The sequence below is a fragment of the Meleagris gallopavo genome, chromosome 23 (assembly GCF_905368555.1).
Source record: "Meleagris gallopavo chromosome 23, MGAL_WU_HG_1.1, whole genome shotgun sequence".
Lineage (NCBI taxonomy): Eukaryota > Metazoa > Chordata > Aves > Galliformes > Phasianidae > Meleagris > Meleagris gallopavo.
Window position 1 is genome coordinate 2,265,901 of NC_139426.1, and position 269,138 is coordinate 2,535,038.

Consider the following 269,138-nt stretch of genomic DNA (forward strand, 5'->3'; position numbering starts at 1 on the left):
TGGTTGAGATATGCTGTGGCACCATTCCCAAACCATGACATACCTGTGGTCCTTTTGTGCATGGATAAAAATAAGGTTTCCTGCAGTTGGGAGTGTGATGGCAACAGCTTGTGTTCTCATGGAAGCATGTAGCTGGCCAGGGATTGCTAGCTTACTCTTTGAGTGTTTGAAGAGGAGGGCAGAGGAAGGGATTGATCATGGGCTAGGTGATTGGAGCTGGAGTAAGGTCTCCAGGATGTTGTGAGTGGTGGAAGCGTGAAGAGGAGCTTGTGTGGAACTACTGTGAGTGTCAAGAGTGCTTTCAGCCTTGAAGCAGTGCTCTGCTTGCAGCTGCTGCCTCAGTGTGGATTTCTTCCTGTTGCGGAGAATCCTGAGATCTTTGCTGGTGATAAAGTAGCTGTGGTCCAAGGAAGCATCTCCATTTACCACCTAAACAATTGAGAATATCATCTGCTGCCTACTACAGTGTGTGTCCTGGCAGTTACAGCCACTCTCACCACTTATCACATGTCAGTGCTATGTAATAGGGGTACAGGTTTGGCCAAAATGGAAAGTGATGTGATGGTTGGGTGAAAGTACCTACTGTAGGCACACGCACTGTAAAGATCCAGGGCTTTTTTGAGAGCTATTCAGTACTGTGGGCCTCCCAGACATGGGAATCAAGTCTTGTGCAGACCCTGTCTTTCCACTGCTACCAACCTGGATGTCTGATTTACTGATGCACATGCTACAGCTGAGCAAATCCTGATCTTATGATTTGCTTAGTTCTCTTGCTGTTCTCCAGGCAATTTCTGTGATTTCTGCCTTTCTCTTCACTTCAAGATACGCTTGTACAAAAGAGTTCAGAGTAGGCAGACTGAAGACTGGTGGTAAGGAGGGGGTGGGGTTGGGCCCAGGTCCTTATTTGCTTTCCCTTCTCCCAGGGTATTCAGCCATTCCTAGGTTGCCTTTGGCAAGATCTGACTGGAACCCAGGCTGCATTCCTGCAGGTGTGTAAGGCTGCTCTGGTTATTCCATCAGGGTGGCACAGACTCAAATAATTGCCATTAATTTCTTTCTCCCTCCCTTTCATGTCTGTGAGTCAAAGGCTGGAGATCTTTACTTGCCAGTTCAAATTGCTTAGCACAGCTCATACAGACATCAGCTCAAAGTGGTGTTACTCATAAACTCCATTTAAATATTTTATTTGACTTCTAGGCTGCAAAATATCTTAAGGGGAAATAAATGTATTTGTTCTCTGAAACAAGTGCTAGGAAGAACTTGATGAGTTCCTTATCCTTGCTTTGATCCCAAGTTTGAATTTGGATAATGGTCAGACAAAGCAGTATAACCTTGACTGATCAAAATGGGAGACCAGGTTGAGATCATGGCCCTTTTTCATCAGGAGAGACATACGTTGTGTGATTGGGCTGAGGATCAGAACAGTGGTTTTTAAAAGCAGCCTGCCACATCCAGTGTGTAATTTACTAAGTTAAAATTCTGACTGAAAGAGAACCAGGCAAGATTGCTGGCTATCGATTTGTGTGTTTTCAAACTGTTGAAAGAAACCAGAAAACTGAGCACTAAGCTGAAGAGGTTTTTATTTTTGTTTCTTAATCCAGAGAGTTGTCAAGGGCTGTGTGTCCTCCAATACTGGTGAGATGCCATTCAAATCTTCTGCTTGTTTTGTGGTGGGAACTTGGTAGGTGAGGTTGGACTTGATGACCCCGAAGGTCTTCTCCAACCTAAATGATTGTGATCTTGCACATGGACATTAGGAGAGGATCTACAATCTGGATTTGTAGGTAACCACTAACTCAGGGACAGGACTGTGTTCTGTTCCCACCCTGCCAGAGGCTTGATGTGATTTCTAGGCAGGTTGGCTTTCTCTTTCTCCCATCTCTCATCTCAGCCTTTCTCTCTGAGAAATGATAAATGATTTTGTCTGAGTTACTTGAGATTTATGGTTTTCTTATGACTTTATCTATCTTGATAGGAAAACTGCAATGCAGGTGGGTTTTTTTCCACTGATGTTCCTGCTTGTCTTGGCTTTGTTACTGTCTGTCTTCTGTAAACTCATTTATTAGCAACTAACTACGTTTGTTAATCACTCTAAGAATGCTGTAACCTATAATATATGCTTTCCCTCATTTTATCATTACATGATAATTTGCAGGAGAGAGTACGTGTGTGCAAATTGTAGGCTTAGATTAGTGAAGATGACATAATCATGATCTTAATTGGACATAAATAGAGAGGAAGGAAAACAAGTACAGATGAAAGAGTGAAGGACCTGCATGGAGTCAGGGACTTGTAAAAAGGAGAAGAAAGTGAAAGAGCCCATTTCAGAGAGACTGGGGAAAAAAATTTCTTTCTATAAGATGAGGTCTTAATTGAAGAGTAAAAGAGCTTCATCTGAATGGAAGCTCCTGCAGCTGTATAGGCAAACACAGTGCGTGTTGCAGGTGGGAAAGGTTGGTTGTGACTTCTCCCAGTCTGATCCTCTGGACTGAGAGCATCAGTAGCTGGAGCATGCTTTTTCAGTTTAATTATCTTTGAAATACATGCAGCTAGTGCGTTTTAAGGCTGTTTCATAATGCAAACCAAAGGGTGCTATGTGGGAACACCGGGATTTGTTCTCAGACACAGTTCTGATACGAAGTGCTGCAGCAAATGAACCCTTTGAGTTCATTTGGCTGGTACAAATGAAGTTCCAATGCAGTTTTGTAGTTCTCCAACTTGGTGACGTAGAAGCAGGGGAGAATTGAAGTGAGGAAACTGTCACACAATGTAATTTTTGCTTGCCAGAAGATGCAGAAGGCCACTGGCATAGCAGGCTGGAAATAGGCCCTTTCTTTTCTGCCCCATGCATGCAATGCTTCCTTTCAAGACTGAGGGGAAGACCTGGGCCGTGCATCTTGTTTTGTTCTTCATTGTCGCAGAATTAATCTTCATGATTATTGTTACTTAACTTTTACCATTTGTCCTTGCTGTATAACTCTCCTGGCATTTAAGAAATAAAGGAGAACGTAATAGAGTTTCAAGTAAAGGTTGATTTTATTTCTTGCTTTCTGGAGATCCTGTCTTTGCTAATGCTGGTGATAGCTTATTTTTCCCAATAGCATCTTTAATTGCAGAGCATCCTGAAGTGCTTGACAAAGTGCAGTTCTGATGCAGTGAGTTATTCCAGTGATTTCAGTATGGGACATTCGGCGATTTTGACTTGGGACATCATCATTTGTCTCAGATGTGGGGCTCACAGGCAAATTCTAGCTCTCCAGAATTGTGTGATGAACATTTCTGTGGCTGCACATGGAGTTGGAATCATTTATCACAGAGATGAAGGCTGGCAGCTCCTTCAGAGTACATAATTTTGCAGGACCAGAAGAGAAGATAACATATCCTGCTGGAATAGTTCATGGCACAGTTTTATAGTTCTCTCCCAGCCCGAATTCCTTCCTTGCAGAACTAACACCTTGCAAAGTTCCTGCTGTGCATTCTGTTCTTGGAGGGCTGCCACCCACTGAGTAGTATCCCAGCTGGTGACAGAGTTCTTTCAGGGACACTGATGGAGGCAGCTTGCATTGCAGTTTGGGTGAATAAAGCAGGGTGCAGGTGCATCTTGCTAAGAGCAAATGACAACTAGTCTTCAGCAGGTGAAGCCAGGGGGCCACATAAAATAAAGGTTTCATCCCAACTACTCTTCCTGGAACTGTTTTAGGACTTCACTGGTCGTGGTTATAACCTGTAAGTTGGATTATTCGTTGTTAGGTGAAGACAAATGAGAACTCTTGAGAAAAAAAGATACTTTGGGCAGAGTGAGATCATCCTGGAGCTGGTACCAGTCCCACTCTGTGTCTCTGTAGGCAGAGGGTCTGACGTTCCAGGAAAGCAGCTGGGCACAAGCAAAAGCTAATTTAGCAACCACAGGGCCTGCTCTGCAGACCACTGAAATTAAATATTTTCGTTGTCTTCAAGCTGTCCGAAATTAAGTCCAGATTGTCCCCATTTCCTTTCTGCTTTCCAGTCTGGGGAGAGCCATTCCAGTGGAGAGGGACTTGTTTGTCGTTAGGAACAAATTTTTTAGGGGAAGAAGAAATACTGGGGAGCTGAGAGAAGCAGGATAGTGGTCTGACTAAACATTCCTAAGCAAAATGCTCCATTGTTCCCTAGAGGTCAAGTTTCTAAACATATGTGGCCCTCTGCACATCAGCTGCTCTGAAGAAGTTACTGCAGGGAGATTTTCCAAGCGTGGCTCTTTTCTTTAAGGAAAGAAAAAGAAAGTGCTGCAGCTGCTAAGAAGAGGTAGGAGAACCAGAAAATGGTCAAGGAAAGATTGACTGCTTTGTGTTTGAATCCAGAGGTGATGAATGCCTGAGGAGCTCACTGAACTGCAGGTCTCTTGCCTCCCTCTAGCGGTCCATGTCCTTATTTTCTCGTGAACTGCATCAGGACCGAGTTGTGCGATGAGCTGACTGCCCCAGTTCAGCTGCACGGAGGGAGAATAAAAGGAAAAAAAGCATGCAGCTCTCCTAGGTCAGATCCATGAGCAAAATGGCTTGCAGTACATGCTGCTACAGCATCTTGATTTTATGTGCATCAAACCTGCTTGGTTGAAGTTGCATCCTCCCACTTCTCTTCCTCTTTAAGGATCCTTTCCTTAAAGTTTAGTTCTCATTCTGCATCGGTGCTAATCTTGCTGATGTGAATACAGTGAGATGAAGGGTAGCTGCATGTCTCCAGGTCACTGTGATTCCAGTCTGGAAGGAACCTTCCCCGGCTCATAGGTGTCATCACTTCAGTTCCAGACAATCCACCCTCCTTGGACCACCAGCCCCTACAAGGGCATGGGGAGCATGCAGTGATGCTCACTGCACTGATTGTGCTGTGCCTCTGAAACAAACAAAACCAAAAGTCAGAAGAACAGTGGGAAAACTGCCAGTGATGACTCTTGAGAAGAAATAATCCTCCAAGTGAAAGATGATTTTGTTCAGGTGGTTAAAAAATATGAAATCTCAGTGTGGGTTCAACTCACAGCTTTGGTGAGCGTCAGAGAGCTCCGAGCTTTTCTTTTTCTCATATCTCTTTAAACAAATATGTGTTTGCTAAGAACCCAGAGCATGATGAGCTTTTGGAATTCACTGAGACAAGCAGCCACCATCGCTCTAATTCAAAGGACCCCTTTTAAAAAGGCTTGGCTCTTCTCTGTGTGGTAATGAAGTGCACTGCTGTATAAATGAAGCAAAGGGTGAGCAGCTTTCATGCCTCGGGACACTATCTGCTCCCTGCAGGGGTCAGTGAGACTATTTGCTCTGTCACGGAGAGCACGGCACTAATAGCAAGAGATTTTATGCCTTCTATTTATTTTCCACTGAAGTGTTAAGCACTGAACTCTGCAAGAAGCAAGATATTAGCCCTGATGGACCAGTGGTTTGCTCAGGTGGCACATTCTGCATTCCCATGTACACTCTTTAATTGGATTAGCTTGTGGTTTGACTGTGACATGAAAGTGGGTTATCTCTTCTGTGCTTTATGAGGATGTGGAAGGCTTTTTGTGAGTCATAGATTCAGCCTCATCATGTCTGTTCCAAGGTAGTATTCTGACAATTATACGACTCATTATATTTTCAGTTGTCAAAAGAAAAAGCAAAGCCAGTAGAGCAGGAGCAGAGATTTTTTTTTCAGGTTTAATCTTTGTGCAAACACCACCTGCTCCTCTGAGGAATTTGGGAGGTCATTAAGTATGAACTGAAGAGACCAAAGGGCTGGATGGTTATACTTTGCCTGGATTTTGCACTGAAAATACCCCATAAAGCTCAGTATATCAGAGCACACAGCTTGCACCAGAGCTGTCGTGTAGTCATCCCAGAGAGCATTTCCCATTCTTGCCTGGAGCTTCCTACTGCAGTCAGTATTTCTTAAGGGATTTTTGTATTGGCAGTCAACAGTGTCTCCAACCTGTTTCTTCCTTCTCCCCTCCTTTATGATCCTCGTTCTTTATTCTTACAGCTTCATTTACAAATGCTTTATGTTAATTGGTTTTGCTCTCTCCAGCTCATTTCCCTATCCCCCATTAGTCCAGGTAACAGAGAGTTGACAGCACACGTAGCAGCAGTGATGTACTGATAATTTGAATCCAAGCACCACCTTCATTTTCCATTATTGTAATGTAATTCGACTTAAATGACATCATAAATAGGGGTACGGGAAATAGGGATGTGTCTTTGCTGATCTCCAAGCCTTTAAGAGCATTGAGATGTTCTGCTGGTAGAAGAACCATCCCAGTGCCACAGGTAATTCAGTCACTGAGCTATGATTTATTCCTTCAGAGAAAGCAGATGAATATTCTGAGGGGAGAATGTCCTCTTCCTTTGAAAGTGGGAAAGAAAAGAGGTTGAAATTAGCTTGGGATTTTCCTGGAAAGGCTTTTTTTTTTGATGAGCAGATTCCTTGAAACCTGAATTGCTGTTCTGAAATCTTCACTTCACTGCCTGTCAGCAGGGGGGATTTCTAGAAAGAATGGTGGACCCATCCCAAATGTATCAGCTGCACATCTGTCTCACCTGGCAGCAGTGAGAAGTGCTGTGAAATGTAGGAGATGAAGGGTCGGTCAGTGCTAAGCATTGCGGTGCAATCTGTCCCAGCAAGCTTCTTCCAGAGCAGCTATTAACAGCAAATTGTTCAGAGCCACAAATATCCATGCTTTCTTATTAGCATAAGCTCTGGAGAAGCCAACTGCAATGTAGAAAATCTCATGATTGGCAGAGAGCCCACAGAACCTTCCTCAGCTCTCATGGAATACGAAGGGGAGAGGGAGTCCAAATTCTTGAAGTACCCAAAGGAGAGGAGCCTGTTTGCCACTGTGATGCAGTGGGAACCATCAGTCATAGATGTCTCATAGGCATCTTGCCCATCTCTTGTTGGAAGGAAGCCTCTGGTTGGAAGTTACATCTGGTGAAGAGTATTGATTTAGGTGATAAATCTTTATATGGTAGCACAATAGATGTGTGGTAGCATATCCTAGAATCGTAGAATGACCTGGGTTGAAAAGGACCACAATGATTATTTAGTTCCAACCCCCTGCTGTGTGCAGGTCGCCAACCAGCAGCCCAGGCTGCCCAGAGCCACATCCAGCCTGGCCTTGAATGCCTGCAGGGATGGGGCATCCACAGCCTCCTTGGGCAACCTGTTCCAGTGCATCACCACCCTCTGTGTGAAATATGCAGCTTTTCCTGCTGCCATGGCTACTATGGGGCTGACCCCATTGGTACAGCGGCTTACCTGGAATGAAACGGTGCAATGGATTTACCCGGAAAGCGTTCAGTAATTCTTAGAGGCAGAAAGGTTCGACCTGGAGAAAAGAAGGCTGCGGGGTGACCTCATTGCAGCCTTTCAGTACCTAGAGGGAGCCTACAGACAGGAGGGGAGTCAACTCTTTGAAAGGATTGATAACTGCAGGACAAGGGGAAATGATTTTAAGTTGAGGGAGGGAAGATTTAGATTGGATGTCAGGGGGAAGTTCTTTACTATGAGTGTGGTGAGGTGCTGGAACAGCTGCCCAGAGAGGCTGTGGATGCCCTGTCCATCCCTGGAGGTGTTCAAGGCCAGGTTGGATGGGGCCCTGGGCAGCCTGGGCTGGTGTTAAATGTGGAGCTTGGTGGCCCTGCGTGTGGCAGGGGGTTGGAGCTTCGTGATCCTTGAGGTCCCTTCCAACCCTGGCCATTCTGTGATGCTGTGAAAGGGAGGGCGGAGAAGGGACTGGCAGCATCAGGAAGCGCTCTTAGAGACACACCTGTGCTCCTTGCCCCTAAGTACCCAAAGATCACAAGCAAAAATGCTTTTATTTCCCCCTTTTGGAACCATCGCTTCGCTCGCAGCCCCTCCCCGGGCCGCCCCGCTGCAGTGCTGCCGTGCCGGCGGGGGGCGGCGGGCGAGAGCCGGGCTGTGTGCGGGCCGAGAGGCAGCAGCAGGAGGAGGAGGAGGAGAGGAGAAGGGGAGAAGAGGAGGAGGGGGAGGAGGGCGGCTCGCCCGCTGCCCCCCCGCTGCCCGCCGGCCCCGGGGCTGGGTGCCGCGGCGGCCCCGCTGCCCAGCGCGGCGGGGGGCGGCGGGAGGATGCGCGCGGGGCGGGAGGCGGCGGCGGAGGCGGCGAAGGGCTGCCGTTCCCGGGTCGGGCAGCTAGAGAGCAGTGCAGGGAGCGGAATCCCGGCCCAGGAGCGTGGCGGCGGCGGCGGCGGCCGGGCGCTACGAGCTGCCTTCCTGTGCGGGGCGGCCGCGGGCTGGAGGCGCTGAGCGGAGCCCCGGGCCGCCTCCCCGCAGCGCGCTGTTCTCCCGCCGCGCTGCCCTCTCCCATGGCGGAGACTAAAATCATTTATCACATCGACGAAGAGGAAACCCCTTATCTGGTGAAGCTGCCCGTCCCTCCGGAAAAAGTCACTTTAGCTGATTTTAAAAATGTCCTCAGCAACCGGCCCGTGCACAGCTACAAATTCTTCTTTAAATCCATGGACCAGGATTTCGGGTAAGCCGGCCGCCCAGGTGGCGACGCCGTTTTGGGGGGGGGTTGGGGGGGTCCCGGTTGCTCCGTTCCGCCTTTCCCTCTGACAGCCCGGATGGGAGAGCACCTGCTGGGCTGGATGGAGGCGGGCGGGCGATTCCCGCGATGCGGGGCCGCGGTTGGGAGCTCCGCGGAGCGCCCCGAGCCGCGCATTGCGGCACCCGCTGGGCTGGAGGCCCCGCCGGCGGCTGGCGGGGGGGGGGGGGGGGGAGCGGCGGCCGCTAACATGGCGGCCCCGGCTCTGACAGCTCCCCGCCCGGCCGTTCGGAGGCCTCGGCTCGAGCGAGGCTCCGTGCTGAGGTCGGGGCCTGCAAAACGCGTCTCCGTCTGGGGCTGTGCTCGATGCCGGTGTCGGCTCGTGCTGCTTCTCCTCGCGGCTCTCCCAGCCCACCGGCTGCTGTCAGAGCCCCGGTGCCGTTCAGGCGGTGTTTGTGGCGGAGTTCCGCCGTCCTCCCCGCCCGCGTACCGGCCTTCTCTACGGTCTCGATAAAAGAAAAGCGATAAAAAGCCGTTCTGGCAGCTCGTAACTTTCAAAACGTATTAATCCCTTTGTAGCAAATCGCTTCTCTTTGTACTCGCGTCTGTCGCTGGCACGGCGATTTTTATTTCACGTATTTCAACGCCTCGCCAGCAGAAAAGAGCAGGTCTGTGGGATACCAACGCCGACCCCAAATAACAGAGGGCTTGGGTGGTGAAACACATCACCCTGTTACGTCCCCTATCCCCGAGACCCAAAGATATCCCTTTTCTGCTCTATCCACCACGGAATGTGGACATTGTTTGTTGACACGTATTTCTGATGTGGCAATTTGTTAGCGTTGGCACGCCGCTGTAGGAATTGCTCGAATTGCTCGTGCGTTGACTTGTTGTTGATCCGGATTGTGAAAACACGCTTTGGGAAACAGCTATACGAAGCATTTGTTTTCAAAATACGGCTTTTGAAAATGCCTATTCATAAATTTCTCTCCTCTGCTCCCCTCTCCCCCCCCCAATGATGGGGACGTTTAGGAATCCTGGCTCGACGTTTTTGTGGTGCAGCCTCAATGAAGGATGATGGATTTGTTCAGACAGTGTTTGTATTTGTTGCCACTGCTTGCAGATGTTTGGTGCGAGGGAGAGTGAAAGCAGTGCTGATGCTGTTGGGTGTGCTGGTGGCATCTCCGGCACGTGTGGGCAGTAAATCCTGCAGTGGATTTGTTTCAAAACTTAAAGGGAGACGGGCTGTGCTCCTTGTCTTGCCCTAGAAATGGTGGATGAAGGGCTGTGAATGGGTGGCTAGGCTTAGCACCGTAAATTCTGCTTCTCTCGTTTAAACTGTGGTCTCAAATGTAACCAACCAAGACAGGGGCTTGTTTGTGAGAGATTATACAACATTAAGGTTGGAAATGACCACTAAGATCGTCAAATCCAACACTACTTCCACTGTGCCCCACTGAACTGTGTCCCTCAGTGCCACATCCAGGGACACCTCCAGGCATGGTGACTCCAGCATTTCACTGGGGGTGGAGGATGACTGTGGACTGCAATGTAGTCAAGTGGTGTGAAACTGAATGTGAATCAGTTCAGCAGCGAATAGAGATCTGTGACTTTGGGGCTAAAAAGGCTCGGAGGACCCCCATAGGATGCTGGCAGCTGAATGCATACCAAGGGGTACGCCCCTGACTTTGCTTGGGAGATTTGTGCTGGACCTCATGGTTCACCACAGGCTTCCAAAGAACCCGTGTGTCACCCTATCTTATTAATTCCTGGATTTCCTCTAAGCTGCAGCAATAAGCTGTGCATGAGCATTGCCATTGACTTTGTGGTGGTAAAGGCACACGCCAGGGCCGGGTCACTTGTAGGATAGGGATGGTGTGTGAACATGACTTGCATTCCCACTGACATCTCTAACTGCCTTTTGACTTCCAGTAGAATTTTTACAGCTGAGTTATGATCCAAGATAGAATTGGAATTGTAATAAAAAAGCTAAAGCACAATTTCAGTGCGCTGACAACAGCACAACCACATCACAGCTCTTTCTCCTTCCGTGGCTGTCGGATGTATTCAGGGTTTAGGATATCCTAAGAGCAGGCAGCACTTTTTCCTTTCTCCCTTTTTCTTCTTCCTGCTGTTTGTCACCTTTTCAGTACCATAGAGCACCATCTTATGATGGGCTCATCTCTAATTCCCATGAAGACTGGCTGCTCTGCCCTCAGGATGAAGGTATGACCGAGGCTGCCATGATCCAATCTTCAGGAGTATTCCAACCAACTTCAGTGTACACCACAGTCCAGGTGAAGGCTCTCACAGGTGCTGCTGCTGAGGCAGGAACCCATCGTCTGAAACAGCTGGAGGTAACCCATACCTCTGAAAGCTGTCAGTCACGTTTTGGTCTCTGTTTCACTTGTCAGCCAAACTGTTGTTGCTGGGATAATCGCAATTACCTGTGAAAATTAGAGAATTAGGAGAAATCCACTATCAGTCTCTGCAGTCTCAGCAAGTGTTAATGGTAAATTTGGGCTTTTCTCCTAATCTTATCTACAAGCTGACTTTCTTATTGTTGCAAATAGGTAATTACAGGTGCAGTCACCACTAACCGTAAGAGCGTTGTACATCTAATTTCTGCCTTACATGCTTGCAGATGCCCTCCAGAGAAGTGTGTTCTGTAAATGGCACTTCAGCTGCAGTAACATTTTGGTTTTCAGAGCTCTCATCTGTCCCTCGTGTCACTGCATGCTGGCTGTGCAGAACTGTGATTTGGCACAAGGAGCACTGCTTGGCAGGGTGCTCTGTAAATCCCAGTATGGAGCAAAAAGTCATTCCTGTGTTAGGAAAGCAAATGTTTTCTTGGAGAAGTGGAGCCTACTTGAGAAACCAGTGATTGGGAACCAACGCAGCAACCCTGCACATGTTGTTGTAATTAAGGCCCAGCCTTTCCTGGATCCTGAAATAACGCAGTAAATAATTGTGTTCAGAAACAGTGGATGTGTTGAATTGTTTCCAGCGGTGGAAGATAGAGTTGCTGACCATTGGGACGGAGCTGGATGTGGACGTGGAGCCATGTCAGGCTGTGCTGTGACAGCAAAGCAGCGGTGAGTACCTGTGCTGGGCTGCTTCCAGCTGCCCTCCTTGGAAGGTGAGCTGAGGAAAGCTGCAGGAGTGGCAGATTTCCTCCTGACTTCAGTTAGTCTGTGCCTTGCAGCCTTACTGTTACTTGGTAAAGCTGTAGAAAATAGATCTAATGTGTAACTTTTGTTTTGGCTTTCCTGGCAGCGTTTCCTTGATAGAAAAACATCTTCCCATGCTGTTTCACTTTCTGTTCTGATTCCTGTGCTACCTCTTGAGGGGATGGACCTGTCTGTGTTCTGCAAGCCCAGGCTTCCCTGTGGACTCTGTCCATAATGTCATATTTGAGATGCAGAGCGGTTAGCTGTGTTCTCACTTGGACTTGACCCTTGGAAGTGCTTTGCAGTTTCTATTTCTGTTCTCATGAGTGGGAAGCTAAGCTGGAACGTCACGGGATTGGATTCATTAATGTGGTGGTATCTACCAAGAGGGAAATGTAGAGAAGGGGCTATTTGTGATGTGTGTTTTATGGGCAGGGAGCGCTGCTGTCGGCTGCCTTTGGTGCTCTCTTTCTTCCAGGCAAGGAGATCGGAGGTCACTTCCTACCACTGAAATTGTTGATTCTGAGGTTACAGCTGCATGTCCTTGTAATGATGTATAATGCAATTTTGTTGATTCTTTGACGATTGAAAAATGACAGATAACGGGTGCATCTTAAAAGAAGGCTATGGTTTGTGGCGCCGGGGCTGTCGTGACTGCAGCTCTGACAGCTGCATAAACTGTGTAGGATCCAAGTGATTCATGGTGAATCCGTGTGACAGATCCCATAATAGAAATGCTGATCTGCCTGCTCGTAAATATTTGGTATTTTCAGAGCTTTTCTTAATCGAGCTGTTCTACACCATCATTAACTTCCAAAAATACAAAATTAGAAACGTGTTTTATTCGAGCATTCCCACCTTGGAGACCTTCATTCTGTGGTTTTATCTGTAGTCAGTATAGGATGCTGTGCTGCCATGCGACCGTGGCATGAGATGCACGGGAAGGAGAGCTGCTTTGCACAAATGGGTGCAACGTGCTGCTGAATTTGCTCTGTGCTGCATCATTCTGGTCTCCTCCTCTCTGTTTGGGGAATGTGTCACCAGGGCAGGGGCTTCTGGTGCAGAGCGAGCCACTCCTGTGCTCTGCAATCTCCATCCATCAAATTCCAGAGGAAGTCTGTCCTGCCATCCTTCTGGGTGAGGTTCAAGTCCTCATTCTTTCCATTGTGTGAACTAATATACTTTTCATTGTGCTTCTTTTGGGAGCACTTTGAGGAGTGGCTTTTTAGGCATTCCTTTGGCATCAGCAAAAGAACTTCCTTTCTAACTGTACTTTTAGGTGCAGCTGTTTCTTGTGCAGAAATTGCTTTTCTTGGTACTCTGTCTCGAAAACTAGTGATTGAAAGCAGGGGGAATCCAGCCTGGATGGGATCAAAATCTCTGTTTTTACCTTGTCCTTAAGGGAGTTCTGACCAAGAGACAGGAATCACGATTGAGAAGTGTCTGATTGTAGGGATCTCGAATAGTTTAATCACTGGGAAAGCTTCTCGAGACAAGATATTGAAGGAGATACACTGGATGTATCACCTAGAAAACAGATTTGATCTGCATGTCAAATGCACAGAAGTCTGCACTCATGGAATATAACCAGGAAAGCCATTGTAAAAATCCTGCCAGCAAAGAAATGTTGGGCAAAGGTGTGGAAGCCATATCTGAGCCACACTCCTGAAGGCTTTGGGGCTGAGCTGTGAGCTTGGACAGCTGTTTTCCCCATTGGTTCAGGGCAGAAGTGCCTTGCAGGTAGGGATTTGCCTTTTAGGTGCACTCTCTTTAATGAGAAATTTTTGCTGGTGTTTTTAAAGGGATCCTCCAAAGACTAAAGAGCAGCGTGAAGAGGTGCATACCTCTATTGGGATAGTGAGCATGCTGGTGACAGGCTGTATTATAGGTTGGTTGCAGGCAGGAGATTATCTTGTTTGAAACAATAAAACGAAGGCAAGCCGTGCATATTTGCATTAGAAGACACAGGGCTGGAGGACTGATGTGCTAAAACTAACAGGTTGGGAAAGTGATCTTTGCAGCTCAGTGACAGAAGCAGTGCTGAGTCGAAGGCCACGGCCAGGTGACCAACCTGAGTGATGGGCGGGTGGATGAGCAGGTAGGAGGTGCTGTGCCATGAACATTCAGCCTTGAGATACAAGTAAGGATATCTTGACAGTGCAGCCTTGCGTAGTGTCCCTCTGTGTGCTTGATTTCCCACGTGCACCTCTGCTTTCTGAGTCTCTTTTACCCTCATTGTTATCGAGGGAAGAGGAGAGGTTAGTAAGGAGGTAACTGTGTGGAAGTAGAGCTAACAAGGCCAGGTTTTATGATGATTTGTGCCCTTTCAGGGTTCACCTTCTGCATTTTCTCCCCCTTTCCTTATCTCAGCCTGCTTTGTTTGTAGATGCTCAGAGTCAGACTGGAGAAAAGCCAGCAGTTTACTGGGACGTGGAGCTAAGGACTGGGGCTTCCACTGGTAATGCAGTCACATAATTAACCGTATATGACTTTGCACATGCCTGTGGCATATTTACTGAGAATATCTTTTGGATGGCAAGTGTGTTTGAACAGATGGAGCAGCAAATGGCATCCTTTGTGAGATGATTTTTTTTTTTTCCCCCCCTGTCCCCTTTTTGGCCACGGTTGCTGATCTGTAGGCTAGGAGGGAGGAGGAAGGAGGTCTGTAGGAGGAGGGAGCGGTTGCATAATAGTGCAAGTTGTCTTCAGGTCACGCTGGGGCAGCTGCTCTGTGTGATGGAGACAGGGCAGAGCAAGGGGTGAATGCACAGCATGTTGCAGTGCCTGCCTGAGCCCTGGGACCTCCGTGTTGTGGGGTAGCAGGTGCTGATCCCTGGTGAGCTCACCACGAGTCTGAGCTTCTCACTGGGTTTCAGCCAGCCTCCACGTGAGCTCTTCTGTCCCGTGAGCAATGCTGGTCTGAATGTAAAGCTTGCAATGGTAGGAGCATGCCTTTTAGTACAGGATTTCCTCAAAAAAAAAAAAAAAAAAAAACCAAAAAAAAAACAACCCAACCAACCAACAACAGGTGAAGAAGGTTGAGTTCAGAATTGCAGGGGATTTTATTTGGTCTTTGAGACAGCAAAAAGAACCAGCACAGGGATGTGTGGTCAGCGAAGGTTTCACCAGTACCTGCAGAAGGTTGGAATGCTGTTACTGGTGGAAGAAAATGGGTCGTTGCATAGCTAAAGCACTGAGCTGAGACCTGGGAAATAACAAAATAATTGCATTCAGCCCCAGCTTTAGGGTTGGACTCGGCCGAGCACTCGGACACACTGAGCAGTGCTGAATTGAGGCCTCTGTTAGCTGCTGGCCTAATGAGGATAGTCTTTGCTTCTTTTGGGGTTTTCCCATTTTCTCTGCTGAAATTCATAAACCTTTTTGTTTGTACAGAGACTGTGCTTCGTACTGCTTGTATTTATCCAGCACCTGGCACGGTGCTGCTTTGCTGTTTGCTGGCATCAGAAAGCACTGTTGTAGTACAAATAAGAAAGATACATACAAGAACACCATGCTAACAGACCCCACAGGCCATAGCTTTTAACCACACTAGGTTAGCTTACGTGTATTTCATCGAGCTGATGCTGATAGCTGTCTACAGTACAAGCCATTGCTTATTTTAAAGTCCCAGCTGTAATGTGATCTAAATACTTAAAGCAACCACTCTTTCTGCTGGAACCTGAGGACTGCTCTGCTCTGAGGGTGGAGTACGTTACATTTATTAAAGCTAATGCTATGAAAACATGCAAAAGGGTTACATCAGGTTTGGTCTGCTTCCTGTGGCTAGTGATCAGCAGCAGGACAAGTTAGAAAAACAAGTTTACCACTGTTCATTTAATGAACGCCTCCCCAAAGTGAGAGCTCAGGTCTTCTTTCCAGAGCTCAGCCTTCAGCTTGTGCACAGAGACTGTACAGCTGTTGGAAGCATCAACCAGCTCTATGGGATGCGAGTTTGACACCTTATCTACGAGCTTGCTAATGAAAGTATGTCTGTGAAGCGGGTTGAATTAAATGAGATTTATTAAGTAGTATTTTTTAATGATTATCACTGCTGTAGTCTGCTGCAGGAGCGTGAGCGGGCAGCCAGCACCAGAAGCAGACCCACATTCAGGAGGAATCAGCCATAAAAAGCAATGGAACAGGTTCAAATTTTGAATTAAGGAATTCATTTACGTGCAGTATTTCAGCCTGCAAAGATTTCCCTGGTAGATGAGGTGGGGCAGAGCTCCTGTAACTCGCCATACGTTGTAGTCTTTAGAGCTGCATGGTCCATTTTTAACATCTTTGGGGGAAATGTGTAGGATGAATGTTTGAAATTACAGCAGGGAGTTGTGTTCACAGCCTGCTCACCTGCCTTGTGAATGGGGAAACTGCAGAAGGAGGCACCTCCTTTTGTGTTTGCAAAAGGGCAAGCTTGTTTTGGTTTGAACATCAGCAGCACAGAGGTGGGTCTTTTCTCTCTGTGTTTATGGGAAGCTGGAAAGGAGCAGCATTATCCTGGAAATTCAGAGTGGTGTAAGAGGTCCTGACATCCAGTCCTGCATGAAGCCAGGTTTAAGGCCAACTATCTTAAAGCCATGAAACCCTGATCCCATTTCTTAGCAGGTGTTTATTTAGCCTTATACATGTACTGCTGCAGCTTATCATCTAGCTTTTGATTGCTTAAAATGCTAAGATTTCAGGGTTTTGTTTGGGAAGAAAAGAAGAGTGAGGAAGCTGTTTGGTGAGCACCTGCTGAGCTCAGCCCTGCCCCAGGGATCCCACGCTCAGTGTTCCTTCAGCATCTCCACCTTTGAGCTGCAAGGACCCAAAGAGAACTTGAGGAGGCTCAACGAGGTGGCAGTGTCCTTTTGGTGACCGATGGCTGCAGATAGGTGCAATCTGTGCTTTGTTCCAGGACATCCAGCAGGGCCCTTCTCCTGGCAGGACTCAGCCAGCTGTGCACAGAGCACTCTGTGCTGTTACCAGTCCTTTGTTGGAGTGTTTGGGGGTAGTTTGACTGTACCGAGTGATGGAGAAGAGGTGGATGCCCTCTGCTGATAGAGAACATGGCACAGATTGAAACAGATTGATATTGCTTGGTCCTGTCATTGTGTTGTGGTGTTTGTTTTAAAGCTTGCTTGTGCCTCTCAATTTACTCCTTTGTTTGCATTCTTTTCACATAGGGACTCCTCTGTTATTTACTAAAGCTGATGTCTATAAACTGCTGCACTGTGCCAAGCAGCAGTCTTTTCTGGTACAGTTTATCAGGTAATTACTTGCCATATCAAGGACTGTTATCTTTTCTTTGGTTATGTTATAGGTAGAGGAAGCAGCCTCGTGTTTTGCTAAACGTCTGCTTTCTGTGCTTTGATTGTGATATTACGGAATACCACGGGGGTGAGTAATTAAGCTGGTGTTGATCTGTAAATGAATCCTCTGCTCTGGCAGCCTGGAGTAAATGTCAGAGTGCTGCAGCCTCCCATTGCCAGCGTTTTGAAATCTCTACGTGTAGCTAATGAGAAAAACACACTTAGATCTAGTTTAAGCACAGATATTTGCATAGAACTGTGCAGAGTTGTAGTGTGTGTATGCAACCCCAGATCCAAAGAACCAGCTGTTTTCAGACAAGGTAAACGGAGTAGGTGTGTGGAGAAAATGGAAAGGGGGAGCAGAATATTCTCAAAAATTTCTAATATCACTTTTAGTGTTTGTTTAATCAGCGTTTGCTTTCATTCACTTGGCTGGGGTTCTGGCTCTGGGCAGATGATTCAACTTGTCTGTTTTTCCTGTCGCAGCAAAACGTGTTGTTTTTTCACAGTCATTCAGGGTAGGTCTAATTCTCCTTCCAGTGATGTTAGAAGAACCATTTCCAATCACCAGTAATGTTCAGAAACGCAGTCTCGTTTGCTTATTTGGGTGTTCCAAGACGGGTTATTTTGCCTCATTTTTCTTTTGTTTGAAGATTGAGCGGTGAACGCTGGCAGTGCTGCCTTTAAATTGGCCTGCATTGTTAGCTGGGCTCACAAAGCTGGTGTGACAATTGGAAACTGAACGGTAATTGAATCGAATACCCATTGATGAGCATGTTGTTGATAATAAAATATTTGGAAGTTACAAGATTGTCCTTTGCCGATAGAATGATGCTCCGTGTCCATCTGTGGTCTCCAAGCAGATCTGTGTGTTGCCCAGGGTGCAGAGAGCAGCTCCCCATGCAGTGTGGGGTGGGCTTTCCCTGAGTGCAGCAGACCTGGTGAGAAAGCAGGACTGGAAAAGCACTAAGCAGAGAGCATCTGTTGGTAGTAACATGATTTCTCTGAGTTCATGGCAGCTCCAGCTGCTTCCTGACCCCCTTTTACTTGCAGATCATACAAGAACAAACATTCCTCTCCTTACACACCCTCCAAAAATTGGCAGATGGGTGAACCTCTCCCAGAGCAAAATATGAAGAGGTCAGGTTTGTTGTCCAGAGTGAATCCAAGAGCTGCATCCAGCTATCTCCTGAGGAGACCCTTTTAGGTATTAATGTTTTCTTGCTTACCCAAACATGAGAATAACCTTCAGGTAGAATTTAACCATTGGCACTGAAATTGTCATCAGTTTCTGGACGGAAACTGGCTTTTCTAGTGGAAGTACAGTGCTGTGTGAAAGCACATAAGCCATTTGTTAGCTATCCACGCTGCTTCTATCTGTAACCACCTTTATTTTGCAGGATAATTTGTTCCAATTGCTTTGTCCTCTGTGTGCATGTCTTCGGACGTAATGTGGTGAAAATATCCTCCTTTCTCAACTGCAGAATGCCAAATGGGTATCAGGAATATCACTGTTGAGGTAGAGAGCAGGGAGAGATGGTATGGGCATACAGCTCTGGATTTTCCTGTGGCCTTCAACTCCCTTCAGTGTCGAAGCTGAGAGAAGATTTTAAGTGTACATCATATAGAAAACCTTTGATGTGTAGCTGTGCTTTTTCCACCTAGTTACTGCTTGCCTTTTAGCAAAGGGCATTGGATTGGGCTGCCACTAGAACGGCATTTTCTAAATTAATTAAGCACCAACTGGTGGTTTAATGAGTATGTTGGGGAAGGATGTGATTGGTGATTTTGCTGATGCTGCTTTGGGGTCCCAGCTCTCAGTGCAGGCTGCTGGAGCCCAGTCCTCCCATTTTCTGCTCTGGAGTTTAATTGACTGAGACAAGTTGCTGAGCAAACACAGAGGAATTTATAGTGCTTCAGGAAGGAATGACCTAAATATTTGCCCCATGGTTGTGTTGTGGGTTATCTCCATGTTGAGTGTAAGCCACTGACATGAGGGTTACTTTAGGAAATAATGATGGGTTTTGGTTCACTCTCTAGCCTTGCTTAGATAATATGTTATAGAAATCTTTTGCAAAGATATTCCAGCATGTAGATACCTAAAGTATTGCAGAGTGATAAGAGGTGCTTTCCATAGGTGGTTTTGACTGTACTTCTATTTCTTTTGAACTAAAATATCTTTGCTTTTCTCACTGTCTCAAGAACTTTCAGTTTGCAATGTCTGCCATTTCAGTACTCGTGAGCATGAGCCCCAGCAGCTGCTCGGCTGGGATGTCTGTGCACATCGATGGATTTCGTGGGGGGAAGAGATTCATTCATTCCAGACGTGTGCCAGGGATGAAAACCCATCGATCTGAAAGAACTCAGTTTGTGATGCGATTGCAAACTGTGCTGAGTCACTTGTGGGGCTCCCACCTGAGCTTTCTGTGAGGAGGGGCTGCTGAGGATTCTGCACATAGGCTGCTGTGTCTGGGGACAGCGTGGCTGTCGGGGTCATTCACTGCAATGTGCCTCGTGGTCACCCAGAAAAACAACATTTGTCTGCAGCTCATTTGATGCTGAAGGGCGGTTAGCGAGTGCACAGCGTAGTTGGTCTCATCCAGCCTCTTTCATGGGGGTTGGGTGGGGGGAGAGGTGACATTTCTTTCTCTTTCCTCTCACAGTTTGCTTTTTCTCTTCACAGTTGCTGGTTCTGTGGTCCTCGCTGCGTGTGCTTTGTTGCTGATGGTGTATTGTTTGAACCTGAGGGAATGTTACTCGTAACAAAAGCACAGGTTGCTGTTAGATACCTCGCTGAGATTACAGCATTCCCCCATGATAGCAAAATAGACAATCATCTTCCATCCTAACAAGCGTCCTGTGGCAGCCCTTGCCCACAAAACAATGAAGCATTACTATGTGATCATAACTAGATGCTTGAAATACTCCATTAATTATCAGAATGTCTGCAGAGGGGCACTGATCATCACTGATGGGTTGCCTTGTGGCTTGCTGCAAAACAGAAGTGATAGCTTTGGTTTGCTTTTAAAGCACTAAAGGCCCTCTCACTGCTGGTTCCCCTCCTGCCAACTGCAGGAGGAGATCATAAAGGGATGGAGATGTTATTTCTTTCTTGCAACGAAACCTTGTGGCTGTATTTAAAAGCATAAAGCGATGGGAAAAAATATTTTGACTCTGTGTCAGCTGAATATTACCTGTTAATTTCAATAATAGCGATACAGATGATTAGAAAGAGAGACAAAGCAGACAGGTCTCTGCTCTTCTGCTGCTGTAAATTAATGTCCCAGCCCTCTGGGTGTGGGTTGTGTGATCCATGGATGCTGGTGTCTTTGGGCCTTGCACTCCAGTGCAGATGCCAGGGCTGTGTGTCAGGGAGCTGCCATCTGCTCTATAAGCAGAGCAAGCCAACTGCACCACAGCATATGGAAATTTGTATTCCAGAAGCCCTCGTTCACCAGCAAAATGCAGATGTTCATCACATTTCCCTTTGCGGTTGGTGGTGCAGTGGGAAATGTCTCGGTTGTGAGTGCTGTGTGCCGCTTCAGTGGGCTTCCATGGAAGTTCCTGCAAGTGCAGATGGTGATGAGCATTGCTGCAGACCACGGTGTGCTGTTAGCAACAGCAGTGGGCAGCGGAGTGGGAAATCTCTGGGTGTGCCAGGCTGGGGCTGCAGGATCTCCATTTGCCGAGCCCAGGACATCTTTAAGTGTTTGCTTCCATAAGCATTTCTAACCGGAGGAGTTGATTCCATTTCTTTGTACTCTCTGCAGGATCAAAGAGAAAAAGGTAAAACTTGGAAGGCTCTTGTATCAGAACAGATGTACTGCAGGTATCCTGGTCTAGGAAGGAATCCATCTTTGGCTAACCTGTGTGCATACCGGGAAACAGGTCGTGCTTTTATTTTTCCTGTTATCACCATTAACCAGTAGTCAACCTGTTAGGACAGCTGGGAATCTCCCTTCAAAAACCGCCTTGAGTCTTTGCAGCGGAGCTGTGGAGTTTTTCCAGGGCAGCAGTGTACCAACCTATTCTTATGCAGCTCTTTCCATGGCTCAAGATAGCTCTTTTGGAAATACCAGGCTGACCTTAACCTGTGTTCCTTCCTGCATGCTCTGCCTGCACCCTAAGCGGTCAGGTTAAGAGCCCGTTGTCTCTCCAGGGTCTCTCACCAGCCTGGGGGCTGCAGCTGAAAGTCTCACAAGCTCTGTGGAGTGAACTTTCTTCTAGTCTTTCTATGGACAAGCCTCCTCATCTCCTTTCTTTCTCCTTCCCTTTCCAATGTGAAGAGAATGACTGCACGGACAAAGGCACTGGTTTGGGATTTGAGGTCTGACTTCTGCTTTTCTCTCTTCCATCTCCTTTGAATTTGACCTTGAGTAAATGATCCAGCCCCTGATATTGCAACCAGTTAAACTCATGCCTCATTTAATTTAGGCACGTGTTGTACCTTTGGAGGAGACTGTAAACACATTACAATTACATGCCCAGGAATCTTGTAAATACAAGGCTTTATCTTTTGGGTTTCAGTTCCCATTTGTAAGATCTTTTAAATAAGCTGAGTCTTGCTGCCAACTGACCCAAGCACTGAGTTTGCATGCACGGAAGCATACCAGTACAACTCATGGTATCTTATCAGATTTCTTTCCTTTTGTTTAGCTGGATGGCAGAGGCTCTCCCTCCCATCCCCACCCATTGCTGTTCTGTTACAGTTGTTTCAACAGAAGCTCTTTGCAATGACCAGCTCTGTGATCCTTCCACCTCCATCTGGGTAATACCCTCTGTTGAATTTGCTGTTGTGGTGGAATTCTTAAAATTGCAGGGGGAAAAAAAAAAAATCATTTGCCGATGCAAAGACTTTTGGGACTGCTGTCAAAGTGTTCATTTCTCGTGACCTATTTTGGTTATAGACCCAAACTGACAAAAACTGAAAAAAAGATACAGTAAATGGAACAAAACTAAATGAGCCTGGAGACTGCTGAGTACAGGGCTGAGGAGGCAGAAAGGATGTGTGACAACATTTGTCCTTATTAGGAAAGGGAGATGCAAAGAAGCGTCTGACACTAATTACATTTTGCTCTTAGCAGGAGAAGGAGCTGCACAGCAGCAGCAGGTGATGGCAGGATGCAGGTGCTGCAGAAAGCAGAGAAAACATGAATATGGAAGAGGCTGTGGGCCAGCTGTGTTGCTTTAACTGGAGATGAAGAGCTGCTCATCTGAGGGACAGGCAGGATTCCTGATGTCATGGGGAAAGCTGGGGGTATGTGGTCATCACAGATTATCAAACAGGTGCTATGCTTATAGACATGCTTGACAAGTTCCTTCACTCAGCCTATGCAAAAACTCTCATTGGCTTCAGTGGGACTAGAAAATAAACCTGCAGTGGTACAGAGTGTGCCTTCCAAAGAGCTTTGGATGCTTGGAATAAAGGTAAAGTAAATAATGGACCTATTGCTTGTGTTGGACTGCCTGACAGTGGGTGTGGGATTTGTTTTGCAGTGTCTCATGCAGTGCGTCCTCATCAGCTTTGAATCAATGGTTTCCAAAGCAGGGTGAATTTATTTGTTTTTCTTGGTGCTATTTCAGGTCTTGAGCTTGTAAGAATGATCTGTAGGGCAGCTTGGAGTCCTGCTCCCTGTGTGATATTAGGTAGATGCATCTGAAGGAGAGCAATCAAATAGTTAATGCTGGAAAGCCTGCCTCTTCTGTCTTTCAAATTGTCCCAGCAGGGGTTGCGTTTCATGGTTGACATTAGCCATGCTGTTCCAGCTCCTGCTTCTTTCACATCCTGCTTTTCATCCCCCCTCCCTCCTTACGGTTTTTTTTTTTAATACATCTCTTATTCAGTGTGGTTAATAAGCAAATTTGTCATCTGCTTATTTTTGTCTTTGCTAACACGCTTCCCCCCCCGTCCCACTCAGTCCAAATTAACAGTAAGCCAGCGAATTGAAGATAATGCTACTGTGAATTATCCTTTGCTGCAGGGCAGCTTTGCATTTTTAGTGCCAGGCTGACTGCAGTTTGTGCTACTGAAACCAGGCAGTGCTGACAGAGCTGGGCCTTTCCCCTGGCAGGAGGAAAGGAGGGGCAGAGTGGCCACTCCTCAGTGGGTTGTTGTTGGGAGCATCCCCAGCTGCTCGTGGCCTTGGCCTACAAGTCCCCCAGGTGTACACAAGTGCTCCTTTCTTAGGGAGAAAGAACAAAGGGGTGAATATTACTCTCATCCTACTGGTGTTGCCCTCACCTCCTGGTGCAGTGTGAGCTCCATTAGGAGAATCACTGCTGCTGTGTTCAGCTGCCATTCCTGAACGCAGCGGTTCGTCCGGCTGTGTGCTCTTTGTTTGGGCTGTGCATGTGAAACCTTGGCTCCTCAAGGCTCTGCATCTCAACCTAAAAGCTGGGAAGGACCTGTTCCCTGGGCTAGGCATTTAATTGGCTCCTATTTGCTGCTAGCTTTTTCAGACTGCTGTAATTACCGTGGTGACACTGATGTGATAGGTGTGAGCGTGTAATGAAGCTGGAGTAAACACGCCAGGTTTTTCAGCTGGTGGAGAAAGGGGTTGCATTGTGCTGTTGTTTGCTTTGATAACCATTGAGCAGTAGGAAAGCTTTTCAGCTGGGTGAGGGCAGTTTAGGGAATTGAGACCAAAGTGCAGCTCAGTGTGTTTGGGAGCAGGGATCGTTGTTGTACTGGCACTGGGGAACAGCCCAGAGATCTCTTGGGAGTGGTGAGGCTAAATCTTGGTGCACTAAATGGGGAGACATTGACACAGGGTGGTAAAATGACAAAGGGGAGAAATCCACAAAGGCGTAGCTCCTCTCCTTTTAAAGATGAGGTCTTGCTTTTTATCCTCCAATAAAAGAGAGGAGGAATTAATGGGAAATGAGCGAGTAGAAATTGTAATCACTGATGGAGGGACTGTGGCCTGGAATATACTGGATGCAAGAAGCAATTCGTGGCATAATTATTTAGCCAAGCCTGGCAAAGTGACTGTAGGCTGCTTCCAGTGATTGTCTCTGGACACAATTAGCTTTGACAACCTTGGGTCTGTCACTCACATTCCAATAAAATGTGTTGCTTCAAATTAAGCAAAACCAGAACGTCTGTCTTTTTTAGCTGTTAGAAACTTGTGGCTCCTATTGTTCCTTTCTCCCTTTACCTGATGGCTGTTAGGAGTGATGGCAGAAGGGATTTGTCTAAGTTCCAAGCTGCTGCCAATGCTCCCCACTCTATGTCCACTGGTAACTGGGGCGCAGTGAGCTCCCAGCAGCAGATTGAGCATCATAATTAGAAGCTGTATATGTTTGATTTCTTTGGACTAATGTCATATAGATCAGTAATTGGCTTTGTAATGGCACACGACTGGAACATGTGCAAACACTCATGGCATTACATTAACGTAAATTATAGTGGGTCCTTCTTTTCTGTGTAAGCTAAGTGTTGCCTGATGTAACCAGTGTCAGACATCTGTCCTTCGAGGTTTGTTTTGCTCGGTCCACTTTACTGATCTTTTTCTCTGGATGAATATTTAATAAATACACAGAGAGCTAACAGCAAAGCTAAGGAGTGAGAAAGGTCTGTAGAAAGTTCAGTGCTGGCACTCTGCTGAAGGTGCTGCCCTTGTGAGCCACAGCTTTGATACTTGCTGACAGCAAGGGGAGCGTACTATGGAGAGAAGAGAGATATCAAGATGTTTCGACTGTACTGACTTATGTAAAGCTCTGCATGATTAATTGAATTTTATTATGAGTTATTTGTACAGAATTGCCAGCCTAAAGATAGTTATAAGTGCAGGGATAGTTTGACAGATGACATGAATGACTCCATTCTGACTGGGTTTGCTGTACTGGGAGCAGTTACGCAGAAAGTTTCACCTGTTTCTCACCCATAGTATCTCTTTTTTTAAAGCTGCTTTTTCTCTATAGACTCCAGGGATCACTGATTAGGATATCACATATCCTATATCATCCTCTGTTAGTTGGTAACTGCTGGTAAGTGTAGCAGAAAGAGGACTTGGCTGCAGCAGAGTGGACACTAGCACTGCTGGGGGGCTGCCCTTATCTGGCTCAGCCAAGCTGTGTGCTGTGCTCAGGGAAAGCAGAATGGCAAAGCAGAGCTTTACTTTGAGAGATGCTGCCTGTATCCTTCTGCAGAAATAGGAGCTGGACAGCTCAAGAAGCTTTTCAAGTTTTATGGTGCGGGTTGGCGAGTTGGAGCTGTTCAGCCACTTTTTATAGGTTAGTAGCAAAAGCTGCAACGAGATCAGACTCAGCACTTCACCTGCTGCAGCTTTCCCATGTTTGTTGATGTTGAGCCCATGGGAAGTCTGACCTGTGAAAAACTGCTGTGTGCTATGGGTTGTGGCTTAGCTGGCAAATGGGATTTTGGTGCTTGCAAACAGTGCAATAGGAATTTGGGCTCTTCTCATTAGTTTCAACCTGATACGGCAGCAGCTTTTGCTTCTCAGATAGGATTTGGAAAGAGATCTTTTATAGTCCTGCTTTGTGTCTGAGGGTTGGGCACATCCTCCAGTCTAGAGAAAGGAGCCACTCCATCCATTGAAATTAAGGCAGTAAAGGCAGGAGGGCCTTCTGGTTACAAACTAAAATGGTGGATTGATTATTTGTTGCTTTTCTTTTTCCTTCTTGTTCAGTTCCTGGTGAAATTCCTCTCCGGAGCTGCAGTGCTAACCCAGCTCAGAAGGACCCCACGTTGTCAGCCCTGCAGTGCTCTGCCACGTCCTGCAGCTGCAGTGAGCCTTTCATCTCACCTTTTAGACGATGGTTTTCCCTGCAGAAGGCTTATCTCATACTGTATGGTGCCAGGATAATGAGAGCCTACTTTTTGTTTCACAGGGCTTTAAATAAATAAAGTAATTGGCCCTGTGTTTCCCCCCTCTCTTCCATACCAATGCTCTGAGCTTTATTTACTGGTAAATTAAGGCAGAGGTTCCATTGCGTTTTATGTTTAAACCTACAAATACTCATTTAGAAGTCAAATGTACCGGGGTTTGGGCAGGCTGGGAATGAAAGCTTTGCATTTTGCTTGCTGTCCCTTCTGCATATGGAAGAGGTTCAGCTCCCTCCCTGTGATGCATGAACTCTGAACAGCTTTATGTCGCTGTTTTTCTCAGCAGTCTCTGAAACGACTCCTGAAGGAGGTGGGGAACCAAAAAGGCAGAGCTGGGCAGGCCAGGAACAAGCAGCTTCTGCATCAGGATGCTCTGCCCTTCCCATTTTGGAGTGCTTGGGTCATGAGTCCCACCCTGACTTAGAAAGTGGTAGCTTATCATGGTGAGCAATTGCCATCCCATATGGGCGCACCTCTAAAGACTGGATTTTGTGACAAATTGCAGCTCTTTTTTGATTCCTGACCAAACTTGTAGGCCCAGTTCCTCTTTGAAGTTGAGGTGTAGGTGGAATCTTGAATGGAAGAGGTCTGATCCAGCTTCCCATTACACTACCAGCTCACCTCGCAGCGTTGCAGTCCCACCAAAATGTTAGAGGCTGTATTTGGTCCTAAGGGGAAAAGGGCTTGGAACGGGTACAGACAAGGACAACTTTGTCTTGTGATCTGCATTCCAGAACCCTTTGGCCATGGAGATCATGCATGCCATGTGCTGGATAGCTGCAGCAGCCACAAGGTGGATTTACACTGTACCATTCGTGGGCTGCCTTGGGGACTCGGTGAGAAATTGTGCATCAGATTGATCTGTGTGTCATTTTAAGGCTGCGCAGGGACCAGCAGCGCCAGCAAAGCATTCTGCACAGCTCTGTGGGAGATTTGTCCCTTTGCACGTGGTGTGGAGGTGAGCACAGAGCTGGGAGCCTCCACCTTGCTGTCTCTGTGCAGCAGGTGTACGACCTGTGCTCCTCACAGCACATCCCTGGCATTGCACCAAAAGACCTGATGAGAATAAAAGCAATGATTTTCACCACATCACTGACCAGAATTATGCCATTTCATTAAAACATGTCTAGACAAATAACCTAGGGGAGAGAGATATTATCTCTAATAAGTGTTTGAGGTTTCTGTATGGGGACCATACTAAATCAACTCATGAATAGCTTCTTTTCTCTCCCAGTTATCTGGAGCCTGGGAGTGCTGGAGCCACATATGGATAACCTGATTGGCATTAGCTCCTCGTTAGCAGTTAGGTGAGCCTGCCCTTAAGTCACTGTGCTGTGAGGTATTGATTAGCACTTGTGGATATTTTTTGATTTAGCTTTATTATAATAATGAGTCGCTTTCAAGAGCACACAAAAGGAGCATGTCACAGATGAATAAGAATTGATTCTTATCATGACTTGCTCTGGTGTGTGTTTAGCATTTCTTGTTCTTCTGTTGGTTGACAGCTGACACCACAATTGCACTTTCATTGAAAATGAATGGAGTGCTTGTAACGAGAGGTCTGGAGCTGCTGGCATGTCCCGTGGTTACACAGAGCAGTTGATATAACACACGTAACCAAAATCTGTTTCTTTCACACAAGAATATTTTATCGTTTTTATCCGATAGTGGAGCTAACCAGAACCTTACATGCCTTGCAGCCTCTTGCTGCCCAGCACTGGGGCTAAGAGCTGTTGATGATAAGCCAAAAGCTTCATGAACCTCATCTTTCAGCTCTCAGCTTCGGGGCTGGCTGGGAGGGTGGCACCTGGGTTTGGAAACTGCAGCACTGCAGTGAATTGGGACGCAGCTCACTGTGTGCAAGGTGGTGGTGGCCTGGCTTCAGCTGCAGAGCTTCGCAGCAGGCTGCATCCCTGCCTGGGCACTGCATGAGTGTCATCCGCCAGCACTGTTTGGAGAGTGAGTTTTAAAGATAATTGCACCCTGGGGAAAGCAAAATCCAAGCTAACTGTTTCCAATGGGCATTCCACAACCAGCTTGCTGCTGGCTGTAGGCTCTCTTTAACAGTGTTTTTTTCCTAGGTTGTTTTCAAGAACTGCTTAATTTTATGGGGGATGGTTAAATTATTGTTTATTATTTGTAACTAATAGCAGTGGACTGAGACTTGGAAATCTGGATTTGCTTCATGATTTTGCTGACTTTGTATTGTGACTTCTTTGTCTTTGTGGCAGAGCTGACGATGTGTGTCTGTCATTTGGGACAGCTGCAAGAATAGATTCATTAACACTGGTGAGACAGTAATACAGTCAAATAACTTACTAAATAATGTGAATTTTTCTTCTCATCCATGTTGTGATACACTTTTTGCCTTTACTTGTGCCAAACACAGCCCAGTCACAGCCCTGGGATGCATGAGAACCTCAGTGGCAGTGAGGATGGTGACTGTTGATATGATTTGTATCACTTCTCATTATACTGTGTGCCTTCAGATCAGCCCTTCTGGTATGGAATGAGCCCTGAAAGACAAATAATGTAGTCATGTTTGATGAAGCTTAAAAGATGTTGCAGTACATCATCTTCTATTTATGATCTGCCAAAACAGTTGGCTTAAGGACTGTGAGGTTGCTTGCTCTTTTTATTTATAAGCTTTTTCTGCTGATTGACTTATCATCCCCTCCTTCCAGTTAACTCTGTCACTGAGTTCATGTATTTTTGTATTAGGTGCCAATGCACATTTTTCTTTCTTAATATATCTTCAGATATATCCGTATGTGGCTAATACACTTGGAGGCTAACAAATAGGGTTTGGTTTTTTGCATACATAAAGCGGTGTCTTACAACACAAAACTGCTGCCAGGCAAAATGGAGGGGTTGAGTTGACACATCTTGAGAAAGAGCTTCTTCCAAAAGAGCTTTAACAACACTTCCTTATGGCTACTGAAGTCAGCAGAGCTTCTGCAAAGCTACCAGCTGGCACTGGTGGAGTGCAGTCCTCCTGCTGTAGCTCTGGCTGTTGATCCACGTGCAGATATCAGTCAAACTGCATGGGAAGGCAGGAGCTTCTGAAGGAAAGGTTGCTTTTGAGTGGGCTTAGCTTCCAGGTCTGCCAAAGCAGGTAGCAGAACGTTACAGCTTCCCTTAGTATTAACTCATTGCAGGTGTGGATTTAGGATTACTTATGGTTTTACTGATTTAAACACCTCCTCTGGGAAATTGCTGCTTCGTAAATACAGGCTCAAGTTGCCCAGAGATGGAGTCTTCATACCTGGAGATGCTCAGAACTGGAAGAGATGTGGCCCTGGGCAGTGACCTGCATTGGGCAGGAGGTGGCACTGGGTGACCTCTGGTTTTCTCTTCTGACCTATGTGATGTTACAAACCAGAGCTTATGTCTGAACAGTCTCTTACCTTCACTGTGGTCGTTGGAGTCAGTGAACACACAGAACAAATGGCTTAATTACTTCACCTGCTCTCTGAGGGTCTCCTAGCAAGTAATAAAAAGTAGTGAATGAAGCTGCTTTCCTCCATCTCCCATCAATAAAGGACGGTAAGAAAGAGTTAAAGAAAGACTTGATTAGGATCACAGTGACAGAGTGGGATTAATCTGCTGCTGAGGTCTATTAGATGTGCTCTTTGTGGCATGATACTTATTAACCTAGAGTGATAAATGGCACTGTGGTTTCGTGCAGTGGTTCTGGCAAAGGGAAGCAAAAACTGCTCTGCTGTTTGTGCTTTCCAGGCTCAGAACCTGTGTGGGCCATGAGCAGAGGGCAGCTGCCTGGTTAGCCTCACTCTTCTGAGTGGGCAGGAAAAAATCTGCTGGCTCAGTGAGTCTCAGTAAGTCTCCCAGAGGTGTGCATGATAGCAGTGCAGGTGTCTGCAATGCAATCAAACCAGTGTTTAATAGCTAATCGTCTGCAGGGTTACGAATTGCAGATTTGTGGGGTTCAGTTGGGGTTCTTAGGAAGGAGTCAGCGTATCTTCTGTGGTAGCAAACAGCTTGGCAGAGGGATGAGAGCAAGGTTGAGCCTGAACAACCCTTGGTCCTAGGGCTAAAATCCTCTTTGGAGGAAAGAAGGCAGCAGGGTGCAGGGAGGTGATGCTGTGAGCCTGTCGCCAAAGCAGGTGAGGTGTTGGGAGGTGGTGAAAGCTGGATTTGGTGAAGGCAAAAGCACCTATGAGTACACGGAGGCTGGGAGCAGTGCCAGAAGATCCAGACACAATTCCAGGAAGCAAAAGGAAGGAGGGGCTGTTACCAGCAGCGATTGTTTCATTTAGTAATTAGTCCTGAATTCTCCTCTAAGGCAAATAAAGCAGAGGATGTGAGCTTCTGAGAGCTCCCCCTCCTCTTCCCTGCACATCCACACCCTTTCTTGCACGTTCTCTTTCTCAAGTCTGTGTTCACTCAGATTTGATGGTAAGGAGCTCTGGGTTGTGTTTGTTGCTCTCTTTCCTCTGATTCTGAGTAGTTCCTAACCTGATTTAAGCAGAAGATTGCACATGCTGGAACAAGGATGCACGCATCTCAACCTTGCCAGCAGCTGCATGGAGGAACCAAGCATCCCCTCTTTTGCAGGGAAGCTCTGGCTGTGTGTGAGCAGGGGATGTGTTTCGTGCTGTCAAGTGGTTCTTGCTGCCAGATCAGGTGCATCACCTCATCTTCCTTGTGCTGCTGGTTTGAGTGGTTCCAGATTACAGAGTTCTGCTCAGACTGAAGCGTGTGACTGCCTCCATTTGTAGCCCTTTGCTCCCTTCTCCCCTCCTTAGAGCTGGAAGGGGCTGCTGCTTTAGTGCAAGTCACCATTTGCAGAATGGCAATATTTGAAATTAGTGGCTGCTGCTGCATTGGATGTTCTTGGCACTGCTCATTGCTACCCAGAGCAAGCTGGGATTACAGCCTGTCCTCCTCTTGCCTCATAGCTCCAGGCTATATTTAGTAGTTGCAGTTGCAACAGATCTGAAGCCGTTCCCCTTTAGCTGCAGCAGAAAGCTGATGCCATGGCAGGGTGCACTGAGGGGTGGGTGGCAGGTTTTCCATCAGGAGGACGACTGGACCAGCCTGTGCAGCACTGCAGGGAATCCCCACTGCTGCTGCAAACGTGTGTCAGGTGTAAAAGGACCCCCAGGACCTCCCAGCCAGCATCTTCCCAGTCTTATTCCATGTGTCTTACAGCTCGGTGCTGAACTTCTGCTTCTGGTTGTGGCTTGCAGGAGTTGGTGTGTCCTTATCTTTGTACTTTTAAAAAAAAAAAGAATGCTGTCATTCCAAACATGCAGCTGTCAAGATAAAATGATTGCAGCATCTTTTTCTCCAGTCCCATTATTGGATCTTTGTTGAATGTTCTCTCCAGGACTCTGAAACACAGAAGGTAACGTCTGAATTTGAGACTGGGGCTGGAGATTTCAGCCTGTGCCAGGCTGGAATCCTCTGTCTGCACACAGCTTGCAGCTCTGGAATTACAGGTGTGAGAGCTTCACTGAATTCTCAGGGCTGCTTAAAGCACGGAGTGTTGATTTCAGTGGAGCTGCTCTTAATTGCCTCTGTAGAGTCGAGTTATAAACAACTAAAATCAGCGCTGGAATTTCGTGATCTGTTCCTTATTGCCAAAAGGTGAAGGGAGGGAGGACAGATGCTTTAGGGGTTAAATGAATATTTAAAGCATTTTTTTCCAATAATAAGAGTGGGGTGAAGGCTGCCTAATATTGAACTGCAAGCCATTAACACTGCAAATACCTGCAGAGGGAGAAAAGGATGTTTAAAAAAAGAAAAAAAGAAAGAAAGTGAAAGAATTAGTGGTGTTCTTTATCCCTAATTTTCCAAGAGAAATCATTGAAAAGGAATTGTGTGCTCTGATCTCCTCTCTCCTCCTTCCTTTTTGGTTCCTTTTTCCTTTCTCATTATCTGACCCCCTTCTATGCATACTCAGTTACTTTGTGGCCGTTGTGGTTTTTTTCTACGCAGCAACAAGAAAGACAAAAACATAAATAAAGGAAAATGTGGTTGGGGAACCGCAGCCTTGCGCTGAGTCGGAGAGACTTGGGGTTGGCTTCCTTAAAGCTGAGAGATTGTCAGAAGCAAATGGTCTCCGTTACCCTGAGGTGGGCTGGGGGGGGTGCAAAAAAGAAGAGCTCCAATAGCCCTCCTGGAGGACTCGTGTCAAGCATTTGCTTTTCTTTTTCTAAGCAGCTGTAAAAGTGGCAATAAAACGGCGCGCAAATAAACTTTTTTGTGGAGTTTCCTTCCACCCGAGGGAGGCTGTTGGGAGCAGACAGCTGAGCTCTGCGGTGCTGGTGAGAAGCCAAGCTGGAGTCTGTGGTGTAGCAAACGAATGCATTCTCTTAATGCCTCATTAGTGAGTGTGTACACCTTCTGCCTTGGCTGGTGTGGCAGGAAAGCCCAGCAGAGTGCTGTCTGTGGGCTAACAAGCCCTAAGGTTTCTTCCCATTGCTTTGGTAGCCCATAGCAGCATCTGATTCTGATGTGATGTCATTTGAACCTCTTGACTTTCTTTCTCTTGCTGTTGTTTTTTCTTGCAGGGTGGTGAAGGAGGAGATCTCGGATGACAATGCAAAGCTGCCCTGCTTCAATGGAAGAGTGGTGTCCTGGGTACGTCAGCCTGTGTCTGTGTGCCTGCTGTCTGCAGTGGGCACAGCAGCAGGGAGGGGTGATGGTGACAAGGGCTTCTCTTCCCTCTGCTGAACCATCAGCTGAAGCATCTGTGCCTGGCCTGAGTTACCAATTCCACATTACTGTGTCCATACGAACATCCATCAAATCGTGGTGCTTATCTGCATCTGTTTGCTGCTAATTATAGGGGAAATCTTACGTAGATCTTACTGTGAGTTAATTGTGCACAGTTTGGAGCACTTTAATATCCTGTTCACTGGGACTGAGCAGTTAATTGTATCCATATATTTCAGGGCAAGCAAAGTTGGTTTTTACCTTTTGGAAAGACCACGTTTGGGGCAGGGTTGTTTCCTTGTTCAATTACCAGCATGATGGATCCCAATCTTCTTGTTAGAATATGTGCATCAGCTAGTGGCAGATAGCTTGGGATTCTTTCACAAACCATCAGTGGTAATTGTCATCCTCAGGGTAAATTATTGCAATGTACAGATGTATATTTCTCATCCAGACAACATACTTAAAATTGAAACATTAAGTGCATCCAATACAGCTTAGCTGTCTCCTCCCCCCCAGTTCCTCTCTTCACTGATGCAGTGACTACTTTGAAGTTCTCAAGATGACTGATGTTGAGAAATTTGAGTTTCATCTTTTTTAATAACATTTGAATCCTTCTATTTGTCATAGGTGGGCACTTTGATCTTAGTGTCATATGCAGGACTGATTTCCATAGGGAGAAAGCATTCAAAGAAGGATCTGCAAGACTTCAGTATCTGCTTACTTTTGCTGCCCTGGAACTCAGTGCACAGTTAAATTAACATTAAAATTGGAATCAGTGCTCCTCATTAGGTATTTAGACCTCTTCCCCATCCCACCTGTGTCCTGCTTGTTCTTCTCCTCTGCATCTCATCCTTTTCATTTTGGAATGGGTTATTTTAATTGAATAAATAATACGGGACAGAGGGCTGCTGCTTACTAAATTTATAGATTGCCTTTACCCCGGTTGACTTTTTTTTTTCCCCATTTTTTCAGAAATATAGAGACTATCATTAGTTATATGTCAGAGTCCTTCATCTAATGCCATCCCACCGCAGCACAGTACTTATTACTGTTAACACAAATATATCCTATTTTCTGCCAGGCTCAGTGAAGACAAAAGGGAAGAGTTTGGAACTGCATGTAGCATGGAAAATAACTGTCCTTACAATGCTGTATTTGAGGTTTCCCTTGTCCCCAGATTGCAGAACCAAGAAAATGCACAAAACATTGCTTCTTGGATGCAATTATTTGGTCTCAGAGAAGGGAGGCTCGCACCCTGTTGTGATTGATGTCTCGTTGTTGTGCTGTGCCATTTGTTGTCAGAAATCTCACGCAGTTTGTCCTGGACTTAGGGCAGAGTAGGTATTTCTGTGCCAAAATAACAGCTCGTATCTGGGGTTGCCATCAATCTCTGGCCTGATGAATCTGCTTTCATTTTTGCAGTAGCAAAGGATGAAGCTTGCTGTTGATACAGATCTTCCCTTCTCATTAGCGTAGTGTTTTAATTTTGCTGCATGTAGCACCCTAGATGTAGCACCCTAACTTCCCCTCCCCACTTCCTTTCCCTTTGGCCAAGTGTGTTAAATCACACAGCGCCCTTCAGTGTAGTTGTTCAGGATGCTGAGCAGCAGCACAGGCCCTCATCAGCTTTTTCCACTGCCCGTTTTGCTTTGGACATTTTGCCCTCCTGCCCTTTTCCTCCTTTCCTTGCACGCGTTGCCACAGCCTGCCCTCCTGATGAACTGTAACTGCAGAGCCTTTCAGTGCACTCCTGCTCTACCAGTGGCTGTGGTTCTCCTTGCTTTGTAGAAGCACTGAATAAGACATTTGTGCATTTCCACAGAAGCAGATTTCACTTTTTACAGGGCAGTGAGCAGTCCATCTTTATGCCACTCCAAGCCTCTTCGGACAGGCAGTGTGTGCTCAGATGTGGCTGTTCTGCAAAGAAGACAGATGTGAGCTGCAGAGCCCTCACTAACCAGCTCTCTGGAGCTCTGCTGGGACAGGGTGTGTGTTCTGCCTTTCATTAGTGTTCATACAAGAACCACAACATAATTTGTCACATGCAAATGAACATTGTCTGACAGTATGGATCTAAACTGGGTTTCAGCTCTGTGCTGCTGTGTAGCCTGTGTGGTTTGGGTTCTGTACTCTGTGAACACGAGATGCAGGAATGATCCCAAACTTCCAGTTCCAATTGCAACTGACTTGCAAGCAACATTGCTTTTCATTCAGTGCATCTGATCAGTTCTTATAAAAAGGCTGTAAAGAGTGTTTGAAGATTCAAGGCAAAGTGAAAGAACACGAAAACCAAAACCAAACTGTGTGTTTGATGGAGTGCAAGTGTTGATATTCTCTGTGGCTGTTAGGAACGGCTTCCTCCCATTCTTTGTAATTATTGGCACACGTGCAGATGCTGCTTGGCACCAGCGTGGGCTTGTGTGACTTATGGCTGGAGATGGAATCAGGTTTGGGGAGAAAGAGGCGAGAAGGTAAAATTCAAGCATAAAATGTTTTTCCATTCTCCTTGCTCAGGGCAGGGCCAGCTCGTGGTGGAAGCTGGGAATGAGGAAGGAGTTGGCTGGTGGCCACAGCCGGGTCTGAGCCAGCTGCCTGCCCCTGCCAGCCCTTCTTTAGGAAGGCTTTGTGACATCTGGGAGCAGTTCCCTGACTGGCTGCTGGGGATGTGCACCATCCTATTGGCTGGCAGTGATGTCAGAGCTTTCTTCCTCTCTCTTTTTTTTTTTCTCTATTAGCTAGGTGCCAACAGATAATGCTTGTCCTGTGTGTATGTAAGCTTTTAGGCACTGTGTTTGCAGTTAGAGGTGGGGGATAGAAGCATTATGTCTTCTCCCATACTAAGAACTCAGGAGCAGTAGAAGCACTAAGTGATGCTCAGCAAAGTGCATTGTTGCCTTTTGACACGTAATTGAGGCCACGATTGAAAATCAGCATGAACAGATTCTGGTTGGTTTCTGATGTTTAAAATGAAGGGATTTCAGGGCCTGTTTCTTCACATGTCATCCGTGCCCACATTCATCTGCTCATGGATTGGAATGGAGTGCTAGGGCCTCAGTGGGAAAGAGGAGGTGGGAAAGGAGCAGGCAGTTTGGCAGGAAGAAGAGAGGGAACTTGAAGGAAAGCAGGAAGGATGTAGCAGACGAGGGGAAGCTGCAAATCTCTGGGATGTGAGGGTCTTCTCTTTGCAAAAGTAGGGTTGGGTGGTTCTGCTCTGCTGTGCATGGGAATTCTGAAGGTAGATGGAGATGCCTGTGATTTTACAGGAAACGCTTTCAACCTGTAGCTGAGCACAGCACTGTGAAGTTACTGTCACAAATACCAGTGGCTCTTCTTGGGTATTCCTTCAGCAGCTGCTATCAGTCCCTCACTCCCCTCTATGGTAAGAGGAATACTGAGAGCTGCTGCTGCTCCCAGTAGCAATGGCGGTTTAAATAATACAATTTCCACGCTTGGTGTTTAGGGAGATGAGATGTGAGAGCAGGGCTCAGCCAGTGTTCACTCCTTCCCCTTCCCAGACTGGTTCTCTTTTGACGTATTCAGCCATGAGTGTTGGCTGGGCTGGTTCCTGGAGCTGCCTTCGTGTCTGAGCAGGTTTGTTGTGCTGGGTGGCTGCGGAGTGCAGGCTGCTATAAAAGGCAGCCTTCTCCATAATTAAGCTAAAAGCATAAGCAAATATGGCGTGGAGGAGAAAAAGGGAGATGGAGAGAGGTGAAGCAGTGTGTTCAAGGACTCACTGCAGCACGGTGGTAGGCAGTGACGAGAGGAACCTGACACTGAGCTCCCTGGTTTGTTGGCACTGCTTGGGAGCATCAGCTTTGTTTGCATTTCAGAGTCAGGCTGCTTTCCTACAAGTGCTGTGGTGGGATGGCATTGGCTCAGCACTCAGTGCGACGGAATGAACTGAATCAACAGTTGCAATTAGTTCCACACTGCTTTATTAACTTCCTCCATGTGAAGCACACAGAAGTCATCCACGTTTCCCATTGAGATGCAGTCCTTTGGGGTGCAGCCCAGCAGCTGTTGCACAGCCTGAGCAGCAGCAGCACAGTGTAAGCAAAGAAGTGGAATAAAATGCTGCTGACACTCAGAGCTGCAAGGGAAGTGTGATGGGCGAAATCCATTTATCAGGGCTGGATCCTGGCTGTGAGGCTGGGGTTCGCACTGCTTTATTTCCTAATCATAGAATCATAGAGTCGTTAAGGTCGGAAAAGATCTCTAAGGTCATCCAGTCCAACCATCAGCCCACCACCACCACATCCACTGCACCATTTCTCCCTACAGCAGTGTGAGTTTGCTCCTTCCAAAATGGTGAGGAGCAAGTCAAATCAAAAAGCATCATTTAGACTTAGAAGTGAGCTTCCACATATGTGTTTGATTGAATCATAGAATCATTTGAGTTCTCATGGAAGCACAGGGAGAAGTTTATGTGTCCCATAGCACATCTTCTCTGTTCCAAATGGTACAATATTGGAGCATTTTATTCCTTCCATAGCATGCCAAAGGAAAGTTTATCCTGAAGCTCATAGGATCCTAAACAATCTAAGGAGCATTCCCTTTGTTAGTGGAGAAAAACAAGAACATGGTTGTTCTAGAACTAATATTTGATAGATGAACCAAACAGGCATGCTGGATGGAGGCGGTCTTTCTGTCCTGAATTTACTGCAAGCAAGATTGAGTATAGAAAGTGTCTACTGTGACATGTCCATCTCTTGACTCATTATTCCACAGCCTCCCTCGTAGCAACTGAGGGTGTCGGTAGGAAATAGAAATTATATTTCCAGCACTGGTCTTTATGGGGAGAATTTACAGCCTTCTGTGGTGCTCACAGGAGCTTTGGGTATCCTGGCTGATAGTGTTTTCACGTTGAGGTTGAATGTAATATGATTTTATGAAGGATTGGCAGGAATTTGTGCAAGCAGACACTGAGCACTTCCTCTCTTCTTGTCTCTCATAGGTATTCATAGAGTGTGTAGCAGAACAGTGACCAAACACGTGTCAGAGTGGAGGAACCTGTGCAGATATGTTTAATTCTCTTCTTTCTCTTGACAGCTGGTCCTGGCTGAAGGCTCCCATTCTGACACAGGCTCACAGTGCACCGAGAGCCACGCAGACCTTCCACCCCCCATCGAGAGGACAGGTGGCATTGGAGACTCCCGGCCTCCGTCGTTCCAGTAAGAGCAAGTTGGCCTTATATTACTTCTTTAAACCAAAAACGTGGTTCCTTTGTGTCTGTTCCACACATTTCTCCCTGCTGCTGCAAGCTGGCTATTTGTTGGTATTGTTAAAAAGCAATGTGCTTGTTAGAACTAAAGAAGGCTGGAACTGTCGTGCTCTTGAACATTGCTTATATCAAAAATGCTAAACTTTGAAGAGTTGAAGTGGTGAATTTTATCACTTTCCATTATTATAAACGTGGTGTCTGTGCATTGAAACTTTGAACTGTAAATCAAGAAGCTGTAAATTCACTCCAGTTGCTGCACAGTGAACGGGAGCGATTGGCAGACAGGCTTTCACGAGGGCTAGAGCTGTGTTGGAGCACCCACAGCAGAGCTGGAGCCTGTGTTCCTGCCTTCTCCTGCACTAGCTGCCAGAATACTCTGCTTTTTCTTTTCTCTCTGGATAACTAGATGGTGATATTCTCCAAGCCTTTCGTGCATCTGTTGTACGTTTGGTGTTAAAGTCCAGAAGTCCTTTTTCTGTATGTATGGGAAATCTGCCCCATCTGTCTTAAGGCGTGAAAAGTGTCATTTGCTAACTAAACTGAACTGTCAGGGCCTCTCATGTCTGCAGTTTGGCAGAGTTTCTCCTGCTCATCACATCTGTGAGTGTTGATGCTCTCTTTTGAGGCCCTTTTTGCTGCAGGGACTGCAGTGTCAAGCAGCCCTTGGATGCAGGGGGTTAACAGTTGTTTCGTTTTCTGCTCTTGACTGGCACCTTGTGTTGTGCTCTGAATTGCTGACATGAACAAATAGCCAGCAGGATGGGCTACGAAGCCAGTGATTCGTGTGTTCTGAAAGGGAAACCCAGCCTTGATGTGCCTGTTGTCACGTTTCCTCTGTTGTCTGCAATATCTGTTGCCTGGAAGAGCCCTGGGTGTTCTGCATAAGCCTTTTACAGACAGATGTGTTCTAGAGGGGACAAGAAATCTTAAGAAATACCAACCCTCCCTGACACTGTGATTTTTGCAAGGATTTTACTGCCCTCGTGCGTCCGTGAATTGCTTTGTGTTGACCAGGGAAGGTTAGTATGAATCCAGTCACATGGCTTGCAAGCATAAGTAGTTCTTTGTCTTCCTGCCCTATACCTAAATGTAATAACTGCAAGATTCTTTTCCAAGAAGTAATTCCATTGCAAGGTAGGCACAAGACTGTGTTTTGTGGAACCATGTTGCTGATAACTGTACGTATTCAGACTGATTAAGTCTTTGATCTGCTCATGCACCTGCTGCACTCTGGTGTCCCAAAAATCCTGCCTGTGTCAGAATGTCTCACTTGGTTACTTGGCATGAAGCCCTTCCTTCTCTTTAGCTGTTTGCATTTCATTTAAGAAAACAACAACATCCATTCTAGGCTTAAAGATTCCAAGTGATAGTTTGCTGTATTTTGGAATAGTTTGTTTCTCTTGGATAAGTGAAATAAGTTGAATTGCCCAACTCTAATTATAAAGCGTGGCTTCCAGAGCTTGAATTGTAAACTGTAGTTCTTATCCTTATCCTTCTTTGAAATAACAGATCTTCAGATTTTGGTTGGATGATTCTGCAGTGGTGCTTGGTGCTGTTTCTGCACACTGTGTCTTTGAATATTTCCTTCTAAGAGATGATTACTGCAATCCTGTGACTTGCACAGCCCTAACTTCAGTATCTCTGTATGCTCATCTATCACGTCCCTTTCTGTGGCCTTGTCTTATCTTCTCAACTCCTAAATCCCTCATGCTTTATTGATGCTATTAAAACTAACAGAGATCTGTCATCTTCTGTCTTCCTTCTGCACTGCTGATAGAGGCCTTATTTATCCAAGAAGCCCCAGCCAGGCTGGGCATTGTGTAATTGTGCAAACAAAAATGTTTCCTGGTCTACAGAGAATACAAGAAATGGATGGAGCAGACAAGCAAGCAATACCTTCCAAGAGAAGGAGATAATTATCAGCAGTGAAGCGATAATCTCAACTAAGCTGTCTGACAATATTGATATTTTGCTCCATCACTGATTTCAATCCAAAGAAAATTTCCTTTCTCCCTCCCTGCTGAAGGTGCTGAAGCTCAGCCTGCATTTCATGCTCTACTGCTTCAGCTCACTGATTGCCAAATCCACGTCCACCTGAATGGGTGAGGCTGCTCCTGGGTCAGTGCATGAGTGACCTCTGCTCTTCCTTGCTGACATTTGCTCACAGCCCTTGGGTACGTGTGCTGGAAATTGGATTTGCTCAGCAATGGGAGAGGAAACAGGCCAGCTGCGAGGTTCCTCCCGTGCATTTAATTCTGCTGTCAAACACCTTTTATAAGCTAGTTTAGCCTGGAAAAGGCTTAGGACTGAGTAGTAATAGCAGTTGTCACGAGATGGTGCTGCTGAGATGTCTGGGTGCCTCGCAGGGCTGGCAGAGCTCTGTGCCCTTCTTTGTGTGTGACGAAGGCAGAAGATGCTGCCTTAGAAAAGTGTTACCCCCCATTTCAGTTGTATTGGGCTGGCCTGAGCAATGCAGACGTAGTTGTGTCAGCACTTAAATACATGCTTACACGTTGGTAGCTTCGTTAGGGCTTTGCCAGTGCATTCAGATATTTTCTTGAATAAGAGGCTGTTTCCTAATTGGTGTGGTGGGCATGTCAGTACATTTCATTTGTGCTGAGAGAGTGTGTGGGTGTGCAGTTGTAGAAAGCTTTCAGCAGCCCTCTTAAGTGGAACCACACAGATGTGCTTGTTTGTGCCAGCTGTTTGCTCAAGGTCCCACTGATGCACAGCAATGGGTGCCTGTCCATCAGACTGTGCAGCTGAGAAGATGCCCAGGTTCACCATCAGTTGGAGAGAAAAGAGCATCTCCATCATCCCCTTTGCTCCAACCAACTCTTCTTCAGTGACGGATCTCTTTCCTCAGCAGTGAGCTTGGAACAGATGGTTGCAAAGAGGTGCTCTTATGTATTCAGGGTGCTGCACTACAGCTACTGCTCTTGGTTTGCAGACATGTCTGCTGGAATTAGAAGGAAAAAAAAGCAGTGTGGTTTATGTGAATTGAGAAATGGCCCTTTCTCAGTGCTTGAAGTTCAAGAAGAAGGAGCTGGAGTTGTTTGTTTAGATTGGTCCCAGAAAGTGGCCCTAAGCCACAGGGCAGAATTCTCTGCTGCCTCTTTGAAACCTTTTGTTCTGATTAATTAGTTGTAGGAACAAGAAGCTGGCTCTCAGTAGAGCCTTCACAAGAGCATAATGGAAGAAATGTGGCCGCTGAGGTGGTCATCAGGATCTTTCTGCTTTTTGCCCTAAGCTTGCTTGCTCATAATGGCCCTTCACAGGGACTCATTAGATGAAGTGCTGTGCTGCACTGGCATAGCTGTGTAGCTTTTGGACGGTTGAGAAGATGAGGAAAGGACCTGGGGTCTGTCTGAGTGTTTTGCAGACGTGCACTTAATTATTTCAAGCTTTGCTGTGACTTGCAGGACTTCAGCCTTTAAGGTCAGCACTTTGCTTTACAGGTGGCTGCAGTGAAATACAGCTTCTGCCCCTTTGGCTGACAGCATGCTGCATGTGCAGCTCAGGTTGTTGTCAGGGAAACAAGCCTATCTGGAGAGGAACAAGCACTTGAGGAAGCATGCCAAAACACAGTTTGGTTTATATACATTTGGAGAAACTGTGGGAAGGGCAGTTTGCTTCCTTGTCTGAGTACATCCTTGAGAATAAGCCCCTGGTAGAGCATGTGCTGTGCTGGTTTTAGAGGAGGAGCTCATGCGTGCGTCTGTATGTATCTTGGATCATAATCTAAAATGATTCCTTTCCTGTGTCTCAGGGCATGGCTGTTGAACTATCTTTTCACTCTTCAGGTAGCTCTAAGGTGAGCAGAGCAGTCTGGAAGAGCTAGCTCTGCAGCTGCCGAATCTGTGTAGTAGTTTTCTGGATTCTAAACCAAATGGCTCACAAATGCAACTGTTTTTATTATTAAAAAAAAAAAAAAAAAGAAAGAAGAAAAACTGACTCCACTGTTTCTTCCTTATGTGTTTTCTAACAGCCCAAATGCTGCCAGCAGTCGGGATGGACTGGACAATGAAACAGGAACAGAGTCAGTTATCAGCCACCGTCGAGACAGACATCGGCGGAGGAATAGAGAAGGGCACGAGGATGGTGAGTGGATCATATTTCCCCTTTCTCTTTTAGAAAATAAAAGATTCTTCTGTTGTTATTTCACAGCAACAACTAGTTTTGCATGAGCACTGGAGAAGAGTGTGTCTGCATTCCTGTGATCTTCGAGGGACTGTTATTACTTTAATAGAGGAATTTGGTAATTGCTTTGAGACACTTTGAAGCTCAGCGTTTTTGAGGAGTTCTGGGTAACCTACAGCAAAGTGGCAGGGAGATACTTTTGGATGATGTACAGGATTTCTGTAGTATTAGAAGACAGCCTGGGAGAGGATAATGATGTAGCCAGCACTGAGTGCCATCATGGCTAGGTTGCCTTGTTCAACTTTGCTCACTTGAAGGAAGAGCACATTATCTGTATGAAGCGTTGGGAGTTTGCAGTGTAGACAGTTGGAAAGCCTTAGTATTTTAGCATTGCAAGGTCTGAGCCAGATCTTTTAAATGATTTCTGCTGATTTCTCCCGGCTTGGACCAGCAGTAGTCTTGCATGCTGGTATAACTGCAGCACACATATAAACTACAGAACATAATCTCTTGCCTCTAGTCTGTACATCAAAGTGAGCTTGTTTTTTCATTTGTTGCCAGACAAGAGTTTCCAGGCCTAATTAAGAATTAATAGATGCCACCCATTGAGTCTAAAATGGTCCAGAATATGGAATAGTTGGACCCAGGAGGTGCCATCACAGGCTTTGTTCACAGCTCCACCCAGTGAAGTATTAGCAAAGCAGAAGTCACATATACTGTGTGTTAAAAGCAGGTGTCTTCTGTTCATTTTACCTTTCCAATTTGTAAGTGACTCAGAGTGAATGAAAATTACTCAGTGGGTGGAGCAGAGAGCTGTCTTTGCATGATATTGCTTGCAGATCCCTGTGGGAAATCACAGAAACAGGGAGAATCTTTTAATAAGTGTGAAAAAATCTCGGTACTGGAAGAATGTTGAAAGGTGATTTGTTTTTCACATTAGTTTATTGCCTGCCTCCTTTGTTGTTTCCTCCTCCTCTTCTTAGAAGCTTTGTGAGCCTGATGAAAGGGAAGCATAGGCAGGCAGACTTCTTGGTCTCATTTTTAATTCCCTCTACCCCTTGCTTTTGCTCTGCTTCATGTTGCATTCAAGAAGAAGAGAAGGCGAGTGCTGGGATTCTCCCTAAGTTGTCTGCCTCCTTTTTTGTCAAACTACTGGCTGAAAATGCCAGGTCCTTTGTATGATTTCTGGTTATGTTCTTTTATGCTCTGATCTCTTAGGGCTACTCCTGTAACTCATTAGGTTGTAAAGAAAGCTGCTCAACAAAGTGTCCCTGTGCAGAGATGTTGTTGTCTTGACCTCCAGCACATTATGATTCCTACGTGTTGTGCTCAGTTCAAGCCTGGAATCTTAACAGGGAAAATATGTCAAAGCTTCCACGAAATGCAATTCCCTTGTAGAATCAGATTGTGCCAGTTTACCTGAGGGGTATTGGCTGTGTTTACTTAGGCTGCCAGATAATTTCTTGTGTATTACAAGCTCTCTGTATGGGTTTTCTTTTCATTAGAGGCTTAATGCTTTAAGGTGCTGAGTTACACTTGACATTGCTGAGTGCCCTTCATTCCTGCTGTGTCTCTTCTTTGCTCATTTACTGTATGGCAACATTAAGCCCTGAGGGTTGTGCACCGAAGAGCTAAAAATACCATCTTCACATTTGCCTGCCTGTCTTAAGTGCGTGTTATCCTTTGTATGTGTCCCTCCCTTCCTGGCTTGCTTCATGTGGCCAGAGCACGTGTTGCAAGCTACCTTTGGCTTCAGTAAATGAGCCTGTATTATTTCAGCTGAAACTGGCTTCAGCTTCAGGAGAGCAAGCTGAGAGATATTAGTTAAATGGATATTAAATGGGGGAAGAGTCATAGAAGAAGGGGGATGGGATGGGGAGGGGGCAGCAGGGTCGTGACTCCTGGTTCACAGTCAGTTTTGGGGGCACTGGAAAGGAGTGGTAAATCCTCTTCTCTTACAAAAAGAAGGAAATGCTGTTAGGCTGTTTCATCTTGTCCTGCAGAGGCTTGTTTAATACCAAAATTACAGCTCTAGTAATTCACAGAGAGGCAGGATGTGTGTTCCTCACTGGAGCCCTGCGTTGCCCACAGGTTGTTTCACAGGTATTAGTCATGCAAGTAGCCAAGATGTGTGTGCAGTGCTGTCAGCTCACTGAGGCATACAATAACACATACCACGTAGTATTTGCAACTGGTGGAGCTCATCGTTGGTGTGAAGTGAATGACAAAGAGTTACCCACCCTAACCACGAGGCTATCCCTGGCTATTGCACAAAGAAGAATTGTTTCCTAAGAAGAATTCAATAGTTTATTATAGACTTTGTTTCAAACAAGGTGAAGAAGGTGAGAAAAGGTGCTGCTGAGCCATTTGGGATCTGCTGAGGTGTGGGCACTTTGAACTTGAACCTGTGCAGGTCAGGGGAACTTGCTGCACTGATCCCTGACCACAGTGCAATTAAATTCAAGAGGATGAGATTCCTGTTCAGACTTGGAGAACCCACGGGGCAGGGAAGAGAAAGGGGAAGCACATTGAAGATCTGCTGCAGATGTAGTAAAATAAAAATCACCTGAAAGCAGTGCAAGCAGAGGAGCAGAATTCTGTTGTGAGCTGTGCAGAATAATCCATCCTGTCAGCCTGATGTTTAGAAACCAGTTTTCAGTGCATGGCAAGAGCTTCCTTTTGAGTTTGCCACTGGATTGCACTGAGTTCTCCCCTCCTCACTGCTCAGCTCCCCAGGTTACCTTTGTGTGTGTGTGTGTGCATTTCTAGATGTATGTATTTTAAGACATAATGGTGGTAAAACTGTGGAGGCTGCACGTGCAGAGAAGTGATTTTTTTATTTTTATATTTTTTTTTGGAGAGGCTTTTTATCCAAAGGGGCTTTTGTCCAAGTTGGGCATATGTCTCTTCCTGAACACCTTTCACATCAATTAGTAGGAAAACAATCGTTGGCATTAGCTTCAAATAAAATTAGTGCAAAAGGGCTGAGCTGTCAAGATGTCAGAGCTCCACTTTCTCTCTTAAAGCAACAAAAGTTCACATTGCTTTGGAAAGTTGACAAAGTCCTATGAAGTGAAAGTAGAGTGAGGATCTTAATTAGGAAGGTGGGAGGTCTGCTTGGCACATGTTCTCGGGACCCCTTGGTGACTGGAACAAAACTCCATGTCCCCTTTGGGAAACGGGACTGTGCAAGTTCTAATTAGGGAGGTAATTAAGAAACAAGTTTTCTTTGGCGCTGGAGGATTTTTTATAGCTACTGCTTGCTTTCTTGGCACATCTGCAGATGCCATGTGTGGATGCTGGAGCTTCAGCATGGAGTTGGCGGTGTGGTGAGCATAACTGTGATCCCCAAATGTTTGCAAAGAGCAGTTCCAGGTGTGCAGTCATCCCTACAGGTGTCTGTGTGCTTTACCATAGCGTGGTGAAGGACTGCAGCTCCAAAAAGATTGCAGTGGGACAGAACAGCACCGACTGTAACCTCTGCATGCAGCTGTGAGTGCACAGATGGAGTTGCAAGTCTTTGTTAATAAGGAGGTAACAATTTCGTGTCAATAATTGGACTCAGGACATTCTGAGGATGGAAGCTCAGCTATGCCTTCTTCCCAAACCACTCTCACCTTTATTCTTTGCAGGGTTACAGAGTATTCTTTACAACCTCTTGGAGCAGATGCTGCTTTCTGCTTTCAAGTCCCGTTTGATTTTGCACTTTGATGTGCCTTTGTCCCTCAGGCAGGACCAGCTCTGCTGTTGATAAAAGCCAAGGAAGACATACTTTAACCTCTGAGGCTATACTTTATTCTAATCTCTGTGACACATGGAAAAGCCTTTGTCAGACAGTCTCAATGGGCTCCATCATCCCCTAATGAAGAAACAGGAGCAGAGGGTCAATGGGGCAGGAAGTCCCTGCTTATTAGTGGGACAGGCATTGAACCAGAGCAGAGTCTGGGTTACACTGAGGGTGGAATACCTGTCTGTGCTTTGTGAGTGGCATTACCATCGTGGCTTGTATTCGGTGTGGTAATGGTTCCCTACCCATACCCCAAACGGTTCTCACTTAATTAGAAAAACCTTAGGAAAAGGAGGAGCTGCCTCAGTGCCTGCCCCAGGCTGTGATGGGGTGGAGAAGTGTGGGTGCTGCAGGGCAGAGCGGGGCTGCTGCTGCCTGAAGAGGGATGGCAGGGGAGATGGGGGCCTTTGGAGCTGCTCACGGGCTGCAGGAAAAGCAGGGGACAGAAGATGGCTTCAACATGAAGCAGTGATTTTTCCCAGGAGTGGAGGTATGTTTTCCAGGTAGTGTTTGCTGTGAGGTGTTTAAACTTCACTGAAAGTTGTTCTTCCTTAAGTGTGAAAGTGATGTGGGAGGGTCTGGTGGTGGGGCCAAGGGCCCAGGCCATGTCAGCCTGGGCTTTCTAAAGGTCTCAGGTCGAAATCTTGGGATAATTCTGTAACTCTGTTCTAAATTTATTATCCCAGGTGCTGAATGGGAGCACCACACCAGGATGCTGAGACTGTTGCAGTGCTAAAGCTCACTGCTGTTAATGACACTGAAAGCAAGCTCTAATTTACTCTGGTTATCCATTTATTAATACCATTAATAATTCAACGAGCTGTGCTGCTGTGCTGCTCTGTTGGAGAACGTGGTGGTAAAGCTGGTTTGAGAGAGTTTGAGATGCATGAAACAAGATTTCATGTGAGAGTGGCTCATCTATCAGGTGTGATTGCAGTGTGTTGCAGAGATAGCAGTGTGAGAAAAACAGCAAAGTCAGTGCAAATAATTTTTGTTCTGTTTCCCCAGTCCTTCAACATAGGCTGCTCAGCAGGTGGGCTGCTCTTGGGTACAGGAATTTTTGGGATCATAGCATGGAGGAAGAGCATACAAATACGTGTATATGTGTTTTTCATAATCCTTGAGTCTTCAGGACTGGAATTTTCCAGTGTCCCAGCAGGAGCCTGACTTTTTTCATTTCGTACACATGAAAAATAACAACTTGTGGGAAGCTCTTGTATCTTTGGTTGTTTTGTGGGACTTGGATGGAGCAATAGTGCACAGTGGGGATTTCCCTTGGTGGGCACAGTGTGGGTGGGGACGTGGTCACTGCCACGGTTCTGAGGTGTTCTGGTAGGAGCCAACTGCAGCAGGAGAGGCAGCATTCATTTTCCTAATACTATTAGAGTACTCATTTATGCCTACTGCTTCTGGCTTTATCTCCTTTACAGCTTGCCTGTGAACTGATACGTAGGCAAGTGGAAATGTTAGGGAAAAGATAGATGGGCAGGCCAGGGCACTGGGTTTTCCAGCTGTTGGATGAAGCCAGGTTGTGTAAAGAGCTTGGTTTCTGCATGTGGATCCTCCTGCAAAGTTGGCTGCAAGTCACAGTGTGGAAGCAGTGCTACTCATTGTACGCCGTTTCTTCCTTCCTCTTCCTCTTCGCCCAGTAATACACCATTTCTTTTCTTCCTATAGTCCCTCGAATCAATGGCCATCCCAAACTGGACAGACATCGTGAGCACCCTCCTGGTTACGACAGCTCTTCTACCATGATGAGTAGTGAGCTGGAATCCAGCAGCTTCATCGACTCGGACGACGATGACAACACCAGCAGGTAGGGCACTGCTGTAGTGACTGAGCTGTTAAATCCCATTTCCATCTGTTTCCCAGCTGCTGGTCCGTGTATCTGGGCTGTCCTCAAACATGCTGGTAAGAAGGTTTATGTACTTCTTCCTCTTGTTCCTGCTAGATATGATTTGAGGACAGGTAATCCATCAGTAATCCATCAGTGTCGTATAAAATCACTGCTCTGAGAAAAGAGCTGACTTACTGGGCTCCCTACCCAAAGTGCCATCAGTTAAGAGAAAGTTCTGTTCCTGTTCTTTCCTTTTAATGGCAGGAATGGTTACATTTTAAAATCCAGGCAGTGTGTAACTGTCTCCTTAGTTGTGAAGCAGTGGTGTGGTTATTGTAACAAAATACAGCCCTGGTCCATTCCTGTCGAGCAGGCACCTAACTAAAGAAAACAGTAAAAGAATTCCTGTTTAATTACATGGTCTGAGGCCTATGGGCAGTAGGGGAATTCATCAGGGTGAGTGTTATTGCACAGGCAGGCTGTGGTGCCACATATTTATGACTTCTTAATTATTATTTTTTTCTTTTTACGTGGACAGAAGGAATATCATGAATTGTTCCTTTTTCCAAAAATCATTTCAAGACATCCTTCTTAATCCCTAGAGGATACTTGTGTTCTTAAAATGTTTGCAAGCCAATACATTTCTCGGATTTAAACTATCCATTTTTAAATAGGCAAAATCAATCAAAGCCTGTGTGGTTCATTTTCCTGTCTTCAGTGCCAGCATTCTCTAAACACCATCCCTAGAGCTGTTTAAAACATTCAGCCAAATGGGCCATGAAAACCCATTAGAGATCTGTGAGAGCTGGCAGAGAACAAATGACAGATCCTGTGGTTGTAACTGCAGATGTCTATGAAGAAGGAAAGGTGCAGCGTGATGTTCTTAAATTTTAGGTAGAAGAGGAGCAGCAAAGATCCACTGCTATTGGAGGTCTTTACACACTGGCTGTGTTTACAAACATTAGTTTATTGAACTCCGTTGATCTGTTTGGTCTGAGAGTTAGTCATAGCTTATATACCTGTTGAAGAGCAATAGCTTCAAATTCTGTTTCAAGGCTGGGTGTTCCCAAAGGGCTGGAAGGGTGGCTAAATGAATGTTTCAGGCTGGGTTCTGAGTTAGGTTTGAGAGCTTCTTTTGCAGTTGCCGACACTTGAAGACACAGAAAATTACTTACCTGGATGCTTTTGTGCTTCACATGGGTATTCATACGCATCAGGGCTGGAAGATCAGAGCCTTCCCAAAGCCTGTAGGGCTTCCAACCCTTCCTTCCCCCATTTCAAAATCAAAAACCAAAACCAACAATGAGAGGAAACCGACAACGAAAACCCACAAACATCAACAACCCTGCAGCTGATTGTGTTTCTTGGACATAACTTAATCATTTCCGGGGCAGGAAGAAATGCAGTAGGGCAGGATTAGCACAGTCAGGGTGGCCTCTGAAGCACATCACTCCAAACCCAGCTCAGTCTTTCTGTATATATTAATAACATAAAGCTTCCTGCGTCTGACCTGCAGAGAAAGTGGCTCTTTGAAGCTGCAGCCGAGGCCTTTTCCTTTCTAGGCTGGGGCAGAAGCTGTTGGCACACAAAATAGCTGCCAGGCCAGCTAGTCAGGAAGAACAACTAAATGGAATGCTCCGAGGTATGCTGTTGTGTTGCAGCGATGATGCTCTCAAGCAGATGAGAGATCGTGCTGGCAGGGAGAAGTTTCCTTTAGAGGCAAAAACAGCCAAATAGCAAATGGAGCATGCTGCAGATCTGCTGGGGATGGAGGCCTGGGGAAGACAAGGTTGAAGGGGGTAAGTTGGTTAATTACAGCTGTAGGGTCAGAGCTTGCCTTATGGGGGGGCTGTATGTAGGGGAGGTCAACAAGTGAGGCAGCAGCATCCCTTACAGATGACTTCCAAGCGGAGAGCTTGAGGGTGTTTATTTCCTTTGTCTTCAGTATGTGATACAATTGAATGTTAGTCTTGTTTGCAGGCAGTAGGTGGTATTTTGGATACATGTTGACGTAGGGAGCTTGTGGTAGACATTTCTGTCTTCTCTTAAGCAAATATCTAGCAAATGTGAAGTACACAGCAGGAGGCTTATTGTCAGCAACTTGCAATTACTGTTCTTGATTCAATGAAACTGATACAATTCACTGTGACACTGACTGGGAGCAGAGTCTGAAGGCAGAGGGTTTGTTTGCAGATGGGAACACTGAATTTATGCTGTAATTGGTGGAGGGCAGCTCACAGCTTTCTTACAGCATGTGAAGGCATCTTGTTGCTCGGCTCGCGTTCAGGCAGTGGAGCTGCCCCACTCTCTTGCCTCTGTTCTTTTTGCTGCCTTTTGGGAAGAGCAGCCAGGTTTATTGTGATGGGAGCAGCATGCCTTGCTTTTCTGCAGGTTCTCCCTTACTGCTGCATGCTGGAAGGTTTGAGCTGAGTCCTGCAACTGAGGCAATGTAGGGGAGAAGAGGAGCAGAGTGAAATCAGAGAGGGGATGGAAAGGAGGAGAACATTGATAGTAAAATGCAAGGGGGTTTTGTGTCAGTCTTTGCCAGTACTGCAAAAACAGCAGTAAACGTTGAACGGGTTCAATTTTTGGGAGCCCAGCATTTGAAAGACCTCTTTATCTTCCCTGTGGAAAAGGGAACAAGCTCAGAAAACCAGGTGCTGTGAGCTGCTTCCACAGATGGAGAGCTATCAGATCTTTGATCTCCTTAGAAAACACCACCTCTTGGCTCTTTAAATTAATATGCCTTGTTGGGAGGGGAAAAAGGAGTGTTAACATACCTGAAATAGTTATGTGAGCTTAAAGAGAACATGAAGAGCTTCACGCCCTCTGAGCAGCCCCATCATTGGTAATGCTCAGCTGGGCGTCCTTGACTCAGACAAACCTGGGTTTCCCAGTGTGGTGGGTTGTAACCTCATGGCAGCAAGCTCTGTTTTGGGATTGCCAGTATCAGATCTTGCATGAGGTATACTGGCATGCCTGTGTGCAGCAAGAACTTTGAAGATAGGGACGTGGAAACGAGGGGAAAAAAAACTGGCACAGTTTTCTTTGTGCCAGTGCCAGTCCAGTTACTTGTTGTATTGGGTTGGATTGGTTTTGATCTTAGTTAATAGTGGAGCATTACTTTGTCTCTTTTGCCATTCTTAACATCATAAATAGAGGAAAGAGATCCCTGTGGTGTTGCAGTGGTATCTCTGAAATCCAGACTTTGTTCCAGGCTTCTGAAATGAATTTGGGCAAATCCACTTATCTTTTACTGTGCCTCAGTCCACTCTCTGTAAAATGAGAATAATTAACTTTCCTAATGTAGGAGAGCCTAAGGGATAGATGTGTAGGACGTGATGCATTTAGGGTGTACAAGTTTGAAAAACCTTAGGAAAAAGAACAGAACATGCAGAAGTAAACGATGTTCACCATCCCTCCACTGCCAGTTGGTAGTAGCCATTATCAAGAGCTACTTTATTTCATTGAGTTCCAGTCTCTGTTTACAGAGTGCTAAGCAGCAGAAGAAAGTGAGAAAGGCCCACATCAAATAATATGAAGACTGAAGTCGTTGTTTAACGTGCAGCTGTTCTTACAGCATGCATTTCTCCTTGGGCATGGAGTCAGGCCCACTGCTCAAGGAGCAGAAAGCAGCTGCCTCCAACCTTGGGGTGCTTAAAACAGGCTGATACACGCCTGTCGCAAGGCATGTTGCTTTCAGTGTTGATCCAAGAATGAAGCAAGCTGGTAAAATGTATTCTCTAATCCATGCTGTAGAGGAGCTGGTAACTTCTCTGTGCTCATAGGGGGAGGTGAAGATGCAGCACTTGCTGGGATTGAGCAGCAGTTGAGAGCTGTGCTTTGTCAGCTCGCTGCTGGTGTCTGAGTGGCGACTCTTTGGTGTCTGTGGGACTCAGCCTTGTTTTTGGCAGGGTGCAGAGAACTGCGAATGGCTCAGCTTTATGGAGTTGACATTTGCTCTCAATTCTCAATTTCCCTCAGGTTGAGCAGTTCCACTGAGCAAAGCACTTCATCACGGCTCATACGGAAGCATAAGCGCAGGAGGAGGAAACAAAGGATGCGGCAGATTGACAGGGTAAGGCTGGCACCATCATTTTCCAAGAAGGTGAACTGTGATTCTGAGTGTAGCATGCAAATCAGAAAGGGATTTGGAGGCCGTAAGAGGTTCCTGGATACCTCCCAGACAGAAACCTATTAATGAGTTACTGATGAATTAGCGCTTATTAGTTATTTGTCTTGTCTTATTTGGAGCCACTTACAACCTTGAGAATTTTCTGTTATGTTTTGCAGTCATCCTCGTTCAGCAGCATCACAGATTCCACCATGTCCCTAAATATCATCACTGTCACACTCAACATGGGTAAGAGGATGAGCAATGTTCGTTCTGATGTGTTTTGTTATGGCATACTGGCCTTTGGAGTCAATAGGAAGTTCCTTGGTTTGAAAGAACTCCTTTTGGACAGAAGGGAATGGCAGCTGGGATGGCAGCTCTGACAGTGCCTGGGTTCCTAGTCCAGCACTGGATAATAGGAGCCATTTGCAGCAGCAGCTCAGTGTTCTTCCTGAGAAGCCTGGGGAAGGAGCTGGAGCTCTGGACCCAGAGGATGGAGTTGTGCTCATATTTCTAGGAATGGTAAGGAGCCAGAGGTTGTCCTTCTGTTCTTGTTCCTAACACTGAAAGTTTGCCTTTCTGGGGTTCACGTGTTTCATTGTTTAGCCAGATGGAAATAGACAGAACTGTCACTTCAGTGCCTTTCAGCAGCATCACGTTTTTCCTCTTAAGTGTGGAAAAGCATTGCCTAGTGCTGATCAGCTGCCTAATTTCTAGGTATAGACACATCTTTTCTATGTTATTTCCCTTGATGATTTTTAACATAAATTTTCAGCGTCTTGTATGAAGAAGTGATGCATTTAGCAGCTTTTCCCTGCTGTCTGTCTCTGAACATGCCAGGCAAACTTACCCCAGCAGGGTAAATTTTGGGGTAGTTGTGAATCAAATGCAGCCCAGCTGACGTGTTGTGAGAAAGCAATGAACTGAACTTTAAGGGCTGAAGTGACCAGCTCTTAGCTCTTCACTATCATTTCAATCACTTTGTTTGCTTTTTTTTTGTTTTTTTTTTTCCCTCCCCACCCTCCACTTTGTACCTGTATAGAAAAGTATAACTTCCTGGGAATCAGCATTGTAGGACAAAGCAATGACCGGGGTGATGGTGGCATATACATTGGCTCTATTATGAAAGGAGGGGCTGTGGCAGCAGATGGACGAATTGAACCAGGAGACATGCTTCTGCAGGTTGGTCCTTGTGCAGAAATATGCACTGATCTCTTTCACATTGATGGTTTCAGCTCAGTCAACCCAGCAGGTCCGTGGAGTTAGTGAACTATCAGCAGAATTCATCCATGCTCAGAGAAATATGGCACAAAAACTGTTGTCACTTAAATCTTTGTGAACTCTGCTGCATGGATAGTCAGTGTGTTCTGAGAAACAGTATTTCTCTCTGAATAGCTAAAATGGCTTTACTATTCCTATTGCTGAACCTGATGGCAGCTTTTTCTATCATTTCAGGTGAATGATGTCAATTTTGAGAACATGAGCAATGATGATGCAGTACGGGTTTTACGGGAAATAGTCTCCAAGCCAGGGTAAGCATCTTACCAAATCTGCTGCTTATCCTCTGCGCTCCTTATTGGCGTTGAGCAAACCTCACAGAAATCAACATTTTGATCTGAATAAGCAGCTGGCGTGACTGCTGATTTCAACTCTGAGCTTCTCAGTGTGAGTGATGAGGCTGGTTTCAGTGTGCCAGCCAAAGCCAACACAAACTGGGAGTTGCCTGGTTTCAGTAGCACTGTTTGTTTATGGAAAGTGAGTTTGAATGTCTCAGAATCTGATCATTCAACAGATTTCACCAATAGCGCTACGATATGTGGGAAACAGAAACTCATCTGATACTGTCTGTACTGAAAATGGTTTGACAAGCATCTCAAAAACCTTCTCAGAACGTGCTTGATAAGTTTGTTTCAGAGAGTTGACTGTGGTAGTTGTGACTTCTGTGGGGGAAGCTGAGAGTCTCCCTTACCTGTTTTCTTTCTTCCTAGACCTATTAGCCTAACGGTAGCCAAATGCTGGGACCCCACTCCCAGGAGTTATTTCACCATCCCCAGGGGTGAGTACAAACTGATGCTCCTTGCTGAGTTCCTTTGGAGCCATCAAGGTCCAGAACATTTTCAGCTATCTTCTGATTTCCTTTCCCTGCAAGTTCCACGCTTCTAATTTCAAGTTTGGATGCATTGTTTTATAGGCTTAAGATGCTCTTTTTGAGACTGCAGCACCCACTGAATTCATGGGAGATTTTCTTTTCATTCACATGACTTTGGGTTAAGCTCTTAGCCTTTTGCTGGCTACATTCTGCTGAGCTTAATTGATACAAAGTTTGGGGGAAGAATAGGCTTAAGTATTAAAAAGCCTCATTTTACCACATATGCACTTAGAAAGAATTTAAATGGATTGTATTTAAAATTTGAGGCAAGCCACATAGTAAAATATAGACAAACAGTGTTGAAAATGATGTAGTTTAAGAGTTTTGATTTAATAAATAGTTCAGTGGCTATAAAAGGTCTGTGTTCATCTGAAAAGCACAGCTGCCTCCTGCTGGTGAGAGCTGTGCTTAAGGTAGTGAAGCCAGTGTGTTACCAGTCCTTCTAAGCTTGAGAACTTCTTTCCAACAAACGAGAACGTTTCCCAGATGGAAAAATAGCATAGCTGCAGGAACAGGGCTAGCATGGTTATGTCCTGTGAGACTGATGTAGCAGTTCCTAGATTAAACCAAATACTGCTGGCAAGGTGCTTTCTGTTCCCTTCTGCTGGGGCTGTCTCAGTTGTGACAACAGAATGGAAGGACTTAATTAGATCCTACTGTTTACTGCAAATCGGATTCCATTCGACTCATATATTTTTTTTCCCCTTTCTGGTTGCTTTGCAGCTGAACCAGTGAGGCCAATTGACCCTGCGGCGTGGATCTCTCATACCACAGCCATGACGGGAGCGTACCCCCGTTACGGTATGAGCCCCTCCATGAGCATCACCACATCTACCAGCTCCTCACTAACAAGCTCAATTCCCGATTCGGAAAGTAAGTCACACTGCGGCCAGCACAGGGCAGGCATCTTCTGCTCGGGGCCAGCAGTGCAGAGCTGTGTGCAAAGCCGACCCCAGCCACAAGCACCATGAAAACGACAGCCATCACAGAGCTCTTGAATGTTTTCTTAAGTTTGTAATTCCTAAGGGGAGCATAAAGCCTTTTTCTGAAGGTCAGAAGTTAATGCAGCCCTGTTTTGCCAGGGTTCACATGCAGGATGAAGTGGCTTCCCTTCTAAAGTCACAAGGCAGGCCCCCAGCTGTATCCCTGCAGGTGAATGTGAGGGCTTCCTCCTTGAATTCTGCTGGTTTTCTTTAGGAACTTTAATCATTTCCTTCAAATGAATGTCACTGGGTGCCAAAGAATCATTTAGAAGATCTTCACTGATAGTTACATAGCCTTCTTTTATACTTTTTTTATCCTCTTAGAATTTATTGAACTGGGAAAAAAACAGAGCAGATGTCCCATGTGAAGTTCATGTTAGAGTTCAGCCTTCTTTCCTGGTTTGTCTGTCTGGGGCAGTCTCTAATATCATCACATCCATGTAACCAACAAGTTGTCATATTTAAAAGGAAAAAAGCCCAAACATACAACCCAACCCTTTGAGGACTTAACAGATCAACGTGATATCAGTGATTAGTGACAGTCTTTCCTGGCCAAAGGCTGAAGCACAGAAGTTGCTTTGACAGGGCCCAGCTCAGTCCTATCAGACTGCATAGATGTCTGCCTCTCTTTCTCATTCCCTTTATCTGATTTTTCAAGAGGATTGTGCCCAGAGTTACACCTCACCTTGTATTGAAAAGGAGGTTATTTTTTTTGTAGGTGTAGCTCAGTGCCTTTTTAGACAGTGGGCAGCAGCACTGAAGGGACATCTGCAGTAGAAAGCAAGTGGATCATTTACATGATGCTTAATCACATGATGTGTTTTCAGCCTTCCAGGTACTAAAGATTGATGGAATCATTGTATCTGATTGCTGTCCAATGAGAGTCTGTTACTCTTCTTTCTTTCCTCTTGAAATACTCATGTATCATGTGCCTTGACATACAGTAATGTGATTGGGAAGTGTGGAATGCAGACATCCTTTCAATCATACTTTCAAAATAAAGGTTATTTGGGAGCAGAACCATGTTTCAGGAGACAGCTTCTCATTTCTGTGCTTTTCTGGATGCAAGAAGGGCTTTCCTGTGACCTTCTGTTTAGCACTGCTTCCCTCAGGTCAGTCCTGTGAACCTCACTGTGCACAGCAGGCAGCACTGCAGGGTCCTAAGGGCAGAGAGCACCTGTCCTGTGGGCCTCCTTGCCAGGAAAGACAAAGCTGGGGAGGAAGGGAAGATGAGAGGAAAAGCAGGAGAGAAATAATGCATTTATATCTCAGACAGACTCGCACACGATGGGGCTTTCTCACTTTTCATGTCCCAGTCCAAGATGCTTTATTTCAGTCCCTCTGAGGACAGAATTGCCAATATTTGAAGTGCATGTAGTACCTGTTCTACAGAATCTGGCTGTAAAAGGGGAAGCAGTGAATTACTGGAGTCACGTAAGACAAGTCTGTTTCATGCTTCCTTTTTGAGCATTGTGGATGTATGTTTTACTGTGTTCATACAACAAGACCAGGATTAAATAGTTCTAAGTGAATTGAGTAATTCAGCTTTTCTTCTGATTAGCTTTCCTTTGTTCTCTGACCTCTGGATCAAAATTGAATTTCTGTATCTGAAGTAGTTTCACAGCCACTGCCACATCAGTGCTGGTGGTTAAAGTATCTGAGATTCTGGGGCCTTGCAAATTACCACAGCACAGTGGATTACCACAAACAGGGGTTGTTCCAGCAGCTGTCTTACTTTTTCAGGCAGATTCCTTCAAAAACAAGAGTATCCAAGCCAAAGCTGGCTGAAGGCAACCTTTTTGTTTGGGCAGATGTACTTCCTCACTCAAGTAGAATACAACCAGGGCTGGGTATTACATGTAACAGGACTTCATTTCCCCAGGGCATACACCTTTTTTTTTTCTTAACAGGATCTGCCAAAGGGAAAAAAGGCCACTTAGAGACACAAAGCCAAAGTCCTGAGACACAGTTTGGTGGGCCTCCAGGATGGGGTTACACTGTGTGCTGCGCCTCAGGTTTTCCCATCACTGTGGAGGTGGTCATGCCCACAGCTGACAAAGCTCAGACCAGCGTGGGTGATTTTTAAGATGCACCTGAGAAATATTCATGTCTGCATAGCAGAAAATACTGCTGATGGTTTGGCTAGTGTTGTTCTTTGCAGGCAGGTTGCAGGTCTCCAAGAAAAAATGATTTGTTGCTCCTCTCATTGATATTGAATATTGATTTTTATATGTTTTGTTTTTTTTTTTTCCTCCAAATGAAGATGTTGCTTTTTGCCACTAACCAAACTAACTTCAAGCAAAAGCAAATGTTAGTGTTTATTCGCTTGATAAGTATTGAAATTGCATGCACGGATGGCATTGGATGTTTTCATGAATATTAGCAGTGCACTGAAAGAAGCATTCTCAGTTTTCATTGTTTCATGCTCGTTGTACCTTATATCAACATTTTGAGTTGCTGGAAAAGAGCAAACTTGGTTCCCATGTGCTTTGGAAAGGTGGGTGATGTGTGGGCTGGGAGAGGGGAGGGGAGGAGGGTTCTGAATTCCTCTTGGAGGAGGGTTTGAACTGCAAGCACAGAGCAAATGTGCTGGAAGTGAGTTTTCTAGGACTGAGAAGATGGGAGCAGGAAGTAGAATTGGGTGCCGTGTCCTAAGAAAATAGTCCTGTTGTATATAGATAGGTTGACTGAAGTTAGGTGCAGTTAGGACAAGGCAAAAGTCAAAGAATAAGCTGGAAAACCTCTACAGAGGTTTGCACTGAGCTGTTGGGTGGGTGCTGTTCGTGGCAAATCGAAATGAAAACTGTGACCAAGGAACTCCTTGTGTTTCATCTTGGACAAATCTCATTGAGATGTGGATTGAAACAATGCAGTGCTGATCTGTAGCTGATGGGTGAACTGAAGACATGTGGGGACTTGGCATCTCAGTGACTGAACTGGTTGCACTGAGCACAATCTCTCCAAGAACTGCCCTGAAAGCTGTAATTTATGCCACTGCTGGGGTGAAATGGGGAACTTTTCTGTCTGGTTTTGCATCTGTTGGTGGAGCTGTATCTTGAAATTGTTTCATCCAATCCTTTTCAGACTGTGTTCATTTCAAAGAAGCATGTAACCTTCTTTTGCTTTTAGAATTAGAAGAATCTCCCTTAACTGTGAAGAGTGACATGGCTACTATTGTCAAGGTCATGCAGCTGCCAGACTCAGGCCTTGAAATCCGGGACAGGATGTGGTTAAAAATTACCATCTCCAATGCAGTGATAGGTAAGCACAACTGGTCCTTAACCACTAGCTGCTGTAACTTGATTTGGATGTTCCTGAGTCTTCCATTCCTGTTGTCGTTTTAGGAGCAGATGTTGTTGACTGGCTTTACACACACGTGGAAGGCTTCAAAGACCGACGGGAGGCTAGGAAGTATGCCAGCAGCATGTTAAAACACGGCTACCTCAGGCACACTGTGAACAAAATCACCTTCTCAGAGCAGTGCTATTATGTCTTTGGAGACCTCTGTGGCAGTAAGTTCCGCATCTGTGAAGGGCAGAGCTGCACGTGTGTTATCTCTGCTGTGCTCACAGGATGCACAGAGGAGAGCCCTGCGGAGTTTGACAAGTGAACGTTTCAGAACAGGCCATTATGCTGAAGTTGCATGGCAAGTGATAAACATTTCCTGTTAGACCAGCAATTAGACCCTTTGAAAAAGAATGGACTCATTGCACTGGGGCTCAAGGGAGCAGGATTAATTTCTGGAGATGCCAAGAACTTCCTGCTTGTCAGTCAAGCTGTTTCTAGTCTGTAAAATGAGAATTATTTCCCCTTGACTTGAAGAAATGCTGCAAAGGTACCTTGGTGCTCAGTGGTAAATATTCCTGTCTGCCCTGCCGTGTGTGATATTTTGAGTAACCCGTCAAGACTGAGTCCCTCACAGGCACACCAAGAGCTGTGTAAGCCATTACTGATACTCAGGAGTCAGCTATACAAGGGAAGAATACAATCTTCATCTTTTCTTTCTTTTCCAGATATGGCTGCACTGAACCTCAACAATGGTTCTAGCGGAGCATCTGATCAAGATACCCTTGCTCCACTTCCACATCCTGCTGCTCCCTGGCCTTTAGGTCAAGGATACCCCTATCAGTATCCTCTGCCCCCTCCGTGTTTTCCACCAGCATACCAAGACCCAGGCTTTAGCTATGGTAGTGGCAGTGCAGGGAGCCAGCAAAGCGAAGGTAAGCTGGTTAATCTGGTACGTATTCCTACAGCTACCATTACCCCTGACCATTTGCTTGAGTTCCTTAGTACTGTTTGTGCTCCTGTCTCGTGGTTTCCTGTGCTTACTTGCATGGATTTGGTGTGACTGCATGCAATCAAAACTGTTTTCGTGTGTGATGGAGTGGGTTAGCCTTTCAGCTCTGTATTGAAACTGCCAGCAGTGTTTGATCTGAGTCAGTGCTATGTACTGTTTCTGGTTGTGCTGTGGTTCTGTTCCAAATGCAGAACGCCAATGGGAATCTAGAGCCAAGCTGTCTGTGGCATGGGCATCTATACTTTGCCTACCAAACAGCACCACACAGGAAACTGCTGCTTGAATAATGTTAATCAGGCCAACATTAACAACTCAGTTGTCCCCCCCTGTTAAAACAGATTTAAAATATTGACCCTTTTCAGAGGTCAGAGCCATTACCAACAGTGGGGGCTGCAGTCACTTGATATTGCTGGAAATGAGGCCATTGGGTTGCTGGTTGCTGGTGGAACAGGGATTAGGACCAAGGTAACTGAAGTGATCAGTGCAATCACTCTATTTGCTTGGGTGAGACAAGCGTGAGGTGAGCAGCAAGGAGGTTACAGGGCTGAAATACTGCTCACAGGGAGGAGAGTCTGTATGGTGATACGAGACAGGGGAAAAAAGGATAGTGCTACGTGGATTAAAAACCTGACCTCTTCCTTTTCTGCTGTAGGATCGTTTTGCCATTCATTTTTAAATCTTAGAAAGTAAAAATTACATTTTGTGGCTGTACCAACAGGGTCCCACTGCTTTCTGTTGGGATGCTTTATAAATCACTTCCAAATTGGGTTTTGTTTTTTTTTGGGCAGCTGGAACAGGAAAGGTATGGTATTTCATCCATGCACTTGTGTTAGTAGCTAAGAGAGCCCTGTGGAAGGCATCAAGAGTGTTTAAATTAAGAGTTTCAACTCTTTCCTTGTTCTTCATTTAGAAACTACACTGCTGTGTTGTTTCTTACTTTATAACTGTTATTCCCTTGTTTTGTTCTGAGCAAGCATTAGACTGAAGGATTCATAGAGGAATGGCTGACTCTAGGGGATTGGTAAGCTTCAAATGCCTCCATGATAATAATGACTTCACAGCATGATCATTTAGACTCCCGTGACCCAAATGTTTAGCTGTGTTTTTCCTTTTTTGTCTCAACGCACGACAGTCCAACAGTGTGACATGAGCATACCAAGCTGTTTGCCCCCCATGTGATTGTGCTGCAGCAGCCACGAGAGAAAGGCATCAGGTAGCTTGCTGCCAGCTCAAATGGGAAAGAAACCCCTGCCACCAGTCTCTTCACCACCCTTTGTAAAAAGAAAGAAATCCCAGTTTTTAATTCACGAGCCTGATGTTGTCCATCAGGATTTTATATATCTTCAGGAGCTGATTGGCTGAATAACATTTGAGCAGATGTTTTGGGCAGGTACTGAGAGTGTTGGGCCACAGGTTTGTGCCGGTCACTCTCTATATACAGATACAAATTGGGTTGCTGTGTTTTCTATTTATGTATCTTGTTAGTTCGTAGCTGGTAAATGTGGCTTTGCATCAGGAGACAAAAGAAGATGTCATTCAGAGTGACAAGCTGGCCCTTATTCTGCTGGTTGGGATCCTTCCTAGCAGGAAGACAATCTTGCACTAGGAGCTTTGGCTTAAGTCATAACACTCTCTACACTGCAGGAACTTAATGAAATACCATGTGGGTTTCTTGTTATTGTTTGTTTGCTTTTTTTTTTTTTTTTTTTTTTTTTAAGGCTAATTAATTTAGAAATGTCTCCTGACATCTATCCCATCTCTGATGGTAATAGAGCATAACCTTCAACTTCCCTTTTGAATCAGTTCCAAAGCTTAGCAAAGCTTATATGTAGCAATAGCTCAGCTTACATACCAGCAGCAGCCCTTTGTTTTCCTGAGCTGGTTTAGTGGCCTCTGCTGGGAACATCCTTCGTGTTCCTGATTCCTTATAGAGCAGCTCAATAAATAACTCCAACAACAAAACACTACAGTGATGAATTTTAGAAGAGCCTACCTAGTGAATGCAACAGAAGGACTTCAGTTTAACCTCAGGAGGTTCAGCCTTGGGCAGCAATCTGCCCAGCTGATACACAAATCAAATGTGTTTCCTTTTGAAAAACGTTGGCCAAAGGCACGGTCAGGATTCAGTTGAACCTCATTTGCTTGTGGGTTAAAACCCGAACGCCTGCTTCTTCCTTTGGTTTCTGCTGCTCCCATCTAGGCAGCGAGGCAGCGGAGGAGCTGAAGGCCTCCAGCCCTGCTTATGAGCTAGCTGCTGCTTTCACTGTGCGAGCTCTGTAGGTGTCTCCGTGTACCTGTGCATGGCACAGCCTCGTCCGCTTCATTCCGCCATCTGTCACTGCTAAATCCCATCAGCCACCGACAGCACGCTCAGGCCTTGTCACCATGATTGCCATCACGCCAAGTCAGAGGTGGATCTGTGGGTTTGGTAGGAGCTGGTGTTGGAGCCAGCAGAGGAACCGAGCTAACCCAGCTTTTCTGCATGTCCTTTTTTTTTTTCCTTCCCCACTTTTGCGGGCTTTAGGAAGCAAAAGCAGCGGCTCGAACCGAAGCAACAGCGAGAACAGCAGGAGGGCTCTTGGCAGAGAGAAGGACCGCAAGTCGGCGGGCAGTGGCAGCGAGTCTGAGCACACTGCCTGCAGTGGTGGCACCGGCACGGCGCGCCGGGAGAGGCCCGTCAGCCAGCTCAGCCACCGCAGCCACGTCTCTGCCACCCACAGCGAGAGGAGCCACCACAGCCATCATTCTTACGGGCCTCCGGGTGTCCCACCCCTCTACAACCTCCCCAAACTGGGCTCGAAAGTCTACGGGACGAGCGGACCCCCTGGAGGGCCTCCGGTGAGAGAACTGAGCTCCGTTCCTCCGGAGCTGACGGGGAGCCGGCAGTCCTTCCAGAAGGCCATGGGCAACCCTTGTGAATTCTTTGTCGACATCATGTGAGAGGAAGTGCCTTCAGACTCTGCTTTGGGGAGGGCCGGGGCGGATCGTTTTGGGGCCGGGTGGGAAATGTGGTCATTGTCGGACACTTAAGGGAAGAAATTTGTCTGTTTTGCATGTCACGCCTTCCCGCTTTGCAATGGTGTGTTGCAGAAAAAACAACAATACGAAACGGCAACAACAACAACAAAAACACAAAACCCCACAAAACAAACACAAAAAAAACCCCACCAACGCCTAGGATTGTTAAATATCAGCAAGTCGATGGTGTCTTCTCTTTATCCTCCCGTTTTTCTTTCTTCCCCTCTTGTTTTTGATTGTGGTTGGCTGGTGTATATTCACATCTTAATGAGCTTTGGTAATTGTGGCACCTACTTTCAGTGCAATTAGTGTATCTTTTGGGCTGATCCGAGGACTTATTATTTCACGTGACTTCTGAATTTCCAGTAATGCATAACGGCACTTTTATTTTCCTGTGCTTTTTCTCCTGCAAGGAAAAACAAAGGATTGTTGGCTGGTATCTGTGATACTGCCTCGTAATGCTGGTGCTTGGATGCATCAGTCAGCACTAAGCAGATGCAGCACCTGTGAGTACAGACCACACATGCTTGGAAAGAAGCAGGCGCAGACCAGTTCCCAGCAGAAAGCCAAGTTGTGACTGCCTTCTACTGCCTAGAGAGTGTAAATCCATCTTCCTTTTTCTTCAGATGTCCATTATTCTGTGAAGGAAATGGTGGAACCTTGCTGCTGTATGTGCTCCTTGTGCAGAACTTGTGATGTTAGTTCATTCAGTTTCATGATAGGGACTTTGTAGCTGCAGTCTTTTCCTGGGCATTTCGGTCACATCGCTGCTGACAGATGTCTGTTTGTTTGTTTTTTTTTTCTGGCTATGATTTGCACTTGCTTACTAGTTTTAAGAGTTGTCTCCACAGAAATAGAATGATTGCTGCAGAGTGATTCTGTTGGCATAGCTGCAGCTTTTCCCTCTGGAAGGGACATATTCCCCATTCAAGCAGAGATGGAGAAATCCTGCCTCCCACTGGGACGTGGCTTTTCATTTTGACCACCTCTCCTTCTGTTGTTCATTTCTGAGCGGTATCTTTCCCTTTTTTTCTCCCCAGCTTAATCTCTGCTTTGAAACAGAAACCTGGAGATACCTAACCCCAATTGCTGAGTTACCCACAGGAGAATGTGCTGAACACCAGTGGGAACCAGCTGTTAGCAGAGAGGTGAGAGCAGTCCATGAGTGGTACAGTGAGTGAGTCCTTGTGCCTGACACTGAGCACAGCCTGTGCTAAAGCTCCTGCTGGGAGCTTTCACTTAAGCAACTGTTTCCAGCAGGTTTTAGGACAGGGGCTTTAAAATCAGTCTTTACTGTATATAAGCCTTTTTTTTTTCTTTTTTTTTTTTTTTTTTTTTAACTGATGAGAAGCTTCTTTTTGGTATCTTCCATGCTTTATGGGTGGTGTGACTATCCAGTATGAGCATCAAAAGTGAGCACGTCTTTCTCACTAAACACATGCAGTTTGTGTTCCTTTGTCACCCTGGAAGACTGCTCCTCAAGCTTTCCATTTTGTACATTGTTTGTTCTGATAGACTTTTATTACTTCTTATGGCAGATCTGTGTGCAAACATCCATCCTTTATACAGAAGCCAAGTCCAGATTTCAAACGTCTGTGCTAAGCAGATGATGAAGTCTCACTTCAAAGGAAGCAAGGTTTTTAGGAAGCAATCACTCAGGCTAGGAACCCAGATTACATTGGAACCAGCTGAGTGGTTTTGGACTGCTGCTTTCAGAAAATCTCCCTAAAGGTGTACAGCATCTTCACAGTTGTGCTTTCTTCGTCATCCATCTGTTGGGCTGCTCTTGGTGGCTCATTCAGAAGAGTGGCACTTCCTAACACTTGGCTGTGCAGCTGTGACCTTTCTTCCCTTTTCTCCTCCCACAAATGCAGCAAAGGCATTAATTAAACCAAGTAGACCGTTTTGAGAGATTGACATTGAAAGCAATGAGATAAATCAGGGTAAAAAAAAAAAATGAATACTTCTCCTACGTCTCCAGGAGAACACTGTTAAGGAGTCTGTGACTTTCCTGACAATCACTGGTGGTTCTGCTTTTAAATCGAGTGTAACTTTTCTGGGCTCTTACATCCTAGGATTTTTCTGGCCCACATTGTCTAAAGGCAGAATGTGCAGGGCTGGAGGAAAAGACTGTCATTTTAATACTGCCAAAAAGGACAGAAACCGGGGGCTGAGCTTTCGCCGATGGAAGAATTGTATTTAATTTCCTCACGTTTTTTCAAGAGCTGCAGCTCACACACTTTGCTGGCTTTTGGTTTCTTTTTTCGTCTCGTTGTTGTGCTGTTGGCAGAAACTGTTCTGTGTCTTGCTGGTCTTTGCTGCAATGTTGAAATGACTGTGTTATATACTTCTGTGTCTGTGGGTCACTCTGGGACGAGGCTGGCAGTGCATGCAGAGGTGTGGGAGAGCGTTTCTCTGCTGAGGAACCTGGCCTGAAAGCTTCACCCGTGGATCAGAACGGCTCTGAGCGCACTGATGGGTTTGCTGGCTGGTTGGCAGCACGTAGAGCCTGCGAGAGCAGCTGGGAAATGTCAGTGACCATTTTGTCAGCAGTGCAATACGTAATGGCCGCTGCGTGTGAAAACAAAAGCTGACCTTCCTCCCCTTGCAGCATACAGCTGCTTGGAGATGAGGGGAGAGTTGGCCTGAAACATTGCTAGCGCTTGATTTTTCAGAAGTGATTGAAGACAGAAGATTTCCCAAACCCTTGGCTTTCAATGCATGTGCATTTATCTTTGCAATAGAGGGGGCTGGGGCCTAACTGTGCAAGTTTCTCCTGTTGGGTACAGCACGAGGCGCAGAAGGAGGTGATGCTGATGCCAATGAAGCTACTTGTGATAGAGGTGCCGTGCCAGGCGGAGGAAAGTTTGAAGGCTGGAGTCCTGCAGAACTGTATTTTATCAGGGCGTGAAATTGATATTAAAGTCAAATAGCTGGCACTGGCTGAGCTCTAGAATGTATGACCCACCCCTGAGACTACAGTGAGAAGTGGTGGGTTTGCTGTACGGGGCACTGAAACCACCCCCAACAGGAGCCTTAAATAGTTGACATTTTTTTTCTAATTTCTGGAATTGAGATCTTCATCACCTGCCCTGCCCTGCAGCTGGGCTTAGCATTCACACATACCTGGCGGCAGCTTGGGACGAGGACTGAGAGGTATGTTTGGAAACTTTGAGAAAACAGTTTGGGATGACGTCTCCTATCCAAAGGAGGTAAAATCTGGGGGGGGCAGTGAACCCACCCAATATATTAACTCTGAGGAGTAACGTTGTTTGGCATATAGTCTTAAAAGCACTGCTATTGTCTTTTACCTCCCATTAATAAATTTACTTTTCAAAGGTAACAGTCCCCTGGACACTTTATCCAAAGGTTTATTGGATGGCGAGCAATGATGCACAGACATTGACTTTTGATATAATTTTTGTTCTAAGTGGGCAATCCCATCCTGAGACTTGACAGCTCATGAGTCGATGTAATTGTTTTTTTTTTGTTTTGCATTTAACTGGATTGTAATAAGATTGATTTAAAATTATTAATTCTAATCAGTGATTAGAAATACCTGTAAAGAATTTTATGTACAGTAGAGGAACAAAGTTACATGATTTTAAATAATGAAAACCCAGACTATCACCTCTTCTGGATTTGGTTCTACTCGAAGAGTGACCTCTTAATGGCATGGACTGCACTGTTCCTATTAAATGTCTATTGCATAATTGAATTCTTTTTTGTAGATATTGTATTAAAACCCAAGTGTCTGTATAGTTAATATATAGCTGCTTATGTGTAAATGCTATTTTAAACACTAAAAAGCTTTTAATTTTATGTGATAACTGCAGTGATGTCTTCAGTTCTTTGCACTACTGCACTATCTATAATTCAAGAAGAATGAAAAAGAATCTTAGCCTCCTTTTTTTTTTTTTTTTAGTTATTTCTATTTCTCCCTGCCCTCTCTGCAAAAGAAGAAACGTTCAGGAGCTGATGGTAGGCAGCCAGGAGCCCTGTTTTAATGGTGCTTGTAAATGATCACAGCTCAGAGGGAGACAGGAGCCCTGTATGTGTACACAGTTGAACTGGGTCACACGTGGCTGAAAAGCTGTGCAGGTTAATGACATCTGATTGGAAACACAAGGCCCTGACACTCATCAGAAGTGCTGCAGCTTTGAGCTAGCGATGAATAAATTGGTGCAAAAATAGTAATATAAATCCCCCAAGCTCTTAATTAGCAGCCTTTCCCCTGTCATGGTTTGGCAGGCGTAAGTATAAAGGAAAGGCTGAGGAACATTTCTGGAAATAAAAGCATCCTGTTATAAAGACATGGGATGGAGCAAGTTGTCCTGCCTGCAAACCCAGGAGATGGATCTGCTGGTAGAACCTGTCTGCGTATCCAGCTGGTTCATGTGAATATTCCCTTTCTTCCAGATGCTGCATCCAAACTGCAGCAGAAGCAAGCTCAGTGGTTCACCTACAAGCAGCAACCACAGCTTCAGGAGGCAGATTTTCCAGCTGGTAGAGATCCAGCAGAAAGGGAAAAAAGCAAAGCAGCAGTTACTGTGGGAGCACCCATTACAAATGGCACAGTTCTACAGCAGAGGTACGTAGGGGCCTATGAGACAGTCCTGCAGAGTTGCCCATATGTACCTTTTCAAACCACGTTAGCTTATGCAGGGCAGAAAATTGTCTAGCCAGTTCTAGTCAGGTGAAAATGGTCAAAAATTTGGACTGTGCAGCCTATTAGTGCAGGGGCCTGATGAGTTCCAGCTGTGAACTAGTTTGAATTGTCTGTGAACTAGTTTGAATTGTCTGCAGGTGGCTGGAAGGAGCTGAGCAACACAATCAGGTACTTTTCCCTTTCTGCTGTTCTGCTATGAAATCACTGCAGCAAGGAGTACTTCTTAGACCCTCAGATACCACAGAGTGCTCATGAAGACTTGCTGCTATTTCCAGTCAGGAGATCTTCCAGGCTTCAGGTGAGAGTTTTGCTGTCTTTTGGGTGTTGTAAGCAGGCAGGCTGGCAATTAGAGGTGGCTTAGACACACAGAAAAATAGGTTTGGGGAAGTTGGTATGCAGTAATGTGTAATGTTGCCTTGTGGGGTTTACAGAGGGTTACACTCATACCTTCTTCCATTGAACCCCACACTCAGCGTGTTCAAAGATGATCATTTATTCAGTAATTGATGTAGAACATTTAGAATATTAGCTAGATATTGACTGGGGATGGTTAGCAAGCAGCTTTTGTCAGGGTCAGTCTGCTTTTTTCCTTTACGAGGATCTGTCATGCCTTCTGAAACGATCACTGTTACCCATTTTGTAACTTTGCTATTGAATGGAGCAAAGCACTGCCCTTCTTGGAGCTGAGAATTCTCCTCCTGTGCAGTGAACAACGGATGTGCTGCAGAGATTAAGGATGTTTCCTGGTGCTTACAGTGTTTGATTCATTCTGTCCGCTTTGCAGAATGTCCGTGTGGGTAAGAGGTGTTCCTCCCCATTGATCTTTGCATGTGATTTGAGATAGAAGGGATTTCTTGGAGTGACTGTGATAGTGTGATTTGCACTTTGTTTCTGTGTGCCTCGTCCTCATTTCCATGTTTGCTGACACGTTAATGAAATACAAATGAGTGAATTGATATTTGAATGGGTCATGCACTTCTCGTGTCACACATACAGCTGCCCTTATACCTCAAAATGGTTTCTGTAGTTTTGTGTCCAAATCAAGATTTTTTATTTTTTTATTTTTTTTTTCCCCACATAGAACACAAATTTAAACATTGGCTTTGGAAGGTTTAGCTTTGTTTCACATTAGTTACATTAAATTGGTGATCGAGTTTGCATCATACCTTATAGAGTCATTCTGAACAGAGTATTCTTGCTAAAATGTGGCTCTGGGTAGCCTGGTCTGGTGGTTGGTGACCCTGCACATAGCAGAGGGGTTGAAACTAGATGATCATTGTGGTCCTTTTCATCCCAGGCCATTCTATGGTGTGATTCTATGATATGATATAAGATACAGCCAGCTTCTAATCTACAATAGATCTGGTTTGTTGCCTGTTTATTGAGGGTCTCCTTCTGGCTCCTCTTTGGTGGAGTACTGGAAATAATCTTCTCTGTTCAAATCAGGCTTCAGCAAGAGGATGTAGCATTTGGGGATGTAGTAGGTCCCCACAATACCCAGACTGACCATCAGAATGGTACCAATCTGAATCACAGACCTGAGGACTGTCCTCAGAGTGGCAAAGACGGCAACGAAGAAGATCCAGATGATGAAGTAGATGAGGATGGCGAATGTGATCCCCCTGGCCATGTTGTACTTCTTCCCAGAGGTCTGTACCATGAACGTGCACAGGAAGCAGACGAATGCCAAGCAGCCGTTGTAGCCATGCATCAAGGCAAAGGCAAGCCAGGACGCGGTGCTACACGTGAGCAGAACCTCCGTGGGCAGCGAGGTGTAGTCAGGCAGCACGTAGTCAGGGCCCAGGTGCAGGTAGCAGAAACAGAAGAGGCACTCGCTGAGGAGGCACAGGGCTACAAGGAGCCAGGCCCTGCTCGGCGTCACCCAGCGCAGGGCAGTGCGGGCACAGCGAGGGAATTCTGTCAGCAGGGCGATCTCCAAGGACTTGGTGAGGAAGGTGGAGAAGCAGGCGTTGAGGCACAGGGCATAGAGAATCTGCTGCATCATGCAGAGGTTGTTACTGGGCTTCCCTATGAAGAGACAGGAGCTGAGGCACATCAGCACGAGTGCAAACAAGGCAAAGAGGTTCAGGCTGCCTCCAGAAGCCTGCACGAGGGGGGTGCTGAGGTTCTTAATGAAGAGCACGGCCGTCAGACAGATCAGGGATGTGATGATGGACGTGGATATCAGCAAGCCAACCGTGAGCGGCTCGTCCCAACGGAGGAATCTCTCACTGCGGTCGTAGCACTGCGTGCTCCTGGCAGGGGACCACTGGTGCTCCAGGCAGGGAGTGCAGGTGGAGCTGGCTGCAAAGTAGCAGTGAGAAAAGCACGTTGCAGGAGTGTGCTGCTGCCCTGCTGCATGCAGCCTATGGGGAAGGATCTGTTGTGAATTTGTCTGGGTGCTGGTTTGGCTGCCCTCCCCCCCCTTCCCAAGCATACTGGATCTCCATAGCTTTTGATTTTTTAATCTCTTTTTTTTTTTTTTTTTTTTCCCCTCTCTCCTTCACTACCTTCCCTCCAAAAGTTGCCACGTTATTTCTTGGTTTTGTTTCTCATCCCAGGAAGGATCACCAGCATCCACCAGATCCCAGAATTCCATCATAGGCTTGTCTTCTAGCTAAGACCTCAGAATTCCATCAGTTCTCCTCTCTCCTACCTCAGAGCATACACCTTGTCCTTGCACATTCGATGAGGGATCATCAGAGGAAAGTCCAGCACTGAATACCTGTACAGCAAGACTGGGCATTGTGCAGCAGAAGAGAATGGAGAGAAACTTTCTGCCCTCACAGTGCTTCCTGGAGGAGGAGCCTGCAGCAGGTCCTTATCAGCTCTGTGAACCTGTGTGACTTTAAGGGGTAGATAGACACAATACAAGCAGGTAAAGGCATTGCATTTCTCAAACCTCACCTTTAGAACTGCAGAAGGTGTTTTCTGGGCAGTCTGTGCAGTCATAGCAGCAGAAGTGGAACCCTTTGATCTGTCTGATTTGCCCTGGTTCACACTCTCTGAAGCATTCTGATGTGGGCTCCTGAACAAAAAGGGAAAGAAGTGTCGGCTGGGTACCCAACAAAAGACTGGCTGTGCTTTGCTGGCATCACATCTGTGTCAGTGCTGAGAATACCTAATTATACTTAATTCTGGTTTTGTACAGTGGGGATGGATTATTTGTTTGGAGGAGAGCACAAGCTGGGTCTCGCACAAATCCTGTAGGAGCAGCATGTAGGCTGGCAGCTCTTCATGGACAGTTCTGATGATGACGTGGCAAAGAGGTACTTAAAAGCAATATGAGATTGCCCACCCTCTTTACCTTTTGATCTGTAGTGTGAAATTGAATCAGGGACTTATTGAGGTACAAGGACTCTTGGTAGTCTCCCACAGGCAGACGTGTGAGGCTGCCATTTTCCCAGTGCCAGAATATAAGCTTGTAGCCAGTGTTTGTGCCATGGGATTCATCAAACCTGAAACTTTGGCCATTCACCGTGAATGGGACAGTATTCATGAAGTGCAGCAGCTGAGGAGAGAATGAGAATTAACAATAGGTATCAGTGCAGCTCATGTTCTTCCTTGGAGGTTGCTAATGCAGTAAGCTAAGTTCTGACTGATGAAATCAGTTCCCCCTGATGTGGGCTAACGTTGCAGCTATCAGCCTCCTTGCTGTATTATCAGCTGCTCTGTTTGTTGTTCCAGGCCCAGGTGGTGGGAACCTGAATGCAGCCTTGGAGAGGGGAATGTGGCATGCTGACATAGGGGATGAATGGAAAATGGCTGTTGGTCCCTCAGATCTTTCCTCACCTGCCAAGATCTGATGGATGCTTTGGGACACACTTGGTGGGTGCACCCCAGCACTCTGTGCAGTGCATAAGCCACGCTGTAGACTGCGATGTACACTGGTTGTATTTGGGAGTGGCTTAGGATGGAGGAGATGTCGTGCAGGGAGATGTGGTCGCACTGTTTGCATTGTGTGCCCAGCATGTCAGAGCTCACGTGGCGATAGAATTCTCTGGACTTCTGGCAAAATTCATCCTGCTGAACAGAGCTGAAAAGGTTGGCAACATATTTCTGGAAGCCAGGGACAGTGCTTGCTTTCATAATGAAGCCTAAGACTGTCCCAATGCTCTGAATGTTTGGGATGGAGGCAGCTATGTCAGACAACAACCAAGCTTCAGTGCCAATCCAGACCTTCTTGCTTAGTCCCATCTTGATGCTCTGTTCCAGCAGAGCCTGGGCTGGCTGTTGAAAGGCAAAAAGGATAATAATGTTGACATTGGTCTTGTTAATGTTCTGAATGGTCTCTTCCAGTTGTTTCTCAGCCTTGGGGTCTGTGAGGTCTGAAGGAATTAGGCCCTCGTAAGCAATGCAGATGCTGCCATTTCCAATTGTGCTTAAGAACAGCTCCTGGGCTCCTCGGCCGTATTCATCATCGCTTCCAATGGTGGCGATCCAGTTCCATCCAAACTCGTTCAGCAGAAGGACCACAGCTTCCACCAAGTTCTTGTCACTGGGAACAGTTCGGTAAAAGGATGGGTACAGCTCCTTGTTGCTAAGCTTCTCACTGCTGGCCCCGTAGCTGACCTGCAGATTCAGAAATACCTTAGAGCTATGTTCACCTGACTGCAACAGCTCTCTTTATTGAGATAACTGAGTATTTACAGTCACAATTGAGATTCTCCCATTTTCCACTGTAAATTCCTATTTCATGTGGATTGCAGGGCAGTGTGAGTTAGCCCTCTCCTCTCTGGGGAGTTAAACACTGATGTGTGTTCCAGGAAATGGAATCACCTACTCAGGATCAACACAGGACAAGGATTGAAACCTACGCTTCTAATGGTCCCGTTTCAAAGACATGGAGCACACACAGTTGCTGGACTAGAGGTCCCTTCCAACTGAACTGAGCCATTCAAATCCTCCCCCCACCAAAAAGGAGAATTCTCACTTTTCCTGGGAATCTCTTTACCTGTGGAATCAGGAAGAAGCTGAATAGTTTGGCTGTCAGCAGGCAGAGATCTGACTTATGTGGTCCGATCACAGCAGTGACACGAGGCTGGTAGTCGGAGTAGTCGCATGCTATGCCAATGTCTGTTGTGCCATTTTGGGTCACAAACAGCAAGCTGGGCTGTAGGGCTGCCAGGGGCTCAAAGCAGGTGTCGTAGATGTCGTAGCCCAGCTCCACTCCTGGCAGAAGTGACGTGGAGTTGTTGATCTCATCAATAGCAAACTTCATCCCAAGGGCCCATATCAGCCCATCTACAAATAACCTGCAGTAAGAGGGGGCAGGGAATGACATGGTCCACAAGTGCTGTGGTGATCAGTACGTGTTCTTTGACATCTCAGCATCCTGTCTGTTGCCTTCAGCTGTGCCCAAGTGACCAGCTGTGCCCAAATTTAACACGTGTTAATGAAACAAACAGCCGTCTTACCTTTCACACACAATTAAGGTGGGCTCTGTTCGTGCTGTCAGGTTGATGGTGTCCATCCCAAAAGGGAACAGGCCTCCAATGATGTAGTCACCAGGCCTCCTAAACTGAGCTGAGAGGCAGCTGGGCTTGAGGGCTGCTGTGCAACCAAAGCTCATGCACAGCAGCAGCTCAGGGATCATAATCTCCCTATTTGGGGCTGAAAATATTTCATTCATTAGAATGCAGGAGAGCAAATGGGGGCAGGGGATGCAGTCTCAACAGTTTCCGTGAAATCAGTTTAAATAGAACCCAGAGAGATGGAAATAACACAGAGGAATTTGTTTAGCAAACTGCATTAAATGTGTAACTCGATGTTCAGTGGGCAACAGTCAAATAGGCAGCAGGACTCTGAGTGTGCTTGTTTGCAAACCACTGCCTCATCCTGCTGTGCTGTACGCAGGCAGTGACTTAAGGACTGTATTGCTTCCCTTTGCCCTCCTCCTTCCTGGGGCTGAGGCTGTGAGTTACTGAATTATCCCAGAACAGCTGTGGATGCTTGATGTCGTTTATTGTTTTATTTTAATTGAAGGTCACCTCGTCACGGAGATTCCCAAATCCTCCTCAGGACATCATAAGGATGCAGCAGAGCAGACCCCATCCAGGCTGGAGGTTGGTGAGCTGTTAACTGTAACAGTCCTTATTGGCCAATCTAATTATTTCTCCTACTGAGCTTTGATGTTAACTTCAGCTTAATGACACAAGTACCAGTTCCCCAAGACAGTAATTTAAGTTCCTTCATGGTTTGCATGTCTTTCTGTCAAGTCTAAGGGAAAACAGGACAGCTCTGAACTGAAAAGAATTCATTTTACTGTATTTCACTGACTCACATTTGTACCGTATCACAGAAATTGCTTGATCTTTGTTCTGCATCTTAGAAAGTCGGGCACATTGTATAGGTAATGTATCAACATCTTAAGGATAGCCTTACAGATTTCCCTATCCTCTTAATGGAGTATTTAAGCCTTAAGTTTTAATTATCAGATTTCACTTTAAAAGCCTGGAATGGGAATTTAGCTGCACAGAGCTCTGAATAGTATAGGAGGTGCTGGTAAGCAGTTGTTCTTCCAGGTGAAATCCAGGCGGCTCATGTTGGGACAGGAGATGGTTTGTGTGATGGACTTCGTGCAAAACATTCAGACTCCCTCTAGTGAACCTGCGTGTCGCTGCAGCTTTCAAGGATAGAACTCACTGCAGGTGAAGGGTTCTTTTACTTCTGGATGTGGTTGTATCAGTGACAACAGAACCTCTGAACCGGGTCAGAGCCACGTTCGGGACTGGGGTTATACTGTGTGTCAATGAGCTGGGGCTGCTCAAAAGGCTCCTGTCGTTTAGAAGCAGGGACGTTTCCTAGGGACCCCAAGAGAATGCTGTTTCCATTAGGTGATACCTTGTTCAAATGAGAAAATGCAGGCTGATAGAAAACTGCCTTTCGCTTGAAGCACAAATTGCACAGAATTATTGGTAGTGAACGTACAACAGAGCTTTTCCCTGCAGAGCAACTTTGATTCTTTAATTGCAGAACTTCATTTTCAACAGTAATACTTGCCTCCTACAAGGAATGGCTGAGACTAAATGTGACAATGCCATCCCTGCATTAAATCCACAAGAGATCAAATATACCTTCATTTGACACAGATTATTTGACACAATTTAAGGCATTTAATACACTTCACCAGCTGAAATACCAGCACCATCTGTAATCACAGAGCGAGCGCAGCAGGAGGTATTTTGTAGCTTATATCATGGAACTGCTCCATTTTAATATATGGATTTATTCTATTGAACTGTGTTATTTTTGAAGTGGCTTTGGCAGAGAGTATTTGTCTTTACAGCATAGCAGCCATTCCCCCATTTAGGATGTACAGGCAAATTCTCAGTACTCCATCTGGGTTACTCCTGATGTTGGTTTCACACCTGATCAGTGGGGTCAGTGAATGAGAGACTGCTGGTGAAAGACAGAGATGAACAGATAACACCGTAACTCATCTTTCTTTCAACACCACAAGAAAAGAAAGCATTCCTGTAAGGGATACTCTCTAGCAGCTTGTTAATCATGTAAGGTAGCTGCCCAGCTGACTGATCCTAATGAGGTAATAGTGATTTCCTGAATCATGCAGTGTTACTTCAAGCCAAAGTGACTCTTAGTTGAGAGAAAACCCAAACGTGATGGTCTGTGGGATTCTCCCCCAGCCACTCATGCCTTCCTGAAGTAAAAGAGTTGTGCTTTTTCAGCTCTGAAGAAGCTAAGTAAACTCAATTTTACATACTTCATATATAGATACTGGCTATTATATGCAGTGATTGTAGTTAGAGAAGTTACTTTTGTAGGCATTTGACACATTCATTAAAAATAAATAACAAATATCCATTTAGAAGCAAGGCTAAGAGAAGAAATACAGTCAGCTGCCTTAGCTGGGTATTTAGTACTATGTAGGACAGAGGAAGAACTGGTCCATGCCCCAAGAAACACAAAGGACAGAAGAAACAATGAGCAAAGCCCTGCAGGATGGATCCACACGGAAAGGAACAGTCTCTTGGTGACCACAAGGGAAGGCAGTTCTTTTCAGACAGGAGAAGGATTCTATTTTGAGTGTTAAAGCAGAGTCGGGGGAAAGCAGCAGCTCCAAGGGAACAGCTTGTAAACAAAGTGGCCAAGTGAGCTTAAGGTGCAGGTGTTGAGATATCTGGTGTAAGGGAGTTACCTACAGCCTTTGGTGCTGTCACCATTTAGTGGTACAAGTGTTGAAGGTGCAGTTTGGTTTAGCAAGACCCCGAAACCTCACATTGGAGCCTAGGGGAAAGAAGCACTCCCTTGACTGTGCTTGTGGACACTTTTCCTCCCTGGAGAGCTGATGTTATATGTATAGCAATGTATGTATTTTAGTGCATTTCCTTTTTGTCATCAGACCACAGCTGAGCTCCATCAGCTCTGTGTGGACACAGAGAAGGGGATGGGAATGTGCTCAGGGCAGGTTCAGCAGGTGGTGCTGCTCATACAGCTCCTGCGTGATGCCATACACATCACGGATGTGGGGCAGAGCATCGCCCAGCATCTCCACAGCCTCCTCGGGGCCTCCCACGTTCATCACCTCCAGGAAGGCGTTGCGTGACGGCAGTGCACAGAATGCCACGACGGCTGCCTTGCGGACGACCCAGGGGTGATAGGCAGCCAGCGAGGCGTTGTAGCTGTCCGTGCAGATGGCTGACGTGCTGGCATCCTGCTGGGCGGTGCGCAGCCCCTCGAGGAACAGCTGCAGCCAACGCAGGGCACGGTGCAGCCGCAGAATGGTCCTGCAACCTGAGTCAGGGTGGGACGATCGCCGCTGCAGGTCGACCAGCCCTCTGCTCAGCTCGTAGCTCACCATGGACTGCAGAGTGTGGTACTCCTCCTGCTGCTCCCCGCCACAGTAGCTCTCCATGATCTGGATTTTGGTCACCGCGTCCTTGGAGATGAAGGAGAAGATGGCACCCAAGCCGTTCAGGAAACTGAAGGGATATATGGAGTGTATAGAAAGCGGTGGCTGCCAGGCATGTGTCATAGAATCATAGAATCACAAGGTTGGAAATGACCTGCAAGATCATCTAGTCCAACTGTCCTCCCACCACCACTGCTACCACAAACTAAACCAGATCTCGCAGCTCCTCATCCAGATGCCTCTTGAACACTGCCAGGGACTGTGACTCCACCACCTCCCCGTGCAGCCATTTCAGCACCTGACCACTCTCTGAGAGAAAAAGTTCTTCCTTATGTCTAACCTAAACCTCCTCTGGTACAACTTGTGGCCATTTCCTCAGGTCCTGTTTGTTGCCTGGGAGAAGAGGCCAAACTCCTCCTCACCACAACCTCCCTTCAAGTAATTATAGAGTGCAGTGAGGTCTGCCCTGAGCCTCCTCTTCTACAGACTGAACAATCCCAGCTCCCTCAGCCTCTCCCTATAAGATTTGTGCTCCAGACCCCTCACCAGTTTCGTTGCCCTTCTCTGGACACGCTCCAGGGCCTCAATGTCTTTTTCGTAGCGAGTGGCCCAAAACTGAACGCAATACTCGAGGCGTGTCCTCACCACTGCCGAGTACAGCGGGACGATCGCCTCCCTGCTGCTGCTGCCCGCGCTCTTTCTAACGCTGCCCAGGATGCCGTTGGCCCTCTTGGTCATCTGTCTCACGTTCACAACGTCCTCCCCGCCCGGCCCCGCACTCACCGCACGAGTCCCCGCCAGCCTTGGAGGTACGGGCCCAGCAGCACCTCGCGCTGCTCCGTCACGCACGCCTGGAAGGCGGCCAGCACCTCCCGGAGGCTGAAGGCACCCGGCGCCGCCGCCATCTTGCCAGGCGGGAGGAACCGCGCGTGCGCGAGACGTTGAGGAGAAGGGCGGGAGCGGGGCGGCACCGACGGAGCGGCGTCCGCTTGGGGCTGCAGGCCTCGGTGTTCTGAGGGCTGCTTTCGGAACGCTTTCTATCCAAATCGAAGCTAAACCCCCCTTCTATTCGAGAAGCGGTTGCAATGTGGCCGTAAAAGAAACCGCACCTCCGGGCCGCGCCGCCTCGTAGGCCGTTTCCGGAAGAACCCGGCCGCGCTTTGAGCTTTGAGGGGGGTTAAAATGCCCGAAATCAAGGTGACGCCGCTCGGTAAGTCCCGCCTTCGGTCCCCGCTGTGGATCCGCGCCGAGCGTTGCGGAGCCGCCGCGTTATGGCGCCCCCTTGACTCGCTGCAGGCGCCGGGCAGGACGTGGGGCGCAGCTGCATCCTGGTGTCCATCGCGGGGAAGAACGTGATGCTGGACTGCGGGATGCACATGGGCTACAACGATGACGTGAGTACGGCAGGGAGGAGCACAAGGTTTAGCTGTTTGTAGGCGGCGCTGGTTGTTCTCTCATAGGATCGTAACACGACTTGGGTTGGAAGGGACCCTAAGGATCATCTAGTTCCAGCCCCTTGCCACAGGCAGGGTCACCAACCTCCACATTTAATACTAAACCAGGTTGCCCAGAGCCCCATCCAGCCTGGTCGTAACACCTCCGGAGCATCCACAGCCTCTCTGGCAGCTTGTTCCAGCACCTCAGCACTCTCTCTGTGAAGAACTTCCCCCTGACATCCAATCTAAACCTTCCCTCCTTGAGCTTAAAACCATTTCTTCTGTTTTATTGCATCTACCCTTGTATAAAGTCGATTCTTCTCCTTTTTATAATCCCCTTTTAAACACTGGAAGGCCTCAATAGGGTCTCCTTGCAGCTTTCTCTTCTCCAGGCTGAACAAGCCCTGCTCCCTCAGCCTGTAGGGGAGCAGCTCATCCTTTTTCCTTCTGAGTATCCGTGGTGTTGCCTGTAGCTCTTACTGTGTTGCTGAGAGCAGCTCAGTCTTGCTTTGAGATAGGTTACAGCATCCAGTGTAGTCGGTGGTTCCTGCTGGTGGTCCCTGCAGTTAATGATGTAGCACTAAGTGGCTTTGTTTTGGGTTGGTAACCTGCTCTTCACCTCTTTGCAGAGGCGCTTTCCTGACTTTTCCTACATTACTCAGAATGGGAGGCTGACTGACTTTCTAGACTGCGTGATCATCAGGTGAGAAAGCTTCCTTCCTGATCACAACTGAAATGGGAAATAGGCAAGTTTTGTTTCTAAAGGGAAAAAAGAAAAGTTCTTTTGTGGAGTGCTTTGAAGAGGCGAAGCAAGCTGTGAGAACCAATTTAAGTTGCTGTGTAATGTCTTTATCCTTTCTGTCTCTTTTGCAGCCACTTCCATTTGGACCATTGTGGAGCTCTCCCCTATTTCAGTGAGATGGTTGGCTACGATGGGCCCATTTATATGACACATCCTACCAAGGCTATCTGTCCTATCCTCCTGGAGGACTACAGGAAAATAACTGTAGATAAGAAAGGAGAAACCAACTTCTTCACATCCCAAATGATTAAGGACTGCATGAAAAAAGTGGTCGCTGTGCATCTTCATCAGACAGTTCAGGTAAATGACCATTTCTGCATAGGCTTGGATTGGACCTACTGAACTGCTGTGGAAGGCAGAGCAGTTTTCTGTTTGTGAAGTGCTTACCACGGCGTTTGCACGTGTGCAGGTGGATGAGGAGCTGGAGATCAAGGCGTACTATGCAGGCCACGTGCTGGGAGCAGCCATGTTCCAGATCAAGGTTGGATGTGAGTCGGTTGTGTACACTGTAAGTATGCACAGCAGTAGTTGCAGATGCCTGCATTTCCTTTTAATAGGCTGTTCCATTAGCTTGAGAAAATAAATGGATTTCCTTTCCTCTCTTAGGGTGATTATAACATGACGCCAGACAGACATCTAGGGTAAGTAGGAAGCTGAGTTTCTGTGAATTGTATTTATTTCAAGGAGGGCAATTTTACCACAATTTCTGTTAATATATAGGGGCTTACCAGCATTGATTCTTTGTTCTTTGATGGGAGACCGGGATGCTTAATGATGTCTTTCCAGCATAGATAAATGCAAGTGTGAATTACGAGGAGGATCAGAGTTAAATTGAGTCCCCAGGACAGACCTTAATGTAATCTTTTTCTCTGTACTCATATTAATCCATTTTTAAGGCTGTGTGGTAATTGGATTTCGACGTTTGAAATGCCTTATTGTTGTGGTATCTTCCACAAGCATTTGCTTTTTAAGAGAGTGCCAGTCATCACCTTTAACACTGCTTTTCTTTTTACTGGCTGTGAGAGTTTTTTAACATTCACAATGCTTAGAAAGCATAAAAAAATTAAACAAATAACAGACTGAAAAATTGCTTTTCAAAATCCATGGAGTTGGTCTCTATTCTGAGCTGGGTTAAATTCTACCTCCGCATGGAGATAGTGACGTCCTGCACTCGAGACCTGCAGAGAAGTGATGGATGCTGGCTCTTAATTTGATGACTCACTAAAAAAACCCTTTTGTTTCAGTGCTGCCTGGATTGATAAGTGTCGCCCTGATTTATTAATAACAGAATCCACCTATGCCACAACTATCAGAGACTCCAAACGCTGCAGAGAAAGAGACTTCCTGAAGAAAGTTCACGAGACTGTAGAACGAGGAGGAAAGGTAGAGCACTCTGAGTGATGTGTTTTCTGCTCTCTGTGAAGCTCTTGTTCAGCAGTGGTAATGCTGCAGTGCTATCTATGTGCTCTTCGAGTTTCACAGACTAAATCATGTCCCTGTTGCAGGTTCTTATCCCTGTTTTTGCCCTTGGTCGTGCCCAGGAACTTTGTATTTTATTGGAAACGTTCTGGTGAGTGCAGTCTCTTCGGTGCACGTTCTTCCTCCTTGTCCTCTTCACGTTGTTGTCCTCAAGGTTTCTGCAGTTCTTTTCTATCTGCTTGGTACAAACACTCTCCTTAGTTTTCCTCTCCACGTTGGCCCATAGTGCCATGTGAGAAGTGCTTCTTTCCACATATCACTTATTTATCAGTGTTTCTGACTCTAAGCAGTAAACTGAACATGTTCCTCGCCAGGATCACTCTCTCCTCCTTCCCCAGGCACTCGGTACCAGCTGTTCATTCAATAGTTTGATGGCATCTTTGCCACATTGTGAAACTGTTTTTACGTGGAAGGGAGGAAAGAGGGATTAAAAAAAAAGCGTTCAACTTTTTAATAAGCATCGCATGGAAATGTTTCTGGTAATACCAAAGTAAATGCATAATGATACAGAATTGTCATAATATTGATTGATGGTTTCCTGAGAGCGTGTTCTGCCCAGAAGTCTTTGGAGACTACAGAGGTTCATGGACTTTGAGCACAGAGAGCTAAGATACTAATTTGGTCCTCACCTGTGTCTGGATCTCTTCTTTCTCCAGGGAAAGAATGAACTTGAAGGCTCCAATTTATTTTTCCACTGGACTGACAGAGAAGGCTAATCACTATTACAAGCTCTTCATCACATGGACTAATCAGAAAATCCGAAAGACATTTGTGCAGAGAAACATGTTTGAGTTCAAACACATCAAAGCATTTGATAGAGCCTTTGCAGATAATCCAGGACCAATGGTAGGTTGGCATTAACAGTTGAGGCCCCGTTACAGCCTTGTTGTAGTAAGTGTGCTGTAATGTGTATTTAGTGGATTCTCTTCACAGTTGTAGGAAATTTATATGTAATGATATTTTAAATAAACACACACTTTTTCTGCTATTGTTTTTGACATGTCTTTGAATTCTAGGTTGTGTTTGCAACACCTGGTATGCTTCATGCAGGGCAGTCCCTGCAGATCTTCAGGAAATGGGCAGGAAATGAAAAGAATATGGTAAGAAATTCTATTTCCTAAGTGATGTTTTATATTAATGTGATACTGTTACAGATACCAATGTAAGAACAAAGGTTTTCCTAAGGTGTGGGGCTAAATGAGCCTGGTTTCTTTCTCAGGTCATCATGCCTGGCTATTGCGTGCAGGGAACGGTGGGCCATAAGATTCTGAGTGGACAACGCAAGCTAGAAATGGAGGGAAGACAAATAGTAAGTTTTATTTCCAATGAGGATTGTTTTGGGGAAGCTTTTTGGGACTTTAGGTGGCAGTTAGACACCATATGTTATATATATCTACATCTATAGGGGAATATGCTGCATGTAACATGGGAAATACCTGAGTAACGTTTCAATCTGAATGAAACTAGGCTGTTTTGTCATTGCTCTGGCAATAGTGTGTCTTCTCAGCCATTCTGTTGCCCACAGTCTTTGTCAGAAGAGTATTAATGACTTCATTTGTTAAGTAGACCCTGTCAGTCAGGCAGCAGTGATACAGTTTCACACTGAAGGGGATACTGAAGCTGATCCTGAGCGTATGAAGTAGTGATGTGTTTTGGCAGATGTGTGGAAGGAACTGTGCTCTGAAAATGCAATTTGACTCTGAGTTATTGGGAGCTTTTCTGAATATCGATGTATTTCGCCTCTGCTGTCGAGCAGCTTTCTCCTCACCTGAATTTCCCAGTCTAAGGGCATAGAACACTTGGATTGGGAAATTAGGTTGGAGAGATCAAGTGTTCCTAATCTAAGTGTTCTTCTTTAAAGTAAACGTGGAGAGCTCTCAGTCAGTTTGCACGTGGTATGCAAGGCAAAGCGGCTCCTGATTCACAGCACCTCTGCTTCCCACCCCCTCCTCTTGCAGCTGGAAGTAAAGATGCAGGTGGAGTACATGTCCTTCAGTGCCCACGCTGATGCCAAGGGAATCATGCAGCTGATTCGCCAGGCTGAGCCACGCAATGTCCTGCTGGTCCACGGGGAGGCAAAGAAAATGGAGTTTCTGAAGCAGAAAATAGAGCAGGAATTTCGTACGTACACTTTTGGTACTGAAAACAGTAGAAAGAAGAAGGAAAGCTTTATGTTCACATAATTAATTTACTGGTGATCAGCTTAGAGTTAGGAATAGTGTGATTTACAGGACCTGTCAGCCTCAAGAAATCAGTATCTGTAGTGTATACTGACATATGAAGACCATTTAATTTTAATGTCCATTAGGCTTCAAGTGATGGTACATTGTGATTGTGATGTTTCATTCGTATTGTTGTGGTTCAGCATTTGCTGCATTTGTATTTCTTCAGACTTAAAAACAGGCCTGTATCAGAAATGTTAATTTAGCAACGTTAATTATGGGGAATGAGGTCCAGATGGGGTGGGAAAAGATAATTTCTGACTTAAAAGATGAGCAGAGAAAGCAGAGAATGCACGTTGGGTGGCTGTTTGCTTTTCAGTACTTTGTTACGGCTATCAGAGTGCTGCACCAGTCCTAACATTCTTTCTTTACACTGCAGATGTCAACTGTTACATGCCTGCAAATGGAGAGACCACGACTATATTTACCAATCCCAGCATTCCAGTGGACATCTCCCTGGGACTCTTGAAGAGAGAAACAGCAATAGGTGACACATTTTTCAACCAAGAATTACATGTTTGGGGTCCTGCCCCTCGATTGCAATTTTAGCACGTGAATTGGGTGGAAAGAGCATTGCAGGGCTATCTGTAGCATTCCTTCCTGTGTAAGAACGGGTTCTACAGTGTTTGAGTGGGTGAGAGGGGCTTCTATGAAGTGAGGTAGCTACTGTGCTGGGGATGGGTGTTCAACAGTGCTTAAAAACAGCAAAAACAACAAAACAGGCACAAAGTTACCTTGCTTGTTTCTCATTACCCATTTGCTATGAAAATGAAGTCCGTGTGTGCTTTTGCTGTTGAGGACTGGAATTACTTTAATAAACTCAATGTAAGAAAAATCTTAAAGCTTCTCATATCAGGAAATGACGTGGGAAGAGAGAGGCAGCTGAGGTGTAGTGCTGGACGTTGTTTCTTGTGTGTCTGGAGCCCCAGCAGTGACTTAAACGCTGTGTGCTTTGTTTTAAGACATAGATGAACAAAGTTGTCATAGTCTGCAGGCCTCAGCTGAGACTTGGAAATCCACTGAGACCTCGAGCAGTTGTCTTAGATGTGTCACAAGTAAACATGGTATCATTAACCCTGTTGTCTTTCTCTTCCCTTATCTTGGGTCTCTTACCAGATGCCAAGAAGCCAAAGCTTATGCACGGCACGCTGATTATGAAGGATAACGTAAGTAGCGCTTAGGGGCTACAGAGGGGGAATAAAACCTCAGCGTGCACAAGGAAATAGTTTGTAATGAGTTTGCACTCTTCCTCTGCAGAGCTTCCGCCTGGTTTCTCCTGAGCAGGCCCTGAAGGAGCTGGGCCTTGCAGAACACCAGCTGCGCTTCACCTGCCGCGTTCACATTCAGGACCCGCGGAAAGAACACGAGACAGTGCTCCGTGTGTACAACCATCTCAAAGGGTAAGCCTGTTCTTGGCTGCATTCGGCTGGTTTTTCCCCTTAGGCTGAATGATTGCATCATTCTTAATAGAGGCAGCCCTTCCAGCCTGGTTGCATAGAATGAAGAAAATTTCCTGCGTTCCCAAAACTGCTCTTCATCTCAATCTGTTTAGCTACTGTAACCAGAGGAGCAGTTACACTTCAGCAGCAGGGGCTGCTAATCAGCAGATGCACTCACAGTCTTGGCCAAGCTAATGCAGTCCCCTCCAAAATAAATGCAACACCTTCTGTCTCACCAGGGTCCTGAAGGATTACTCAGTGCAGCATCTCCCTGATGGTTCTATAACAGTCGAGTCCATTCTTATCCAAGCCACAGCACACTCAGAGGATCAAGGAACCAAAGTTCTGCTCGTATCCTGGACTTACCAGGTAGGAATACTTGAAAACATACATTTCAAGCAATTCTAATTGGTCTTAACATCTTTCAGTCCAAAAAAGGTCTGCAAGGTAGCAACAGAGGGTAGGTATATTTTATGAAGTAGGAATAAAACTTCACCCTGTAACCAGAAGGTTCATTAAGACAGAGTTGTGCTAAGATTAGGTAGTTGTTTTCCTCAAGAATATACTTATAGCTGCATTTTGAATGCTTTTTTTATAGAGAGGAACTGCCTTCTTGAAAGCAGAGCAAAAAAAAAAAATAATTCATTCTTTGATTTCAAGAAAAATAATCATTTATTCTAAAAGAGAGAACTTTGGAGATCCAGACACCTTATTTGACAACCACAAATTTTAGGCTGGTATTTTGAAAGAACACCTAGGAATACATTTGTGCTAACTGCATTCATTTCCATATTTGAACACTGCTGCTGTTGCATCCAAGAGTTATTTTAGCCTAATTCTAGATAGCAGAAATGGGAAAGAGTCGAGTGGACAATCACTTTCATCCTGATTTTTTTTTTCTATAGGATGAAGAATTAGGCAGCTATCTCACATCCCTGCTGAAAAAGGGACTGCCCCAGAGTACATCTTGAGCCACACAGCAACAGGCACAGTTGGTGCTTCAGAAAAGTACAGATCTTATTTTGTTTACATTATTAAAACAAAACTAGAAAAACATTTGACAAAGGAACTTCAGTGTCTGTTCATTAGCCACAGTGAGAGTGTTCAGCAGTACCAGTCTTCCTCTATTTGGAAACAGGTCTAGGTTGTCACTGCAGCCTGTTTTTAAGAAGTCCTGAAGAACAAACTTCACATCACTTACACAATAAGGTAAGAGAGATTCAGCATTCTTTTACTCCTACAGCTCATTTTCTTTAAAAACTCAGCAATGCCATTCTAGCTTTTTGTTCACAAAAGTAACTAGAAGCAACAGCCACACAGTGAACCCTGCACTGACCTGAAGGCCTGGGTTCTGTGCATGGGGCAGAACAGCTTTCTGGGCTTTAGCCATTAAGAGTGTCATTAAAGGTTATTATCAGGGAGTCTTCTTGCTGAAGGGCCAAAACAAGAAGCTTTCAAAGCTTCAAAATTAAAATGCAAAGGAGAAATATAACGTAGGCAGAAGTACGAAGCTTTAAACATAATGTTTACCCAGCAGCTTCACTTTCATTGAGGGAAGCATGAATAACAGCTGACAAGCCTTAAAGAATCCTGCACCTTCTTGATGTAGTTTCTAGTAAAATATATTTTAAAAAAATCCTTTTTTGTCCACACTGTGACATTTGTGGTTAGCTGCAGAGAAGTCCCTGCAGTGCTGGAAGTCCTTCCATTGTTTGTTAAGGGAGATGGCATAGGAAGATGGCATTGGGGCTGTTTAGCTGTTACCAAAAGTTCATCCTCTAAAGTTACTGGCTTTTCAGCAAGTTGAATCAGTCATGGCTTTCTGGTGATTGGTAACTCGTAAATGATAAATTCTTTCCACTTGTGATGGTAGAGTCCCACTCTGCAGGTAGGAAAGTCAGCAGTTCTCTGAAGCTGTGTGATTCTATTAATACAGGAGAAAGGGCGAAACGGGTCAGACACATCATCATCACTTAATCAGTCAATAAAAAAAAAAAAAGCTTTGACATTTGAACAGTACAGCACAGTGTAAGTTATGCAAGTCGTGTAGGAACAGTGACTTTCTCCAGTGACTTTATGGAGAGGAGCTTGTTTACCACTGCACAGGGTTAACTGATAAATGCTCTCATCTGTTATCTTCTAATATTGTTTTTAAGAGATGGCCAGCTTGACTCTACAGGCATGTGACTCTACAGTGCCTGTACCCAAGTACTCCTCAGGAAGCCAATTAACTGATTCATAAGAAGGGAAGAAGCAGCCCTTATTTGGCTGTGGAATGTAGGCAGTTTGTGAACACAGCTGACTACAGCGTACACCCAGGGAGAAAACACAGGATCCCTCCAAAAAAGGGAAAAGCCAAGCAGGACTGCAGGGATCCACTCAGCTTTCAGGGTTAGCATCAATAAGGAGGCTGGTTTGTTTTAAGTAACCCTTTCCTGTGCTGCCTTCCAGAACCAAGCCTTATGTCCCAGGGAGGCAAGAACACCAATGTACATGAATATGGTGTCTCAGCATATTTGATCTGGACTACAGGCTCCCTCAAGTGCTGCTGTAGTTGGCTAACAAAAATATATAACCATTAGACACTTTCCTCCAGTGCTGCCTTGATATAATAAACATTGTATGAAAGAATGATAGGTATCACAGGTTTGATTTCAAGCAACAGTTAGAAAGATGGCTAGTGTACTTACTTGGAGTAGGTCAGTTGATTCCATCTCTCTGTTTTTTATTTTCACATCTCTGGTGTAGTTTATAAATATAGGTGTACTCTCCAAGATTCTGATCACAGATGGTGTACACCATTTTAGACCTGAATCTGAACCTGAACCTGAAGTTGAAGTGCCACGTCCTGCTAGAAGAGGTGAAGTAGTACAGGAACGGATTGAGGCAACAGTTGAAACTCACCAGGGCTAAGGTGACCCTTCGCATTTTGTAGATCAGGTTAGTAAATGACTTGTTCTGGATGACCTGGCTTCTCATTAAAAAATGGAGGAAATGGGTGAGGTGGTATGGGAGAAAGCAGAAAGTACAAATGAGCAAGATGATGTAGATGGTAGTCAGAGCTTTCCTCTTGCGAATGCTGTGTTTGATCTGGGAGATCCTCCTCGCAATCAGAGGGTAGCAGATCAGAATGATGGAAAACGGGATGACAAAACCAAAAACCAAGGCCAGGATGTTGTAAAGGGCCATGCGAGAAATCCAGCTGCTCCTTGCAAAGTTCTCAAAACACATGGTGGTGTTCCTGAGCCCTTTGTTGTGGAGGGGACCACCGAAAATGAGCGCAACCATGATGCTGAGGGCAACCACCCAAAGGATTGTGGCCACCACCACGTAGTGAGTGACTCTGATCTGGATGTACGTAAAGGGGTGCAGCACTGCAATGTAACGATCGACACAAATGCAGGTGAAAAAGACGATGCTTAGATAGATGTTGATGTAGTACAAAGTCCCAGTTATCCTACAGGCCATGTCACCAAAGATCCAATTGTTCCGATTCAGGTGGTAATGAATTTTAAAAGGCAACACACAAACAAATAAGGTGTCTGCCAGAGCTAGGTTTATCATGTAGATGTAGGAAGGAGAAGTGTGCCTTGCTTTATTAGACAGGAGGTACAGAGCTGAGATGTTTTCTGTCAGTCCCAGCATGAACACAATGCTGTAAATAATGGTGAACAAGGAATACTGGAAGTCTGCTTCCAACCTGACAGCTGTCCTGTTGGAGACACCTTCAGTCCAGGAAACGTTTGCCATGATTTCTGTTGAAGTGTAGGGATGTCCAACAGGATAAAAGTTATGAGCCATCCCTTACCTCGTGAGGTTCTTGAGTTTGAAGTGTTATTTCTTCTCACATGGTTAAGAACTAAAGCTATGCTTATCAGTGATGTTAGATCTGATGACACGTTTCAGGCAGCTGTGCTTGGTCAAGTTAGGTGGAAAGTAGTGTTGCTGTAAGAGGATAAATCATTTAAAATGTGAGCATTTGAAAGTTACACAACAGTCCAATTATTTCCTGGCGTTTCAACACAAGATAGCAGTACTGAGTTAACAGAAGGGAGCTCCTAAAAGAGGAGTTTGTGTTTGAAATAGGGAGAAAGAGGCACTACACAAGTAGGATGCCCCTCATCTAGGTCACTCACTCACATAAACCTGCTGGAGAAGAGAACACTGCCTACATGAATCTGAGTAGCTGATCAAAAGAGAGACACCTTAACTGAAGAAGTCCTTAAACAGAGTGGAAAAAATGAATCCTCATTTTAATGAAGTGTCTCAAGCTGAGCCATTGAAAGCACGAAAACACAAAGGTTGTTCGGTACTTTCCAAAGGAAATGCTGAAATTGCACTTCCTCCCAATAGTTATTTATCTACTGCAGTCAAAAGCACTGAAGATTACAACTGGAAGTTGTAAGGAACAAAACAGTTTCACTTTAGGTAGGCGGAGGTGCGTATCTGCTCACGCAGGTCTTTCACCAACCAGCACAGTATTTGCATCTACACAAATGGAGGAAAATTAATTAGAACAAAGCCAGGCACGTGCTAAGCCAGACAGTCAGGCACACTGAACTTGAAACAGCCTTTATCTCAGTTTTGCCACTGAACATCTCTGTTCTACGTTCAAAGTGTTGCAGCTGGGGAAAGATAAGGCAGAGGCTGGTAAAATCACTGAAGGAGCAAAGCAGAGAGGGGAGAGATTAGCTTGTGCTTCTCACAAGCACAGTCAGGATATCTCCAGATATTACCAGGCAACAGCTCCAAAATAAGAGTGATTTTTTCCAAATAGCACATGTTTATGTTATGGAGAAAAGCATCCCAAGGTTCTCTAACAGCTGCAACAAAATGTTTGTATGCTTCAAGCTAGATCAGACTGCCTAAAAACCAATACCCCTCAGCTCCCTGCAGGATGCCTACACGGCCTTACAGAGCCACAGAAGTTGTTTGCACCATGACACTACACTAATATTGTTTGCTGTAGGCTCTCTTGATCCCTTAAATCCCTCCTCATCTGGAGTAGGAGCTCACATTATGTCTTGTGTGCTGAGAGTGGAAACTGGGCAACTCTTGAGGCCTCAGCCAGGCAGAAACAGGTGAAGCTTGTGTAAAAACACTGACTGTACCTTGGTGCAGCCTGTCATGCACTCAAACCCACTGAAGCTGAACTACAGCAAAAGGAAGCAATAGGAAGAAAGAGAGGGGAAAAAAACCTGGAATCAGACATCCAATATTTCACATGTTGGTCTTTTGGCCATTTCAAAACAGTTAGATATGCTCTGTGTGACACCACCATGTATTGATCTGTTTGAAAAAGTTTTCATTCTCAATGAGAGGTAACAGAAGTGATGCAGACTGGGAGTAAGTTATTTTCCAGGCGTGTAGCCAAATTCATCTCTTACAATAATGCATGATTTCCTTACCTACCACTTTAAAGCAAGGAGTCTGACCAAATTCTACATCCAGCTTTGCTTCCCCACAGGTAATTTTCTCCAAGGAGGAGTGGGGAAGGGCAGGGGATATCCCTATTTACCTTCAAATATTTCCTATGAACAACTGAAAAACACCATTGTACTTCTGTGCAAATTACTTGATTTACAAAACTACAGCAAATCATACATCAAAGTTTACACCAGACTTTGAATTCATTAAATTAATAGGATTATCTTCATATAAAACCAAGCTTTTTTCTTTGAACCCTAAGTCAAGCATGAGGTTTTTCTGGTTTTGGCTTCAAAGCTGTCAAGCACTCAGAAAGACAGAATAGGCCTGTGTTGGATGCCCGAACTGATCCAATTGAAAGGAACTGGTAATGCAACAACAGAAGGAAAGGAACACCAAGCCCCTCCTGCTGAAAGCTAACACTCAAGTATTAGTGACAAAAACTAGTTCTCTGCTAAGTGCAGAGTCAGCCACCTCCAGCCCACTGTCTGGACAGTTAAATTGGGGTTGCTCAGCTAACAAGCCCATAAGCACAAAAGATTTTTTGACTGTAACCAGAACTTAGGAAACATCTGCAGAAAACAGCAGGTATTTTTGTACTGCGTTTATTAAAAACCTGCTGCAATACCTCAGCCTGCAGTAGGAGCTAGCTTGTCTGACACCTGAGAAACATTTCTCTTTGGTTCAGTTTTCTGCCCAACAAAGCTGCATAATAAATCAATCAGAAGGGTGACTTACCAGACCTCAGGCCATCACCTCACACAAAAGCTGCCTTCTCAGTGTCCCCATTTACAGCTACAAGGTCACTGCACGCTGTGAACACCAGAGCAAGCTGTGCTGATAGACCCACGGCAGAGCTCACCCACACTGCTCTGCAGAGAAACCACAGGAAGTGAAGAAGAAAGAAAAGCTGTCACTGCCATGCAGGCGCAGCATTTGCCCCGCCAGCAAGACGTTCCCTTACAGGACCAAGGTGAGGATGTAGCCTGTGGCCAGCAGCAGTGTGTGCTGTGGTTCCCTGCACGTATTTGCAGGCATCCTGCTCCCACACACAGCCACCTTCAGCCTGCTTGTCAGCCCCAGCAGAGCACAGCCCACCTCTGTGCCAGCGTTTCGGCCCAACGCTCTCACTTCCCTTCCCTTCAAGGGAAGGAAAAGCAAGACTGAACTGCTGTTCCCTGTCTGAAACAGGGCACGTGTTCAGGTTTGGATCACAAATGGACAAGTGCCATTGCTTGCCCTGAAAGCACATTACAACATCCATATACCTCTAGGTACCTATGCAGCAAGGCCCTACCAGGAAAAACACAAACACATACCATACTGGCATCACAGTGGCTTCAGTTCCCTTCTGTTAAAACTCCTCCAAAGTTCTGTCTTTGGAAATTGGTCCCCAAGCAAGTAAGAGTAACCAGAAGTTTCCTCCCTCTCCTTCTCATGTTGTCAAATGTTGGTCTCTGGAAACACAGTGAGGGGACAGACATCACTTCACATTGGGGAGCACTCAGAGATGGGCTGGGCTGGCCTGCAGCAGCACCAACCACTAAGCTCAGTCTCCCTGCTGAGAGCCTTAAGAGAGGTCAGGGAGGTGCTGCATCCCACCTGCACCTTCACCACCCACCCAGTGTGTGGAAGCTCCTCGATCCTTCAGGGTTATTAATATTCATCCTTCATTACCTGAATGCTTTGAATTGCCACATAACGAAGGACATCCCCTCACCAGATCAGCTACGATGAACTCTCAGCTCTCTAATTCTTCCCCTCTCACAGACAAAGGAGAGATTAATTCTGATGGTACCAGGCATTTGAGCTGCACGTGGCTTCCACTACAGGAAAGTATTTAAATTGGGTGCTGTTTCTTTAGAAGTCACAACTTTCATCCTCTTTCTTGTAACTCAGCATTCCAAGAACCGTTTTATAACCCAAACAGTGATTCTGGTGTCATTCATGATTAAAAAAAATAATACAACAACCCACGCACATTACCCGACACACGTGCTGTTACTTGGGCAAGCAGGCAAGATTAAAACAAAACAAAAACATGAGAAAACACATCAGGGGAAAAAAAAAAAAGTAATCTGAAAGCAGCATCATTCTTCATTTCCCCTTAGCAAACAAATGATGGGAAGATGCCTACAGTCAGTGATGTTTATTGAGACAAGACCATATATTGCATAAAGAGCTCTGCAAACCTCCATCCCATATCCACAACAACAGTCCTTTCAGACATGGCTGACAGAGCTGCTATTCTCCCCGGGCCACTGTTGTTTGCAAATCTGAGGGGGGAAAGAAAAAAAAGAAAACATTGATTTAGGAAAAAAGATGGCACTGAAAGCTCTTAAAGCCTGTGGTCTTCATTTCCTGCCTGGGCTCCCTCCCCACTGGCACAGGCAGCTCCACAGCCAGCATGAATAGGAAATGCACCACCATGGAGAAAGGCCCAAACCCACAAGCAGCAGCTGCCTCTTCATGGCCAGGCCAAGCGTTACGTTCAAGCTCCCTGCATCCTCATTGTTGCTTCCCTTTCCCTTCTGTCCTTAAGCCCCAGCGTGTGCACAGCTGCAGCAGGAGAGAGCATTCCCAAAGCCCACTGCAGGAGGTCTGTGCTCCGCCTGGGACAAGGCAGCCTGGAAGAGGCCTGCAGTGTGCTGGGAAGTCCTTTTTATGCACTGGAGTAACTGAGGACTAAAAGGGAGAAGAAGCATTTGTGGCTGTGGGAAGGATTACTGCTGAAACAAAGCAGGCAGCAAGTGCACAACTGAAAGCTGGCAGCACGACAGCAGCTCTCCCTCAGCACTGCAGCAGGAGAGATGTGTTACCCCATGGTAGGCAGCACATTCATCTCAGCAACAAGAGAAGGGACCATGGTTTTAATATTAGCACCTCCTGTAGCAATAAGGGAGCCAGGAAATAACTCGATGCCTCTGTCTTCTGCAGATTCTCAGTGATCTCATCAAAAGCAAGTGAACATGTTTATTGCTATAATTTTCATTGGTTCTCTTTAGTAAGACAGTAACACAGAGTTTGGTTTACAATCAAAGATATCTTTGTCTGCTCTCAACATCATTTTATCACATTCTGCCTGCGTTAAATTCCCTGCAATATTTAATACCCTCCATCCCTAACGAGAATACCAAACTTTGCTGATATCTTCTGCAAGTTTGCCTTTTTATTCTTATTTTCTAAGCTAAAAATCTTCACTGTTTATGATTTAGACACTGTTAAATTAAGAAAGCTAATATGTAAGCATGATTTCTCTTTCACTACCTTGCAAGTAAGAGGAAGAAATCTACCAGGAAAAAACTAACACTCATTTTCCATAGCAACTGCTGCAAATGGCACAAAAAGGAGGACTGTGGGGGCTTCTGTTCCTTTCAGTATGAGGCCTGACTCCCACAGACATAAAGTCACTGCCTGGCATTCCCTTACCTGCTTCATTATATTCCACTGATTTTAGGAAGAGTCCGGATGATGGAGCCATGGCAAATGGTGGAAAAGCCCTTGCATCCTTCATCTCCAGCAGCTCCTTTATATGATAAGGTGCCAACTTTCCCTGGCCAACTGCAACTAGAGCCCCAACCATTCTTCGGACCTGAAAAGACAGCATACAGCTTAGGAACTGCCCCTTGTAACATTTGAGAGGTTAAGAGTCCTGCACTTTGTATCAGCAGTGTTTGGCCTGGTGGAACAGCCCCTTCCCTCCCTACAACTGTGGGCACTAGGAAAACCAAGACCTGCAACACAATGTAACACAGCAATCTCCAGTTCCACTGCCTTGGAGCAGGCTTCTTCTCATCACAGGTGGGAAGAGAGCTGAGCAGAGATGGTTTCTATTTCAGAAGCAGCAGCAGCCACACGCTGCCTGTGGCAGGAAGCTCACTTGCTGCTGGGCGAGCTGGGCTCACACAACCTTAATGCACAAGCAACAATTTCCAGGTGGGGGCTATGTGGGGGCCAGAAGCAAAAGGAGAAAAAACAACAACACACCCAAGTGAGAAAGCCCACCAGCTAACTAACTCGTCAAACTGGCATTTTGAACACCTCCACATGTCACAGCTTCCCTCCCCTCCACACTGAGCAATTCCAAATCTACTGGGTTAGCACAAATTTCACACCCAGTGCTCACCTACTCTCACACCCTCGCACTTCAGCATCCTCCTGGCTGAAAGCCACCCTTCCCTGGGCTGCCCTCAAGCCATGGTGCTCTCACCACATCCTAGTGGCTTTTCCATGCCCACCAAACTGTCCCCCAGTCTCATGTGCACAAGTAGATCCTTGTGGAGGAGTCATGGCAAGCAGAGATGGGAAACTTAAATCAAGTACAGTGCTTAAAATAACATTTACAAAAGATTAAACCGAAGTCTACTAAACAACCTCATCAAGTTTATCCCCGTTAAAGGGCAAAGATATATTTATCCAAAGGTAGGCACTATTTTCACCTTCTTGCTTGGAGCCTAAGCTGCACTACATGGTGCCCAGAGCCTGCCTTGTAGCCATTCTGGTGTCGTGGAGAAGCAGCACAGATCAGTGTATGTTATGTTATCTGTCCCTCGCTAGGGGTCATTGCATGCTGTGACTTCAGCTTTGATGTCTCCACACTTGGAGTTAGCTGGTGTAAATCGGATGGGAGGCATCTGAAACAGCCTCGTGCTTGGTGCCTCCCCGCTGCTCCACGTCCTTCAGGGAGAAGATACACATACAGTTTCTGAGGCTGTTTAACCCTATTCCCTAATAAAAAACATCCAGATGGTGAAACTTAACATAGCAGCCATATGAGATGAATTCAGAGGTCCATCTAACCCAGTAAGCTCTCTGCTACGGAGTGCAGAAGCAGATGCTCAGGTCTGAGAGTGCAGGTTCACCGTGTACAGTCTGTTCCTGCTCCCCTGGCTTTCTAGCTAGCTCTGAGGCTGCTGCTGAAAGCCCCACTCACAGAGGGCACTGGGCTCAGCATTAGTGTGCAGAGAGAGAGAGCTACCAATGTCACTAAGCAGCATTTCCAGTCTAATGCGTTAAATGGGTTACCAGCATTTTCTCCTTGTCACAGGAGCATCTGATGAAGCAGATCCCTGCTATGTATCAAGCCTTCTCAAGCATGTTATCGTCCTTCCCCTGCTCATATCCAGACACCCACTGTCAGAGAGCTTACAGCACATTGCTTGGCACAGGATAAAAACAAATCTAGTTTGTCAAAACAGAATAAAAAATAACTGTTCCCACAAAATACCCCCTCTCTCTTCCAAAACAAGCCTTCCCATGCCTATTTTGTCTCCAGAGTGTGACTGTGCCTGGAGTAGGCAGACAGAACAGCCAATTGTTTCCTAATGAGGTGATCCATTAAGTTGTGGAGAGAGCTGTCTCCCTTGAGGACAGCAGCAAAAAACCCCACTGGAGTTATTTCAAAGCAAACCCAGCAGCAGGACAGAGGGAACGATCCTGCAGTCGTGCCTGCATAGCTGAATCAGGTCTTCCCATCTCTCCTTCATGCAACACTGAGAATTACCTCATGCTCCAAAGCCAGAAAGTAAAATTCCAGGCAGCCTTCACTGGGCCCAGTGCCATTCAGCAGAGCAAGAACATATGTCTCTTGGTTTTCACCACTCGGACTGCAAGGACAAAGACTGAGGAAAACAAAACTTTCCATCCTCCCACATGATTCTGTGACTTTGGTCATTCATTTCAGACACAAACCAAAGATAGTCTGGTTCTAGTGGATCAAACAATGAACGTGGAGCCTCGCTTCGCAGAGGCAAGGTTCCTGTGTGTCTCATGAAGCTATAGGAGCAGCTCTGCAACAGAGATGGCACTACAGATGGATGCAACACTGCCAAATCAATCGTGTTACAGTGATATTTGGGTTCTTGGAGATAAAGGGTGCACAGAGCAGAACAGTACCTGTCGGTAAAGAAATGATCTGCTCTTGAACTTCAGCTCCCAAAACTGCAGACCCCTACAGAGACAAACAAAAAAAGTGTTTAAAAATCACATCTCAAACGTGAGAATTTCTTACAAGAACAGCATAAGCCACAGGTGAGCACGAGCAGAACGAACAAGTAGCTGAGATCCATGTCTGCATTAAAGATCACTAATTAGAACTATAAACAGCCAATAGTTCTAGCTCAAATGCTGCTGTTTACCTTCGTTGGGAACAACTACATAGGTCAGCTATGGCTACATTGAAATAATTCATACATCTATAAGGGAGAAGTCACGTTAATGAGAAATAAAGAAACCTTTGTCAGAAAGGGAACAATGCAAGTGTATGAGAAAAGCAGATTTGTTGTCTTAAGGGTGAACAGAGCCACACGAAGCACACAGTGCACAAAGCCAGAGGCAATCATTTATTTACTGCTGGGATGGCACTGGAAGCAGAGCTGTCTGGGGACGAGTGTGGCCCAAGGCAGGCAAGAGGACACCATGGCCCACCCCATAATGCCCAAAAGCTTCAATTCCCAAAGAATCCTGCATAAAACAGGGGTCCATCTTTGCTCGGTGGCAGGGCAGCTGGCTGTGAAAACACCAATGCTGTGGCAGGGACTGTGTAGGTGAGCCCAGCTGTTTGGGTAAATGCTGTTCTATATGGGAAGAAAAGCTCTGACAGAAACATGGCGACAGATTTGGGCTCTCAGTTGCTTTGCCATTCATTCTGGGCACAAGTAACATTTTCTTCACTCAAATTTCAAGCATTTTAAAGGGAAATTTTACAGCAGTATCTGGTGGCTTAGTGCCACTGCTAAGCAGTGCTGAAGCATCAGCCTTTCCCTAAACCTCCCTGTGATAAAAAAATAATCAGTTTAAACAAACAGGATTTGGAACAAAAAAAGAGTTATCAATAAGAACACCTCCAGGACAGCTAAAGGAGATTAAGGAGCAACAATTCAGCTACAAATCTTCTGAAGCCTTCCGATGAAGAAGACGTTGGTAAGCACAAATTCTGCTTCAGCACTTCAAGGCCCAGCCTGCCAGATGGATCTCTGGGCTGTTGCAAAACACCATCCTGCAGTTAGAGCCTACATGAGGGCTGCTGGTTCAACAGCAGGGGCAGATGCTTGCTGAGATGTAAGCTACTTTGAGTCACTGACTGCCTCAAAGCCAACAAGCTGCTCTTTTAGAAGTGCAAACTGCAGAGAGAACACAGAGAATTAGCCTTTTTCCTGGGCACCACTGAAGTGCTCCAAACACCACCTCCGTTTAGGCAGAGGATACGTCTGCTGTGCTAAAGGAAAGCAAAGAGTTGAAATACCTGCAGACTGTCTGACCTGAACGGAGGAGGTAGCTCCAAGGAGGGGGTACAAGCTGCAAGATTCCTTACAAGACAAAATAGCCCTTAATGGTAGCATTATTTTTTAACAGCAGAGGTTTCAGCGCTTAAGAATGGTCTTTCTCTAGACATTTTTAAGAAGGAAGTGGCTGAGAACGTTACCACAAAGCCAGGCCAGCTCCCAGAGCTCAACCACCAGTCTCTGTTCTGGTCAGGAGATGGGTTTTGCTTAGCAAACAGAAAGCAAGGTGACAGCTGCACCGACATCCATGTGCTCTGCTGCTCTCAGGAGCAAAAAAACCTTTCCCAAAAGGGAAGAGATGTAGGCATGGTGAAGGAAGGATGGCAGAGGCCTTCTGAGGAGTGCTGGGTAAATCTGACCAGTGTCAGGGGCATAATGGGCACTCAAAGTAAGCTGGCAAATTCCAACCTGAAAACCGATTTCTCCTCTTCTTGCAATGAACTCTCCCCTGCCAGATGTTTTCCCCAGAACAACAGCTGGCAGAATTCCAGGAAAGATCAAATCCTGATGTGGACAGCAGAGCAGCAAATGTTTAAAAACCTGCTGCCAAAGTGGAGCTCTGCAATGTCAGCACTGCATCTCACCCAAGAGAAGCGCTTACCTCGTGTCAGGCTGAACTAAATGATTTGCCCTCAACAGCATTTCTGCCATCCCATAAATCATTCTGGACGTGACTGAACATTTCTAGCTCTGATGAAAGCTTTTCACTTGTCAAGTCGCAAACAACACCTATAAAAGCTCTAATTCCACCATGTGCACAGCCTGACAAAGACTATCCCTCTGTAACGGCCTCAGTCTTTTCCCATAGCATTTGTTCAGACCAAAACCTTTGCACGTTGATAACAGCATCCTTCAAGGAGAGAAGAGGAGAGCACTGAGGCACAGGAAGTGCTCAGCACTGGTATGAGCACCTCTCCATCCTGCAGCTCTTCTAGCAGCAGACACGTGGAGGGCTGCAAAAGCAAAGTCTGCAGGATGTGTAATTCAGTGCCATGATGGGGAGCAAGCAGGGAGTGCCCTGGGGATGTTACATTAAGGGTTCATAGTGAGAAAGGACTGCATTTTGTGCGTTGCTCAGATGAAGGCAACAAGGAGAAGAGAATTCAAAACCATCAGGATGGAGACTGAGCAGTGGGTATCTTGTGGCAGGGGGAAATAGTGCAGACAAAACAAGACTCTTGTAACCAACTGCAGCAACATCCATCATTCCACATCAGGGATGCTTGCAAAAAGGCTGCATCGATTGCCTCTGATCTGCATTTCACAACAGATCGGTCTCCTTTTCCACCACTCTCCCCACGCTGCCCCTTCCTTCACCACTGCCCACAGCAGGCTCAGGAACTCAAATCCAGACAGGGAAAATAGACTTTTGAGAAGCCAGCTGCCTTGCAAAGAATTCAGAATGTAAACCACCCCACAGCCTGCTCTGAGCAGCAGTTCTGGGGTAGCTGGAGGCTGACAGTAAGCAGAGCAGGAAGAAGCACAGGAATATTTGGGGATGGATGGATAGATACCACTGCATGAAAACATATCTTTTTCCCTTCTCCAAATCCATTGATGCAGATGTCATTATCCAGAAAGTTTAAAGGTGGTAACCAGTGTTCCCTACAAGGACAAGACTACTAAATAGTACTAAAAGTCTATAGATGTCCACACGCAAAACCTCTTTTCCTTTCTCTTGCCATGAGCCCAGTCGTGTGGGGCTCTGAAGACTTGAATCAGCTGTGGGAAAAGCACAGCTGCAACATATTTGGGGGAATCAGGACGGGCTGGGTTTGCTGGAAGCACCTGAGCATAAAGGTGGGGCCTAGAAGACAGCTCTGGAAATGGTGGAAGAAGATGAAGCAGGGACTGTGATTCACAGCCTGCTTGGGGCATCGGGGCAGGGTGAGCAGGAAGAGAGACTGTGACATTATCACCCTGGGGAGCAGCTGCAAGCTGTTTGCTCACAGGATTCACAGACAAGTTACTGCTTTTAGTCCTCCCTGTTGGGTATGTTGGTAAATGCAAAGGCAGCTCCTACCCCCAGATTCCTCTTTATGTCAGGAAATGACAATCCTTCCATCACTTACATATGGTTTGCTCTCCCTCTAGCAAGGGAGGATGTGGCACATAGACAGGTGTAGTGCTGGGCACGTGCACAAATACCCACCACATTACAGCCACGAGTCTGCTCAGCTCTTCAGCAGTGGTAAGAGACAGTTTGCATGCACTATCTCTAGCCAGGGTCCTCCTGCCTTGGGTGTCTCAAGCAGACACACTAAGCTACAAAAGATAGCTTGAGATACTTCAGGAAAGTATCTTGTAGACATCGAAAGAGAACAAAATGTTTTTCTTTGAGTGGGAAACTTTCTTTTTCTTGTCAATCTCACAAGGAATTCTGCTTACCAGCACAAATTCTGTCTGTCTTTTCCACTTAGCAGCAGCAGGCAGCACCTTGCAATGAATAATACATATTCAGCTAGAAAACAGGTGACAGCAATCACTCCCTGGGAATGGGGCTGAGGCTCTAAGCACATCCTCAGCATTAAAAAGCATTTTAGATGGATAGGACACTAACTCCACTTCCAGTGTTGCTGAGCAACTGAGTTTGACGGAAGGAATCATTTAAAAAGACAAGCAGTCAATTCAGAAGATTGGTTTAAGTTCAGAAAGGAAGGGAAGAATGCGAATGAAAAGCTGCATTATTTGACCAAGAAACCTTGCTTTATCATTCTGCAGATTCCTCCCTCTGAGGCAGAAAATAAAGCTCCTTAGACTTATTAAAAGCTTATAAATAGACTTTTATTTTTTTTTCTTGCTATCACAGCCTTTTCATTGCAGTGACTGTTCATTCTGCCACTGCAGGGAAGAAACACACATGCATTTCAGGCACTTGCTGTCTTACTTGCAGTATGGGCAAAAGCAAACACCAAGCTCCATGACTGCAGCTGTCCCCGTAGGGCGTTTTGCAGATTAGAACTAGGACACTGCAATAAACCAAACTCAGCCAAAGAAAAACACCCACTCAGCCTGTCACAAACACACCAACTCCAGAACTACTTTTTTTTTTTTCTTTAGATCAGAAAACTCATGGTTTTGGTTAAGGCTTTAATAACTAAAGAAGGACTGTAAGGGTGTTAGGTGCTGTTTAAATGCATCAAAACAAGGCTTCTCTAAGCCACCCCCTTCAACGTAGATGTTCTGAAAATCAATCAATATTGGCACATCAAAAAAATGACTTGTTACAAAACACAACTTTGGCTGCATGCGTCACCAAGCGAAAAAATGCTATCAGCAACAAGCTTGAAGCCTTTCATCCCATTTTTCGGTTTGCTCTCTCCTGTGAGCTGTTTTTGGCCTTGTGTGGGATGGGTTTATGCAGCAAGTTATGCAAGGAATGGTAAATTCTTTTTTTTTTTTTTTTTTTTTTAATAAAATTAAGGATGTAAAAAAGCTGATCTGTATCAAATCCCGGGGATGGGACAATCAACAACAGTAGGTCTGGATTTTGAAGATAACATGACCTGCATGCACTCACAGGTGATCTTGATGAGACCGTTAATGCTTATTTTCAGGCTAGCTCAGTGGCAAAGCACTGAGCTTACTTGTGTGGTGGTCAAGCTCTCCAACCAGCAGTGGCAGCCCAACAACAGACAGCAGGAATGCAGCCAGGTAACAGCACCCAACTTCCCTTCCAGCTCTCCTTTTCCAATGCAGGCAGTGTTTTAGCTGCAAATAAGCAGGAAGGAAGCGACCCATCTGGCACTCGCTGCCCATGTCCTTGTACTTGTACAGCACAGAGCTTCAGTGAATGTGCCATACCCAACTAGGTGGCTTTTTGTAATGCAGCTGTGTATTCACAGCACCAATACCGTGCAAAGAAACCATGAATCAGACAAAATGCCTTTTTCCTCCTGACCCTGAATAGGGAGACTGAGAGGAACTGAAAGACCAGAGCTAGTCAGAGCATACAGATCTCTCTCTGTTTTTGCAGTTCCCTTCTGGCTTTTATCCTACACTATTGCTGGCAAAACACACCATCCTAGGACAAGGGGGGAGAGAAAGAACAGGCTATTTGCAAACTGAAATGAGGCTCAGCTGAACCTTGAAGCATGGCCCTTACTGTTGCAAATTGGTCAGTAAATATTCAAACCTAGTGAGGAGGAAACTGCAAAGAAAAAGGTTTTCTATTATTTGGAAACGAGGAAAATGTAGTTTGGAGACAGACAATAGCAATGTCTGCTTTCAAGCTGGAAAACAACAGCCATGTTTCTCTGAAAGAATCCAGCATGAAAGCAGGGGCCATGTTCAGATGATAAATACATGGGATCTTTCTGGGGGGGAAAAAAAAACAACTTTCAGTTTCTGCTAAAGAGAGACAATACATCCAGCCACTTCATTTCAATACTTGCAAGATCTGGCCCTGAAAGAACCTGACACACAGCAGTCTTTTGTTTATGTACTGACTGAGGAATATTGAATTTTCTTTCATCAGCATCCCCCAGGACGGCAGCAGGAGTTACTGATGTGAACTGAGAGGATATGCGTAGCTACAGCAGTGCCCTAGGTGTTGGGTGAGTTATTTTGCCTCCTATTTGCAGCCTCTAGGCAAAGCTAAGACAGAGGCAGGAAAGAAAATAAAAATCCCATCCCCTGGCAGTGCTGATCTTCAGCATCACGCAGGAACTGCTGTGCCAGGTTTCTGACATCCTGCCTTACTGCACAAACAACTGGGCCAGCTTCCCTGCCCTCATCCTTGCTCATCTTTCTCCCTGAGGTCATCAGGAGAAGGAAAGAAATATCCTTCCCAAACCGTCTCTAGGCAGAACCCTGCTGAGATTGTGAGGGCCATGCAGTAAGAGGGGGTCAGTTCTCAGCACAGCCCTGGAAAGCAGCTTTTCTGACAAAGCAAGCGCTAGGTGATCAGGGCAGGTCCTCAGCTGAGTATCTAGGCTCTCACCTGTATTCATAGTGGTGGGATAGGAAACCAGAAGAGGGTTGGATGTCTGCCTGTAGGATGGTTTTGACTGGAGACCGAAATGGCGTTTCAGAGTTCAGTGAACAAAAAGTGCTGAAGTCGTGAGTTCCCAGCAGGAACTGTGCTGCATCCTGCATGGCAGGCACGTTGAGGTAGCTGAAAAGGAAAGGAGCATTAAGTGGGACTGAATATGTTATGTGGGTCAAATTCCAATTAATTGATAGAGGCCTAATCTGAGCATGCAGATAGAACGTGGCAGCATTGTGAATGATGGAGTTTTTCCTGCAAGAGCCCAAACCACAAACCAAGATGCCAAATGACCTGAGGTCTAAAGGTGCTCAAAGCCCCAGGCTAGGTGAGGGGTTGGCAGGCACACATTTTTTCACAAAGCTTTATCCTGCTGTTCTGCTTAATATGGTTGAATTCAAAATAGCTTTATGGCTAGAGTGGAGGAAAAGAGGAACAAAATGCTTTGCAGTACCTTGTAAACACAAAAAGGTGTTGCCAGGTAAGAAAATATCAAACACCATGATGGTGAAAAACTCCAGTGTTCTTGAATGTATATTTATCTCAGTACAACCTTGTCTAAAGGGCAATAACTAATTTTCTTCTGGGGTCTGTTTTTTATTTTCTTGCCCGCTATTAATGATGTCTTAAGTGCTTTTAAGAATACACATGAATGCTGAGCTAGATGCACCAGTTTGTTACTGTAGGGTTGCTCAGTCATTGGCTCTCACTTATTATTCAAACATAAAAGCATTCAGTCAGGGACTGAGAGCAAAGATTTACATGCAGCCATCACCAGAAACAGGATGAGGAAAAGAAAAAAACTGCCAGCCTTCGTTGTGACTGCCTTCTTTGTATGGTCACACCTAAAGCTGTGACATCTGCCACGTGATGCATTTCTGCCTGCATCGTTTGAGAGCGTTGTCCCTTCAGCCAGCTGTCAGAATGGGTTTGCTGTATGAACTGGCAAGGTTATCTGAGGAAATGCTCGTTGTTTCCATGCAGGGCACACGGAGTTGTTCACGGATGTGGCCCAGAGCCACTGAGTACTTCAGCACGTTAACAACAGCTACAGCTGACTGTACAATTAAGAACTGTCTCAGGCCTCACTGAATGTAACTCAGTGCAGCTCCATCGTTCAGTATCTCCAGTATGATGTGGGAATCTGGTTTCACGTGTGGAAATTACCCCTCTTCCAAATACCAAGCCCTTGCAGAGCTGCCCAGAGACGTATGAAAGACACTCACCCTCCAGTGGGAGCCCAGCACAGATCCCTCTCAAACACTGGTATTTCAGAATGGTGGGTGCAGCCCATCAACAGCCGATAAATGTAAGTTCTTGACAGCGCAGAGAAACGTGCGTGGAAATTGTTGGTCACTCGATAGGCACTCAAGATGCTGTTATGACAGAAGAGAATGAGAGAGACAGGAATGCCATGCACTAGTTCCAGAACTTTTGCTGGTCTCCGTATAGGTGGAATTAAAACATGCAATGGATTCTTTACTTAGGCTGTGTTCTAAACCCACACACTTCCTAGCAATCTCACTGTTGGAACTCTTAGCATCCTGAGCCAAACTTCCAGCCAATAATCAACTTTGGCTGCCATCAGTTTTCTCTTCAGCTGTATGCTGTGTTCTGGTTCCTGCTCTCAGGGATGGCACCGTTAAAGAGCCTGCATTATTCCCACACACAGCTGGGTGCAAAGCCACACGTGTACGTACACGTTCTTTGAAATATTCATGTGCATGTACAAATGTGAATCACTTGAGGGAAAGTTTTGCAAAAACAAACAAGCAAGACAATGTTTGAGGTTTCCTGAGATCCTCAGGATGAAATGTATCTCACATATGGAGAATATTATGCTGTGCTAGCTCATGACCCACTTTTCAGTGGCTGTTGCAAATGTCAAATGTGTTTTTCACAAAAACTCTTACCAGTTCTTTTGTGGTATCCCTGTTATGCTAGGAGAATGGAGAAAATAGCCATTATTCCTCCTTTTACCAAAGCAGCTGTAGAAATAATTCCCTTTGGACTTTTTCATCCACTACCTTCTTTAGCAGGAAAACCAAAAGGAGAGGGCTGGTCTCCTTTGAGCCCTGTAAGAAAACATTTCCTTTCCAGTGACTCTTACCCAGACATGCTGATGGCCAAGGTAACATTTTTTCAGAGATCTAACTGAATCCACAGCCATAAAGGGACTTTCTCCGTGGAATTTGACAGGCACACAAATACTTACTCTGTCCCTGCTCTAGGCTCGCCAACAAGAAACTAGTTATTGCAGCATCATTCCCAAGTTGATGAGTTCTTCCAGACTATTTGCTTGGCTCACAACTGCCCTAATGCAGCTGTGAAACACTGACTCAAAGGACAGAGTGTGTTTGTGCTTGCCTTCAAAGGCATACTGGCCAGACCTAGAGCCCTCAAGTCTGCAGGACAGCGTCAACTGAGGTGGAAGAGATGCAATGTGGATGATAAAACCAGATGTCCCAACCACAACAACCATCAAAAAAGGCTTTCAGTGCACTATTTTCATGGTGATTTTTTTTTTTTTTTCCCCTCAGGTTTTGTATCACCTATATTAAGCAACAAAAAAACAGCCATCTTCCTGTTTCGCTGGTCAGACTTGTCACAAAGACAGGTCTGTGGCACCACTTTTTCTGGTGGTGATTGATCCAGTTCTAATGATAAACTGGTAAGAAGAGGGAAGAAACCCAGCAGATTTAATGAGCCTGTAAGAGAGGTCTCATAGCCTGGGCGTTCTTATTTTTCCTGATACTCATGAATCACTTTCTTGAACAAGCATCCATCTGCAAATACTAGAATACAATCAGACATTCTAAGGCTTCCTATCTGTTTCACCTTAGCCTTGCTGCATCCACAAGAAGGGCTGCCATCACTCCGTGTGTGTAGACAGACAGGACTTCGCACTGAAAACCATCTGTGAATTACTCTGTTACAAGAATAAGCCCAAACCCTCTTGTAGAGCCATGACCCCAGATAAGAGCATGAAGGACTTCCCAATGACGGAGACCTGCATACCCAACGCAGCACTCTGTGCTCGCTCCTAAAGGCAGCCATGCAGTTCATTGCAGCAGATGGAAATAGTTGAAAGTAGGTCACTTCCCTCCCACCTCCCCCCACAACCTCCAAGATTTTGCCACGGCAATGGAAATAAAGGAGCATCCCACCTAGACTGCTTCTGTCTGGATACAGCAGAACAGGTATCCCCCCATTTCACACATGCAGATGATGGCTGTAGGGAATGGCTATGCCCACTCATTTTCCATTGGCACTGGGCAGTTAACTCAAGAAGCAGCTTGCTAGGCTGCCAAACGCTCCTATTGCCTTCTATAAAAGCAAAGAAATGCCTGGTATCCCTAAGTGAGGGATAGCTTAGTAGACAGGAGGTTGCAAAGGTTGGCAGAGGGGAAACAAACTTCTCTCAGGCAAGGGAAAAAGCAGAGCTTTCTTGTATTTCTGCACATCCCCAGAGCACTGCAACTGATTTGAAGATGGCAGTTTTTGCTGGATTTTATTTTCCCATAGTCCAGAGTTGTGGTTTGTCATCATCCTGCTGGGGGCATCCAGCAAGGAGGTGCTGTCTCAGAGGTATTCTCTCGCTGCAGACACTGCCTCAGAGGATGCCTCTCATCAGAAAGTAGTTTTCCTTCTGTCATGTGCCCCTCTGGTTTTGGAGCTTTGTAAACAGAGGAGAAAGGATGCAGAGCAGCCAAAAAATTTGATACCATTTGGGACCGAATAATAGATAAAGCTATTTATTTACTTTTAAAAGGTTGGTGCTGCAGGGAGTTTTGTCAGCCTGAGCGCCTCTGGCTCACACCTCTTCACTGCAAAGGCTCAGACCACAGAAGAAGAAATCAAAGCTGAGCCACAGGCCTCTGCAAAGATTTGCAATAACAAGCTCAGAAGACCGCTTCACTGTTATAAACTCCCATCAGAAATGCAAACTACATCCTCCAGCCTGCAATGGAGTTTGAACCTAGGACCTCCGGCGTCTTCTAAACACAGTAATATAATTAAGTGTTCCATTTATTTTCCTCTGTCTACACATCTCCACAAGCATTTCATCTCCCTTGAGCTTCTCCTGTTAACACTTAAGTGATTTTTATTAAATAACCATCCTTTTATAAACTCCCATAGAACAATTCTTTCAGAAAAGCCCATTTATACTCAGATGATTCTTCACTGTAGACATCCTTTCTTGTCTCTTCTGGTAGATGCAATTGCTATCTTGGGCTCTTTCTAGCTGGGAGTCTCTTATTCCACCAGTTCTTCAAACATACCACATTTCAAGCCTTGTTAACGTCTCCTTTTTAACAAGACTGCTGGTAAATAAAGACTGAGAGCATTCTTCAGCTTTTTGGCAGTGTAACCTTTACCAAATTGGTGGAAACCAATTTGCAGGAGGTGGGATGAATCCCAGATCTGCCTTGTTGCCACCCAGACAGCTTTTATGGAGCACTTACCAAACTGAAACCAGAAACAGAAGGCAAGAATCTACTTTACTACTCTATCCCTACTTACACGATGGCAATGTCCTCCTCAAGTTACCCATCTGCAGAATACACTCTGATCTTTGCAGACAAGATCCTTTCAAAAATGCTTTGCAAATGTAAAAGACAGATCATTTCCTAGAAGAGACCCATCGTGCAGCAAAGCTACAAAGAAGATCATTATTGCTAGTGGTACAGCCAGCCAGTTTGGAATCTGGTCTCCTTTTCAAGCTCTATCAACAACGAGTTCTCACAAAGATATCTCTCTCCATCACCCCCTGCTTGCAACCACATGAAAGTGGTGGGTTTTCCATCCAGCATTAGGAGAGAATTCTTGGCAAAGTAATATTTACAGAGGGAGGGGTTGGCTGCTGATCCATTTAGACTCATGCCTGTCACCAAGCTTCTTAATGGAAAGCAGCTGAGCCATTTGTAAAGGGTTCAGATTAAGGGAAGAGGGAGAAGTAGAGCTGGCTGCATCCTGGTAAACTCAGAGTGTCTAATGATGAGGACTGTGGTCAGGCACGCAGCTAAGGCCAGTGAACACCCTCAACAGCACAGGGCACGTCACAGCTTCAGCCAACCCACAGTCTCTCTTCAATTTTCACAGCATCTGGGACCTGCACAAAGGACCTCCTGGGAGAAAAAGAAATGTCACCATTCAGATCTCCCTCCTCAGCCACCAAACTGTTCGGGTTCCTGCACATCTAGAGCTGGGTTCACTGTTCCCCAGGCCACAGAGAATCCGAGTCTTCCCTTGCAAAATGAAGGACAGATTCAGGCATGATGTCAGCCCTCAAATCCCAGGCCTTGCTGCGTTGGCATTTGGGTCAGGCCCTGTTTCACAAAGAGGAGATTAGAAAATAAAGCAGACTGGGTGAAGTGGGAAGGGGGAGGGTGCTTCACAGTCAGGCTGCTATTCTTACAAAAATCCCTTCATTGGGTGGGGAGGGATTTGCTTTTTTGTCCTGGGTTCTTGCTCTGGCATGGGGAATTTGCCTCCATAATCTTCCTTTATGCTCATGCCACCAAACTGCAGTAACATGAAAGAGAGCAACAGGGTGCTCTGAATAATTACCAATTGGCCTCTTGCATCCAACTTCTGTTGCTCATCCAAACACTTCCTACAAATCAGCCATCTTCTTGTACAACACACTGAAGTGCCCTGGCACACTGCTCCTTAGGGTACTGCCCAGAGAGCCATGTCTGTGTGCAACAAATGCTGTACAGACAAGGACAGTCTGTGCCTTCAACTGCTTTTAGTTCATACAAAGACAAAGTAACACAAGAAAGAGTAGAGAGCAGCTCTCTCTGGTCATTTACATGACTACATTTACAACTGCATAGGATAAAAAGGACTGTTAATCAACCACACTGAGCAAAATCAATCCAGTTTTGTTACAGCAGTATTAAACTGGAGCTCTTGATGCAACTTCTCTGAATCACAGCATGAGGTAGCCTTGGTGTAGCTGGGAAGGGAAGAGTGGACTCTGCTAACACTAACAGCAATTTTATTTCATGGGTGAAGATGGGAGATGGTTGCTACATTTTTCCCCTTTCTCAAACAAGAAGAAAATAAAGGATTTTGACTTGCCACCAACTCACCGGATTGGCTCAGGCTTCAAGTGATGATTCAGACAACCAATGAGCATTTTCTCTTGAAAAGCTGGCTTCCCTGGTGCCCTCTGGATGTCAAGGTGAGCAGAGTTGCAGAGCGCATGGACACCGCTGTCTGTCCGGCTGGAGATGTGGAACTTGATGGGAACAACAGGTTTTAGGTTCTGTGCTGCCTTCTGCAATCCAACGTGAGACAGAACCATGAACAGGAAACTCAAGAGCTCTCTAGGAAAAAATGCCCTCCTCCTTGCTAAATACATCATGCCTCCTTACTGTTTCCAGAGAAGTAATAGGGAATTTTACTGTGAGCTGAAGAGATGGATGGGGGTGGGCCTGTTGACTTCTGCTAGTAATATTTGGCTTCTCACCTTCTGTCCCAGAATCATTTTAAAGAGAACATCCAATGTGCCACATCAGCTTAAAACATCCATATAAAACATACATAAAATATATAAAACATATATAAAACAAAGTGAAAAATATTTACCTCCCTGTCCTTCGCTTTATAGAATTGGGCAGAAGTAAAGAGAACAGAGAATCCCTAATTTAAATCCAGACACAACCCCTGCATCTGACTGCCAAGAACTGCATTCAGGCTGCATCAGAAGCAGGTAACAGCAGCACAGTGCATGCTCTTAGCTCCAGAACTCAGACAGAAACAGCACATGGATGTCAGAGTGACTTTACAGCTAAGAGGCCTGATGGAGCTCAGGCTGCAGCCTTTTGTTCCATTGCAGGCCAAAATGGTGTAAAATACAGCAGCTTATTGCTGCTGGCAGAATTTTTTTCCCATCCACAACAGGAGCAGGGCTACAGAGGGCAACGTGCTTCCATCAGTTGTTCAGAACAGAGGAGGAGTCGGGGGACCAGATGAGAAGTAGCACAGCACTGATGTAATGCATTTATTGGTCCCACTGAGAAACAGAAACAGATCAGAGAACCAAGGCATAGCTCTAATAGAACACAGCATTGGAGGAGCTGATGCTGAGCCATCCCAGCAGGTATAAATAACCACAAGGATGGAAAGAGATGCTAACAGAGATAATTAGATGCTACATGTTTAAGGGTCTCAGATCAGTCCACATTTAGCAAAGCCAGGGTGGACTTTGGTAAGGGGCAAACTCTGCTTGGGATTCTAGTAACTTACTAAAGCAATGTTAAAACCACAGCAGGTCTTCCATACAGTAAGGTTTAGAAGTAAGTTACTGCACCTGCAAAATACAGTTTTTGTCTTTGTGAGGACAGGCCCTTAATGTAATTTATTATGGTGTATGAATGAAGTCTATCTGAACAACTGATGAAAAAAAGAGCAGGAAACCAGACGAATGACTGGAAATTTCCTTCTCTCTCTCTCATCTTCCCTCCTGAGTGGTGAACCCAGTAGTGGTCTTTATTACATTTCAATTTGGTACCAAGAGTCAATAAAGCTTGAATTGCTGACTCACAAATGCCTTCCAGATTCCTACAACTTGAGCAGACAGGATTCTGGGCTCTCAGAAACATATCATTATAAAGTACAGAGAGGCAAGAAAAAATGTAACTGAGCTGCAGGGGAAGGCTTAGGAAACAGAACAGAAATGACCCTAGACTTTTCCCCTTCCTAATCCTTCTATTTGGAGTTCACATATGGTTACAATTAACAATAAAAATCTTTATTTATCACCCTTAAGCAGAGAGAAGCAGACAGAAATTAAGTAAGTTTTATGCAGCAGACCATGTCTCGTGCCTCGACACTTTGTCTTTAAGCAGAAGCTGTATTTTAAGAGAAAAAAAATCTGCAAATATATATTAGTATTTTGCAGACTCCTCTCTTTCCCCAGCCTCCCCCTCCTTTTGCCAGGCACAAATCAGCCAGTGTGAGCATAGCTGAGTGGAACAGAGGGAGAGAGGGCAGGAGAGAACATCGTCCTTTCTTGCTATGGGGAAGCTGGAGAAGTGTGGATACAGCACTCCTGCAGATCCCCACGCTGCATTCTATTTCACACACCACATCTGAACAAAGCTGGAGAATAGGAAACACTGAAAAGTTTGGGTTTCTTGTCTGCCAAAAGGGTTAAGCTGTTTTGGAGAGCTGACCGGAGAGGAAGAGAGGGTCGAAGGCTCCAAGGCAAACCTGATTGTTTCCCTGCTCAAGCCACTGAATCCCACAGAAGCAAAGGACCAAATGACAGGTCCACCAAAGCTGTATTTTCACAGCTGCCTTTCTCCTACCTCCCAGGCACAGCTCTCTGGAGAGATATTTGTGCTGGGTATGCAAGGAGAAACGTAATCACCATCAACAACAAATCTCAGCCTGTGAATGCTGAAAGCTTCGTCTGGGGGCTCTCCCCCCAGCCCAGCAGGCATGCAGTTGATAATAGAGTCCACTACCAACTGCTGCCTCCATTTAAATATTTAAATTAAATATTCCATTTAAAGCCTACCCTAATTAATCTCTTTGCAAAGAGAATTTCTGAACTGCTGAACTTCTTCATGGGCAATTCACTAATGACCCCTTCACCTATGCATATGTCTCATATCTGCACCATCCAGATGGCCTTTGAGCCTATAGACATCTGTTACCTTCCTCCACTGGTTCCTATATGCTCTAATCCATTAATACAACCCACGCTGATCTGCAAAAAGGATGCATTATTTACATTTAGTAATTGCTTGAATGGCAACCTGCCCTTTCAGAGGAAGGAAGGGAAATAAAAGAGCCCCTACAAGAAGCAGGCCTTTCATCCAAGGAGCTCCCAAGGCTTTACTGCTGTTAATTCTGACCCTTACACTGTTGGGTGTCATCTATGGATTCCAATGGGGGAAAAGTGGGACAGTTAGTTAAGCAATTTACCCATGGGTGCTCAGCTAAAAAGTAGTAGAGGAGATAAAGGAATCGAGGAGCTGTGTTCTCTTATGTCCTCAAAGTTCACAGGTCTCTGTTCCCTTCTTTAGGCCACACAGCATGCCAGCGTTCTGCTAGGCAGGTTACAAACACTGGAACCTTGACTTAACACGTGCTGGAGGCACAGATCTCACTCATTTTCATGATGTCTCTACTTCTAGAGTCACAGTTGTTCCAGATGATCATATTTCTGGAGCAGCAACCAGAATCCCTGGGTGTTTCTCTATACTTCTAATACTCTCCATACCAGTAATGCAGAGGAAAGCATTGCTTGCATTTAGTAGGTCTGTGCTGCTAACAGGTTTTGTTCACTAAGCACTTCCATATTTTGAATCCCACTGAAATTTCCATTGTTGTGTGCCAGAATGATATGAATCCACATTCCAGATTTCTCTTATTACTCACAACCCCGTTCTCTTTTCCCTCTGTACAAATGTTGGAGAGGCAAGATGAAGAACAGGCCTGTCAGTACACACCGGCTACGTCTGGGAAGCAAAAATTCACCCACGTATCTCCCTGAAGTCTAAATAAAAAATGTTCAAGATGCTCAGCCACAAAAGACCCTTGCAGAGCATCTGGGAGCTACAGAAGGAACCCGTCAAGTCAATTGTAGATGGATATGTTCATGAGACAAACATGCAGTAGGAGTATTTTGGAAAGGTGTCTATTGCTCTTCCACAGCAGCTGGATTGCTTATTGGTGTTGTCATTGGAAGACACCTCCAATGGCATCAGATGCACAGACACAAAGGATTGCATTGCACTGCTGGAGATGGTGCACAATTTACAAAGTGCTGTGTTCTAATAAATAATAATGCAGGAGCTTCTGGTTGCAACCTTACTGACTCAGTGGGCATTATGTCAACTGAAACTAATTAAGAATCTAACTCCTTCCCAGAGGAAGAGAGAAAAGCTGCAGAGAAAACAAGGAAGAAGATGAGAAAGCGGCTTCTGCTGGAAAAAAGGCTTTCCAAAGCAACCTCCCAGGCTGCTAGAATTATTATCCAAACAGGTGATGAAGTTAACAGTTCTTTGGGTCAATTTTCCCATCGCTCCTTGTATGGGGACTGTTGAGTCATGGCCTGAACCACTGACTGAGCACCTGAAGAAAGGACCTCATCAGCCCTGGGAGCACAGGTGAAGGCAATTCAGTGGTGTGATCAGAAGGGTTGGAGCCTGGCTGCACCTCTCTTAAACTTCATTTAAGGGCTGACTGCCACAGGGGAAGGATCTCTGGCTGGAGATCCCTCCCTTGTGGAGTTTTCCCTGCAGGCCTAGGTCTTCATAGATGGGAGAGTCCTTTTCTTTTGTAATACCTACCATTCCTTTGCTATTATGCTCCTGTATTGCTCTTCCAATGCATTAATTAATCTTTCTGATTGTAGCATTTTTCCTCCTTTTTTTTTTTTTTTTTCCTGAAGGAAAGAAGCTGTACCAAAGCTGTTTTACATAGCACAGAGTCTGTCTGTGTTCTCCTTCTCCCCCTTTTTCTTTCATGAGGAATAATATCTGGACTTAACACACAGCTGCTGGCCAAAGCAGAGCTTCATGCAGGAAGGTGAGTTTTAGACTGCGTTATCTAGCACAATGGGAAACAAGATGCTCAGGAGGTGGTTCAAACCAAATATGAAAGGGAACTTAATTCTGTAGATCCTACCAGGCCTTGCATATGGTGCCTGGTAGCACAAGGAAGAGCTATTCACTTCAGCAAAAGGTGCTACACAGGAGATTCTCATTTTCAGGAGGGACACTTGTAAGAATTCTTACTGGAGTGTGGAGTCCTACAGCACGTGCACGTTTCTCCTCGTTGGAAGGAGCCAAGTCAGCAGTCTCAAACATCCCATTTTGGGAAAGCAAGGTCTGGAATTCTGGCTTGGCCTCATCACTAGCAAGCTGGGCTTCCAATTATTTTAGGACAAATAGATTGTCTCCAAGAAGGAAAATTTCTGTCTGCAAAGGTCATCCCTGTCAAATACAAATTAAAAAGCTCCTTCTAATACCTGCATTTGTCAAGGAGATAACACAAGTTTCTATTTCTTCCATGCAGTTCCAAGACTCTGCTATACAGAGAACTGAGAACTACAGAACCATTTGTGTCCTCTGTGATAGATGTGGTGACAAATGGCTGCAGCCAGGCTTTCTGCTCAGCCACAGCTCTACCTTCTCACCTAGAGAGCTGCATGTCCTGCTCACAAACCAGTTCATTACACTTCTAAGGACACCAGCTGTTGATACATGAAGTCTACACTTCACAGGTTATTTGCTTGCCTGTAACTGCAAACAAAACAGATGTCTGAACATACGCAGAACGGAACAAGGATCTCATTACAGATTTAATCTTGCTCTTCCCTTCACTTGCCTTCCTGGCTTTGGACATGAGTGTTATGAAGCTGCACAGAAATGGAGGAAGGAAGATAAATTCCTACAGGCCCCAGAAGTTTTCTATTAAACTTGCTTTAAGACATCCCATGTGGTTCTAATAGATGCAGCCCTGCTCAGCAGTGCCCAGCATCAATACCACCACATGAAAGCAAAGCACATATCCCAGAACTGGCCAGCGAAATGCTGATACTGTGAAAAGACAACACCAAGTAAGTTTATCTTTTTTCTTCTCTTTGTCTTTTTTTTTCCCTTCTTTCCCTTTAATCACCCATCCTACCCATTCCCTTCTTAAAACAAAGTTACTTGGATAACACAAAACAACTGCTGGGCTCATCCAAAGTCCGGCGCCTGAGGCTGAGACACTGGATGGTTCAGAGCATTTTAGATAAATGAGATAGAAAGTCCTTTGGGGCTCTTCTTTCAAGATCTGCACAATATTTATACACTTTCTCCACAATGGTCTCAGGCAAGAAGCCATACAAATACATCCTGAAAATTCCTCTTCAAGCCATAATTCATCACACTTTCCTTCTGCAGACTAAGCAAGGATCCTCACCCTCACTCAGTAAACACAGGCATAGCTGGAAACGTCTTGGCCATGCTCAGAGCTTTTGGGTGGGATATTTTGGCCCAATTCTTCTACCTGCCTACCAGTACCATTCCTAAAGCACTTGGACACTCAATAAGAACATTTGTATACTGCTGAATAGTTATGTTCTAAACAATCAGTGTAAAAATAATATGTATTCTCTATAATATCCATAGCTAAAACAGTGTGAGTAGAGAAGTTTCATTTTAATGTCAATACGATTAGCAAAAACGTACCTCCAAATAATTCTGGACTCCAACCCCTGACTGCTCAGCTGAGGTATGCATGACCCCACTGCAGAGGAAAGCAGATACAGCAGTTACTGAGACATATCAAGACTGCGTTTTCTACCCCATGTCTTGACAGAGAGCCCACCAGAAGTTACTTGGGGACAATCACTGAACTGCTTGCTGCTGAGTGACCTTTTCATACGACTCACAGGGACGTGACACTGGGAGAACAGACAAGAAAACAGCCGCATGGTTGCATGCAAGAAACAAAAATCATCATTTAAATGCTACTCTATGTACCAGCCCTTCAGATGGAGGCTGACAGGCTGGGAAGATGAATAAAATTGCCCTGGATGAGAGTATGCAGGTAAAACATTTTCAAGCCCAATCTGAAATGCCATTTGCGGGATCCTTTATTGTGGACACGGTGGATGTGAAAGCTGCAAAGACCCAATTAGTGCTCAGCTTCTTTCCTTGCTCCAGGAGTCACAGCCGTTCACAAACAGTTCAGAAGTGCTGAGAGATGTCCTGAGGCCAAACCTGGCCCACTCGCAACCACGCTGAATAACTGAGGCCAGAGCCCACAAGGAAATAAACCGTACCCTGAAAAATAAGCGTGGGTTTTGGCATGCGATGGTGTTATTCTGCAGAACCCTCGTGTAGATAGGCATATTGGGGCTGCACAAGTTCTCCCACAGTCTCTTTGTCACGTAAACAAGCACAGCCACCTATGTGGGATGTTTAAGCCTGGGGAAAGCAGTGCAATGGAGCAGTTTGGCTCTGTCTCCAGAGCAGTGATAGCATCCGAGTCACTCAGAGCCCAGAGAGCCAATGCAGCGAATAACACCGCGGCTGTGCTGCTATCACCAGTCTGCCCTTCTCTCCGTTCTTTCCTGTCTTTTACCCATTTTCCGTGCTTCCTGTCCTACCCAACACCACGAAGCACAGCCCACACTCAGCACACGACCTATCCCTACCCCAAACCCTCACACACACCCATTTTTACCTATCTCCTCCATGCAACTCCCCTCCCTCCCCCGGATCTAACAACGCAGGGTCGACTTCTAACCGCACCTACCTATATTTAGTGCCCCAGTACTGAAAGAACACTAAGTATCGGGTTTTGGGAGAAACCATCTTTGCTGCGCTACGGGCTCAGCACGGAGGCGGAGCGGGGCCGGCTTCCCCTCAGCGGCCCTCCCAGCACCGCCCGCTTCCGCTGCGCGGCCATGGCTGCGCTGTGTGGAAGGGGTCGAGCCGAGGAGCTGCCACAGCCGTATCCGGGCTCCATGGATTTCAGCTTTGAAAGGAATGGCAAGTCGCAGTCGCTGATCTTGTGCGTGCAGCAACACCCCCGTGTCGTCATCGGTACTGGAAGAGCAAAGGGAAACGCGTTGATTTGATGGAAGCAGGTGGAACAGAAGCCAGCAGAGGTCACCTTGCCCATTCTGCACTGATGGGCTGAGCTGAGCCTCCTGTGTCCCTCAGAACCCTCCACCACTTTAATGTTAAATCGTGTCAGACTGTTAACATGCACAGCATCCTTCCAAAGCACAGCGGACAAGTGAATCACAGAATGAGAGAATGGCCAGGATTGGAACCTCTGCCCCCTGCAACCCCCCTGCCACATGCAGGGCCACCAACCTCCACCCCTCCCAGGAGGGCCCCATCCAACCTGGCCTTGAACACCTCCAGGAATGGACGGGGCATCCACAGCCTCTCTGGGCAGCTGTTCCAGCACCTCACCACACTCATAGTAAAGAACTTCCCCCTGACATCCAAGCTAAATCTTCTCTCCCTCAACTTAAAATCATTTCTCCTTGTCCTGCTGTTATCTACCCTTTCAAAGAATTGACTCCCCTCCTGTTTATAGGCTCCCTTTAGGTACTGAAAGGCTGCAAATGGAGCAAGGCTGGATCCTTAGACAGAGCCAGAGCCTGGCCTGGAGGCAGCTCATAGCGGCAGTCAGTGTGGACGTGGCATGGAGCATCTTCCTCCCCCTTGGTTTGTCCTGGATCTGTCCGTGGCTGAGGTGATGCCTTGATATGCTGTGACATTGAGACACCCCTGACCCTGGTGTTGCTGTGAGCTGTGGGTTTAGTTCAGGTGCTCGTTAAACAGAATGCATTTGGGTAGAGATTTACACTCAGGGCACTTCTCAGTCTTAAATTCAGCGATTGGTGTGGTCCGTGCAGTTCTTCTGCCTGTGGTGAGTGATGGGTGGAGGAGCCAACCAAGCTTGCTGTAATTAGTATCATTTATCTGTGCCACATGACACTGCTGTGTCCGGTAGCAAATGTGATCTGTTCCCCTGGACCTGCAGGCCCAGATGTCCTTCCTTGAGTGATTACATTGGCTTCAGTGGAGTTACTGCAGATTTACTGCATGGCTGATGGCAGCAGCAAATCCACTGTGTACGGAAAATTAAAAACTAGATTAAGCAGTAACAGGATTGATGCCAATCCTTTTGACACTAATGGCAGGGAATTGCTGCGTGCCTCCTCTACAGGTCGATTTTTTTTTTTTTCCCTCAGCTGTGGCCACAACCCCGTGGCAACCTGAAGGTTGGGCTGTGCTTCTAGCTGCTGAATTAATGCGGAGACCTGAGGGGATGATCAGGGTCTGAATCATAGAATCACAGGATGGCTGGGGTTGGAAGGGGCCTTAAAGCCCACACAATCCCAACCCCTGCCGTGGGCTGGATGCTGGATGAACTCCATTCAGCCTGGGCTTGGGCATCACCAGAGATGAGGCACCACGCCGCTGTGGGCAGCAGTGCCAGGGCCTCACTGCTCTCTCAGTAAACAATTTCTTCCTAACATCCAACCTAAATCTTCCCTCTTTCAGTTTAGAACCATTCCCTATCGCTATCAAACCACTCACAAAGGTGCTTTATCAGTTCCCGTCGACTAACTAGAAGGCGCAATGAGGTCTCAAAGCCTTCTGCGGGAAAACCGGGGGCACTCTCATTCTGTAATAACTGGGGGCATCTGCAGTTGAGCTCCCCGCCCCGTGCCTCCAGCCGGTCCCTGCCCTGCCCTGCCCGCCGGGCGGTGGTGGGGGCGGGCGCAGTGCCGTGCCGTGCCGTGCCGCGCCTCGCTGCGCCGCCGCCGGGCGCTGCGCTTCCTCCGCTGAGCTCCGAACCGCGAGGATGACGGTGGAGTTTGAGGAGTGCATCAAGGATTCGCCCCGGTTCCGGTAAGCGCCGAGACCCCCCTCTGATAATAATAATAATAATAGTAGTAATAATAATAATAATAATAATAATAATAATAAAGCGGAAGGGCTGCGTGGATAGGGGGAGAGGGAAGCAGCTACCGGCCCCGTGCGGTGGGGATGCGGTGCCGGCAGCCCGCTCAAGTTCGGCTCAAGGCTCATCCCAACCCGCTCCATAGCACGGGGGAACCGGCATCGTCTCCCGGAGCTGCTGGATGTGCTGCCACCGCTCCTGAAGCCCGTGTTCAGAAACACGGCGTTTTCCACTCGCTCGCATCGCCGTCTCTCGGAGGGTGGATTCTTTTTTTATTTAGCAGTCTTGAAGGAATCCGAGCTCTGATAACAAAGACTCAGTCTTGGCTGTGCTGCGTTGAAATCGGGCCGCCTGAGCGCTGCTCGGGGCTGGTGAGGAGTCCCAGAGCCCGGTGCAGATGCTCGTTGTGCCCGCAGCACCACGGCTGGGTGTCCGGGTGCTGTGGGATGTCCTGGTGCTCGAATGGAAAGATCGGAGCTTCCACAGCTGGCGATCGCCTGCTGCATTCACACTGTGCTTGGATGGGGACAGAAGGAAGCAGACAATAGCCTGCAGGAGCAAGTTGGTTGGAAATTCATGCTGGGGGACGGTTACCAAGGGGCTCTCCATCCCAGCAGGCATTTCTCATTGCTCCTCAAACGTTTTTGTTTATTAAATGGGATACTTTGCATTTTCCCCCACGTGTGTTTGGAAGGATTTTCTCGGAATAGAAGCTTGGTACAAAAGGCTGCAGTGGTCTGCTGTTGTGGCTGCTCTGAACGGTTGTCATTCTGTGTGTGCATTCATGTGGCTGTGTACAGCTGCAGGAAACGTAAAAACCCAGGGCGAGTGCACCCTGTGGGTGCTGCAGCCCAGGTCTGGGGATCCCCAGGGCTGTTGGGGGGGTCCTCCTCCGCACCTTGCAGCTGTAATTGCACGGTGAGATCCTGCTCTTACTTGTCTCAGGGCTGTTTCTGGATTGGCATGGGCAGCACCCCGTGAGACGATGGGCTGCTCCTATTTGCGTGCCTGGAATCACAGGAGTTTTTTATCAGGAAAAGTTAGATATGAAGGCAGGCGTGCAGAGGGTCTGAACCTCCATCCTTAAACCTCTGCTCCCTCAGTATCAGTTAGAATTTATTCTTTCTTTATTTTTTTTTTTAACTGTCATTTTATCCTATGGTGCTGCTGAGCATGTGAACTGCTCTGTGGCATCCATCCAGAGCAGTGACCTCACTGTCCAGATGTCTCCTTCCACATGGCAGTGACCCTTTTTCCCCCAGTGACGTCAAGATTGATGGAGATGTTTATTTATTTATTTTGCCTTTGGTGTGCGTGGGCTCCGGGCCAAGTTTCTTAGTATGCAGGCAGCATCATTCTGCTCTGTCTGCTCCATCTGTAAAAACAAAACAGCCCTCAGAGTACTGTGTTGGACCTTTATCAAAAGCCAGTTATTTAAGCAGGGAATTATGAACTATTTCCCCAATGGCTAGACGTAGTCTAGAGCAAGAGATTGGGTGAGAGAAGTAAGCCTGGATGATTCAGGAGGGCCGATATGTATATGTAAGGGGAATTTGTGACAAAGTACTGACATTTGCAGGCTTGTGGTGAAACCAAAACTGAATGCTGTGTCATAAGTTCAACGGTGAGGCGTGGAGAGAATCAAATCGTTTTCCGTCTGATGTACAGACGGAGAGAAACTAAAAACAATTGCATAAAGGCACGCTGTATCAGGCATCCCATAATAAGGCAACCAAACTAGTCTACTTTAGCAATCAAATCCAATTACATGCCAAAGCTCTTCGAATCAATACTGAATATGCAGTCAATCCATCATTGCTTCCTACTTCATAGGGCCCAGTTGCTGACCCTTTTTCCCCTCCTTTTGATTTTCATTACTTAAATACATTCCGATCTCTAGGCTGGCAGATAAACCTTATTTCTGTTGGGCATCTTGTAGAGACATGTATCTTCTGCTTCAGAAAACAAATGCTAATTACCTTGTAAGACCAGTTTTAGCACATTTGAATGCAACCCCAGTGGATGTTGTGGCTTTCATCTCCCTCCCTGCCATGGGAGCCTCCTGTTGGGCCAGCAGCAGCCTGGGAAATCTAGGAACATATTTCTGCTGGTCCTACTCAGTGATCTCCAGGTGCACTTGGCACCAAGGAACAGATGGGGACATCATCAACTATCTTGGGTGTGGGGGAGCAATCAGGAGGACAAGGGTAGAGGAGGAACAAGTTGCTGGGGCTGGTTGCAGAACTTTGTGAGCCATAGAAAACCCCAAATGCCTCTGTGGTAATTCCCACGAGGGAGGGGAATAAGCGGTTATTTCCTTAACTAGCACTGCTGTTGCTCTTAACTAACCTCGTTAATCAGGCTGTGAGCTCAGGGTTCCCAGCAGGTCGAGCCACCTGTGATGCTTGTAGCTCTCCTACCAAGGGAAACTCAGGCATGGAACTGCAGCTCCAAGAGAGATGCAATAAAGCAGTTGTCATCTGCCAGAGGAAAAGGAAGTGAAAAGACAAGGACGTTCAGGAAGTATTTTCTCCCACAACAGTAGAGTGTTTCAAACAGAATGGCAAGGAATAAAAACACTCAGCTCCAACTGATCTTGCTAAGTCTGGTAACAGATTGAATTAGACAAGTTTAAAGCGTGCATAACCACTTTAGATGAGTCCGTGCTGCTTGAGCATTGAGCATGTGTTAGAGAGGGCTCTGAAGAAAGATGTTCAGTGCCTTGTGTGACTTTTGGCTATTGTCAACTGGCACTGCACACAGTTGGCATGCAGACTGATGTAAACCAAACTTATTAGCTTAAGTTACTTGAAAGCAAATGTAAATTTTACCCAGAATGGCAAAAGCAAAACTCTTCGTTTGTTTAACTAAACCCATTTAACAAAAAGAGCACATGCATTGATTTGAAGTTGTTTTTGGTTACACAAGGCTTCTTATGTAAGCAGGATCATTGCTACTGATGGTGGTTACAGGAAGATATGCCCACACAGAGAGCTTCTCTTTGAATCAGTGCCTAATGAGTACCATTACCATCACTTGCTGGTTTAGTTGCACGAGTGAGAAGATGTTATCACAAAAGCAGCACGATGCTATCTGTATCAATCATAATTCCTGCCTTTATTTATTCTATTTCTCATCTCTTTATCACTGCACTTCTAAAGTCACAGGAGCTGAGGTATGTGACGGAGGAGTCAAAGCAGAGATGTCACAGTGAGTTTCTTCCTCTCACCCCAGCTGTGAGATGCTCTCCATGCCTCAGCAATCCATCCTGTCCATCCAGTTCCGAGATACCTGTACCTTTCTCAGGTGCTTCACACATGCACTGAGGCTTCCTTTCCTCTCCTGGTTCACAGCCTCCCCTACTCAGCATCATTCTGAAGTGAGCCCAAGGCTAATGCAGGGCCAGATCAGGCAGGTTGGACTTGGGCATGTTTTATGGTGGGGTCCATCCCCAAGCTAGCATGGTGGCTTGTCCCTCCACGTGTGATTTTTGTCACCATATGTGCTTGTGCCATACCAAGGCCGTGGCTATGACAGCACCACCCAAAGAGGTCTTCTGTGCTGCATTTCAGCTGCTCTTGTGTCAGGCTTACAGCAGATCATAGCAGGACCCTCATGTGGTGCAGGCTTTTTTGCTCTGTGGGTGTGTCAACGGTTTACGGGCTGGTTCGGCCCGGTTCCGTGACTAGAAGGGCGGAGGGATCCGCGGATCCGCGCCCCCGGAAAAAAAGAAAATAAGGGACCCCGAAATAATTGAAAACAGTGGCAACAATCTGAGGTAAAACAAAGTAATTTACTAAATATGGTATCAACAGAATTTTGTAAGGAGAGAGAATGTGAAATTGATAGTGGATCGGCCTTACCACAACGCTGAGATGAGAAGCGCAGGCAGAGAAGCGCAGGCGAGAAGCGCAGGCAGAGAAGCGCAAGCGAAGCAGCGCAGGCAGAGAAGCGCAAGCGAAGCAGCGCAGGCAAAGAAGAGAGCATCAGGTGACCTTGCCGGGAGTTATATCTCCTCGCTGACCGCAAAGCCCCCTGGGGAAACGTAGCTGCTCTTCTCCGCTGGACAGGCACCCGGAACTTGAGCATCAGCAGTCAAACCCCCAGTGCATTGCATGATGTTATGATGTGGAATACCGATAATGAAAAATCATGAAACCATGACATTCCACCCCTTATTCCACATCACTACATCATGCTTAATATATACAAACAAAATATAAACACACGCACTAGGAATTACTGACTGCACTCCCTCAACATCAAGTTCCCTTGCGGTACACATTGAACATCCCCGTTTTCCTGCATCACCCACCAAGTGGACCCAGGTCCCTGGGCAAAAACAGTTCCACGAAGAGGTTTGTCCTTCTCAGAGGCTGGAATAACCCAAACTGCCTTTCCCAACATATTCTTTACATGTACAACAGGGACTTTATCTCCCTCTACGGTATGTAGGGAGCTGGACTGGGTTGGACCACCACGATTGATAGATCCTCTGGTATTGACTAACCAGGTGGCTTCTGCCAAATGCTTCTCCCAGTGCTTAAATGTACCGCCTCCCATTGCTTTCAGCATAGTTTTTAACAACCCATTGTATCGTTCAATCTTACCTGAGGCCGGTGCATGGTAGGGAATATGGTAAATCCACTCAATACCATGACCTTTAGCCCAGGTACCTACAAGAGAATTTTTAAAATGAGTCCCATTATCTGACTCAATTCTTTCTGGGGTACCATGTCGCCACAGGACTTGTGTCTCAAGACCTAGTATGGTATTTCGGGCGGTAGCGTGGGGTACTGCATAGGTTTCAAGCCACCCAGTTGTTGCCTCCACCATGGTGAGCACATAACGCTTACCATTACGAGATCGTGGCAAGGTGATATAATCAACCTGCCATGCCTCCCCATATTTGTACTTTTGCCATCGCCCTTCCTCCCAGAGAGGTTTCATTCTCTTGGCTTGTTTAATTGTGGCACACGTGTCACAGTCGTGAATGATTTGCGCAATAGCATCCATAGTTAAATCCACCCCTCGGTCTCTAGCCCACTTATATGTCGCATCTCTCCCTTGATGGCCTGAGGTCTCATGGGCCCATCGGGCTAGAAATAATTCACCCTTGTTCTGCCAGTCCAGATCTGTTTGGGCCACCTCAATTCTGGCAGCTCTGTCTACCTGATGGTTATTTTGCTGCTCTTCAGTAGCCCTATTCTTGGGCACATGGGCATCTACGTGACGCACCTTTATAACCATATTCTTTATTCGGGCAGCAATATCTTTCCACAGGTCAGCAGCCCAAATAGGTTTACCCTTTCTTTGCCAGTTGTTTTGCTCCCACTGCTGTAACCACCCCCATAGAGCATTTGCCACCATCCACGAGTCAGTGTAAACATAAAGCATTGGCCACCTCTCCCGTTCAGCAACATCCAAGGCCAGTTGGACAGCCTTTACCTCTGCAAATTGGCTCGATTCTCCTTTTCCTTCAGTGGCCTCTGCAACTTGTCGTGTGGGGCTCCACACAGCGGCTCTCCATCTACGGTGTTTCCCCACAATACAACACGATCCATCTGTGAATAGGGCATATGTCTTCTCATTTTCGGGTAGTTCATTATATGGTGGGGCCTCTTTAGCACGTGATATCTCTTCTGCTGGCGGTGTTCCAAACTTTTTGCCTTCAGGCCAGTCCATGATCACCTCTAGGATTCCTGGACGGTTGAGATTCCCCATCCGCGCTCGCTGCGTAATCAGCGCAATCCACTTACTCCAAGTGGCATCAGTAGCATGATGGGTGGAGGGACCCTTTCCCTTGAACATCCAGTTCAGCACTGGCAGTCGAGGTGCCAGAAGGAGCTGTGTTTCTGTACCGATTACTTCGGAAGCAGCCCGAACCCCCTCATACGCGGCTAAGATCTCCTTCTCAGTTGGAGTGTAGCACTCTTCAGACCCTCTGTACGCCCGACTCCAGAATCCCAGGGGTCGGCCTCGGGTCTCTCCTGAGGCTCTTTGCCACAAACTCCAAGTGGGACCTTTCTCTCCAGCAGCAGTGTAGAGGATGTTCTTCGCATCCTGTTCCATCCGTACTGGCCCCAGGGCCACGGCACGGGCTATCTCTTGTTTAATCTGCTCAAAAGCCTGCTGCTGCTCAGGACCCCACATAAAATCATTCTTCTTCCGTGTCACCTGATAAAGGGGGCTTACAATGAGGCTGTAGTTTGGAACATGCATTCTCCAAAAACCCACTACACCCAGGAACGATTGTGTCTCTTTCTTATTAGTGGGTGGAGACATGGCACTGATTTTGTTGATCACATCTGTTGGGATGTGACGACGGCCATCTTGCCACTTTATACCTAGGAACTGAATTTCCTGGGCAGGCCCTTTCACTTTGCTTCGCTTAATAGCGAAACCAGCACGCAGAAGGATCTGGATTATTTGCTCTCCTTTCTCAAAAACTTCCTTTGCTGTGTTGCCCCACACGATGATGTCATCAATATACTGTAAGTGCTCAGGAGCACCTCCCTGTTCCAGTGCAGCTTGGATCAACCCATGGCAAATGGTTGGGCTATGTTTCCACCCCTGGGGCAAACGATTCCAGGTATACTGAATGCCCCTCCAGGTGAAAGCAAACTGTGGCCTAGATTCTTTGGTCAAAGGAATGGAGAAAAAGGCGTTAGCAATATCAATGGTGGCGTACCATTTGGCTGCCTTTGACTCCAATTCATATTGGAGTTCTAACATATCTGGCACAGCAGCACTCAATGGGGGTGTGACTTCATTCAGGCCACGGTAGTCCACCGTCAGCCTCCATTCTCCACTGGCTTTACGCACTGGCCATATGGGGCTGTTAAAAGGTGAGTGAGTCTTGCTAATCACTCCCTGATTCTCTAGTTGGTGAATCAGCTTCTGAATGGGGAGCAAGGAATCCCTGTTGGTGCGGTACTGCCGTCTGTGCACCGTTTTTGTAGCAATCGGTACTTGTTGCTCTTTCACTCGTAGCAACCCCACGGCAGATGGATCTTCTGACAGGCCAGGCAAAATAGACAACTGCTTAACACCTTCTGTGTCTACAGCAGCTATTCCAAAGGCCCATCGATACCCTTTGGGATCCTTAAAATATCCCCTTCTGAGGTAATCAATACCAAGTATGCATGGAGCCCCTGGGCCAGTCACAATAGGGTGTTTTTGCCAGTCTTTACCAGTGAGGCTGATTTCGGCCTCCAACATAGTTAGCTCTTGGGAACCTCCAGTCACCCCATGAATATAAATTGATTTTGTCCCTTGGTGACTCGAGGGCATTAGAGTGCACTGTGCACCAGTATCCACCAGGGCCTTATATTTTCGTGATTCTGATGTGCCAGGCCATCTAATCCACACAGTCCAATAAACTCTATTATCCCTTTCCCCCCCTGGCTGGGGGCAGGGCCCCTCTATTTGTTACCTTCACTGTCTGCAGCAACTGGAGCAATCACCTTTTTAGAGAAGTTCACCTTGGTGGTTGATTTGTCTTGTAACTCTCTTACCCGTGCTTGAAGTACAGGAGTAGGTTGTTTATGCCACTCCTTCATATCTTCTCCATGGTCACGTAGGTAATGCCACAAGGCAAAACGTGATGTGGTCTTACTGTTGTCACTTGCTCGAGCAGGAGAACGTCTTCTTTTGATAGCTGAGACATTAGATGCCACCGGCTGGGAGGAAATCAAGTTGATCAGCCCCTCCAATAGGCTGTTTTGGGGATTCTGGTCCCCATTTGATGTATCCGTTACCTCCATGGATTTATCAGCTTCAGGCACGGTTGATAGTTTGTCTATTATATCTTCTTGTTTGTTTTCCATTCTGTCCAGCTTTTCAGCTACCTTTGTAATGGCTGAAACACAAGCTCGCAGAGGGCTTAAATGTAACTCAAAGTCTTGAAGTTTATTAACCAATTCACTTATAAGGGGTCTTCTTTCCCCTCTGCCATACATTGCTGCAAATGTGCTGGCGTACCTTTCTGGTGCGGTCTTTGTGAATGTACGCCACATGTTTGGTGTACACCTGACTCTCTCGGGATCATGCTCTTGGTCTGGCTCGTCAGGAATGAAATCGGGGCTATGTAGCATTTCCACCACAGCATATTCTCTTAAATAACAGATGCCTTCTTCCATATCAGCCCATTTCTTTTTCTCAGGCATCAGATCATCTTTGAAGGGGTATCTTTCTTTTACAGCTAACAACATCCGCTTCCAGAGGGTAAAGGCCTGGTTCTGGCATGTACTAATACCTCTGTCAATGGCTGAGTCCCTAGCAACGCCACCCAGTTGGCGAGCTTCTCTACTATCCAGCCACACACTGTTGGCCCCATTGTCCCAACATCGAAGTAACCAAGTGGCAATAGGCTCATTTGGGTGACGTGAAAAGTCTTTTCTCAGACTTCGAATTTCATTCATTTTCAGAGATCGATCAACAATGGTAACGATATCTTGCTCACCTCTTACTCTTTCGGGACTTCTTGTTGCCCTCATTGGCGCCGGTGACCGTGGTCTTACTGAGGGCCCCTCCCCTGGACTTAGGGGTGCTTCTTGTGGATCTTGGAGCCACTCCTCTGGACCTCTCTCCTCTTCTTTCTTCTCTTCTAACTGAGTCGAGATTCGTTTCATTTTCCGTCCTCTTACAGGGGCAAGTGACATCAATTGTGGTGCTTCCTGTAGTTGATCAGGTTGGTCAGTTCCAATGCTCTCATCCTCCAGTTCAGCTCGGAGCCTGTCTCGTTCGATTATGAGAGTATCTAGCTCAGATTGGAGGGTGTCTTGTTGAGATTGAAGACTGTTGAGTTTGGATTGCAGGGAGTCTCTCTCAATTCGGAGGGCATCTCTCTCAGATTGGAGGCTGTTTCTCTCGACCAGGAGACTCTCTCGCTCTTTTTGCACTGTTTCCCTGAGACTCTCCTTTTCAATTTCACAAACTCTCTCCCTCTCCAGGATAGTATTGAATAAGGCCCGGTAAGCATTAGCCAGGCCCCAAACAATTTGGGCCTCCTCAGATCTTCCTGAGCCACGACATTCCTGTCTCAAATATCTGTTTAAATTTTCAGGGTCTTTCAGGTGTTCTGGAGTAAAGTTCCATGACACCGAAGATTTCCATCTCTCTAAAGTCTCACCCAGGCCTCTCCACATTCCCTGCCACTCAGTATTTACTGGTTTTGGGGCAGACTTCCTCAAAATATAATAAATACTAATAATAAGAGAAATGGTGAGCAGTACATTCACGGAGATTAATAACGTGATCAGGTGAGCATTGAAAATCCGCATAAAGAATTCAAAGGAGAGGCTGGAAACCTGCTTAAAAATCCCCAACCCTGTAAAATTAGCAGCTCCCTCTGGAATGGTATGCCACATAATATGCAGATGCCACATAGTTATTTCCATCCATGTTTTCAATTGGCTATATATACCTATTGCTCCATAGAGCAAAGTGGTGAACTTAATTAAGGCCCAGTATGTTTTTAGCATTAAGAAAGAAGAGACAGTGGCATGCAGCCCCTTAAAAGGCAGTTTCAGTAGAGAAAGCATTTTTTCTCTTTTTTTTTCTTTTACAGAAACAAGATAGCAAGGCTCAAAGTTTACAAATATCCTAGAGTATTGGCCGTCCGCCTGGACTTTTCAAGGTCACGCTTTCAGACAGTACTGGTGAAACAGATAAACTTTCCCAATGAAGCTGTCTGAGAGCGGAGAGAGAGATTTGTTCAAAAAGCTAAAAAGCAACTGTTGCCCGCATTCTCCACCAAGAATGTCAACGGTTTACGGGCTGGTTCGGCCCGGTTCCGTGACTAGAAGGGCGGGGGGATCCGCGGATCCGCGCCCCCGGAAAAAAAGAAAATAAGGGACCCCGAAATAATTGAAAACAGTGGCAACAATCTGAGGTAAAACAAAGTAATTTACTAAATATGGTATCAACAGAATTTTGTAAGGAGAGAGAATGTGAAATTGATAGTGGATCGGCCTTACCACAACGCTGAGATGAGAAGCGCAGGCAGAGAAGCGCAGGCGAGAAGCGCAGGCAGAGAAGCGCAAGCGAAGCAGCGCAGGCAGAGAAGCGCAAGCGAAGCAGCGCAGGCAAAGAAGAGAGCATCAGGTGACCTTGCCGGGAGTTATATCTCCTCGCTGACCGCAAAGCCCCCTGGGGAAACGTAGCTGCTCTTCTCCGCTGGACAGGCACCCGGAACTTGAGCATCAGCAGTCAAACCCCCAGTGCATTGCATGATGTTATGATGTGGAATACCGATAATGAAAAATCATGAAACCATGACAGGGTGGTAACACAGAAGCATATGGAATGAGCATTCCTGTCATCAAAGGTGCCACGGGAATCCTGAAATATGATTCTATGATTCTAAGTGCTTAGGAAAAGCTGCAGTCCAGCTTGTGTTACCATGGGCACATCTGAAGGTATTTCTTCAATGGAAGTCAAGGAAAATCCCCTGGTATTAGAGACTGCCTGGGTGAGAACTCAACTGAGATCTCTGGCTTGGCACTGATGGTGGTATTTGATGCCAAATTTTTTGGCAAGTGGTTTCCTGAGTAATTTTGAACTGTGAACTGCATGAGCAGAGTGTCCCAAAGAGCCGGGGATCTGAAGCTAAAGCCCCACAAAGCCATCTCCACGCTCCAAGTCAGTAAGGGACTTTTTGTTGTGGTTGCCAAGACAAAACTGGCCAGATGTAGAAGCTGTGAGTTTGCAGTGGATGGTATTTAACTCAGATATGCAATCTCTCAGGCTGCTTGTGAGAGAGAGAGCTCTTAAGTTCCATGATGTGGCACACTGACAGGGGTAATTTTGTTGTTTCGTAATTTGGCCAATTGACTTTGTTACCATAATAATGCTCTTGTAGCATACTTTGTTGTCTAACTGCATGTACCTTGTAAGAACGTTTGCAAACTGAAGTGTTTCTGGTTGTCTGACAGATCAGTATGGGAGTTCAGCAGCTGCTCCTCTCCATGTCCTTTGCTTGCTGGAATGTACATGCCTCCATGGAGATGGAAGTCACCTCTGCAGGCATTTATAGACTTCTGACATGTTTCCCTCTCCCTCACACTCTGGTTGCCTTGAGATAAGTGTAAGGAAAAGTATTTTCAGTCCTAATGAATTAGCTGGGGGTGAGCTCTGGCTCAACTGCGTGTGAGACTGGATTGTGTTTCCTCAGAGCCTTCCAGAGGGCAACCACAAGGAACCCTAGGCCTTGTCCTTTTGGGAAGGCCAAAAGCCACTGAGAAAGCCTAGATCAGGGTTTTGCAAGTTGCTAGTTGTAGCTGTAACAAGGAATGTAAGAGGGTTGCAAGTTAGTTGACGGAGCTTGCTAAAAGGAGAAAACACAAAAGAGCAATAAGCCTGTGGTAGAAGAGGATAATTAGACCCAGAGAGATGCTGATGCTGGCTTTTCTGCACTATTGAAATGCTCTGTGGAAGAGTCAGCCATTTGCCTTGGGCTGCGCCACATGCTTTGGAAATGGTGCTTTGCTGGTTGTCCTGGTTCCATGTGGTGTACTTGGATCCCTGTCCTGGTCCTCAAAGGACTGCTGCTGGGCCAAGTGAGCACATTATCTGTGTCACCAGGGTCATGGCCACCATCAGCCCTGTGCTTTTGCACTGTCGACAGGGCACTGCAGCTTTGAGCTATAATCACTGGATAAGGAATAAAACGCTGTCTTATCTGCTAATGCACTGATCAAGACACTATAAATTCTACTACAACTCTTCAGTTAGTTATATCCATGCTGGGGTATCTTGCAAGTCTGTTTCTTCACTTAGACACACAGTGTCTTCTGATTTGTGGGGTGCATATTCTAGTCAACATCTCTACTGTTTCCCATCTGTTGTCAAGACAAACTTGCTGAAATGGCCATCCCCTTAAAGCCTCAACTCTGAGCCTCCTAACTGCCCTGTCTCTTTAAAACTTGGTTTCATAACACTGAAATTTCAGCTAAAGTATTAATTTTTTGCAGCAGGAAAGCCAGTGCAACCATGAGGTTTTCTGGCTTCCTAAGCACTGGCTTTGCTGCAAAAAGCAGGCAACTGCTTGTTTTGTACCTCTGGTTATTCAGGATAAAGAAAAGAGCAGACCTCCAGTCCATGTTTGGTTGAATTTTGGGGACAGGTCATCATGTTTCCTTGGAGCCAAGAGTGCTTGCTGGCTTGTGGTTCATCACTGTCAGGTGATCAGGTCTGTATTCTGATTTCAGACACTAACAGTGATTCCTGGCTGCTGTTTCTCAAGTGTTTGCTACGCACACAACTCCACCCTTAACAAATGTGCTGCTTGTCTTCTGTAAAGCTTGCTTTAAAAAGGGGGGTGGACGGAAGGGAAGTAAAAAGAAAGGTAAAAGAGAAGGCAGATTCAGCTCTGTGCTAACACAATGCAGTGCAGACTTTTCCTGTGTGGAAAGGAAGAGGAAGCAAGAGCAGAATTTGCTTCCTCTTTGACCAGCAATTGCAGATTGGAGAGGGAGGAGCAGGCATCCTGGCCAGCACAGAAAGTTGGGATTTGTGCCTGCCAGGAGCTTTCTAATTGCTTCTTCCTCTTCTCTGAGGCACTGTTGAGTCTGCCCTGTTAAGATCTTGGAAGGAAAGCATGGAACTGGAGCTACAGCGCTGTCTGTGTGTTGGAGCTCTAAGGAGCTTGGTGTCCCAGGCCAAGGGGTTGGAGGCCGTGGCTGCACGCAGCCCTGGGAGTTGTGTGTACCTTCTAGGCTGCATGGAGATGCATTGCATCCCTACCCAAGAGGACAGAGAGCAGAGCCGGGTTCCTGGATAGTTATTCCTGTGCAAAGAGTCATCTTGTTTGTTTCTGAACCTGAAAGCTGCCTGGAACCGATAACCCCAAACCTATTTTGCAATGGCTGCAAGGGAGGTGCTGAGTGGTGGAACAACTGGCTCTGCCACTCATCCCATGTGTATGCACAGAGCCTGGGCGTGCATGCATCTGCCCTGACAAACCAGGTGAGACAGCAGCAGCACAGGTCTCAGAAGCAGTGAGTAAGCAACACGTGTTGCTGCAGGAGCTCATTGCTGCTCTGAGCCGCTGCTCCCCAGAGGAGAAAATAAGGCCACAGGTAATGGCCCTACTCAAGCCTCGTGGCAAAACGTTCCACTCTTTTCGCTCAGTGGGATGCGTGTTTAAGTTTACTGGTGAAGGTTTGTTTTAAAACAGTGCACCTAAGGATTCTGTTGTTTTTGCACGTTGCTGTCTCCTTTTGCAAGGAAAGGAATTCAGCTTAGAGCTTGATTTATAGGAAGGGAGAAAGGACCAGGAAAGAAGCAATGGAAAGGTTGTGTGTGTTCTCAACAGCTCATGTCAACCCACTGGACACAAGGCCAGCCAGCCCCAGTAAGATCCATTTACAGCAGTGTGCCCACACACGTATTGCATTCTTGTCTTGCTTTTGTTATCTACAAAGCAGTTCACTTTGCTTATATGTGAGGTCTCTTTAGGGGGCAGAGAGCATTCTGTTGCTCTGATTGAGTTAAGCATCACTTATTTCTGGGGAATAACACACACAGACAGTGACTGGGAGTGGAAATAGACTGGATATAGCATGGGCCGTGTGGTAGGGAATGGCTCAAAAGCAGTAGATTCATTACAGTGGATTAAAGCAGTGATGTCAGAATTCATGGGTGGCACATCACAGAGTGAAGTGCTCATTCATTCCTTAAATAAGCAGAAAGTGGCACAGCCTAAACAGATTATATAATATCAGAGAGGGAGATAATCCCTCCCCTGCATACCCAGTCTGCTTCATCACACTGCAGCGAGGCTTAATGGTTTCCATACTGTTCATTAATAGAAACAGCGTGCATGAACACGTGTGTGAATGTATATGTGCACATGCAGCAATTCCAGGGGCTGGATACATCTGTCTTTTGATAAGGAAAGAAGGTATCTTATGGGAATAAAATGTATGACCTACACGCACATGCATTCAGATCCACACAGATACAAATACATAACTTGCAGTCCTTTCTCAGCATCCGAGCAGCTGTGCCAGTCTTTATTTAACACAGCAGACTGACATGTGGCTCTGTCTCCTGAATCTCCCAGCGTCGGGCTGACAATACAGTATGCAGCATGGGGACATTTACAGATATATATAGCTGCTGTAAAGCGGATCTCCATGAGCACAGGGAGCAGCTGAAGGAGATGTATCAGTTCTCCCAAGACAAAGCAAGGTTAGGTTTTGCAAGTACATGGACTTGTGGCTTGACCTGAGGCTGTTTTTTGCTCATACCAGCTTATGAGAAGAATACCAGCTTAACATCACCACGATCCCACTGCATTCACAGTGTTGTGGTGATGCTGGAGTCTCAGTAACTACTTGGAGAACAAGGCAATTTGAGCCTGACAGTTGTTCTTGCTCCATTCCAGCATCAGTGAAACAATGCTGTTTCCCACAGCTTGCTTTCTTCCCAGAATATCACCCCCTTTGTCCTCTCTGCTAAACCCAGTTTTTGGCAGGAAGGCTGAATTTGTCCCCACCCTGTAAACCTCACCCCAGGATGTAGGAAATGGCCACAAAGATAGCACTGACATAGCAGGAGGCCCCTACCCCTTTCCTGTCCCATTCCCCTTCCCACACCCTTCCCTGCTTTCCCTGCTTGCAGGCTTGCCCTTCAGATGGGGCACTTGCATTTGCAGGTAAGCTGCTATCTGAGGGCTGGAGGATGAGGAGGCAGCAAGCTGGCATTTAGTAAGACTGCTGCCTTCAGTGCTCTATGAGCAAAATGAAAGAGGTTCAGCTGGATGGAGTTAAGGAGTTTGGAGTAATGGAAGTCTCTGACTCATCTGAACTCGGAGATAATGCAGGAACCTATGGGCCAATGGCAGGCTGGTTGACAGGACCGCACAGCTCCAAGCTGATAGATCCTATATGTTGATGGGTGGGAAGTGACTTCTCTCAGAATTCAAACTGCTATTGCCTCTGGGCTCATCCTTAATCTTTCATTACTTGTGTTTGCTGCAGTTATTCCTGGTTTAATATTGCAGCCTGGGTTAGAGGCACCTGAGCAGTCAGGACATACGGAGGTGGAGGGAAAGAAAACATTAAACTTTGCACGAGGAGGTTAATGGTGAGTGTTTTGCATTTCATAATGGCACTGGAATTGTCTGCAGTGAAGTAAACTCTGGTGTTTTCCTGGTTGATAACACAGGTGGTACCATTTTTCCTCAAGACAGTGGGAAAAGTGTACTTCCATGTGATACAGAGCATAGGTGCAGGCTTGCAGACGAAAGGAAAAGATGTTGTATTTCAGTGCAGAAAGCAGAGCATCCCATGATAGAGCAGAAAGAAGATTTAAAACATAAACTGCAAAAGTGACAGTAAAATAGCAGTCCCTGTTTGGTACAGTGGAAATAGGAGTTATCTGCAAAGGTGCCTGATCTCTCCCCATAATTACTGTGCTCTATGCTTCTCTTTTACCTGCACTTCTGAACTCTGTGGGATGAGGTGTGCAAGATGCCAAGAAATCAAGAAGAGCTCGAGGTTTCCAGCTGGTTTAACCACAGTGGGAAAGGATGGAGGATGCATACGTGGGAGTCCCACAGGGTTGCACACTGTTGTTCTGACCCTTGACTTAGTGCTTCAGTTCTTTTTCTGCTGCTGAGGCTTGGGTACTACAATGCCAACTTTGTTCCCCCTTGCTTGGACGACATCAGCCAGCACAGAGAACCTATTAATTTTTGCTCCAAGCAGCACTGGTTCCTATTTCCTGCCCAGTAATTCCCTCCACCCCCAGCATTTTGGCTTTTTGTGTGGGCTTGGGAATTTCCTCCTTGACCCAAGGCGCACCATCTCATCTCCAGAGCATGGCCCAAGACAACATTAGGGACGACCAGCACAGCAAGGTTCTTTCTACAGGATGATTTACTAGCTGAAGTGTGCTGGACATGTGATTGTCCATCATATGGGGCAACAGAGAGCAGATAAGCGATCTGTAGCTGCTAAAAGTTATGCTATCAAGAGACATTTGGCAAATCTTCGGGGTGCAGCCAAGGGTGAGGGCCCTTCTGTGCTGCCCCAGTCGGTCAGTACTTCCAGCACTGCTGCAGCCAGAGGGCAAGACCTCGCTGCGTTTGGCAGGCAGCAGCACAGGAAAAGCCTTTCAGACAAGAGACAAAAGGAGCAGAGAGGTTGGGGAGCTCCATCGCGAGCCAAGGCCCAGGGGGGGAAGGGAGGGGAAGAAACAAGGAGTTTTCAGTGCTGAAAGATGCCTGCTGGAGGAGAGTGGTTTGAGCTAAACTGTGGATGAGGGGAAGTCTCAACAAAGCCTTCTGGATCTCCTCCAGTGCTGTTGGTAAATGGATGCTGCTGGGTTCACTTAGGGGGAAGAAAGAATTGTTTGATACTAGTTTATTGATAAATCCATTTTGCTTTTAAAAGAAAGCTAACACTCTAAGTAGAGGCATGCCCACGTAATGTTTCTTTTTTCAGCTAAGAAAAGAATATTCCTCTATGTGGTCAGGAATGTGCTTTGTAGTTTCCATTTTGCTGCTGCAAAACCTTAATCCGTTTAATTGAGTCTTGCAGCTGTGTCATCTTCTGCAAAACAAGTATTCAGATCAGAAAGGAAGGTAAAGATCCATTCAGTTAGACAATACAAATTATTAGCTATCAGCGTGAATAGTGCTTGCTCTGATGAGCAAGAATAACAAAGCTTCAAAACAAAGCCCATCTGGTAGCTGCCACCTAGCAATTTCCATCTCCAGATTCTGCTGTGGCTGGGGTATTTCTCATTACATGCATGCATGTTGAGGACTCTTCAATGGCTAAGAATAAGGAAGGATGCTGGAGAGTGAGTTTGGAGTGGCCACTGAAAAAGCACTATTCCTGTTCTTGGCCACCTCTTACACACAGCTTTGCAGTCCTAATCGTCCTCGGGGTTTGCACCTGTCATGCACGGTGGAAACTGGCCAAGGAGTGCTCAGCTCCTTTGAAAACGAACAGAATGTTGTAGTGAGAGCTTAATGTAGTTTGGATGCCTTGCTTGGAAATGAAAGTTGGCAAATTGTGCAATAGAATCTGCTGGGTCTGAGCTGGAAGTCATTTTTTGGTTTGTCATTATAAGAGAGTGAGAGGAACGTGCTTACCTGTTTTGATGCATAGCTTCCTTTGTAACCTACACAGGTTTGGGATGGAAGTGTGCAGTAATTAAGTTATTGAGCTGCCATGGCAGCCAGATGTTCTCTCCTCCTGAACATGTCATCGTTAGTTGCTTTGCTAATTCATCAGCACCAGCGCACATGGCTGCTCTGTGGAACATTCCACGTGGAGAACCCATCACTGAAATGACTTCTGATGAACTGAACCATGGGCAGCAATAGGAAACAGTTTGCTGCGATGTCTGTCAGGATTTTCTCCCCCAGGACTGTAATGGTGAGTGGTGGAAAGTAAACTTCTGCCTGCATGGCATTTCCTCTGTCTTGTGTATCCCATTCTCAACTGCAGGCCAGCTAGGGTCGGACAGTGAGCATCCAGATGCTGAAGGTGCTGTCTCCTTGAACATTTGGCTGTGGGTTACAAAAGAGAAGCTGAGGGGGAAACATGTTATGAGATACATTACATAAGGAGTGCATTAAAGGAGCTAAGGGAAGATTTCATCTTTAAGCCATTAAATCCTAGAGTAATTTAGATTGGAAGAGACCTCTGGAGGTCACCTAATCTAATGCCCTTCTCAGAGCAGGTCCAACCAGATCGTGTTGCTTAGTGCCTTGATTTTAGAGGAGCTCAGACTGTAGCTGCTAGAGAGCAGGGAGGGAGAATTCGCTGAATGGAAGACTGTTCAGTAAACGCAAATACCTCACTGCATTTTAATAGGCCTTTATATCATTTGAACATAAATGAGAATACTAGAAGAAGCCTGTAATTATGTAAATATAGCATAGTGCATAGAAACCATATCTCTTGAAGAGAGTTGTCAGTTTTTGCTAAACATTAATGTACTAATTTGGAGTCAGCGGAGCACCACGCAACCGAAGCATGAAGTTGTATTCATCTTGCTTCAAAACTGTCTAAACATACACCTCCAGCCACTCTGCTGAGGGAGAGGAGCCATAAACTGACATTTAGCATGTTTCAGACAAAGAATGGCATATTTCTGTAGCTGTGCAGAGCACAATGTGCAAAACATTATGAGCACTATTACCTAAACTGAAGCTTGGCTATGTTCAGGCACTGAACCTCTTTGCCCATGAGAAGACACACTGGAAGCTCTTCTAGGGTTTGTGTTTCCACACCTAGCCAAACAGAACACCAAATAAACCACAAAACCATCTTGCATAAATGTAAATCCAAGGAAGGCTTCAGCAACAGAAGGCTGGCAACAGAACTGCAGTAAAACAAGGCAGTCATCATTTTGCTTGCATGTTAGCATGTCAGTGATTGGATTCAGTGCTTTGTGTTGGGTAATGACACGCTGCCATTCTTTAACGTCCTGATTAAACAGATCCACACCACTGAATAGCTGTACTGTGAAGTAATTAAGGTACAATTTCTCCCTTTTTTTTTTTTTTTTAATAAATGAAGACACAGATTGAAAGACAGTTTACAATGCTTATTCAGCATGAGCAAATCACATTAATGGGAACAACTGTTTATACTAGTGGGACTAAATGTGTTATCCTCAGGTCCTTTACAGCCTGCCCAAGTTCATGGAGAGCCACACTGCATCAAGTCATCCCATTTTCCACCCTAGAATGAAGCCATTCTCTGCTATAGTTGCACTGAACATAGCAGTGCATGAAGGGTCACAGCTTAGTATTGTTTAAATGTGATGTTACCAGAAAACTACATGGAAGATTGTACAAGTTAAGTGAGGGCTCAGCTCTGACTCTCTGCTGTGTTTATTTGGGAGTAAGATTTATGTTCAGCAGGAAGCAAAATCAGGAATTTGGGATGCTGAGACTGCATGGTTTTCAAGTGCAGGACTGGATAGAACTTGAAGGGAACTGTCGCTGTCTGTGCTTCCCATCTGGCTCTGATGGGAACTGCTGCCTGGTGCTGCCTGCTCCCACATCCCCCAGCACCCAGACACCGAGTTCTGTTCACCTACCAGTGGAAAGAGAACTGAGCAATGCGGTTTCTACGTCTTAATGTATTTTATCTGCTTGGAGGTTCTTGTAGCACTCAAAAACTGTGCTGAGACCACCTGCTTTCACCTGCAGAGCAGGGAGCTGATGGCACGTGCTGGCTGTGTGAGTGTGCTCTTTGCAAAGTGCTAATATCCAAACCCCATCCTGCAGTCCCTCCCTGCACTGCCTGTCAGGACTCAGAGGAGCATGGAGCTGAGCCGGTTGGCTGCTTGTAGTCCTTCAGCAGCAAAGGAGACCAAGCTGATAGCTCTGATGACAAGTTCAAGTGTTTAAGCAGACGATGGGCTCAAAAAAGAAAAATATTTTTTTTCAGTGAAGCCTTTGGAAAAAAACCAGAAACAAATGAGAATGAAGAAGGAGGGACATGAAGACCCTGCATCTCATCATCATTTGGGCTTTACTTACATCAGCAGAGCTTCTGCTTCCTCACCTCTGTTTTTTACTGCAGAAAACTCTCTCTTGCTTTCTGGAGCAAAAAGCATTGGCGTGACCTTTCACATCTGCATCATGCTCATTGCCATCTGCAGAGAGATTTTAGTCAAGATTAGAAATACAGCTTATTCCATTATCCTGGAACAAAAATAGGAGACTCGAGCCACTAAAAACAGCTCTTCTATTGCCATTTTCTCCATTAAGCAATTGGTACTGTTTATCCCAAAGACACGAGGTTTAATGATGAGCAAAATCCCCTCTACACTCCTTAGTTCACACAAGTGGCAGAAAATGAATTGCTATTTACAAAACATTGCATGAACCTCAGATAAGGTAAGAAAAGCAATTCAGTTCGAGTTGTGGCTTAAATGAGTGGCTTGTATAAGGTGTTTTCATCTGTTTTTTTCTCACTTATCCAAGACCCAGCTTACATCTCAGTCTGAGCCAGCAGTTTCCCCAGGGAGAGGATCTGCAGGGCTCATGTTGTGCATGCAGGCTGCTCTATGGTACACCAAAAAGGAATGATCTTGTGTATAGCAGGGGCTGGGGATCTGAGAGCAGAATGGCTGTGAGGAAACAGTTAAAAAGAACAGGTAGCAGAAAGCATTGCTGCTCCAGCGAGCAGAAGTAGATCAGACTGGAGCACAGAATTAGCATCACACTTACTATAAATAGATTTATCTGGGCCAGAGGAAATCTCGGCCATTTTGACCAGAACCACGAGTCACCTTTAAATGAAGCAAATCCTCCTGCTAAGAGATGCTTCAGCCTGATCCACAACCGAGGGCTGGTGGGAAGAAAGCAGAGCAGGTCCTATCACAGTGCCAGGGACACCTTCCATGCCATTCACTTCTCATGACCTGGCTGCAGACCAGGTTGATGGCACTGAGGATGCAGAGCTGTAGCAGTCTCCCTGCAAAGCTAAACTGAACCGACCGCAGCTTCCTGTGTTGTCCAAACTCCCAGCCAGCTGAGAGCTGCCCAGGGTGACATTTGGTTTAACCCTCTCCTGCTAAATGTTGTCTTTTAAATTATTGTTATTTGATTACAGAAGAGGCAAGGGAGGGGTTGGAAAGAAATGAAGAATACAGATGTATGTATACGTGTGTATTCTCTGAAAGAAGGGAAGAGCTTTAGGTGCCATGACCCAAAATTTCCCCCCAGTCTCATGCCTTGGAACAAGACCTCTCCCAGCCAGGTGGAGCTGTGAGTTAACGCTCACTTTGTGGCTGCTTTGACAGGTTCCCCTCTCCCTTTCCCCAGCCCCACAGCCCATCCTGGTGTTTGTCCTTTTGCAAGTTCTTTCTGGATGTTATGCTTTTCTTCTGATTTATGGTTTCCTGTGGGCTCGGAGGAATGTGAGGCAGAAGCAGCGTTCTGCTTTGTCACTTCTGAGCAGAAAGGGAAACGGAGATTAGCAGCAACAGCTCTCGGGTTTTGTGGAGGTTTGCAGACTGACAACAAAGCTTCCAGGAGGAGCAGAGCTGCCCTGTGATGGGGCAGGGGCTGGCTGCCTTGCGTGGACGCGGGGAGCGCACAGAGCTGGCTGGAATCATTGCAATGTTTGAAAAAAAGCCATTGTCCCCACTGAGCAAGAGCACAGACCCAGGTCTATGCTATCAAACACAAAGAGCAGCCATCTATTTCTCACTCCAGATGATTTTTATTTTAGATAGTCTGAACGTGCAGAAACCCTCCACAGAATAGAGCAAAGGCCTCAGTTAAGACTTGGCAAGCAAGCAATGTGAACCTTCCCTTCTGCAGCAGATCTGAGAATAAACTGCTCACTGCACAAAGGGAGCCTTAGAAATGTGAAGATAAAGAACACAGAAACCAGGATACTGAGTGTTATTACTGCATATCCTCTAGGAACATGTGGTGTTTTTGTAGTGCATTTGGATCATCCCAGTGTCTGGGGTGGAGACGAAGCCCTCTTAGAGTGTGAGCTGGGAGATGGGGTGAGTTGGGATGTGATGGGCTGGGATACAAACTGCCCGGTTAGAGCCCATAGGTTCAGAGCTGGGATGAAGGCTGAATGGAGTTGGTTGGTTGGTTGGTGTGTCACAGTCACCAGGTTTCAGGAGGTTTCTCTCTGTTGTTTTCCAAGTCAGGCTTGTGTGATCTCAGTGATTGAGAATCCGGGGCTGTGGCTTGGCCTTGACTCAGCCTCAAATGAAAGCCAGGCACTCCTCCCCATGTGAACTCCATCTCCTTGGCCTGTTTCTGGCCACAGAACCCTACATTCCCCCCATTGTGCCTCTCCATCTGTCAGACCTGTTGTGTTCTCCCTGCCTTTTGGGCTGGTGTGGGGAATGCTTCCAAATGGTGATCCTGGTAGGCTGCTCAACAAGCTGTCTTCGGGTCAGGGTCTTTGAACACAGCCTTCTGCTATCACAGGCCACAAACTCTTCCCTTGCTGCCATTCTCCATGCAAAGTACAGCCCTGAAGCTGTGGCTGTTGGAACAGCATCCTTGACCTGGCAGATGGTTGGCTAACCATCACTATTGGATACCTGTGATGGCTGGTTAGTGCTACAGGTGGGACTGACAGTTCTTCCCATCATTTCTCATGTTGTCTCACATTCTTTCTTAAAGACCAAAATCCAGATGTACTAAGCACAATGTAGACAGGGAATGGGTTTCTTCCCAGCATTGCCTGAACCATTTCCCCATGCTGTGTGTACGTGCTTATTGTTGGGTCCATTACATACCAGGCTTAAGAACATCTGGCTTTCTTCCCAAATTCCAGTCTGGTGGCAGTGCATACGACTTCCAACTTGCTTTTGTTGATTATCTTTCATTTTTTTAACAGAGATTTGAGGTATATTTCTCCGGCAGGCAGTGCAGACTACTGAGAGATTAGGAGGATCAATTCTGTTTTTGGCTTTTGTGTTGACCTCATTGGGTCACGTTACTTCTCCCATGCCTCACTTCCCTTCCCTTGCTATTTTCCTGCCTTATCTGCTTAAACTCACTGGAGGTGTGACAGTCTCTTTCTGTAAGATTGTATAATTTCAGGTTCATAGGGGTCTCAGTAAGGAATGCAGTTGCTACAGCAATGCCAACATCAGCATCCTTTTCTTACCTCACTTTTCAGTGGGTGTGTCATCTGTGTGTATTTTGTAAGCATTAACTAGTAGCCAAAACGAGTGCAGAAAAACGTAGCCCTTGGCTTGACTAGTCATGTAAAGATATTAATAACCACAAACACAAAGGAAATGATTAAGGAATAGGCAGTGCTCCTAATTGAATGCTTCTTCCCCATTCATGGGAGGAAGGGTGTGAAATGTTTCTTATGCTTGCCAGCTCTTATTACAGGAATCAGTCATTAGCCCCATTTGTGCGACAAGTTAGTCTGCAGAGCCCTGCCAACTCACAGGGCAGAGCTGGACTTTCTTTAGGGCCATGTGAGGAGCTAGGAGTGCAGGTTTGCAGGAGTTTCTGCCATTTTTTCCCCCCAATTTTTAATTTCAGAAACAAAAAGGGCTGAAAATTTGATCAAAGGCTCTGCCATTGCAGCTTACAGTGTGCTGTGTTAACTCTTGGCCCTACTGATGGCATAAAGCAATCTGACCGTGCTGTCCTTTGATGTGTGATCTCTCCTATGCAGCTCTGAGCAGGAGAACCTCTTTTCCAGGGAAAGGAAGCAGTTGTTAGCACACCAGTGATGTCCAGTGCTTTTCTGAAGGTTCTGCAGCCTTTCCTGGCAGCTTAGAACTTCTCTGAATGATCCAGACCATGCAAATAAAGGCTAACAGAGTTCTTCCTACAGTCCTTTGCCAGATAGGGATGTCAAAGGTGGCTAGATCTGGAGGATTTTGCACTGAAGGAGAGTAAAACCTTCTGCCAATGCGGTGCAGAGCATCATATCTCACTGGTTGTCCTTTCAGAAGTGTATCTGTAGAGGTGGAAGGGATGCACCTGGCTGCAGCAAATGACTTTCGGCTTTTGGTCATGTCAACCTGTCTGACACAAAGGTCAGTGTGTTTGAAGAACGTGAGAAGTTAAACCAAATGAAACAGCATTGGACCGAAGGAGAACATGTTAAAATTTGCACTGGTATATCGGTGTAACTCCCACGGGTTTCTGCAGTGGTAATTAAACACCAGGCCAGATGTTGGTTGTGGAAATGTGCTGAATGTATGCTTTGGGCTTGTACAAATGAGAGCATTTAGGCTGGTGGGGGTGGAAGTGAATGTCCGAAAAGAGAGGCAGAACATTCACAAAAAACAAGTCTCATTCAGTCCTGAGTTTGCTTTGTGATTTCCTTGTGAATCGGGGAAGAAAAAGAGAGTGGGAGGAGGGGAGAGAAAAGATATTCAGAATCCAGTCCAAAAGCAACCCCACACCCCCAGGCAATATCTCTTATTTAAGACATTTGTTTCTTCTGGCACTGGGAGGAAACCTTTCCAGACATTGTCCTCTGAGAACTGTTCAGTATTTGCAGTTAAAAGGGCAGTGTGTGTGTAAATATGTATGTGCTGAGAAGGGGAAGGAAGAAAAAATAACTGTTATTGTAACACAAAGGACAGATTTTTACTTTCTGGACCTATGAGTTCACACTGAGCCACGTAAAAGATTTCATTTCGTGGTACAGTTTGTGATCTGCAGGGCTTTAATTGCATGGAGCACCTCCAGCTCATCCCTGTGATCGACTTCTCTGGAGATGGTGAGGGTTCAGTTATTACTGCCTTGGGACTGTGTGTGTATTCCCAAGTCTCCAGAACACTGGATAAGAAGTACAGTTGTTTTCTTATCTGTCTTCAAGCATCAGTAACAACATCTCTTCCTGTTCTACGAGGAGAGGCCAAGCAAATTTCTTAATCTCTGCTGCACTTTGACCTGGAGAAGGAGGGCTGAGCTGCTAGTGTAGAAATTATTTGCCTTGCAAAGCCTGCTGGCTGAAAGCTGTTCTTAGGTGCCAGCTTGGAAGACATCCAGCAAGTACCTCGAGTCTGCCAGCCCGTGCATTGTGTTCGTGCAGAGACCGTTGCAGTTATGGGGAGACTGAGCTAATCCAATTGTTCTGAGCACCAGGATGGAGGAGGTTGTGATGATGCAGCCTGGGCATGTTTTCCAGCAAAGCATGGCACTGGTAAGATCGCAGTGCCACGGGGATGGTGTGCTTCTGCTTCTTGGTAGCTCCTTGTCAAGGCTGGGGGCTATTCTGGAAGAGAGGCTTTCCTGTTGCTTTTAATGGCATGCGTGGTCTTACAAATTAGTCAAAAGGCTTTACTGGCCTTTAAATTCAGCGTGCTATAATGTATTGAGCAAAGGCCCATTAGTGGGGTGTAAAGATGGAGGGCTGGGGCACAACTTGCTTTAGCAGATGTAAAAGGAAGCTGATCAATTAATACAAAGGCACCTAAGAATGACATGCTGCCCATTGCCCTGGGATCTGTGGCACAGCTTGTTTTAACCTGTGCTGTGCGTGCAAACCGCTCTGTAGGATTATTTTGGAGGCTGCACTAATTAAGGGATTATCCAGTGAAAGTGGTAGATCTCCCTCTGCCTTAGATAACCGAACACTGCTCCTTCTGGAACCAAGATGGAGATTCAAGGGCTGCCAGAAACTCATGAGTGTTTTTTCCCAGATTGGTGTTGTTCTGAAGAATGACGTCCTCAGGATCAAAGCAGCTCCTTCCCTCCGGAGCTACAGAAACATTTGGCAGCAGCAGGTGTTGCCAAGGTGGAATCCATGGACGGGATCAGCACGGTGTGCTTTGAGGCTGAGGATGCTCAGCTCTGCCCTGCTCCCACCCCACGTGGCGGCCGTTCGTGTGAGATGTCAGTGAGCTGGAGCTGCTCTTGGCGTGACTGCCTGAGAGCTACTGGCTCAGTGATGCAAGTCAGGCCAGATGGTCCCAACCAGCCCTGCTGCTGGCAGGCTGCGAATCTGTGAATTCCCACTTTATTTTGCCATCAATTTTGATGATAATGTTTCTGCTAGCAGCTTTCATCAGTTCTCTAGCGGCGCAGCACTTCTCCACCCACAGAAAGGTTGGGGCAGCGGGGCCGTAAGCGATTCAGCCCTTCTGAGGCACCACTGAAATGCCTTCAGCACCTTGAGGGCTCCCAAAAAGCTGGTCATGACTGGGCATGGGATGGGGACATCTAGCCAAGCAGGGAGAGCTGGGGACAGCCAGCCCTGCGGAACAGCTCCAGTGCAGGGCACACAGCAGGGCTGCTGTGGCAGAGACCATAAGAGGAGGCCTTGTCTCCACAGCCTCGGGTGGGTTGGGGATGCACTGTCAGGCAGTGCAGGATGGTGCCGTGCCTGCAGAATGGGCCCTGTGTGCTCCTCTGCTCTGTGCTGCTGGAACAAGGGCTGGAGTGTGTGTGGGCATTCGGGGGGATATTTGTCACTGCCACTGCACTGAAGGGACACCTGCCATTGGCATTTTCCAAAGTTGGCATTTGTCTGAGTGCCTTTCCTGCCACAGTCCCTCTTTCTCTCTCAGTTGGCACTTCAGAGGCTGCTGAAGGACAAGGAGGCTTCAGAGCAAGGCCAGGTGCACAACCAGCTTATGGCGTGGAGCAGGAGGGGAGCAGGGAGCGAGGCCTGAGCCAGGACAGCCTCATGGCTGGCTGTCCGGAACCGGAGGGTGCACATGCCTGGAAACAGCAGAGATTCCTATCAGCTGGGATTCCACCCACGAGAGGCCCAAAGCCCTTCTCTCCTCTTCTCTTGCCCTCCCCCTGGCTCGCCTACCCTTACGGTCATTTTCCAAGTTTCAAGCACACAGGCTCAGCATCTCCAGCCAGATTGCGTGTGTGTGCATGCAGTTATGCATGTGTGCGGAGAATGGTTATTTCAGGGTGAAAGATTGCTCTGCAGCAATAACCATGGTAGACTAAACAAAATCTTGCACACATCTGCAGCCCAGCCACTTCTGGTTCCAGGCAGGAGCTCATGCAGTGTAGCAGCATCCACCTCACATCTGCCAGTAGTGCTCTTTTTTTTCCCCCAAAACAGTTTTTCTATGGAATTCCAATGACTGGTAGGCCCTGAGTCTGCCTGCCATCCCAGACATCAGAAAGTTTTTTTCCATGGCCTTATGTTATGGATGTCACATAGATTGGTGACGAGGTACACAGCCTTCATTTTAATGGTCTAATTGATCACTAGTCTCACGGGCTAAATTCACTTCTGTGCCACAGCACTCATTTCATTGAGCATTAATTTGTGATATTTAATATTTGTGAAGTTGTAGTTTCCGGTGTCGTGTGATTGCACGGGATTCAAAGAGATAGGATTGTCACAGAGCAATGCATTTCCACAGACAAGGACATATGTGGTGTCCTTGCAGTTGGCAATGCCTGGAATGAAAGAGATGCAGTGGTGATGCAGTCCTCCAAAATACTTTGCCTTTAGTTTCCTGCCTGGCTTTCCTCTCTTTTCATTTGTATAAAAGCATAGTAAACATATTTCTATTTAGAGGAGTTTGGCAACCTGCAGCCTGACCTACTGTGACCTGGAAAACAACCCTTTTCCTCACTTTGTCCAGGCCTGGAATGCTCAGCTATGATGGAGACACTTGCTTAGCGCCTGATGTTTCTGTTGAGCATTGGTTTGTTGATGTGCACAACTCCTGTGCCCTGCACCAAGTGCTCTTTGCTAAGCAATTCAGATGGAGCCAGCCTACAAAAACTGTGCATACTGCACATACCTGGCTTAGCAAGAGGCACTCCAGGTCTTTCATCACACGTGTTTGGGACAGCAAGGATCCAGGGGTTCAAGCATAGCTGCTCGTAGCATTAACTCCCTACTTTACTCCTTGCTGGCGTATCTCTGAATCTCATTCATCCTACTGGCCATACCTGTGCAACTGGTTTAATCAAGATATTTCTTCATTCTGATTCCTGTTCAGCAAACTGTTCCAACTTAGCAAGTTAGGTAAAGCATATTCTAAGCACTAGGCATATTCATTAAATCCTATTGAATTTTGTGGGAGTGAGTTTTAAAATCACATATCTGCTTGAGGTCTTTGCATATGCATGGCCTTTAAATCTTAGCTGGCTCAGGGCCCTTTCCCCTGAGCCTTTGTCAGCTTAGGCCTTGATGCTAATGCAGCTTGGTAGCTTTCTTGCTGTATGGCGATTGCCACCAGGACTCAGAGCAGTAGGGCTCCTGAGCTCCTGCCTGATGCTGTTTACTGACTTGCTTTGTAAGCACGTATGTTTGTTCATCCTCCCTGCTTTCCTCTCCACGTAGGTGAGTAGAGGCTGGTCAGCCTTTGCTGCCTTGCTGTGGAGCAGTGTGTGGTGAGAGCTGAACCATCAAATGCCAGCTTTCTCTGCACCATGATGCTCTGCCAAGGATCCTGGCCAGGTGGTGCTTTTGGTAAATAGCATTGCTTCTATTGATTCATGTTGCAGCATTCAGCTGAGGCAAAGCAGCCTGCAGGTTGGTGGGAGGTTTGTGTACACATACCTACTTTGGTAGGTCCTAGCACCATGTGGCTGGGTTGAGGATGCTTGCTATGCAGCAAACCAGGACTGCAGAAGTGAGTCATTAGAGACACCTCCAACTAATGGCAGCTTTCTCTGTCTCCATCCATCTCTTTTCAGTGTTGTTCTTCCAGTTGCCACGCTTCTTTCCTAGCTTGCAGTGCTGAATGGGATGAACATAGACAAGACCCTTTAAGTTCTACTGTTTCTCGTTTGTACTGGACTGAAGGTATCCCATCACTGAGTTCCTCCCTGGCATCAGCTCAGTCTTTTGACTCCTTTGTAGAGCAGACAAGAACTGTGAACTCTGGTTTCTCAGGAGCTGTGGAACAGGGACAAGCATATCTGAGAGGCACCTATATTCACAGGCACTCAGTGGGTCCAGGCACTGAATCTCACCTTCCTGACGCTTGCTGTGATTCCCTCAAGCCATGATTCCTGCTCTGAAGGGTAGCTCCTGCCTTTTAAGTAAAGAAGAAAGGTTTTTAAGAACTAAAACCACAAAAAGATATAATAGGAATTAATTTCTGCAGAGCCTTTAATTATTTAGTTAGTCTGGAGGGAATCGCTTCCATCTTTTTGACCTTTCCATTCCTTTTACGTTAGTCCCTGCCCTGTCTTGGAGGTCTGCACACACGTCACACTGATATCAGGATGACCAAGGCTCAGTATGTCTGTGTAAGGACCCCAAGGGGTTCATATTTAAGAGAACACTGCGAGTGGGAAAAAGAAAGGGCCAGCTCTGAAACTAAAGGTAGCTATATGTTCTCTACTTATCTGAATGCTGCTGACTTGAAAGCCAGAGAGCAAAAGCATCACATGTGCCTGTTTCCAGCATAATTACTCAAAATCTAGGTCAGTGTTTGCACTGTGTCGAGCGTTTATGCTTGGGAAGGCTATTGACTTGTCATCACTGGGGGTGTGCTAATAAATCTCTGGCAACTATTACCAGTAATCTGTTCACAGTATCTTTGATCTGAAGATATTTGAATGTGTTGCAGCTGTCATTAACTCGAGTTCGCAGTGCAGCTTTGTGAAAGCAGCTCCATTTTACAGATGGGGAAGCCAAGGCAGGGAGCGAACATGAGCAATTTCTGATGGGAGGGCTGAGTCATTGCCAGAGGTAAGGATACGACCCAGGAGCACCAGCTCCCATGCTCCTGCTCCCAGTCAGACAGCACTCTCCCCAGCCTCTTCAAATCCTCCCATTCCAAGGCATGTAACTCCAGTTGCAGAAAGTCTTCTCTGCTGAGCAGTGAAGGGCCGTGGAGATACATATACCAAAGAACCAGATAAACATTGATTTGTCCTTTGTGTGAGTGCTACAGCCAGCGGGGACTGCAGGAACTCCCTCCCCACTGCACACAGACAGAGGACAGCGAGCTCACTGTGAGGCACAGAGGTAAATAACAAGGGGACCAAGGAGCTGCACTGTGCAAGGTGCACTGCTCACACTATCTGAAGCCCTCAAGGAAGCAAACAAATCCACTCAGAAACTTGGTAAGGGGGGTGAGGGCAGGTAACAGCTGGCTCGGAGGCTAATGGAAGGGCATCTCCCTAAGGTCGCTTTCTCCTGGTCCAAAGCAGTATCAATAAAACCAGAAACACTCCTGGGAGTAAAGAAGATGGGATATGCACTGCCTTCATCCTGCTACTGAACACAGCTGTGCCAGTGGTCCCAGTTGGATATTATGAAAGATTTCTTCTCTGAAAGAAGTGGTGATGCACTGGCACAGGCTGCCCAGGGAGGTGGTGGGGTCACCATCCCTGGAGGTGTTTGAGAACTATGTGGCACTGAGGGACATGGTCAGTGGGCATGGTGGGGATGGGTTGGGCTTGGACTTGATCATAGAGGTCTTTTCTATGATTGCGTGATAATAATAATAGACTATAGGGGCCAATGGGCTCAATATCAGCTGAGTTGGTTCTGAGTTGGTTCCCCTCTTGGAGGAAAAAGAGAGCAGTGAGAGACAGTGCTGCCCATGTGCTGCAGCCATGTGGAGAACCAGGTGTTTTGAATGGAGGTACAGAAGAGCAAAGGCTGAGTACTGGCATGCACAAGATTGATGGAAATGCAACTAGAAAGGCTGGTTTGATTAGAAATTGTTATGCAACAGAGCTTGAAAGCCATGGTGGCTGCTAATTTTTCAATGAACAGCACAGTGGGGCTGTGCCTGGCCAGCATGTGGTACTTGGGGTGGAGGGTTTGTTCGGAGAGCTAATAGAGAAAGAGCAAAGGAGAAGCAGATGGCAGCAGCGCTCTCTAGCCAGGCCATCAACCACCAAACCTCTACAGCCTCAGGTGCAACTTAATCCCAAATTAGTGCTGTATGGCTCCAGGCATCCCACTGCTGTGTGTGTAATTGAGGGAGGGCAGAGTCCTTTGTCTGGTAGAGCTCACGTAACAGTGACCACGCTTAGCTGACAGCAACAGGATTTAGGGGGCTGGGAAGATTTCCTGCTTGTTCCTCCTGGCTCCTGCTGGGCTTCACTTCCCTCCACTCTTATCCCCACCATTGCTTTCCCCAGGTCTAAGCTGAATGTTCTAGCACTTTGAGATGGGACCATCTCACCCAGACTCACCCCTTCCCAGCCCACGCTCCGGCTGAGGTGGGTTGCTGAGTTGATATATAATGACATTGCCCAGTTTCAGTGCCCACATCTCCCACGTATCCTGCATGCCCTGCTCATTATCCTCAGGAACCATTGGCTCGTAACCATCTCACAACTGATTCCAGGCTGTTTCCACAAAGCCAGGAGAATCATGGCATTCAGAACTGGAAGCAGTGGCAGTTGCAGGACCTGGTTGTCAGGGATATTGTCACCATGGAGCTGTTGCCATGGTGCTGCCTGCTCACACTGACGGAGAGATGCAAAGTATGCTTAATTTTTTGAAGAGAGGCAGAAGAACAGTAAAGACCAGAGGGCACAGAAGGTTTTGGATGGGTATTCAAAGAGGCTAATAGTAGCTTGGCTTTAGAGCTTGGCTACTTCTGCTGCCTGTCTGTGTCAGGTTCCTTCTTTTTCTTTTTTTTTGCATCTTACAGCCAACAAAAGGAGGTGAGACTAATATACTTGCTGTAGGGTTACCCACAGTGGAATTTCACCATGGAATGAATGCAGCACTTTCCCCTCTTGCAAAAAAAAAAAAATATATATATATATATATATATGTATATATATATAGATCAGTCCAAAGAGTGCCACTAATAATAAGTGCTTGGCTTTTACCTCATCTCAGTTTAAACCTCTAAAAATAAAGCATCTTGCAGAAGACAAAGACATGGAAGGGGATGTGAAATCCCACCTCCCCCTGCAGGCCCCTTTCCTTGGAGGCACACCCGCTGCTTGTTTGAAATTCTAGAGAACTCTGTGCTCCTCTGGAAGGAGGTTTGGCAGCTGCTGCTGACCTTGTCAGGCTGCTGATGGTTCTGGAAGGAGTCGAATGAGAAGCAGTTTGTGTCTGTGCCAGCCTGTGTTCGGGCAGGGCTCGTCTCATCAAGGCAAGTACCAATTTCACTCCATCTCAAACAGAGCCCTGGTCAGGTTTAATAAATAATAACAACTATGCTTTGCACACCTCCAGCTCCTGGCTCTGAACGTTTTGGCACTGCTATGTAATGAATCCTCCAAACACTGCTGCAAAGAAGGAAAGATGCATTTATCCCATGATAATGGGACACAGAGTCAGGGTAAGCTTCCTCCCATCAATGCTGTGGCCATCAGGAATAGCACTGAGAGTTCCCATTTCCAGTCCTGAGCCTTGGAAAGCTCACGTTGAACATCACTGCAGTGGCACATAGTGTAGGGCCCACAACAGCCTAATTTGGAGCTGTATGAGCTATTTTCTCAGCATTGAGAGTCCTCTTTGTCTCGCACACACACGCATGCAGCTATTCCTGGTGCAAGGTGGGTTCCTAGGAATTACTGAGCCATTCTTGGCCACTCAGCACACCAATCAGTTTCAGTGCAGCAGGCACCACTTTTTTTTTCCCCTTTGTGCCTCAGTTTCCCTGCTGGAAAAGTGAGGAAAAACAAAGGCACCTCCCAAGAGAAAGAAGGGGATGTAATGATGTCAGCTTTATGAGAAGCTCTAGAGCTACAAGTGGAAGTGTTGCTGTAATAGCAGCTAATAATTTGGAATTATACTTTATGTCCTTTTGGATCTCTTCTTCACATCGTTGCCAGAGGTAACCAAGAATGTTTAAGTCATTTTATTACTTCCTAATACTCTGTTTGGTATTGGATTTCTACTGCACTTGTCTTCTTTAAAGCACGCGTGTGTTTGTGTCAATGGCAAGAAAGAATGCCAAGAAAACCATACCCATCATCCCCCCACAGAGAAAAAGAAATGTGAAAAATGTAGCTTTGAGAAACGTATGTTGATCACTTCATGCCCAAGCTCATTATTAACGTGATATTGTTTAATCACAAAGTTTATTCATCTAATACAAGGCTGTTCATTGCTGTAGTCAGCTTATCACCTGGGGAACCCCCCGAGGTTTCCAAACATGAATTAATCACGGGCTGCTCACGGTATCACTGTGAGCCAAATGTTGATCAGTTTAGGAATGGGGAAGTCAGGAGATGCCTTTTGTGGCAGCTGGTAACCACGGATGCTCCAGTCACTGTTTGTCCCGTTTGTAAACCTATTGCTCAGCAGTCAGGAGCAAATGGTGACTAATGGTGATTTATCTCAAAAGGTAGTTTGCCTGTGGCAGCTTTGCTTGGGATATCATTTCCCCTCCAACTTTATCCTTGATTCTACTCTAATTACATCTTAGCACAGTGTTTGGATGCTGTGCTTGGCTTGGGCTGTCTGCTGAGTGAGGGCAGAACCAGGCTGCTGCAGGGCATGGGCAGATGTGTTCTTGCTGCAGACCCTGTTATCTGTTAGCAGTATTTATTATTCCTTTCCACATGGATGTAAAAATGCTTCTGGGAAGATCTTTGTCTCACACAAATCATGCTTCTGAATGGCTTCTTTAAAGCACAAATTAAAATTCCCACTGCAGACCCCTGAGGACTGTGGGGAATTTCTTCTGATGAAGGAAGCCTGAGCCTCATTGCTCTGGCTGGAAGGGCTCTGCTTTGTGCAGAACATCTAGCAGATGAGGCTGTGGGTTGCTTTCTCTTCCCTCATGATGGAAATAGCCCAAGGCCTGGAAAAGCATTAGCAGGAAGAACACAGCATCAGGAAGCACAAAGGGCACCCAGCCAGGAGATGACAGCATGGCTTTTAGCTGCCCAGAAATGGGGACGTTGCTTTTTTGGGGTATAGGTAAAGGGATTCAATTCCCTCTGTTAGAATCCCTTGGTTTCCCAGCCAGATGCCTCCAGCTGTGAGCATTTAGGATGTGAGCCCTAAGTTCCGAGCATCCCTGTGTGCACACTGCAGCTGCAGTGCCTCTTGCTATGTTGCTTTCTCTTGCTTCTGTGGTCCTTTGGGATGGAGCAGCGAAGGAGGATGCTGAGGTGGCATTACTCATCCCCATGGAGTTATTCCAGGTTGTCAGTTTGCTTGTGTAACTGGAAAGCCTTTTATCTGTGACACGCTGGTGGAAGTGGGAGGATTTGAGTTTGGAAATGATATTGGCAGAGAATTGAGCCCAGTTGAAACCTATTGTTTCTCTAGGAAAGGGTGTCCAGTGGACTCTGGCACCATATCTGTAAGCAGGATAAGGACATTCTGAATTCCTTAAGTCCAAGGGTGGATTTATGAATATTGTAACCTTGAAGGATGGGAGATGAGGTGTTCAAGAATCTGGAACTGTGGCTTTGCCCAGGGTCTTTTCCTTGGAGCATTGTGCTGGGCCTGCCCAGAAAGATTTCAGCTATCACTGCTTTAGCTCCTTGCCAGCTTGTTTGCAGTGCATTGGAGCAACACAGATCTTAATGAGGTTTTCTGGCATTGGTGCACTTGCTCCTGCAGAGGGACTGGGGTGAGCTTGTGTGCAAGCACTTACAGGGCTTCCCAAGGAGCAAAGGGCAGAGCTGCACAAAGAAGGGTCCCTTGCCAAGGAAACCAGGCATAAAGGAAAAGACACTGTGGGGTAGAAATTGGGCACTTGGCAGAGGATGAGGTCCTTTTGTCCTGCACTTACAGAATATCTGGGTTGATTGCATGGCTGCACTGCACCTTCCTGCTTCATGGTGCATCTCTCCAAGGTCTTCATTCGCTGGCTGGATGCTCACTCTGGCTTCCTGTGATGTTCTGAGTTCTGCCAGAGCCCTGAAACTAAAAAGGTCCCTGAGACAACATCCTTGAAATCAAATGCTTGGGACCCTTTATATCAAGTCTGTGCAGCAAACGCAAAGCTCAGGTTTCACACTGCTCCAGCCATGGCCAATTGTATTCATACCTTAGTGAATTCCAGACCCAAAATGTCTTCCTCCTCCACAGAGAGTCCAAATATATCAACTCCTTTTCTTAAGGCATGATAAAAAAGGGGAGTAAATTACAGATGCTCTCTCCACCTTCTGGCAGGAAACACACTGCTAGACTGCCTTGCTATATTAGCTTCTAGCTGATGTCGGCAGATTAAGCAACGGCTGCTGTTGCTTTCCTGGAAAGAAAAGCAGCCCCAGAAATACTGTCTCTCTCTCTCTCTTTTTTTTAGCTGGTTATTATGTCCAGCTATAAGAAGCAAGAAGAAACCAAGTGGAAAAATTGAATCTGGCAGTAAGAGGGCGATGCATGAAGGCACACGACTTCCAAACCCAGAGAACAAAAATAGCTGAGAGAGAGAGAAAAAAAAAAAAAACAACAAAAAAACGGCCTGAAAGCAGCTCTTTAATTATTCCATTTCTTTCAAAAGCTTTGCCCCTGGCACAGCCAGGCTGCCATTCCTATAGGGCAACCGTATGTGCAGCAATAAAGCTCAAGCACTGCTGCATTATTAGAGAGGAAGAAGTTGCTTTTTTGGCTGTGTTTTCAAAGAGGGCACAAGGGAGGCTACATTTGCATAATGAATCACCAGGGCTTGGTGGTCTGCAGTCCTATTGATGGAGGGTGAGCTCAGATTGGGTTCTGGAGAGCTGCTCAGGGAGGAGCTGGGATGGTTTGTGGGAGCAGGCAGGAAAGCAGAAGCCCAGTGGGTCTTCAGAAGGTCCCTGGCTACAGGGCCTAAGCAGTACATCTTCACATTGCAGGAGCCCTTGAGTCAGGTCAGAGCTTGGAGGCATAGAATTCCTACATGCTCAAACGGTTCCTTCAGAACTGTTGCCATTCCCTTTGGTTTGTGAGCATCTTTCCCTTTTGCTGTGATAGGAATATTGATTCCCGTGGCTCTAAATCACATCTCTCCCCTACTGTTCTTTCACCTGGCAAATGTTCAGCGCTGGATTATTTTTAAAGCCCAAGTGTAATATTTCAGGAACCAACATTTTAAATTACGAGCCCGCAGATGTAAGAAGCTGTTTGCAGTGGAATTTAGCTTGTATATCCTCAGTGCATAGGGATGGTGTGAGGCTTACCACATTTCCAGGTGTGTGGTTAAGGGATGAGCTGTACAAGCAGAGGATAGCAGCGAGCAGCTCTGCAGGAGGAGGCTCTCAAGTTTGCAATGTGTGCTGCTGGATGCTGGCCTTGAAAAAAGTCATTCCACTCCGCGTGGCTTGGCCTGGGAATGCCTCTTGCAAATGGCTGATGTCATGTTGCTATTTCACTTTGTGAGGGAGGCCTGGTGACCTTTGCAGCTGGATCCCACTGGCCTCTTACTGTCACATCTGTCTGCTGACGTGGAGAGAAAACAGATCCATTAATTGCGGAGCAGATTTGTCTGTCTGCAACCAAAGGGCCACGTGTGGGGGAGAATTAAGTTTTTCAAAGACAGAAGGACCGAGATGTGTTTCTGCTTGAGTGGTGGTTCCCGAGGCTCTGAGGACATTACTCACTGTGTGGCTGCTCTTCAGGCGCAATCACAGCTTAGGAAATCAGTTTTGGTGGTGGGGAAGCACGCAGTTTGTGAGTGGATGGCTGAGGTGTCTGTACCACTCAGTATGTGCCACCCATTAGCAAAGCCTGCAGGGTCAGAACAAGCCCAGAGTTTGCTCTGTGTGACTGTCACAGCACAGCTGAATGCCTCCACAACGCAGATGGAGGATAGCAGAATCTCCATCCCTTTTGTCAGCCCTGTGGAATTCATTCCTGATCAGGTGGGATTCCTCCTCCTAAAGGTAAGACTTGGGCTTACATAGGGAGAAGTATGAATCCTTCCTTCCTGTCCCCCAACAGCACGCATACTGTAATCTCTCTGATCTGTTCTGTGACTTTTCAATCATCATAAACAGCTGATTAATTATGGCTTCAATGTTCTCATTTCAGGGCAACCATCGATGAAGTGGAAACAGATGTGGTGGAGATAGAGGCAAAGCTTGACAAGGTAAGATGGAGCAGCTTAGCACGTTGGTTGGAAGAGGGACTGATGGCTTCCTGCTGAGGAATATGGCCTACCAGCCTCCTCTAAAACAAGGGCCCATTGCAGGCTGTCAGTCAATTGATGTATAATAATGCACTGGGCTTGTCTATAGGATCATGTCTCCCTCTACTGACAGGCACCTGTCAGGGCTTCTTTGCAATGTCCAAAATTGGGACAAGAGGATTTGGGCTCATGACGCTGCACGGTGGTCTTCTTGTCTGCTCTTGGATCTCAGGGGACTGCCTTCCTGCTGCGGTGAGATATCGCAGTGCTGTCCTTTTCCCCTCTCTGCCATCTCAACTGTGACATGAGGAGCTCTCTCACCGCCCTGCTGGATGCTGCAGGAAGGTGGGCAAGGGGTGTCCATTGCCTCTGAGGCCTTGTGGAGGATGAAGGGACAGCGGTGTGGGAGTGCTGAGGTGGCTTGGGTCTGAGTCAGAGGCTTTATGCTCGAAGGCGCCTCCTCCACCCCCACTCCTCCTGAAGTCTGAGCCATCAGCCAAGTTGTTTCTCAATGAGAACAGAGAAGTGAAGAGGAGGAGCCAGAAGAGCTGCTGGCAAAGCAAGCAAGGAAGAAAAACCTTATGTCTGATGGAAAAATGGCTTTGCTGAAGTCAGCTCTAGGCAAACCTGTGTCCTACAAAACCTGTTTAGTGTTCAAGCTGCTAGAAATGGACACCTACAGAAGCTAGTCTCACTGGTGAAAGCTGCAGAGGGATTGAGGCTGTCTGTCTTCCTCTATGGACAAGCCTGAGGTGCTGAAGATGAACCATGGGCCACAGCTTGCTCTGATTGAAGCCTTGCTGCTGTCAGTGCTCCTAAAGTTAGGCAGCCTGGTGTGCCAAGGAACCAGCAGGGCAAGCAGGGGAGGCTGCAAGTGCAAGAGCTGCTCAGTGCTTTGTTGCAAAGTGATTTGAGCTCCTTTGGGTGAGGACTGCAGTAAAGCAACAGATGTATGCAATCTTGTTCTTCTACTGGCAGCAATTACGGTGATATCCTGGTTGTGCAGAAGTTTCCTCCAGCTGTCACAGACACACTTCCTACCAGTGGTGTCTGAGCTCTCTGATGTTGTTCAAGAAGTAGGAAATGTGATTTCAAAGTGTGCTTGTGCTGAGTGGCCTTCAGCTACTAGTGAGACAGCCTTGGCCACAAATGTTTGCACACAGGAATGTTTGCTAGAAACCGCCACGTTGCAGAATAGGCTGAGTTTCCTTTCCAGAGAATCTGTCCAAACCCTTGTGTCCATCTGGGCTCCAGATGTGACAGGAGCTGCATCTATTTGCACTCCTCTGCTGGCTCCCAGTGCTGCTCTGCTAGATTGTGTGGGCAGGGGAGGAGGTGAGTGTGAAAGAGTGAGGACTGTGTGTACAATGTATACACAGATACACCGTGTGTGACTGCATGTATATTTATATATTGCTGTGTCCTTACAATACTGCAGACAGAGGCAAGCAAGACTGTTCTGTAATGCATGTGCACGGAACATGGCTCAGCACAGACCCCAGGGCCTATGGCTGCACAAACAGAGCACAGATCAGTGCACGCTGCTTTGGGGGGGCTCTGACAGTAAGCCAGACTTGAGTGCTCCCCATCACCTGTAGGTGAGGCTGGCAGGTGGGTAGGTTTGTAAAGCCGTTTATCATTAGTAAGATCAATATCCCTAAAAAGCTCCTGGATTTTGAGAATGGAAAACTTCAGTTTCAAGCATTGTTCATTGTCAGCAGCTGAAGTGTTTCACTTTGTTAAAAAGCCTAAACCAGTGATTATTTAAATTTAAAAAAAAAAAGGAAAAAAAAGCTCTGTGATCATCCATTAATGTTGTAGATCTCTTGGGTCTTTGGTTTATGGATTTGTGTTGTTTCACTTGACCTATTTACAAGGGGCCTAGGGTGAAAGGAGACATATTTAGGGCCAGGATGTTGCTGTCTTTACAGCCAATTCCAGGCTCATGAAGGCAGTTTGCTGCGGATGGGAAGTCTGGCAATGCTCCCAGCAGCTGTTAAGTTATCAGAAGTCAATAAGGAACCCTCTGGAGATGTATGTCCATGCTGCAGCAAACCTGTTCCCAAGTTAGGAAGCTGCAAGATCCAGGGAGCTCCCCTGGAGTTCCAACAAAGCTGCTGATGGGGATGGCATGTTTTAACGTGCAGACCTGATGCCTAAGCATCTGATGAACAATGGAAACTCACAGGAGAAGATGGGCTGTCCTGGTTCACCTGTCCCCAGGGGTGAGCCTGCAGTTATTCATCCTAAGGGATAAGTGCTGACAGCGTGACATGCTCTGAGAAGTGAGGTGTGCATCCCTGAATCTGCCTGATGCAGCTATGGTTGTTCATTTAGCATCCTGTCCTGAAGGTCTTGTGCTGTGACGATGATGCACATTAAGACCAGCCCAATTGCATTTCAGTTCAATGTGATCAGCTGCCTATCTTCTCTCTCCTTGTGCAGCTGGTGAAGCTATGCAGTGGGATGATTGAAGCAGGCAAAGCCTACATCACCACAAACAAGCACTTTGTCAGCGGAGTCAGGGATTTGTCACAACAGTGCAAGAAAGATGAAATGATTTCGGTAAGTCATCCTGCAAAGTGGATGAGAGCTGGGGAGTGGTAGGCTTCCTGATGCTGTGTGCGTGGACTGTACGTCCAAGTCCTTTTTTTACTGTTTAAATATCTCTTTAGTATGAGATTTTCTATTTGGAGGAATATAGAGACTGTCCATTAATGCAGTGTTGAAAGATCACAGCCAGATTCATCGTTTGCAGGGAGAACTGCACTTTTAAGAAGCCACAGTGCTGGCAAGGTTACTGCAATCTAGGTCAGTGAGCATCAGTTATTTAGGAAGCACGGGTAAGCAGCCTGCAGAAGAAACAGCTGGCATGGTGATTCCAGCACTAACCTGGAAAGGATGGGGAGCCTGTGACTTCCATGCCAGATGTTTGTTGAACATCTTCTCGCCAAGTGATGGAGTGGCCCTTGAGTGACTTAACAAGAGTCCCTCTTAGACCCTTGAGCCCCTGGGGATGAAGGGCAGCTGCTTCTATTCACTGCTAATTTTCTTTTTGCTTTTCTTTTGCAGGAGTGCCTCGACAAATTTGGGGACAGTCTGCAGGAAATGATCAACTATCACATGGTAAGTCCCAAACATCCAGCATCTGTAAATCTTATAGAAGAGGAAGCTGCTTCATCCATGGTGGCTCCACGCCAGAACCACAATTTTGAAGTCTGGAACTCAGTTGAAGTTTAAAGCACAAATGCTTTAAGGTGGAGGAAGCTTCAGGGTGTCAGCACTGGATTGACCCACTTTTGTACCACGCTGGCCCTGTCGCAGTGCATTAGGTGTGATGCTTGCACTTGGGACACAAGTTAACTGTGTACAGCTGGAGAAGAAGCTGCATCAAATCTGTGTGATTATTTCAGGAAGCAGGTAGGAGAGTGGTCTGGTGAAGAATGACAGGGAAAAGAGGTTTTCCAGCTCTCCTGGAATCATCAGTATTCGGGAGCAAACAGTGGCACTGGTGGGGAGAGATTGAATTAACCAGTATGAGCATCAGCAGAAAGGTGTGCTCCTGTCCACGCAGAGAACATCAAATCCTGATTCTCTGATACTGCTGAATTTCCCTCTGACAACGTGTCCTTTCTGTCAAGGAGGACGTGAGCCCTAGGAGTTGCTCCTCCGTTCCCAGGGATCACATCACAGCTGCGCTGCTGGCTGTAGGCTCCCCACGCCAGCTGTGCAGCTTCCCCTGGATCCCTGCTCTCTGCCAAAAGTGGCACTTCTGGGATTGCTCTTGCCTCAGCCAACTAATAAGCAGAAGGACCCTTCCCAGGGCTGCCAAATTCCCAGCTGAGGTGGTGTAACTCTTCCCATGCACCCCACCCTTGTCCACAGGGGTGAGTTCCCACTAAAAGTGACGCAGGGGCTATCACCAGCTGCATGAATAAGGGAAAACATGCTGAAATCCTCTCTGCCCCTGGCCTGTGGAGAGCATCTTTCTCCCCTGGCTGCACAGCAATGTCAGTCCCTCTCCAGGAAATGGCTTTGGATTGACTGCTGCATCTTCCGCGCTGCCAGACGAAGGCTGTTCAATTAGTGGAGTTATTTTTAGTGCCTTCTGCCATCTCCTTTGTGTGTGTGCTTGCGTGTGTGTGGATGTGTATCTTGGCTCATCCATGTCCGAGGAGCTCAGCTATGAAGCAGTTGTCAGTGCTTAATCTAGGCTTTCGGCCAGGACAGTATGTACAACTGGAACAAGTTAAAAAGAAGGGAAAATGTCCCAAAAAGTTGGTTGAAAAAGCTTGTTCTATAACTTTATTGCTGGAGCACTCGGCCAGGAGATATCCAGCTTCTAGTTCAGCAGAATCCAAGAGTAAAACTCTAGCAGATGAACACACTGAGCTCCAGAGCATTACTACCTTTGTCTGAATGTGCCAAGAGCAAAAAATCATCACAGCATCCTTTGGGAGACAGATGACAGAAAAGTGAATTTAGTTCAGTGGAGCCAAATCTGCGTTCCGTGCCTTTTTGTACTCTTAGCCACCTGCACTAATGCCTTCCTCCTTGTCAAAGCATGCACAGGAGTTAGAAAGCTCCCTGCAGCACTCATGGGGGAGCAGTTCACAGCCTCCTCCATGAGATGTTTGTGCAGTGGGTGGCAGACAGGGATGCCAGACCCCTGCAGCAACTTTCCTGCACAGCTCGCCAATGGGAACCATTCATTTCCTTTCTCATGAGCTGAGTGGCATGAGCTGGAATTTTGCTGGAGGGGCTGAGGTCTGCCCTGGGAGCCCTCCTCCTTACTGCATACCACACTGCAGTCAATAAATTTTGACTGTGGCTTGCCAAGCTCTTCTGCACTGGGAAAGCTCCTTGCTTGTCTACAGACAGATGCTTGCCATCAGCTCCAGAACCTGTTTGTTTTTTGCTCACCTCCTTCCTTCCTCCTTCTCAACCTCCCCAAAGCACAAAACAAGTTGAAGGGCATCAGCAATCTGCCAGACAGCACATGAGAAAATGACTTTTCTCTCTTTTTATGCAATGTGTTATGAATGTAATTAAGTATTACAAGCTATCCCTGTAGGTAAAGCAGCACAAAGTTGCCTACCAGGTCCAGAAGGGTAGCTTATAATTATTTGCCACTGAACTTATACTGTAAGGCCAAGGCATTGGTGCTTGGAATTACAGCAGTGCAGAAACTCCTGATTTTGTTTTCACCCCACTGCCAAAAAAAAAACCCCATAGACTTCAAGTTGATCTTTTTGCTCCCAAAACTTCAGGTTAGGTTGGAGTTCACTGCAGTGCTCCCGGCTGTTTTTTCCACTGCATCAGGAGGTGAAATCAGTTGTGAAGTGGGATGGCATTGGAGTGTTTATAATCATTATTACATGGTGCAGGGAGCTGTGAGCTGGAGAGATGGGAAGATTTCCTATTCACATGCTCGAGATGAAAGCACTTGGGGTCAGGAAGGAACTCTCTCTGGGTATTGCTCTGCCTTCCTCTTAGGGGCACATTTCCTTCCTGAGGGTCACCTGGATATTTACGCTGGAAGAATTCCTTGCTATTTCAGGAACTTGGGTTTTCTACTGATGCCATTGGTTTCTTTTTTGTCCTTTGTACTCAAGGCAGCCCTCTGCAGCCTGTGGAGAAGGGAGGGCATGTTCTCTGGATTTCCTAGCTTGACCCAGGGAATTCCTAACAGCAACCCAAACCCAGGTGAAAGGCTTGAGTCACCAGAACCAGTGAGAAAGATTTACTGAAGGAATCAGTGCCAAGAGCAAACGTGGAAAGAACCTTCTGAAAGGGACAGTCCCGGTGACACTGTCATTCACAAAAGCAGTTTTGTTCCATGAACCATCTTGGGCCTTTTCAAGACCTCACAAAAATATCTGAAAGCATTCTATGTTGATATTTCACATTCCATTTCAGTATTAATCCCAAAGGCACACGGGAATGTGACTAACTGTACTTACATGGCCCACTGCTGTACTAACAGTGTAGGACATGGGGTCTGTGTGTGGGGAAGGGGCTATGGGCTAGCTATCTAGGGCTGCTAGAGCTGGTAAAAAAAAAAAAAAAAGAAAGGTGGGGAAGACATTAGGAGAAAACAATCAACAAAAATCAACCCATAAAAACAATCAATAACAATCAAAATAGAGAAAATCCCCAGGCAGTTCCCAGCTACAAAGTCTCCCTTTAATTTATCTGCCAGTCTGCCTACACATTTGCTTCCTGCACATCCTTATCTGCACTTTTTTATGCTCTTTCCCATGCAGTTCCTTCTCTCTATCTAATCAGAAAGATAAGGAAAGCAAGAGGATGAGGGTGAAAGTGCTGCTGAGATAAGGTTGCTCTGTCTGAGCCCCCTTAGAGCATCGTCAGCAGCACCAGGTATTTTCCAGCTCGTGAACGTTGCCCTCACCATTATGCCTCCGGGCATCACTGTGAGCTCCACCAAGCCTTCCCTGTCTGCCACAGGTCACTGCAGCTCTGCTAAGGATCCTCTAGCAGGAGCTGGAGCAGCTTGCAGGGGAGGTTTGGCTGTGCTGAGTGAGCCAGGAAGCGTTTCCTGCTGACAAGAAGAAAAGCCACCCAAGCTGCGATGAGTCAGTGGGGCAGATGGCAGATGTCATGGGTGGAGGACAGTGGTGGAGTTCAAGGAAGGATGAGAGCAGAGTGCTTCCAAGCTGCCTGCTGTCCCCGGGGCTGGGTGCACCACCTGCATGTTCTGCTAGCACTGGGGAGGGTCTGGTTGCACCCAGCTACTCCAGTGAGGTCCATCAGTTTAGGATACCCGATTACCACCTGACCAGGGATGTTTTCTCATCTCCTGGTGTCACAGTTGCTGCCATCACGTCCTAGTGCAATGACATTGCATTAGACTTGGATGAGATGCTACTGTTTGAAGTTTGATGCCAGTGCTGGATCCCAGGTTTCAGAAAGACAGATTTTGGGGCATTTCTACAATATCTTAAGAAATCTGCTTTTATTTTCCAGGAAGGGAGAAGCAGCTTCTATGATATGTGAAGGGCAGGAACAAGCATCCCATGAACTGAAGTGATTGGTTGACATCCCAAAGCTGTAATCAAAGTAGTGTTGTTGGCTTGCATTCCAGAGGCATTGCAGATGGAACTCTGTTTATGGGTGGCATTTATCTGCTGTGCCATCGCTTAAGAGAGGCAAGGCCAAACCACACAGCCCAACCAGATGGGAATAAAAGCTGTGTTAACTCCTCTCGTTCATGCTGACCCTCCTCAACACAGATGTGTGTGAGTCACAGGCTGGACTTCCCATGTCTTGGTGGAAGCTGAGGGAGGGTGGGGTGATACTTGGTCTGGAAAATCTTATCCCAAATGATTTGTTCCAAATATGTCTGGGAAAAGAGAACAAGCCAAAGAATGATTTTATAGTTGAAATTCTGGGTCTTTAAACTCCATTTATTTTGCACTGGAAATTAGATGGGACCTACTTGGGTATGCTGTCATGATCTTACCTGGCAAAATGTAAGAGGAAATAAAGAGTAACGTGGATATCAGTGTTTCTGAACAGAGATGCTGCTGGCAGGAGAGGCATATTTGTTACCTGGTGTCCTCTCACCACCCCTGCCCAAAGCTTGCACCATGGGAAGCCTGGAATGGAGGTCAACCACCATGGCTGTGGTGTGGGCCTTATGGTGTGAGTAATAGGAGCAGGGAAGAGGACCATGAGCAGAACAGTATATGGTTGTACGTGTCTTTTTTTCTTTATATGTATAGCTCTCCTGTTCTGATACAGATGTATCAGATGTATTCAAATGTATATTCTACTTTAAAATGCTCATCTGCACCACAGGCTCATATCCTCCTTTCCCTGAACTTATCACTCCAGTGGAAAACAGTAATGGAAGCTTTCCAGAAGGAGGTGCAGGTGGATGCCAGAAGGCTTTTTTACCATCTGTATATCCCTACCATGGTATCATGGGTAGAGGGAAGCATCACCAATGCACAAACAGCATTTAGGGAAGCTGCTCCATGTGAAAAATTGCAGACAAATAGTTCTTGGAGTGCTCTCTGGAAGGGCAAATGAATGCCAAGAGCAGTGAATAATTTACATTGGTTAAAAAGGCAAAACTGGGTGGTCTGGGGGTTTCTTTCTTTCCCCCTTGCTTTGCATTTGCTCATATTTACAGGCTGTTCATGGCTGTTTATGCTCAGCTACTCCTGGCAGGTTTCTTGCTTCATCCTTGGCTGCAGCGATGCATGTAATGAATGTGGGGCTCTGCAGCCAACACTGCTGCTAGTGGAGCAGTACATTAGGGTAGCATCAAGAACGTGATTTGTCTCCTAATGGGAGATGTTAATGATGTCTGTATATCTATGAAGCTGTTGGCCATGGAAAGAAATGTCAGGGATGAACCTGAGTGTTTTTGCTCGCAGATTGCTATGGTGTATGGAAAGGCTGAAGCCTTGTGACCACCTCAGAGTGCATGTCGTATCAGATCTGAGCAATGCCTGCCAAGATCCCAGTGTTGTGGACACAACTCAGATTGAGAACATGGCCCATGCTCCAGTGCATAAAGAGGGATGGAGAGCATTGGGTCTGGGGCTGAGAACAGTGATGGTCCTTTGAATTCCCAGACTGCTCTTATCCACACAACAAGCCCAGTGATGGGTGGGGTTTCAAGAGAACCTGCTTTAAAACCTCCCACTGGGAATCTTAAGCTTGCCTCAAAGAGAAAGGAAAAAGAGCAAACTCATTCTGTGGCTCTGCTGGTCATTTAAGGAGAGAAAGCAAGGCCAAATGCTGGATTGGGAAATGCTGTTTCTCCTTTAGGAGGAAAGGCCCAATTATTGTTGTGTGATCTACATTCAACTGGCTGCCCGGGACATAATGTGAAGTTGGAGCAAACGAGCCAAGGCTACACGTGCCAAACAGCTGCAGTGATGCCAGACTCCAGCACTGATGTTTCAGGGCTTCATTAAAGCTTGGGCCAGTGCCTGGGTCTTGCTCTCCTGGAATGAGATGGGGTCCTTGTCCATTGCTCATGGGCTACTCTTGCTAGCTGCTGCCTGACCAAAGGCTTCTCTGTGTAACCCTGGGATGAGGTGCCCTCCTTGCTGCAGCAGCTGTGTGGTCTGGGAGCCTCTCCCCATCTGGTCCCAATTATCCAAAATCCTGTGCAGCCCAAGCCCTGTCTGGAACAGAGAGGAAGGATGGAAGGGAGCTGAGCAGGCTCCTCTGTGCCGTCTCTTAAGGAAAGGTGGGAAGGGCTGGGGATGAGATGAGCAGAGGGTGTAGAGAAACGGTCCTATATTTTTTGTGAGAAATAGACAGGAGTGTAATGTTTGAAAGATCTGTAGGAACCAACTCTTTATACCACCTTTCTTGGACTTCTGTTCATCAGCGTGTGGGTCTGATGGGCCTTCAGACGATGCTCCTGTCTACTTCCCAGGACACTGTGGTGTTGAGGTGACAGTGCCCTCCTCTGGCAAAATGAGCAATTTGAGGCTCTGAAGAGAGATGGTTCAAAATCTACCATAGAGATGGTTGCTCTTTTAAGAAAGTAGGTTGGTGGCTCAGGTCTCACATGCTTGGAGAGCTACAGTGCAGGAGCTCTGCACTTGTAAGGGACTACTGCAGCCAGAGGGCAAAAAAAGTCGTTAACCATTGCATAACAGTTGAGCAGTGGGCATGACCAAGCCCTGGAGTGATGCTAAGGTCCTACATGGCATCTGTTTGCTCACTCCTAAATGCTTCCATGTTGCAAACATATTTGGTATTCTTTTTCTTTTCTTTCAGATCCTGTTTGACCAGGCTCAGAGGTCTGTTCGGCAGCAGCTGCACAATTTTGTGAAAGAGTGAGTATTTGTCTTATCAGTTTGGTTTTCAGCTTCTTCAGCTTCCACTGGAAATAGCACTGCAACCTACTGAAGGCTCTGCTTGGGGCAGAAGAGACACTGAAGGCAGAATAAAGGATCTGTTTGTGATGGCTGCTGCTGGACACGAGGCATAATTCCAGATCAGAGCAGCATCTCAAAGTCTGGCAGAGTTCCTCTGCAGAGCCCATCTCTGCTTCCTTCCCCTCACCCTGAGTCTGAAAGTCAAACACATTCTAGTGCTCAGATTTGTGCAGACCAGGGCCAGCTCCACATTGGTGTTATGTTAAATTTAGAATTTTCTTGATGTAAGCCATTGCATGCTTGCAGTAAACTGATGCATGCTTGCAGAAGGGAAGAACTTCCACGCCCAATAACTTCAAGACCCATTCAAACGAGTGCATTCTTGGCTCCCTGCATGGCATGCTCAGTCACCCAGGGCTGAAGTGGCCCAGGAAGCCAGTTGGATGGGAACAGTCTGTAGCTGTGATGAAGTCTCAGCAATCTTTCTCTGCTATCTCTGCGTTAACAGCTTCCTCCAAGAGCATCTTTTCCCCAGGGCAGGTACCACGTGCAGTGTGGGATCCCAAATTGGCTGAATGTAGGTCAGAGGCATCCCAGGCCTCCAGCTAAGCATGAGCTGGTTGCCATGGGAACTGGTGACTGAATCCCTCAGCAGCTGTGTGGTTTGGTGTAGGGAGCCCCAGCTGACCCCCCCCCCCCCATTCCCCAGCCTCCTGCCCGGCACTCACCCTACCCCCACTTTCTCTATAATCATTTCTCTGATGAGTTGAGATTTAATCTGCTTAAAGCTGGCAGCGGGAAAGGGAATTTCACCTTCACTTTGGCTCTGTCATCCTTTTAGCATCTTTGCAATTTACTTTTCACGTTCACCTTGCTCAGCCTCTGCACGTGCAGGCCCTGTTGGTGGATCTTTGCATTGCTCCTGCCCTTGACTGGGGAGGTCACTTCTACACCTGGGACCATTTTGAGGATGGGAATAAAGAACAAATGTAAACTGTTTCCTTGCATGGTGATTCATATAGATGAGGGCAATATTCACTCCCTAGCCTGCCTTCTGCATCTTTAAGCCCTGAAGGTCTCTGCTGGGTGGTAAACATGGAAGAAGCCAGCTTGCCCTGATTGTGCTGTCGGTAGCCAGATGCTCTGAGTGCCTCAGGACATTGCTGGGCTGCAAACCTTGCTGAGAAGGAGGCTTTTATTAGCTATGGCTGCAGTCATCCTGTTGCAGCCTGGTTTAGGAGGGTGAGCTGAGAATTCCCCAGCAGCATCTCATGCCTCCAAACTCCTGCTCCTTCCTACTGGGAATATGCACAGGTGAGGAAGCTGTAAGTTAAGTTGGCCAGAGGCTGATCTGTACCTCAGTGCATGCAATTTCAAATAGTTTGCCATGGGGCTGAATTCACCTGTCACTGGCTGTTGTCATACCTTCATCTGCCCTAGGGCAAAGAATAGGTGGGTGCTACTTATTTACTGGCAGTTTTCAACTGCTTTGTTAAGTTATTATAACCATTTGTCATGGAGGTAAGTAGAAGTCCCATGGGTAGAAAGTAGAGGTGAGCTCTGCATCTGTTCGCCATCATTCATGATTTGTGAGGCACAAATAAAGCATAGGAAGTTGGTATTGTGAATCAGGTATTTCCCGTTGCAAAAATCAATGTGCCTAGTATGCAAGGGGAAAAAGTAAAATGCCTGGAATCGAATCAGATAGGATAGAATCAGCTGGATGGCCTGGCTGCTCTGATTGAATGCCCTGTCTGAATTGGAAAAGCAGCTGGTTTTGTTCTTTGTCACAGAGTGAAAGAGGAGGCATGTGTTTTTACAGGCAGGATCTGAAATTTTGTGCACGCTGCTTCTTCTGAGGGCAGGTGTGGACTGTATGTAGGGCTGGATGTGGGCTTGCTTGGCTTTCTGGATGCTGTCCTGGGAGGATTTCCTTAAGGCTTTGAAGGCACTGTGTAAGATCCGGCATCTTTCCTTGCCAAGTTTCTCTGAAGCCAATCTAATGCTTGTCTGGAGCCAGTCCAGCTGGACACAGTGACACTTTGTAGGGTGGGTTAGGATGCCAGGGACATCTGGAGCAAGATCTGAGTGATCATAGTGCACCTGGTTCCATCCCTCCCTGCTCGGCTGTTATCAGCAATATTCTGCCTGTGGTGTAACGATGATTCCCACCATCTCAACTTCTTTGGGTTTCAGTGATGTCCGGAAATTCAAGGAAACCAAGAAACAGTTTGACAAGGTGAGAGAAGACATGGAGATTTCACTGGTGAAGAATGCCCAGGCGCCTCGGCACAAACCCCATGAAGTGGAGGAGGCAACAGGAACCCTGACCATAACCAGAAAATGTTTTCGGCATCTGGCCCTCGACTACGTGTTGCAGGTTGGTGTCTGCTCCCCCTGCTATGGCTGCATCTCCCAGAACGAAGCATCACAGGCAGGTTGCTAAATCTGCCCTAGAGGTTGATGGGTGAGAAGAAGCAGATGGGGTTCAGAAGTGTTTTGGCTTGCCAATTCGTGGAACGTTTTGTCCTTTGTCCTCAGGGGATGCTTGGAATTGGGGTGTGAGGGTGTGTGAAAGCAGCAAGGTTTGCTCCAGTTCCTGGTGTAGCTGTGCCATCGCGTTGCAGTGCAGGATTCTTTGAGCTGCCTTTTGTCATAACCCCAGTCTATTTCTGTGAAAGGCTGTCTGCTTGAAATAACCACAGGATGAGGGTATGAGTGCTAGAAGACTCTTCCCAAGCCTTCAGCTGCTGTCATTATTTTTACATATATTTGTCTTTGCATGGCACTGATGTGACTACATGCATCTATGTTCTCCTTCCTAAAAATGTTACAGCAAAAATAAGAAGGAAAATCTCAATCACTTTTCAGTAAGAAATTAAATGCTTCCTTAGACGGAACTTCTCTTCCCAGTGGGAGATTTCATGCAGGAGCACTCATTTGCTACACCCAGAATGGTGAAGAATTTTTCTTTGAGTCACCCATAGGCTTCACATCAGATCTGTCCTTCTGAGCAGTGGGCATACGAAGCAAACTGTGTTTACTGATCCACGTGTGGCTCCACTGTCACTCCTACAGCACCAAACGGAGACCATCTGCCAACATGCTCTGTCTGATCGTGGGGCAGTCCCTGATGTCACATGCTGTGGCTTGCAGCTGGAAAAGCAATGCTTTCCTCTTGCTGAATAAATCATGCATGTCTTCACTCCTATAGGACTACAAGTCTTTGCATCTAGGATGATTGAAAGTGTTTGCTGTTCAGGTCACACTTTAGTAAACTCTGTCAAATGCCATTTCTCCCACTGACGAAGAGGAAGAGTTTCTTTAATGTGCTGATCCAAAAGTGGGGAAATTTCCCTGTTGGCCTACTGCAAGGTACCAATCTAAACCTATTAGTTCTGAAAAGCATAGATGCAAAGCTGTCCAGGCATTCTTTAGTGTTTAATTAAGGATATACTGAAGAGAGTTATAATTGTATTCCTGTATATTTGTGTCGAATTCTTTTTTCTGAACCTGAATGGCTGCACAACTGAGGGGCAATTTCTTTTAATTAATTACCCAAATTGCAGCAAGATTGCCCGCCACAAATCCCAGCTCAAATATGTGGGAAAAGGAATGGCTTGGCTCACAGCAAAAATGAACTTACTGCAAGCCTAATGCTTTGAGCGAACTGAGACTGCATTTGTAAGTGAGTTATTAACACTAGAACTGACTGTCTGTCATGGGAACAGACTGTTTGTGACAGAGCTGAAACCCCATAGAAGCCTCCTGCTACAGCTGACAGTGTTTTTCAGTGCTAATTGCAGCACTTTAATCTTACCAGCATAGCTTGTGGGGTCTGTGGGCAAGGTGCTCTGCAGCTACCAGCTATTTGTTCTTCAGTTTTGAAACGGTGCTGAATTAGGTGAGTTCTCAGCCTCTCACATTTATTTATTTTTTGTTTTTAAACCTCGAGGATGTTTTTCCTTTCATGAAGCAGGCCTCTTCTTCCACACTCCAGGAGCCCAAGAGCATTGGCAATGGCCCAGATCATCCTGAACCACTGCTGCTTCAGTGTGAAGGGGCTGCAGGGATCTCTGGGGCAGTCAGCCAGGCACTTTTCTCTGAAAAAAGCATGCAAAGGGTCTGTATGCTGAGAACATAGGCCCACTGCAGTACAATTTCACGACAGGCTCCACTATGCTTATTAAAAAAGCCTGTGATGCTGCACTGGTTCCTCTCAGCCTGCAAAGGGAAATCAAACCAGTGACCTGATGGATTAAGTACATCCTTCATGTGATGCCAAACGAGACTCCGGAGTCACTATTTGTTGTCAGCTTATGTACAAACATACATCTGGCTGAGATCTCAATCAATAGGTCAGAAAACTTCTGTGCTGTTATCCTTTTTATTCCATCTGGAACTTACCAGAGCTTTCTTTTCGGAAGCTGGCTTTCTGGTACTATCCTTGAATAGTCTCTGTTTTACTGCTAGGGGCACTGCAACAAGTTGTTCCTACTTAAATCTCCATATTGGACTGCCTAATGCTGCTGATGCTGAGAGTTTTATCTTGATCCCTTCACAGATCAATGTCCTGCAGGCCAAGAAGAAGTTTGAAATACTGGATGCGGTAAGGGCTCTGTGTTTTCTCTGGCTGCTCTCAGTGACTCAATGAAAGGCAGCCCTCTCCATTTCAGGTTGCATGGGTCAGCATACCAACTCCTCGGTCTGCCCTGGAGATTCTGTCTGTCTGGGACTGCTCGGGGGCTGCAGGTATGCTAATGAGAGGGGAGATTGAAGGCCCAGAGCAGTACTTCACAGCCCTGACCCTTAGAGGGTACTCTAAGGGGTGAAGGATGCTGCTCTCAGTGCTTTGTGCTCAAGACAGGGGTTACCTGGCAGTGTGTAAGGATTTGTGAGAGGAAGAAAGAAGAGAAGAGGGAGAGGCACATAGTGAATAAGTTGGTTTGGGAAAGGAAAGTGTTAGAGCTGTGCCTTGAGGGGATGTTCTTTGTGGGAAATAAGGGTTAAGAACTCCTCATGCTGTCCTCTTCCAACCTTGCTTTTATTTCTCTCCCCAGATGCTGTCCTTCATGCACGCCCAGTACACCTTCTTCCAGCAGGGCTACAGTCTTCTCCATGAGTTGGATCCCTACATGAAGAAGCTTGCCACAGAGGTGAGGGAGAGAGAATCTGTCTGATTCAATCTGTCCATTTACACCCTTTTGTCCTGAAAGGATGTCCTTGTTCCCATTCAGCTACTTGGTAATCATGGAGTGGACAGAGCATCTGAGCTGCTTGATGGATGCACTCTGCTGCACAGTTGGGTAGCAGCCAGGAGCCACAGTCACTTCCAGTGCCCAACCAAACACAGCCTGGGGCCCTTTTCTCCACTTGTGAGGCTTACAGTTTTGGGGAGGGTTGGTAGAGCCATAGAGCAGCGCTGTAGAGATGGACTCATAAGCTCATAATTCTCCTTTGTGTTCTCCCCAACTTCAGCTGGACCAGCTGGTGATTGATTCCGCAGTGGAGAAGAGAGAGATGGAGCATAAGCATGCAATGATACAGCAGAGGGTGAGTTCTGGGGCTGCAGCTTGATGTGTGCAAGCATTGTCTGGCAAGACCTATGAATGCCAGCTACTGCAATACCAGCACATCCCTTCTGACACTTCTCTGCTCACATGTGTCCAGTTCAGTTCCCCATCACAGCCTCATGGTTAGGAAGCACTGTAGCAACATGTCTGAGTGCCCAGCCCAGACGGCCAGAATCTTTATTAAATCACCCAGCAAAAGAATTCATGAATGCACTTTTTTTGGTACCTATAGACATGAGCCACGGTAACTCGCTGTGTGTTCTCCCATCTGCTGTAAATGGGAAGAACCACGTAGGTTCCCTATAGACTAGGGAGCTACTAGGGATTTATTAGAAAGCAAATATGAGCCTTCAGTAGGGATGCAGCTTTGGTTAATGTTGGCTCTGATTTTCCAGGCCATTCATTTGGTCAACAATCCAAAATCCTTGTAGAAAATAACTAATTTTTTTTCATTTTCCTTTTCTTTTATGGGTTACTGACATGTCCCTGCAGACCCTCCTGCAGGTGAGTACCACATTTTCTTCTTTCAGCATCTCTATTTTTGTGAACTAGCACTTTGTTGCCCTGGATATTTACAAAATCCTTCCTTTAAAAGCAAAACAAAGAAACTTTGCCACGGGTTTAATGCTATAACATAAACACAGGAGATGAAATTTTAAAGCCTAGTTTCAAATGAGTTTTGTTTAATTCTCCTCAAAGCTGTTTTCAGTTCTCTTAATAATAGAATAGGAGCGAAAGTAGATTGGAGTGTAAGAATGGAGAAAGAATAAGGCTGTCTGTAGATAACTAGCAGTATGAATTCAAATCTGACTTGTTTCTGGAGATTAGATCCAAGCTTTGGAGCTGCCATCACTAGGGCTGTTGTCAAGCCTTTTGGTTTTGCTGGCTGCTAGAGGAAAGCATGCCATAGGTGTTATGCAAGTTGTACTCCTGTATTCTGGGCACTCTGGAATCTAAGAGTTGACCAAACATAGGAGCTCCCCCTGCCCTCTTCTTTTCCTGTGATTACAGAACATCTCCATGCACAGTGTTAGGGAATTTCAGAGAGCCCTGAGAAATGTTTGTGAACCAAACCTGAGAAGGAATCATTCAGGAGCCTGTATCTGGCAGGCACTTTGTGGATCAATACTTTGCAACAGGACAAAACCGAGTGCCCTTTATTTTCCTTCTAACGCTCTCTCAAAAATGTCATAAGCCATGAAATGGAAACGTAACTGGATTTGAAAGCTAATGACAGACATCCCCTGTGAATCATCCTGTGCGCGTGCTCCCTGTGGTTAAGTGTTCTGAGGGAGGGGAAAACCCATCTGTGAACTCTTCATCCCCCTGGGGACACTGCTGGAGTGATGACTTCATTCAGGGGACTGCAGAAGGTCTCTCTGGTGCAATGCGTTTCAGTTTAATCTCTTTATACTGCGTGGCTTTGAATGGAATAGCAGGGAATAAAGCAGGGGTCAGGCTCTGAGAAGAAGAACAAGCAGTTATTTTTCACCAGGGTGCATATGCATGGAGCTGTGGCTCCCCGTGTGCATGAGCTTGCAAGAGAACTGAACATCCCTGCAATTTAGAGTTTAAAGCTTCCTGCCTGGCAGTGTGATGAGCTGCTTTTTGGCTGCTCTGATTTGCTCCCACAGCAGAGGAACATGGCGCTCCACGTCTGGTGAGCATCTCACCACCTCCACAGAGAGCACAGCACGTGTCTGAATGCGTGCCTTCATGCTCAGCCCTGCCAAACCCAGGGGTATCCTCTGCTCTCTGCAAAAATGTGGAGAGTTGGTTGGAGGAGTGGGAGAAGCATCTTTTCTCCTCGTTGTCTTTCTGAGCAGCATGATAGGTACAACAGGAAGGGAGGGAATCCAGTGTAAATAATGCTTTTTGGAGCGTTCCTGGGGATGGGAGAGTTGTGCAGATTCTGAAGGCAGAGCCTTTTGCACTGAGTTATCTTTAGGCAGCTGTGTGAGGGCAGCCTTAGAGCCAAGTTAAGAAAGCAGTCATTTTCTTTCATTGTTCTAATTAAAATCATTTTGGTAGGAAAGATACTCGGCATGAATCTCGACTATTTTCTTTGATACTGGAATTCAGGTGCCTTTTCTTTTGCCTCCCTTTGCCCAATTTTCCTGCATGAGCATCTGTCCCCTTTCATGTAGATCCCCAGAGCAGCTATCATTTCCAGCTGTCATCTTAACTCCTGCCCTCTCTGCTTTCCCAGTTCTAAAACCTTACAGCTCCATTTGCAGCCTCACCCTGCACATGAAAATAATGCTCACGAATGCTAAAAGGGTGCCAATAAAATCAGCAAGAGGAAAGGATGGATCTGTCTTTATAGACTACCATAAATACAAGTTTCCTCTTTGTACCACAGGAGGATGAGTTTTAATGGGAAGGGTGGGGATGCTTCTTGTGTGTGCTTGGGATGCAGGAGTGGAAGGACTGCCTTAAAAGAGAAATTTGTGCAAAAGCTGGGGAGAGAATCTTGTTGCTTCCCCTATCTCTTAAGTATTGAAATAAAAACACTCTGAAACCACACGTGGAATGAATTTGCTCGTGGGCTCACTTGTTTCAGACGGATGCACAAAAGCACATGGGCTTGTGCAGGACCACTTAAGGAGGAAAATTTGGGACTCACAGCTGGAACAGAAGCCTAGGAAACTCTTCCAATGGGAAATGGGGTGGAATTACAACACTTAAGCAAAACTGGCAGGCCAGTCTGTGGAAGTAGAAGAATATGATACTGCACAGAAGCTCCTTTGTAGGCTTGTGCCAATTCCCTGGTCCAGAGAAAAGGAGGAAGCAATTGTGCTTCTGTTGCTGGTTTGCCTGGGAAAGGAAGGAGTGCCAAAGCAGAGCTCTCTGCCTCATTTAGCCCAGCTGGTAGATAACAAACCAGGGGCCATATGGTGCTTCACCACCCAGATTTCTGTGGCTGCACTGGGAACAGGGGTGGGATTGCTGGCCGTAGGGTGGCCCTGCTCCCGGAATTGGGGGAAGCAGACCCTGCTGAGAGCAAATGAGGCTGTTAAGGTCAGGGGACATTCGGTGAGCATCTTTCTGTCAACCTTGCTCTGTGCTGCTTGGCTTCTCCCGCTCCCTTCTGTGCCTCCCTGACAGCTGTATGGTAATTAGCCCTTGCTCTAAGCTGATTGACTGTGAATGGGAGGCATGGGGAGGGGGCAGGCAGGTGGTCCCCAGAGGCCGGCAGACTTCCTCCGCCTGGTGCCCCTTGCTTTGACGGGAGCCAACGGCAGAGCTTGCTGCTTCCCAAAAAGGAGTAGGAGGGGTAAAGGAGAGGGGGCTGTAAAAGAAATCCCTCCTTTCCTGCTCAGCCCACGGTGCTTAGCAGAGATGCTGCTCTAAGAGAGCGAACGGAGAGAGGACGCAGCTGCTCCCTGCAGAGCCTCCCTTACAGCTGGCATCATGAAGATTTTCAGCAGGCTTGAATACCTCCTGGTAAGGAGAAACTCCTGCAGCGCTGGTTTAACGTGGGGAGAAAGTTCAGGGGGCACTTTTCCCTGGGGGGTAAGCAAGGAGTGTGCTTATAGGGCTGTGGGATACGACCCAAGTACAGCTTTATTACTGCAGGGGAGCAAATATCCTTGGTTCTGTCTGTGGGATGGAAGAGGCTAGGGCAGGGTGCAGATCTCGAAGCATCATTTGCTGGCAAGCTGCAGAGCAAGGGGGGTTGTTTGGTAATAGGAAATTTAAGAAACAAAAGGACTGTAGATGGGTTTGGCTGTATTGAGTGAAAACTGTGCAGAACGGGGATATACATGGGGGAGGTCTCCTCCAAATTCCATCTGCTTTGGAGGATGCCTTGGGTCGTCCACAGTATGTATACAAGGTAAAAATAGCCAGATAGAGAAAGGCTTGAAATATATTTGGGCACCAGGAGAGAACAGAATGTGCATGCACCAGTTTTGTGTAGAAGGGGGTGTGTGCATCCTTAGGGGCTGTGAATATTCCTCTCAGTTCTGCTATCCTTGGAATCAGAGCTGAGCAGTGACACAGCTTCTCATTTAGCTCAGGAGAAGTTCTGTTCTGTGCATGGGTGTATGTAATGTAATTGTTAAATAGTGAGCGTCCTTTCTTAATTAGCAAAAAAAAGGGCACTTCTGGATAAAGCCTTTAGTTTCTATGAAGGAAAGCATTTGTCAAGTGCTGTTATTTTATTTTATTTCAATCAATACCATATAAGATACCATCAGGTGGGCAGAAACGAGACCTTCCTATTTCAGGGAGCAGCTCATAGGCAGGGCTGCTTACTTAGAAAACACACCCCTGCCAAAAGCATCCAGGGAGATGGGGGACATCTTCACTCTTCACATTAAATCTGTGATGCTGGAGGTGTATTGAATTTCAGCCATTTCCCACGCATGAAATGCTGGTCTCAGGGGAGAAAGTAGAAGAGTTTGGCTGGGTCTGCAGCACCAGCATCCCTATGCATCCCCCCTATGGATGGGGGAGTTGGTAGTGGAGAGGGCTGAGAGGCAGCCTTGAAATAGTGCTATTTTCTTTCCCTGGTCGTCTTGTGCTTGCATGTGTTGGTTTTTTTGCTTTCCGTTTCCTGGTTTGAGTGTCCCCAGTAATGTCCTTTTTCACGTCCCTCTGGATGTGTCTCTTGGGATTTATTTCATTGCTGTTCCAGCAGCAGTCAGTGTGCTCCCATGGAAACCAGCGTGGCATCGCTTCTAACGTATCTGTTCCCAAGCAGCCTTGTTTGTAAGCTCAGGCTGAGGGGATGGGGAGGGGATGTTGGACCCGGTGTGATTCATTGAAAGTGGCTGAAAGAAAGGGAAGCAGATGATGGCAGAGACCTGGCTTCTTATTTTGGAAGACAATGGGTTTCTTTTACCGGCGTGTGATCCAATGTGTCCCTGCTGTCTGTAATTGTGATCGCATTGCAGCTGAAGCCATTCAGATCTCAATCCTAGGAAGGCTTTTCTGTGCTGAGCATTTATTTTTCGTGTTGCAGTGACAATGAGGTCCTCAATGCAGACTTAATAAATCAGTTCCAAGTCATTCAGAGCAGACAGAGCAATACACAGCAAGGATGGGAAGAAACAGGGAAAAAGCTGTCTATGACAATCGTGCATTAAAGCCTCGTGCATAGCAGGAAGTGGGAAAGGGCCCAAGAGAAAGCATACCTGTGTGCTCTTATTCTGCTTTGTCAGGCCTTTCAAAGTGAAGCAAGCTTCTTTAGGTGTTGTGTAACGGGGAAAAGTTCCTATTCCTTCGTTCCACCTGCAATCAGGCAGCCCCTGCTGTGCTCGTGCCTTGCAGGAAGGGCTAACAGACTTTGTGATGTGCTGGCATCAGCTCAGCCAGGACTCTGCCTTATTTCCCAGAACTAACAGGATTAAAATCTTTTTGTGTCAATGAATAGAACAGACTTTGGGCCATTTAATGGCAGCTCTCCCTCTGTTAAGGGGATTCATTGTCACATCTGTCTGTGTTCAGCTATGGCCACACCACCATGCTGTTTCAACACCACTGGGAGGATGATCTTAGATTTCTAAGCTGGCTTCCAGCTGGATTCCAAATGTGTGCATGTGAGGTATCAATAGATACTCTGGTAACTCCTCTTTTCAGTGGCCATGGTAAGAAAGTTCGCTGTATGAGCTTCTGCCTAGGAATGTGTCATTGGAGCCCACAGTTGAAGCTCATTCTAATGTGCTGGATGGAACTCTGACTTAGTTAGGGTTGAGCTGTCTGAATGGTGGGTACCTGAAACCATCCTGAGTGCAGCCATGATTTTACCTTTTGGCTCCATGAGCCGTTTCTGTACCTTTTCTTTTCAGCCTTCGAAAAGGAGAAATGACATCAGTCAGGGGATAAACTCTGGATTATTTTTCTTTTTTCCCCTCCTTTCTGCATTTGGGCTGTCCTTCAGTGGGGTTTTATAGCAAAGATCTGATGCATTTCCCAGCAGGGTGTGATGGAATGGAGCAAGCTGCCCCTGAGGATCAGACTGAAAGGTGCCTAGGATAAGAGGCTGATTGCTCCTTGCCCCTCAGCTCTCCCCTGGTTTCAGCCTGCTTTACAAATCCAGCTTAGGGTCTGCTGGGCACATCCTGTCCTCCAGTAGCTCTGTTGACAACAGTGGCATTGCTCTGGAATTACACAGGCAGAAATATAAGTAAAAGGCACACCTGGCTTCACTCCCCTGACTTCCAGTGGATTTACTCTGACGCACGTGGCCCATCTGTTCCTCCTGCTCTCATCAGCAGTACATCCTCCTTACCCTCCTACCCTGCGATTAGATGAGGACAATTGAATTTAATCATGTGATTTCAGATCCTCCCCTCTATTTTGTACCCGTTCCACAAAGTGTCATTTCTAAGGTGCCCTTGGAAGGGTTTTACCTTATACTATGTGCTTTTCAACAGATTTTTGGACATTTGCATGGTTTATAGAATAGTGCAGATTCTCATCACGTTGGGAGCAGCTCTACAAAAATCACACGTTCAATAGTTACAAGTTAGAGGTTGTGGCTGCCCCGTCCCTGGAGGCATTCAAGGCCAGGCTGGATGTGGCTCTGGGCAGCCTGGTCTGGTGGCTGGTGACCCTGCACACAGCAGGGGGTTGGAACTGGATGAGCATTGAGGTCCTTTTCAGCCCAGGCCATTCTATGATACAGAGAGGAAAATTTCCTCTAGCCTTTGTTTGCAATATGTACACAAAGGACATCTGCAGAAGAGACCCCCTCCCATGGGATTTACCCTCTTATGGCAAGAAAACTTGGGGCTGAGCAGACCCCATTTAATTGTGTGCCTTACAGCAGAGTTTCTAGTGCATAATTGGGCATCATGCTGTTTTTCCAAGGGATGACTCAGTCCTGTCCCATTATATCTCCTCCTTCTGTATCAGTATTCTTCTGATTGTGACACCTCCCAGGCAAGCTGGCATCTCTGAACATGAAAATAACCCATCTTAATGAGAGTGAAGTGCACGTTGCCTGGCAACGCAGCATCGCGAGGGTCTTCGTGTGCTGAGCTGGGAAAGGCACTGAAGTTAATGGGGCTGCTTTTCACCGTGCTGCTGGGTCTTTGAACCAGGGTGTGCAGGGAAAAATATTTGCTCTCAAGAGGGAGGTGTGGGTGGAGTGCACGTAGGAGAGATGTGCCTCAGTTTCCCAGGTTGGGGGGAAGTTGTTTAGGTTTCCTGACCTAGATTCTCTGGAGAAAGAGGCAGATATAGCCCAGGGAGAAGAATCCCATGCTCTGCAGGAGCAGCTGCTATTCTCTCTGCTCTGTGTCTTGCTCAGCAGCTGTCAGAATCCATGAGATCTATCTGGTGAATCAGTGCCAAAGCTGACAAATTAGCTCTGTTGGGTAGCATAGCATAGAGAATCATGTGAGTGCAAATTGGAGGTGGCAGATGATGATAGGTAATGAAAATGGAATTGATAAGTCTTGCTTCCCCTCTGGAAAGCTTCATGCTTGTTTTCCTTGTGCGTAGATGGGCTTTGCTCTTGTCTCTGGCCCTTTGCAGGAGAGTCAGCACTGCTGCTATGTGTGGCCAATGAAAACCACCTCCATCCCTATGCTTCACACTGCAGTCTGCCCCAGATATTGGCAACTTTGAATTCTCACAATAATGAGCTACCTGCCTTCCTCCTTATCAGCTACCGGAGTGGGAAACGCAGCATATATAGCACATTCTCCACCAATAGGGATGGATAAGCTTGCTGCAATGAGGATTGTTCCTGGCTGCTATTCATGGCTGCAGCCCACTACAGCAAAGGAGTGCGCCGTGAGAGATAGCTCTGCCTGAACCTCACAATCTTGGCATAGGTGCTTTCTTCCTCTTTATGCTTTTAATAGGCTCATCTCCATCTGGGGAATGCAGCCCTGTTAGAGTCTCAGTCTCTTTCCATGTGCAGGACTTCTCCTATGATGACTCAAAGGTGGAGTTTAATGTCGATGCCCCAAATGGAGTGGTGATGGAAGGCTACCTTTTCAAGAGAGCCAGCAATGCTTTCAAAACATGGAATCGGTGAGTAATATCTCATATTTCATTTGATATCTGGGCCAAGACTCCGAACACAGCTAATGCCATAGGAAAGTTGTAAATTAATAGCAATTAAGAGAAATATGTAATGCAGCAAGACGTGCTTGCTTTTAAAGAGCCACAAGTATTTAACCTGTCTGTTGTGGGAGGGGGAATAGGCAAGAGTGGAAGTATCAGCTCTACTGCTGGGAGCTGAGAGGTGGCTGTCTGTGCACTGACCCTGCTCTTAATTGCTTATAAATATTTCAGCTGATAGATCACCAGGAATGCTGGTCTCATATGGCACCTGCACCAGTCAGGAGCTGCCAGAGACCTTGGGAAAGTGGAAGCAGAGGTTTCATGTTCTAGCCTTGCTTGATATTTGTGTGTTTAGCTTCCCTTGAGACTGTTAATGGGTTTCATAGATGGTTGTGCAGGAGCATTCAAACCCTTTCAATTAGTTTCTAATGCAAGAGATCAATGCTTTTTTGACCCACGTTTCCTCCTGTCACTTAACAGGGAAATGATGTAATATTATCAGATCCTGCACTTGGCTGTGGGATACATTCTATATGCCACAGCAGGGTTGAAATATGCTGTCATTAGACTTTGGAATAAATAAGCACTAAGTGGTTCAGTGAACGGTCTGTGGGATGCACAGAAATTGCCTGTGTTTGCATGGAGAGAAGATCTGAAATTACTAGATCTTGGAATTGGTTGGGTCAGTGAATCCTTCCTGAAGCTTGCTCTAGTGCTGCTAAATTTGATTGGAATGTTTTCAGAACGTTTTTAACCCTCAGGCTGTCTCATCCTTTGACATTTAAGCACTAAGTTTGCAATTGAAGGAACCAGAAACTACAGCAGCAGCTACAACCCAGTGCGTCAGTTGTTTGATTTCAGTGCTCACCTGGAACGTATTGTAGCTGCAACCTTATCAGCCTTTTAGGAATTCCTGCTTGGTGCTTCATGAGCATGGCCTCTGTCCCTAGACATGCATGACTTTCACTACACACCACGTGTCTGTGCAGAGGAGAAGGTCATGCCAAAGTGTGGCAGGTTTGTGCTGAGACCTGTACCTTGAGAATTTAAGGGGCACTCTGCAGGGCACTTATCTTGGAAGGAACACAAACCTCTGAGACCTTCTAATTGTCCTGATGTCTGAAGTAAAGCTTATGTCAGGGGCTCTGAGTTTTCCCAATCCGCCAAATCCCAGCTGTTCCCCCACCCCCATGTCCTCCTGCATCCCAGTCACACGCTTGCTATCCTCCCTGCAGTCATCTCAGTCTCTTCAGTCCCACCCACTCTCAGCCATATCTGCTGGCATTTCAGCAGCTCCCAGCTCCTGTCACCTACCTACTCATCACCCTCTTACTGTCACCCTGCCACTCACTGGTGATGCCTCCCCCTCGTGAGTGGGGGTCAGGCAGTAGAAGCAGCAAAATCCCCTGTTTGGTTCAGGCTAGGAGCCAACAGCAGGCAGCAATGGATTCCTTGGGGTGGCAGAGCAGGAGAAGGCAGCTGCAAGGAGCAGGAGTGGAAACCAGAACCTGAGAGAGAGAAACCTGACAGCAGCAGAGCTCACTGAGCACAGACTGTGGCTGTCACAGCAGCTCTGAGATGCAGAACCAGATGAGCTCAGCAAAAGGGGTTCCCACGTAGGTGGGATGGCCTCCAGTTACCTGCGCTTTCCATTTCTTCACAGTCATGTCAGATCCTTTATTACTGATGTCTTTTATCTCGCTCTTTAATCTTTCAGCAGTGACGAAGGAAAGAGAACCCTGTCTCATCTCATTTTCCCAGGGAACAGAGTTCCTTTGCAAAACAAGTGTGATACATGCTCAAATGCCAGCCTGCTGCAAGCCTCTGACTATTTATGCTCGGATATTTCCGTGCTTTCTTCCAGAAAGATGATCAGGTTGCTAAATCTTAGGCTGTATCTTGGGCTGAGGAAGCGACTTGGGAGGGCTGGATTTAGCACTGCAGATTAAGACACCAGGGAATTACCTCTAATATCAGCATCATTTGGACCTTCTGTCACTTGTATCTTAATGGGAAGCTGGCAGCTGGTGGTCCCCTAAGAAGGCAGATTCCCTTCCCACGCACATGTCCTTACTCTAGCCTCAGCAAACAGGAGCTTTGGCTTTCTGTTTGGCATCCTGTTGGTTGTAGTGGCTACTGAGAGCTCAGCCTGGTAGGTAGCTTGTTCTCTATAAACAACAATGTGTGCAACCTGTTTGGATTATTTTTTCCAACGCTGGCTGTAGCACTGCCAGTTAGCAGGGTTTTCCAATGTGTTTTTTTCTTTCTTTTTGCCACTTGGAAGTTTCTTCATTATATCAAAGAATTTCTGGCTTTCCTTATGACAGCTTGGAGAGGCAGGAGACACACTGCCTGTAGCATGTGCAAGCAATCCAACCTTCCCAGTAAACACCAGGTTACCTATTGTGTAGCTCCATCCAACCCTAACCAGTGCAGTGTGTCCCACTGACTTCTACCTGCACACAGACTTCTGCTCCAGAAATCCTAGGTAGCAATATGAACTGCCCAACTCATTTCTTCCCTTCCTTCCTCCTTCATATATGTCGATGTATCTCGGACAGTTGCTTTCACAGTATCTCAGTGCCAACAGTCATTTCCTAAGGCTGTAAATCCTTTGGTTATTCTCTGACTGAGGGCATTGGAGAAGCGTGAGAATTGTTTTCAGCTTTTTTGAGGTCTGCTGTTCACTTGTTCTGACCTCTGTCTGTCTGTCTGTCTTCCCCCAGGAGGTGGTTCTCCATACAGAACAGCCAGCTGGTGTACCAGAAAAAACTAAAGGTCAGTGAGGCTTCCCCAGGTGACACTGGGCACACTGGCCAACCTGATGTCCTGTTTTGTTGGGGATTTCTGCACCATGACAAGAAGGGTTGGATAGGGTCAGAGGTTGTGGGCACTGTCATACTCCAGAGTTAGGTGGTGCTGAGAACTAAGCAGCAGCAAATGGTGTTTGTGGGGATCTAAATACTCATATTCAACAGAGGAAGTTAGTGATGTCCCCAGTAAGCTGTCTGCATCACATGTTTGTTGTCCCACTGTTAGGTCCTATACAGCCCCCTCCTATTGCTCTAGAGTTATCCTGTGATGGGCTGGCTCATTTTTTATTTTTTTTTCTTGACCTAGCATGTGGTAACCAGCAGAGTTTGGGGAGGAGGTTTCTGAGAAGCTGATTATGACAGATTCAGAGAGCTGACAGAGCCACCTGTTCTCACTCTTTCAGGATGTCCTCACGGTGGTGGTGGAAGACCTGAGGCTCTGTACTGTCAAGCCATGTGAAGACATAGAGAGGAGGTTCTGCTTTGAGGTTGTCTCGCCTACCAAGTAAGTTTGAAGGCTCTCCTGTGTCATCCTCATGCTTGGTGGGCTGTACATAGAAGTGCTACAAATTTGATTTCAGCAGATGCTGCCCTGATCTGTTCAGTGATGACTGGCAGATAGCTCTGCCTGTGTTTCAGAGTCTCCATGAAGTTCATCAGGTATCAGCATAAGCTGGTATCTAGGCTGTGCAGATCTAATGTACATACAGACCGTGAACCTGGCAGCAGTCATCTCTCCAAAATAGCTGGATTCATTTCTGTCCCATGCCTGTCAAAGCAAGGTGCCACCTCCATTGAAAAGGCTATGTGAGGACAAAGTGGGACAGTTTTTTGCATCCTCTCCTTTTATTCTTTCCAACTCTCTGCTTTCCCTCCCAGGAGCTGCATGCTGCAGGCTGACTCGGAGAAGCTGCGTCAGGCCTGGATTCAGGCTGTTCAAGCCAGCATCGCTTCTGCGTACCGGGAGAGTCCTGACAGCTACTATATTGAAGTGAGTGAGGGTGCAAGGAAGATCCCTAGTGGGGTCTGAGAGCCCTGGCAGTGGGCTTCTGAGCTGTGACATGTCTGGTGTGGCTGGGTAGAGCATTTGGAAATACCCCTTCTCCTGGTGGCTTTGCTAACTCAAAGGCAACAGCGATAATGAACTGCATGTAAGGGAAAGGTGTGCCTGCTGCTGCACTCCCAGAGCTGGGAGGGGTGAAGCACAGTCCTGTGGCAGTAACAGAAAGTAATGAGACTTTACCCTTTGCCTTCCTGGACTAGCAGTAGCTCATTCCTCTTCAGGTATTGCTTCCTGAGAGTGCCTCTGCAATGCAAAGATCTGATGTGGGTCCTTCCACAGTGCTTTGCAGATCCTAAGTCCCTTTTTGTTCCCTGCAGAGACTGGACCGAACTGCTTCCCCATCAACCAGCAGCATTGATTCTGCTACCGACTCACGGGACCGCAATGTGAAAGGGGAGACCATCTTGCAAAGAGTGCAGAGCATCCCTGGGAACGACCAGTGCTGTGACTGTGGTCAGCCAGATCCCCGGTGGGCCAGCATCAACCTGGGCATTCTGCTATGCATTGAGTGCTCTGGTATCCACAGGTATTTAAGTGTGTTGCCAGCGAGATGCTTAGATTGCAAGCTCCTAGAAAAAGGTGGAGATTGGATTATGAGTGTATAGTGTATAATATTTGTACAGATTCAAAAGTAGCTGCTTGCTGCAGCATCTGTGTGTGGGAGCATCTGTGTGTCTGCAGTGCTGGTTCCCTCATGGCTGCAGTAGTTGCAGAGTAATCCAGAACAAAGGACACCAGGAAACAGCCTGAATAGTGATATTTTGGCTGCAGATGATATTTAGCACTTGTTGTTTACGGAATATTTTACAGACTTGTTTTATCCGTGTTCCACCCATATATAACTGCACCTCTGAGCATTGCCTCTGCCAGCAAACTGAACTGCTGCATCACCAATCAACAGCACACACTAACGAGCCATCAAACACTGGTGATGTTCACCCCAAGTAGGGAAACCCTTCTTACTAGGGATGTAAAGACAAGGAAAGTAGAATGGAAGGATTCGAAGATAAATAGTACAGAAGAACAGCTTTTAATGTGAATAATGTAACAGGATTGATTTATATCAACTTAAACATTTCTACAGTAGCTTCTACAATCATTTCTGTTTTTGAGGCGTTGTAACCATTTTGGTTTTCTTCCTTTTGAAGGAGTCTGGGTGTCCACTGCTCCAAAGTCCGATCTCTCACACTGGACTCCTGGGAGCCAGAGTTACTGAAAGTGAGTGTTGGCTTTTAACACCAAAATCTGGAAAATGCTGGGCAGGGAGGGCAGTCGTGCCTGGTAGCAGGAGTAACTCTTCACCTGAGTACTTCATTCTCTCCTGATTGTATTGCAGCTGATGTGTGAGCTGGGGAACAGCACCATGAATCAGATCTATGAGGCACAATGTGAAGAACTGGGACTTAAGAAACCAACAGCAGGGAGCTCCAGGTGAGTTTGAGTGCATGTACTGCTCCTACCAGCTTTGGGGAAAGTTATACATCCCTCAGCTCTACTCTGAGTGATCTGGAAAGCCAGACAGTGGGGCTGGCATTCGGTGAGGGCCCAAACTCTCACTGAAGCACATGATGTGGCCTGGGTCGTCCCCTTCCACTACCAGCACTCCTCAGTTTTGCTTTGAAATGTTTTTAGGTTTGAGAAATTCTGCCTTTTTCATCCAGGCCTCAGTGGTTTTTAGGGCTCAAAGCAGGGTTGAGGAGCTGAGCCAGAGCAGCCTCATCTACTTGTAGCTGTTTTGTGTAGGTGAGTGGTGTGACCCTGCGCGGAGTTTGATGCTGTTCTTCTCCCAGGCAGGACAAGGAAGCCTGGATCAAGGTGAAATACGTGGAGAAGAAATTCCTGAAGAAGCTACCAAGTGGAGAGGCTCTGGCAGAGAACGAGCGGAAACCTCGACGTTGGTGTGTGAAGAAATGCCAGAGGAACAACAGCACCACAAAAGCACCCACAGCTCGGAGGAAGTACCGCCACGAAGCGGGCAACGCATCACCAGCCATGTTGTCATCAGGTGGGAACCTCCCTGCTTGAGAAGGGCTCTGGCTGCTGTCAGTGCTTTGGAATGACTTGCTCTGCAGTGTTACCAACAGCTGTGCTCTGCTCCTTGTGTTCTGAAGGGCACCAAACACATGAGACGCACAAAGCTCAGCGTGTTTCATTATGGCTGTGGAACTGCTGCATTATTCATCTGTGTGTTATTAACTGTTGGTTTCCAAATCTCTCTCAAACAGCAGCCACGCTGGAGAGGAAGTTCCGTCGAGATTCCCTCTTTTGTCCTGATGAGCTGGACTCTCTCTTCTCCTACTTTGACACTGGTGCTGGCTCTGGCCCATGCAGTAAGTACAAAGAAAGAAAGAAGGATCCCTGCTTCTGACACGCTTTACCTCCCAACTCCTCTAAGGCATGTGCATTGCACCAGACTTAAGGCAAGGTATTGGCCTCACTGGAGAGGCATTCAGCTGGCCAAATCACAAACATCCTAGGTAAATATATGAGAAGAGTGGTGGGGAATTACTTCTAACAACCCCAACCCATCGCTCTTTTTGTTGCACTTAGAATTTTAATATCCCATCCAATCAGTCCGTGATGTTTGCATTCTGGTAGACGGGATTTTTTTTTTCCCCCACGTTTTGACTTCCAGACTATGCATTCCATCAACTTTTTTTTCTGGTTTTAGTTTTGGCTTAAATTTTTTTTTTTTTCCGTGGTGTATTTTTTTTTTTTTTAAAGCAAGTCTTACTGCGGACAACTTTTCTTTTTGTGTTTGTGACAAACTCCCCTCATATTCCGTCCACCTTCCTCTAGGTGCCAGCCACATCTCTATGCAGCATCCGCTAACAGGTGGCCCATGGAGTGGCAGTGGCATTGGTCCCGGTGGGAGCGGTATGCCGTTCCTCCTGGACGGAGGTAAGGTGACGCTCTGGCAGCTAGCAGCAAAAGAGACACCCAAATTTTACTTGTTCCAAACCAAGCATCAGAGGCAGTTATGTGTTTTCTTGCAGCCAAACGACTGGAGCCCACCCGTGCTCTGGGTGTCATAGGCTTTACTACATTTGAGCCAGCTTTCTTCTGAACGATGCCAATCAGGCTAGTGGCTGAGCATCACTGGGATGCGTCTTGGTCCTGGCTGCACTGGCAGACAGCAGTTGGAGTGCCTAGCTTCAGAGTGAGATGCTGTGCGATGGCTTTCAGAGACTTGCTTTCCCAATTGCTGAAACTGAGAAGGGTCTGAAGTGCTCAGTTCAGATTCTTTTGTGGCTCTGGATGCCAGATTCAGGACTGTGCAAGCACCGCAGAAATTGGTGTGAGTCTGTATCTTCCATAGGTGATACCACTACCAGAGAAAGACAACCCACTGACCTTTGTCCAGTGTCCTCACAGTCGATGTAATTCTCTTCTGGATCAGTTAGTGGATATCGCTGTTCTAATCTTTAGCTCCTATGGAGCACTGAGTGAAGCTCAGCAGTGGTGGTGGTCAGTGTGGCACAAGTGCAACAGCACGGAGCAACTACAGTGGAAAGTCTGCGTGTAGGCTGTTAGCTTCTCTGCTATCTTCCTTATCTGCGTTGGCTGGGGAAGTATTACTTGTGAGCTGTAATTTCAGGAGCATTTATTTAGACACTCTTCTTGATTTAGTACTTTAGATGTAGCTGCTTTGAAGGTTTCTCTGGGCAGTTCTGCTTTGGTTTTCAAGGCTCTTACTTCAGTTCTTGCAGGCTTCTTACTCTTTGCCGTGACTGCTCAACTCATGTTTTTGAAATGTTTTGCCTGGCTTATTTTTCTTTCTAATCACGGTGATTTGAGCGTAGGTAAATGTAAATGGTGGGCACTTAACATCTTGAGTTCTGGGATGAATAAAAGTTAGATGCCCTGAACCCTGACAGTCAGTGGCTATTTAAATGCAGCAGGACACAGAACCCAGCCAGCATTTCTAAGGAGCAGGGCAAAGATGATGCCCCATCCCTGTTCTGCAGAGCCAATTCCCGCATTGATTCTTCCTTCCCTTGACTTCTCTTCCATCCTCTTGACTGCTTTTGAATCTGAGTTCAAGGAGGTACAAAGTTGCTCATCCACTGACACACTGCACGTCCTTGGACAAGTTGCTTCTTCTCCTTGTGACATCACTTATTGTGTGAAATCAGCTGCCTTATAGCTTTTACCAGTCAAGCAGGGAAGGCGTGAAGCTCCATGAGGAGACAGAAGGGTGAAAGAGCTAATGGTCAGTGCCTTAAGAGATTGGTTTGAGATGCACTCTACTGACATTGTTTGGCCCAGTCATGGTCAGTAATCAAGAGCAACGAATTGGCAAATGCCTCAGTAACAACTGAAAAGCTCTGGAAAAAGCACAGAGTGAAACTGGTATTATAAACAGCGAAAGCAAAGGGGTGTCTTTATTTACTTATGACACTGTGTAACCTGCTGCAAAGTTGTCTCTGCTGCTGCTCTGCTCCAGTCTACGTCACAGCGTCCCTCATGGATTGCAGCAAGTGCTGTCCTCGACAGTCCAGAGTGCCATGGCAGTGTTGGAGCATCCCTGCATGAACGGCAACGTGGGGACATGGACACCATAAGGCTTTGCAGTTTTTCCTTGGGCAGTTTTATTGAGTGGGGCTAAATGGGGTAGCAGTCACCCTCTCCCTTGCCAGCAGTACCTGGTGCAATGTGTTTGTGATGCTCTGCGCAGCCCTTTTCCCCTGTGGTCTCAGCTTTGACTGGTACCAGAATGCCCAGGTATTAAAATGGCCTTGGTTTTTCTTCTGTTGGCCCTGCAGGTCTGAGCAGTGACAGCGGACTTGGAGGAAGCACAGATGGCAGCACTGATATCCTGGTGTTTGGCTCTGTGGTGGACAGTGTGACAGAGGAAGGTGGGTGTCACAAACGGGCTGGTGATGGAAGTAGGGTAGGGAGCAGCTGGGAAGATGGGATGGTTGTGATTATTTGGTGCCAAGACGTGCAGAGAACATACAAATTGGAAACTCTAAGCTTTTGGGTCACATCTTTCCATCTCTTTCCTGCCCCTCAGAGTGTGAGGTGTCAGAGGAGTCGAGTGGAGAAGCAGAGATTGAACAGGAGGCATCAGATCTGGAGGACCTGAGGGAGCTGCATCCTGGCTTGTTGATCTACAGGGCAGCACAGGCCCGAAACCTGCCGCTCATGGCAGAAGCCCTGGCACATGGTGCTGAGGTCAACTGGGTGAATGATGAAGATGAAAACAAAACTCCTCTGGTTCAAGCTGTGATGGGGGTACGTTGTGCTCGTGGTCTGGAGGCTGTGGTTGGGAATGTGAGGTCTTGGCTCCAGTTTGGAGGTCACTGACAACATACGGTGCGGTGTATGCTTGTGCATCCTCTCAGTACTGCTGGCAGGATTTACTGAGAAATTCCCCTTTACCTTGTCAGGGCTCCTTGATAGCCTGTGAATTCCTGCTGCAGAATGGGGCAGACGTTAACCAAAAAGATAGCCGAGGCCGGGCTCCCTTGCATCATGCCACATATATGGGACATACTGGGTGAGTCCTTTGCACGCTGCTCTGATTTGCTCCATCACCCTGGGCTGGGCAAAAGAGCTGGGTAGATTTTCATCCCAAATGGTGGTTAAGAAGGCAATCTGCCCCGTGAAGGTGGGATTTCTGTTGATGGTCTTTCCTTTCTCTTGTGCAGCCAGGTCTGCTTGTTCCTCAAGCGAGGTGCAAACCAGCATGCAGTGGACAGTGACGGGCAGGACCCGCTCAGTATTGCAGTCCAGGCAGCCAACGCAGACATTGTTACCTTGTAAGTGCAGCCTGGACCTTCCCTGCAGGTGGAAATGCTGTTTGTAGATAACCAGCAGGAAAAAGTAACTAAGCATTTCTCCCTTTGCTTTCTCTGTTTCACTCTAGGCTGCGTCTGGCTCGAATGAATGAGGAAATGCGAGAAGCAGAGGGCCCCTTTGGACAGCCAGGTCAATATCCCAGCAACAGCCCCACTGAGCTCCAGTACAAGAAGTGTATACAGGAGTTCATCAGCCTTAATATAGATGAGTGTTAGTGACAACTTCCCCACTTCCCCTTTTGCTGTCTTGAAATGGGGCTGGATTTTTGGAAGCCCCAAGAGCCCCATTCTTGGTATATTGGTGTTTCTAGCAGATTGGTCTGTTTTTGATGCCTGAGCATATGGGTTGAAATGCACGCAGGAAGGAATGGGGTCTTTCCTCTTAGTGTGAAGTTCTCATACTTGACTACTGGATGGTTGATTTTGTGTAGGAGACTCTTGGGGCATAACCACAGACCATGACGTGTGGATTTGAGTGTGTGGAAAAAGTATGGGAGATGAGTTTAGCATTAAATAAACAAAAAAAAACACCAAAAAAAAAAAAAAAAAAAGGAAAGAAGAAAAGGAAACCCTCTATCACCAGGAGAAGCCCACCAACAATACGATCAGACGAACCTGTCGTGTCTCTCCTTCAGTGTAGTCACCGTGCACTGAATTCTTGTCTGAACAATTTGTTTGGAAGGGATTCTGATGGGGAGCCCTCTCCTGGCAGTGTGCCCAGCAGCCTGCTTTCTCCTGGGAGTCTGCAGCATCTGCGAGCTGCTGGGACCAGTTTAGAAAACTCAGACGTGACCTCTAAGTTGGGAACGTGGCGTTTCTTGGGGTAGATACTTCGCTCCAGAAGGCAAAAGAGAAGGGGTAGAATTGAGAGCGATGGCTGCCCACCTTACTTGCTCTCAGGACTATTACTAGCCACGCTCCCCTTTTATTGGCCTTGGTGGTTAGCTGGTCAAAGCCATAGCTCACCTGCTTCCTGGACAAGATGCAGTCTGCACAGTGGTATGGAAGCAGCGATGCTAATCTTTTGAGGCTGGGAGAAGCTTGTCGCTGGCGATGGGCTTTTGTGTCAGGGAAGAAAAGCCAAGTCCAACTCCCAGTGCCAAAACGGCTGTCTGCACGATGCCATTTGGTTTGGTTTGTTTCCTAGTCACCGGATTTCTGACTTTGCATCTCTGTGAAGGAGACTTCTACCTGCATGTGTATCCCTCTGTGCTCACCCCGCATGCTGAAGCATGTGAGTAGGGCATCTCAGCAGCTGGCCCAGGGACTTCTGACTTTCCCAGTTCCAGTGGCCGGCACAATCTTCTTTTGGTTTCTTTCCTTTCTGGTGTTATTCTTTGCTGGAGTGGGAATGTGTTTTGACTCGGAGCACTCTGTTGCTAATGTTTATGGTCTGTGTTCTGGGGATCATTCTGCATTAGCTGTGCAGAGGTGCTGTCTCTAGTGGACATACAGAACACGTGTACCACTGATAGATTGTCCTCTGGCTGGGAATTTGGATGCCAAGCTGAGATGTGCTCCTGTAAGAGCCACTTCAGCATGCCCTCAAACTGCTGTAGACATCAGTGTGTTTCAGGACTCGTGGGTGGCAACCCACAGTTGATATTTAGCCTGCCTGGGCACCTAGGCTGCTAGGTGTTGGGCCATAGTGCCTTACAGATAGTTTTGGGATCCTGAGGGGGTCAGGATCTCATAAGGAACGCAAAATACCAGGCAGAGTCCCCCATTCTGCTGCATTACATCCGCAGTGATACGCAATCACGCTATTTTTCATCCGATACCTTTGACTTCTTTCCTTTCTTTGCAAACTGGCTGCGGCCCTTGGTGGGTTCAGTCCTTCCAGGTTTATTTCTAAGGGCATCGGTCTGTCCTCAGGAGAACAACCAGCTCTTCGCTTGAGATTGTGCCCTCAGAGACCGAACCGGCTGCACCTCAACTCCACCCATTTGTCTGAAGGTAGAAAAATCAAGAAGCTCAGGCTCTGGCAGCCATCTTCTCAGTTCAAGGGAGAGTCCCTGCTCGCTTGGGAAGTTGCTGTCCCGCATTCTGCTTCAGATCACAGTTTTCTGTCTGTGTAATCTGTGGCTTCAAGTTCATCTTTCTCTTGGGGCTTTCTCATTCCTGTTCCCTTTGGAGCCGGGAGATGCCCAGTGCCACAGCCCCAGCTGTGTTGTGAACCCGAAATAGTCCTAGTGAACACACTGAGCCTGCTGCAGAATGGTTGTAAGGGGGAATCTGGCCTCAGGGCCTTTCTTTCTCCCCTAAATAACGAAATTCATGAGCTTAGCCCCATCCGCTTCCATCACTCCACCTGTTCTGAGTGCTTTGTACTCGGCCCACTGCTGCTGGATTTGGGCCCCATTGGACACCCTCCTTGTGAGCTGAGCCTGCTGGTTTTGCAGCCAGCCTTCAGCAGGGCTGTGCCCTATCAGCACTTCAATGCTCAGAGCAGGACAGGAACCAGTGTGCAGCCCAAAACCGCCTTTGCTGCAGGGGTTAGGAATTGAGAGACCTCTAATTAATTCTCTTCGATGCCATCTTACGCTGATCTGCATCAGTTTAGATGTTAGAGCTGATGTGGTCTCCCCAAGTTGTGCTCTTTTCTTGAAGAAGAAGACCACGCTGCATCAAAGCTGGCATCTTTCAGGGTACTTCAGAGATGGTGAAAGCAGAATCCACTTTTCACCACCACCATGGTCCTGCTCTGTGAATGAATTTCAGCACGGTTATCATCTAGCAACGTTTTTCACATGCACAACAACTTACAAGCACCCCAATTGGCTTTCCAGCTTTTTATGAGAAGTTAGAAATAGGACTGACCTTTCTGTAAGCCGATGAGGACCGGAGATGTGGCTTCCATTTTTGGGTCATTTTATTTCACAGTCAGCATTAGTGACTCATAAGAACAAGACAAAAATCATGTACAGGTAGATCCAATGAAGCTCAGACTCACTGCTGAAGTACATGAAGTTGAAGCATATGTAAATACTGATGCAAAAAGCAGTGTCTTGCAAGACAATTTATTTAACATGTATTGGTACTTTATTTAGATTCAATGTATAAAGAGACTTTGTGCACTTTTCCTACATACAGTATTGGGGGGTTTTATGTTCTTTTGTTATGGGTTTTGTGCTGTCTTTTTTAATCAGTGAAATTGTTAAGTATTTAATTTATTATTGATGTGCCCAGAGGACTAGTGCAATTTTTATTCAATACAGTTTGTCTGTATTTAACGTCAGGATTTTTTTGTAGCAGTGTTAGGGAATATTTTTCAAATCCTGCCTTTTTTTCCCTACCATTTTCCTTTCTCTCCCTCTCCCCCCCACCCCCTTTTCTCTTCTATTTTCATTATACAGATCGTGAGGCATCAAATGCCTCTAGTTTGTAATATAACCAAACACTTTAGTACGTCCTGCGGTTTCTAAAACAAACAAAAAAAAAAAGGTTCTCCAGGAAAATAATGTTAAGGAGGCACTTCTCAATGTTTTCTGTGTTTATTTGCTTTCTTGGATTGGGGTGTGTGTGTGTGTGTGCGTGTGCCTAGATGCATGGAGTGGGAAAGTCATACAAAAAAGTTTGTTTTCAGCAAAATGAATGGCCAACCAGCTCAAGGGAAGGTTAGACGTGAGCACTCACTTTCTTTAAATCCAAGTACAGCTATATTTGTGTTGTACAATCATGTTTGAAATATTTAATGCCAAAAACTACTCTGCTTGTTCTCGAGGAGTGCGTTCAGTATCTCGATGCCAGTGACTTGCACCCACACTTAACATGAGAAGCTTTGCCTTTGTCTAGAAAGCAACATGCCAGGCGTTCTCCAAACACAAACGGACTGAAACCTGCAGATTCTGTCATCTCCTGTGTTTTTGAGAGCTGTGTGAATATTTATATACCTGTACCAGCTTTTGAGTTGACCCAAACCCTGTAACCAGGCGTCTGGAAGCGTAACCTAGGTTTCAATTTTAGGGGTCTGGCATATCGCCCATTCCATGTGGGACAACTTCAAGTTGCTGGCAAGTTGAAATGATCCCTCTTGTGATCCCTCTCCATGTGTCATCTGGGGTTGCCTCAGGTGTTTTTGATATCATGGTCTCTGCAGTATGCAGTTCCTTAGAGCAGTCTCAAGGCAAAACACGGCACAGGAAGCACCGATGTTCTTAAAGGAAAAAAAAAAGATTTGGCAAGCTGAGACTGCCATCAGCGTAAAAACAGATCAGTAACATCTCAGAGTAGCCCAAAGGGGCTGTTATTATGCAAAAGTACAACAGGACCTCCTAAAGTAATGCACTGATATGTGGCTGTCCAGTGGCCTAACGCAGCTATCAGCTGCTGGGCTGCCTTTGTCCCACCTCCCGCTCACTGCCCGAGCATTATTGCTTTCAACCAAAGACAAACCAGAATGAACGGCTTCAATGTGATATTTAAACCATAGGATTGCTGATGACAAACGTCTGTGTGTGTGCGTATGAGAGCATTTGGTGCTGTTATGTGGAGAAGAGGTGGGGAAGGAGGGACCGAGCAGGAGAAAGGAGAGTGGGAGTTTGTAAGAACGCTTTGTTTTGAGATTCCAAAATATAGAGTGCTGTTTCCATAGGATTATGGTTCACATCGCAGTCTGCCTGCGGGTTCCTCTGCCTTGGAAGAAAGTTGGGCTGGGATGCAGCCTTTGGGAGCTGTACACCCAGCGCTAGTGGGAAGATAGAATGGTTATGGAGAGCAAGCAAGGGGTGGAGGTGGGGTAGGAGCACACGAGCACTGGTGTGGATTCCCCATCCTGGAGAAAGGCAGCCCTGGCAGTGGGCGAGCTCAGCCGGCCTCTTGGTGGCCAAAGCTCCTTCTGAGCCTAAAGCCTTCACTCCAGGGCTGGCACCTGCTGTAAATACACATCACCTGTTAACCCCTCACCTGCCTGCTGCCAGTACCACTTTGGACCACGTTTTTTAATTCCCCCCCCCCTCTTCCTCTACACAGCCTGTACCGACTGTAACTATGGAACCAGATATTCTGTATGTTATTATCTTTGTACCATTTTAAAGCTGTTGCTGTGGTGTCTGCCTTTTTTTCCTCCTTTCTCTTCTACTGTCTCTTGAAACACTGTTAATAAAAACCTAGATGAACTCCTCCCCTCTTCTTTCTCTGGCTTTATTTATTCACCTGGGTTTTCTCGCCTTGTTGGCTGCACTAACTGGATCTGAAACGCCATCTGTCCCCTTTTAACCTGTTTTACTTTTCCTGCAACCCACAGCTTCGATTTGTTGGCAGTGAAGCAAATACAACATAAACCACTGTACCCTCAGGGCTCCTCACTCTGCTCCCAGAGCTCTTCAGTGTGAAAAGCCCAAAGCCTTAAATCCTAAAAAGGGGTAAGAATTTTAAACCCTAAAAAAAAAGCCTGAAAACCCGAACTTCTCTCTCCATTCACCACCATGGCTGACTCAACTTGATGACACCACACCCAACATGGCCGCCCGGAAGTAAGGGGTAGCCACGCCCAACATGGCCGCCAGGAAGCGACAGACCCCCACGCTTCTCATAGCCACTCGGAACTAACAAACCGCCACACCCAACATGGCCGCCAGGAAATCCGGCGGCGCGGAAGCTCCCAGCATACTTTGCGGCTCGGCTCTCCGTGACACTGCGGGGGGGCTGCGCCTGTAGTACCGCAAGACATCCAGCAGGGGGCAGCGGAGGATGCGGGAGCACCCGAGGTCACGCCCGCAAGGACCTACAGACTCCAGGTTGCCCTTGGACGCACTAAAAGCTTTCGGTGATCCTCACAGCCTCTCCATGAAGTCTTGGGGACAGCAGCGTACGCCCAGAGCTTGTCTGCTCTCCCTAGGGAGCCCACAAGCCCTCCCAGGATGCCCCCACTGTACCCTAGAGCACTCCCTGAGCTCCTCAGTGTGATCTAAGACGCCCCAGAGGCTTTCCAGAATGGCCTCGAGGCATTCCATGATCCCCCAGCTGTCCCTAGGGCACCCCAGTGACCTCTCAGTGCTTTCCAGTGTGCCCTGGGGATCCCTAAAAGTCCCCAAGGACCACTCAGTGTACTCCAGGACATCCTAGTTGGCTCCCACAGCTCTTCAATGTGCTTTGGGATGCCCCAAATGCTTCCCAGTGTGCCCTTGTCACCTCCTAGGACCCCACAGTGCCTTTTTGTTGGGTTTCTCTGTCACTGTCTCATGATATTGTGATTCCAGGATGGGGTAGAGGTGACGGGCTCACATCACCCCTCAGTTCATATTCCTTCAGAGCCCCCTGATCTGTTATGCTCTGTTACAAGCACTGCTGATGGCTGCCCTGTACAAGGAGCCCCTGTGCTCCACGGAAACTCTCAGCATCCTGCAGGCATATCTTCCATCATCTCATATGACAGTGCCATTAAGCACTCATGCTGTGTGCCCACAGCCGTGCAGCTCTGAGCTGTGGGTCTGCCCTCTCAGCTGCTCCCCAGGACAAGTAAGGGGCTCAGGGTATCTGTGGGAGCCTCGAGGCAGCTGCACCTCTGCAGCTGAATACCTGGAATCTTTCCTTTATCTCTTCCCCGGTGGCTACGTGGGTTCATCTTCAGGTGAGAATGAGCTCAGTCTGCAGCAGAAGTTGTCCCGGAACACCGAGCAATGAATGTACAGCACAGAGGGGATGCGGGTGCCTAATTATCTCTGGAATTACAGCGTAATTCTGTAACCTTTCCTGCACTGATGGAGGTTTTGTCCCAGAGCGGTGGCCGAACCCTTTGCCTTCAGCCAGGCCCTAACAGGGCAGGTAGCCCAGGGGTGACATCACAGCACCAAGGGATGACCCTAACGAAGAATCTGCACGGCTGATTATTGCTCAACTGCAGCAGACGATGGGAATGTTCTGTAATACAGAGTCAGCTGCTAATCTGACAACTGGCCCACGCCCTCCGAGAAGGTTGCTCCAAACTGCCTTCAGGCTGGAGGCTGCTGCTCATGCTTCTGCTACCTCCGAACCATTATTTGGTTCTATTAAAGGCAGCATAAGCAGATGGGAAGCAGATCTGCCTCCCATCTTGAACCCCACAGCCTTGGCTGTGCTGGCCTTGTGGCTCGTCACCCTTCCTTCCCATTCACGCACCGTGTGCAGCTCCTTTCTGCCTTGCAACACCGCTTGTTCTGTGACTGCACGTGCCCAGCTCGAGCACACAACTCTGCTGGCAGATCCCTGCCCTGCGTTGTTGCCACATCCCTCTTGCTCCAAGGCTGACGTCCAGGCAATGCAATCCCATGCCCTGTTCTCCCTCACCCCCAAACTGACTTCTCCAGAACCCCAAAAATAGAAGGAAGCATTTGTTTCCCTTCCAAGTGACTCTATGGTAATAAACCCAAATATTGGGTGGAAGCAAAACAAAATCAAACTCAATTTGCAGCCATGGTCTGCGCTCTGAGCGTTTTATTATTACAAAAATAAGTTAGAAAACAAAGCTCAGCACTTTCTTCACAATTCTTCTGCAGAAAGTCATAACAACTGTAACGGAGTAAAACCTACGCCGGCACTGTCATCAAAAATAAATATGTTATTTTATGTACACATAAGTTACTGTCAAATATTAACATTAAAACATCCCTACAAATGGGCTGCACTAAAAACGCAGCGCTGTTTTAATCTCAGTAGCTCAGACGCTTCTTCTGTGGCAGAAAAAATTGATCAGCCCTATTTCTTCCCATTCCTCTTCCCTGAGACAGCGAGTCCCACTTGAAAAAATCTGGGCTGAAGCATTCTGTGCGTGATTCTCTACGTGCAACAGTGGTAAGCAAAGGACAGAGCTGTGATCGGAGCAGCTTATGGAAATTGTCATCCCTGACAATGGGGAGTGTGCACTCTTTTGCCCCTCTTGGACATCCCCCCATCATCGTAGGCTGGCTTTTCTCTCAAGTATATATGAAATGCAGATGGGCCTGTCTGACACCACAGGGTGGTTTCCTTGCAAGGGTTTAAAAGTTAAAAGCGGTGAATGGGCTTTTAGGAGGTCAGGAGGACTGCATACAGTGCTCACCTCCCTGGATGTTCATTAGGAACAGAGGGACATTGCGTGATGCCTGTGCTCAGGTTGCAGCCCTTCTGATGGCTCTGTGCCACACACACGTTCTTAGAGATTTAGTTCTCCTTCCAGAGAGATGTCCTTCATGTACCTGAACCCATTCAGCACCACGTCTGGGCAGTGCTCTGGCATTGCCTTGCTGGAGAGCTGGGCAGGATGTGGGTCACTGCTGTTGGCTGTGGTCATAGGCACTCCTGAAGTGTGGCCGTGGGCAGGAGCAGTGCCTTTTCCAGCCTCCTGCACAACACGGTAGCTTTCTAGGGTCAGGCTCACACTAGGGATGGAGGGGGTGCGGGCAACTTTTAGTGTCTTTGACCTGAACCTTTGGTAGCAGAAGAGGAGAGACAACACCAATGTATCTATGAGCAGCTCTAACATTTCAACTACAGACAGCACCGAGGATCCAAACCAGAGACTCCACTGGCTTCCCATGCTGGACAGAAGCAGATTATCCTGTGGAAGAAATCAAAGCACCGTGTTTGTTTACCAAGCACAAAATCATTGCACACTACCAGCAGGTCAGTTAGCTGTTCGTCATCTGGGGACTAATTGTGTGTGTCTGTGTAAACTATGGCATTTAGAAGCCAATCCCTAAGGAAGAATAATTCCAGCCCACACTGGGGGACAGCCCTCCCTCTGACCACACACAGCACTCTGTAATTAACGAGAGCTGATCTAGAGCAACCTTACCGAGAGCAAAGGAGATTCATTCAGAGACTGGTAGTTCAGCTGCTTGTAGTAGATGGTCACCTTGGCAATGTCCTTCCTGCATTGGAGAAAAGGAGCAGTCAGTAAGGTGCCCACATGTCCTACACCTTAAGGAAGGCTCTGCTGGCCTTCTTGTCTTGATTTTACATGCTGATTGCTCAGCAGCAGGGCCCCCCATTCACTCAAGTTTTCCTCCTGAGTGTGTTTAATATGAGCTTGGAAAATTAAGTCAGAAAAGGGCTGCAGAAGTGCCATCTTACAGCGTTCTAAGCAAAGATGGGATGTTTTCTGTGTGACTGTGTATATTTTTCTCTTGCCCCCCATTTCTAGTGCGACATTTACAAGTTCTACAAAGACAAAGTCAATCCATAGTTCAAGACCTGTATTTTTTCTTGGTAACTAACCTGTTGCTCGTAGAATTATATCCATTCTGATGCCTTAGAGCTTGGCGGATCCAGTCCTGCAGCACATACATGCATGTTACTGACAATCCTGTCTTTGAGTTTCAATACGTTTAATATTTTATAAAGGTGATCTCTTGGCTCACAGATCTTCCATTGCAGGACCTCAGACACAGTGACATGTGAGTTACTACACCACAACACCCGCTGGAAGCAGAAAGTTATTAATGCCATTTTGCAGGTGGGAACTCAGGCAGTGGCTTGCATTGTTTTGGGTCACAAGGAGGTTTGGATTAGAGCTGGAACAGAATGTGCCTCTCCAGAATCTCAGTCTGGCATCTCAGCTATGGAGTCCTTCCCCTGTGCTCAGGTTTGGGACCAATTTGCTTTATTTGCCTCTTTCATTGCTGTTGCCTTAGTCTTTGTTTTTATTTTCAATGTTCCCATAGCTACACGGATACAATTCCACCTCTAAACCCCACAATTGTCTGTATGGACTACCTGAGACTTCTCCGATGGCCATTTGGCTGTCCCAGCAGACACCTTGTACAGCGACTCCCTGTTAGGACAAAAATGGAGACTACAATCACTATGACTCTTGGCATAGTGTTCAGAAACAAGACACATCCCTGCTCACTGCAGGAGAGTTGGACTAGATGACTTTTAAGGGTCCTTTCCAACTCAAGCCACTCCATGATTCTATGATACTTTGCTTTCAAAGCATCTCCTTCCATTTTGAAAGCTGGCATTGATCGTGCTCTACTTCCATGACCTACCTACCTGCAAGGCTTGGGGCACTGGTCAAAGCAATTCAGGTGGTGATTCCTGAGCCTGCTGTACAGCTGGTAAAAGCAGTGACCTGGTGGAAAAGAAACGCACTCAGGGAATGGAAATTGAGCAAATGGAACACTGCCCAAACCTCTGCCCAATCTTCATCAACCCAGACACACAGCATCCCCTCCGACAGACCCCTCTGTGATGCTTGATAGCATTACAATTTTTCATGCTCCAACTTGGTATCTGTGCAAACACGCAGACAGACAGACATCTGCTAGTCTGGATGGATTCAGTGGCGTAAGCGAACAGGCTGAAGCACAAAGCAGAAGGGCAGCAATCAAAGGAGGCACATATATAGCCAGTGTCTGTTCTGGGAAGGTGCTCCCTGCTGATGGGGACAGGACAGCATGTTTTCCCTTACCCCAAGCAGGCTGCTTGTTGTAGTTGCAGTACTCAGCCCCAGGAGGCAGTGGGTAATAGTAGTACCCACAGCCACATTTTTGAACCATTATGTGTTGAAAGCAGGAATGCAGACAAGCCTGGAAAAAATAAGACACAAAAGAATGGATAAACCATCAATTCTCCAGCGCTCAGATCTTTAGTAAAAGCTCTCTTGAGAATATGGTATGAATTTTTTGCTGGATACATGGGGACCTTGGCCTGCCACAGTGACAATACCTGCAGGGTGTAGGAGTTATAGAGGAGTTTAACTTTCACATCACTGCCGTCTGTTGTGCATTTCCCATAATTGCCACCCAGGCGATTCACCTTGTCCTGTGGACACAGAAGAAAGGCCTGAGTGATTAGCAGCTTTAATTGATGGCCCTAGCCATTGTCATCTAAACTTGTCTGGATGGAGCACCACGTAAAGGACAGGAAGGACAGAAACATATATATGCTTTGCTAACAGAACACAGAGCTCAGCTCCTCATAGCTTTCTGCCATCAGAAGGAAGAGACAGCTCTCAAGCCAGCAGCCAACCTGCTGGATGCCAATGGTGGTGGCAATGCCTGGTCGGATGTCAAAGCCTTCATGCTCGAGGAATGGTGTCTGGTTGTGGTTGTGTATCATCACTTTCACACCTGCTACTGTAGACAGGAGTGGGATGTGATCCTTCTGCTCTGCTCTCAGGATAAGGGAAAGTCCTGCAAGACAAAGAAGAGGGAAGCTTAACACAATTTATTTGGGGTCAGAATAGGAATGTCATCGCGTCTTGAATTCTCAGCACTGATGGAACTGCACTCCTAGCTCACAGAAGAGACACTGGTGTTCCTTAGACGACTGGGGGATGGTTCAGGTAACTACTGCACATCTTCTTCCCACCTTTTGCCAAATAACATACCATAAGGAATTCCTGGTTTTGTTGCTGTCCAGAAGGAGTCTGTTCCCTTGCTGTTAAAAGTATAGCAGCTTCCAAAGACTGGGTGGTGAAAGTGAACATAGTCACTGAAACAAACAGAGATTCCAATCAGCTTTGCAATATGTCAGATGTAGGCTCAGTTTCAGACTCCCAAGCCCTTGAGTTTTGCTGAAATCCTCACTAGTATCTGAGGCAGCAGAGTACCTGGGCCTGCAGGGCTCCCCGTCGTACTGACAGGAGTAGACCATGTCTTCTATCTTCTCCTCGTGATCAGAAATGTTGATTATAACTGGTTGTTGGGACATGATGTTCATGTAGTGAAACCTGTACCACTCAAGGATTGCATCCATCCCAGATGAATAGGTCTTGTAGAAGCAATTCCCACCTGTGGCATTGCACTGAGAGAGAAGAAGAGAGGGAGGCATTCAGCACAGCCATGATCCTATGATGCTACGATTCTTTCCTTGCTCAAGCAGAGTGTGATGGGGCCCTAGCTCCATGGGGACAGGTTCACATCCCCAAGAGGACCCACACTTACCAGTCTGAAGCCCACGAGAGACTGTCTCTTTCCTGTCCTATTATTGAACTCAGTTGTTCTCAGTAGAGAGAAGTTTTGGCTCAGTTTGAAGCTGGATCTGTTGTGACTGCTTGTGCTTGGCAAGTCTCTCGTGTGGATGCTCTTCTCGTTGACATGGAATAAGCTGGCAGACGTGTTGATGCCATATAGGACACTAACAGATTTCTCTGCCATGCGATCCAACTGAACCAAGTGCTCACTAACCAGATCAAATCTGTAAGGACAAAAGATATCGGCTCGTTGTGAATATCCACGTGTCTCTTAGGCAAACCAGCTGTGCAAACAGGCCTTCCTGTCAGCCAATTATATAATTATTTTGAGGAAATTACATAATTCCCTCACGATGCAATTTAAAACCCCTTGATAAGTCACCACAACTGTGTGAGCTGTGTTTGGAGAGCACAGTCACGCAGATTTCAATGGTAGTTTTATTGCTTCCTTAAAGCCATTTGTCTGAATGAACGAGCAGGCAGAATCTTAGCATGCATCACTCCAGTGCACTGTGATTGAGCTGTGGACAAATGCATGCAGTAGCTGTGTGCTTTGGAGACAGGCTATTTTTATCAGAGCACAAAATCAGGGAGCACTCAAACCAGGCAGCAAGGCAGAGTTCTGATCCTGAACCAGTGCATGAGATAAACTGTTGCACAATTACAAAAAAGATCTGGTCTGAAAACCAGTTTGGAAATAGAACCGTAGAATCAAATCCCAGAATGGCTTAGGATAGAGGGGGATCACTGAGCTTCAGCCCCCTGCCACGGGCAGGGCTGCCAACCACCAAATCAGGCTGCCCAGGGCCCCATCCAACCTGGCTTCGAACAACAGTCCTTCTCCATCTCATGAACTCTTCCTACTGCCCACCCAAATCATGTCAACCTTCTCCAGGTTCATGCGACCATCTCTGGGCCCTTGTAGCTAGGGACAGGGCTGCAGCCAAGGGGAAGCTTGGGTTACCTGTACGGATCCAGATTGCAGATGGTAATTGCTGGAAACATCTTGGCCTCCGAATGCATCGACATGGTCAGGACAACGGGGTAGGCCCAGTATTGGCTGAACATGAGTGCAAACTGCCAGTACAGCATGCCAAAACTGGCAAGTAAGAGCAGCGTCCAGAAAGCTGTCTTCATCTTATTGCTGCTTGAGCACACGAGGCGGATGGTGCCGTGGATGGTGGTGTTCTTACAGAAGAACTCAAACATGTCCTTGAAGGAATCATAGAACTCTATCAAACCTTCTTTTCTCTCTTCCTCCTCTCTTGCAGCTTCCTGTTCCATCCTTTAAGTCTGTTTCTGTTCGACAAAAAGGAAAAAAAAAAAAAAAAAAAAGATCTGATTAGCTTTCCAGAAAGACCACTGCTGATCTATGGATGCTTTCCAATGGGGTGCCAATGAGTTTGCTGAAAAGCTGAAAAGCTGAAAGCTGAAAAGCTGAAAAGCTGAAAGCAGCAGTGAGCTGGCCTGCATCCCTATTCCCGGAGTTTGGACAGCAGAGAGCAGAAAAGAAACCGAATGTTCTGCATGCCACTGCCTGAGTGACTTCAGTTTGTATCACTCACCCTATGATATCTCTGTTAGTGTGGATATGCAAAGTTAATGTGACTAATCCCCACGCTGCTGAGAAGTCTGCAGCCCAAGGGGTGTGCAGCTTCCTTCTTTCTAAGAACAGAACCAACACTTGGTTCTGAAGTGTTGTACCACCGTTTATCAATACCGTTCATTAACTAGTTCATTAATGTGAGCAAATTACAGGTGGAACCCACTAGGCTGGGAAACCTGAAACAGTCTCTTAACCAGCAGCACGGCTTCAACCTTATGGGAATCAAAGAGTGAGACCAACTTCAGTGTGTATGGAAGGGACAAACTGGGATCTGTTTTGAACGTTCTCATGGTCTCATGTTCTGCAGAATGGAAGGCTCACATCTGCCATCTCTGAAATGGGCATACAAATACAGGTGGACATAATTGGGAATTTTGGAAAAGAAGTGGAGAATTCCACCATCTCAGTTGAAAGCACAGAGGGAACGAACCAAACTGGGAGTGGAGTAAGCACTGCAGGCCCTATTTAAAATGAAATGCCTTTGGGTTGTTTCTGGAGACCACAGTTACATGAATTGCTGCTAGTAGAAATTCTACCACGTATCTTTTACATAAACAGTTTCTTCCAAGCACCTACAAATCTCTTCAGAATGTTTATTTTACTGAAGCGAAAAGGAAGAACCGAGATTGAGCATCATCCAAGAGTGGCAAAACTGGAAATCAAAATCCACCTCTCCTTCATCATGGTAACTAAACAGGCTGCTCTGCTGCTCTAAATTACCCCTGAATTGTGCTGATGGAAATGTGAACATTATTTATGCTCGTGCTTTAGTCAGCATGGACTGATGGCATCTTCCTACGTTTCAGTATCAGCTGTCACGTTCAGTAAGTGGAAGTATGCCATCAAGTCCTGCAATATGTGAGTTTCCAACATGACAGCTCTTTGTGAATCACCGTGACTATTACGCTATTAGGAGAAATTTGCTGAGTGCAACACTTCCCTCCAACCTTAACTCCAAGTATAATACAGAAACAGTGTTTGAAGCCAAGAAATGAGTGCACAAATAACTAAAGCATTGTTCAAGTGTACAACCAGGTAGAGTACCCCAGTTCAGCTGGTGCATGAAGTATCCTGACCTCCAGTGCCTTCCCCTTCAGCTTGACTTCCCCATGCTGAAATATGGCTTTATCTCAAAGGACCAGAATGCTTCAAGAGCATTTTAGGTAAATATTTGATAGATCTTAAGGAATTGCAAGCTGTTAAGACAGCTTTTTCATTGTACCTTTTCACGTCATTCATTAAGAACAATTCTTAAAGAGCACTTAGTGCTCCACAAAGCTGTATGTTGGATCAGCTTGATGACAATTAACTACTTATCTGACAAAGAAACCCAGCCTGGTGCTGGCTATTTTCCTCAAAGACCACAGCACATCCATGTTTGTGTTTTGAGGTATCATTTAACAGTAGTACAAAACTAACTCAAGGCCCCCTGCAGCTCCTATCTTCTTTTATAATTAAACACGACAAATGCTTTTTCAGTATTTTTTCTCAAAATAGTTAATTTGCAACAAGTACAGAAAGTCCAAATAGAGTGGAATATATACATAAATAGAAAGCATGACATGAAAAAGACCTGAAGTAGGAGATGAGCAGTTCCACTTTCTCTACAAGAAATATTGTGCTGGAATAGTTAAACACACAAAAATCATAGAATCATAGGATGACTTGGGTTGGAAAGCACCTCAAGAATCACCAAGTTCCAGTCTCCAGACCACACAGAGCCACAGTTTTCTGAGACACTGGCTACAGATCCACTTGGCCAGCCTGAAGGTTTCCAACTGAAGTCAAAAGGATTATCCATGGCAAAATGGAAATGAGTCCCCAGGTAACACATTTTTGGTTAGATTTTATGCTAAGCTACATTCAACCCTTATCTTACGCAACGTTACTCAACTCATACGTTGAACGAGTTCCTTAAATGCTGGAAATGAAAACTACAAGTCCAAAATTGGAAAAGGCAGTACAGCAAGGCAGGATAACAGGGAGCTTTTCAGAACAAGAGTACAGGCAATCCTCTCCCATCCATCTCCCGTTCAGCCTGTCCCTAACTCACTTATCACAGACTTAGAGCAGTGAGCAGTGGCCCATCTCGTTGGCGATAGATGCTTGGAGAGAGGCTGCAGGTTATAGAGTCATTGAATCATAGAATCATAGCATGGTTTGGGTTGGAAGGGATCTCAAAAATCATCAAATTCCAACCCCCAAACAGGTGTACGCTCATCTGTCATCACAGTAACTTCACACTCAACATGTTAAACACCTGAGCAAGGGCACAAACATCATGCAGGCAAATACTGAAGCATGTGTGTCTAGACCTAGAGCTACAAATCAGTTGCACATAGATCCAGAAAGACACAGCAAAACAACAAAGACCAAATTGCAAACCACCCCTACTGTACCTTGGCAGAAACTTTGAGTGTTTAGAGCAGGCACTGAGCTCAGCCTTCAGATCTGGACAGAAGAAAATCTTGGTGCCACACTTTGGGGCTGCCTGTTCTTATTGGAGATAGGCTGGACCTCTCCAGCCTATATGGATCAAATTGATGACATCAAAAGGGGCAGGTCTTGTTAAGAAACAAATCATGGAAATTATTCAAAGTATGATCCAAGGAATAATAGGAAGTGAATGAACTGGACAAACAAGTTAACATGAAGGTTGCACTTGGGTTAAGATTGGTTTGACTGAGGGGAAGGGGTGTTCCTTTTTATTTTCAGTGGCCTAAACAGGTTTTTAGCTGTATTTCATAAATACCTAGTGAGTTAGCCACAGATCCTGGAAGTTTCTTCCTGCTCTGAGCTTCCCTATCACAGAATTAGCTTTCTGCCTTCTCTCCATGGTTTCCATGACTTGCATGATCACCGGTAATTGAAGCCATTAAGGTTTCCACATGTGTACTTCAGGAATTACATACTTCATTGTAATCTGAAATGATCAACTACTTGGTCAGTGCAAGATACACACAGCAGAGGATTTCTTCCTGCTTCTCCAAAACTATTGCTCATCTGTAGTGGATTTTCCCATAGCGATTAATAATTTGGCTCATCAGATTGTGAGACTTGACTGGGTTCAAGCTGAGCTATCAATCGTGATTTAAACCAGGGCATCCTGCACTTGTTACACTGCTCAAGAAGCTTCTTATAACAGGATAGATCTTTTCCAACCTGGATGATTCCATGATTCTATGAAATTTTAAATTAAAAAATAAAATCCATTTGGCTCCTGAATCAACAGCTGCAGCAGAGCCACTTGTCACTAATGGGCAAAGCAGTCAAATTCTCATTAGAAACCTCAGAACACTGAAAACCTAATTCTGTCATGTTCATTTATTTGTCCCCCACCCTTCTTTCTCTCTTCATTTGATATTGTGCAATAGCAAATGACAACAATAAATCCTTGACAATGAAATTGTTGCACAATGAACACTCACACGGCAAATTCTGTTGCTTCATTATGGCTGCGGGCCTCAGTGTAGAGATTGGCTCAGAAAGCATTGTTCTGATGTGTTGCCAGACAGCCAGGAGATTTTCCTGTGGGAAATGGAGAAGAACTGGATATGCAGACAGTGCTGTCCCCCAAGCAAGATGCCATCTCAGTTGGCCCTTGCTCATTTGTCATCCCATGTCCTGAGCTGGGAGGAGAAGGGAAGAAAACTCTTTGGCTTGCTACAGATTGGTGTTATAGATTCTGCAAATAACAGAATGACCTTTTGTGCTGCAGAAAAGGATTCTACACTGGCTTTCATTGCTGTGGTTGATAACACGATTCTCTCCTACCTGATAGATTGCTGAAAACAGGAATGAAAGTGATTCAGCACTCAGAACAAACCTTTGTATACCTTTGTATATGCATATATCTCATATCAGCACCAGCTCAGTGTGACACAGGAGGTACAAAACCTCCTGCAGGCAGAGAGCAGAGACTGCAGCTATTGCACATGGCAGTTATTCCAGGAATTGATGCCCCTTAGGCAGCCAGGGATACCCATGATAGAATGCAACACTGAACTGTATGCTGATCTGGGGGAATATGAACTGAAGAAGGAAACCCAACCCCCTGCTCTCAGCAGTTCTCCTTGCAGCACACCACGCCATAATTTGCTGGCCACTAACTGCACCGTCTTCCAGTTATTAACTTTCTTCCTTGTTGCATTTGTTTGATGTTATTGCACGCTCTCACACTTATCCCATTACTTTCCATCTTTATTCCTGACCATGCCTATGTCTTCCAGAGGTTCCTGTTCATCCAGCAGCCTTCATACGTCTCATGTTAATCTTGACTCTTAGAAAATCAGGCTTTACTCACGTCACTTGATCCTGGGTGGATGGAGCTGGTTCTCCTGGACTGCTCCAGGCACTCCCCAAGCCATCTTCCCACACTACCCCTCACTGCAGAGGATGCTGCATCCCAACCCAGCTTTCCCTGCTCTGGCACTGGTGTGATTTGCCTCCTCCTGTTTGGTGGGAACTCCCTCGCAGGGCTTTCTTTATGGCCACTGGACGAGCCAGTCTGTTCCTCCTCCCACTCGAAGGCAGACAAACTCCTGTGGGTGAGTACAGAAATAGGCAACTCCCAGCATTTCTTCTTGCGTGCCACGGTTGGCTGTGCTATGGGCTTGAGCTGGCACACACCAGCCTCTGCCTTTTCTGTCTCTTGTTACTCAGAACCACTTTGCCTTCCTTTCAAAGCAGGGCACAACACTGCTTTCTGCTGTCCATGGTTGTACCCACGCGATGCTGGGAGATGTGGCTAAGGGGATCTGTATCTAGAAACCACGACGAGCACTGCCTGCAGGAGCAGGGGAGCCTTGGGTTGGCTTCCTGTGCTGGCTTGCTGCTAGCCAAAGCACTCCGAGCACCGCAGGGCTGCCAAACCTGCTCACAGCTGCACTGAGCTCCCAGTGGTTGGATTTATCCCCAGCTGGGCTGAAGCTGGAGCATCCCTACACAGCCCAGAAATCACAGCAACGAGCACATGCACATTCTGCTAGTCACTGGCATTTAAATATTCCCTAATTACACCCCTGGTTATGAAGAGGCCCCAGGTAACCCCTGCTTTTCATTACGCCTCCACCAGAGGCGCTTACAGCCAAAATGCAGCTGCAGCAGCAAAATCCTGCTGGCTCCAGTATGACCAAGCATTCATTTCCACTCACTCACCTTCCTGAATAAGACGTGTGTCGCTGCTCCTGTCATCCCTTTGGGATAACACCTCCTCCTTTTTCTCTTCCTGTTCTCTGCTCTCCGTGCTTCTGTCGTCACGGGCCTTCAGAGGTGCTCCACCCGCTCAGACTCGTCTTGGCCATTTCAAAGGCTGACAAAATGGTGAAGTTGCCCTTCCAGTGGGCTTTTTTGCCCTCCTTCAGCTCAGACGCAGGATCTGCAGGACTGACAACACAGCCGGGACTGACAGAGGTTGGAGAACATCAGCAAGAACCTCTTCTGTGGACACGTGCGATGCGGCCGTCTTGGCATCACAGATCTCACATCTCCATCATGTTTGAACGCCAAATCTCCCCAAGCAGTTGGCCAAGCTCCTGGAGAAAGTGGCAGATGGTATCCCTGGCTCCTCTATTCTCTTCTCCCTGGTTGCTGCTCCTTCTGGTACCCAGCAGAGAGATGGCAACACAGTGTGGGCCAGCAGTTTGCTGGGGTTATGCAGTCCACCACCTCCAGGCTTTCCTATGGGAGCCGGAAGAGATGTCAACAAGAGGAAGAGGCACTACAGTATGGCAGCTAGGAAGGAGGGGAATGAAGAAACCGAGAACAAACTGCGCAAGGGCAAAACAGTCATTAGCAAATCAGTAACTGAAACTAGCTATTACATAAATGGCTGTGGCAGCTGTCATACCTCTGTAGCTGGATGCTTTTCAGTTAAATTCAGCTGCAATGCTATATTTTCCATCCGCAGCCTCTGAAGGTTGCTTTTCTCCTCCTAATGAGCACATCTGTCTGTGCCTGAGAGTTATTGCAATGTCATAGAATCCTTGAGGTTGGAAAAGACCACTAAGATCATCTAGTCCAACCATGCCATAGAGCTGGTGCCACCACGATAAAAGTACAGACAGCTCAGCAGTGAAAACCTTTAGAGGTGTAGCAATAATTCTCTGAATTCAGGCTGATCCTTGGGAGACGCTGTGGATGGAAATACTGCTCAGGGAAGTGGGGGAGTCTTGGGAGGTGTTCCTGAAAGGTGGAGATGTGGCACTGAGGGACGTGGCCATTGGGCACGGTGGGATGGTTGGGGTTGGACCTGGGGATCTTAGTAGTATTTTACAACCTTAATGATTCTATGATAAAACCTGGCTTCAAAAAATAGATCATGTTCTACTCTTAAAATGATGTCAAAATCAACACAAAACGCTAGACCAATGTGAATATAACACATGATTTATTTTTTATTCTTCAGAAGTGAATACTGGGAGGTCCATAACTACCTGCACACCCTGGGTCTGTTTGCTGTGATGTTTGGGGTGTGCTTATTCATAAAGAAAACGCTGCAGTGAAATGGTAAGCCCTAAGATTTGCCTTTAATCATATGTTTTTCATTTTTTCCATGTCCAGGACAACTTTATCAGCCAATTAAAGAGTGGAAATGCTGCCACGTGGCTTCCAAAACCCGCATGAGTAATGTGGAACAAATAGTCTACTGTAACTGCCCAAATATTCCTAGTCTGACCTGTGTGGTCAGCTCTAAGGGAAATCCTCCATAAAAAGTCCCCCAGCAGCCCCCGAAAGTTAGACCAGGAATGGTCTGTAATCAAAAGGAGACGGACTGGCACTGTATAAAACCCATCCAAAGGCAGAAATCTCCAAACTTCTCACATACAAAGACCAAGTCCTGTTTGCTGGAGGCTTTCTGTTTGCCAAGAGTGGTATGTTTTCCAAAATAAGAAACAAATGCAACGTGAAGATTTCATTTTTTGCTCCATCTACAAGTCCACAAAGATGATGCTCCACCCACAGACAAGGGCAGAGTCTGCCACAGCACATGCAAGGAAACACCAATCTGAAAGCCTTCAACTCTTGAACTTCTCTCTTCTTTTGCTGTACAATCCTGGGCAAATCTTTGTGCCTCTCTCTGTTGCTTCATCCCTGAAACAGGTGTAATGACACTTGGCAGCATTACTGAGAGGGTTAATTGGTGTTTGTATAAAGCTTTGGTGATGTAAGCTGCCATGTAAGCATGATGATGACTATTGCTTTGATACTGCTTGTTAATTGCAACAGGATGGGTAGTAGTCATGCTGTAGCATTTAAACGTGTTTTTAAGACATATTCCTAGATCTCACCTGATACTTTAACTCGGTCCATACTACTCCTGCATTAGACATACAGAATTCTTTGTGCATTTAACAACCCTGCAGGTATTTTCCATGGGAACTCTACGCATTAGACCCCACATCTTTGGGCCTTTAGCTTCCAGCCTCATTGAATGAGCTCCTTGCAGTACACACTGCTTCACATAACAGACTTTCTTACCACTTCATCAGCATAAGAGGATAAGATCCAAAGATTATTTTCACTTCTGGATCCATTTGTAACACAGAGGTCTACAGATAAAAACAGAAGTGAATGTACACCAAGAAAGCTTTCCCCTCTACTTAATATTTTTTTCCCCTCAAATTCCCTCTTCCTTTTTGACAGAACACATACGTTTCCTCATCACACAAGGACACAGTGAGGCCAGTGATGTAAGTAATGCATTTCTTATTACTTAATTTTGAAAAGTGGCTTAACATAAAGCACCCTGATTCTCCTCTCCACCTCTGGCACTTCTCAGTGGAGTCTTCCAGAAGGTTTTGGCAGCAAACATGAGCAGCCTGAACATCGACTTTGACTTGATAGGTCAGCAGCAATTACCTGTGAAGCTCCATTCAAGACATCCTCTGCTTTGCCCCTGCGGCTAGGTTTGTTCTTTGTTCAAGAATGTCATCTGCTATATATATCTGTTACACATTAAATACAATATTGGAGTACAAATAGAGTGAGATTGTATTTTCTTGCTGTTGTGATGAACAAGAGCAGGCTCACTTTAATCTGTCACAGACTTCAGAATACGCCCCGAGCACCCCTCAAGGGAAGATTCTCTGGGACACGTTGTCATGAATATTCAGTGTAAACTGAGAGATGGGATGCCATGCTGTTATTCCGGGTGCTATTGGAAATCATGCTGCCTTGCTGTCTTATTTCTGATAATCTCTTACATATATTTATTTTTCAAGTTACTCAGAGTCTGTGCTGGCAGACATAAATCCTAAAGTCATCTGTGTTGCTTAGTGACCTCTGTAGGGCAGGAAACACTTCATCACTGAAAGGCTCAGCTGTGCTGGGAGCAATACCTGTAGGTCATGCAGAGGAATATTGGCTGAAAGAAATGAGCAAATCAGACCATCCAGTGAGGCTCATTTTGTGTCTCACCGAAGGAAAACAAATTGCTGCTCTATTCAGCCTCAATACTTCAGGACAAAATTGTCATTTTAAAGAGGGAACAAAAAAAAATGTTTAGACACAAAAACGTGCTTTGAAATTCCAAGTGATCTCCGTGAAGAATGATTAACTGTAAGGACTACCTTTCTTTAATGGGATTTCAACAGCAACAAAACCACAGCCTTTATAATGGCTTCTGAAGACATACATCCATCTTGCAAAGTAATAGCTTAATAACATTCTAATACCAGGCATGCTGCACTTTAGATATAAAAGGCAATCATACAAATGTCAAATGCGGAAGCAGTGAAAGGCTCTGAGTGAAAGCGATGAACAATAAAGAGAAACTGGTATGTCATAGCTCATCTCTTGGTGATGTCATTAGGCCACTCATGGCCACTGATAGCTGTGTGCCAATTATCCTTTGGGAAGCACAGGATGGAGAGGTGAATGGGAGCAGAATCCTGGTGATGGAGTTCGTTATCTAGTATCAGGGGAATAAACAAGGAAGAGGAGTGACCTTTACTCTGACTCAGAAACAGGCTGGAATTAATTTGTAAGTACTAATAGCTTCACGTCAATCATCACAAAGGAGGTCATCCTGTCCTTCACCAGGCAGGAGAGGAAATAAAAAGGAAAAAAAAAGCTCTGGGTTCAGCAGGTTTATTGAGGATTCCACCTGTGGTGCTCAGGCTAAATTTGGGTCACCTGAGGCCAGCGATTGCCTGCTGCCTCTCCAATTTATTCTGTAGAAAATGAAGTAAAATCCAACAGAAGTATGATGCCTGGAAATATTCACCTGACCTATAAATGAACAACATTGATCATTATCATAAAAGCAGTGATTATGGAAAACATGGATTATGATTCATGTTTGGCATTTGCTGCTGCAGAACCTTTAAGCCAGAGAGCTTGAAATACATGACGCTCAACAAATGATTAAGCACATATGCTTCAACTAAAGGCAGATAAATAATATTTGCCTTTCTCTGAGCAGAAAATTGTAGCTTCAAAGCAACAGAATGATTGCTTCATGATCAACAACGAATCAGTGAGACTTGGGAACCATCACAGCCCTTACGTGCAACTTCAGATAATGATCCAGGTTGAAGTTGTTTAGGAACAAGTTATCAGTTCCCTATCAAAACAAAATGATGGGGAACAGTTTCCCAGGAAATCAAAAGGGTCTGGCTTCTTCAAAATGGTATAATCTACTGGATAACAATGCACTGTACTTCTGGAACACTGTTAAGCAAACATGCGTTATGGTGACAAAATATCCACCAGAGGGAGGTTACTCAGTTTTAAGTGAGGAACTGCCTCTAGCTGAAATGCATAGGACAACTTCATTCAGTAAATGCCAGTGTGGTAGTTAGAGCAATGAGACCCCTCAGCTGGAGAAAGAAACACCTGTCAATGAAATGGAACCACATTTAGACAGAAGGCAGCAAGGTGTTTTGATACAAATGGTATTCATTGGTCATAGGCAGGCCTGGAAGGGAGGCATCTCACACACACTTGAAATTAGAAGGGAATTCAGGAAGGCAGAACATAATTACTCGAACGGAACCTGGCCAAGAAGTTTGTGTTAACATCCTGTACTCTTACAAAAAGATCTGTGAAGGAACCTTGGTCAGGGATATCTCTAGGTCTGAATGCACACTCAGACTGTGAGGAATGGGATCAGTCAGCATACCATAACCAAAACGACCCTGAGTGATTTAGTTCCTATCACAGCCCGCATGTGTACACGGGGAGCTGCAGCTGATGGAGTGATGTGGAACCACTTCAGACTGAAAATATTCTCCTGCATTTATAAGGTTCAGATTTTCAAATTTCTTTTGTGAAATCAAAAGAAGGAAAAAGACTTGTAAAAGTTTTGCATTTCCCTGAATGAAGACAGATACTTTTAAAAGGCAAGACTGAACACAGTTCAGCAACGTGTACTGATGCTCAAACAGCACAAAACCCAAACTCTGAGGCCCTCCAGGTAACAATGCCCAGTTCACACAGTGTAAATGAGAAGCACAGTGCTTTTCCCTCTGGCTGCTGACAAACCACCCAGAGAACGAAGCGCTCCAGCAGCAGAAAGAACAAAAAGCTGCAATACGTCTGCAGGCTCCTGCTGCCCTCCATTGGGCACACAGGGGAAGCGCCCGCTGCGGAACGGACAGCAGAAGTCAGCCGACCCGGAAGTCAGCCGACCCGGAAGCACGCACACCGGAAGTGGAGCCGCTCATTTCCGGAAGCAGACGGCAGCACTGCGCCGGCTCCGCCTCGCCGGGCCGCCATCTTGGTTGGAAGCAGCGGTCGTGCCGCAGCGGGAGGTGCTGGGGTCTCAGCCCAGCCCTGCCCGGCTCAGCCCGGCCCGCTGTCCGTTCTCGGCGTTCCTCCTCTCTCTGCTTTCCTTGCTTGGCCGCTGGCTGCAGGCCGGTGGAGCGACCCGGCGGTGGAGGGGCCTGCTTTAGCAGGGAGAGGTGAGTGGGGCCTGCAGGGCGAACTCGAAGAGCGGGGGCTTCCCATCCTCCGCCTCGAGGGACCCGGAGCCGAGATGAGGGCAGGCCTCCGTCTCGCCGTTTGCCTTCTTTTCCGGTCTCCTGGGAGCTGCCTTTCCGTATTTGGATCGCTGGGATCGAATGGCCTCGGTTTAGTTCCTGGTCCGCCTGCCTGTGTTGTGTTGATGGAAAATCGGTGTCCTCTGGTAGCTTCTGTAAACGTTCTGGTTTGTCTTCAGTGTTTAAAATGCGAAGGGTCTTTCGGATAAGGCTCCAAGGGGTGTAGGAACCCCAGTAGTTGTGCATTAGTCTGGACGATTTCAGTCTATTTTCGCTAACTGTGGTGAAGGGCACTGTTACAAAGCTCCCTTTTTTTGTTCTAAATTAAAAGGCATGATTTAATCTCAGCTTTAAAGTCCAAGCTGACTTCTCTAGAATTTTTTTTTGTTGGTATTTAAAGAGACGTATTTAAAGAACGTGCTACTTCGTTCAAGAAAAAATACTGTATGTTAAAGTGACTTACAGTTCTTTTACGGAAAGCCAGGTTAAGAGTGTTTATTTTGAGGAGGGTTTTTTGTATCTGACCACACGTAGTTGTTGTTAGTGGTATAAATGTTCTCTAGAAATATACTTCACTGAATGTATTGAATTGAGTAGAAAGCTTTAAGGTATTTTCTAGTGTCCAACCCTGCTATCACATGTGAAAATGATCTTTCTATAAAATGTTCATAAAACCTTTCCAATTTTTCCCCTGAATCTCTAGAGCCTTGAAAGAAACTGACTTGCTAAGTAACTTGTTATGCTTCTGTGAGGGAAAGTGAGCTAAGTAGCATTTACTAATTGATGTCTGCTCTGTAGATGCATTGCAAGGGCTGACACATTCTTTGTCTTGAAAACAGCATGGATTTTCCATTCTTCACACTGAATTGCCTCATTTTGGATGAAGTTCTTTGTTTGGAAGGGAATAATCTGCCTCAGAAGTTCTCTTAACTGAACCCTAAGCAGGCAGCAGATTGAACTTAAAATTCTTCCCTCTCAAAGCCAGTAATGCGATTACTGTATTATTTTTTTTTTTTTTGCTTGTGATAGAGTAAATGAATTTAAATCACAGGCAGATTTGCATCGTGGATGTTGTAACTAATTTGGGAAATGAATTATTGAAAAGGACTAAGCCCTTTAAAACGTTATGGCCGTGATTTGTGCCCAGCCTAAGCCCAGGAATGGCTGTTAACAGTTTAAATGGGTTCTGTAGTGCAGTTCATTTTCATGATAGCAATTCTGTGCACATACTTACACAGCAGTATTCTGGAAGGGGTATTTTTCCCATTTGGGTGATGTACAGCTTCTCTTGGGAGTGTGTTGGTTAAGACTGTGTGTAATTTCTTGCTACTTAAAAGTTATGGTGACTGTTTTGAAAAAGTGTCTGGTAGATATTGCAAAAATTGGAGCTGTATTCAAGAAAGCATAATAGCTCTACACCTGCTAAGATTGTATTGAGATTGTATTTGTGTATATTTTTTGAAAACCAGATGAGCAACAACAGTAATAAGAGAGCACCAACGACAGCAACACAGAGACTTAAACAAGACTACCTTCGAATTAAGAAAGATCCAGTGCCTTATATCTGTGCAGAACCCCTCCCATCTAATATCCTTGAATGGTAAGGCTTAGAACGAACTGTTCATGCACTTGTGGAGAGAACAAGAGTTTCCAGGTCATCAAGTCTGACTCCCTCACCCCTACGGATTGTAGGAGAGTCTTGGTTTTGGGAGGTGACATATGAAACTTCTTAAAGTGATGCTAGTCATCATCTTTTCTAGAGAAGTTGATGGCTGATTGTGTGAAGGCTCTCACACTGTTTGTGTTTTCTCCTTTGTCTTAGGCACTATGTTGTCCGGGGACCTGAAACAACTCCTTATGAAGGTAAAGGCATGAAGCAAAAGTGGGCATTGGTTGGCATGTCTCAGTAATTGCATGGCTTTTGAATTTGAATGGGCAAAGCAGAGCTATGGTAAATAGCCCTGAGAACTGTGAGTGCAGTTACAAAGCAGTCTGTGACTAGCATGGTAGCTTATTGAAGAGTTAGGGGTGCAACTGTTAATTTTTCTCTTTGTATGATAGTGAAACCACATTATGTTACACCGAAGATAGATAACTTTCTATTAATTAATTTAGGTAACTCGTTTTAGGACAGTCAAAATAACTTCATAAAGCCTCATTTTGTTAATATTTCATCTCTTAGGGTTTTTTTAGGATGGTTTATTTGCCTTACTGCATGAGCATCTCTCACTGAACTGAGAGCTGTATTGTCTTTATGAACTTCTTTGGAGAATTCTGAGGACCAGAAAAAGCTGTGTTAATTTTGTGTGGTTCATTGTTCATGGTATCTTGTGGAGACTTTCACAAGATGCTTTTGAAGTTCAGGTTCTTCGTAGATCTTCACTTGCAGTTAATTGTGTTTGTGATAATCTGAAGCATTGGTGTTGTGCTAAATATGCTTTGGCTGATGTTCCTTAAATGTATGGCAGACTAGAAAACAGAAAGTAGTGTTTGTAATACAGATGTGGGGGAATTGTCTTCAGAGTAAATGAGCTGCAGGTGTGGGTTGTTTTAGAGGCACAAAATGATGTGCTTCATCCCTCCAGTGTGAGGAAGAGAGGGAAACAAATAAAGGGTTTTATTTAGCCCAATTTGAATACCTTTAGGACTTCATCTTAATGCAAATTAAGTAATTCATCTCTTTGTGTAATGCAGGTGGCTATTATCATGGGAAACTAATATTCCCCAGAGAATTTCCTTTTAAACCTCCTAGTATTTATATGATTACACCTAATGGAAGGTTTAAGTGTAATACAAGGTAAGGATTTTCTTCTAACACTTCAAGCAATAAGCACCATTTTTGCAATATGTAAAGCATGTAGTAGTTCTAACAACAAAAATAAAATGCCTTTTTGTCTTGTCTTTTTAGGTTATGTCTTTCAATCACTGATTTCCACCCTGATACGTGGAATCCAGCTTGGTCAGTCTCAACAATCCTGACAGGCCTCCTTAGTTTCATGGTGGAAAAGGGTCCCACCTTGGGCAGCATAGAGACTTCAGAGTTTGCAGTAAGTTCCACGTTGCACGATGTACCTTTTGGGCTACTTTCAGTTTAGGGACTACTGAATGTGACCTCTAGGTTAACACAACAGTGACAGCTGATGTTTTGATATCTTATCTGCTGCATGTGATGGGCGGGTGAATCGAGGCAGTTTTGGGCAGCAGATTTCTAAGTAAAATTTGAAATGCTTTTTTGCTGAACTGCATGGATAGGACTTTTGCTGCTTGTAGTGGCAGGGATGCCAATACAACACACTAATCCCATAAGATGAAGGATCAGGAGTAGAGATTGAGTTTAAAAATGCCTAATGTACAGAATAATATTGATGGGTATGCAGTTGCCAATGGTGTAAAGTATCTAACTAGTTTCTACCATTTGTGTGGGAAGGAACCAGATGCAGTGTTGAACTGTATTAATTTGGTTTATATGCTCATAATTCTTCTTTCCTTCACAGAAACGACAACTTGCTGCACAAAGCTTAGCATTCAATTTAAAAGATAAAGTCTTCTGTGAGCTCTTCCCTGAAGTGGTGGAGGTAGGGGCATTCCTTCATGTAGTAACTTGGTTTTCTTTAGCTTTTCACCTTCTCTGTGTAGATCTATAAGCTCGTTGTTTAGGACTTTTTTGAGATCTGTCTACTTTTATCAATCTTAGAGGCCTTTTAAAAGTCACTTTTGCACTGTGAAAGAATTAAAAGCTTGAATCCTGAAATTGAACTGTTTTGCTCTTAAACAAAGATCCACTGTCTAGGGAATTGAAACACATACTTAGAATCATAGAATGGCTTGGGTTGAAAAAGACCATCTGGTTCCAACCCCCTGCTGTGTGCAGGTCGCCAACCAGCAGCCCAGGCTGCCCAGAGCCACATCCAGCCTGGCCTTGAATGCCTGCAGGGATGGGGCATCCACAGCCTCCTTGGGCAACCTGTTGCAGTGCCTCACCACCCTCTGGGGGAAAAAACTTCCTCCTAATATCCAACCTAAGCCTCCCCTGTCTCAGTTTAAGACCGTCCCCCTTATCCTATCGCTATCCACTCTCGTAAACAGCTGTTAGTATTTCATATTGTTGTTATAGCCTTGATTGCTACACGTGCAGCAGACATGGCTATGATGCCAATATTTTAGAGTTGTGTGTAGTCTGCTGAGTTGAAGTAGGACTAATCTTTGTGTAACTGGCCTTGTAAGAACTGAAGTTCTGAAATCTGTTCAAAACACACAAAAGCTTCACCACTTTCAGTTTCAGCTATTCCCTTTTTTTTTTCTTCTTTTTTTTTTTTTTTTCCTCCAGGAGATTAAACAAAAACAGAAAGCACAAGAAGAGCTCAACAGCAGACCTCCATCCCTCCCTTTACCAGATGTTGTCCCTGATGGGGAAGCACACTATGGTCAGAATGGAATCCCCCTTCTTAATGGGCACGTTCCATTGGCACCTGCCAACCACCCTGGCCTCCAGCAGGCCAACCGTAACCATGGACTCTTAGGTGGAGCTCTGGCGAACTTGTTTGTCATAGTTGGTTTTGCAGCCTTTGCCTACACAGTCAAATATGTACTGAGAAGCATAGCGCAAGAATGAGGAGAATAAATCCAAGACCAAATTAGATGTAGTTGCTGAGTGAGTGGGACTCTTTGGGCATCTGACTTTTGACACTGGGATAAACATTTTGTGTTACCAAATCACAGGTAAAATCTTGGTTGGCTCATGTCTTGAGTTTGGGAAGTGGAGTATGTTCAGTTAGTCAGAAAACTAAACGAAGTTCTGCTCCCAGATCCTCTTGTCAAGTCAAAGCATTATTGATGAAACACCAACATTTCTAGTGCTTTGATTTTTATAGCACTTCTCCATCTGTTATTTGAGATTTGAAAATCTGAAGCAAATAAAGCTTTTTACTTCATTGAACAATTTTTAAAAGTTCACACGTGGTGCATATTGTTTTAGTTTCATTAGGGAAGAGTCTGTACACAATTGAAGGTGAGTCAAGTGGAGAAAATGCTGGCTTCATAAGGATTTGGTTCATGTGAACATGGATGCTACAGAAGATAGGTGTTTTCATTTTTATGATAGAATGAACATCATTGCATATCTAGTCAGTAGTGATTAGATGAGTGGGGAGAATAACACTGTGTGTGTTTGATGTGCTGTCTAAATTGTCACCGTGTAATTGGAGGTTTTATTTGGGCTACAGGGGGTGCAGTCGTCAGCCTGGAGGAATGGTTAGCCTGAGAAAAGTGTTTGAATTGCTCTTTAGTGGGAATGGAGGTAGCCAGTGTTGTTTTGGATTCGTTCATTTAGGGATTTCCATTTGGGGAGATGTTATATTTGAAAGCTGTAATACTTTATTGTGATCACAAGGTGCCACTGTTGAAAAATAAAAGTTCACAGACCAATGGAGAGTTGATTACAAATTGAGAACATCTCTGGAATTGCTGGGTTTTAAACACTGAAGTAAACCCAACCCTTGTGAATTCAGTCTTGTCTGAGTAACAAATGAGCCTCTTCAGTGTCAACTGAATTAACCTGAAATGTCACAAGCCGAAGGAAGTGAGCCCCTGGCATTAGCTCTGCTTACTTACTTGAGAATGGGCCAAAAAATCCCAAAGCAAAATAAACAAACCCACAAAACCCCAACTACTGATTTTTCTAAGTTTTTAGAAGCTTTTGGCTTCTAGTTCCGAGTTTGTCTCTGTTCCTCTTCTGCTGATAGCAATACTGTTTGTTGGTGAGATTGCAGGATTGCGAATAAAACAGTGAAGTCTTGAGTATAGTTTGAAAGCCTGAAGTGACTTTTTCAACTCATCCTGCTTTTTTTTCCTGCTTAGTTTTACCTAAATGCTTTTCCAGAGGCGAACATACTGTGCCTTTTAGAATTGGCAATGATGTCTTGTCTTCTGGGGAGGGTGCACTTGCTGTCAATGTTACAAAAAATAAGTGATAGCAGGGTGAGAAGTTCCGCCTCCAGCTGCTTTGTCTTTTGTAAAGAGCCCAATCAATATTACCTCATATACTTAAGATTCTTTTTTTTTTTTTAAACTGTTTTGTTTTCCCTTTCAGATCTATTCTCTCTCTGCTTCTCCTTGGTATCTTGAATTGTAAGCAAAACTAAATGATAAACCCACGAGCCATGCAGTTTAGAGCTTCAGTAAACGTGACCAATCCTCTGCACTGGGTAGGAATTATCAAAGCTAGCAGAACAGCTCTACACTAAAGAAATCTTTGAGCTCTTACTGAGATGAGGGAGGGAGGGGATGGGATGTGGAGAAGGCTGGGTTTTAAAATGTATTTATAGATTTTTTTTTTTTGATTTTGTGGTTTTACCAAATCTTATTTATAACTCTAATTTGCCTCTTGTATGTTCATAATCAGCTCTTGTGAGAGGAGAAGCACCGATTTTATGTGTATCTAGAAACAGTTCTGTCCGTGTGGAGGTACTGTGAAGGAAGGAGGGGTGTCGAGTCTTCCTTGCAGTGATAAGGGTTTTCCAGGTGGCTTGTCAGTGATTTTTGTTTATATTTTCTTCCTCAAAGCAGATGGACCTTTAACTGAGGCTGTTCTGCCTCATAGATCTTCGTATCATTCAAATGTGTTTGTGTTCTCACAATGCCTTTTTATTTTTAACCGTTGACGTCGCCTACAGACAAAAGCTTGTGAATGGTTGTCTATATTTATCTTATGGAAAATCTTTTGTCCACATAACTGAAGACAAAGGCAAGGAGCCCTCGGGCATGGTTTGATTGCATCTTTTGTGAAATGTACCTTGCCAAGGTGAAAGAATGAGTAAAACTGGGAGATGGCACATCACAAAATGTCTTTTAGGAGAAATCAACAAGAAGTTGGCACTAAGCTATGCATGAGGGTGGGTCCCTTCTTTTTTTAAGAAGTGCCACAATTGGAGACAAAAAAACCCCTCTTGTTAAACCCTGGAGATGCTGCATCTTTTGTGAGGATTGGCTGCATTTAAAACAAACCCAAACAAACACAACAAAGAAACCCCAAACCTTACTTTGCTTTTGCAGTTTCTCTTCAGTACCCTGGATTCAGAGAGATTGGACAGTCTTTTTGGGTGCTATCTGTTGAAAGCTAGGAGCAATATCTGATTGAATCCTTGCACTTCTAGCTTTACAGAATGTCCATACGTGTCCTTGCTCCTTGCCTTTGGTAACAGAAGATTTATTCCCTTTTGTGTAGTTTGTCATTTTTGTTGTTTCTTTTTTTAAAGCATTTATAATAATATGCAGTATCTGATCTTTTTGTTACCAAAGTCAGTAGGTGGAGTAAACCATTCTTTGCCGTGCAAAAATGTTACCATGCCCTGAAGCAGTGCATTACTTGATGTAATAAAAGCTGTCCCTCAGTGTCCAGTGATATTGGAACAAATGGTTGCCCCTTCACTTTCATGCTGCAATTTCACAGATTGCTGTAAGATGGTAAGGAAGTTTTGCAACTTGAATTGTGAGACATCTCAATGATGGCCTTTAAAGATCTCATGACTTTAACGATCCTGGATTTATGTGTAGTCTCTTCTCCCCCCCAAAATTTCAAGGTCACAGGAATTACCTCACTTCAAGCATGTACTGAGGAGTAGAATTGACTGCATTGTAAAGTTGTTTGTTCATAATAAACATTCATGATACAATTTAAATGTTCTGTGGGACTGTTTCTGGCAAAGGGATCGCTGGGAAGGAATCGAAAATAGGAAGCAAAACCAGGTTGGGATTCACAAGGAACCTCTTATTAGTGGAAAGCCCTTTGCACCAGCAGCCTTATTTCGCACCTTGGGCACTCTGAAAAGCCCAGAGGGGAAGAAGCCTGGTTCCTTTTAGATGTTCCAGTAACTCGTCGCTTCTACGGGTTTGCCACCAGGTGGGGTGGTAATTCCATCTGCTTTTGGGCCAAAGGCAGCTGGATGGCTGGGACTGCACGTGGTGGTGGGAAGCAAAGAGGTGCTCTGGAACACAGGACAGGTCGGCTGGAGTGTTTTGTGGAAGGAAAGAAGTCTGAGATCGCGTGCTTTCATTCCAAAGCTGCTCTTGCGTCTGCTGTTGTGTTTAGGTTTGTTCTAACAGCTGTTGTGTATTGCCCCATTCAGCTGGAGTTCACAGCAGGTTGGCACTGGGAAGCTTCAGATTCACACCAGGTTTTTATCTGCCTATGAAGCGGTTGTGGGTGTCAATGAATGGTAATGTGCCTTCTGCATTGGCTTCAAAACTCTTCATCTCTGCACCAAGGCTCTGATATTATTCCTTCTATCTACACTGGACAACACAGAAAATCCCAGCTTTTTGCCTTTTGGATATTGTCATAATTAGGAAATGTGGGATTACTGTGAGTAAAAGGCAGGTTGTGTAAGTGGGGATGGAGGGCTGTAGTCACAAGTTTCTTGTCTGACTTTTCAGTTTCCAACTTTATGCACAGTTCATACAGCATTTATAAATGACACTTGGCTAGATGTGTGGTTCTTTACAATGTTTTCCCTGCTTGAGATCCCTCCTCATACAGAATTGTTGGTGTACTCTGAACTATTCCAATTATTGTTGCAATGGTGCACGTTTAAGCAGCTTATTCCTATTATTTTTTGCAAACAGAGGTTGCACACCCTTCTAGGTGTTCAGATACTGGCAAAGCTCAGGTGCTTTGGAACTGTTGCAGCTGGGATACGAGCACAGCAAGGCGTGCAGTTCTACAAATAATGCAATGAACTTAAGGTTGGAGGGGAGGTAATGACTGCACCAACACTTGTTGCAGCCCTAAAAAACCAGAAAGGCAGTATGATGGAGTGGACTGAGGAACTGAGCCTGCCCCAAATCTGAGGATACAGCCTTGGCACTGAGCTGTTGGGATGAGAATGGGGATGTTGCAGACAGACAGCACCAGCAGACCAAAAAGTGATTACCCCATTCCAGCTCTGAATGTCATTTCTTACCGTGGTGTGTGGATCTGTCAGGCTGTTTAGCTGCGATATGACAGATTGTCCTATTAATGTGTCATCAAGTGCACTTTTACAAATTCATGGCTTGTCTACAACTAACCTGAAAAAAGAGGCTTAAGTATGAGAAGGCGCCAAAGAAAGTTAAATATTATTAACAAATAAAGTCTGCCACGTAGTTTTGATGGAATGTGAGCTGCTTGGGGGAGGGGTGAGATGCTGTTAACTATTTAGCTTCTCTCCAGCACCCATTCTGGCTCTCATTCTTTCCCAAGCTTCACTTCCCTCCCCTCTTTCGTCTGAAGAGTTCTTGGTTTTTGCACTCAGCTTGCTGATGCCTCAGTTTCCCTGAGACAGAAGAGCTGATGGGAGGCTCTTAAAGGCTAATGAAGAATTGTACCTGGATGACAGGAGGCATGGTAAGGAGGTTTTCAAGCCAGCCAGCTGCTTCCTGGCATCACATTTTGTCGCTCTTGGATGACACAAGTACAAACTCAGATAAATTTGTGCATCCTTGCGTTACGGAGAGCATCAGGCTGTTTGTTCTCAGTGGCGAGCCACTAGTGAAGCTTAGCAGCTTGGCCAGATACATCCTTTATGAAACACTTGTAGATGTGTTTCTCCTTTTGGTTTTCTGTTCATTTTAATGAAGTGCCCATCCCCCAGTTCTGTAAATACACAGAAACCCCCCCCGAGCCATCCTCCCATGGGATTTGTGTGTCAGCACAGGGCAAAGCATCTGATGCTGTGATGCTCAGTGCCTATTCCAAGCCACAGCTTTTGAGCACTGCCACAAACTCATGTACAGCTCCACAGGCTTCCCAGAAAAATGGTGATTTCTCAAAGATAATGAAGGGGAGGTACAGAGCAGGGCTGAGGGGAGGGAGCAGGGAGTGGGCACTGATTTGAATCTGCCTGGCACACAGGCCAGCTCCACTTATCAGTGAGTCTAATAGGAATGTGAAGAGAATAGGCTTGACAGCTCATTAGAATGTGATCCCTCCTCCTTTTTTTTTTCTTTTTTTTTTTTTTTTTTCCCCTTCAAGTTGATGGAAACTCGTTCAGGAAAGAAGTGCTTATTTGCTGAGGTAGAGCAAGAGCTGAGGAGGGCTTTGCCAGTTTCCAGCCTGGGAAAGGAGCAGCGAGGAACATCAGTGATCAACACTTGGAGATACCCGAAATCCTACTGGGTGTGACACCAGGCACACGTTTCTGCATCCTGACAGCTGCCATCAGGACTCACTGCTCATCATCTCATTAAAGTGAAGACGAACCCAGCTAAAGAGAGAAGCTAAACTTGGAAAAACTTTATCTGCTCCTCATGGACCGAGGTACACCCTCAGCTTCTTTATTTATCCCTGCTTTGACTGTAGGATCTGTGAGGAACTGACTTTGTCCCTAGAAGGCTGAGCACTTGGCAGGGATGCTCTCAGCCTCTGCAGAAGAGCGGTGATTGTAACAACCTTGAGTGGCAGTTCCCTGCCAGGACAGGATGAGGACTTGTCACTGAGGTGTCCTTCGAGGGAGGATGGATGGGACCTCTTCATGCAACGAACACAGAAAGTGAAATCTTCTCCTGAAGAGGAGCAACCAAACAGCCCCCCCCTAATGAGTTTGTGTCAGCAGCCCCGACCTGAGCGACTGTTGCCCTGAGCAATCTGACTTCTCTGGGTTTCATAGCTAAGTGCGTTTTAATCGAGGCTGAAGACTTATTGTGTGTGGGGGGGGGGGAAAGGGGGGGTCGAGGAGGGGGAGCGACACTGCAAGGTGGGTGGCAGGGCTTCCCAGGGCCCCTCGTATTTATGTAAGCTTCAGGAGCCTGAATGGACTTACCTCTGCCTTCGAGTGAAGCCAGATTTTCAGACAAGTTTATCTGTACCGTTTCAATGTGTCCTGCTTGAACACAGCTCTCTCCAGCAACCAGCACGTCCATGCATGCTGCTCGTTTGGCACCGCATAGCCCAGAGGATTGTCTTTAATAGTTCTAACCTTTGCATTTTTTATTATTATTATTATTATTTTTCTAGAGAGAAGTCTGTGTCTATTCCTCTTATTGGTGGTGAAGGTTTTTGTGCTCGGAGAGTGCCCCTCCTGACTTGGCCACTCCCTTTGCAAAATGAAGGGCTGCACCTGGGTGTTTGTGGCCACTTTGCTTTGCCACCAGTTCTGCCTCTTCAGAGTCATGGCAGCAAAGAAAGAGAGAAAGGTGAAGAAAGAGCCCAGTCAGTACACAGAGCCTTTCAATGCCACCCTATCCAACAGCGAGGAGCTGCATGGGCATCCCAAGGTAGGTGGTACGTTATCAGCCCTTGGTTGAACTCGTTTTGGCAGCAATGTGATGCTGGTTCCTCTTCCAATCCTTGCCAAATCTCTTTGATTTTTAAAGAGAATTTTCTCCCCTTTGCATGATTTGTTTCTTAGCAATTCCAACACCTGAGCATGCCTGAGCTTTCTCAGCTCTGCTATTGCACAGAGGAGAGTCGTGGTTGAAAATTACAGGTGGGAAATACGTTGATGTGTGTTGGGGGTGATTGTGGCTCTGGCAGGAAGGGATTGGTGCCCCAGTGACAAATGTAAGGCTGCGTGTGCTTCGTGAGGGGCTGCAGCTGATGGTCTGCTGGGTGCAGTGACTTCTGATGGGCAGGATCTGGCAGTTCAGTGCTGGGGGGATCAGCCCAGGCTGCAGGATTCCATTTCCACTGAGTCAAACGGAGACATCAGAATCCTTCAAGATGAAAGTCTGCATAGAATCCATGGGAGTAGGAGGGGAGTTCAGGTCCTAGGGTTAGGAGTGGGATGGAATGGGAGACTGCAACACTGAGACCAGAGGGAGTGTCTCCTGTCACGCTGCCCCTGACCACCCTATGCTCGTACAAAAATGTCCCTGGTGACCTCTGGAACACGACTTTGATCACAGGCATTAGGGATGGCAGTCACTATAGCAGTTGAAGAACAACCTGTCAAAAATTAGGGCATGGAGGAGGGGGCACGTTGGAACAATTGGTCTGGCATTCTAAACGTCCCATTCAGTGCTATTGTGAAAGTAATTGGTTAAGGTTGGGCAAGTCTGGGAACAGTCCTCTGTGTAAGAAAAGCTGGCTGCTGCACTTGGAGTGATCATTAGGGTATTGAAGGCAGTGCTCCTTTTTGTTGTCTGTTGCAGGGCTTTGTCAGGACAGCTTGTATACGTGCTGTGTTCTGAAGGTGCTTACATTCAGTTGCTTTCTTCCACTTTCTCTACAACTGCTTCATTCTCCTTCTGCACAGAAGTATCAGAATGATACAAGTGCATTCTAGTCTGTTTTGGAATTAATTTTGTTTATGGTGAAATACACTGGACCAGAAGCAGGATATATTCTGATGGCAGAAGCAGGAACCGGTCCTGGTTTATGCTGATAGAGTCACACGTTACTGCTGGAAGAAACACAGCACCCACTCAGGGGCGTTCATTAACACAGACATCGGTTGGAAGCTGTAATTTCTGTGTTGAAATGCTGTGCTTTAAAATATCCATGGCAAAGGTTTGGCACTGTGAGAGCTGCAGAGCTCGGCGCGGGCAGGTTCTGTTTCGTAAGGATGGGACTAACCCAAATCTCTGCTGTAAATGTCTGTGAACTCTGCTTGATACACACTCCCCATTTCTGCAGTGTGGTTTTTCTGCTTGGAATCTCTCCAGAGCTCAAATATTGCTTCTGAACGTTGTGGGTGACTGCGTCCCTGAGCCCTGGCAGCACTGCTGTGAGTTCTGCTTGGTGAGGGGATGCATAGGAACAGCAGCACCGTCCTATTCCCCTGCACTACATAACAGGAAAGACAGACTTCTTTTTTCTGGGCTGTGAACTGTAAAAATTAAGGCTATGTTTACCTTGGATGGCTCTGTGGCCAACTGGTAGGTTTGTCAGAGCAGGAGCAGAAGTGAAATATTAGATGAATGGTGATTTTCATTCGTGCTGTTAAAAAGGTAGATTTGTTTTCCTTCTAATTAAGCAGTTTGGGAACAGGTTTATCTTGGGAATTCTTTTCAAACACAGAGCTGAGAAAATTCTCTTGAACACCATCAGTGCGTGAGCCATGCGGTGAGACCTGTGCTGACGGAGGAAGGCAGGAATCTCAGTTCTCCTCTGATAAACTGATAATTCAAAGGGAAATAATATGAATGTTTAAAAAATATATATATTCAGTTTTTATCTTTGCATATCTATCAGTGCGATGTGCTTGCAGAGCACGTGAGAGTTTTCTCTCTGGCACAGATGGACAAAGAGTGCAATGTGATGGATAAATACAGAGGTTGTCTTCTGCTGTATCATCACAGCTTGGCTGGGAGTGGCTGAGCACAGCTGCCACTTGCCAGGCTTGTCTTCCCTTTCCCAGGTATGGATCTCACCCGTTGGGGGCTATTGGGCCAGTGGGATATGGCCCAGTGGGGGATATCAGGCTGGCACCGATGCGTTGTTTGAAACCCATCTTGTGTGGTTTGAAAGTGGTCCTTCACAAGGTCATAGTGCTCAGTTGCATGCCCAAACCATGTGTTATTGAGTGCCCTCTGAGGACAGAGGCAGCCTTTTGCAAGCTGCCTGGTGTCTGTCCAACCCAACTGGCACGGGATTTTATCAGGAGCGCCCACAGCTGTCTGGAGAATTTTCACAGTTGGGGCTTGTTAATGTTCATGGTGCTGGGCTAAGCATTGCCTGGAGGAGCATCCAGGTAATGCTCTGACTATGAACAGAGCTGAGTGCATCCGTGCCTAAGTAGAGGGGATAAAGAAGATGGAGTGAGCGCTCACTGGAAGGAGGAGAGGCATTGAGTACAAACTGAAATACAGAAATGCCACTTAAATGTAAGAAAAAATATCCATCTTTACCGTGAGAGCGATCGAACTCTGCAAAAGGGTAAACAGAAAGGCTGTTGAATCTCCATCCTTGAGGATGTGCAAAGCAGCCATCTCCATGAAATTACAGGGATGATTTGAGGTCAGGGGGTTTTTACCTTCAATGGGATTTCTGATGATGGGATATTTTTCAGTTGAGTTACCCGCTATGTGGGCAAAGAGTCCTTGAAATATTATTTCCTCTGAAAGCACCATTCTGAGGCACTCCAAAGCATAGGGGAAGAGTTCTCTACCACCTATAGCAATTCCAACAGTCATGCTCCCAAGAGCTGCTCCATTGGATTCACTGCATTCATCGTGGAGTGATGTGTTTAAGGGGAGAGGAGGAGCTTCGCGAGATGTCCATTGAGAGAAATAAAGATTAATTAATTTATTTTTTTTTTATCACAGAACACAGTGGGAATGTAGACAGCCCAATCCCAATTGGGATTTGGTTGATGTATCAAACCTAACGCTTCTGCTCTCAGGAAAGTTCTTGAGAGATCTGTGAAAACCACAAGTGGTCAGGACCTTGGTTTTACATCTCATTAATAACCAGGGGTGTGCACAGCCATGACTTAGCAGTGGCCAACACGGGGTTTTTCGTGCTTAAAAGTGGGATTTGTCACTTTTAACCAGGTCCAAATAAAACAGACTACTGGAGGCAATCACTGGCTGACCATTTCGTAGTGAAGCTGACAATGCTCTTGTTGGTGTCTGTTGGACATAACAACTTGTACATTTGTGGATTAACACAATTGAAATGCAAAGTCAGGTCACTGTATTTCTGGCAGCTGCTTAATTAGCAAAGAATTGCTAAGTGGAATTCCATCCCAGATGGGCGAATATATTGACAACTTTTTGAACAAAACTTCCAGGGCAGTGACTTCAGGTGTGGAGACTGTAGGCCAGAATGGTTGAGTGTTCTTGGAGACCACCTCTGACTCACTGCAATGGAAAGGGTGCTGTCCTCACAGAGCTACAACCTTCTCTTGCTTCTTTTCCATCCTTTTCTACCCTGAGAAATGCCGAGGTGTGCCTGACATCTCTTGGAGATGCTTTTGGATGTATGGACGTATGTATGGATGTACGTCTTGCTCGTAGTGTTTCCTTTTATTCATCCTAAAAATGACTTCAGCCCATTTCACTTTTGTCTTTAGCAGAGATGCAGGCTGGATCCCACTGCCCCTGAATTTTAGGAAAGTTCAGGCATAGTTCAGATATTTCTCAGGATCTCCACTCCTGGGCTGTAGGTTCTGCTCGTCGTTCCTTCCATGCTGGCTGAACCCCCGTGGCAGTGCATGCTGTCCTGGGAGTCAGAGCCAGAAAGAACCACAGGTTTTGCCTGTGCACCGCAGCCCCAGTGACAGCTCAGCTGCTCTTCTGTTACGAGTGAGGCTGCTGAGCTCCCGTTGGGGTCACACGATTGCTCCAAAGTGATGACTGCTGTTGTATTCGGATTCCAAAGCTACGTTAGAAGAGCTGATTGAAAGTTGATTAAAAATTGCTGGCAGCGCTTCAGTTGTTTTTAGAGGCGCTGCTTGAAGCGATAAGGGCTAAGCTGATTCCGCTGCACTTACCATGAGAATTCCTCTGGACTCCTGCAAGCTTTGCTCTGCAAACAGCAGCCCAGGAGGGACAGGTTCCCTCTGCTGGGATTCCAGGGCTGTTCCCAGCCCTGACTGATACCTGAGTTGGCTGCGAGGTCTCTGGCTGCTGCAGGAGGCCGCTGCCAAGAAAAATAGAGGCTTGCATGCTTATTGCTGGGATTGCTCATGCATGCCGTAGTAATTAAATAATAATACCACAAGGATGGAACATTGATTTTAACTGTCAGTCATCCTTGTGAAGGAGAAACTGGGGAGTGCCGTGGCTGTCTTCTGGAGGGTTTGTAGTTTAGGGGGCCACTGGCGATGTGCTGAATTCCTCCCCTTTTCCCATCCTTTTTTCCCCTTTCTTTTTTTTCCCCTTCTTCTTTTTTCCCCTCATTTTTCTTCTTCTCCCCCCCCAAATTTCAGATGTTTTCCTTTCTCCTTTATTTTTTCTGCCTTTCTTTTTTCCTCCAAAAAAAGTTGTCTGCTTCGGGCCGTTTCTTCCCGGCTGGAGCTCCAGCAAGGCTGAGGACATCTGTCAGTCCTCACAGCTAATGGTCAGAGGCTGCTCAGGGCTGCTGCCTTCTAGCTGGCACGTTTCCTCATTTGCAGCAGGTAGGGGGTTGGTGCCTGGGTTGCAGCCTGGAGAAAACCTGAGATACATGGATGTACCCGTACACATCTGCAGTCAGAGCTGCATCTCTGTTCCTAAAACTCTGGTTTGCTTTGTTCTGAAGGTTGTGCTTCTGAGCTCCTGCCACGTGAGCCAGCCCTTTAGGATGAGTGAACTGATTTGATTTTCCTTCTCTTTGCAAGGCAGCTGTTTCATTCTTGGCTTCTGTTAGGGCTCTGTAGGAATGCACACTGCATCCTGGCTAAGATGGACGATGCTATTAATGAGCTGCTTCTTTCTCTTGTGTGAGCTGCACTGCAGTGTTACCACACACCCAGCAGTCCCAGGCACTGGGAATGGGGAAAAAAAAGAAAAAAAAAGCTTTAATTTCCAATGGAAATTTGGAAAGTAATTGAAAAAACCATGTGTGCTGTAAGCAAAAATGGCAAAGGATAAATAATTCAGGAAGAACTCACTGGTACCCCTTAACAAAATGTGCAATCACCAGCTGGCTATAAATGTTGTTACAAACATAGAAAGTCTGTTGTGGACTAATTTGGGTATAGAAATAATGAACTAGATGGGTATCAATAGCTCGTTGTGCTTGTTTGAGATGCACACTAAATTTAAGCGTGCGAGGGAGACTGTTTAACCATAACTCTGATTAATTACAGTGGGGAATGCATGATCAATATGGCAAAACGGTTGGGAATCCCCTTGCCCCTTGCCTTGGCCTAGAGCTGGGAGGGAGCTCTCCTGGCTCAGATTTGAAGCACCAGCATTCTGTATATCCTCCCACTGGAGCTCCAGCAGGCTTCTCAGATTTAACTCCAACACTACTTACTCTGCACAGATTTTTCAAGGCAGATCATACAAATTGTGGTCTTTTCTTCTCAAACTGAGCTTCCCTTGGTGTTTCTATCCAAAATTTTGCAGAATTGTTTGCGATGCTTCTGTAAACGATGACAAAAAGTGACGCAGTAATGGAGAATCCAGATGGAATTATTTGCTACAAAAGTGGGATAAAATGGAATTTTACAGTAGACCCTGAACCTTATGTCCTCTCAAATGCAGTATGTTTGGATCAGAGATTTGCTTAGGTGGCAGATATCTGTTTGGTCTGGATACTTCCCATTCTCGGAGTTCCTGAATTGGCCAAAGAGACCCAATTAGGCCCAATTGCATCTGTGTTTGCTCTCGTTTCTCTTCAGATTCTCGAATCTCCAGACCCTCGAATCACAGACCCACGGCGGACCTGGATCTCCTTTGTCCACCGCCCAGATGATGGCAACACCTCTAAAAGGAAATGCAAAGGCAAAGACAAGAAATTAGTAGGTCCCTGCACTGCCATCAGCTAACAAACGTGCACCATTCTTCCCTTCCCACTGCTGTTACTCAAGGTGTTCTGTGTGCTTCAGCTTTTGCTCTTCCCCACAGTGCTGTGTTTCCTTTTTTTTTTTTTTTTTGCTTTCCTCTCTAAGTTTCCCAAGGTATTTTGGAGAAGCTTGAAGTGGTAAGTGTGCTATATGCTTTGTAAGACGAGTGTATGTGAACTCTGCTGTCAGTGCTCACTTTGGTTTGAACCAGCTGTTTCTTGGGCTGAGCCTTTCTCTTTTATTTTCTGCTCAGTAGAAATAAAATTAACATTTTTCTTCCACTAGATGAAGCGCAAATGTCTTAAAGGATATACTAACCAAGGCATGGAAAAATAATTTATTGCAATTTAATGAATTACTGCTCATCTGTGTGTACTTTTCATCTCCTGCTGAGTCAAATATTGAATATGTTTTTAATGCCTTCCTTTTACCTTTCAATGGGCTGGTAGCAGGAGCGCTTTCATGCACTGATGAAACTCCAAGGGAATCATACACATGGAAACAGCACTGACAACACTGATTTGTGTTCCTGTTACCAGCTTCTAGCTCTGTGTAGCTTTCTTGGCTCACGGCTGGGAGAACTTCTGGTCTGCCCATATGCAATGGCCTGGTTCTAATTCTTGTGTTTTCCGTTGGTTCCTTCCTTAGCGTGGTCTTGTTGGGCCTCCAGGGCCTCCTGGTCCCCAGGGTCCCCCAGGAGCACCTGGTGCTGAAGTCACCCGGGAAGTCCTGCTGCAGGAGTTTAAGGAGATATTAAAAGGTAAAGACTTTTGTTTTGAGCTTTTGTGATTTGTTTCTTTTGGTAAGCACCGTGGCGAACAAAGAATTGGTTTTACAAATGTTTAGCTCTAGCTGACAATCAGAAGTTTGGGAAAATATTTCCTCGGCGCTGCTCAGTTTGCCCAGGGAAGTGGTGAAATCCCCATCCCTGGAGGTGTTCCAGAACTGTGGAGATGTTGGCACTGTGGGACATGGTCATTGGGAACGATGGGGATGGGTTGGGGTTGGACTTGAGGATCTTAGAGGTCTTTTCCAACCTGGATGATTCTATGGTTCAGTTCAAGTTGTAGAGTTGAGTGTAGACAAGTCTAACCACACAGCTGATGGCTTCATAGACCAAGCTCTTAAACTAAGCCTTTTTTTTTTTTTTTTCCTGTGTTTTCTGTCTCCTCAGAAGCCATTGAGCGTCGGGCATCCTTGGCAATTTCAGCACATCCCAGCCAGCTGCCTCCACTCCTGCTCTCCTTGGAGGAAGTTTCACCCTACAGACGTGTCGAGGAGGCGTTCCACTGCAAGCTAAAAGGACAAGTTGTCGTGGATAAAAAGACCCTGGTAGAACTTCAGAACTTCCAGTCGGTGAGAAGAGATATCAGACTGAACCTGTGCAACACAACAGCCATTGTGTGTGGATGATCTGTAGTTCCCCTGCTCTGCAGGGCTGCCAGGTGTTTCCTGAAAGGGAAGAGCGGATGGCACGACCATAGCATTGCCTTGTTTGTATCTGAGAAGTTGGATCTCCTGTGGTGATTACAGCCCTAAAGCTCAACTGCAGTAGGATGGACAGTTAGATTTAAGTCTTCTCTGTCCAAACAAACTCAAGGCTTTCCTCTTCTCTTGTAGCCCAGCTGTATCTCATGACAGTTCTTACTGAAGTCCTAGCAATCTGTGCAGGAGATGGCTGTCCCACAGCTCTAAACAACAGTCAGCTTCTATTTTGGTTAATGACAAAGACTTGTCCACATTTGACATTAATCTGAGGGATCTGCATTTTTTTTCATTGCAAACCTTGTTTTACTCCAGAGTAATCTTCAGATGTAGAGGAGAGTCAGAAGCACAGAGCAGTCATTGGTGATAGATGTGTGAGCCCAGACTAAGAGGCATCCTTTTGTCATATGATTCAGAGTCTCAGTGCTAAAATTCTTTACATACTGTTTTACAGAAGACTAACAAATGTTGAAGTAATAGCTAAAACCTGTCTTTGTAGTAAGTAAGCTTGCTTCCCCACTGCTCTGCCTCATCTCTGAGGAATCCTGTCCAGCAGATCCTTTCCTATGGCGTGGTTTTGCTGCTGGGACTTCGCAGAGCAGCAGGACTGAAGGCAGAGGTTTTGCTCTGGGTGCCTTGCTGGATCTTTCCCAAATACTCTTGTGGAAGCCTGGTGTGACAGCACTGTGGGTGCTGGCACAGAGGCAAGATTGTACTTGAAGTAAGTGTGGGCAGGGTTAGAGAGATCTGCTGCCTCATTAATTAGGAGGGAAAATGTGAATAAAGACATCTCAGCAATCAGTGCGTAGGCTGACACTTCCCATGCTTTGTTATCGTATGCCTAGCTCCTTTCTAATTGCTTCTGGCCCTGAAGCTGATGTGGGAGGGCTGGCAGGGCTCTGGATGCCAGCCTTTCATTTCAGCTCTGGGACAAGAAGTATCTGGTTTTAGCTTGTGTTCTGATATAGGGGAATTCAACAGGGAGGGAGACGGTGGTTGCTCCTGCAAAGATGAAAACGTTGTCTTTCGACAGTCCAAGAGGAGAGAATTCCCCTCCCTCCACCCTGTTGGTTTAATAGCGTGAAGAAGCCAACGGTGTGATACTTCCCAGTGAGATGATAGAGACTCAATCTAACGCTTTGGAACTTACCCAAGGCATTCTGAGTTAAGTGGAAAAGAACACTGAGAGAGGGACCAGCAGTCCTGCTCTTTGCACTCCTATTCTTTGTCGTTAGGGTGTTGTGTTGCTCTGACCTTGGGTTATTTGGATAGCATGGCATTTTTCTCACCCTGACTCTAAGAGTTTTCCATTCCTCTCAGTCCCATTATTTCCTTCATATTTGGAATTAAAAGTGATATAGCCTTCCTGCACATCTCTACCTACCTGTGGTTGCTGTACCAGTTGGGTTAACCGTAATAACAAAAGTCAGTGCGTTACTTTCCCCAGCCTTTATCACTATTAAGCTAAGCTCACCTCTCAGTTCCTTGTGCGTGGTTCCTGTCTTCAAAAACAGGGTAGAAAATGAGATACGGAGTATATGAGACAGACACGGGGATAAGAGATGGACTGAGGAAGAGAAGCTGATCTTGGTTTGTAAGAGCATGGATGCTAACTTGTTTGTTTGCTTTGGGTTTGCTTATTGAAATAACTGGTGCACAAGTAGTTTCTCAGCATACACAACAGGGAACTCTAATTGGCATGGAGTTTAATGGAATATTTTTGCCCAGAGAAACCTCTCCCTTCTCAGAACCAACCCTTTGCACTGTCTATTTCTATGAGCAGAAGAATAACAAAGCCACAGAAGGCGTGAAGAAACAGGAATGTTTTATCAGTGATAATTTAGTGGTGCCTACAATTGCCTTCCATGCCCATCCAGTGGTTTTGGAATTCGGTTGCTGATTCCTCTAATAGCTGTAACAGGAAAGGAATGAATTAACAATGCAGTTTTGCACACAGGGGGCTTGGATCTTGATGTAAATCAAACATAGCATTACCAAAAATGACAGCATAGTGATAGCATAAGAATGGTAGCAATCTCATCACATAGTCTTTGCTGTTAGGTTAGCTGTTAGATTGTCTGTGTATATACAGAGAGAAAACGAGTTCCTTTTTTGTGTTCTTCTGCTCCTCGGGGACAATGCAGGGCAAATCCCTCCAGACAGCATTCATGGGATTGCATTTACACTGCACAGAATGCCCTTGTGGTGGAAGCAGAGTCTGGCTAATGTGCTTTCTTGGCCCATGGAAGCCCCTCCTGCTTCTCCCCAGCTCTAACCGAACTCATGCTGGACAGGCCAAAACTAACAATAAACATTTCTTGTGGAGTTTATTTTAGTCTAAGTCGGATAATCTGCTGTGAGTTTGACTTAAGACCGCTCCCTTGCAAGAGGAGAATCTGCATGCTGTTTCCCTAGGCTTTTGCCTATTCTGTAGAAGCTGAGGCTGGAAATTAAATGTGGAATCTGTAAGAATCCAAACAGTTGTTCTTAATAGCACCAGAGCTGTCTGACTTCTACATGAAATGGATCCATATGATTGTCTCCTCTGCACTTGCATCACAAAAACTGTGTATGAGATTCCAGATTTTTTAGGCCTGGGGGGGCTGCTTGGCCCCATCTAAGAGTTTTTGGGTAGTACTAGAAGGGATTTAATGACTCATATAATGGAGAGTGGTGTGGTTCAGTGGAGATAGCAGGACTAGCAGAGCATACAGACGCAGTGAGCATGGTCTGAGATGTGCAAATAGAACTGCTGCTAAAGGCCTGAAGGTCTTGGGCAAAGTCCCTAGAGTCATAGAACGGCTTGGGTTGGAAGGAGCCTCAAAGGTTTAATTCCAACCACTGTGCTGCGCTAAGTTAGAAGAGTTGGGCAGTGAGAAAAAGGGTATCTTCAGATCTCATACCAATCATTTTACCTTTGGTGGGCATCAAATGCTGAGAGGCAGCTCATCTGGAAGGTAAAATCAGGGGAAAAACGGCAGCAGCCTTGCACATTTTTCATCTCTGTTCTCACGCGTGTCAGGTGCTCCTTTTTCACGGGTAGACGAAATCACTGTGACCCAGGGGGACTTGTTCAAGATCTGCTTTGCTTATTTTGCAGCCTTTGGCCAAAGGAGCTTTTCTCCGGGGGACGGGGTTGAACCTGGCAACGGGACGTTTCACAGCACCCGTGTCTGGCATCTACCAGTTCTCAGCCAACGTCCACATCGGTGAGTGCTGTCAATTGAGAGGTGCTGGAAGGAGTCCTGGTGTCCTCTGGGTCCCTGGTGTGTCCTGTCTGATGTGAAGAATGTCTGATGGCAGCCCTTTGCAGCGAACTCTCCTTTTGGTACCATATCCTAAATTGTTTGGGATTTCCTAAGAAGCCACAATATTGCTGTGCCTTTTGAACCAAACGCCAGCGAGTGATGGTCGCTGTGTTATGGATGTTTATGTTTATTTCACTGCTTTCCACAGATCACAGTGAGTTGAAGAGCAAAGTCCAGCTCCGGGCCAGAGATAACGTCCGAGTGTTGATCTGCATTGAATCTCTGTGCCACCGATACACGTGAGTGACTGCAATTTTAAACCATAAATACCCATAGAGCTTTTCCGAATAGATGGATTCCATCTGGCCCTTGGGCTTTGTACATTTTTCTTTCCTCCTGATTTGTAATGTTTCAGTGGATGGTGTCAAGTACTCTAAATAGATGAATAAATTCTGTGTGTGTTGACAGAACATATCATCCTTTCAGCTGGAGCACGTAAATGCCCTGTATTGGAAGGTCAGCTTGCTCAGGATGAGTTTGGCATGTGTTGCTTCGAGGAAGGAGGCTGAGAACCCATGGGCTGGGCTGAAATGCACCCAGCAGAGGGCAGTGCTGCTTGGGTTGAGTGGCCACCGTCTGGTTGTGGCTGGATTTGGGGAAAATGGCTTTTATAGGGCTGTGCGGATCTGCTCTGCCCTGCCTGCAGCTCTTCAAGTGCAACCCTTTGTAACAGCACCATCAAAATATATCCGTAAAATGACTTACGGTACAGCTTGAAGACAGCACAACTATAAATTTGCTGCTGGGCTGGCTGCTTCAGCTTCACCTTTCCTCTGTGACTTGGAGTGCAGTAAATAGGTCTGACCCTCCACAGCCCTATCAGTTTGAGAGCCTTCATTGGAGGATTAATTGGACATGAAGCCTCAGAAAATAAATACCAGCTCTCTTAGGTTTCATTGGCCTGTGGAAAAGACTTGATTGGTGTTGGAGTACTCCTTAGTAACTGGGGTAGCTAGCTGTGTGCCCATTGACCTGGTGGGAAGTAAAGGAGCTTGTTGACTAAAGCAACTGGCACCTCTTCAGCCTTGTAGACGGTTCTGTAACAGTCTTTTATGGTTGCAGCACTTAGTTGAAGCAGTGACAGACTGGTTGCAGTCTTGCACTCGTGAGAAGCCCTTCAGATCGTGTTAAGAATGGACCCTGGTCTGAGCTTGCAATCCGGGATGCCTGTTGGCACTCAGTGATTCTAGGAAAGCTTCCTTGTTCTGGTAAATGCAGGCACAAGAATTAATTAATCGGAAGCTCCTGTATGGATCAGAAAGAGCAGTGATGCGTTGGCACAGCTGCCCAGGGAGGTGGAGGGGGGTCCCCATCCTCAGAGGTGTTCAGTGTGAGATGTGGCAATGAGGGACGTGGGCAGTGGGCACGGTGAGGGTGGGTTGGGCTTGGGGATCTTAGAGATCTTTTCTAACCTTTGTCATTCTGTGAGTCTGTAAAGTGAGATGAGCACTGGCTCTGTGAAAGACATTTCTCTTCTACGGTGGGTGAGAGTGTCAGTGGTCAGTGGGATGGAAGAAAGATGGGTGGAGGGATGGGAGCCTGTCTGGACAGACATTCTGCTGGCATGAGCCGAGCTGCTACCCATGCTTGTGGAATTTCCTGGGGATGTCTACGTATGCAGTCATTCATTTTAGGGAACTGAAAGAGCCTTGAGGGCTTTCGGCTGAGAGAAATGGAAACTGAAAAGCACAGAGACAGTTGGAGTAGAAGAGATTAATGGTGGGAAGTTCCCACCCAAGTGAGGCTTTGGCAGGATGTGACACACAGACTGAGCTCTTCAATCAAGGTGGTGCCAAGTGGCTTGCTCTTTCTGGGCCAAATTTGCCCCTACCTTTTGTGCACATTATTTCCTTGCAAAGGGGATGGAAGCAGCACGTTTGCACTTGCTAGGTTTCGTCTCCACCCCTTCACGGAAAAAAGGGAGGGAAGGGGTTGGTTGGTTTGGAAAAACAACTGGATCTGCTCGCAGTGGCTAGGTAGATTTCAGAAAAGCCAGCCAATCATGGAGCTCTGTGCTTTCCCATTGCTTTGGAACTCAGCTCACATGGATGAGTTACTGTCTCAGGCACGTCCTTCCATCCTGAGTCCTGCACAAGGAGTGGTTCTTCGTTAACAGAGGATGACACGAGGAGCAGCTGTCCTACATCTTGCTGCTGCAAGGAACGTGATGGCTATTTGGGCATCATGGCACTAGAAAGGGATTGGTATTACAGAAGGGACTGAGGAGTGATCTGGAGTTCTACCTCAAGCTAATCTGAAGACCTTTGTTTTTCATTTTTGATTTTATATGATGCCTGATCCAGATGTCCTCCCAAAACAGCTTACAGCTGCAGAGTATGTTCGTTCTTGTGTAGGCTGTCTGCGTGTATTTTTATGGCAGAGTTGGCCTTTCATACCTTGAAAATATCCTGTTATTGGCAGAGTGCATACAGCTAGCTCTTTGCAGAATATCAAGAGTATAAATTATTTGCGATGGTCAGTTGTTGTGACTGCCTCAAGGTTTATTGTTCTTTTGCTACTGTTTAGGTCTTTGGAAGTCATTGCTGGTTTGGAAAGTAACAGCAAGATCTTCACTGTCTACGTGCATGGCTTGCTGCAGCTGCAGGTAGGGCTCTGCAGGCTGGGAATCGTTTATGGTCGGTCTGGAGTTATTTACTGCCAAGGCTGAATTCTCACCAGGAGGTGGGGAAAGTTGTTAACCTTCTCAATGAGGTTAATTGAAGCTAAATGACACCCCAGGGGTAGCTATAGAGAATTGGTGGCAGGGAAGTGGTAGCTATTCGTGGCATTGAGGGACATGGTCAGTTGGCATGGTGGGGGTGGGCTGGGGTTGGACTGGATGATCTTAGCAGTCTTTTCTGACCTTTACAATTCTATAACTTTTCCTTTCCCTCTTGCTCACTCTGCAGGCTGGCCAGTACACCTCCATCTTTGTAGACAACAGTGCTGGAGCTCCCATCACCATTCAGAATGGATCTGATTTCATGGGCATGTTAATGGGCGCGTAGCATCGTCTGCAGCACTGCAGCAGGGAAGAACATGAATCACAGCCTTACAACATATATTTGACTGAAGAAACCTTTATTTTGACTCTTGAAGACTGCTTCATGTAACTGTTGGCGTCTTTTTAAACAAGCAAAGAGCCTTTCCTTTTGCAGATACTTCAGCTTGCTTTCAGAGGCTACTGCTTCTCAAGGTCCACACCAGTTCATTCACCTTAAAAAAAAATATATATATACACTCTTGTAACTCAGAAACAGACTCTGTAATATTTAATATGTGCTTCACCAGATGTGCACCAAACAGTACACTGAGATTTGGCATTTGTTGTAACTTTATTTCACACGATTACACTTGTAATCAGCATGTCTTTGGGACTGACTGCGGGGTGTTTAAGTTTGTAAATGAAGGATTGAGAGGGGAAGTCGAGTAGTGACTGCGTTCCACGTGTTGTGGAGGAAGGAGGCAAGAATTTGTCAGCCAAACTGTTTTTCACACAGTTGTAAATGGTGTAGGGCCCACTCTCATGTTCAAACTTAGATACGTTTGACAAGTAGCATGTTGAATTCTCAAGCAATGCCTGTTTTCAAAGATGGGAATCCAAGGGTTGAACTGTTTAACGGTGGTTCCCTAAATCTGTTTCTCTGCTCTTACTGAAGCCAAATACCTCGCTGCCTGCACCGTTTTATTTTTTATTTAAGGCCAACGGCACCAGTTCTAGCATGAACTCCCTCCGTTACGTTCTTATGTTTTAGTAAGATATATATTTGGCTCTGGACTGCATCACGTACACAGCATCCTCTCAGGTGTCATATATCCGTTTGTAGATCTGTCTGATGTGTTTTGCTGGTTGTGGGTGGTGTCATTTCATTGGGTTTTTCCCTTCAACAGACACTTGGCCTTTTAATGATGCAACTTAACTAAGGAAATGGCTGTTCAGCAGTTTCATAAATAGATGGCAGCGGGGCCCCAAGTGGAGTCCAGATACTTTTCTTGAAAATCCGCAGTGAATGGAAGATATCCCTTGTTTGATGTTTCAATTTTTCCATGATCCGTTACAACACCTTCATAAAATGAGAACCAAGACTGCTGGGGACAGCAGAAGGCGTGAAAAAATGAGGCAGCAGTTCACCACAGTAGTGATTGTTGGGGTTTCACAAAGTGTGTAACTCACATGAAGATCGTTAAACCCTACCAACAAGGATTTGGCTGTTTACATTGGGTTTTGGTGGGGTAGGTGTAGTCAGGGCACATGGCCTGTATCCCAGTATGTATTTCTATACTGTTCTTTCTACTGCGTGAATATTTGTAATAAATTGGGCTGTTTTGTGCACGACTTGCAGCAACAGAATCTCCAAGTGTTGTTACATTCAGTGTATGTCGTTACCTATGGGTTTTTTGAACCAAGTCTCACTGTTGGTAAATCAGAGTTAAAATATTTATTTTGTTGTAGAACTAAAAAAAAAAAGTTTAAGATTTTGCTTTGGGATTTGCGACTTATTTTTTTTTTTCCTGTTTGTTGTGTGTTATATCTATGATCTCAATAGGAGATGAATTGTTGTATCTTTATTTCTACCTGTTCTGCCTCTGGTTGATGAGTTGATGGTTGGACTTTGTGATATTAGAGGTCTTTTTCAACCTCATTAGTTGGAAAACATCGCCTTGTTAAGAATATTTTAGCTCTGGATGCTACCAGGCATGGAGGGAGGTGCCCAGTGGGCATGGTGGGGACGGGTTGATGGTTGGATGTGGGGATCCTAGTGGTCTTTTCCAACCTTTATGATTCTCAATAGGCTGCAGTTCTCCTGAATCACGGAGATACAGCCATCGGTGCAAGCGTGAGGCTGTTCCTCCAGCAGCAAGATGGGCAGGATGGGTTGCAACAGCCAGGAGTAAGCTGGGCCTGACTTCCAGTGCTCAGGTGCAAGTGTACCAAACTCAGAATTCAGCTGGGCACAAGGTTCCTGGCTAAGATGTGGGTGACACCAATGCTCTGCAAGGCTTTTGTGCTGTTTGGAGGCTGAGGAGATTGATTAATGATGTGAGAAGTGAGGTTTCAGTGCTCCTCTGTTTGTAGCCATAAAATTTATAGTTAGTCCAAGAAAATATAACGACTCAGAAGTCTGAGAAGAACTGAGTTCAGTATGAGCAAGTTGTTTGTAACAAAATAAAACCCGTGCGCTTGAGACTGTGGTTTAATGGCCAAGTGAGCTAATCTCACCCTATGGGAATGGCAGTTTGTGGCAGGCACAGGGAGAAATCTGAGAGAGACAAATTAAATTTTAAAAAGTCACGTAATGAATATGGCCACTGAGATGCTGACATCTTCAGCCTGGCCTTTGTATGGGACCCATGAAGAGTCCCTCAGAGAAGAAACTTGCTTACTTATATTTCAGGAACAATAAACCAAGCCATCTTAGGAGAAGCATCGACTGCTAATTTTGACGTCTATAAAAGTGATTATTTCCACTCATAATTCCTTATTCTAAACAGAGTCTAGCTAAAAGTTTCCAGCTTCAGGCTAAAGTTACTTGGTTAGCAAGGCGGTTTAGTGGGTAGGTGGATGGTTGGACTGGATGATCTTTTCCAATCTTAGTGATTTTATGGTAAATATCACAGCCTCGTGCTTCTGGGACGTGCCTCTGCCTTTGGCTTAAGGGTAAAGGTTAGGCAGGGTTGCTAGCAGGCTTCTTTAGCTCCTTTTGTGTTGGGTGCCCTCCCCAAACCTGCTGTTTTCATGGCTCCTGCATTCACTCCGATGCACTGTGCTGCATCAGCCCTTCACACCTGGAACCTGCAGGGATTCAACCTCTCTGATTAACTCACACGAAGCAGCCCTTGGGCAGGCTGGAGTGGGGGGGAGCTGAGCAAAGCCCCGCTCTGCTTGCTGCAGACAAATAAAAGCAAGGAGACCCGGCCTGCGAGGATTTTCCCTGGCTGGGAGCTGACAGGTTATGAGGTTTTAAGCTCTATTCAAATTTCCACTTTTGTAAATGATTTTGATGCTCTGCTCCAGACTGACTCCAGGGGTATTTATGTCGGATTAGCAACGGATTGCCTGCTTTTCCTCACGCAGTAGAAGAGGGCCCAGCAGATATAAACTCCCCCTGAATGGCAGCCTATTAATGTTGGAGCAAAACGATTCGTTTGCCATATAAAACTCCCGTTATAAATAAGTGCAGGTTATAAATCAGCACTGTGGATGAAACGCAACAGAAAGAGAGAGCCTGCACCCAGGGGTGAGTGTTGGAGGAAAGCTCAAAGGCAATTTGAAAACCATTCTGAATGGGTGACGGTAGCAAAAATAAAATAAAATGGCCCCATATAGATATTCACACCATTTGATGTATTAAAATTAACACCAGGTACTTCAGCTTTGTTATTAGGGTGACAGAGAAAGCTGTAACAACCTCTGTTGTGGTTCCATAGAAAGCCAGGGGGGTGCTGACTGTCAAAATAGAGCTCACTAATTACGCAGCTGATTCTGGTTCAGTAACTGCTCTTGATGGTCAAGCCAGGCTGGTATCAATGCAGACTGAAAGCCATGACTTGAGGCCTTCAGGTGCACCAAATTTCATGCAGAAAAGCCAATTTCCTGCTGTTTTTTAGGACCCAGTAGTTGGTAACCAGGCATTCAGAGCTGAAGCCCTGTAGGATGGAGGGTTTGCATCTGCAGGTTAGTGGTCATTTTATTGTTTGTTTGTTTGTTATCTGGAAAGCAAAGCTCTTGGTTACTGCTCAGATAGTCTCTGTCTCTTGGAAGTGGTATTCTTATTTTCTCTGTGGCAAGCGTGTCTGATTTAAAATAACGTTATGGGTTTCTTGGTAGCCCTGAGAGAAGATGAGTGAGGCCTTAAGAGAGAGGATCTTTGGTAGGCTCCAACACCTCATGTTGGGCCAACACGAGGTTAATGAGTGCTGGAGCTCACCCTGGTTCCCTTTGGGCATCACTTGGTATCCTCGTACACTAATAGGAACGTTATCTTTGTGAAGAACTCAATTATAAGCTTGCTTATCTCCTGCTAACGGTGCTATAAAGTGTGAGAAGGTTGGCTTCCTCCTGCTGCTGAGAAGGACGTGGCATTGAAGGAATTAGAGGACTTCAGGGCTTGGGTATTGGCACTGAAGGATCACGGCTGCCCTCTTCTCAGAGAAGGGGTCATCAGCCTTCCTGAAACTTTATTGATGAAAATCAGTTGAAAATCTCCCCGGTGGTGGTGGGACGTCGGTTTTAAGCCTTTTTGGGTGCTATCTGGATAACTTCCATTGTCTGGGTGTTTTTTTTCTCCTCATTTTCTTGCTGCCTTTGTGCTGCTAGAGGTGCTCCTCCACTGAAGGTGACCTCAGAGGATGGTATTTCCAGTTTCAACCACAGGCAGGAGCTACTGGAAATGTCGTCCCTCTGAAGATTCCAGTCCTGTTTTGCTGTTTTCTGTGGTTTGGATAAATCTGTGTGGATGGATCCTCACCTGGGCTACACCAGTACTGTTCCACTAAGAGCAGGGGCTGTACAAAAGTGCTGGATTGGGATAGCTTGTTGCTGGATCCTAGCCTTGTCCTTACCTTAATTCAGAGAATCTGTAACTGGAATTTCAGGCTCCTACCTCTTTGATCTTTTTCTCACTCCCTTGTGTTGTTGTGATTAATGACAGACTATTTGAAAAATGCTGTGGTGTCTGACTAATGCAGTCAGAGGGGTGTGCAGGGTTCCTTATTTCCTCCCATTGCAGACCTGCAGAGTGACTGGGGAAGAGTTTATTTTCCACTTTGCTTTGCCAGAGCTTCTGAGTGCCCGGGGAGAGGAAGGGGTTAAATTCTCTGCTGCGTTAAAAGGAACTTTTAAATCAATTAACAAAAAAAGATCCAAAGAAAAGAAGTGAAAGTATGTGCGGCATCCAAATTCAGCACATGAAAACCCCATTTTATAATAAAATATATAATGTTGTTTAGTTGGGGAAAGAAATGGATGGACAGGATGTGTGTTGTTTGATAGCAAACCTCATACTTCTGGGGGTGCTCTTCTCTGTTGAATCAGATGTTAGTGGGGTTCAGGAGCCCAAAGCAGTGCTGATTATTTGCATGGAAAGCATCTTTGCAGCCTGATATTTGTGGAGTTGGGCTGTGCTGATATATTTCTTCTTTCCTGTGAAGCAAAGTGCCACAAAAAGAGGGTGAGGATGTTGGACAGCGGTGCTAGACATCTCAGTGCTGCATCTCTAGGCTCACTGGGTTACATTCTTCTTTCTTTCTCCTCAATTTAAGCAAATAGGTGCTTGAGCCTTAAGGTGTATTAGAGAGCAATAGGGACCTTGGCTGATAACAGTGCTCTGGGCTGTGTGTGAGGAAGCCGTTAGCTTAACCCTCGCAATGGACAGGATCTGATAACAGGGCTGGGTGGGGGGAGAGCAAGAATTGTGCCCTGATGTCCAGCTCTCATCAGCTGGGGGCTGAGCCTCAGCCTGCAGGGACTGTTCTAGGGAAGGAATCTGTAGAAGCTGATGTCTGAGGCCTTCACCTTGCTGCCCAGCATAGTAGGTGTGTGTTGCATGAGAATGGCAGAGATCTCTATCAGGAAGTCCCTCTTTGGAAAGCTCTGAGCCCTCTCTTCTCACTGTATCTGCACATGAATGTTATTCAACCAGCTCGAAGCCCAGGGGATTATTGCACTTGCTGTGATCTTTGAACTTGCTAGCACAAGTGTCAGTGAGCCTGCACAGATTGACAGCTCCTCTCCTACACTGATAAGGATGGAGGCCATGAGCTGAGATGCTGCATCTGCTCTGGATGGTGGGTGCTGGTGTGTGAGGTGGCAGTAAGGAGCCCGAATCTCTCCCACTGGCCACTTCTCATGTCTATCTGGTATGGCAGGAGGGGAAAGCTGATAATGAAAGGCAAGGAGAGCTCCTTTGCTCATCTGTACTTGTAACTGAAGCGAGCCACGTGCTGGAGTAGCTTGCTAGCAGTGCTTGCCAATGGGGCTGTGGTCAGCTCTGTCTGAGCAGCAGCAGTTCCTCCTTCCTCCATGAGCTGCAGCAGCCATGCTAGAGAGCACAAGCAAAAAAGTAATTCCCTTCCAGCCCTGTGGTCATTCCTGCTGTTTTTCTGCTTGTGAAGTTGAAGCCTTTATGCTCTCATGCCTTCGTTTCAGCTCAGCCTTTACCCTTTGCTTTGGGTAGAAGCTGCGGAGGCCAATGGGGGCTGTGCCAGGTCCCAATGAGAAGTCTAAACACTGAGAAATATTTACATTGTTAAGTAACTTCTGTGTTAATATAGCATTACAGAAAGGTGGTGCCTTCCTGAAACTGCTGCAAGAGACAAAACAAGTGGGTGAATGGATATATCACATATTATGATACACATTGGTGGTGGTGTGCGTTACTTGATACTGTTACATCAACATAATGTTATATATGAGTATAACCTGATGCTGGGTTATGGAGCTCTGCTTTATACTGGGTGCAGTGGGCTGCCAGGCTGCTATGGGTAGGGGGAAGGAGTGGGTTTGGGGTGCTCTGCCACTGAGAATGATGCTGCAAGGAGGAGTGTAGTGCAGGAGGGATCCCATGGGGTGTGTCAGGAAGGTGAAAGGAAAAAAAATTAAAAAGAAAAAAAAAGTAAAAAAAAAAAAAAGTAAAAAGCAAATCAGTGTCTGCAAGGAAGCCCTGGAGGACAAGGATGGGAACAGAGTTGGGCAACGCAACAAATGGATCATTTTTCATCAAGATCTCATAACTGCTGTCTTGTTCCCAGTCTGCTCTTGTGACAGACTGTGCAATGCCCACTGGGGACACTTCGGGGACGCGATGCTGAGAGCCAGAATGTCGTTCTGGGGAGCGATGCTAGGCAAACTGGAGCCACGGAGTCAAGTCTGGATCCAAAGTACATTTTGTTTAAAAAAAAAAATAATAATAATAATAAAATTTCCTTTTATTTTGGCTCCAGAAGCTCAGAGCCAGGAATGTAAATTGGCTTAGTAGAAGTATGTTAATTTTGGTGCCAGATTTTTATTCAGTATCATCTCTGTCTGGCACCTACACAGCAGGTGCTTCCTGAGGCGACCCGGGGTGTGCAGGCAACAGCAGCACTGGGTGCTCCAAGGGCTGTAGGGTGCAGGTTAGGATGCTCCTCTGTAGAAGCATGCCATCCTGCTTTAGGCACCAGGTTGGTACCTCAGTCCTCAGCCATAGCGATGTACAGGTGCTCAGCTCATAGTGAGCAGGAGTTGAGTGAAGCAGACAAACTTTCTTATGTACTTGGGTTTGTTTGTAGAAAAAAGGACGGATGTCGGAGCGGAGCAGTTTGGAACGTCAACCATAGCCAAGGGAAGGGCAGGAGAATCTCAGTGCTGACATGGATTTATGATGATAAGAATCTTGTCTGTCCATCTAGGTCAGATTTGACGTGTTGAGTGGGAAGGTCTGGGTGGGATGAGATCAATAGGCTTCACCAAGGTCGAATCCCCCAGTGCTCCAAGCTGCCCCCAGGCTTGGTAAGGTGGAAAAGGACTTTCTCTCGGATTCCCATGGAAAAGAACGTGCTTCTGCCCTGTGCTGAATAGTTAACAGCTGAGCATCAATTGTTTTCATGATGGGACTAGGATCTGTTCTCTCCCCTGCCCTTCCAGGGTCAGATTTGATAGCAGCCTCCTGTGGGAAGATTGCACAAAATTCCTTGCTGGAAGATATGATTAAGCAGCAACAGTTAAACAGCCTCCTGGTGGTTCAGAAAAACCTGGCTGCTAATCAGGCTCTGACCTTGCTGCACTGATTGTTTCAATTAACTCAAGGTGACAGTAACTGACAGTATTTTAAGGGAAAGGCTGCTCTGTCCATACCGAAGATGACCTTCAAGTATCTTTGCAAATAAAGCTGTGAAAAGGAAGCTTAAACAAGAGGGAGGGATCTTGCATATGGCATCCTCCATCCTGGGCACTGCAGAACTCTGCAAAGGTTGCTCTGCTCTTGCATCCCCAAATCTCTTGCAATTCCTCAGCCCTGGAGCTGCTCTGCATTCCCACTTGAGCTCATTCTTTACCTCTTGGTGGATGTTCTGCCCCATTGCTGCTATGGGGAATCAGGCAAACCCACCTGCTGCTCACAGGTGAAATGTGCTCTCCTTTGGAATGGTAACGTGAGATGTGGTGGAAAGGAATGGTGACATAACATTGGAAGAATGTTTCTTTTAGCTGGGAGCAATATTTCCTGTGCTTTGTTTTGCTTTAAGCAGACACAGCCCCGAGTGATGGCTTTTAATGTGACGCGGAGCAGCGTGGAGAATTAGGGAGATTAAAAAAAGCAGGATGTAGCTTGGCAGAGAGCAGCAGGGATGGAGCAATGGGGTTTGCAAGGAGATGGGTGAAGTGCTCTGCATTTGGCTGGAGGGATTTGGGAGGGTTGTGGTTACCCATGTGGAGTTGTGTGCAGTTTCGTGATGCTGGTGGGAAGCAGGATGGAACCACCCCAATCCAAACAGAATCATTAAAGTGGGGAAAGATCTCTGAGATCTAGTCCAACTGTCCACCTATAGCCAGCGTTGCCCTCTGACAAAGTCCCTAAGCACCACATCTACACCTTTCTTGAATGAATAATAAATTGTTTACCGTGTGCTAGATAAAGCTGCATCGAGCCATGCTGGGCAGGAGACTGCGTGCAGAGTAGGTACAAAGCCAGGAGCTGCAAAAAAAAAGGTGGGGAAGAGGCTGAGAGGGGACTGTGCATGGAGACAGAGGGGCTGGCGATTAACCCACGGAATGCACAGAGGAGACAGAGCAAGAGAAGGCCATTTGCTGCCCTGTCCCTTGCACTTTCCCCTCTGGTCTGCAGCGTTCCCCTCCAGCACTGAGCTCTTTGGGATCAGATCCTCCCCTGCATCAGACACAGTCCTCCCCCGGGGGCCGGGCGCCAGGCTGGTGGCAGGGGGGCTCAGACAGGCTGCTGCTGAGTGACAGCCTGGCCCCCAGCCAGCAGGACCCACAGAAACGAGGTGCCCTCTTAATTGATCTGCCCTGTTCCTTGCTCTTTGCCGCGCTGTTATTCCTCTGTCTTAAAACACGGGTGTGTGACGTGGATGCGTCGCGGAGGGACGTTGCTGGAGGACAACATTTCAGCTCTGGGAACTTAATAGCAGGCTGCTCCCAGTAAGCCTGGCTATAATAATTAGACTGTCGGCCCTATGGGTGTGCTGTGCCTGACCGCTCGCCTTCCTGCGATGAGTGACCAGCTGATTCCGATCAGTGCTGACAGCCCATGGGGATGCTGCTTTTAGCCCTGGTTTTAGGGCAAGGCAACATCAATTCCCCTGACATTTCACGTCCCTCCATCCCCTCCACCCCCCTTCTATTTTAATTACCAGGCAATTCTCAATGGAAAAAAAAAGAAAAGAAAAAAAAAAAAAAAAAAAGACTGAGCTGTTTTCCTGGCAGACCCAAACTATCCATTCCATCACTGAAAAAATAGGGCCCTAAGCAGCCTGATTGGGTGGTTGGCAATGCTGGATTGGAGCTTAATGATCTTTAAGGTCCCTTCCAATTGAAACTGTTCTGTGAGAAGGGCTTGGAGAGGTTCTCCCAGTGCCGTGGCACTCCTGGGCAGCACAGCTCAGTGCTTTGGGTCTTGGTTTCCCACTGCAGCTGATTCACAGCCTCTCAGCATTGTTCTTTGGTTCTGCAGCACTGGGGGGAGGTAGCAGAGCTGAAGCCTTGCACAGAAATAGGTCACGTTTCTTAAGAGAAAAACATAAATTTCTGGATGATAGCCCATAGCTGGGGGTTCCCAAAAACTCCATGAAGTGTGTGATGGTCAGAGGGACGCTCATCAAAGGTCAGAAGGAGGACCTGAGCTGCATGCGGGGCTGCCAGAAGCAGAGGGATGGATGTCGCTGCCCCTTTTTGTAGGAAGGTGTTTTCTTTCCCTCCAAGTGCACGTTGATATTCTTGCTGTCGCCAGCTTGTGCCCTTTTCTCACTTTGATCTTTGGATCAAAGAGCAGAGGGGCATAGGAGGTGGTGGGGATGGGCAGAGGTGGGGGGCAAGTTGGTCACGGAATATTGGATTTCCCAACAAACAGCACAGAAAGGGGGGGTTGGAGCGGTAGGAAAGGCAGCTTCTGAAGTCTCCAAAGGAGGATGTGTCCAGTTCCTTCAGGAGTAATTCCCCCTCTGGTTTTCCTGCTGGATGAAAGTGTCATGGAGAATGTGGTTGGTGAGGAGATGGTGATGTACTGAGCTGGGCTTCAGCTGGTCTGCGTTGTTTCCAGGAGTTAAGCCCTAGGCAGGATCGCTGTTCCCATTTCCAAACTTCCTGGAACTTTTCAGGTGGACCAGCTTTGTGATGATGGCTCGTAGAGTGAAACCAAGCCGGGTGGATGCAAAAAAAGCAGGTTTTCTTTTTTTGTAAACGTTGTTTGTTTTTTCATTGTCTCCGCTAAAGACAGTGCCTTTCCAAGATTGCCTGTGGGCGCAGAGCCAGGACATATCATGAATTACAATAATAATTTTCACTAGGAGGGTTGGCTCCCTCCAGATTGCACGGATCCCTCCCTGGTAAATAGCTTTAATACCCCACAGGCGCCAAATCACTTGACCTAGGTTAGCCCGTGAACTGGGATGCTTTCTGCTCGGCTGAGTGGTCCGGAGCCGGGATTTTTCCTCCCATTCTCTGGCTGTCAATCCAGGTAATAGTCAAAGCCTTATCTGAAATGCATTAGACTTTCAACGAATTGTCTGGGCTCCGGGCCCTGGGTGCTGAAGGCACTCGTGCGTGTGATGTGTACGAAGAGGCGAGACAGTAGCTTTTAACACCCCTTGCCTCATCTCTTTTCTTGGCTGGGGTTCAGCAAATTTCCGCAGTCTGCCAGCAAGAAGCTCATGCCTCTGGGTTCAAGTATGTAGGCAGTGGTAACTGATCGGCGACGCGACGCTTCTCCGAAGCACTCAGCACCAAGTTTTGAGGCTATTTTGCCTAATATAGGAATAGGTTATTTCAGAGGTATGGATGGCTTGAAAAGCAGGGGGGAAGGAGAAGGTATGGTGGTCTGAGAGTGAAGGTTTTGGAGAGATGTTTGGGATCTGAGGAAGTTGAGTTCAGAAATGTTCTCAGCTGGGGAGTGGATATGAGGCTTCATTCAAAATTCAGACCACCTGTTTTGACTCCCCATATCAGCCAGACCACAGTTCCCTTTCTTATACCAATGAGTGGCCACAGCTTGAACTTGGGCCCACGTGCCCAGTGGTCAATGCTGCACTTTTAGGAGTGTAACATTAAAGTTGAAAGCACAGATTTCCTTCCAGTGGTACCCAGTGAATGGGCATATTAACAGCTTTCCCTCATGGCTCTCTGCAGTACCATATCAGTTCTACCCAAGGGGAAGGTATGACCAAAATACCTTGTCTTGCTCAGCCTGATGATGCTAAAACTTTAAGTGTGGCAGTTCACTCTGATGGGGTGCTTGTAGCCTGCATGGTCTTGGTCTGTGTCAGATGGATGGCAAGAGCTGGGAGGGACACACAGGCAGAACGTTCATCATTTGTGTCCTTACGAGCACTGCAAAACAGCATTTGTTGACAGCTCTGAAAAATGCCAGTGGCTCTACAAAGGCAGCTATCATGAAGACAAAGCAGGCAGGATGTGAACAAGCAGGAGGATGGCATCCATGGGGGTCTGCAGATCAGTGTGGCACCTCTATGGATGTCCACTTCTGCTGGAACTTCTCTTACTCTGCTTTCCCAAGGCTGCTTCTCAGCCCCCTTGGTTTCTCCAAAGGATGAGGATGCTCGGCAGCTCCCAGGGCTCCCACAATTCTGTTCCCACCAGATCAACCCCAAAAGCACAAGCAGCAGCAGAGCGTGTTCCTCATCTCTTGCAGCAAGAGGATGACTCGACACTCATGGCCTGTTGCTTCCTTGGCCTCTTTGCTGATGGGAGAGGAAACCAGTGATGAGGGTGGTATTTTGGCATCCTTGTGGAAGCTTGTTAATGGAAGGACTGCTCAGCAGGCAGCCCTTGAACAAACAGGAGTGAATTCAAGAACCTCCCACTGCTCTGTGCTGGAGGGGGCAGACCTCTGATTCTACTGAAGGCTCTGAGAAGCAAGGTCTGTCATTTTCTACATTTTTGCTCGATATCTAGCAAAATGGGCTGAGTACCATACAAATAATGTTATTAGTGGGTCAACCCTGATGATTAGGAAGCCGTGATTCACAGATATGGAACAATTGTAGCTGGCAAAAGGGAATGAAATGGGGTGAAAGGAAAGCACATCAGAATGTCAATGCAGCAGGATCAGAGCCAGTTCAATATATGTGGTCAGGACAGCAAATTCCTAATTTGCAATGGCATACAGAGGAACTTCATAGGAATTTCGAGGCTTGTCACTTGAATCTCATTTCAGTCTTCTGGAAAGTGCTGTAAAGAAGCTGTTGACATTGCTGTATTACCAAAGCATGGAACTGAAGGATCGTAGAAGAGGAAATGACTGCTTTGACTTTCATCACCCAGCCAGAACCCATGGAGCCCTTGCAGACAAACTATAGTGTGGGCAGCATGAAGACCTTCCTGGTGGTATTCCACAGGTATAAGCACCATCCTGGGTGGATTGAAATGGACCTGATGCATTAGTAACTAGGTACTTAGCTTGAACCTGAGATAAACATAGCCCTGAGCCAGGCTGGAAAGGCACAGCTCAGGAGGGTTTGTGTGGTTGGAACTGCTCTTCAGCAGATGCCATGGGGTTGGGGACAAGATCCAACTTGCCTTTCCCTTTTCCCCTTCCTCTGTTTTTTTTTTTTTTTTTTTTTTTTTTTTTTTTCTTCTCTGGATTCTAATGATCCTCATTGGAGGCTATTAACCACTCTGCTGTAATCCTGTTGGAATGTCTCTGCCTCCAGAGGTACTCCGAGACGAGACCTGGGACAAATCACTGCGAGCTTGAGGTATCCAGTGATAAGAACTGCAGTGAGAAGGCTGCAGGGAGCTGTAGTGCTTCTGAGGCATGGCCGAGCTGGTTTGTAAGCAGGAGGTGATGACAACAGGCATGCTCAGTACTGCCTACAGGGTGGGCTTCTGCATATGTATCTTTAAATTTAAGCCTTTTGCAGAAAGGTTATCAAGAAGGGAAATAGAGGGACCCAAAGTTATGATGGGAGAACCCACATCCTTGATGTGAGCTGAAAATCTGCTGCCAGAAAACCTTTCTTGCACTAAAGGATCTGGAGTGCCATGTGTGAGCTTTGCAGCAGGTTTACTTAAAGCTTTCACAGCTGCCTTGGCAGTGGTGGGGTGATCTGAGGAAAGTGAGGGCAGAACAGTGCTTTAGCACATGACTAACCTGTCTTTCCTCCAGTTTTTTACCCTTGTTCCCCACATCAAATACTCCCTCGTCCTCCTGAGAAGAGCAGATGAGCAGTCTGGAGACACTGAATAAGCAGAGGTGTTGCTTCTGACTTTTGAAAGGAGAAACCTTTGTGGTAATGTTGCTTGGAGAGCTGCTGTGTGAGGCTGGCCAGCCTTTAAGGTTGGGGAAAGAGGGAGAAAACAGGAAGGTTGGAGTTTCACAATGTCTGTGCTGAAAGAAACTAGAGCCCAGGTCAGCAAGTCCAAGCCCTTGACTGGAAATGCAGAAGCAGGGCGAATTTATGGTTTGCTGGATAATCCTTATGGAATTCCAGGAGTGAGAAGCCATTCACTGACCCCTTCAGAGACAACTTCTTATCCTCAAGCTTGGCCAGGAAGGAAGTCGGAGCCCTTCAGCTGACAGTGATCGTGCATGGGGGCCGAGGCTGAGCTCCAGACCACAACCACATCCTGCATGTCCAGCCTGGGCAGGAACCATCATGTGCTCACCCCACAGGCTGTGCTGGCAGCTGGTGCAGCCTCACCTGGGCTGGGAGCAGACACACGGTGGCAGGGGGATGGTGAAACCATGACCTTACCCATGGTAGAGATGCTCATTAAATGCTTGCCCTCTTAGTGCTGGTTCTGCCTGGAAAATCTTAACATCTAGTGCTGTAGACAGTCAGCTCAGCACTTAAGATTTGCTTTGCTTTCTGCTGGGATGCTTTTCTGGCCCATTGTTTGAGTGGGAAGGGTGAGGGGAAACACGGAGCTGTGTCCTCTGTCGATTTGGATGCCTTGGTTCCCAGGAGGTGTTGGAAAATGCTGAGAGCTGTTCTTGTCAGCCTTGAACTGGAGGGAAGGGCAGGGTATGGAGTGCTTCCAGCAGCTCCAGAACTGCAGCTGAAGGGGTCAGAAATCCCACCTATCAATCTGAGATATTTATAGAAGGATACAATCTTGTTTAGGATGAGAAAAATTCTTTATGACTATGTCCTGGACCCCTTAAATCCGTTAGGATGGACTCTCTGCTTCCTATTCCTCTGTCCTCTTTACATTTGAGCAAAGTGGTGCTGTTGCAACATCCAGTTTTGGATTATTATTCAATGGAGGTAGATGTATTACAAAAAAAAAAAAAAATGTTCACAGGGTATGTCCATTCTGACTCTATTCTTCTGCTCTACAGCAAAACCGTGCATTCGGGGCCCTGATTGCTGGGGTTCAAGGCTAGGTTCTGCCCTTGCTCAACTGGAGCCATCTTCCTTCTGATTTCTAGGCACGCTACGTTTTTGGGTGTATTTAGGACAATTCTAGTATATAGAGGGTGGGGAGCAAAACACTCTCCTTTTTTTTCACAGCCCCTTCTTTCTTTGGAATCTTGCTTGCTGCAAGACAGGGAGACCTCAAAGGCATGGGTGAGAGCACAGCTCTTGCTCAGACTGCAAATCTTCCAAAGGATTAGGGTTTTACTTCAAATAGAGGAATGTAAATGTGTCTGGCTCCATAGTGGCTGGAAATTTCTCGCCGGAGCCAATGTTGGGCCATACTTGGCGGTGACAAGACGTTTGTTTGCCCACCCTGGTTGGACTACAGCTCTCGGGCTGGAAAATGTTAAAATGGGCCGTGCGTGCTTTTAGTGTCATAAAGTGGAGCTGGGAGGGGGAGGGCTTAGCGGGAGGAGCTGGATGTAGGTGGTTATTCTGCAGTGCTCACAGTTGTGTGCATTAGGGATGGGAAGCCGGGGAAGGAGCTGGGTTGGTTTAGTCTGACTGCAGGGCTGCGAGCTTGAGCTCATCTATTTTTTCCCCTCTTTTTGTCTTTATCACTGTTTCCTGGCGTTTTGTCGACTTGCAGATTCATGAAGGTATTTGGGAGTCTAAATCCCACTGAGGCCAGTGGGGATTTGGCATTTAAATGCCTTTGTGGTTTCACTGCATTAGCACAGTGCTCTTGGGAAGGAAGGGAAGTGGTATGAAGGACCCCGAGCGTCTCCTGGATCATCATACAGGAGGCCAAACCTGCCAAGGAGGATTTGGATTCTCCGAATGTCCTCCAGTGTCTCCACGGGGTGTGATTTGCTGCTACTCTCCCACAAGTGGACAGTAAGATCACAGTTCTGTGTGAAAGCAGTTGGTTCATTATGTGCTTACCTGCAGCACGAGTCTCCAATAGAAATACTGACCTTGTCTGCAGGAACCTGAGGGCAGAGGTGCACAGCATGCTTGGATTTCTTGATGCCAGCAATAACCAGAAACCTTTTTTATCCAAAGCTCTGTTCTGAAATCTAATGTTATATCAAAGATGTGGCAGTTGTGAAACAAGCAGGGCTTTGGCTCAAATCAGTAGAATTGAAAAAAGGGCATGAGATAAACAGGCCTGGAATTAATGCTTAGAGAAAGTAATAGTTGGGCTTCCAAGTGTGGAATGTCTCTGATGTTTTGAAGGCTAATAAAGTATTGACAGAACAAGTCAGCTCAGTGATAGGATCCAGCCTTCCTTCTGCTGTGGGAGGGGGGCATCATGGCATATAAAGAGGACTGGGAGCAAACGGTGCAGGTCCTACGTCCGGCTCTGAGCATCTGGCTGACTTCAGGCATGCTGCTTTGCTTTTCCTCCTGTTGAGGACTCCTGAGTACAATGGAAGAATAACAGTGCCTTCTTCAAACTGTGACTCAGTCTGTAGTGTAGATGAAATGCTTTGATCTCCAAGAAGGACTCGTTGCTTGTGGTAGATGATGGGAAGCCTGAGAAGGCCAAGGGATATTTGCTTTTGGTCAGCAGAGTTTGTGTTATCCCATTCTGGCAAGTTTTTCCTTGGAACTAGACATATCTTTTAACTCAGTTGGAATAAGATGTTACGTGTCCCCATGGCTTCCAGATTCAAGTTATCAATGGTAATTTACAGCCCTGAGAGCTTTTGTGTTCCATCATCCACTCAATGATGCGCAATGGGAGATGCAAGTAACCATGCCAATTCCTTAAAGCATCTTCTGTGATGGATGAACTTATCAGAAATACCTGTATGCAGCTGATAAAGGGAGATATGAAAATTAAAATACCAGACTATGCGAGCAAATACACTGAGATGAGTGGATGAGATGGATTTGAGGTGCTGAAGGAAACTGGGAAGTGACTGGTTAAGGTCTCAAGGAGGGATAGATCCATGGTCAAGTTAGCTAAATAAGTCCTTTATCTTTAATGAGACTCGGAGCAGACCTTCCAAAGGGCCGGTGCTCAACAAGACTGTAGATACTGACAGACAGCTGTTTTTTTCCCTCTGCCTCCTTAAAGCTGTTTGAAGAGGTGGAATAATACTCCATAAAACGAGATCTATCTTTCATGCTGACAAGTGCTCATCTCCATGAAGCTACAGTTTCAGTGGGTCTACAGTTGGTGTCAGGTCTTCTTGAACATGCCTACTGTCCCATTCTCTTTCCAGAACCGTTCCCCTAACTCCCAGCAAACACCAAAGCACCTTCCACTCCTGACCCTCACTGTCCTTCCCCAAGAAATATGCTCAGCCAGGGGTTTTGACAGGATCAGCGCTTTAGCCCTCAATGGCAGTTTGTATTTACATAAGTGGAACACTAATATTTACTTAAGATTAGACTTTATTTTTCATGACTGAAGGGAAGATTATGCTGCGTGCTTTTTACATTTCAGAGATGGGGAGGCAGGAGTGGTCCCACGGCTTGCATGGAGAGGACCAGAGGCTGTTCTGCTCTGCATTAAGTATGAAAATTAGAGCAGATGGCTGATTGGGACCAGAAACAAAGCAGTCCAGAAGCAGTGGAAATGTATGCTGATGTGATGTCTCAGGCAAAACGGCACAAATGAGCTAAACAGGGCAGTGTACAACCATGGAGAACCTGTGCAAGCCTGCTGCTTGTGGTGGTGACTGAGCATTTATATTTGATAGCAACATATTTATTATCTATTGACATAGTGATGATGCATTATAGTAACACAGCAAAACAAGCTGGAGCTCAGGGCCTTGTGTCTCATAGCACCTGGGTCTTGTTTTTTTGCCTCTGCTTGCCTTGAGCTTGGGCATCGTGCACAGAGGGCAGCAGGAGGCCAGTCCCTGCTTGCAAATCAAAGCAACATGCTTCTCCCAGGTCTGTGGTAAGGGAAGAGCTGGCTTTTAGCTGCTCCCAGTGCTGGGTAGGCAGGGCTGGCCCTTGCATGTGCCACATGCACCAACCCTGTAGGCCTGACCCATTGGCGTGCCCTAGCCTTGGGTGTGGGTGTTGAACTGCAGACTCAAACTGCCAGCACAAAGAAGTACATTGGCAGCAAGAGAAAAGAGAGGCTGGGCTGCTGTCCTCTGAAGAGTGAGGCTGCCATGCTGTGCCATGTGCTGGATTCTCCTTCCCACACAGTGATATTCCCACCAGGTTGATAAGCAGCGTCTAAAAATGGCTGGAAAGAGGCAAGGAGTGGGGAAGCCCAGGCTGCTGTGTTCCTCTGGAGACCACACACACGCTGTATTTACGAAGCAAAGAAAGAAAAACGAAGTTGTCTCTCTTTCTTTAAAAAAATTAAAAAAAAAAAAAGAAAAAAAAAAATACCTGAATAACAGAACTGTGTGGTCTGGCAGCTCCTCTCTACCCTTCGCTTAACTGACTGGAGAAACAAACACAACCTCCTCCAATTTTTATCGCTTTGCTCGTGTTTCTCTCCTGTTTAAGCTCTTGAGAGAAATCCTTGGAGGAAGGGCTCAGAAGAAGCAGTGCTTTGTGACTGGAGGACCGATCGTTGGCAGTGTGTGGCCTAAATGGGTTCCTCCAAGGGTGGATTGGGTTTCTCCAGTGTCTTTCCCCTCCCTGGGGCTTCAGTTCGCAGCTATAGGTGCTTGTGGCTGCAATAAGCAGGCTTCCTTCTGGAAGGATGCTTCATAGAATCATGGACTGGCCTGAGTTGAAAAGGACCTCAAAGATCATCTAGTTTCAACCCCCCTTGCTGTGGGCAGGGTTGCCAACCACCAGACCAGGCTTCCTGGAAATCGAGTGTGGTTTTAGGAGGTTGTAGAGTCTTAGGGCACTCCCCAGCCTCTGTCTGTGTTTGTGGTACAAATCAGCCTCAGGCACAGCGGTGAAAACTGCCTCTTCTTCCTTAGGCCTTTGGCAGTTTGGTGAGAAATAAAAGGTTCCGGGCTTTATGGTGGTTTTGGTCTTGCTTCCTTTGCCTCCAGGGAGTTGGTTTCCCCAGCTCCCAGCAAGGCGTTGGGTACTTGGAAGATTCATCCCCAGGCTGTACCAGGGCTCTGGAGGAATGGTCATCAATGCTTTATTGGCCTTGTTCAGATTTTGCAAGAATGATTTTAATTAGCTCTGCTCGGCTATTGAGCACCTGTCCAAAGCTTGTCTGGATGTGGAAAAGTGAGTTGGATAATTTGGGAAGATCTGTAGTGTGCCAGCCAAGTCTCTGCTCACGAAATGGGCCAGCACTGGCACTCCTATAAAGGAAAGCTGGTCCCTTTGAGGTTCAGGTCTATCTGCTTTTATCATTCTGCAGAGTCTTGGGTCCAGCTCCCTGGCATTCACTTACAGCTGCTTGATACTTCCCCAACCACGTATCTGAACTCAAGAGAAGGGCAGTTCCTTTCTCGGAACATCTGCAGAGGAATGAGTGTGGCTGCCCTGTAAGGCTGCAATGTGTTTAGAGCTTTGATTTTATTTATTTATTTTGAGAAGCTCCCCAAAATCTAGATGCTTTTTTTGACTTGAACTGTATGTGTTTTTAAGCTTGCTGATATTATTTGAAAAAAATCATCAACTTATGTTTTGTTGGAAAAACTGAGGAATTTAAGAACAAGTTAATGAATATTTGCTTCTCTTTCGCTTCTTTACTCACCTTCCTGATCAGCCTGTGAGAGGCAGAGTTGGGAACTTGGATGCTTCAGATCCACTCTCTTGTGCTTCGGAGAATAAATTCTTTTGCTTATCTTGTATTACAATTCCTTGTGTCCGTTGAGCCAGATAGCAACACTGAGATGAAAAATTTGCTTGGGATGTCAGACCCCATTGGGGTGACATGAGAAGAAGACAGAAAGTGAGTTGATTCTTTGGAAACTGCCTGAGGCCAGCGGCAATTCCCAGCAAAACAAGATTAAGAGAGCTGAGAGATAGTGTCGTATTTGGCCCATGGCTCTCAATTCCTAGAGTGCTGAAGTCAAACTGCCAGAAATGTGATAGTCTGGAATGTACAGAAAAATAAATATAGGTATTTCTTTTGTCTAGGGGTTACTAGTCAAGTTGACAGGCCTACAACCAGCTCAGTGCTTTGGGTGCATTCAGGCTGTGATTGCCACTCTTTTGAAACTGATTTTCTGGCTCATCCAGAAAGGATGAGAGTGATTCAGCTTGTGCCAGGCAGGGCACAGAGCAGAGAATCCTCTACGATTCTCTCTATGACAAAATCACAGCAGAGTCATGGAGTGATTGAGCTCCTGTTTGGTGGAAAGAGTTGTCAGGTTGTTGTTTTTTTTTTTTGCACTGTTTTGCAGTTCCTTGTAATCAATGTTCTGAACCCAGTGATCTTCACAAATCTTAGCAAGTGCTTATTTCTGAAGTGTGCAAATTCCAGAAGTAAGTTGGTTTATAAAACAGAGCAACTGGCTCTGCTTGGAAGCCTTTGATATGGTTTATATTCAAAGATCCAAAGTATAGAAAAATGTCACACATTCCTAAAGCTCTATTCACAGCAACGAAATGCTCAGTGCAAGGAGAAAGTGTTTCTTTGTGATGCAATGCCATGGCTGATAGGTGGCCCTTTGTGTTGGGCACAGCAAGCTTGCTCATGTGCATGGGTTCAGGTACATGCCCAGGTATGTTGTTGGCTCAGATCTCATCATCTTGCAGGGCAGAGCCCTGAAGAAGGGTACAGAAGGGTTAACTGTCTGGGGAATTTCAGTGGTATATGCATAATTAATGCAAATGAAGTGCTAGCCTGCAGGTGCTCTCAGCTTTGCAAACAGAAATGATGGAATATGACCAGCTTTTGGACAAACTTGTGGTTTTACACAGGTTGTCATTAGCAGACCATGTGCAGAAAGTAAATAGCTGATATTCGTGGTTAGCTTGTTACTGCTCTTTGAACCAAGAAGATTAGGAAGCAACTCTTGCTAAAATTCAAGATGTGATTGTGACCAACTTCAGTCACTGCATCATCTGACTTGTGTCAAGTATGGGAATCTTTAATGGAATGGGAGAGAATTCATCCCATCCCATGTTCCACATCTGGTTTGTATTACAGACAGGAAATTTTGAATCTTTATGAAGATCATTTGTTGCATCCAAATTTACTTGTAAGAAAAAGAAAACCTATTGAAAGCAACTTCTGTGTTCCTCATGTGACTGTCAGCTTCTATTTGGAGACCAGAAAAACAACCTGAAACAGAAAACAAATAATTCCCTTGTATATGGATTTCTGACATATGAGTAAGTCTCACTTCATGATGTGCTTTGAGATCCTGGGAAAAAAAGTACTGTAGAAATATGTACAGTCCTTAAGAAGTAAGGACGGGGTATAGCTAATCTACTGCTAGAAGGGATTTCTCTTCCCACCGTTCTTCTGGTCATAATTTGTAGCTTTCAAGAGCTCAATCCAAGTTGGATTTAGGGCTAACAGAGCTGGAGTCAAACCAGGTCAGAGCCAAAGCTACAAGCCAGCAAACGCTCTTTGGAAGCTCGTGTGCTGAAGTGTGCTTGTGTCTGTGCCCATGAGTTTATACACTGCCTGTGTGGTTCTGTGGTGGCCTGAGTTATGACTTCTGAGAGGACAGAGAATAAGTAGCTGAGAATGAATAGTGTTATTTTTCCACAGCTGATTAAATCCCTAATAAGTGACTTGCTGTGTTGCTTTTGGGAGGATGTTCTGTGGTTGCTGAGGAAAAGATGGCTAATGTGTTTATTTGTATGTTGCAGCTTGGAAAATTGCTTAAGTGGTGTTTCCTTCTGCTTCAGTCAGGGCCTCAGTGAGAGCTGACTACAGAGCTTGCCAAAGCTGGGGAAAGGGGAGGCAGGCAGCAGGGGGAAAGAGCTTTCCCTTCAGTTATCATGAGTACAGACTTCACCTTGCACTGCGTTCTTCATGCTTGGCACGCAGGATGCCTCATCCTTGTCAACTGATTGGGCAGATGGGAGAGAAACAACTTGGTTGCATTGAAGCCAGAGCCCCATGTGTTTTCTGGCATCCTTCCTGATAGGTGTGCTGCCCTTATGCTAGTGAGAGAGGGATCCTGTGAGAAGTCATGATAAATCTGGAATAACGTAGAGTCCATAGATGTCAGCAATGATCTGTGCAAACATAGGAGTGTATCTTCCCAACTGGTTGCACAGAACCATTGAATTATAGAACGGTTGAGTTGGCAGAGATCTTAAAGATCATCCAGCTCCAACCCCTTTCCATGGACAGGGTTGCCTCCCACCAGATCAGGCTGTCCGGAGCCACATCCCATCTTCTGGGCCTTTCTGCATCCTGTCTTTCAGCACGCACACAAGTTAACTTCTTGGCAACACAAAGCACTGCATAAAATGAGCCTTCTACTATTAAATTCTTCAATATTTCATGGCATAATGAAGTTAATTGACTCAGTAGACCCGGAATTTCACACATAACAACTCACACATTTCTAAGCAAACAACAGCAGTTCAAGAACTGCAGTTTTCACAAGATGAGATCATGTCCATTCCGTTTCTAACACAGCATTTCTGTTCTGCATTGGCCTGACACGTAGGTGAAAGCAGTCTACTTGTTTTACATCATTTTAGCAAAGAGCTGGGAATAACCAGGGCTGAGTTTGTAAGAGAAGGTTTCCAAGTACAAGGGGTTTAGTCCCAAAACTTAAACTTGGACCAAAACCGTCTAGCATATTTAGAACTGTTCACAATAAACTAAGATTGGGCACAATGCCTAGGAAACAATTCCGTCTTCAAAGCAGAATTGATGTGGAACTGTAAGGCTAGCAACTCCTGTGGCTTCTATTGTAAGAAATGATGTTTTCCTCAAAACTGTTGGTTGGAAATATGAATCCTACAGCTTCCAGTCTCAAAAGCTGAAAAAAAAGAAACCTGAATGTTTGAGTCCCCAAAGTCCTGTGCTTTAAGATAACCTCGTGGGCAGAATAGAACAGATAGCTGCAGATGCGCTCAGAATCTGAATCCAAAAAAGCTCTTGATCCTTCTAATTTCTTAATCCTTGGGCAAGTCAGGAACCTTCATCTCTTCATGGAGCAGATCAGCCGCAGACCTGGAGTGCAACCACCACCAATCGCTGCAGCATGGAAGAGGAATGACACTGGACAGAAATGCAACCATCAACTAGCTGACCACTGCCTGGATATCCTGATAAAACAGTGATGTGCTGTCACAGCTATCTGAGCTCACACACCCAAGCTGACAAAATGCCCCAGCAGACATCACATAGTGCTCTGTACGACCTCTGAGCCTGCCTCCTAGAAAACCTTGTGACATGACATCTTTTTTTCTGTCTTATTTATCAATGCTTGGGCCAGATCAGCTTTCTGATGAGCCAATGGAAATTGAGTGATGGAACAGAGAGCTGTGAGTTTGAAGAAGGAGAATTTCCAGCGTATGAGGGAACTTGGTGGTGTTTACCATCAAGAGATGATTGGAGGCCAGTTGGGCTCGAGGAGCTCAGTGTCACAAGATGATGGAGAACTGAGTACCATCTCTGGAGGCTCAGAAAGGGGTAAACAGGAAAGCAAACGTCAGAGAGAGAAGGAATTTGCTTTCAGAATGGATGGCCTCCAAGGGCATCTGCTCACGGTTTAACCACGGTAATGATTTATTGTCTGCTTTGGGCTGACTGTAACCTCATTTGACTGCCAAATGCAGAGTGTAGGCCTGCCTTGCCCCGAGGAACATGCAGTATGAAATACAGACTCACAGGGGAAGTGACAACCAGGGAACAAGCATAGGAAAGGAGCTGTTGTTGCCAGGTGTGGATTTCACCAGCACTGGGAAGAATCTTGCCTTTTTTCAAACCCAAAGTGGCTTGCAAAATGATGCTTGGGAGTCTTCAGCAAGTCCTAAGCAAATTGCTCTCAAATTCAAATGAATGGGATCATGCAAAATACTGTATTCCTCCATCACCGTAAGCTTATACCACATGTAAAGTTAAAACGTGCCATTTTCTTGAGCTGTTACTGTGGGGAATTGGAGCACTAAAAGTCAGCTGCGCACCCGTTCACCTCGTGAGAACATCCAACAGGCATTTTGGTACTTTCCTTGGAAGGAAAAGGTGGCAGAATAGCAAGGTAGTGGGACTTCGCCTTTGCCAGAAAGGTATTTCTGACTTCATTGCTTCCTAGTAGGGAAACAGAAGTTTGCAGAAATGGCTGATGGTAGGACAAGCTGTGCGGTGAGCCAACGGCCTGAGTTCTGTAAATAAAAAAGGGATGCGTATTTCTACCATTCATACCTTAGTGTACTGAAGGAATTTTAGGAGCCAGACAGTATTTCATGCTTACAGGCATAGAGTAGAGCTAGAAAAGGTCCAGCAAAGACTAAGACGAGTAGACAGGTGTCTATACAATAGACTGTATTGTACAAAGAGGAGTTGAATAGACTTATGACCGTTCTGGGAAGAGAGGAAAAAAAAAAAAAAAGATTAATGAGGGGGACAAGAGCACTCCATAAAATCATATAAAGCAGAGAAGAGGAATAAGGTAGATTTTTTTTTATATAATATATGGCAATGCAGTGCACCGACCCCAGCGCTAGGCTATTCCTCTGCTTTGTCATGTGTTGACAAGAAGATTTCAGAAATGTAGCCAACACCCTCTGAGAACAGAGTGGGAGAAGCATGTAAGCCTGGCTTTGCCCAAAGTGAATCAAGATGATATTCATTCCAGGAAACTTGTTTTCCTTCACTGGAGAATTTAATTAGCCATGGAAGGAACTCTAATTGCGTTCAATAAAAAAGTCTTTGGATACATGTGACTGAGAGCCAGTCATTTTCTATTGTTTCTAAAGTAAACAGTGGAGGCTTGGGCAATTTTTAGGTCATCTGAACTAGAAAGAGAATAACAAAGATGCATAGAATTCAGTCTAATTTAAAAAATAATAATAAAAAAAAGCAACAACATGTTTCCCAAGAGCACAGGGCCTGCATCCCCTAGTAGTAGGTACATGCTTATTAGCTAAACTTCATCTTGTTTGGAATCAACTGTGATGGGATTGGTTGCATGCTCATGATCTGCATGGGAAAACCCCTACAGGACATGGCTCAAGCCTTTACTTTGAATCTCTTTCCATTTGAAAGTAGGCAAGCTTTGACCAGCAAATGGCTTAGGATCGTGAAATAAGAGGGAAGCGCAGATCGGAGACTGCTGGAGAGAGTGTGACCTGCAGCAAGCTAAGGTGCCTATTTTGTGTCTTTGTGATGAGATTAGAGTGATTACTTTAAAATGAAAAATGAAAGTTTGTGTTCTTCATTCGTTTTCCTGGCTTCACAACAGACTTGCCACATTGCTTACTACAAACCTTCAGAAATGAAGGTTTGAGACCCCAGAATTACGATGTTGCATCAATAATATATTACAGCATTCACGCTGATGTCTTGAGATCCAACAGCCATGCCCAGGGCAAGTCACCTTGGTTTGCAATGCCTCAGTTTTTCCTTCTGTGTCTGAGGCAGGAGGAATCCTTCCTTGCCTTGCAGATGTGCGTACGAGGCTTAATGAGGCTTGATTCATGTTATCAAAGCACTTGGAGATCTTTGATAGAATAAGAAGCTTCCCAAATGCCAAACCATGCTCCTTCCAGATGAGTTAGGTCTAACTCAATCCCTGTGGGAACACGCAGATGGTATTTCCCTCGGTAAGATCGTTGAATTGTGGTGATGAGGAGCTCATTGGATCTTGGCTGCAGAGTGGTGTAAGACAAACATCCTGAGGCTGGTGACCATCTGGAAGCCTCTGATTAGTGGTAACATCTCCCTTTGGTCTCTGGACACCAGATGGCAGAAAACAACTTGTTATATTGTCCGGGAAGGATTCTGGGGCTTCAGCTAACCCAGACAACCTCTTTTTCTGCTAGTGGTTAAAGCAGTATTTCTAAGTTTACTGCTCTGTAGTATATGCTACAGGTCCTTCAAATGTCTGTGCTTTCACCCAGTGTATCAGGAAACAAGAGATGGAACCCAACCTAATGAAGCAGGACATGATCATGGGGCAGTTTAGCACCAGAAGGTATTCTCTAGGGTCTGGCTCATCCTTCACTCAGAGCACTGTGATACAGTGCAAAGGGAAAGTGTATGGAGCAACAGGTACAGTTGTACTGTTGAAAACCATCTACGACATGCATGAAATGTTGCAGGAGACAAACATCATTGCGGCATCTTTTTCTCCTCACCTTCCTGAGATCCCAGTTTGAGCCTTACAAAATGACTGCTGCTTGAACATCTGGAGCAAGAGAGTATTTGAAAAGCTCTGATGAATGAAGAGCAATGAATGTAGTTTAACAAATCTAGCGTTTGTTGGTTGGTTTGGTTTTCTTTTTGTTTAACAGATACAAATAAATGGGTGTTGTTGGAGAAAGTTAAGGTTCGGGTAGGAAACAAAGGGGCTGAGGGTTTATGCAAGTAGAAGAATGCTGTTGAAGTCAGGTGCTGCTCTTGGTGTTCTGGCTGCTTCGTGGTTCATTTTGCATCCTGTATTTCTGGGGTTCTCTTTCTCTTCAAGACCTGGTTGCTCTGGCTCCTTGTTCAGTGCTCAGATTCTTGGTGTTTGCATTATTTATTTTTTTAAAAATATTTTGAAGCAAGAAGAGTTCATTTCTGCGCTCGCTGCAGGGATGACTTTGTGGCGGATTATGGCTCAGCTAGACCAGTGCTTGAAGTACAGGGCAGTTTTCAGGTTTCGGTGGGATGTAGAGAAAAACTGCATGAGAATTTGCTTTTTCTGTTTCCTGGCTCACTAGGAATTTTGGAAAGAAAATTTACTTTGAATTGAGACAAAACAACAGGAGAAAATTAAACATGCTGTCTTGGGTTAGGGTTCTTCCTATTGCTGCTTTTTTTAATTAAGATTCAGCAGATAGACTTCCAAATGGAATGTTGTTTCAAAGAGAAGCACCAGAACACACAATTTTGCAAATAGATGAGCCTTTTGCATGTGAAAGAAAGAAATTCTCAAGCTGATTTCTGGAAGGATTGGATGAATTAACAACGGTCAATTTCAGCATATCCAAATCAACACCACTGGGTGCAGACAACGTGTTTCCAGTCAGTGCAAAAGCAGGGTGAGGTGGGGTATAAATCATGGGGTAAGCAGAAAAACAACCCCACAGAGATGAGCAAGTTGAAGTATGTTGGTGTATTGTGATCTTAGGAGGTGGCTGCAGCCCTCCAAGCTGGTCCAATGGGCAGCAAGGCAGTTCCTAAGCTGGGAAATATGCTGATAGAAGCTCTGAGAATAGGAATAGCAGCTAAATAAAATGGAAACTTGTTGCTTTCCCTTTCTGGAGACTTTCAGCAGTGATAAGCAAGCCATCTGCAGAGCTTGCCTTATGTTTGCTGAGCCCTTGCAGCTTCACTGCACTCTTCCTCTGTCCCCATCATAACATGGCCCTCCACTCTGCTTCCCTCTCTCCATCCACAGCCAGAGGCTTCCATTGCTCTTAATTTGTCCTCTCCTTCACTGCAACTCTTGCAGCTGCAACAAGGCAAAAAAGAAATTGGTTGGTTTTGGGTTGTGTGTGGAGTTTTGTTTTCTTCTGGTTGGTGGTTTTTCATTTTATTTTTTAATTTGTGGTTTTCTTTTTTTTAAAAAAAAAAAAAAAGGCTTTGCGCACATCGCTGTTATTCCATCCTTCCACTGCAAGCCTGTATCCTTGTGCAGAACATGCTGCTACAGAGCTGGGGACCTAAAACCACAGATGAGAGTAGGAAATGAAGGTATAAATCACAGCATTACCACGGCGCCCGCTCGCAGTGCCACACCAGACACAGAGGACACTGCCTGGTGTTGGCTTGCCCATAAACCCCCTTGGGATGGAGTTTGGGTTACCATTGAAAGTCCTCTGGCTTGGCCCAGTTGCAGAAAGCTTGCCTGAGCAGCAGTGTAGAATCAGAGAGGGGAAAGCCTCATAGGCTTGACGGTCACGCTCTCTTTCTGTTGTTCTGCAGCTCTTGCAAGTACACAAGAGGAAAAAGGAAAATCAGTTGGTTTCATTTAACGTAATGGAAACTCTAAATGATCAGTCAGGTGCAAAGTGGGTTGATCACTTCAGTTCCTTGACAGAGAAATAATTCATCAAATCCTGATCTTCTGCCCCAGCACCCAAAACTCCCTTTGCTAACAAATTGTAGCTTGCAAAAATCAACTTTTGTCCAGCCGTGGAGTGGCAATGTTTCCCTTCTTTCATTCCTGGTTGTGAAATTTCATGCGTCTCCAGTGGGTTTTGGCTCAGCCAGGAGAGCCCTGTGTGTGAGCTGCAGTGATTGGAGTCAGCATGGCATGAGTTGGACTAAATGGCACTCAGTGCAATGGTGCCTCTCTCACCAGTAGGCAATCCAAAAATGAGCCCAGTCCAAACAAAAAGGCATCAGGACTGGGAAGCTTTCTTCCTTGCTGGTGGCCTTGGCATAGCTGCTGTATTTTGAATGGGCTCTCAGGAGTGGGTGATGTCATCTTTCTTGCAAGCGGCCTTGAGTGGAGAGGAGGGCACGTAGCAAGAGCTTTGTCACAGGGTGCTGAGCCCCAGCACACTGCTGGGAACAGGGAGAGAGGAGAGGAAGCAAAAAACTTCTGTGCCACTGCAGGATGAGGCCAGCATTGAGGCGGACCTGGGATGAGATCCCTTGCTCTATGATGGATGTCTCAGCCCTCTGTGGGTTGGGCTGAGACTGACTGAGCATTGCTGTAACGTCGTCTTTGTTGGTTTAATTTTCTAATAACATATTTCACCGAGCAATGCAGCCAGACTGGAGCCATAACCCAGAACAGCAGTTGGCATGAAAAACTCTACTGTATTTCTGACACTAGGGTCTTTTATAGCCGGGGTACAAAGGTTTCAGCACCAGTGCAATTGCAACCAAGTATTAAATATCTCAATTAGTGCAATTCACAGTTATCGACAACACTGTTTTCTTTCCAACATTCCCCAAGGACAAAAAAATGCTCTGTGCAAATGTGAGAGCTCCAGAAAGAGGAGGATTCAGCAGTGGGATGCTGCAGTGCTCTCCATGCAGAGCTCAAGGGCTGATTTGGGGTTGGGCACAAGCAATGTTTCAGCTCTGTTAGGCAGCCAAGGTAAAACAGACACAATGGCCCTAATCCCCCACCTGAGAGGGGCATTTCATTTCCACCTGCTTTGTGGCAATGAGGAGAAAACCTTCATGACCACAAAATGTTCAATGGAAAATCATAATATTAAAACATTTCCAGTTTTGATTGTAAATCCAGATGGGTTTCTGGCTGTGCCCTTCAGGTTCTCATCCCTTCCCAACCTGCAGTTTGTGAGTGTTAGCAGTGCAGCTGCTTTAAAACATATTTTGTCCAAGCTCATTTCACTGGTTTCTTCTAGCTCTGCCCAGCAACTGTGTTCTTCTCATTTCCTTCCCTAGAACCTGTTATCTAACTTCATTTGCAATAATGGCATGAGCCTCCAAATACAGGTGTGCACTGTGCTGGTGAAGTGAGCAGCACTGAAGTGTGCAGGATGAGTGAACACCAAACGATCATATCATCCTAAATTCTGTAGCTGATAAATTTTTATTCTTATTTGCTTCCTTCAGTTTCTCTTTCTGCAAAGTCGGAGACAGAAACTACACAACTGTGCTGGGTTTCGAGGGTTAAAAAAAAATGACAGTGAAAACCCCCACAAAACTGCCTTTTAAATAAACATAAGTGTTACTGATCTAGTTGTTTATGGCTCTTTGTTCCAGCCCATTTCTCTGACAAAAGCCAAGTGAAATCAGTGCTTGATGCCTGAAGAGAAATGGAAAGCCACAGGCCTCACATGAAAGGGGAAGCCGGGAAATAAACAACCTCTGATTGCACGGAAGGGGTTGCGTGTTTGCTTAGAAAGAAATCAGTGAATCACAGGTTGTTTGCAGGCAGGAGAGGAATGAACAGTTCAAGGAGTGGGCGCATGGGACAGTTGTGTCAAGCTTATGGAGGAGGCAGAGCATGCTGGGGTCTGAGGGATGCTGTGGTGCTGTCATCGTGGTCTTCCTATGATATTCCTTCCTGAAATCACTCCATTGAACCAACCTTCCTGATTGAGGCCAGGGCAGGTAGAGCCTGAGAAGTTCTCTGTCAATGAGGGTCTCTAATTAGTGCCTGAGCTCAGTGGAAATGGCCGTTCCTTTCTTCAGAGCTGTGCTTCTCAGGCCATGAAGAGCTCCTTGGTCAGTGTAAACCCTTGCCTTAATGTAGAAGGGGAATGCAGTGGGAGGAAAGGAAATCAGGGCCTTTGATCTCTTATTTCATCTGCAAGGCATTGAGAGCCAAATGCTTTTGAATAAACAAGCTGTCAGAGGTAGGAAGTGAGCAGATCCACATGGGTTGGGTGGGGTGCTCTCTGCACAAACCAATGTGGAACTGATGTAAAGGGAATGATGGGATGTCTCCCAAGCGTTCCCCTGCCCGGTGATGTAATCTCCCATTTGTCATGTGCCCCGGCCAAGGCTGATCTCTGTGCATGCCAACGATGAGTGGAGGCAGATGCTGTCAGTCCTAAGAGAAGTCAGGCTGGAAGACACCTCAGGAGATCTGCAGCCCGATGTATTGCTCACCAATATCTCCGCTTTGGGGGCACACCAGTTTACTCAGGGCTTTGGTTGGTTGGGTTTTGAAAATCTCCCTAGATGGAGACTGCACTACAAATTGTTTCGGTACTTTTGGCATGATGAAAATTTTCTTTAGATCCACTCAAAACTCAGGCCTGTTGCCTCTTGTCCTCCTGCCTTACAGGAAGCCTGGGTCTATCTTCTTGATGACCTCTCAGGTATTGGTAGCTCACTATTAGGTCCTCCCAATCTTTTCTTCTCCAGCCTACACAAGTCCATTGCCTCGGGTCCTTAGCTTTTGTTTGGAAAGAGGCAGCTGAAGGCATGCCCCGTTGCCTTGTTAGTGCAGGGGGTGTGTTTTGGGGTCTTCAGATGAGTGCTTCCAGGCCTATGGATCATGGCATGGTGACTGGGTTCCCCCTAGGAGAAGCATTCTTCATACAGCCATTGCCCACTTCTGTGGGTTCCTACAGATGAGCCAGGTACAACTCCCTGCTCTGAACTTGGCTCTTTTGTTGTTATGCCCTCTTCATTTCCAAAAGCAAATGGAGCGGAGAGCTGCTGCTGGTGCACTGTAATGAGGATAAAAGTTCCCCCTGCCACAGCTGGAATGAAAATCAAGGTCATTTTACCCCATCAGGCTCCTCCTTTTCATCTCGGTCCTTCCCCAGACAAACACCTCTCGCTTCCTTAGTGACCCCAGCACTTAGGACAGCTTGGACAGCACAGTCTGCCTGGTGGCTAGTTCCACGCATTGCAATATTTATGTATCTCTTGCTCTCTCTCTCTCTTTGAGATCCTGCAGATTCTTGATGACTGCATTTCATTTGTCTCAGGTTTTAGAATTTATTTCGGTGCCTCCAGTCCTGATGTCTCAGACTGGCTGAAAATAGTAACTCAGCCTGATCTTATCTGCAGCTATTACAGACTTCAATTATATCCTCCCGGGACTATCCGTTACTCCTAAGAAATTAGATCTTGGTTATTGTTTTCTTACCCCTTTCCCTGTCCTCATAAACCTTCAAGCTCTGGGTTTTGCTTTGATGGAGCTTTTCAGGAGCCAGATTGGCCTTTTGTAAGGCGTAAGATAATCACACGCTTCCCCAGATCCAGCCGAGCCTGGATGCTGAAGGTCTTTGATGGCTTTGCTTCACAATGCCCTTGGAGGAGATAACGCTGTTATTACTTTGCTGAGAGAGAAACTGAGGCACGGAGTAGTTGGTAATTCCATTTCAACACATATTTCCACTGGGTTCTGCCCGAATAGCAGATGCACGACACACGGAGCTCAGGGCATTGCAGGCCAAGGAATGACAAAAGATACAGAAGTTTCTCTGGGTTGGCTCCTGGCTCCTTGATCTTAGCAGAGCGCAGCGTGACACCGTGGTATGGGTGTTTTCTGGTGCACAGAGCATTTGTTTTACTGAGGTCAAGGCATGAAAAGAAAGACAAATTTATTAGACAAGATAAGATCAGAAAGATTAGACCCCAAACTCCAATTCTTAGCACCTCAATTGCTGCTATGTTTGCAATCAAGATCTACTATCTCTGGCTTGAGTCTTTCCCTAAAGTAAATATATAAAGTAAATATTTGTAACTCTTGTGGCGAGGATCTGCTCTGGATAAATGTTTTTGCAGCGTCTTGTGCTACAATGCTTCAAAGCCAACCGGAGCCATTTGGCACCATCCCAGATCAATTGATCACCAGCAACAACAACAACCTTTCTCTTTATTTAAAAAAGGCAATGTTATTAATTTTCCAGTCCCCGCTGTTGTTTAAATACAGCGCACTTTGCACTGGAGGCACTTGGTGTGGGACTCCTCCACTTATCCAACACTTCAGATTTCAGTGCTGCACATCAGCCTGGAAAATAAACAGATGCTGTAATAGGGCTCACGTTCCCTGGTCTTGGCTGTCAAGCAAATCAGGGACCAGCAGAAGGTGGGGATGTGGCCTTAAACCAAGTGTCCATTAGTCCCTATGTCAACCTACATGCTGCCTTGCAGAGGTGATCCTGGCATCTCCAGAAATCGGGAGCCAGCAGCAGGCAGGCAGCAGGGGGTGGATGTGGCTTGTTGAGCTGTCATCAAAAGATGAATCAGCCTATAGATTTTTCCACGTTTTTTTTCTATGTTTTTGTTGAACCCAATAATAATAATAAAAGAAGGCGGAGAGGATGTGGAAAGTATGGCTGAAGTTTGGGTTTTCAGCAATGGTTGAGTCTAAAGGCATAAAGATACGAGAGATCAACAACAGATAAACCACCCCATCCCACTAAGATGTGGGATATTTGTGGGTCGTGTCTGGCACCACTGGGATGCAGTCCCACCTGAGCTCTGCCCATCCTGGGCTCCTCCTGTCAATTAGTGTGTTGGGAAGTCTCAATATGTTGCCTTTCTACATCTCTTTTAATCAAACAAAAAGTTCAGGAAGGAGGTTTTAGGAACCAAATTCGTCCTCGAAAATTTTGGAGGAGAATTTCCCTTAAATCAGTGAAATCTGAACACTTAAATCTATTGCATTCTGAGCTGGTGAAACCCACATTTATTACATAGAATGGTTTGAGTTGGAAGGAACCCTTCAAGGCCTTTGATCTCCAATTCCCCTGCACTGAACAGAGACACGTGCAGCTCGATCAGGTTGCTGATCATCATTTCTTGATGAAGGCCCCCAAAGACTGGATTTATTTAATTAAAAAAGGAACTCATCCCCTTTTGTGCTCTAAAAGATGCATGGTGACATCTAGTGACTGAATCTCATAGGGCAAGCAACCCACAGAACAGGAATTCCCAACAGGTTTTTCCCTCTCAGTTCTGACTTGAGCAACTAAAATTATTTTTCTAATTTGTTACTATCAGAAATTGACTTTTGTTTTTTTTTTTTTGGTGAAGATGCAAAAAAGAAGTGAGCTCACTATAAGGTTGTGAGAGATTTTAGTTGGGAAAAAAACGCATTTAAAAATATTCAGAACACACACAGGAGAACAGATGGACAACATCCACATTACTTAATGTCCCTTTGAAATGGTTGGGTCTGGTCCACATCTGCAGCTCCTTGGCTCCTTCCCAGCTCTCTCCTTGAGGGCACTGATGGGGTTTAGAAGCAGTAGGGAAAAGCTCTGTGGGTTTCTTGTTTGTTTTGGTCTAGTTTGTTTGTTTATGTGGAATGTTTGGATGGTGATAAGGACATCAGTGTGGGAGCAAATCTGGGGCAGATGGCTGTGATGTGTGAGACCTGGTGGAAAAAGGCAAGGGAGAGAGGGGAGGGTGGGCTTGGAGTGGTGTTCCTCTACCTGGGTCTTGTTAAAGAGGTGGGTTTGCTTTTAGAGGAGACATGATGTGTAGTTTGTCTGTTCCGGAGGCCTGAATGATGAGAAAATCTCTCTGAAATCTTGCTTTTGGAGTTCCTGGTGCTGTGCGTTGGCTGCAGGCGTTCAGCAGGTGGGATCACCTCAGCCCTGTTTGTTTGCTTCCCTCCTGCTGTGTGAGTGCTTGTTTGAGGCAAATAACCCCAGCGTTTGATGGAGAGCCAACCCAAAGGGCTTGCTTTGTGGCTGTGGGGCTGACAGCTGCCACTGTAACTCTCTGATAGTCAGCAGAGAGTGCCTAAATGTCCAGGGGGAAGCTACCCATGGAGGCAAAGCTGCTGTAAGAAAGTGATGTTGGATGGCTCAGTTCTGCTGCCACAAGCAGGATGAAAATCAAATGCATTTG

The 269,138-nt window shown here is 46.1% G+C and overlaps 10 protein-coding genes across 17 annotated transcripts; 5 read left to right on the plus strand and 5 right to left on the minus strand.

Annotated features, from left to right (window-relative positions):
- The first annotated feature begins 7,937 nt into the window (after positions 1 to 7,937).
- Positions 7,938 to 65,878, plus strand: DVL1 (dishevelled segment polarity protein 1). 2 transcript variants are annotated; one of them, XM_085242361.1, is made up of 15 exons: positions 7,938 to 8,497; positions 32,355 to 32,424; positions 37,552 to 37,673; positions 41,712 to 41,824; positions 47,328 to 47,466; positions 51,472 to 51,565; positions 51,781 to 51,850; positions 52,644 to 52,783; positions 53,057 to 53,133; positions 53,590 to 53,657; positions 54,474 to 54,623; positions 57,863 to 57,994; positions 58,078 to 58,245; positions 58,747 to 58,953; positions 61,555 to 65,878. In XM_085242361.1, exons 1-15 carry the CDS (start codon positions 8,328 to 8,330, stop codon positions 61,968 to 61,970), a joined length of 2,136 nt encoding a protein of 711 aa, XP_085098487.1. In that variant the 5' UTR covers positions 7,938 to 8,327; the 3' UTR covers positions 61,971 to 65,878. The 2 variants fall into 2 exon arrangements, with proteins under 2 accessions (XP_085098487.1, XP_085098488.1); XM_085242362.1 differs by having other exon boundaries at positions 54,474 to 54,551.
- Positions 65,525 to 72,820, minus strand: TAS1R3 (taste 1 receptor member 3). Of its 2 annotated transcripts, XM_085242359.1 has the most exons (6): positions 72,135 to 72,820; positions 71,672 to 71,972; positions 70,510 to 71,289; positions 70,025 to 70,228; positions 69,625 to 69,745; positions 65,525 to 69,021 (listed from the first exon to the last, which is right to left on the minus strand). In XM_085242359.1, the coding sequence occupies exons 1-6, from the start codon at positions 72,347 to 72,349 to the stop codon at positions 68,096 to 68,098; spliced, it is 2,547 nt and encodes an 848-aa protein (XP_085098485.1). In that variant the 5' UTR covers positions 72,350 to 72,820; the 3' UTR covers positions 65,525 to 68,095. The 2 variants fall into 2 exon arrangements, with proteins under 2 accessions (XP_085098485.1, XP_085098486.1); XM_085242360.1 differs by lacking the exon at positions 70,025 to 70,228.
- Positions 72,821 to 73,809: 989 nt separating this feature from the next.
- Positions 73,810 to 76,507, minus strand: CPTP (ceramide-1-phosphate transfer protein). Its single transcript, XM_010722788.4, has 2 exons — positions 76,373 to 76,507; positions 73,810 to 75,659 (listed from the first exon to the last, which is right to left on the minus strand). Exons 1-2 carry the CDS (start codon positions 76,492 to 76,494, stop codon positions 75,137 to 75,139), a joined length of 645 nt encoding a protein of 214 aa, XP_010721090.2. The 5' UTR covers positions 76,495 to 76,507; the 3' UTR covers positions 73,810 to 75,136.
- A 146-nt stretch (positions 76,508 to 76,653) lies between these two features.
- On the plus strand, positions 76,654 to 84,032 carry INTS11 (integrator complex subunit 11). The gene is made up of 17 exons (XM_010722794.4): positions 76,654 to 76,799; positions 76,886 to 76,983; positions 77,655 to 77,728; positions 77,899 to 78,127; positions 78,237 to 78,335; positions 78,434 to 78,468; positions 79,072 to 79,210; positions 79,333 to 79,397; positions 79,963 to 80,152; positions 80,323 to 80,406; positions 80,526 to 80,615; positions 81,265 to 81,427; positions 81,908 to 82,015; positions 82,645 to 82,694; positions 82,786 to 82,928; positions 83,207 to 83,336; positions 83,873 to 84,032. Exons 1-17 carry the CDS (start codon positions 76,772 to 76,774, stop codon positions 83,936 to 83,938), a joined length of 1,791 nt encoding a protein of 596 aa, XP_010721096.2. The 5' UTR covers positions 76,654 to 76,771; the 3' UTR covers positions 83,939 to 84,032.
- On the minus strand, positions 83,613 to 86,768 carry LOC116216169 (lysophosphatidic acid receptor 6-like). Its single transcript, XM_031556652.2, has 2 exons — positions 85,658 to 86,768; positions 83,613 to 84,891 (listed from the first exon to the last, which is right to left on the minus strand). The coding sequence occupies exon 1, from the start codon at positions 86,766 to 86,768 to the stop codon at positions 85,668 to 85,670; it is 1,101 nt and encodes a 366-aa protein (XP_031412512.2). The 3' UTR covers positions 83,613 to 84,891; positions 85,658 to 85,667.
- Positions 86,769 to 89,797: 3,029 nt separating this feature from the next.
- On the minus strand, positions 89,798 to 114,115 carry PUSL1 (pseudouridine synthase like 1). Of its 3 annotated transcripts, XR_004161918.2 has the most exons (9): positions 113,937 to 114,115; positions 112,865 to 112,922; positions 106,763 to 106,950; positions 101,891 to 102,040; positions 100,620 to 100,793; positions 94,290 to 94,344; positions 91,824 to 91,986; positions 90,587 to 90,670; positions 89,798 to 89,851 (listed from the first exon to the last, which is right to left on the minus strand). XR_004161918.2 is itself a non-coding variant. In XM_019622498.3 (8 exons), exons 1-8 carry the CDS (start codon positions 113,993 to 113,995, stop codon positions 90,639 to 90,641), a joined length of 879 nt encoding a protein of 292 aa, XP_019478043.1. In that variant the 5' UTR covers positions 113,996 to 114,115; the 3' UTR covers positions 90,529 to 90,638. The 3 variants fall into 3 exon arrangements, 2 of the variants coding, with proteins under 2 accessions (XP_019478043.1, XP_085098492.1); XM_019622498.3 differs by lacking the exon at positions 89,798 to 89,851 and having other exon boundaries at positions 90,529 to 90,670; XM_085242366.1 differs by lacking the exons at positions 89,798 to 89,851; positions 112,865 to 112,922; positions 113,937 to 114,115 and adding an exon at positions 111,425 to 111,616 and having other exon boundaries at positions 90,529 to 90,670.
- A 1,780-nt stretch (positions 114,116 to 115,895) lies between these two features.
- ACAP3 (ArfGAP with coiled-coil, ankyrin repeat and PH domains 3) lies at positions 115,896 to 190,795 on the plus strand. Its single transcript, XM_085242367.1, has 25 exons — positions 115,896 to 116,056; positions 152,429 to 152,486; positions 154,971 to 155,090; positions 155,598 to 155,651; positions 162,294 to 162,352; positions 164,591 to 164,774; positions 166,959 to 167,003; positions 167,455 to 167,550; positions 167,873 to 167,947; positions 168,460 to 168,471; positions 175,847 to 175,959; positions 178,719 to 178,770; positions 179,210 to 179,310; positions 179,685 to 179,796; positions 180,186 to 180,394; positions 181,017 to 181,086; positions 181,205 to 181,299; positions 181,659 to 181,873; positions 182,094 to 182,198; positions 182,668 to 182,769; positions 184,635 to 184,727; positions 184,886 to 185,106; positions 185,262 to 185,371; positions 185,523 to 185,633; positions 185,741 to 190,795. Exons 1-25 carry the CDS (start codon positions 116,010 to 116,012, stop codon positions 185,886 to 185,888), a joined length of 2,607 nt encoding a protein of 868 aa, XP_085098493.1. The 5' UTR covers positions 115,896 to 116,009; the 3' UTR covers positions 185,889 to 190,795.
- A 2,266-nt stretch (positions 190,796 to 193,061) lies between these two features.
- SCNN1D (sodium channel epithelial 1 subunit delta) lies at positions 193,062 to 204,894 on the minus strand. 3 transcript variants are annotated; one of them, XM_085242363.1, is made up of 14 exons: positions 204,311 to 204,894; positions 202,582 to 202,681; positions 198,512 to 198,846; positions 197,519 to 197,771; positions 197,185 to 197,378; positions 196,963 to 197,066; positions 196,602 to 196,765; positions 196,299 to 196,394; positions 196,042 to 196,159; positions 195,624 to 195,702; positions 195,345 to 195,402; positions 194,847 to 194,902; positions 194,425 to 194,500; positions 193,062 to 194,187 (listed from the first exon to the last, which is right to left on the minus strand). In XM_085242363.1, the coding sequence occupies exons 3-14, from the start codon at positions 198,829 to 198,831 to the stop codon at positions 193,783 to 193,785; spliced, it is 1,923 nt and encodes a 640-aa protein (XP_085098489.1). In that variant the 5' UTR covers positions 198,832 to 198,846; positions 202,582 to 202,681; positions 204,311 to 204,894; the 3' UTR covers positions 193,062 to 193,782. The 3 variants fall into 3 exon arrangements, with proteins under 3 accessions (XP_085098489.1, XP_031412510.1, XP_085098490.1); XM_031556650.2 differs by lacking the exon at positions 202,582 to 202,681; XM_085242364.1 differs by lacking the exons at positions 202,582 to 202,681; positions 204,311 to 204,894 and adding an exon at positions 201,553 to 202,490.
- Positions 204,895 to 209,819: 4,925 nt separating this feature from the next.
- UBE2J2 (ubiquitin conjugating enzyme E2 J2) lies at positions 209,820 to 217,811 on the plus strand. Its single transcript, XM_003212245.5, has 7 exons — positions 209,820 to 210,057; positions 211,605 to 211,735; positions 211,958 to 211,998; positions 212,830 to 212,932; positions 213,044 to 213,182; positions 213,630 to 213,710; positions 214,463 to 217,811. The coding sequence occupies exons 2-7, from the start codon at positions 211,605 to 211,607 to the stop codon at positions 214,745 to 214,747; spliced, it is 780 nt and encodes a 259-aa protein (XP_003212293.1). The 5' UTR covers positions 209,820 to 210,057; the 3' UTR covers positions 214,748 to 217,811.
- A 2,205-nt stretch (positions 217,812 to 220,016) lies between these two features.
- Positions 220,017 to 236,672, plus strand: C1QTNF12 (C1q and TNF related 12). Of its 2 annotated transcripts, none has more exons than XM_010722786.4 (9): positions 220,017 to 220,426; positions 221,123 to 221,382; positions 227,379 to 227,498; positions 228,192 to 228,303; positions 228,718 to 228,899; positions 232,129 to 232,237; positions 232,485 to 232,575; positions 234,863 to 234,941; positions 235,246 to 236,672. In XM_010722786.4, exons 2-9 carry the CDS (start codon positions 221,212 to 221,214, stop codon positions 235,342 to 235,344), a joined length of 963 nt encoding a protein of 320 aa, XP_010721088.2. In that variant the 5' UTR covers positions 220,017 to 220,426; positions 221,123 to 221,211; the 3' UTR covers positions 235,345 to 236,672. The 2 variants fall into 2 exon arrangements, with proteins under 2 accessions (XP_010721088.2, XP_010721089.1); XM_010722787.4 differs by having other exon boundaries at positions 220,018 to 220,779.
- Positions 236,673 to 269,138: the final 32,466 nt, after the last annotated feature.

Coding starts and splice junctions, on each gene's coding strand:
- UBE2J2 (XM_003212245.5), top strand. CDS start 211,605: ATGAGCAACAACAGTAATAAGAGAGCACCAACGACAGCAACACAGAGA. Junction 211,736..211,957: donor CCATCTAATATCCTTGAATG/GTAAGGCTTAGA, acceptor CCTTTGTCTTAG/GCACTATGTTGTCCGGGGAC. Junction 213,711..214,462: donor TCTTCCCTGAAGTGGTGGAG/GTAGGGGCATTC, acceptor TTTTTCCTCCAG/GAGATTAAACAAAAACAGAA.
- LOC116216169 (XM_031556652.2), bottom strand. CDS start 86,768: ATGGCTCATAACTTTTATCCTGTTGGACATCCCTACACTTCAACAGAA.
- TAS1R3 (XM_085242359.1), bottom strand. CDS start 72,349: ATGAATGAAATATTTTCAGCCCCAAATAGGGAGATTATGATCCCTGAG. Junction 71,290..71,671: donor GCTTCTTCCTGATTCCACAG/GTAAAGAGATTC, acceptor CTGAATCTGCAG/GTCAGCTACGGGGCCAGCAG. Junction 69,022..69,624: donor CACCTTCTGCAGTTCTAAAG/GTGAGGTTTGAG, acceptor GCTACTTTGCAG/CCAGCTCCACCTGCACTCCC.
- INTS11 (XM_010722794.4), top strand. CDS start 76,772: ATGCCCGAAATCAAGGTGACGCCGCTCG. Junction 76,984..77,654: donor ACATGGGCTACAACGATGAC/GTGAGTACGGCA, acceptor ACCTCTTTGCAG/AGGCGCTTTCCTGACTTTTC. Junction 78,469..79,071: donor ACGCCAGACAGACATCTAGG/GTAAGTAGGAAG, acceptor CTTTTGTTTCAG/TGCTGCCTGGATTGATAAGT.
- CPTP (XM_010722788.4), bottom strand. CDS start 76,494: ATGGCGGCGGCGCCGGGTGCCTTCAGCCTCCGGGAGGTGCTGGCCGCC. Junction 75,660..76,372: donor GGCTGGCGGGGACTCGTGCG/GTGAGTGCGGGG, acceptor ATATCCCTTCAG/TTTCCTGAACGGCTTGGGTG.
- ACAP3 (XM_085242367.1), top strand. CDS start 116,010: ATGACGGTGGAGTTTGAGGAGTGCATCAAGGATTCGCCCCGGTTCCG. Junction 152,487..154,970: donor TAGAGGCAAAGCTTGACAAG/GTAAGATGGAGC, acceptor CTCCTTGTGCAG/CTGGTGAAGCTATGCAGTGG. Junction 180,395..181,016: donor GAGTGCTCTGGTATCCACAG/GTATTTAAGTGT, acceptor TTCCTTTTGAAG/GAGTCTGGGTGTCCACTGCT.
- PUSL1 (XM_019622498.3), bottom strand. CDS start 113,995: ATGGTTTCTCCCAAAACCCGATACTTAGTGTTCTTTCAGTACTGGGGC. Junction 100,794..101,890: donor TGCTGGGCTCCCACTGGAGG/GTGAGTGTCTTT, acceptor TTTCCTTTTCAG/CTACCTCAACGTGCCTGCCA. Junction 94,345..100,619: donor TCCCACCACTATGAATACAG/GTGAGAGCCTAG, acceptor TTGTCTCTGTAG/GGGTCTGCAGTTTTGGGAGC.
- DVL1 (XM_085242361.1), top strand. CDS start 8,328: ATGGCGGAGACTAAAATCATTTATCACATCGACGAAGAGGAAACCCCT. Junction 32,425..37,551: donor ATGGAAGAGTGGTGTCCTGG/GTACGTCAGCCT, acceptor TTCTCTTGACAG/CTGGTCCTGGCTGAAGGCTC. Junction 52,784..53,056: donor CAGGAGACATGCTTCTGCAG/GTTGGTCCTTGT, acceptor CTATCATTTCAG/GTGAATGATGTCAATTTTGA.
- C1QTNF12 (XM_010722786.4), top strand. CDS start 221,212: ATGAAGGGCTGCACCTGGGTGTTTGTGGCCACTTTGCTTTGCCACCAG. Junction 232,238..232,484: donor CTCAGCCAACGTCCACATCG/GTGAGTGCTGTC, acceptor TGCTTTCCACAG/ATCACAGTGAGTTGAAGAGC. Junction 234,942..235,245: donor ATGGCTTGCTGCAGCTGCAG/GTAGGGCTCTGC, acceptor CTCACTCTGCAG/GCTGGCCAGTACACCTCCAT.
- SCNN1D (XM_031556650.2), bottom strand. CDS start 198,831: ATGGAACAGGAAGCTGCAAGAGAGGAGGAAGAGAGAAAAGAAGGTTTG. Junction 197,772..198,511: donor TGCAATCTGGATCCGTACAG/GTAACCCAAGCT, acceptor TTGTCCTTACAG/ATTTGATCTGGTTAGTGAGC. Junction 196,160..196,298: donor ATAACTCCTACACCCTGCAG/GTATTGTCACTG, acceptor TATTTTTTCCAG/GCTTGTCTGCATTCCTGCTT.